This window comes from Lotus japonicus, chromosome 5 (assembly GCF_012489685.1).
Source record: "Lotus japonicus ecotype B-129 chromosome 5, LjGifu_v1.2".
Taxonomy (NCBI): domain Eukaryota; kingdom Viridiplantae; phylum Streptophyta; class Magnoliopsida; order Fabales; family Fabaceae; genus Lotus; species Lotus japonicus.
This window is the reverse complement of record NC_080045.1, coordinates 56,665,166-56,946,514: the sequence shown is the minus strand read 5'-3', so window position 1 is coordinate 56,946,514 and position 281,349 is coordinate 56,665,166. Positions and strand designations below refer to the sequence as shown.

Below are 281,349 nucleotides of genomic sequence, written 5' to 3'. Positions count from 1 at the left end.
CTTCTTTGCCCAACTTTTTGGGCTGCCTATGCCTAGAGATATATGACGTTGGTTGTTTTTCCCTATTGGTCCTATTATAATTTCACACGCCATTTGTATTCAAGTCACTAACAAGGAGGAATTAAACATATTATATAACTTCTTATATACCAAGCAGGGTTACAAGGATGTTGATGCTGCTGCAACATATGGAGTAGAGCAGTCTGTAGGAGAAGCCATAGCAGAAGAACTTCAACTTTGACTAATTACATCCATAATTGACCTCTTTGTTCCTTCCAAAGTGTGGATTATTGACAACCATCCTGAACTCATTTTCCTGCTATGCAGAAATCTCTAAGGTGATGATTACAAGTGCTTTAATTTTGATTTATTAATTGGATTGATCCATCACTGGGCCATTGCTAATAAACAATGAGCAGTCAAATACCCTATTGAAGTATTAGAGATCATGGAATTTGACATGCAGGGTGTGTGATAAAGCCAGAGACTTGGCCTCACCGTTGTTTTAGTCATATAAAAAATATTTCTCTGGATTACTTTCTTTCCATTTATGTTGTTAATGATATTTTTCTTATCCTATTTCTACTTCTGTGTTACTTTTTCACTATTCTTTGACGTTTTTGAAGTGAGGGCTGTGTTCCAAAGTTTTGATTATAGTTTCTTTATGTTCTCATAAATAGTTTTATTAGAGAAGCAAAGGAAGGCATACAATCCTCTTTCCCATTTCTTCTTCTCTGCACCTTTTTCTGCATTTTGACTTTGGCTCACTGATTTCTCCCACTTCTCTTTATTTGTGATTCATATCTATAATATATGTTTTTGATACCTTGAGGGCAACTTTGTCATTTAATAATTCACTGTGCACAACTCTCAAATTAAGCATGGGTATTTATTCCTCTTCCCCTTCCCCTTCCCCTTCCCCATTCAGCAGTCACACCTTTTCACAATGATCTTTGATAGTTTTCTTTATTCATTTCTTATATTTAAGTAGCAATGTCTTACCTTTTTGTACTTTGTTTCCTTTATTTTTGTCATAACAATTTTTTGGTTTTACTTAGAAAAGTATATTTCTTTGCTATTGAAATAAGTCAAATAACATTAAAGTACGTTGTACTGATTTGCTAACTTCATCTTCTTTTCCAAATGCATTATTAATAGACTATGCTTTGATCGGTGATACAGAAGCTTGAAAACTTAGGCAGCTATAGAACTTAGTAGATTATGCAGTAAGAAGAGGCAGAATTTGGAAACTATGAAACCTTTGAAGCTGATCTGTGTGCTCTCTCCATCCTAGGGAATAACCTTTCAAAAAGGAGGTATTAGATTCATCTATTTTTTATTTTGATTTCCATTTTCTATTATTGTGGTGGATGTATGTACTTTAGTATGAGATTTCGCTTGGTGAGGCTTTTAAGTTCTTCTACTATAATTTTGTGCAGAAGCCTCTCAATAAAAGTGAAGCAGTTGATGCTTCTAATTTGCTGGATAATAGTTTGGCTTTTGATCCAGCCCTTGATAAGATTGCTAGACATGAGGGTGCATCAGACATGTAGCTTAATCCGTTTTGTAATTTGATATTTGATTTCCAATGGGTAGTAGTGTTTGTATTATGAAACTGTACCATGAAATTTGCAGTTTTTTTCCCTTTTACGGATTATTAGCTACACAACTCTGATGTGGGGAGAACGAATAATAGGTTGCGGGAAAGTAAAAGCTGATTAGCTCAATAGTCAATAGTATACAATATAAGATCTATAGTCGGTTTGCCGGTCTTTTATTATGTAACATTTGTCATGTATTTTATTGTCTTCTTAAGCTAAGACTATAAGACTTAAATGTGACATTTTTATTCCGTCTTGAATAGTGTTTCGTGTTAGTTGCTTGCCCAATGCAGAAAAATTTATCCCAAATTTCCCTACAAGTATGTTAGCATTCCTGGAGTAATTGCTACTTTCGTGTATATTATGGAACATGAATCTGGACCAACGGATTTTTGGGGAAAGCTCCTTGAATACACGTACTTGGCTGATAGGTTGATCACTGAATATGTGCTCTTTCTTATTTAGGTTGTCATCACTTCTCATTTCATGGCCAGATGAAGAGTGTGATGGATATCTTAAAAATCACCAAGGAATGAAATTAACTATTTTAAATCTAATTTTCTTGGTTCCTATATTAATATCCAGATTCCGTATCTCATAAGCACAAACAATTTTAATTTATGGCTTTAATATGATTGATCTACCTTAATCAATCACAATCCATAAAACAGAACAAGAATGGACGAAAGATTAGGGATGAAATTATGAGTAGAACAAACATAAGGGACAAATCCAAATGTATAAATTCTTAAAAATGGCATAATTTATCTGGCGTATAGTACATAGGTTTAGTTTCTTGGTTCCAATGTGTATGTGCTCAATTAAGTAGCATAATAATAATTTTGTTTGGCGCTTAAAAAAAATTAACAATTGTCAAGTAAAATAGCTAAAGGCTATGTAACACCATTAAGACTGTTCGAAAAATATTACAAAAAATTGTAACTGCTATAAATTAATGACCAAATGATTTCATTAAAAAAAAATTTTGAAAAAATGATTTCATTAAATTAAAACATAGGGAAGTTATAGCAGAGTCATAGAATCCCAATAGGATTTTAGTGAAGATTACAATTGAACAATAAAGGTACATAAATTACTAAATTAATATTTTTAAGAAATATTGTTACGGGAGTTACAAAGTGATGGAATCCCAAGGGGATTTTAGTGAAGCCTGCAATTGAATATTAAACACCATTAGAATGCCAAAGGGATTTTAGGGAAGCTTGCAATTGAATATTAAACACAATTAAGCCTATTAAAAATGAAACTGATGTCAATTAACCACCCAGTACACAACTAAAAAAAAACTTAAAAGGAAAATAAGAATGATCCACCTTCCTAGGAAAAATAGATTGACAAAAAAATATATTAACTGTATGTTGCAATTTTTTTAAAACATAAATTTAGAAGTTAAATGGTTATTTAAATTTCATTATGTGATAAATTAGTGTTCTTTGAAGTTAGAATCCACACTCTTGAGCTCTATATATAGGTACAATAGTATGTGCATAGACATCAAAACAAAAGCTAATATTTTGTCATGACTAACTCCATGGGTTCATATTCTGTCATGTCTCACTCTGTTCCTCCCTTTGCATTTGCGGTTTTGCACACTAAGTCACAGGTAATGGTCCATTGTGTTTCTCTATTGTTTTACTCTCTCTTATATGTTTTCATTTTGACTCTTATATACTTGATTCAGCACTACGGTAAGATTGATGAATATGTGGTGCAATATTTACAACTCTCGGATGATGGAGATTTGCTCCTTACTGGCCCATTGGGTGTTACCAAAGAGGTTTCCTTTACTGTGGTAGGCAACAAGGCTTACCTAATTCTTGGATGGTGTGAGCTTCGCCAATTTTACAATTTTACAAGAAATTGTTGGTTCCTTTTGAAACATGTGAACAGCTATAACTTTCACTTTTCAATTTTTTATGCAACATTTGTTGGCATGTGAGAAATGGGCAAATATGTTTTGGAAGGAAAGATTATATCGAGAATAAATGCCGGAGAAATGGTGACCATACCAAGATTAACATTAACCGCATCAGATAGGAGAATTCCTTTCAAATTTCAAAGGAGACAATTCCCTATAGCACTTTCTTTTGCCATGACAATAAACAAAAGTCAAGGATAGTCTCAAAAAAGGGTGGGGTTATATTTGTCAAAACCGGTGTTTTCTCATGGTCAGTTATACGTAGCGCTCTCTAGAGTCACCCATTGTAAAGAATTAAAAATCCTCATTTGCGATGGATATAACAATAATTCTCATAGTACTTCAAATGTAGTTTACAAATAAGTATTTCGCAACGTAATGTGAAAGAGACATTTTTCCGGAAAAATAGGAAATAATACACTCTCAGTTTTATTCTTAATGAAATAATGACAATTGCAAAAAATAAACCACATATTCTTAGCTCATCAATATTACTTCAACTAGCTGAGATAAACTAATCAATAAAGACAAAAAATAATATTAATCTACTATTTAAAACAACAAGTCAAAAGATAAAAACAAAGTAACACAAAAAAACATAAACAAAAATTTAATAAAAAGAAAAGATAAGAATTCATAGTCTAATTTTTTTAAATATTTTAATCAATAAAATATATTTAAATAAAAACATAATTAACAAAAAAACACACAAAAAAATCCAAAAATGAATATCCTCGTGCATCGCACGGGTAAAAAGTACTAGTATTACATATGTAACCACAATAGTTTGGGACGTGTCACATGACACTGTCCTTAAGAGTTTATTCGCTTAAGATGCAATAACTCTCCAGGATACAACAAACTCTTATAACAACTTGTTAGTACTCAGAACTAAGAAGAAACATTTGGATATGAACTTAGGAGATATTGTATTTTCTGTGTCTACCACCTGCCATCTACGCATGTTTATATACACATCAAAATAAATATGTGAACCGTGTGTATAGGTGTTAGAGAAAAGGCTTAATTATATCCTTCACCATGTTTCAAAAGCAACCATTGAAAAAGAATAAACGGTTTTAAGAAAAGAAAGGTAACTGAAGAAATAAAGTGAGTAGTTAAGATTGGATGAAGACGTTCATATGGCAGCATATATAGTCTTCAATATATACATTTTAGTCATTCAATTATAACAATTATAATTATAAAAAAAACGTTACAACACTGCATCCGATAAAGAATAATGACATGGAACATCCTAAAAGACTAGTAATAAATAAATAAGTTTAAAAGTTTTCAAATACTTAAAATAGATATAATACCCGTGCGTTGCACATATTTATTTACAATAATTTTTAACATTATATAAAAATTATTTTTTAATAAAAAATATTGGTGGCTTCTAGGATGAAAGAGAGTAGTAGGTCTTTCACCCATGAATGAGCCAAATTACCTGTTACAATAGGTGGTAGTGACCTGTTGAGAAAAAAATAAAAAGAATAAAAAAGCAGTGTTACAAAAATGCCCTCTCTCTCCACACCTCCTCTCACGCTCTTCTCCCTGAACGGCTCAACCCCAATAAACATGAAAGCATTTAAATTTATGGCTTCTATTTCAAAGAAATAAAAATTAAAATTTATGGCTTCAATCTAGAAAGCTTTGAGGTGGTGGTGAGAGTGTAACGGTGGTGGCTGTATAAGTGATGGGTTGGTGTTGGTAAATTGGAGAAGAAGAGGATAAATTGGTCAAAAGGAACACACCATTAATGACATAATTGATGTTTTAAATTAGTTTAAGATAAAATTTATAGTCTTTCACGATAAACAACCCAGCCACACTTTCATGCTAGTCGCCACTAAAAATATTATACTTTAAATAAATATTAAAATAATTTTTAATTAAAAATATTAAAAAATTAACAATAATTATCTTGAGACAATTTAGAATTTTCTTTATGTAAGAAAATACATACTTATTTAATAATTTATTTTTATAATTAGCATTGAATTTGTTTTTATAATTCATTTATTTGTTGAAATGAAAAATAATTCTGTAAGTTTGAAATTTTTTATATAATAAGAAGTTTTTAAAATCATCAAATAAGTTGTAATAATAACATAATTTGTGTGATTTTGTCAAAAAAAAAAGTAATTTAAATTTTTTGAATTACAATAAATTAAAAATGTAATAGCTCTTTCAAAGAAAAAAAAAACTAATATAACATAACACATTATTGATTAAATTTAACCTGATTCTTTTTTTTAATTAGTTTTCTCTTCAATTGAACTTATATTGGTGATAACTCCAATAACATATACCAGTGAGGAGAATGATAAAATTAATTTATTTGAATCAAATATACTTACTTAATAGTAAATTAAACAACTTAGTAAAAAAACTCATAAACTTACCTATCAGCACATATTTGTCATATTGATTTGGCAAATCTTCAAAGTTTACAAATTCAAAAACATGGTGGGAAATTATGCAATCATCATTTGCTATTTTCTTCACTCTAGTTGTAGCATCAAATTGTAATATCGAAGCATTTTTCTCAACTACAAGAAATTTCTCTTTATTCTTTGTGACCATAAAGTTTGTGATTGTGTATCTATATCTTGTCTTCTTTTAAAATATTCTTGAATCTATGGGCAACATTTTTCCCTATAGAAGCATGTATGTTGTCACTCTGAAAGTATTGTAACAATTAGAAATCAACATCAAGAATTAGAAATCAAGAGAATGAAAATAAACAATTACAAATTAAAACATTCTCATCAATTAGAACCTATCAGTGCTAATTAATTCATGGTTTCTATATATATTGAGAGTGTCCCATATCCGTGAAACCCGCACTTTTATTTTCCAATCATCTGCAGTGGAAGATAGCTCACTAAGGAATGTGGGTTCTTTGTTGTTGTTGATGATTTTTCTCCTAAAACAAAGAAATAAGAAACAAGTCATATAAATAAAAAACAATTTTTAAATTTGCTAATGTGATGAAACATGACATACTTGTTGAAATAGCTTGTGACAGTCGCCATTATTTTCCTGTAGGATGTTGAGTCTAAGATATATGCATAATTTTAGTGTGAGTGACTTATTTATATAGAGATATGCAATAGGAATATTAAGTACAAATACACATGAGAACCTACATACATTAGTAAAAAAAACTGGTGTTTTAATGAGATAGCTTAGTGAGTGAATAAACGGGTAGTGGAAACTTGTGCACTAATGATTTCAGTTTTAAACTTAATAAATATCAAATGTATAAGCAAAAGAGTAACATCCATGCCAAAAGTGTAACAGACCACAAAGTTATATCTGCAAATGGTTTTAGCACAGTACCTTAAATTAAAATCAAATTTAAAGTTAATTTTAAACTAATATCAATTTAGTCCAAGAAAAAAAAACTATTAACAATAAAGCATACTTCCGCCAAAATTAATCTTGATATGCAATGGTCTTAGTTTGCAGTCCAATTTTCTGCAGGAATATATGTCTATTTTTCTTAAACTCACAAACTCTTAGAATTCCTTAACATAGTAACTCCGAAGAAAACTAACATTAAATTAAAAATAGTGGCATGATGGCAATACCAGTGTCAAAAACTGAATAAAATTGTTAATGTCTGGAGGCTATTCAACTATCTACATTAAATAAATAAATAATGAAATGTATTATATTGAACCATGCATCTATCATATCTCTATATAAACAAACCAGTGAAATCACTCACAAACTCAAATTATTCATATTTCTTAGACTTCAGCTGCTGGTGAGAAAAAATGACAATTGTCTCTAATGGCGGGCTAGCCCGCATGAGGCGCGGGTTGAAAAAGTCTAGCCCGCCCCGCATAATGGCGGGTTTTTGGGTTCGCGGGCTAGCTCGCGTAAAAGAGAAAATCAATTTTTTACCTATAAAATGGTGGGTTTTGCCTTCAAATAACTGATTTTAGTCTATAAAATGATGATATTGGCCTAATATTAAGAGTTAAATTCCACTTCCTAATGATAATTAATATGAATGAATTATAAACACAAAAACTTGTCGCACAGTACGTCAATCTCTCACAATTAATTCCATCAATTCATCAAAGAAAAATCATCAATTGTTTTAACTTGGTTATTTTATTTTACCACAACTCCATACTAATGTCTTCATGTCATAGCAGTACTCAGATCAAAACCAATTATCATTGTGAATATATGTGGTACTGGTTAAAATGTCATAGAAGTAATCAGATCAAATAATTAAGCCTCATATTTTAAGGAAAAACATTTTAACTATATATGTGGTACTGGTGCTTAGCTTTAGGAAAATATACGTTCATCCGGATCAAACATTTGCTTTTTGCTTTGAGGAGTTCTATTGTGACAAAACACAACACATAACACATACCACAGTGAGAAGCGCTGACCTATAGATCTTGAGAAAATTGAGAGAAAAAATGACAGTAGTAGCCCACATAATTATGTGGAGGAAAAAAATAGTAAAATGCGGGTTGACCCGCCCTGCTGCGGGTTGGCCCGCTATGTTTGCGGGGCGGGGTGGGGCGGGTTGCATGGTTTGCGGGCTCATTTTTCATGGCCCGCCCCGCCCCTTTTTTGCGGGCTTGCGGGTTGAGCCCGCGGGCCGCACCCGCTTTGACACCCCTAATTGCAATGATGCTATTTTTTCAAGTGTAACGTATGACAAATGCACCCTTTGAACTTGTACAACTTTTCATCAGATATCTTCTGCTCGTACGTGTTGTGCTACTACATACAAAAAGAAACTGAATGTGTTTAATTGCAATCATACTATTTTTTCAAGTGAATGTAATTAATTGCAATGAGACTATTTTTTCAAGTCTCCTTTATATATATATATATATATATAGATAATAATATATACAACACCAACTAGATCTTGTCAGCTCCTGTAAATTTCGTGTTGTCTTGTCCTAGCATAGCCTTTGGTGAGCAGGGCTGGATTGATTAATGTGACCGGTCACGTTTTTCCCTGCAGTGTCATCATTTATTGTTAACGTGTCTCGTGGATGAAGACGAGGATTTGATTGGTCAACAAAAGTAGAGGAGGAGGATTGAGGGTCCCAGTGCAATATTGGAATCATGTGACTTAGTTGTTGAATTTGCTATCCTTTCCCTTGTAAATAAATAAAAGAGTTGTTGGAACACGCAGTGTGGGTTTATTATGGAGGCCCAAACGTGTTAGCCCAGCCCATGAAGCATGCATATAACTCTATCACTATCTCTTTCTCTCTCAGTAGCTAGACGCTAGGGTTTCTCTTACACTGCTTAGTCTCATACTTGTGCCTCTTACTCGAATAGGTAGCTAGGGTTTCTCAGACACTCTCTGCTCCAGCGGCTCAATATGCAGATCAGTGGACAAGAAGCCAACTCTCTCTACTTAGTCGTGAGATGGCTCCGGCAACTCAATATGCAGATCGGTGGACAAGAAGCTGATTTGGTGCAATGGGAACCTGATCATACCAAGCTCACATGCCAAGCCTCTGCAGATATGTAGTCCATCACATACCAAGCTCACCTGATCATCCTACTTCCCGATTGTATAATCGAATACAGGTAAAAAAAAATTCATATTGAACGGCGTGGGAAAACGGGTCGAACCCGGTTTTTTACCCGGTTCTATACAGACCCGGATTGCCCGACCTGGTCCAGCGGAAAATGTTTAATTTTTTTATTTAACCCGCATTTTCAATTTTTTCCTAGCTATTGTTATTTTCTGTTTGAAATTTAAATTCTCATCCTTACCAAAAAAGAAATACTCCTCTGGTTCCTCACCTTCTGTTTTGGTTCACGCTCTGTTTTGGTTTACACTCTCATCCCGCACCATGGAAAACCAAGGTTTTCTTCTTTCTTTCTCTCTTTTCGTTTTCTTTTTTATATTCTTTCTCTGGCGAGGTTTGCGGGTTGGGCGAGTGGCCGGGTTTACGGGGGTATACGGTGGTTCGGGTTTAGGTTTAGCGGTGGTTTTTGGGTTTGCGGCGGGTTTTCCTGGGGCGGGTTGGTATTTGGGTTTGTTGGGGCCGGCGGAGTTTGCGGGTATACAGTGGTTCGGGTTTAGGTTTTGCGGCGGGATTTGGGTTTTCTTGGTGGGTTTGTTGGGATGGGTTGGTATTTGGGTTTTTGGGTGGGTTTTGGGGTTGCGGGTTGGGTGGGTGGCCGGGTATACGACAATTTTTTGGGGTGGGTTGGTAATGGGTTGTGAGCTGGGTGTGTTTGCTTGGTTTGGGTGGGGTGGGTGGGTATGCATGAGTATAATTCATTGCTCTTCATTCTTCAATTTTGTAAATATGTGAAATTGAATCACTGGACTGAATAAGTGATCTGGACTGAATAAGTGCTCTGTGTGATCTAGACTAAATGAAATGCTCCGGGTGTTGATTGTGTGCTGAATGAAATACTCTTGTTTGTGGGTCTCTGTGGGGTATGCAGGCTCTGGGAATTGATTGTGTGATCTGGACTGAATGAAGTGCTCTGGGTGTTGATTGTGTGCTGAAAGAAATGCTCTCGTTTGTGGGTCTCTGTGGGGTATGCGAGATCTGGGAAATGATTTTGTGATCTGGAATGAATGAAGTGCTCTGGGTGTTGATTGTGTGCTGAATGAAATGCTCTTGTTGTGGTTGTTAAATAATGTATTGTAAACTTGGTTATTTGCGTGTCATTAACAACAAGTGTATTCAATTCATTCTCTTCATTCTTCAATTTTGTAAATATGTGAAATTGAATCACTGGAATTGAATGATGGTTAAATTTCTCACTTCTCATGTTTTTCTATTTGCAGCTCCCCCAGCCCCCCTCCACTACATGTCATTTGTTCGCAAGGAGGGTGTGACAACCCTTACTTTCAGAAAAAACCCATTGTCAACAACATGACTGCTCTAACGCTACTGCCGAAATCCAAAGGCCCCTCTCCACCGCACTTGTCAAGTGCATTTGGATCGGGGCGCTCAGGACCGAGCTTTATTCAGAGCTAGAATGGCTACCCCTGGATTGAATCCATATGTTATTTGCAGTTTTGATGGATATGACGAACGTTCTGTGTTTGATTTATCCTACTTCCCTCTTCATCGATGTAAGAAGACTGCCACTATCATTGGGGTGTACAGGCCTAGAACCGGGCTGCCCATCAGGCTAGAGAGGCTGCCCGTCGAGTCCAAGTCATCCCAGCTCAGCCAGCTGTCGCTGTCCCAGCCATCCCAGCCATCCCAGCTCAGTCTGCCATTGCCGCAGCTCAGGCAGCAGATACGGCAATGCATCTTGCACAATGAGCATTACTGCTGACAATGAACATTGAGCTATTCCTATTAGAAGATATATGTTTTGAAGCTTAGTTTGAAATTCATAATATTCTTAGTCTTAGATGTGATTTGTGGAAATTACTAAGTGTTTTGATGCCTAGTTTGAAATACATAATATTCTTAGTGTACTTTCTTAGATATGTGGTTTGTGGTCCAATAAATTCAATCAATTGTAAAGTGAGCTATTCGAGTTTTGAAGCTTAGTTTGAAATTCATAATATTCTTAGTCTTAGATGTGATTTGTGGAAATTACTAAGTGTTTTGATGCCAAGTTTGAAATACATAATATTCTTAGTGTACTTTCTTAGATATGTGATTTGTGGTCCAATAAATTCAATCAATTGTAAAGTGAGCTATTCCTATTGGAGTTTTGAAGCTTAGGTTTGAAGCTATTCCTATTGGGTTTAGGTTTAGCGGTGATTTTTTGGTTTGCGGCGGGTTTTGGTGGGGCGGGTTGGTATTTGGTTTTGTTGGGGCCGGCGGAGTTTACAGGTATACGGTGGTTCAGGCTTAGGTTTAGCGGTGGGTTTGCGGCGGGTTTTGGGTTTTCTTGGTGGGTTTGTTGGGATGGGTTGGTATTTGGGTTTTCGGGTGGGTTTTGGGGTTGCGGGTTGGGTGGGTGGTCGAGTATACGACGGGTTTTTGGGGTGGGTTGGTATTGGGTAGTGGGTTGGGTGTGTTTGCTTGGTTTGGGTGGGGTGGGCGGGTATGTATGGGTATAATTCATTGCTCTTCATTCTTCAATTTTGTAAATATGTGAAATTGAATCACTGGACTGAATAAGTGATATGGACTGAATAAGTGCTTTGTGTGATCTGGACTGAATGAAATGCTCTGGGTGTTGATTGTGTGCTGAATGAAATGCTCTTGTTTGTGGGTCTCTGTGGGGTATGCAGGCTCTGGGAATTGATTGTGTGATCTGGACTGAATGAAGTGCTCTGGGTGTTGATTGTGTGCTGAATGAAATGCTCTTGTTATGGTTGTTAAATAATGTATTGTAAACTTGGTTATTTGCATGTCATTAACAACAAGTGTATTCAATTCATTCTCTTCATTATTCAATTTTGTAATATGTGAAATTGAATCACTGAAATTGAATGATGGTTAAATTTCTCACTTCTCATGTTTTTCTATTTGCAGCTCCCCCAGCCGCCCCTCAACTGCATATCATTTGTTCGCAGGCAGGGTGTGACAACCCTTACTTTCAGAAAAAACCCTATTGTCAACCACATGGCTGCTCTAAACGCTACTGCCGAAATCCCAAGGCCCCTCTCCACCGCACTTGTCAAGTGCATTTGGATCGGGGCGCTCAGGACCGAGCTTTATTCAGAGCTAGAATGGCCACCCCTAGATTGAATCCAGATGTTAGTTGCAGTTTTGATGGATATGACGAACGTTCTGTGTTTGATATATCCTACTGCCCTCTTCATCGATGTAAGAAGACTGCAAGATGCAACCTCCCTCGCCCTTTACGTCCTAAGTACTGCCACTATCATTGGGGTGTACAGGCCTGAACCGAGCTGCCCATCAGGCTAGAGAGGCTTCCCGTCGAGTCCAGGTCATCCCAGCTCAGCCTGTTGTCGTTGTCCCAGCCATCCCAGCTCAGCCTGCCATTGCCGCAGCTCAGGCAGCAGATGCGGCAATGCATCTTGCACAATGAGCATTACTGCTGACAATGAACATTGAGCTATTCCTATTGGATGATATATGTTTTGAAGCTTAGTTTGAAACTAAGTGTAAACCCGCGCGTTGCGCAGGCATATATTAATATCTTTTTAGCATAATAAATTTTTAAAACATAAAAGAAATGGTAAGATTTTAAAAATAGTAAATTAACATATTAATTGTTCAATACTTATAGTATTTGTATATGTATGTAGACACACACACATATATATATATATAACATGTAATATATGTTGGTTATATATACATGTTTTATGAATGAATAAACATAGATTGTATGAGATAATCTAGAAGTGTCTAGATGTATTTTGATTTATATTTATCCTATTTATAAATATGTAAAAAAAATTCCATATTAATAATATATTTTTATAGAATAATAATTAATAAGTAGAAATTTGCTTAAATAATTTCAATGTTCAATATTTTATTTTATTATTTTGTATTTAGTAGTTATTATTACTTTATTAATTTAAAAAGGCTAAATATGGAAATTGATATTAAGATTTTATATTTAAATAATATTATTTAATAATGTTGATAATTTTTATCAAACTATAAATATGTTTTATTGTTTTTTCACGAAGAGCGCAATATATTAAAAAAAATACTGACGAAGCACTTTTGTTCCTAATAATGTATTTCTTTGTTTAAATTGACGTATTACTTACTATTTGGGTCGTCGATAACTTAACAACAGTTGAGGTAGTTAGTAACTTACCGACGGCTAAGACCGTCGCTAAGTTACTAATGGCTTTTGAAAATCGTTGGTTAATATTATTGAAGAGCTTAATAACGATTGATATTTGACCGTCAGTGATTTTTCTTTACTAATGACTTTTAGAACTTACCAACAATTTTTGTCTCGTTTTTCTTGTAATGAATGTCATATCTGCAACTTACAGTTTAACTTTATATATTATAATAGATTAAAGTGACTTCATAGGTGTGCAAATTATTTTCTGATGTACCAAAAAAAGGTGTGCAAATGTATTTTAAAGAGATGTTAGATGAAATGTTAATTATATTCATTCAATCATATCACAAACTTTTTTCTTATTTGAGATTGAGACTAATTATTGGATGTTGATATAGAGTTAAAAATGTTATAGAAAATGATCATTTGAAAGTTGAAAAATAAATAGGGAGAGTACTCCAACTGTTTAAAGTTGTTTATGTGACATGAAATGAGAGCAAAATTTTATGATATAGCAACTCCACATCTCAACTTCAGATTTAATATACTATTAAAATAAGACACATGCAACACATGCGTGAGCATATAATTAGGTTGAAAGACGGATGAGAGATATAATAATAATAATAATAATAATAATAATAATAATAATAGTTTTGTAATTATTTTCAAATTTCATAATGAATTAGATAATGTACTTTTTGTATTTTTAATAATAAATTAAATTATTATCATAGATTTATATTTACTTTTTGCATTTAATTATAATGGAAGTTACATGTAGAGTTATGGAAGATGAAAAACTCTAATCTTTATATGAGATGACAACTAAGAAAAATATGTGATGTGGCTGAAGTAAATGACACGTGACAACGCTGTATTTCGCGCTTCAGAATTAAAATATTATAATAGATAACATGAAATGAAATGGTCTGATTTATCATCAATGTGTGTATGTTGGTAAGCACTATTAACCATTTAGTTTCATTCCCCTCCCCAGGAAAAAAGACCCTTAATTTATACGGTTCCAAACAATTTCATAGCTAATTTCCTAGTTCTGCAGTCAAATCACAGCTAAAAAGAGGCTAATTTCATAGCTAATTTCATGTGCGAATGTAAAAGATGAGCAATTTCGAATTCACACAAATGATTCATACAAGGATTTCTTACCCTTAGTTACTTTCCGTTTTATTCTATTTTTGGATTATAGGGCCTTTCTTTTGGGCTATGTTTTGGTTTTTTATTGGGGCCTAAAACCATAAAAGACGTTGCTAAAAAATTATAATGGGCCATGATCTATGAAATATCATTTTGACATTTTGTTAACAAAAAAGGTTCAATCATCATTCAATTTTTTGTATTGACCAAAACAAAAAAAATCAAGTTTTGTAATATGTATCTATTGTTATCAAGTATTTATATATAAATTGATTCATCCTTTGGGTTGCTATGATCAACATAACCTGCTACTACTTTAAACTTTAAAGTGTGTGTTGGATCATTGTTAAAATTGAAACACCAAGACAACATAGTAATATGATTTGAGATGTTTATGTAGCTTGTTACAGATCACATTGCAATTTGATTCCAGAGGATGGCAAATTCTAGATCTAATTGTTTTCACGTTAAACAACCTTTTGAAGACGTAAGAAATCGCAAGGTGTATCCAGAAGATTTTAATGCGAATGAATGTGCCACACCGTACGAGACTACAAGAGACGAGAAAATCACTTTGCATTATGGTACAATTTAAAAGAAATTTTGAGATGTTCCATGAGGGAAGATAAACCATCTCATTCCACTTCTTGTCATTTGCACAAATCTATTCAATCATAGGTTTGTTCTTTCACATGTACGTGCTTTTTTAAGTGCTCTTTTGGATTTTATTATATTTGTTTACATTTTATATAATATTGATTGTGCTTTTATAGTTAGTTTTTGTTTGCTGGTCAATTTGTAGCGCTTCTAATTGAGTGTAATGAAATTGTTTTATGTAAGAATATGAAAGACTAAATTGCTGTTAACTAATTAAATACTTGGGATCTTTCATTTATATGGCCGCAAATGGGGTTGCATATAAGGTGAACTAAGGTGACCCATGAAATAATGCAGTCAGATTTATTAACTTTATATTTTTTTTAAAGAAACTCAATATTCAAATATTCAATTAATCAGAAAAAATAGACTCAAATGTCAATACATCACGTTGAATCAAATTTAAAAGATTAGGAGAAATTAAGACAAGAAAAAACTTTCCTCACTAAAGAATCTGCGGCACCGACGTCACCTCCCTATCAAACAAAAAGATAAAATCATAAAATCAAAATCAAGAGATCATCACAGCAATAAATGGTTGAGATCTATGTGTGGCTTGCAACCTACGAAATAAGTCAGGGTCTACATGATACGAGGCTAGGGTGGTCAAGCCTCAATTAAAATGGTTGAAAATAAGGCCATGGAAATCTCATTAGAGAATTAGCGTTTCATAGAAATGCATGGTCCAATTTCATAATAATAATAAGAAAGAAATGGTCCAATGACTTCTCATGACGGTCATTTAAAAATGAATTAATCAATTCTTCTTCTTCTTCTTTAAAGTTCGTTTAAGCTTGAAATCATCTTATACTCTTAATTAAAATGACTGAAGTACAAAATTGTTAGCATTATTTATTTTGGGAACAGTAAAAAAGCTGTGTATTGAGTTCGGATAAGATTAATTTAATTAGGACGTAACGTTTTATAAAGTACAAAATGCAATCCAAGAAAAACGATTTTAGTAGTGGAGATAATCCAAAAGAACACGCAGATTGGTTACATGGTTTTTGGTTTGTGCGTCAAATTACAATAACAATAATAAGCTCTTTGTCTCACTGATCATCTTTTGTCTGGTGATTAAGCAAGAGACAAGCACGAATGAATTTTCCATTTGGTGGGATTGAACCAATCGGCACAAGAGGCCAAAACCTGTTCCTAGTTGTTGACCTAACGCACAAAAAGCCAAACTAAAAGGTGGCCCTCACGTTGTACATGGACAAGCTTTCCATTTTATGAATTAAATTTTTCAAGTACAGAGATAGATACAATTGAAAACTTTGAATAATTTGGAAAATGCTACAAGGAGATACAATTTTGGCCGATATTTATCTGAACATAGTTGCGATTTTTAACTAGTGCTAATATTAGAGGTGGTTCAAAATCACCACTAAATTGTATTATAGATGAATGTCGCATCGCAGTTGTATGTTTATCTATCGAGATTCTAATAACTTAAATGATACATGTCTTATTATTTTAAGAAAGATTTTAAGTTCAACTCTTATATATAGAAAAAATTGCCCACAAACATAATGCTATTATAGTGTAGATGTTTCTGATTTGAAATTTTATTTTGTTTTTTTAAAATATGCTCATAATCGACTACCATGAGATTAATTCTCTCAAAATTAATATATCAGCTTTTAGGGGTTTGTTTATCACATCAATCATTCTCCAAACTAATTAAGGAGCATATCGATCATTCTCCATACTTAAGAAGCACAATTACCTATCTAACTGTGCTAGGCCTTGTTGGTCGACTTAAACATAATTGACTCTATTAAAAATTACTTATATTAGACTAATAAATGAATTTGGATTGCCTCAAGTTAGCAATTCCTCAAATTTATATAGTCTATGGTTCTGAGTTGTCCGATCTTGATCTAACGGTCGAGCGCTCTCTCAGACAAACATCTGGCCTCTCCTGAAGAATAAATGTCAGTTAAAGAGGCATAGGTTTTTATAGTCCAGGTAAGCTATATGTAAACATGAAATAAATTGCTCTTCATTTTATAAGGTAATATTCCTTCATGCGAAAGCAAACCAATTCTACGAGGATGACTGTGCTCTGTGCAATATCTCTAATGTTTAGTTTTACTGAAAAATACGAGCCGACAAGCCTTTATTTTAAGGACCAAATTTTGTGAATGTGTAAATATGAACGATTGATGATAGGAAACCAAAATCTCCATAAAAAAAGGTCTGAGTTATTCAATCTTCATTACCATCTGATATCTCAAGTCTCAACTGTTTAATTTTAGGCTTAATTTCATTTTGGGCCCCTGATGTTTCATAAATGTGTGATATGCACCCCCCATGTATAAAACATGCGGTCAAGGTCCCTGACGTTTCTAAAACGTGCGATTAACGCCCTTTCGTTAGGTTCCATCTGTTGACCAAACGGAATGCTGACGTGACACTTATTTAATTTCATAAAAAAATCATTTTTCTAATAAAAAATAATAAAATATTAAAACTTAATAATAATAAAAAATGAAAAATCACTCAGACTCTCACTCACTCAGTTCTCTCTCTCTCACACTCGACCCTCTCTCTCCCTCTTTCACGCTTCTTCTTCTTTCTTCTTCTTTCATCTTCTTCCTTCCTCCTTCCATGGCTTCCATGGCTTCCTCAACCTCACCTCAACCTCACATCACCCCAACATCACCCCACAACCCCAAATCTCTCAGACTCGCTCTCTTTCTCTCTCTCTCTCTCTCTCGATCTCGCTCTGGATCTCTCTCTCGATCCCGCTCTCTCCTCTGGATCTCGCTCTCTCCTCTGCATCTCGCTCTCGCTCTCTCTCTCGATCTCGCTCTCTCCTCTAGATCTCGCTCTCTCTCTCTCTCTCTCTCTCTCTCTCTCTCTCGATCCCGCTCTCTCCTCTGGTTGGTTGGGTGGCGGTTGCAGGTGGGTGGGGGTGGGTTTGTTGAGGTTGCAGGTTGGTTGGGTGTTGATTGGGGTGAGGTTAGGGTGGTGATTGCAGGTGGGTGGGAGAGGGAGGAGGTTGCAGGTTGGTTGGGTGTTGATTGGGGATTTTATCTGGGTTTGAGTTTTTTTTTTTGTTTTGATTAGGGAAGTTGAAGAAGATGAGTTAGAGGTTAAAGATGAAGAGAAGCTTATGGATAAATTTTTGCTTTGAAATAATTTTTATTTTTATGTTTTGAAATAATGTTGAAATAATTTTATTTGAAAAATGAATTTTTAATTAATTAAATAGTGTCACGTCAGCATTTTCCGTTTGGTCAACTGAGGAACCAAATAGATTTGGACGGAAGGGCGTTAATCGCACGTTTTAGAAACGTCAGAGACCTTGACAGCACGTTTTATACACGAGGGGTGCAGATCGCACATTTATGAAACATCATAGGCCTAAAGTAGAATTAAACCTTAATTTAAATGAAAAATATAAGCTGATTAATGTTGATTTTAGAGTTAAAATTTTATAAAGATCGAGCAGAAATAGAAGAATAGTGACCGGATAAGGAGAAAAAGGGAGGATTCATTGATTACCCAAAAAGAAACAAATGGCCTAATGAATAAGGAGAGAGGGAGAAGAAAAAGGAGTGTGAAAAAAAGGAAGGTGGATGAATAAAAAAGGAAGTAAGTATGCAACACGGCAATGTGTTTGGTATAATTGGTGTGTATGTGTGGCACATGCTACGCCACCACTGCCACACACCAGGACAACATATGCAGCCAAATACATAAATGCACGCTGCCTCACTGGTGCATGCTAGCTGCTTTTGATTTAATTTCATTTCTACTATCTTTTAATTTAATAAATTGACTAAGATATATATTATATAAGATATATAGATAGATGTTCCTTTTGGTGAGCATTGCATCTGTACTATTCAAATCAAACTCACCATAAGGCGGTGCATGAACATAAATAGCATCTAGATAAATAAATGAAACGGGCAAGTGGTTTTACCCTTTTAGTAGTAGCATCATGTGTTGGAAAGGCCACTCCCCTCCCGATTAAGGATGATAATGTAAAGAATTACATCTTTCTATTTTAAAACTAGTCATTTTTTCATTCACCTCATTCTCATACTTTCTTTTATTTTAGTCTATTATTATTGGAGAAAAGTTGCATAATAAAGCCTTGTAATTAGATAAATATTTAATTTTGATCTTCGCTAAAAATTTGACCTTGTATATGTAAGGTGAGTGCTTTCATGGCCTCCTCCACATGTATATAAGTGAGTTGATTTGACATATATTTGTGTATTTTCAATTAAAGATTATATTATACGTAGATATATAATTAATAATTAAGGACTTACTAAAATTTAAAAATTTAAGAAAATGCTAAATTTACTAAGCTTAATATCTAATTTACTACCGAGCTACCATTGAAGGTAACAATATAAATGACGACTTTTATAAGTGGTTATGAGCCCGGCTTAAAGCACACTTCAAGCTCAATAAGCACATGAGGCTTAAGGGCTTAAAAAGTTGTGTGTTTGTCAAGTTATACCATCCATGGTAATCTGGCCAAAATGACGAACTTTACAAGTGACCTCCGAGGTCGGCCTAAAAGAATAAAGAATATTTATTAAAAATATAAAAAAATAATCATTCGACTAAATATAAACTCAATAAATTAGTGAAAAAATACATTTAATTTATAGGATTTAATTAAATATATTGTGTTATGTTTAATGTCTATGATATAAGTACTGATTGTGAATTATTAGTTTTAGTATTTTTTTATTATTAAATTTAGTTGTAAATATATTGGGGAATTGGATAAATATTCGTGAGTATTTTTACTTTTGATAATTTCACTCTTGCCTCTAGTTTTGGCTATTAATTAGTGATTCCGATTCCAAAATTTTTTATCTGATTTAGTCCTTATTTTTTGAATTGTTGCAAATCAATACCTTCTATCGTTAATATTCTACTTAAAACTTTTTAAAATCTTATTTTTAAAGAAAAAAATATCACAAATTGATTCAACTTAATTATTATATATAGACATTATTTTATGTCAATGTATGACTTCACAACAAATGTAGAGACTATGCACAACTAAAATAAAACCATATATACAGTTTATAAGACACAATATTTTATTTAAATTTAATGGTGAGACTACCTCTCTTGGTATTTCTTTTTATCCATATATACACAAATATACAAAATACCCAAACTCAAAATTTTGCTTTAGAAAAATTAAATATAACACTTAAATCACCACACATTGGTTAAGTGTTTGGTAATCGAAGCACAAAGCTTTTCTAGAAGTAAAATAGTTGCTTTGGATATGAGTCCAATGAAGCTTATAATGGCCGTTTTCCATTGATAGACAATTTTCTTTTGACTTCTAAGTAATATTATTATTATTATTATTTTACATCGAAAAGATAAATTGTACCTGCTGGGTGTTGATCTCTAGATCTCCCTCTACCCAACTCATATGTCCCCCAGCTCAAACCACTCGATCTATCTTACCAGGACTTCTAAGTAACATTATACTAGTAAACATAATTTATCTCATGATTTATAGAGTGACAAATATTCAAATAGTCATGGTGTACTTCATCTTTTATTTTAATTTATCACTCGATCATCATTAAAGAATAAATAGGAAACAAATTCGTAGCGGAAAAAATTCAGTAGTATTTTAATATTGCTATCTTTAGAGTGACAATTCATAAATGCCCTGTTTTATTTTCTGTCCAGAAGTAGCATATAGTTTATGTTTTGTTCAGTGAAGTAGATATTTATAATTAAATGATTGCTTCTCTATTTCCCCAATTATTTCAATTGGTGGTGGCCAATATTTTTCCTTTGATATTATATATCCAAGTATTTAAAAGCAACATCTTTGTTCCGTACAGCATGCACTATATGATATATCGGTGTTGCATAAAGTTTCTTATATGCTCAGCTCGAATACAATCAAATTAGTGCTAATTAAAGATTATGTGAATTGAAAATTTCACTGTTGCATTGGAGAAGGCCCACTACTACGAAAAGGACTTTTCACATCGGTTGAAAAGTACTTTTCACATCGGTTGGAAAACCGATGTGGGTAAAAGTGATGTGGTATGTCCCCACCTTTTCACATCGGATATACAACCGATGTGAAAAGTAATTTTTCACATCGGTCGCGACACATAACCGATGCGAAAAGTCATGTTTTCACAACGCTTGGGAGCAAATAACCGTTGTGAAATGTATAGATTTCACATCAGTCGCGACATATAACCGATGTTAAAAGTCCTGTTTTCACAACGGTTAAAACCAAATAACCGATGTGAAAAGTATTGTTTTCACAACGGTTTAGAAAAAATATCCGATGTGAAAAGTCTCATTTTTTTTTTTCCATATTTACATCAGCTTTCTAACCGTTGTGAGATCTTTTTTTTTCTATTTTTTTGCGGTTTTGTTACAGAAATTTTAGCTGAATATCAACAACATTGCCAAATATAAATAGATCAGCAAAGTGCTAAAAAAATGATGAAGAAATGAAGTGAAGGGTAGCAAACTAATATTAGAGTTTGGTATCACTAAAGGTTTAATTAGTATTTCAGCTAAACAACAAGTAGCATAGCCAAAACAAAGACTAAGTGAATCAAAAACTAGACTAAAAAGGTGCAGAGACAAATGCACAAAAGCACAAGAAATAAAAAGATGTGAAAACATCTACATCAGTAACAAGTGCTGCAAATTAAAGACATGAGTATCCCATTGACTATAACAAGCTACCCACAAGAAGAATTGAAATTCCCTTCAGCTTGAAAACTAGTGGTGATATGGCAGTGGTATAGCAGAAACCAAATTTCACATTAGCAGCACCAATCATAGGATGTCCAAGCGCAGAAACAAGCATTAGCAGCATCAATCTGGAATATTTCACTTGCAAAACAGTGGAAAAGCTTTAATCAACTAACGCAGCACATTAGCATATATCAACAATAAATTGTTAAAAATGTTACATGATTCACAGATTCTAACTTTAATCAACTAAGCAGCACATCAGTGATAAACCCTTGGTAAACAAAGTCACAGAAAAGTGCATAAACAGGAACTAGTAGTAGTGTGAGGTAAAATTAGAGGGTACTTATGAATACATATATGACAAAATAAATACCACAATCCCAAATCTATTGATCTCAGAATTTAGAACTTTAACCACTCTACAAGGGATAAAGCATGAGCCAATAAAGGGAATTCAGACAGTTTAGGCACAAACTTTAAATACATACCTGATAAATTCTAAGGTTTAAGCAAGTCAAGAAAACAAGTTGCCCAACTGTTTCGCAAATCATATAACTCTTGTTCTGTTAATTCTGTTGGATCATTGAATACCTGCAATTTGTACAATGGGTTAAAATACATGTTTTGTAACATTTTGATGAAGAACTCAACAGGAGACAAACATTTAACTTCTCATAAAATTAGAATACCTCAATCCAAGACTTAGTAATATTAGCAGATACAATGTTAAGCATATTCTTCATCACATAATATCCACAATCATTCCCATTAGGCTGCAACCTTGCCTACAAATGAATTCAATTTTTATACACTGAATATATATCGTGACTTTACATATTAAAGACGCATAAACAACAACAACACTTACTTTGGGATGAAGCCATTGAGGCTTTATTCTTTTACCCTGGGCCATTTGATAAACCTCCATAGCTCTATATCAAAAAAATTGAAAACAATCATCAAAGAAAATTAAACATTTCAGTGTAATAGGACATAATAATATATAACAAAAGCGACATAAAATATACACTTACTTTGTAACAATATCCTTCATTAGTGAATGAAGATCATTGTGTAATGAACAAAGGAGTACTAGAGTATTGTCTTTAGGACAAATGATTATTAATTGTCAATGCCCTCTATAAGTATGGAAGAACAATAAGTGTGTTAAGTAAGATATATTTGGATTAAAAATAAATAAAAGAAGACACAAATTTACATATACTTACTCAGCAAGATATGGTGCTAAGTAACACACTTTGTTGAAATCACGTAACTTAGATAGTAAATGTGTTTGAACTTTCTTTTTAGACTTTGAGACATTTGTACCTAAACTCAAGATTACTGGGTCCAAGATTCCAAACACATCTGATTTGGATCTTTCGATACATAGCCGATGGATATACCTGAATAAATTTGAAATTAGTATTGAATATTGCACTTATGAAAGATAATAGACAAAATGATAGTGTACTTACGTGCACCAAACTTGTAGAATAGAACAGTCAAGCCAAGCCGTACCCGGAAGTTTTGGGTCCCGGTTCCCACAAGAAACACAAGGACATGGAAAAAGTCCATTATTGTTCGGAAGATTCTTTTCAGCAAATTCTAGAAATTCAACCACTCCATTGTCAAACTCATCACTTAATCGATTAGCTCTCATCCAACTACGATCCATAACTAGGTTCTGAAAATTAACACATACTAAATTAAAGAATTGTGAAAAGCAAGATCCAAACTTAACATTATTGACCCTAGAACTAAACTACTCAACATTTTTCAAATGATAAGCTAAATACAACCTAAAAATTAATTGAAGAAAATAGTTTTAAAGTAAAAAAAAACTTACAGCAAGATGGAAGAGTTTTGCAATGGCTGGAAGAGTTTGCCGGAGCTAGAGTGGCTGCAAGAGTTCGCCGAAATTTGCAGATAGTGGGTGAAGAACTGTTTTCAAGTTGAGTGTGATTTTGATTATTGAGGTCAATTGGGGATAGTGGGTGAAAGCGACAAGTGTGGAAGCATTGTTTTGTTGAAGAAATTGATTGAGAGAACCAGAGAAGAAGGAAACTGACCGGAGGAGAATGAAGGAGGAGAGGTTTGTCGATCGTACACGGTGGTGGCAGCGGCGGAAGCGAAGCCTGTGTGTTTGTTCTTCCAAGTTGCGGCGGTGAGTCACAGACCTTGATAGTGTCGAAGCAGGAGCGACGGTGAGTCACAGAGCAGGAGCGGCGTCAACAGCTTCCATAAACACCAGCGAGCGTCGAGAGGTGGTGGCGAACGGACCAGAGCTGATGGCGAACGCACTAGCGCTGATGGCGAGAGGTGATGGCGGCGTCGAGACGTGCTGGCGAACGCACCAGAGCGAGAGTTGATGGCGGCGTCGAGAGGCGATGGAGAGAGCTGATAGTGAGTTTGTGTGCGTTTGGGTTCAGGCCAGGGTTTGTGGAAATGTTAAAGAATGGAGGGGCATTTCCCAACGGTTCAATTAACACCGATGTCAAAAACAGAGAAATGAGACCCTTTTCCCAACGGTTTTATCAAAACCGATGTGAAATGTAGAAAAGAGTACGTTTTCCCAACGGTTATATACGAACCGATGTGAAAAAAGAAGAAAAGATGCACTTTTCACAGCGGCTATAATCTAACCGATGTGAAATGTACTTCATTAAAATTTCAAAAATGCCACCGCATTTAGCTTTCACATCGCTTATTATAAAAACCGTTGTAAAAAGTATTTCCTAACTACTTTTCACATCAGACATATTCCCAACCGATGTGAAAACTATCATAAAAGTTCACTATAATTTCAATATTGCCACCGCGTCATCTTTTACATCAGGTAATTGATTAACCGATGTGAAAACCCTGATATGAAAAGTCTTTTTTCTAGTAAATGTTGCAGATATACTAGGGTGGATAGATAGAACCAAACGAAAAGGAAACTAAGAATGAAAACAACAACAAAAAGAAAACCTTATCTTTGTAGGGAAAGAATAGTTGGACTAAGATCATCTTATGATTGATGGTCAACACACAACTTAAAACATTAATAATGGAATTCTCAACCGCATAACTCTAACACAATTGAGTACATGTTTGATTATGTGCTTTTAGAAATTTAGTAATTAATTTTCGGGAATTGTTATTCAGACCCCCCGATAACTATTTGAACCTTGTTAAATTTGTAAAATCTAAAAAAGTCCTTTCTATATTTTTTTCGCTCGCACTTTTAAAGTGCGTCCGTCTCGGACTTTCAAAGTGCGTCCATCACGCACTTTGTAAGTGCGTTTTGGTCGCACTTTCACAGTGCGAGCGGAACGCACAGATTTCTTTTTTTTTTCTGTTTAATTTCTAGAAGAAATTTGAGACTGAAACTTCTTGGTTAAGGTAATAGGACCATTATGAACTCAAATATGCAGTTAGAATCTCCAAAATCCTACACCTTCTAGTAGTCGCTTCACAACCAGAAGGGGTGCGATTTGGAAAAGTGGACAGTTTTTGGTGTCGGATGCTCAGGCGACCAACTGCAAAGTTGAAGAGAAAAATCAAACGATCATACATAAGATTTGTGTAATTTAGTCAAATTCTTTCATCTGGTATTTTATTTTGAATTTTAATTTTTTTTATTCCACCATAAATCTCCAAATATTCTATCTTGATTTACTGTAGAGTCTCATAATTTTTAAAAATCATCTGATATCAGTTCTGTACAAATTTGAAGCAATTCGCTCTTTAAAAGTGCGTTCACTTCGCACGTTTAAAGTGGGCTTATTTGCAGGAAAATAATTAAAAACGACAGAAACAACTCCCTACAGTTGGAAGTTTTAAAAAGTGATAGAAGATTGAGGTTGTGGTGGTGGTAGAAGCGGTGGTGGTTGTGGCGGCGGTGGCAACGGCGGCAGTAGTGGCGGCGGCGGTGGGGGCGGTGGTGGTGGTGGGTGGAAGAAAGAGGAAAGAGGTAAGGAGAGAGGAAAGAGGAGAGGGAGTGTGAGGATGAGGGGTGAGGATTTTTTTTATATTTTTTTTCATTAAAGATATTTTAGTATTTTTGTACTTTTTCAGGGGTCCAAATAACTATTGGGGGTCTGAATAATAATTTCCTTAATTTTCTATGTTAAAAGGAGAAATAAATTTTGATTAATTAATTAACAAGACAGAAAGCAGAAAATATATGAAAGAAAAAACTACAAGAAAGTTAACTATCAGATTACTCATACAGAGATACACTTCTAACTTCACTTGAATGAACAAATGAGAAAGGAATTAGAGTAGCGTGGCTGAATGATCACTTGCACCTTCAAGCAATTCTCCCACATACAGCCCCATCATAAGATGATCACGCAGCAAAATCGACGGCGGTGATCAACGGTGGGTGGGTCCCAATCAATCGTGAGAGGAGAAATCAAAACGCACGAGAACAAAAGGGAAAACAAAAGCAGATGGGAGAGACACACAGAGGAAGGGTCCCTCATTCGATCATCGTACGAACTCGTTTTGTGATAATGCTTCGTGTAAACAGGTCCCACCTCACAAACCAGAGCTTCATAACTAGGCCACTTGTTCCATGAGAGATTCAGAGACACATACAATGCCAATGGAACTTAACTTGCTTCCAAAACCAATACGACAAAATTTAATCATCAATGCTAGCTAATGATATTAGCTAGCAATCTAATAATACTAGTAAAGATATGTTTCTCTTATGGAACCAAAAACCATTGTTAACACTTTCTTAATATATATTAAAGGCTTAGATGTATTTTTATAGTCTCTAGAAATATTGTTAATATTAGTTTTAGACCCTGAATAAATATTTGTTAGTTTTTAATCTCTGAAAATTTATATCATCATCCGTTCATTGTGATTAAGTTTTGTTTACAAGATGACTCACTCTACCCATTTAGTGTTTTAATTTAATTTGGTACCTTAAGACCTAACTTGTTGCATAAATCAATGTCACATACACTTTGCACATGAGAATCACATGTAATTCATATAAACAAAACTTAACGATAATTACTGAGTTGTGTAAATGAGTGAATCTCACAGTACTTTTGATAAGACAAAATCCATCAAGTAAGGTATTACACATAGTCAAAACTTACAAACAAAGACTAAAACGGTTAATATTTTCTATATTTTTAAGGACCAAAAACATAATAAGCGCAAATTAGAAGGCTCTTTTTTTCATGTTCAGGCTCTGACAAAAAACATGCCGTCACGCGCAATCAGCTAATGGACAAAACACCTGTCATGGTCAGTGGCATTTGAGGGGTATGGTGGGAGGAAGGAGGGCATTTTGGGGAATTGAGTGCGTTTGGCAAAACGGAGAAGGGTCTACTCTTGACGGAACCCTCTGTCGCCACGTGGCATGGCGTCGGCCGCACGCTGGGAAATTGATTTGTCTCGTTCTCCTTATTTTTCCACGCAGGCCTTTCCTTTCATATAGCTCCAAACTCTTGTTTGCCCTACTCTGTTTTTCACTACTTCTAGATCTACTGTCACTCTATTAAACAAAGTTAAATACTACATGAATGTCATTTTCTTGTTACCATTTAGCAACAAAAGTAAACAACAATATCACTTGTTAAATTCGCTAAACTTACTTTGGAAAAGGTGAGATTCTAGAAAAAAAAAAAGTAAAAAACATTTTTTTAGTACATTAAAAAATCATTTTTTCTCTTTAGAGAATTAACAAGATAGAAAGAAAACATAAGAATAAGTTCTGCTATGAAGTTTTTGAAAACCAGCACTTTAAGCTCGCATCCATCATGAAACTGTCATCCACATTCACTTTAATGAAGTTCACTGAGGAAACCTCCGCAGACCCCCAAGAAGCGTAGTGCTATCTCATATGCTCTGCCTTGTAGATACCGCAAAAACTCATAATTGGGGTCGTCCATGACTACTCATCAAACATCATACTCCTCTTCAACTGCCACGCACTCCACGGGATGACAATAAATTTTAGGCCATGCTGACCAAAAGCTTGTCGACACGCAATCTTCGGTTTTGAAATCCACCCAGCTCCAAGCACCCAGATAATCCCACACCACACTCGAACCAGAGGTTAATCTTTTGAGAGCTTGAAGTTGTTCTAACGACTTTTGGGGATACCAATGCCATAAATTCTAGCCTGTAACCGATGTCGAGCAACATGTTTTACTACTTCTCTGTTTATGCAAATACTTCATTTGCTCGGGTTTGAAATAATGGTAGGTGAACGTCCACCTGGTGTTGACTATCCCACTTGGACGTACTTTTGCTCTCGCATCCTTGTTCCTTGTCTCCTTTGATAAAGCCATGCTCAATATTGTTCAACTAATTTAGGGTCGACGCCCCCTTTATGGATCATCCCATGTGGACCATTGTGGATTTTTATCCATGAATCACGTTGTATTTTACTGAAATGCGATTGGCTCATGTCCACTTGCTATTAGTCAAAGGTCATACTCCTATTCATGGAAGATATCTAGCAACCGTCCATGTTTTGACTACCAAATTAGATAGCTTAAAAATTATTTGTGTTGAACCGTCATGATTCCAACCATCTCTTCCCCTATCGTGGTCTTCATGAAGGAGGGTCGTCAATCCCTAATGACAAATCACCCTCGCGATCTTCCTCTTATGGGTGTTATTCTTGCGTGTCGATTACTGATTCTTGGCATAAATTACTCTTCTTAAAAGACCTAAATTTAGAAAAACCAAAATTCTGAAAATCAAACTGATTGCAATTGGTTTAATTCTTATCTAAAGTAACTTTTAACATATTAACCAATTAACCAAATAATTCCAAAACAAAGTACATTGGTTTGGTTGGATCATGCTCATCGGTTCAATCCAAAGTACTACTTGCATGTGTATTCCCCGTTATTATAAATGCTTTTGGTAAAAGATTTTCTTCTCTTCGAAATGGGAAGACAAAAAGAGTGAACGTGTAGACATTTGAGTGAACAAGTCCAAAACGGGGTTATCAATTGCCATCAACAAAGCTTCTTATGTACACAAACCTCTACGTCACAACTCATTTCTCTCCCTCGCTTTCAATACCACCACAACGATACAAACAAAACAACAACAACAATAATAACTTTCATTATTTTTCTAAACTATCATCCCACAACCGACAGTCATGAAATCACGTAGCCGCTCGCGACTCAAAGACTACATTCTGTGAACAAACTCTTCTCCATACACACAACCGAGTACTCGAACTCTGAATTAAATGCTTGAGGAGCTCAGTTATCTATCGGCCGAGTTTCCAAGTTTCGTATGATAATAAAATTTAAGAAAAAAGAAAAGGTGGGACCCATATAAACAGTTTAATTCGGCCGCCAGCTTTGTCGTCTCTCTCGTCTCCGTCCATCTCCGTCGTTCCTACCTCCCTTCCTCTGCCTTTGTCTCTCTCTCTCTCTCTCTTCACTTTCTCTCTCCACCACCACCTCCTTCTTATCATTCCCACACCTCACTCACCCTCTCTTCCTCTCTCCCTCTAATCTTATCTCTGTTTCTCTCTCCTCTGTTTCTCTCTGCTTCTTCTTTCTTCGTTTCACACACAGAACTGAACTTAACCCGCAAATCAATCGAAAGTGAGAGATACCCACCTCTGTTTTCTCGGTTTTCTCTCCACCCCATCACTTGTTCTGTCTTTATATCATGAGGCGGCACAAAAAATCTTTGCTTTGTGTTTGTGTGTGAGGGAGGATCACTGTTGACTGTTCCTTTTGCAAGTGTTTTTTTTTTCTTCTCTGGATTTGGTTTTTGAAATCTCTGGTGTGTAGAGCTTGAACAAACATGACTGGAACAGACATGACTGGTGGTAATGAAGTCAACCTCATTGAATCTAAGGTAACATTTCATAGTTTCTTCAACCTTCCATCTTGGATGTTTTTTTATTTTTTCATTTTAAATTTTTTGAAGGCGGCACTATGTTTTTACTTCTTCCTTGCTCTGTTTGTCCTTATTGATGTATTATTGATGATGGGTTTTTGGGTTAAGGGGGAAAGTTGTAATCTTTGGCATCCATTGCCAAGGACTGCATAGAGAGAGAAGAGATAAGAAGATATATTTTTGTGTTGTTTTTGTTGTTTTTAGTTTAACTTTTTTTTTACCATCTCTGGGTTTAGTTGATAATGATGGCCCCTATAGATGATGCAGTTTTTGGGGCTTGTTTCATTTTTTGTTGTACTTTCTATTTCTTCCGTGTAGGCCTTGGGTTTCTTGTTCTGGTAAGTTGAAGTTTGATTTGGTGCAAAAGGTTGAAAACCCTCGTCTTTTTCTAAAAGATTTGTATGCTTCATTCACAAGTACACCCTTTTATGATCCCTTTTGCTGCTCCACTTCCTCAACTCTTGGAGGATTTTATAGCTTAGTGCCTGTGTTATCTGATTAGAGCAATTTTTTTGTTACAAGCACTAGCTACAGTGTCAAATGAAAATGCTTAGTTCATCATGTAGATAAGGTTCTGATGATAACATCTTGTATCTTTGTTTGTAGAATGTTGTGCCACTCAATACATGGGTGCTTATCTCCAATTTCAAGCTGGCTTACAATCTTTTGAGACGTGCTGATGGAACATTCAATCGAGAGTTGGCAGAGTTCCTTGACCGCAAGGTCCCCTGCAACACCATTCCTGTTGATGGAGTGTTCTCTTTCGACCATGTCGATCGAAACACTGGCCTCTTTAGCAGGGTGTATCAACAAGCTCATGAGAATGTGTCTCGGTGGGGGATTATAGATTTTGAAAAGTCCCTCAGCACCAAGCGTATTGTCCCGGTCATTATTTTCTTCCATGGTGGAAGCTTCTCACATTCCTCTGCCAACAGTGCTATCTACGACACTTTCTGCCGCCGCCTAGTGAGCAATTGTGAGGCTGTTGTGGTTTCTGTGAATTACCGGCGATCGCCCGAGCACCGGTATCCATGTGCGTATGATGACGGCTGGTCTGCGCTTATGTGGGTTAAATCAAGGGCATGGCTTCAGAGTGGAAAGGATTCTAAGGTTTATGTGTACTTGGCAGGGGATAGTTCCGGCGGTAATATTGCTCACCATGTCGCTGTTAGGGCTGCAGAGGAAGATGTTGAGGTGCTAGGTAATATTCTTCTTCATCCGCTGTTTGGCGGGGAGAAGCGAACGGAATCAGAGAAGAAACTTGATGGGAAGTACTTTGTGAGGTTGCAAGACCGCGACTGGTATTGGCGAGCTTTTCTTCCCGAAGGCGAGGATAGAGACCATCCTGCTTGTAACCCGTTCGGCCCCAGGGGTAGAAGCATTGCAGGACTCAAGTTCCCCAAAAGCCTTGTTTGTGTGGCGGGTTTAGATCTCCTCCAAGATTGGCAATTGGAATATGTGGAAGGTCTCAAGAATTCAGGCCATGATGTTAACCTTCTTTACCTTAAGGAGGCGACTATCGGATTCTACTTCTTGCCGAACAATGATCATTTCTATTGCCTCATGAAGGAGATGAAGAACTTCGTGAGTTCTAACTGTTAATATACCACCACAACTTAACCATGCCTGCAGGAGGGCCATACATAACTAAAAGTCTGACATTTCCACCAGGTTTCTCTTTTTTTCATTTTCTCTTTTTTGTATCCTTGATGGTGTGTAGTTATAAAATTATGTAGCATTACTTACTATCATAACAACTATGGTGGTAAATCTGAGCTTTCTGTAACCGCGGGGGACTACTGCTTCCTGCTCTGTGTTCTCGGCCGATATCTTTTGAAGGGTAGCACCAGTGTGAAGTACTAGAGTTCAGTTTCATAGAAGCTTACCCCATTTTGCTTGTTCTACCTCAATAGCAAGAGGGAAGATACAAGATAGGGTTTGGCTGGATCACTTTGATCAAGTGAAAAAGCCTTTATGTTGTATAACTTGTTATTAAATGGGGACCGGGGAAGACCCCCTTGCTATTATGGACTTTTGTATGTTATATAGTAAATATAAATGTCTTGTTTACCTTTCAGTTAAATTTCTCTGCAAAGAAGCTAATGCTGCTCTATATTGCATCCTGCTATAGTTCAATTAAGTGAATGTGACTATGAAACCGGAATCAATTTTGGCAAGAAGCTTCTGTGAGTAGCTTCTGAGTTTTAAAATTGATTATGATGAAAGAAAAAGTGATCCAAACACTAGTTTTAACTTCTTGACACTAATGTCAAAAATAGCCTTGCATTTTTCTTTAAAGGTCTTTTTGAGTGGGTTTGTATTTAGAAAGTGTTAGTAATTTCCAAACCACACTTTGAGAAAAGCTACAAGAGGATTTGGATTCTAGGAGATGAAAGTAGTAGCATTGCTCAACTGGTTAAAATGATTAAGCATCATTTGGATTATTCTCTGGTTTTTGCCCCTACTCTTTGCATCTCTCAGTTAAAGGTTCAACATAAGATTCGCCTCCAAAAAGTTGATACCAAATGTCCAAGGTGGAAAGAGAGGATTTTCAGTCATGCGTGTGCTGAATCATTTGTTTAAAAGGAATAAAGGAACTTGTAAATAGAACAAGGTTGTGTGGGGGGCTAGCTAGGAGGTCCATTCTCAGTCATTCATTGCTTTAAAGCCAAACCCCATCCATCAAAAACTTTCACACCAAGAATAATTAGCTGGAGTTAGAATCATGAATTTCTCCATCTTTTGATATTGGTCTGAATAATTCTTTAAACATCCACGTTGCTTACGATAATTATTTGTCCACACCTCTAAATTGAGGTGGAAAGAGGTGGAGGAGGAGAGAGATAGGAAGAAAAGAAAAAGTAAGAGAGAGAAAGTATAAGATGTGATAGATGATAAGATGAGAGAGATAAAAATAAAAATAAGTGGAAATGAAGTGTATAAATAATGAGGTGTGTATATATCATTACTCATTGGACAACCTGCTTTTCTAGCTGTGAAATAAGAATTTGGCTTTGTTTTCATGGTGGGGATTGGAGAACCTGCTTTTCTAGCTGTGGGGATTTTTGGATGCATTATTAGGCTGTTTGACTAGATAGAAAGCTATAAAATAGACTGAAATGATATAAATTACATCAAGTTTTATAATTTAAATGGTTTGAAATAAGGTAAGAATGAAGTCCAAAATGATTTCATCAATCCCCCCTTTCTCTAATTGGGAGATATGGATGGGGGAGTCAATTTTGTTTTCTTTCTGTTTCATGGTAAACATATCTAAATACTGAAATCATAATTTCATCTCCACTTCACTCTATTTCATCCATTTTTCCACACAACATTGGATAATTTTAGCTGCTCAATAAAACCTGAAAAGTTCAATCAAGAAAATAAACCTATTGAAATTGTTTTTTTGGGTGTTTTAACAAGAATGCTGAAAAGATGTTTTGTACATTCTTTACATTATTGAACTTTTTTTGAAATTTACATTATTGAACTTTGAATAGGTTGAAAGGGCATACTTCCACAAAAATTAAGAAAAGTTACTTCTATTTACTACGATTTAATTTGGTTCACTGTCGTTTTTCATTATTTTTTAAACATTCATTGAACCAATGTTATATCCAACTTCTGTTCATGCATATTTTAAGATATTTTGAATAGAATTAAAAAATGTGTATGACATTTATAATTTTAATGAGTAATTTTTAATTGAGGTGATATAATATATTGTCAATACGAGAAATAAGACACCATTTAAAAATAAATGATTCAATCCATTTTAAATGTGTTTTTGACCAATTCATATATCTTATGTTCAGTTAATTGAATATTCTTCTAATCAAGTTGAATGTGAATACAAATGCATATAAGATTTCATGAAATAATAGGAAAAAAACAAGGTACATTAATATCATTTGTCCTTATGCTGACTAAGTGGTAGGATTCAGGAATAGCTAGGCTTTGGACAGAGACGTGGAAGCCTGTCTTTTATTGACTTTCTTGGGATGCTTATCTACTTTTGTTTTCTTTTTCATTTTTGTAGCCTCTGCCTCTGCACATAACAGCAAAGTATTCAATTTGGTATGTCAAGACTTGTAACTTTGAAGCTTTGAATTTTCACCTTTCTTGGTCTGCTCTGCTTTAATTCATTCATGTCTTATTATCAAGTGTGTATCCTCAGTGAATGAGCTTTTCATGTCTTTGAAAATATTCCCTAATACGACAGAGGATCGAGTCATTATCATCAACAAAGTTGAGATTTCTTAATTTAATGGGGATTATGGACAAAACTGCATTTTGTTTGGTCGGTAACCTTGCTTTTTAATTCATTAATATTGTTGTTAAAGCTGTTTGATGGGTACTTGTTTGTGTTATGTGCGTTCACACCATTTTATGATGAAATCTTCTATTCAGGCGTGTCGTTAGTGCCTCATGTTATGTTACACACATTTGTACTCTAGATCATAGTTCTTTTATCCTATTTTTTTTTAAAAAAAAAATTCATATTTGAGATTCAAAGTGTCAAACTAGCCTCTTTAATAGAGGGTATTATAAAAATCAAATTAAAGAAAAAAGCCAAAAGAGGGTAAACTATCGTAAATCTTAAGCATAAGCAAGGGCATGCAGTTCTTTAAAAAGTGTCCGCCATCAAATTAGCTTCATAAAAGACATGCTCTCAATGGAAGTGAGAGCACCGATTTAGGAGATTCTTAATCTGTCGTACAAGAGAGGCACTAGAGTGGGTTATTTGACACCCTTTCTCGAGCTAATTAACAACTATCATGGAGGCATACTCAACAAGAATTCTTGAGTAGCCTCTAACTAAATCAATTTAAACACCGTGGACAATTCTTTCCAACTATAAGTTCAGTTGATGTTTAGCAATTGAACTCTTAAATAAGTGGTGAAGGTTCGATTCCAAACTCTTGTGAGTAAAAAAATTATTAGCTATTGTGGGATCGATGGTAAATTCATCTAACAACTATTGATGATGAGAATAATTTGGTTATCACAAAAAAAAAGTTCTTCTACCTAAATGCCTTTTCAGATTGACCAACTTGAAACCATTTTCACAAGTTTATTTAAGTGAATGTATACTTAGATACAATCAAAACTACAAGATAAAATGACTTCTTTTAACTTTTATGGTTATTCACCTGATTTAACTACTTCTTTTAACTTTAACTTTTATGATCATCCATCATGATCTTGACTGTATTTTAGTTTTCACCATATATCCAACATATTTGGTTTAGTCATAGCAAAATTATTTTGCATATTTTTTTTTTGAACGTATTTTGCATAAAATTGATTTTGACGGATTTGATAACGTTAAAAATTAGTTGACAATGATGTATTTTATAATTGGACACGTTGAAAATGATATAAGTGTCTTATGACTAGAGATAAAATCACTTTCATGTAAACTTAAAAAAACTTGATTTTTTGTTTTGATGTCAACATGATTTTTTCAGTATGAGGTGTTTCTAAAAGAATTTCCCCCATACATGTTTCGATGATCAGATGATGAATAATCACGTTAAAAAAAGATTAGAAGTGCTTAGCATAGTGATCAGATGATGAATAACCATCGTTAATTTCACCCATACAATGTGAACCTAATCATAGTCACCGGAGATTATGATCCGTGGGCGCAAAAGGGTGGTTTCACATTTGCAGTAGCTAATTTTGATTTTAATAATTTCTGAAATAATCTTGAGTGTGTTTTGTTAAAAATTAAAGAATTGAATAGAATAAAAGTGCCTATCATTTTAATCCTGAGGGTGGTTTCACAAGATTATTATAAGAAAGAATAAAGCAAATCAAAAGATTAAGCATACAGCAGATTAAAATTCATTACTGAATTAATAATTTGTTCTACACCCACCATAATCTGAAAAATGCATTATTTTTCACTTATTTGTTTGTCTATTGATTATATTGATAGCTCTTTCCCTGAAGCCTTCCTCTCTCAACTCTCCTTTTTCATATTTTTTTTTTTTAAAAAAACTATTTGGGTTGTACACATTGACTATCAAACATAGATAAAATAAAGTTATGTTGCCAATGATGTTAATTTAAAGGGGTTGTCTAAATGACCCATGGTGAAATTTGGGTTAAATATCCCATAATCTAGGTGGACCAATCACATTAAAGGTAAATTGGTTGAATTTTTATATTTCATTAATTAATTTATTTAGGTTAAATATGTTTTTAGTCATTGACTTATACAAATAAATCTAAAATGGTACCTGAAAAAAATACAAAAGTTTTAGTCCTTGGAAATTTTTATTTAACCTAAAATGGTCCTTATGTCATAAAGCATACGTAACATGGTTCCTCAAAAATTTCTTCCATCAAATTAGTTCTTCTTCCTTCATAATCATTTCAAAACCCAAAAAAACTCATAATTCATCCCATTAAAGTGAAAGAATAAGAAACACAGCAAGTATGATTTGGTCCCCTATGATTTTATATCCTACCCCCAGGTCGTCCATGTGATTTCATATGGATTACACCAAGCAATACATCCTTGTGACTTGCTCTTGAGACTAGAGATACGTTTTCGGTGCCCACGGCTTCGTCTGTGTTGTTCCCATTCATGTAATCCGCTTAGAGCTAGCACCCGATCACCACAGGCCTGTCGACACAACATTAATAATTTGCAAGCAAATGAATTCACAAAACATTAAAACCATTTGCCAAATTCATTATTCTATATTTCAATTTTTAGAACACAACAACACAAAACCAAGTGAGCTGAGAATCCCATGGCTGCGTTTGAGTTCTTTGAGTTTTGGGATGAGATATAATTTTTTAGGTTTTGAAATAATTATGAAGGGGAAGGACTAAATTTAATGGAAGAAATTTTGGAGGGACCGAAATTGATCTGAAAAATAATTTAAAAGACTAAAACCTTTGCTTTTTTTTTTTTCAGGTACCATTTTAGATTCACTTTTATAAGTTAGAGACCAAAATCATATTTAATCATAAATAAGTTAATAAATAAAATATAAAAAATTCAATTAATTTATCTTAAATGTGATTAGTCCACTTAGATATTGGGTTATTTAACCCAAATTTCATCATGGGTCATTTAAACCTGAAAAACAATATGTGTTTTAGGTTTTTGTTGAATTAAGCACAAACGTGTTCTCAAAACAATAAAATTAGTTATACTTCTCTATTTATATCTTTAAATGTGTGAAATTGTGTTTACATTAGTGAAAACATAGAAGAAAAACACACAATAATACGCCTTTAGGTTTAGGCAAAAGATTTGAGTTTTTCAAGTGATATTCGATTTGATCTCACTATATAATTAGAAAGAAAAATATCATTAAGAGAGCTATTGCTTTGGTCAAGAGAAGTTAGTCTTTTACATTTCATACATGATGAGAAATGATCTAAAAATCAATGTTGAGGCTGGAAAAGTCAATGCATATCAAGATCTGAGTGGTAATCTTTGGGCAGTACATCATCAAGAGTTTTATAAAGTTATTAAAATAAAGTTAATATATAGAACAAATCTTGTTTAGATATATGCTACTCTTGGAGAATTATTTATACGTCCCAAAAGTCCTTAATTACATGCTAATCAAAATGCCTTCTCAATTGTGGTACCATCCTATGACTCCAAAAACTTGTCCTTCACAGTGTGGAAGCTTTAAAGATGCCTGGTCACACATTATGAATCACATGAAAGTGTTAAAGCTAGCTTGTATTAAAACACAACTAAATGCTACTTGCATGTGACTCCAACCCCAACCCTTGCCAAATGAATAACCTTAAATACACCACAGATGCAAGAAAATAGTTGAAAGATGTACAATTTCCAATTGAAACTTTCCATCAACACTTGATGGGTGCATGGCCAACAACAATTAAGTCCCAATTCACACATGTTTCACATGTAGTTCCCTTATCACCTCCATCCTTGCTCTCCAAACAAAGTTCTTCCATAATTGTCGACCATAAAGTAAGTTTATTAGTTCAAATGAAAAATGTATCCGCCGAGCTATCATTCATGATAATTTGGTCTACATGCAGAGATTCAGAAAGACTAAGCCGTTCATCTGGACGGAAGTCTATGTATGTCCTTGAGCAAATGAATCATTACCTCCAATTTAATTAGTTACATGTATTCCCCAAATTAACTAAACAACCGTATGATCATTATGTCACTTAACAAGCATTAAAATTTAGTCTCAAGAAACAATCTTAACTATTAAAAACCTACAATAACAGGAGTTCATCTCTTCACTCTAATCTCAATCCTATGAGCTAAGTTGTGTGTTTGTCATTGAGTCCGACCCTAGAGTTTGGAGACAAACAATAAGTTTTAAAACACCAACATTACAAATTCCCCATCCAAGGAGTTATAACTTCTTTGTAGCAATGGCTGTAAATAGGGCTTCTGCATAGAAACAGCCCAAGAGGCACCATTCATACAAATCCAGAACTTTAAGAATTAAATGCACAGAAGAGAACGAAGAAGTTCAAGATCGAATCCCATTACTTTTAGAAAGATAAAAAAAAAAATTATTTGTGGTTAAAGAAAGCATCCTAAATCCTAATACACACCTCAGAAAAAGATGTGTGTACCTGCAAAATGTTGTATTGTTGTAACCCCCCCATGTCATTGAGGAGCTGAGGCGGTTGTACAAGTTTTAGTAGTTTAAAAAAAAATTATTGCATCATTAAGAACATATTACTATAAGATATCAATGACCTCATTGAAATATTTTATGTATATTAAATATGGAAAACATAACTTAAACTCCATTGAAGATATATAAAAAATCATTTTATTTTTATTAAAAAAAGAGTCTTGTATTTGCGGTGGCTTCATCCATCCCCTGTAACAATCTTCAACTGCACCTTGACCCACTTCATCCAATTTTCATTAGAATGATTGATTGTATTTGTAAGTAAGCCAAGTTGCCATAGACTCACCAAAAGCAGAAAAATCCATTGAATGTTACCCTTTTGGTCACACATATCTTACCTCAGAATCAAACCAGACAAAGGAAAAAGCAAATTCTCAAAGTAAGCCCCAGCAACTCCTCAGAGGTATAACTGTTATGTCGTGTCAACTTCTTTCAGAAATCAAGTTAAAGTTGCTTCCTTTTCTTTATTTCCTCTATGTAGCTCAACTTTGAAGTGAAAGATTTGTTTTTTACTTAGATATGGTTGATGGGTGAGGGCTAATGGGAACTGGGTATGATTCAATTTTCAGTCCTGGTTTTTGCTTCTTTTCTTGTGAATTTTTAGTTACTGATGGTGATGTTTGTTGAACATGGAAAGGGTTTTGTGTGCAGAGAAGTGGGGTTATTTTGTTTTACTTTATTGAGTATTAACCACTGAAAAGAAGTGGCAACATGGCAGATGATCTTGACATAAGAGTATGATGTTTTTTGCTAAATTTGATGCCTAAGCACAACAAACCCAACCCCCATTTTATCACAAAAAATCCACAGTTATGGAAATTTTCACCATATCAATAACTAATATGCTGATGATGCTTTTGGCAGGGAAAGAAGTTAACTTGATTCAACTGTGTTGCTATGGCATTATGTAATTGATTTATCTTACTATTTGATTCAAATTACTATGTGTATGGTTGGGATTTTGTTGAACTCAATGCAGATCCACATTTGAGTCAATGTGGTAAAATCTTGCTTCTCCATTGATTGCGTTGACGCAAACGGGGAACCGAACAGGCACTATGTTTTATAATTATCTATGTGAAAAATGAAAGCTAGAAATGTATTCATTGTTTTGTGTATACCTTTTTCTTGTAGGATTGGCAAGCAAGGGGAGTTTATGAAGATTTAGTGTGGATAAGATGCTTTGGCATTACAAAATTTTGCAATGTTGCTGTGAATAGTTATGTATGCTGTACCCAGTGAGCTTTACATTGACCAGATGGGTTATTCTATGAGTAGACTAGATGTAGAATCCAGTGGCTGTGAAGATGGAAATGCCATCCATGAAGTTTCTAGTAGTTGCCAAGCTACAAAGCCACTTAGAAATTTAGACAATGAAATTGCTCAGATAACAAAGTTGAAATCAACACCCCATCAATTACTAATCAATGTTGGACCTGGAAGAGCAGAGTTGCCTGTTTCCCCTGTGAAGATGTTGGCAGGTCGGGAATCTAATTATTCGGGACGGGGAAGGTTTTCTTCTGCCGACCGCTGTCATCTTTTGAGCAGATATTTGCCTGTAAATGGTCCTTGGCTAATTGATCAAATGGCTAGTCGAGCATATGTGTCTCAGTTTTCAGCTGATGGTTCTCTATTTGTTGCTGGGTTCCAGGTAAAATATTTTCAATTTCAGTCTTGTATGCTATATTTTTAACACTGATTAAACCACTTTCCAGGGAAGCCACATAAAAATTTACAATGTGGACAAAGGTTGGAAAGTTCAGAAGAACATTCTAACCAAAAGTTTAAGATGGACAATCACTGATACATCTCTTTCCCCTGATCAACGCTATCTTGTAAGTTATTGTGTCCATTCTTTAGCATCTACTTCCTTTCATCCATTGTTTCCGTTCAATAGAGGATACTCTCTTGTATAATATATTGCTGCCATTCTCAACCTTTTTATTATGGCATATGCATTCTTCAATTTCAGGTTTATGCCAGCATGTCACCCATTGTGCACATTGTAAATGTTGGATCTTCTGAAACGGAGTCTGTAGCAAATGTTACGGTATTCACTACTAATGCTGTTCTTTTGGTTTTAAATTTTCTACAATTGTTTTGAATGCTATTAGATGAATAGATATTAAAAAACTGGTTTTTTCAAGATGTCTGTAACTGGTGGATGTTCAGTGCATAGATTCTTTTTATGGTATTCTTTTTATATTCATAATGTGTTTTAGTTTTTATAATGTGCAGGAGATCCATGATGGCTTGGATTTTTCGTCAAATGATGATAGAGGATACTCTTTTGGGATTTTCTCTGTGAAATTCTCAACAGATGGGAGAGAATTAGTTGCAGGAAGTAGTGGTGATTCTATCTATGTATATGATCTTGAAGCAAATAAGCTTTCACTTCGAATTTTAGCACACATGGTACTGTTACTACACACAAATACTACATTTATTTAGCTTCATATGATGTGTTCTACTGTTTAATATCTATTAATTTATGCTGCAGAATGAATTAAATTGCATGGCTTCATATTTTGGTCTCTAGCTTTATGAGCTACAGAATTTTTTGAGCATAACATGAAGGGGGCAGTTTTGTACTCCTTGTGGTGGCATAGATTGCTGAACTGCATAATAGCAATGTGAACGCTCTATCTAGTGGCAGTGTCTTTTTATCAATGCCTCTGAAAGTCTTTGAAAACTTCTGTGTATCATTGATGTATTTGTAAAAAGAAGTTAAAATATAATAAATTTGGAGAATGTTGGTAGAAGCACCTGCCCATAGGGAGATTCTTGATTTTATTCCTAGCCTCTGTTTGACCTCACAATGCAAAATTTATACTTTTCTTGCATACATAAAAAAATCAAGATCATTTGAGAGAACAACTTTGATTATCAAATACAGAATTACTTTCTGTAAGAACAGGGTTTCTGCACTATATTTTGACTGATGGGTTCTTTGAAGGTCTAATACCTTCATCTACAAAATATTTGAAAGATGAAGAAACCCAGAAATGGTGCAGAATAAATGCTATGAATGACCTGGCCGGAGAATCTCACCCCGAGCTAACAGAAGAAAAGGATATTGTCCTAACCAACAAATTTCAGTAAAATTGGACTTGCATAATTAATTTTTTATTTGTCGAAATTATTTTCCTATTTTGATGACTTGTGATGGATTCAAAATATTACCTCTGAGAGCAAGAGGTTCTAACTTCTGGTTATCATTTATGTTGCAGTCTGATGTGAATACTGTATGTTTTGCCGATGAAACTAGCCATCTTATTTACTCTGGAAGTGATGATAGCTCCTGCAAGGTATGTTCTACACTATAAGATGGCTTTGTCTGTTAAGATGTTATTCACAACTTTTGATTTTGTATAGAAGTGATAACACCTTTTACACAGGTCTTCAATCTCATACACTTTTCCTAAATATTGAACCTGTGAGTTGTTATTAGTTGAGATAAGTGTCAAAGCTATTTGCTTTGATCATATTCACCTATTGCATAGATTCCATATCTCGTAATTAGAGTTGTTTTGTCCTTCCCCCTCTGATTTGGTCAAGGTCACATTCTAATGTGAAGTTTTGTTTAGGTTTGGGATCGGCGCTGCTTAGTTTCTAAAGGCAAGCCAGCAGGGGTTTTGATGGGACACCTTGAGGGCATTACATTTATTGATAGCCGTGGAGATGGACGTTATTTCATTTCAAATGGTAAAGATCAAACTATCAAACTCTGGGACATACGCAAAATGTCATCCAATGCTACTTGGTATGCTCTTTTTTCCATTGCATTACACTAAATTCTGATTTCCATGTCTGTTCAACTGTTTGCTTATGATATGATATGCTTTGACAAAAGAAAATTAATACTAATATGTAAAGCGTGTCTGCTGAACTGAATGCTTATGAAATTATATTTTGAGATTATGAGACTCGGCAATTTTATATTTCCTCCGGCAATTATGATATTTCTTGATGAAGTTATTGGCAATGCAACCTCGTACTATAACAAGATTTTCTCTTCATTCCAGCAACCCTGCACATAGAAGTCATGAATGGGACTACAGGTGGATGGATTATCCAACACAAGCAAAAGAATTGAATCACCCTTGCGATCAGTCAGTGGCTACATATAGAGGCCATTCAGTCTTACGCACTCTTGTCCGCTGCTTTTTCTCTCCAGCTTTTAGGTGATCACTAAGCCGCCCTTGCTCTGTAACTATTCTTCATTTCTTGTCATGACCCCCCTTCTGATTACTCCCCCTTAAATCTCTGCAATATTTTATCTGAGTCAATCCAGCCATATTTTCTTACCTTTGAATTGTTGGAGATTTAAGTATTTATAGTTATTCTGATGTTTTCTTCAAATTGACAGCACTGGCCAGAAGTACATCTATACTGGATCACACAATGCATGTGTTTACATATATGATTTGGTATGTATTTTAGTTACTGCTGCTCTATCAATATCACTATGTTGCACTTGTATACCTCGGACAATTTTATCTAGGTGCAAGTTAACTAATAGTATAATTCATGACCAAATTTTATTACACCATATTCATTATTTTAGACGACAATTCACCCTTATGAGACAGTATGTTTGGTTTAACTTTTATACACTAATTTAGGTTACTAAATCAATTCTAGCAAGGAACTACAAAGTATAGCTTTTAGGTAGAAGTGCACTGGTTTCTGTACCCACATTTCAACCAAACACACTCATTTCTATCTTTAATGCATGTAATATACTTTGAGGGAAAATGTGGACTGTGTTGAAGCATGAGTTTCTGAGGGAATAGACTAGGATTTTCTACTTCTTTACTTTTACAATGCCTTGCTCAAAAGGAAACACTGATCACAATGTGATGAACACCTTTGTGTGTGTTTGTTTTACATTCGACTCGGCCAAAAGCACATTCACTGCGATGACACTAGAGGCATTAATTGGCCAAAATCTCATTCAAACTACCTTGGAATGTACTCTGACAGAAATATAAACACACATTTTTCCGACTCCATATAAAATTCCACATGCCCCCACAACTGTTAACAAAATTGCAGATCAGGTGCAGTATAACATGATGTGCATCCTCTTGATCACGATGCATTTGCATGCTTTAATATTTGGCTATTAGATTTTATTCTCACCCTCCAAAAAAAAGCTGTTGGTTTTCTCTTGTTGATAGTAACTTTGCTAATTCACAACAGGTGACTGGAGCTCAAGTTGCAACACTCAAGCACCACAAATCACCTGTAAGAGATTGCAGTTGGCACCCCTTCCAAACTATGCTTGTTAGCTCTTCTTGGGACGGAGATATCGTAAAATGGGAATTTGCTGGCAGTAGTGATAGAGCAGCCTCAACTAAGAAGAGGGCATGGAACAGGCATTTTTATGAAGGTTACATATGATGTCAGTCAAATCCGTTGTGAAATGATGTGGAAGATTCATATCATTTTGTTAATGAAGCTGTACATAGTGTTTGAGATAATAAGGTATAATGTGAACTACCACAAAATCTTGTACATAAATAACCATGTAAATTGAGTATCGGATTGATTCCTTGTAGGCTGTATCTGTAATAAATTAGTATGTTATGTTGTACCAATGCATCAATGATTTGTGCTGTTTCCTTGTGGTGAATCTTGACTTATGGCTAGTGCTTTTGCTGAAGCATTAGCATGTAAAGGGTATCCCTGATTATAGTGCAGCACATTTTACAAAGATGAGGATTAAGGAATAAAGTTAATAAGGTTTTTTAAGGTTAGGTGGTTCTCCTTCAATTACTGTATAGCATAATGTCATATTTTTGAAAACCAAAGATGCCTTTTGTTTTATATCAGCCATGTGGTTGTGGACTTGTGGTTGAGTGTCATGAGATTCTATACTTAGTCTCATAATTTGTCTCACCTAATTTGCTTGTATATATCAGCCATGTACTATATGATATTTCTTATCATGATGCCTTGATTCCTTGAATTTGATAGACTAAATCATGATTATTATTAAATAGCAGGCTGATTTTATACCTTATGTTTTAAAAAGCAAAAGGTGTTTTCGACAACTTTTATAAAAATTCTCAGACAGTTTCTCCAAAAGGGTTACCCTTTCAAAGGACAAAGTGAAAACTTGGGTCCCTTACTGTCTTCCGTCAGAGGTAATAAACGCAAATATTGTGTTTCCAATCCAAGGGCTACAAGCAAATTCCAAGTACTATATGAGAAACGGTAGGATTCAATCGAGAAAATTAGGCACACTCAGACTCAGTACAATGGAGGAAGACAATAGAGCATGAAGAGTTAATGCCTCCAATAGATGGCAGTAGTATCTGGTTAAAACCTTAAAGGCAGATACCAAAAGATTAATAGGTATAGACATGCATTCTGCCAAAACATATACTAATGTGATGTGATATAGAATGTCCAGTTCGACAAAACAACAACAAGAAGAACAACATTACAGGGATGAAAATTGAAGTTGTACCCAATACATGTAAGAATTAGTGATAAAATATTAGTGTTTTTAACTAATACATGAGCTTGGATCAATAATCAAGGCTATGTTAGGATTTTTTTTCTTTCACATTTGCTTTTTCAATGATGCTTCGTTGTCGCCACACTTACATAAAGAACCAAAAAGAAAGAGCAAGGTGAGTCCAAACTCAAGCCTCAAAAGGCTTACAATTACAATGCAAAAAGATAATCCCAAATGAGTGAAGTTGTCCCTACAACCATTTCCATTGCACCCCCGTGCTCATGGAAAGCCAAAAAAGCTGGTAATCACTAGCCACCACATCACAACTCTCCCCAAAGGATAGAGAAGCTGTCATGCATTAATTAAACAATTCTTGTACATCCAATATCAGCCTCAAGCATCACCATCTTCGTAATAATGAGGAACTTCTACCAATGCCAACATATTGATGATGACAATAACCAAACAAACAAGGATAGATCATTACACAAGTGATGGCACATGATATAGCTTCAACTAATATAGAATCACACATCAAAACAGCATCATAATAATTGATCCAATATTTGATAATAATAACATTAATAATCACCAACTTTGCAAAGTTTTGCCTAATGAACCATATGATTACATACATTAATATCATATAGAAAGCATAAGAGTTTAGAATTAGAACCTCCACCACCAAAAAAAGCTACACTATATCTAAGTATTCACAATCTCCTTATTCATTCCAGCATAGTCATCACAAAATTAAATAAAATAATGAATCAAAATTCAAAAAAGGCAAGGAGATAACAAAACAAAATATTAGTAGAAGGTAACCTATATGATTTTTTTTTTTTTTTTTTTTTTTTTTTTTTTTTTTTGGTCAATTAACCATATGATTGTTTGATTTGGAAATGAACATTCCTGTACTTGAAGGTGGGCCAGCCCAAACCCAGGCCCAAGCCCAAACCCTATCCTTTCCACTGGTTGCACTGTGTAGTGGGCCTTGTTTTCTGATTCCCAGCTCTCAACGGACACGGCGCCTCCACCGGCGGCACCATGCAATTGTACTGCAGACACAGCGAGCTTCTCCCCGGAATCACCGCCGTGGGGCTTATCTCAATCCCGGTGAGGTAGTTGTGCTGCAAATACAGTATCTGAATGCTCGCATCCAGCAACCGGTCAACAAAGCTAGCCGGAACCCGACCCGAGAACCGGTTGTTGTTCAGGTACAAACTCTGCACACTCGCCAGCATCGGCGATATCTGACCGGAGAATCGGTTGTAGCTGAGATCCACGGTGGGGATCGCGACTCTATCCACCGGTTGAACCGGGCCGTAGAACTGGTTCCTTTCTAGCTGGAGGTTGGTCAGCGGGAATGAGAAGATCCGGGCCGGGACCGGGCCGGTGAACTGGTTCAAGCTGAGGTCTAGGTAGTTTAACTGGTCGAGCCGGGATAGTAGCCGGTCCACCGGTCCGGTGAGATTGTTCCACGCCAGGGAGAGATACTGGAGAGACGGAGGAAGTGAACTCGGAGCGAGCGAACCGGTGAGCGCGTTGTGCTTGAGGTCGAGCCGAGTTAATTTCTGAGACTCGAACCGGGGAAGAAAACCGGAGAGGCGGTTGTGGCAGAGCATCAGGTTGGTTAGCTCCGGTAAGGAACCAACAGACTGAGGGAGGCTTCCGGTGAGCTGGTTGTAGCTCAAGTCGATGGTCCTTAGGCTGCGGAGATTACCGAGCCCTGGCGGAATCTCGCCGGAGATGAAGTTCCGGTTGACGCCGAGGAACCTGAGATTCTTCAAATCGGGTAGCGTTTGAGGCAGAGGACCGTAGATTCTTCCAGGAACGACGGTGAACTCAGCGAGAGAGGAGAGCTTGCCGATGGCCGCGTCGAGGCGGCCGGTTAAGCCGGGTGAACCGGCTCTCGGGTCGCCGAGGTTGAGGGCGATGACCTTGTCGGAATCGCAGTAAACGCCGGAGAAACTGCAAGGATCGGCGGTGAAATCCCAGGTGGAGAAGAACTCAGAACCAGGCATGTCTTCGAGGGACTTACGAATGGATTGCAGAGCGAGGAAATCAGAGGGATCCAAAATGGCGAGGACATGAAGATGAAGGTGCGTTTGCATGAAGCAGAAGAAGAAAAACAGAGCCACGCGCTTCAACGCCATTGATGGAGGTAACGGTAACGGTAACTGTAACTGTAACCCTCAAATCCAATGCAGGTAGAAGAAGAAGAGAGGAAGAGGGTTTTGTAAGAGGAAGAACAAGAACAGTTTGTGGTTTTGGTGTTAAAGGAAGAAACAATAAGCATCTATATCTAATGGTCAATGATTTTGGCTGAGGCTTGGAGAGAAAGCAATTGTAGATTCTGAATCACTTTTTGGTTTTGGCTTCTCAGAGAAGATGAAATGCAAAGAAGTAGTAAAATAGAGTGAGTTCACAAAAATTGTATGGTTATGTTTTGGTGCTACTTTTTAGCTTTGTGGTGTGGTTCGTACACTACTAGGTTCCAACGAACCGTACTCAGGTTACAGTGATAATAATAATATTTAATGCGACTCTTGGTTATTTTATTATTTTTTCATTCTTGGGAAAGGTACCCATCAAACGGTTGTCCGAGCCTACATGGACGACACGTCGGTAGCTTCGGAGGCTTGCTTCGTGTCGCTTTTGTCTCTCCCTAGCCAGAAGCAAAACCGATGCTGTCTAAAATGATTAGTGTAACCTTGGTGGCACGGGACCCGTGTCATGTGTCTACCTTAGTACCCTGATAAGGGACACGTAAAAAATTACATTAGGTTAAGCTTAAGCAACTCAAACGACTTGCAACAAAGTAAATGTTATAAGGGCACACTGAATGTATTAGCAATGTAACATCTCATCCTATCTAGAAGCTTAACGATCATGCGACGAATGAGACTATGACATTAAATTAAAGCGGTATCTTGCACTTGGAAGACCCTTCATAAAGACTTCCTCTGAACCTACAAAGGTAACAATGACAAACCCGCCCCGAGCTTATATATAAGATGTGATTGTTCATTTACTTACATACTATTCAGTTTTAAGATCCTTGAGTTCTTCATAAACCCTAAGATTCTCTTATAACTATCTTAGTGACTAGAGCGTTGAAGTGTATTATGTAAACACACACCCTGCTGTATCCAAAAAGCTTCGTTGACGTGCCTGCAGATAGCCGGATTAGGCTTAATAATAAATAGTTAATTGATCCTACTACATTATATCCAACCATCTCGCCATCATAGAGGAAAAAGAGGACTCTCACGTCTAAATTTGGAAGATGATCATCTGAGTATAATTTTTAAGCATCCCAAAGCTTTATTATAAGAGATGTATTTTAGTTGATGTTAAATTTGCAGGCACATAATTTTAGTAGATCATTGAGGCTGTTTTCACTTTTTCACATTGATATGCATGTTTTTATCTATGTTTTTTTTTTTCTTATCAAAGTAAAGGAAAAGGTTACTGCTACGTGTTCCTAAATGCTCTAATAATTAGTTCAAATATTAAATGATAAAATGAAAGGTTAAACGTTTTTATAAATTAATTATGTTTCTTAAGTGTATGTTTTTTTCTAGATAGATAAATTAAAACGGAGGTAATATAAATAACTCTTGAATTATCATTTTATTTATTAAAATAATAATAATGAAAAAAGTGTTAGTGATTTCCTCAGAAGACAAGTGAGCCAAACCAAAAGCTTGGGACCAAAGAAAGAAAAGTACATAACACTAACAGGAAGAGACAGAGGGGGCAAGTGAGGGTTTTATGTGGAGTGGGTGACAGCTAAGCTGTGCAGTTGATACTTTATAATGGAAAATGGCATAGAACAAAAGCTAGACTGAAGTGGGGATTCCCTAATTTCACCTTGTTGGTGTTCAAGGCTTCTTGTAGAGTTATATTTATTTCTGGTATGGCACCTGTCCTATTTCGCTATGTGGCAAAATAAATCATGAATAATAAATGTGTGTTCCTTATCTTGATTCCAATTCAGTTTTAAGCAATGAAGTTCAAAGTTTCAAGACTCACCAAATTAATCAATTAGTATGAGTTTGACACTTGATTGATGAGTTCCATTAATTGAGTTAATGATTGTGATCCATACTTGCTTGGACTTCAGCCCCTGATGCATAGCATAAATGTCATTAATTAGAGACTCAAGTCACTATTAGTATACCCCAATCATTTAAAATCAAGGTAGTATGAAAAAGAGCCCATATCCTTATTCTATTTCTTTTTACTGGTTTTGATATTTTAGTAATCTAAAGTGAAAAGTGTTGGATACGCCTATCAACACATTTTACTTCTTTTAACTCATTAGCTTGTCTTATAAAAAAACTTATCTTAAAAGAAACATACATGGTTATATATCGATAATTGGTTCAAGTGATATATATTTTATTTGCTTTAAAGTAAGGTCTCTAATATAAATTTTGTGTAGGAAAAAAAATCCGATAAGTTAGTATTACTTTTCAGCTCCGACACGAATCTGGTAAAAAATCACAAATTCACATAACTGTAAAATTTGTGCCGTTCAATGAAGATCAAATGACTCAAGTCTCAAGCTAATCTCTACCTATTTGGTGAAATATATTAATCGGTTAATCTTGATTAAACAGTGTAAATTTCCCGACTGCCTTATAAAATTGTCTTGACTACAAAGGAGCCAAATCCCTCAAAACACATGCCTTCTATATGCCTGTTGTTATTGGGAAAAGAAAAAAACATATACCATTCGGTCAAAGTCATGCATGCTCTGAAGCTTGTTTCACAATTCACATTCTGCTTTGTGCTTTTACCATTTACCATGTAGAAAGAAGAAGGGTTCATGCCCCTTTTGCCTCTTGGATACAGATAGTAAGTCAACATAACAGTATCATATCAACTACTATCATGTGATAGGGGAAAGTTTGTTTCGTTTTCCTAAATTGTTCAACTTTTGTCCTGTAATTCTCTGCGCTCTTTAATTCTTTTCCCAAAACGACTTCAGAGCTATACTTGCGTGGGTCAAAAGTCACACTGTAAACTATATTTTTAATTGAACTTGTCTAGTAGCTAAGCTATAGCCTATTACTTGCAGTAAATTATTAGTAGAGTACAAGAAGCGGTGACTTAAAGAGCAAGTTTTTAAGCAAATGTACAATTTCAGATTACACATAGTATTGTACTATTGTTCTCTAGGTCTAATATTACACTTAATTATGATTAGTTACAATGATGTCATGAGTATGACCACTATAGTAGAAAAAATGTGTTAAGCATGGCACTAGTGAAAATTGTCACACTTATTAATCGTTCACATTATATTTTGTGAAAAAACACACCCCTGCTAGATATTAATTTGTGGTAGCTAGCTAGGAACACATCTTGATCTACCTCTAACTCCAATTCAGCCAAGCTATAAAGACAAAGAAAGAAAGCATTTTTCTGAATGTTAAAGAATAATGTCAGTGAGTTTGGGCCCAAAGACATATGAAAGCGAACAACCATTGTGATGCATTGCTATCACCACCACCAAGGCTACTTAATTAAAACCAACCCGCCTCACTTTTTGTTTGGCAAAAGACATCGTTCTGAAAACCAAATCCTCAACCTCCTCAAATGGCCCTCATCATACTAGAGAAACTGTGAAGATTATTGCACCAACCACAACTACCCAAAACACCCACTTTTTCTGGTACTCAATCTTCAATTTATGGAATTTGAGGTGGTGGCTTTTTGAGGGTGGCGTGGTGATTGCACTATATTGCTCTAGTGTATTCATTCCGCATGCATTTTAATGCAACTTCATTGATTGTTCTGTCTTTTTCATCCACCTCTGTCACTACTCACTAGCAATTCTTTCTACAACATTATAAACCGTCTTTCCAACCAAGAGTTATTTTTTTTTCACTATATATATAATATATAATACAGTACTCCTGTCCCATGTTTAAACAAATCTAATTAAACTCAAATTTGGTATATATGTTGAGTGTGGAAAAAGTAGAATGAAGATTAACATCACTCGCATGCATACATGTTTCAATTAAGCATATTAGATAGGTTAATTTTGAAAGAAAAGATTTTACAAACCAGAAAGATTTACTAATTTCAACTTAAGTTTGTCAAATGGAAATGAAGATATACTTATATTTTCATGTTAGTTGTGTCAAAATTTAGTAACTTACAAGTCGCCCCTGATTTGAAATGGGATCCTCAATCTCCAAAATGTATATTTCTTGGCTTTAATATATATCCTCTTTCCTTTGTCCTCTCACATTCACTTGACCTTATCCATCTCTGAACACACACAGCCAAAAACTACTTATGCTCAAGTTACTTCGATTTCCTTTTGGCTGTGAGTTAACAAGTTAACAAGTTAATTTGTGATTTTACACATGCAATGTAAATGACAAGTTTCCTCCATGTAAAATCACAAATCGAACCCGGAGGAGAGATTAATTTACAAACATTTATAACAACTAACATTTGTCTATAAAAAAAAGAACTTCAATTTCCTTTTGAGTTTAGGCTATGTAAGCTAAACCCCAAGGCCTTGAACAAAATCACACTTGGGTAATCACTGATCAACCATTATGAAAGATACTTATTGAATGTAGATGAGTCTTCAAAATTAAATACAAGACTGATATATAGAACCATTAAGAGATGCAAAGTTTGGCTTGTAGTCTAGAGTTATACTCAAAATTGAGGGAATTGATTTCATGTAGCCTTTTCTCCTATTGCCAAGCTCACTACTTTTTATTACTCATGCTTTAGTTGTATCGAGCAGCAACTTAAGCTAATTCATGGTTTGCTCCCACCCTTCCTACACTACTTGTATTACTTCCTTGCTTCATCAGAGGTCCAAATCAAAGCCTTCAGGGATTCAGACTGAGCAACTTAATCTTATAAGAGGCACTCTATTACTCTGCATTTTCATGGGCAATTGTCTTATTTCCTAGATATTGAATCAGAAAAATACGTGGTGGTCCATTTCAGAAGAATACTGAGTCTTAGCCTATCTTTCAAATTCAGTAGATCACATACTTGTTGATTGATCTACTAACATTTCACTGCTCTGCATTGTTGTATTACGATAGCCAATCTGAGACATAGATCTCATGCCAAATTCTATGATCAGACAAAATACATTCACATTATTGTCATGTGGTGCTCCAGAAGGTTCAGATCAATTTGTTTCATCGATCAAATCATAAATTTCCTCAACTAGGTGATATTCTTACAAAATATGTAGCTACCTCCCCCTGTTCTCCTCTCCATGTGATGGAGTTACTAGAGTATAAGTGTATCATTAAATGTATAGTTGTTCATGTATTAAGATTAAGTTTTGGAGGAAACTTTAGTCATGTAAGTTAACAAGTTAATTTGTGATTTTACATAACTAACGGAAAAGTTAACTAGTGTGTTTAAATACTAGTTGAATGCAATGTAAATGACAATCATCCCAATCCATTAGAAGAGCTCGGTTTACTTTGTAAATGGACATCATCCCAATCCATTAGAAGAGCTATGTTTACTTTGTATTGAGGTGCGTGTTAACATCCGTTTAATCAGGGGTCGACAAACGTCCAAACATAGCATACATTTGTCAGTCTACTGTAAAAAAACACATTTTCTTTGCAATTAAAAAAATAAAGGATTGACAGACCTGTCAATATAAACTTTATCACTTTATTTTGAGTATAAAAATATGAAACTTTAGATAAGTACTCAACAGTTTATTGGAAAAGAATCATATCATACATGTAACAAACTAGGCTAGAAATGCTTATTCACAACAGCACTATCCCAGCGATCAAATGAAACTTGATATCATTCATGAGGTATAATCCAGAAAAACAAAATCAGCTGCTAAAGGAAAAAGCATCATTTAATTCAATCCTCATTTTCCCTAGTAAGCAATCATGTCACCTCCATCTATTCTATTGTCGGAAAAGAACCACCAGCAGCCTTGATTTCTTGCTGCAGCTGTATTTAAAAATGCAAGTAATATACTTTAGCGCTTTACATTTGGATTCAAACAGGCATATGAAGCTGCATTAGTGTGGGAAATTAAGTGAGAAAAAGCTCCTAGAACAAAATGTTACAGTACTTACCCTAAACAAATATTGAAAATTGTTCTTCAGTAGACTGTATTCATGTTGCAGTTGTTGTAGACATCTCACACACCTGCACCAACATCTTTTTCCTTAGTGATTTGTACAAAATTTAATTAATGTTTGGAAAACCTTCTACAATTGATTCTAAAGACAAAATCAATTCTAAGGACAAGTTTATGCAAGTAGCTTCTGCATGTCAGAATTGATTATGAAGAAAGAAGTTGATCCAAACATGCTATTAGAGTCAAGGCCATACAACACCATGCTTTATTTTTTGTTAACTGCTAAGAAAGAAGCATTCAATAAACATTTTTCTCTTCATTATCATTTTAGTCCCAATGGAAAGGGGATATTTTGTTACCCACCAGCAGCCAACCTTTTTAATGTATTTACTAATGTAGTTCAATAAAGTGAATTGTAAATGGAAGATCTCTTAAAATATAAGCACATGTATAAACAGTTCACTTTCACTTTAAGAATCAATTTGATCTCAGAACAGAAGTTTTGATCCAAGAAATCAAAAAATTAACTGGAATTACATAGCATGTAATGTAACCAATACTACTCATTCATCCAAAAACATATGCGAAGGTCTATGATCTGTGACAGCAGCTGCACTAAATATCTAATACAGTTGAATTACAGGGGTGCATAAACAGGTTTTACAGACTATGAAGCCTTCAAGCATCTCAAGTATAAATAAGAACATAGATGAAAATATTCTCAGCTCTCATCAATTGTCATCACATTTATTTCATATTCCCAGTCTTTCAGAACTCTTATTATTGCAATTGCTGGTTTTAAATTTCTATTATTATCAAACCGCAATCTTCCTTGTTCCAAAAGAGTAATGCTGGTTGTAACGTAAAAATACAGGATTTCTCCTTGAGGGCTCTAAGAATTTGTTTGTTTTATTCTCAGAGACATCAGGTCAAGCTGATTTCACTTTCAATGGAAAGGACAGTTGAAGAAGCCGACTAGGAGCAAACCATTGTAAAAAAAAACTATATGACGGACTCAAATCACTTGGTAGTTGGTTCCCTCTTCTTGTCTCCAATAAATCTGAACAAGATATGACAGACTAAGGGCCTGTTTGATAGCAGTTTTAGTTTTCAGTTTTTAAAACAGTTTTCAGAAACAATTCTTAAAAACAGTTTTCAGAAGAAGAAAACAGTTTGAATGACATGTTTTCGAACATTTAGAAAACTGATATCTGAAAACTAAAAACTGAAACTGAAAACATCTTTTACCTGTTTTGGTTTTTTAGTTTTAAAAACTAAAAATGAGAACTGTTTTCAAAAACTGTTTTTGAAAACAGGTCTTACCAAACAAGTTTTCAGTTTTTAAAAACTGAAAACTGTTTTGGAAACAGTTATCAAACAGGCCCTAAGTGGGGAAAGTAATTTAGTATATTAGTTGATAGTATATTCCTAAAAAGAAAAAGGAAGAGTGAAATAGAATTTCATTCCAAAAACTCGCATTATCTTGTTTGGAAAAATATGGATCTCCATTGAAGAAGAGGATAAAAAGAGATGATGAAGAAACACTATCATTTTGTCTTTCTATCTTCAAAAGTAACACTATCATTTTTAAAAAAGAAAAAGAAGAATCCACATCTGAATTTTATAGTCAGTCCATATCAAGAATAATATCTATAACAAAAGGTATGACTTAAAATTTTGAATAAATTATCATTTCCCTTTTAAGAATCATATAAACAGACTATTTTTCCTAGTATTTATAGACTTAAATTTCTTAATCATCTTTCTTTTATCACTTTCATTTTGTTCTCAAATATAGTCTTATGTTTTTCTCCTTTGTATATCTTCTTATTAAATAGTACAAATTTATACAATCACCACGAAACTGTTAAGATAAAGTCCTGAAAAATCTATGTAAACGCACTTTAATTTGTGCAAAAGCTTTCCATACAATTTAAAAGTAGATGTCATGTGATAAATACAAAATTCAAGAATGTTAAGAGTATTTTATTTGAAAGAAGAAAGACTCAAGAAATTAGGAGACTAAGACTTTCAAACTATAGGTACTAATTTTATTGCCAGTTTTTAAAAACACAGAATTTAGATTTTCCAGTTTATTCTTTAGAAGTGTACTACAAAATTGATACCATAATTAGTGAAACAAAAACTATTTAGGGGATGCAGATTTTTAAAAGTAAAATAAAACTTACTGTTAGAATTGCTTCCCCCAAATTAAAGCTAAAATCAGTAGCATCTGAGTAACAGAGTGAAGGTCTCCAGGTCAAAATGCGTAGAAGAAGTGATTTTTAGATAAGGAATAAATAGGTACCCCCACTTGCAGCACATACCAAAGATTTCTGTCATTTAAACTCTAGAGGAACTTGAAAATGACATAATCATACTAATTTATGATGTATTTTGTTCCTGAAGTATTTAAATGTTTCCCCTGAAATAGATCCCTCAAAGGTTGTTAAAGCTTCAGAAATTACATGTGAAGGCTCTATTGACCATACCACCCAACAAACTTAAGAGTAAGAATCAATGAATGCATTAAAGCCAAGCAATATAGAACAAAAATATTTCATTCACATGATATTAGATACTACTAATGTTGAAGCAATAGCATAAAGTGGAGAATATGTTAGAGCACTCACCCTTCCAAGTTCTGAGTCTCACAAAAATTTCTGAAAGGAACACAGAGATTTTTAACTCTGGCAGCACCAACACTGTTAAACAATATAATTTCACAAATAATCAGAACTTCTTCTAGGAATATATTTTTTGCAGGTCACAGCAGCAATCAGTACACAAAGACAATCAATCAAATAAAGTATTAATATTATTATACCTAGCACTGCTTCCTTTGTACTGATGCACATGAGCATCTATTTGTTTGAAATCCACAGGTACTTGTTCTCTGCACAAATCAAAGAAAACCCATTGGAACAATAAATTCCCTTCCCAATTAATTCTCAATATCTCATACAAAAAGTGATATATCAGAATTCAGAAAGTTAATAAATCAATGAAAGAATATATCATAATGATAATACATACAGAGCACGTGCCATGCTGTTGAGGAGATTCTCAGAATCATCAAAGAACATGGTGACAACCTCAATCACAAAATCTGGACTGGTCTCATCTTGCAGTTTCTGAAGCTGGCTGAACTGATCATCCAGAAACCCCTAAGAACCCATCACCCAAAAAAATCACCAATCAAATATCACAAATTGAAAAAACTAAAAAACAATCATCATGGAAAACGACCAACCAACAGCAAAGTCAAAGTCCCGTTGACCAGAGGGAAGAAGAAGAAGAAGAAGAAGAAGTAGGAATAAAATACTAGGAAGAAAGAAATTGAAGAGATGAACCTCGCGAAACATGGCAGTTTCGTGTTCACGCAGCTTCCTCTGCAGCTGAATCACATGATCCATGGCTTGGTCCAGTACCAGATCGCAAACACAGAAAGTTGAATCTGAAAATTGTTGGACACTGAATTTGACAGAGGTGGTGGTGGTGGTGTTCTCTCTCTCTCTCTCTCTCTAAAGTGGTGGCGGGGTGGGTGGGTGCGAGCGTGTGTGTCTGAATCCAGACAAGAAAACGTTGTTTTGTCGGGAGAGTGTTTTTTTGTTTTTTTTTGTTTTTACCAAAAATGGGGATTCCTTCGTAATTTGTCAATTTACTGCTTCTGGAAAAGATTGAAAAACTAACATTAATATTGTCATGGAGTTATTGGGCCTTCTTCATCTTACTTGGCCCAATAATATAACCACATATGTTTCAATGAATGTCACCCCTGCTCCAATAATTTAACTAACATCAATATCATGTCATTGGCATAAAAATTATCAACATCAACTTTTTTTTAGTTATTGGATGAGAAATCAACATTTGAACTATAATTGTTTAATTTCGAAAGTAGAGGGGCTTAAATCTTAAATCAAGCAATTGAAATGATAGGGACTACTAGAATCATGCAGCTAAGTTAGACCTACTATATTATAGAATCTGAAGCTAGTTTACTAAATATCCAAAATTAGAATGTGGTGTGAAAATTTAATTGCATGCACTTTAATTTGCAGTATTTAGAAAATTGGCTTTCGCATTCGATAATGTGTTAGGATTAATTTAAGTATAAACCTAAGGTACCACAACCTAGATTGCATAAAGCATATTAACCTATCAATAACTAGAATGTGGTAAGAAATGTTACTTCTTAATGGTCAAGTTTCATTTCTTTCAGTTTCTAATTCTTTTATCAAAAAAAAAATATTCACGTTTTTCCGCATTAAGTTTATTTTTGGTTACTAAAGTGACGCCACCGAAATCGGGGTGTTACATTGTGGTATCAGAGCTTGTCGAGTCTTTTGGGAGTCTTTGGGGAATAGGTCTTATGTGCTAGGTTGTGTGACTTTGCAAAGAGTGAAAATTGATTGTCTGCAAGCGATTTTTCGCTTAGAATTGATTGAAGTTAGTGCTTAATCATATTGTATAGCATGTTAGATGCTATCTCATGATGAGTACTAACTGTTTGATTGACTTAACAGAACCTAGATGTTATCCTAGGAATGGATTGGTTGTCCCACCATCATTGTCTTTTGGACTGCAACCGAATAAGAGATTTAGTGGTGTTAGCATTTACGATTGTAGTTAAATCTCGGGAAGTTGAAGATGATATGTCTGTTGAGACGCCGTCGGTCAACATTGGGACTAGAAGAGTGAAACAATCGAAGGGAAAGCAGAGTGCTTTAGTGAAAGTTATTTGGAACAAGGACACGGACAGTGCTATATGGGTATTAGAGGAAAAGATCAAGAACAATATTCAGAACTTTTACTGACCCTTAAGTTTCGAGGTCGAAACTTTCTTTTTGGAGGGTAGTAATGTAAGACCCAAGTTTCTATGCTTATGCTAAGTGAATAAAATTCTTATTCGCGATTAGGGTTGATGTATCGTGAAGGGAAACCTGAACAAGAGTTTACTAAATGAAATAAATTTGTGAAGGAGAAAGTTCAGGAAAAGTCTAAGGATTTCATCAAAATTGATAAAAGGTATAGCACGATCGATTCGCTTAAACCTAGGATAAGAACCTTAGGAAAAGACTATGTTCCACCCTTGGAACACTATAGGAATAAAATTTCCAAAAATCTTCCACCCTTGGAACACTGTAGGAATTTAGTCCAAAAATCTTCAGAGAAATGTTAGAACTTCTCTTATTCCATATATAACAATCGTTTCGAGGCGAAACTCTAGGATCTACGAACGTCCGATTCCAATCATCGGAAGTTTGCCGAAACCAAAACCCTGGTATTTCAAAACCCTAGAATCAACCGACAATGAAGACTTTTTCTATTCAGAGCTTCAAATGAAGATTCTACACGCGTACACCCATTTCTCTTGATGATTTCAATCTTTCTTCAGAAGGAAGTTTTCTATTCCGACATTCGATGCAAAAAGTAACTTATCGGGTAAAATCGTTTTACACCGACTTTGCATTAGTTACCAAAAATACAAGGAGACCTCATTTTAGTTTTGGAATTCTTTCGCCAAAACCTATCTTAGAATTCACGGAGAATGAAGCCGGAAAAATCAGAATCGCGAAACTTTCATTTTCCCGCGTTTTTCCATCCTCTATATAACAAGCCTCGAAAACCAAAAATCATGCTGATATTTCTTTGAAGAATTAGAAGATTCAGCGGGGTGAATATCGTGTCTAAAATACGTTGGAATCATTAGGAAGAAATTGGGATCGCTTTTATATTTTTATCTTAACTCTATGAGTTAAATCCTCCGATATCTAAACAAAACTGTACCGGTTTACAAAATATCTATTCATTCTTATCCAATCTCTGATAAATATCTATTCAACCTTATCCAATCTTTGATAAATATCTGTTCATACTTATCCAATCTTGATAAATATCTATTCATACTGATCCGATCTTTGATAAATATCTTCCATTTCATTCCCTATAAATATGTGAAGCTTGAAACAAAAACCTCACAAACACACACACACAACCCGCGGCTTGGAGAGAAGAGGGAGGAGGAGAGTTTTTCGCCGATTCTTGTCTGATCGTTCCATAGTTCGTTGCTACACGTAGGTCTCAAGGTACTGATGCTAATCCTTTCTTCTGATTGTAACTTCTGTAGCTTTTCTCTATGTTTTTCTATGCTCTAAGTTTTGAGTTTTTGGCAAAACTATCCAAATACCTTCATCTTTCTATCTAAACTTATTCCCTGCGTGCCCCTGAGCATGTTTAGCGGGTTACATTTTGCTGATTCTCGCCGAATTGCTGCCGAGTTTCAATTCTGCTCATAATACCCATTTTTGGCTAGAGTTCCAACCTTTGGGCTTAAAACCCTCGACTGAGCTTAGCGTTAGTAAGATTAGTCGTCATAATCGTCGTTAGTATCAACCCCATCGAATTTGTTTTTCGAAATTCTGATTTTGAAATTCTGAGCTGAAAATAATGACCAAAATACCCATGCGACAGTTTTCGATCCGATAATTTTTCCGAGTTTAGAATACCCTTAGTTATGACTAATGATAACCTAGGAACCAAGTTTGATCGAAGAAAAATCGACCCACACAATTACCAATAGTGGCCGAGACTACCCTAGGAGGAGGAAGAAAATTCTTTTTCGAAAACTTGTCCTTTCGCGCTAGATTATCGTACCCCGGAGTATATACTACTTCGTGTAACCTTAGTAAGTATTGATAGCTTAGTTCCGATAGATTTTGATAGAATTCTGTGGTTTTACTTTAAAGGTTCATTTGAAGAGTTTCCCGAGGAGCAAGGCTTTGCTTGTGAGGAAGTGTTAGAGGACCATCCTGGAGAATCTACAGGTGAGGGCTACTCACTGAACTATTAGTATAGCTTTAGGTGTCGACGAATTCGACTTGATTTACTGTTTATGCACTTGTTTGTGTTTGACTGGAAAAATGTTTTCTGAGGCTTCGGCTGACAATGTAGATTATTCATCTACTGACTGTTTTCTTGAGTTTTGAATCATATGCTATGTGCTACATGGTTAATCTAGGATGTGTGATATCTGCTCTATATGCTAAATGCTACGTGGTTAATTTAGGATGTGTTGATATATGTGCTATGATTGTTGGACTGTGCTAATTTAACTATGCTATTGCACATATATCTGTTATGCTTCAGAGTGAGGATAACGGGCATGTCATGCCGATTTTATTTTGAGATTTGGAGGAAGTTTGATGGGACGAACCGAGGTTCGTACCCTGTTTTTGTTTTATGGATCGAGACCTTCTCAAAGGAAAATGAGTTTGAAAATGATATTGGAAAAACCCCATTTGAATTCACGTAAGAACTTGGGTTGTTCTGTCTAAGGCAAGAAGGGCTTTTAATGAGGCATTGTGCCCGGCCAGCTTACCTGGGAACTTCTCGGGCCATTACTTGGGTGATGATGGACCTTTTGTTTTGAGACCTTCTCCAGGGAATCATTGGAATTATGAGATCTTTGAAAACTAATAGGATTAGAGACAAAACTTAAACAATTACATAATGAACCTCCATAATGTATTAAACAACCTCAAAACCCTTAATATAATGATAAAAGACTCAGACGAAAGTTTAGGGCTTGAACATTAAGTTTTGATAATGAGAAGTGTCGTCGAGTCCAAGAGTTGAGAAAACTAGTACGTTTCTGAGTATGTTGATACTCTTTGCTCGTTGAACAGTTTTGACCATCGGATGGAGATGAGTCGGATGATTTGGAGATCATCATGAGATAATGTGTTGTTGTGAAGTGTTGTCTTTTGTCGCAGAATCGACTGTTACCTTAGGGTATTCTTTTTAGAGACAAATAAGTTAGTTAGAACACGTGGCGACGTGTCGAGTGAGATCGGAGACGTTGTTTGACTAACCATCCTGCATTCATGCAACATTAATGAGGTATTAACACAGGACGTACTCTGGACCTCGTCGGTTTCCAAAATGGTCATAAGACCCGGAATGCCGTGTAAGAGCGTTTGTAGACGACTCTTGTAGCAGACCGAAATGGCAGACCTTCGGGTTTACTGCTGATCTGACTACCGTTGTTGTTGGCCGAAATGGTCCCACTGTGGCTAGTGTTAGGGCTGATCCGTTTGATGTCCATCCCTTTCCGGAATGCATTTGGTTAACTGGGTTAACCGCCATATCATTTCATGCAACATGCATACTGACTTAGTTGCTGAGTGTGATTGATAATTGTTAACCTTATCTGATGCATGTTAATTGTTATTAATGTCTTTTATATTCATTGTGAAATATACAACCCTAGGATGCTATCTCTAACTTATAAGCCTAAGTAGCTATCTCTATCTGTATCTATTGGATTTATTATTTACGTAATTCTTTGGAGTTGACCCTCGCGTCTTCTGTGTGTGCTTTGGCGGACTACGCCCTTTGTCAGATGTCCATGGCGGACTAGTTCATGATGGTTCACCCTTCGGGGGGAACTAGGGTTGAGATGCTGGAACAGGAGCGCATCGCGGTCGCGAGAGGAGGACGGATGGTGTACATAGACTAGGTCGTTCTGGATTCAGATTCGGACGACGATCATGCTAGCATGTAGGTTTTAGTGCTGGTGTGAGCTCCTCGAGATATGATTAGTGTAGGAGTAGAGTCTTAGCTCTGACCGTTATGTTTTCTTTTGGGAACAGGGTAGTTCCGCCTATAGCTTTTTGTGTGGTTTCTTTATGGGAATCACAGAGAGTTGGTTGGACTTAGGAGGTCTTTTCAGGCCGATGGACCAGCTTATTCTCAGTTTTGAGGGATGGTGTTGCGGACACTTCACTTTTATATTTGGTTTGTACATAATGCCTACGGGCGCTACCTTTCTCATTACCCGTCACTGGAGGTTTATTCGTGACGAGGCTAGCTACTTACAGCGGGGGCTGTAATTATCTATCGTATAGTAGTTCTGTTATCTTCTGTTGTCAAGTTTCATTTCTTTCAGTTTCTAATTCTTTTATCAAAAAAAAATATTCACGTTTTTCCGCATTAAGTTTATTTTTGGTTACTAAAGTGACGCCACCGAAATCGGGGTGTTACAATTAATGCATAAGGTTATATTAGATTTTTTTCCAAAAGTTGGGATAGTGTATGTAGATGTGAAGGTGGGTATTATTCTGGCGAGCTATATGATCGTCCCACTTACCTCCCGATCGTGGCCGCACCCGATCATGATTGTCCCCGCTGCCACATACACGCACTCCAGACCTCACGACCAATGACTTTGGTGTCACTTCTTCGTGTCTCATCAAATGTCTTTAACTGTAGCTTAAGAGCTTAAGACTTCGAGCCACATGTACATGCTCATCTAAGCCCTTTGACTCAAGTAGGGAGCAACAGATCCAACGATTGATTTTAAAAGTCGTAGCAGACACTCATTACTTCAACGATATCTCCAACCAAACTCTCATATAAAAGGCAAGTCCCATAAGGTCATCAGGTAGACACACACTTCAATCCTAAATCTGAGATGCCTTCTTCTTCCCCTAGTCTCTAACTTAAGCATCCCTAAACTCTAAACTCTAAACCCTAGTGTTTTCACAGGACCCTCCCGGGCATAGAAGATGACAAGCACGACAATTTCATCCCGCTCGAACCTCTTGAAAGTTCATTGTTCCACATCAATCAACACTCTTATAGTAATTTGATCAGATTCGTCCGATCAGATGTTAACTTTGTTAGGAAATAACACAGCTGAAGAAGTAAAGTAAACTAGGAGCGCAATCAACAACACAATAATATAACGTGGAAACTCCAAAACCGGAGAAAAAACTACGACCGTTGTCAAAACCGACAACCAGAGAATAAATACTATGTGAAAATTGTTACAACACATAGACTTCACTCTCAATCACCCCATGACACCAGTACACCCACACTCTCTAAAGTAAATATTTGAACTACATCTCACAATACTTTAAAACAAGAGCATAAGAGAAAAAGAAAACACAAATATAAACTTAAAGTGTTTTCAGGTGCTACTACTTGGTGTTTTTTGGTGTGTTGAAACAAGGAGCTTGAGATCCCTATATATAGTCTTGGACTCTCCCAACCCTCACTAATCTAAGCGATGTGAGACTTCTCCAAGATGCATAACTTGATCTTTTTTCTCCTTCATTAGCAATGTGAGACTTACATTGCAATCAACCCCAACAATCTCCACCTTGATTGTAATGGTCTTCAGTCTTCATTGTCTACACCGGCAATCATTGCCTTCACCGAAAAACATAATTCGCATTGTCTATATACCAACAAATTAAATTATCATACTACACCATAAAAAGTACACTACACTTGAAACTAAACTATCCCAAGAATTTTCTTCACTTGGAACTAAACCATTCCAAGAATTTTCACATGCCGAAATCTTGTTGAAAATTTATGGTGCAACTTTCATGTTGGCTTTCCCCGGAAGTTCATCACTCATCGACATAACCACGTACCTTGCATCAACGTCAACCAATGCCCGCATGCTATCACCACACACTTTGCATCTATATCGACCAATGTTTGTGTGCCACCTAAACAATTACATGCCCAGAACACCTTGTGTAATTGTGATTGCATCAACTCCTCCATCACAGCTGCAGATCGACTGTAAATCATGCACCAGGTTGGTTCCAAACCAGAACCTCCCAAAACAGCACTTCACAATGTCACACTTCTTCAGCACCTTCGCAAAACCACACAAAGTGATATCCATCGAACCGGAAGTGTCACACTTCTTCAGCACCTTCGCAAAACCACACAAAGTGATATCCATCGAACCGGAAGCTCTGATACCACTGTTAGGAAATAACACAGCTGAAGAAGTAAAGTAAACCATGAGCGCAATCAACAACACAATAATATAACGTGGAAACTCCAAAACCGGAGAAAAAACCACGACCGTTGTCAAAACCGACAACCAGAGAATAAACACTATGTGAAAATTGTTACAACACATAGACTTCACTCTCAACCACCCCATGACACCAGTACACCCACACTCTCTGAAGTAAATATTTGAACTACATCTCACAATACTTTAAAACAAAAGCATAAGAGAAAAAAAAAACAAATATAAACTTAAAGTGTTTTCAGGTGCTACTACTAGGTGTTTTTTGGTGTGTTGAAACAAGGAGCTTGAGATCCCTATATATAGTCTTGGACTCTCCCACCCCTCGCTAATCTAAGCGATGTGAGACTTCTCCAAGATGCATAACTTAATATTTTTTCTCCTTCATTAGCAATGTGAGACTTACATTTCAATCAACCCCAACAAACTTTTGCCTAGCTAAAAACACAAATAATAAAATATATACATGGCGGCCACTTATTTAAAATTCTATGGCATACATTCAATAGCATATGGAGTATTGTTGTTCATGATGCCCTGCGATCGAATTAATTGATTGTCCACGTTCTAGAGCTGCCAAACGTACCGTTGAAGATTATGCATGTGCAATTGTCCTCTACCTAAAGCAAATATTTGCAATTATCTACTCCAAATAAAGAGATCCATATCTTGAAAGGGAAAACTTTTTACACCAAACAAAGTTTTAGAGTTCGAGTATTGTGAACATAAATAAATTTAAGGTCCATGTGTCTCACCAGCAGGTGGATGGACTCTATTTGAACAAGATCAACTTATATGTGCTCAACCAATATGAATTCTACTCCCACCTTACAGCTATACCTCTAAACTGTTATCGCATCTATCTATATATATTAGAAAAGAACAACTTCTAGCATGACGTGTCGCTCCCACAGGCCAAGTTAGTGACGTGTCGCTCCCAGATTAATTCTCATAAAAATTATTCCACGTGTCAATTTGTTAGAGGATATAATTTTCAATTGATATATATTTTAATTTTATATATTCTAACCTAATTAATTGATATTATTTTAGAAGATATAATTTTCAATTGATATATGTTTTAATTTTATATATTCTAAAATAATTGATTGATATTATTTTAAAAGATAAGATTTGGTCTTTTAATTTATTTTAAATTTATTTTTAGAATAAATTGATTAATTTTTATTGAATTTTTGAATTTTTTATTAATTCGGGATTTTATGAGTTTTTATTGTGATTTGCTAGATTTTGTTAGTTTTTATCTATCTTTATTTAATACCATTTTTAATATTAGATTTGATTGGGATTTATGTTGTTTATTTCTTAATTTTATTTTAATTTATCTTATCATTTATTTTAAATCCAGAAAATACTTTATTTTATTTTAGATTCACTTTTATAGTATATTAATTAAATTTTCTTAAATTTTCAGATTTTTAATTAATTCAGGATTTTATGAGTTTTTATTGTGATTTGCTAGACTTGGTAGTTTTTATCTATCTTTATTTAGTACCTTTTTAAATTTTAGATTTGATTAGAATTTAGGTTGTTTATTTCTTAATTTTATCTTATTATTTATTTAATTTTACTTCCAGGAAATATTTTATTTTATTTTACATTTATTTATAGGGTATAATAATTAATTTTTATTGAATTTTCGAATTTTTAATTAATGCAGGATTTTATGAGTTTTTATTGTGATTTGCTAGATTTTGATAGTTTTTATCTATCCTTATTTATTATTAATTTAATTTTAATTTCATGAAATATTTTATTTTATTTTTGAGTTACATTTAGAGTATAAATGATTTTTTATGGTATTTTTATTGAATTTTCATATTTTTATTTAATTCAGGATTTTATGAGTTTTTTATTGTGATTTGCTAGATTTTGGTAGTTTTTATCTATCTTTATTTAGTACCTTTTTAAAGTTTAGATTTGATTAGGATTTAGGTTGTTTATTTCTTGATTTTATTTTAATTTATCTTATTATTTATTTAATGTTAATTCTAAGAAAAGGGAGTTGATTTGGTGCTGAGGGTCCACAAAGCTACCATGGACACGCAGAGATTTGATAGCTGCTATTTCTACCTCTGCCACATGTCGCGATCACGACAGAGGTATGTCGTAAGATGATGTTACGTGAAGAAGAGTTTATCATGTTGTGATTGATGGTTTGTGCTATTTCAGTTTATCCTTTGTTCGTAATTCAATCCTGGATTCTAAAATTTCACATATTTTGTGTGTTTTGATCCAAAAGTTTACAAATTTTTGCATAGACCCTTTAACGAATCATTGTTGAAGACGTAATGTTTTTTTTATTGTTCTACCTCCGCTTTTGTATTTTTTTAAACTAGATTTTAGTATAGTTTGTAGAAATCCATGCGTTTGAAGCCATTCTAAACCATATTTTGGTATAATTTATAGAAATTTACGAAACTTAGGATAGCCCGAATTTATATTCATTTCTCAAATTTTGCACGTTTTTATTCATCATGTTTGAGCTGTGTGTATAAGCATACTATTTGCACTGCATGTGAATGATGCACAACTTACTAAAAAAATTTTCTAATGATGCACAGGTCAGTCAAATTGATGAAAGCATATGAAGAGCTCACATTTAATCTTCATGAGTATGGTTAGCTCATTCTTAAGGTTGGTTCATGTTTTCCTCAAACTCATTAGTTTTGCATATACTCATGTTTTAGTATGCCAATTGGGTGACTTATCTTACTTTACTCTATATATTTCCTTAAGTTCAATTTAAATTTATTGTTAGTATAAGTTTATTGGTGAAGTAACCACAATTATTTTGGGTGAGAGAATTATTTTGTTTTTTTCTTACATATATAAATAATTTGCTGGGGTGCGCACATATGGGGCAATACATCATTTTTTGTTTCTCTTGACTGAAATGTTCCTTTGATTTTTTGTTTCACAAGAGCTCCACCCCAAGATTCACAAATACACTAAATACAATTCTTTCACCACAGTCCTTTCAAATTGGTGAAAGAGGGTATTTTGTTCTTCAAGACTTCATTTTGGGTTTCTGTTTCAATCTTCTTCATGAATTAATTTTGTTCTTCAACTAATTGTAAGATGTCATATGCTTTAAGGATTCCTGCTTTTATCTTCTTAATCAAAAGCAAAAGGATTGAGGAAAAGAAAATCTTCTAGGGTGCAGAATATTCACTAATTTGAAAAAAAAATAACACGTGTCATTCTCAGATTAATTCTCATAAAAAATACATTTTAAAATTTTATATTTGATTAGGATTTATGTTGTTTATTTCTTGATTTTATCTTAATTTATTTTTAATTTATTTTTAGAGTAAAAAAATACATTTTTAAATTTTAGATTTGATTAGGATTTAGGTGGTTTATTTCTTGATTTTATCTTAATTTATTTATTATTTATTTTTAGAGTATTAATTAATATTAATATATCCCAAACTTTTTTTTTTAAAAAGAGTGAGTTTGAAAGCTATAGCTTAAGTTAATTTGTTAATATATTCCCAAATAATAATAATAATAATAATAATAATAATAATAATAATAATAATAATAACATGTGTGTGCGGATATGGGCCGGTTGGGTACTATAGTACCCATACCCGCACCCATACCCTCTATTTTTTGCGGGTAATTATCTATACTCAACCTCATACCCATTTAGCGGTTTTTTACCCTACACATAGTGGATATTTTTTGCGGGTACCCTATGATTTTGAGACCCATTGTCATCCATAGATTTAGATTTTGGCAAAGATGGATAGCTTCCTATAATGACATTGAATTGTCTAAAGGCGGAGAGCTTCGAGTTGCTACCCACGTGAGTATGGAGACGGGTACATGTAATTTTTAAAAACGCGGGTATGAAGATGATACTATAGTACCTACCCATTGTCATCCCTACTTAGTTGGAATAAACACAATAATGTTATACTTTATGATATATCTTACACAATCCTGATTTGTGCTACTATCACATTAATTTTTTTTAAGATTAATATGTTGATAATTCCTTATATATATGATTTGTGTTATCGTCTTCATATTTACAAAGAATGTGAAACGAGTTCCTCTTGGTCTCAATCGGGCTTAGAAGAGAAGTCTTTATGTCCACTTTACTCATCAATTCTGACTTTTCTATTTCACTCGTTGTTTAATATATTTTTAATAATCAAAGTATTAATTAATGTATCAAATACAATAGACATATTTCCCGTGCAACGCGCGGGTAAAAAACACTAGTAATAATAATAATGATAACATAAGTGTGCGGATATGGGCCAGTTGGGTACTATAGTGCCCATACCCGCACCCATACCCACTATTTTTTGCGGGTAATTATCTATACTCAACCTCATACCTATTTAGCAATTTTTTACCATACCCATAGTGGATATTTTTTGCGGGTACCCTATGATTTTGTGACCCATTATTATCCATAGATTTAGATTTTGGCAAAGATGGATAGCTTCCTGTAATGACATTGGATTGTCTAAAGGTGGGGAGCTTCGAGTTGCTACCCACGTGAGTATGGAGACGAGTACATGTAATTTTTAAAAACGCGGGTATGGAGATGGTACTACAATACCTACCCATTGTCATCCCTACTTAGTTGGAATAAACACAATAATGTTATACTTTATGATATATCTTACACAATCCTGATTTGTGCTACTATCACATTAATTTTTTTTAAGATTAATATGTTGATAATTCCTTATATCTATGATTTGTGTTATCGTCTTCATATTTACGAAGAATGTGAAACGAGTTCCTCTTGGTCTCAATCGAACATAGAAGAGAAGTCTTTATCTCCACTTTACTCATCAATTCTGACTTTTCTATTTCATTCGTTGTTTAATATATTTTTAATAATCAAAGTATTAATTTATGTATCAAATACAATAGACATATTTCCCGTGCAACGCGCGGGTAAAAAACACTAGTAGAAGCTAAAAAAAGGAAGAGAAAAAAGTTTTTCCTTTCTTTCCTTTTTAGCTTTTATATACCATGAAGAGGAATACCAAAAAAATAGATATAGAAAAACTGATATAATAAAAGATATATTGATTTCTATCTACTATACAAATGGAGTGCTATGTTTTTCACTTTATGTTGCAGGAGAGGATTGAACGTTTGGCACTGCAACAACTGCATGAGAGGTACATGCGATTAAGTCTCACCAGTAATACAGTATTTCTTTCTTGGGTTAAGGGTCATATTAGTCCATGTGTTTGTAAAAACGTTTGATTTTGGTCCCTCAGCAAAAAAACCGCCAATAACTGTATTATAAACCGTCAGTAACTGTAAACAAAACCGCCACTAATCGTCATTTTTTGGCTAAGGGACCAAAACCAAACACTTTTACAAATACAGGGACTAATATGACCTTTAACCCTTCTTTCTTCCAAATAACTAACTAAAAAGACCTACTATTTACAATGTTGCAGGCTTTTTCAGAGAATCTCATTTGAATCAGGAACTTCCACATTCTGGTAGGACGAACTCCAGTAGCGACCGTTAATTTCTTACGGACATCACAATCACAAACTGCAAAAATGTCGGTTTGATGAGACAATTCCTATTCTGCAGAAACTCCAGTAGAAAGTTGGAGCCAGAAAGATCACAATCACCATTGAGCGATCAAAACCTCCTCATTCAACTAATCAGAGTCAAGGAGTTCTTCCCGGAAGACTTTTCTGAAGAATGGCATTCGAGTTTTCTTCATCCCCTTAAAGCAGCTAAGATTGCCATTCAGAATCTGTAAAACCTGCACCACCAAAAAAATTTCAGAAATTTTGTAATCTAAATTGCTAGTTGAAGTCAAATAATGTTGAAATTTCAAAAGAAATGTATCGCGTTCCTGTCGAATAGAGGGACGACGAATCGAGGACTGTTGTATGCATAAAGAAGCTGCCAAGAGCATGAGATTCATCTGCCTAGAGTCAAAGCCGTCTGCCAGTGAAGGATCAATCAGCTCCATAATTTCATTCTTTTTCAGTAATGGTTTTGCCTGAAATTTTTTATTATTAGAAGGAAAGTTTCAATTCCTAGACTGACAATCTTTCAAGGTAAAAAAAGACTATAAGTCAAGCTAGCATGACATTTAAGTGTAAATCACCTTCTCCTAGATGGACTAATGGTGTTACTTATAAAAACACAAGTAAAAAAAGTGGATGCTATCTTAAACACTGTTGATAAGGTACTATACCCACAAAACAAGGCTTTGCTGTGAAAAATCAAGTGCTCTTCGCCCACTGACTAATTCCAATAGCAGTACACCAAAGGCAAATACATCTGTTTTCTCATCCACTATGCCATGAAGTAAGTATTCAGGAGCAAGGTATCTGTGTCAACCCCAAATGAAACCCGAGTTAATTTTGCAGCCACAATTTTTTATAACAATAAGTGCATGTTTAGAAATCATTCTATGATTGATTGTAAAACTAAAATTGATTTTAGGGAGAAGCTTTTGTAACTTTTAAGTGTCAGAAATGATTCTGAGAAAAAACAAGTTGATTAAAACATGCTATGTTAGTGATTCTGAAGGTCACTAACCCAAAAGTTCCTTCAAATTTTGCAACGGTATGGTGAGTCCAATTCTCTGGTAGCCATTTTGCTAGCCCGAAATCACAAATCTGCACCATAAGTTCACAACATTTTAGTTTATTCCTACAATATTAAATATAGAATTATAAAGTCCACTCATGTATGAAACTTAGAAACACTAGTGCTGTTTAAATTGAGGTGGATTAGAGAAGCTAATAATGTAGAAAAAGACAGGTTTCATTTGGTCCATCACATTTAATGAAGAATCTTCCAAAATTTGTTTGAACTTGTGGTAAATTACAAAATATGCATTTTACACAAGGAATTTGTGGTGATCAATTATTTTGTACAGAATCAAACTTACAAAAGAGAATCCAAAGCATACATACCTGAGGCTCATAGTCTTCTGTGAGCAATATGTTTGCAGCTTTTATATCTCTATGGATTATTCTTCTTTGACAACCCTCATGAAGATATAATAGACCCCTAGCTGTTCCTAATGCAATATTGTGCCTAATACACCATGGTAGTTTCTCATTAGAACCTGAAATAAAGAAATGAATACTTGATTAAAAACAGTAAAAATTGGCTAAATAATAGGCAAAATGGGAAAAATTGTTTAAGCTATTATTAGCTACTACCATAAAGCACTGAAGCTAGGCTTCCTTTCTCAGACAATTCAAGAACTATATGCATTCCTCCATCAACACCATAGCCAACAAGCTTAGCAGTATTTGGATGGTTTACATGTGCCATCACACCAAGTTCAGATAAGAAATCACCTATGATTTCATCAGTTGTTCCTCTTGTTAGCCTTTTGATTGCAACTAGCTGATGATTTGGCAAACACCCTTTGTAAACTTCAGCATAACCTCCCTTTCCAATCAAATTCTCTGCACCAACCAATGTAGTAAGAAAAAAAAATCAAAACATGCTACGCATAGTACGTTGATCAATCTGTTTTCTCAAAATCAATTATGACACCCAGAAGAAGCTGTTACTCACATATGTTTCTCCCCATCAGTGATTATGGATTTAGAATCAATTCTAGAAGAATTTCCAAACACACTTAGGTGATTACTTAGTATGTGTGTGTGTGTATGGATTTAGTGTGTGTTTGGATCAACGTAAGCCGAATCGATTCTGGATATAATTGATTCTACTAAAATTATGTAGGTATGAGTTAAAAAGATGTGATTTATATTTGGATACTTTTATTAAAATTGTGGTTTTCCTGTTACAGAATTCAATTATAAAATCTCACAATTGATTATACGCAGAAACAACTATTTGTTGTGTCAAGTGGATTGAATTCTTGACTCATGAAATTAATTTTTGGTGGTACACTCAAACATCATTTCAACTAGTTATAATTTATTTTAACAAAGTATAATTGATTTTACAGATTTGATTATGCTTTCCAAACATGCACTTGATCTTCCTTAATGAGATGGCAAATCTAATTCTTAAGCATGTTTGCATACCTTGGCTAAAGTAATTGGTGGCAACCTGTAAATCATGATGAGTGAAGATCTTCCAAGGTGATCTGCAAGGGGATAAAGTTGCATCAATGAAACAACTTGGGAGCATGGTTTCCCTCATGCTCCTGCTCATTTTTCTGGAGAGATTGAGAGGATGCAATGTGGCCATTTGATTTTTTGGTTTGGTCCTCAACAATTGAAGAAATGAATGCCACCTAGAACAAGGTTTTGAAATGTCTCTAGACTCAGAATCTGCTGTAACCTCTTTAGAAGAACTTGATTCTGAATCTGAACTCCTGAAATAATCCTCAAGCACTGTAACAGGGGAATCCACTTTATCCTTCATTTTCAAAGACTCACAAAGGCACAAACCCTCTACTAGTAGTACAAGAAAATATATCACAATCTCATCAAGAAAATGAGATTTTTTATGATGAAGGATAAATTACACATAACTTAAGGAAGATTGAATGGATTTTTCTCTGGTATAACAAGATAATAAATTAAGAGCAATCCATCAAACAGAAAATTGAAATGGAGATGAAAAATATAGGAAAGTGGTTGTAAAATTATTCAGTTGAAGGAGATATCCAAAACAAGAAAGAAAAGCTTCCTGAATTGCAAGAATCAAAGAAGCCTGAGGGAGAAGCCAAAGCAAGAGAGAAAAACCATATTGTGAAGAGACCCCAAAACAGAGGACACCAAATTACGTATCAGAAACAGGAAGGGTGCTGTGCAATCTGCATAGAAGCGCTGAAAACTCAGAAAAGAAACTTAGAAAGATGGTGTGAATGATTAAATTGAACTAAATAGGAAGAGTGAAAGACAAGTTTGGTTGGCGAATGCCACTGAGACAAAGAACAAGCCCCTGATATTGTTTTTCAATTGGAATAAGAAACAGAGAAACAGAGGAAAACAGAGCAATGAGACAATGGAGAAAACAGAGGTGCAGACATCAAAGGTTGTTTTTACTTGGCCTCCCCGCTTCAACATATAGCTATCATTGCCCTTTTCAATGTTGCCCCTCTACTTGCCACAACGTTTCTTGTACAATTTTCTTCTTTTATCAAACACATAAAATAATATGAATATTTGAGGACTATCATAAATAGTAATTCAATAAAGCTCAGTTCTCATGTGTTAGATGCTCACCTCACTTCTTAACCATGAGATTGACGATAAAAAAACTATGAGATTGACGATTCACTCATAAAAATATAACACATTTTATTGTCAATCATTTATATCTTCATAGTGCAGATAGCTGCGACAATGATGCAATTAGTCATTGTTGTAGGAAGTATAACCTAGTATAAAATTATTATCGAACAATATATATTGGCTAGGTAGATTTTCTTGGAATTAATAATATATTATTTTATACGTTGTAGATTATCAAAAGCCAGCATTATTAAATAATAAATGAAATCCTTTGGATGAGGGGAATGATTTTGTGCAAATTGAGGTTTGGATTGTTGAGGAAGACAGGCTTACTTTACTACTTTGGCGGTGCCAAAATGATTTCTACATATAATTTTTTGTCACTATTTTATTTAATTTTGAAAGTTATTTGAAAAGTTTCTTTCAATTATCTAAAAAATTATAAAAATAAGTAGTGTCCAAAATTCCAAAAATTATGGTTGCTTCATTGGTCAGAGTCAGCAGAGACGCCTCTTGTGTCTGCTGCTACTACTCTTGTTGGATACGTCACGTGGAAAATGGTGTCCAATGCTCAGAAAACCAACCTCAATTTTGTCTTTACTTCACTGGTCAAGCTGAGACGAAGTCATAGAGTTGTGGATTGCAAATAGCTTCTTTATTATGAACTTATCTGATCAGATAATTGATATATTTTGAAAAATATTATGGATTCAAAATATATTTGACTTTTTAATATGATCCGATCCTTTTTCCTAATTTTTTCAATGTTTTATCTGGAGTCTTTGCTGTTGGAATAGATTATTAGCAAGCAGCAATCAACTGAAGTTATACTAGCAGCCACATAGACGGCTTTAACATGTTAATTGTCCTTATCAAGTTCTCAATTTACTTGTTTTCTGTGAATTCTAGCCACAACATTTTTGAGAAACAAGGATATAAGGTCTCATAATTAATGTTTAAGTATGAGAAACTTTTAGATTTTTCTTACTATTGTATTTACGTGAAAGACCAAAATTCTTTCTAAAATTCGACTGTGACTGCCAAAATTAATGGATTTTTGACTTAGAAGTTTAAATAGTCACACTTTTAACTACTGACGGCCAATACTTATTAAAAATATAAATTTATTTTTCTTTTTACCATAATATAAAATTTGCTCATAAGATTACATGATTAAAACTAAAATAATACTACTATATAGTATATACCATTGAATAATAGTATAACTTTTTATATAAAAATATAAAACCGAACTAGAGTAACGGTAGGGTATACACAACGGGCAAATACTTTCCCAATTGTTGGTGAGTAAATGCAATGCAATGAAGGAAGTGAAGAAATAAATACAGAACATTCTTTTAGATTCCATTCCACCTAGCTCATTCTAAGACTATATACAATACAATGGTTAAACAAAAAATGTTTTGTTTAACCCTTTTCTACCCCACTTTTTCTCTTCCCAACATTTCACATCATTTTCTCTCTAATTCAACAAACTTTCAACAATTACCCACTCCAATGGTTTTACTTAACTCTCAACACCCTACCCCACCACTCACCACTCACCCTACCCCACCACTTTTTTATTACACATTTTTATTTAATTTTATATTTTTGTTTTTATAATTACATAAAATTACAATTATCGATTTAAATTAAATTAAAACAATAAACACTTAACAATTTTTTTTTAAATATAGACTATAATTTTTTTTTCTTAACTTAAAAAGCAAGACAACAAACTAAGCATACAAGAATTTATAAGAGAGTGAAAAAACTTGGTTTTTTTTTCTGTGTCCAAATTAAACGAACAAAGTCTCTATTTATAAAGAAAAAAAATCATGAATTTTGGTATAATTTTCTTTTCAGAAAATTTTTTTTTTATGAAATAATTGAGTTCAAAAGATAAGGAAAAACGAAATCCGGACTGACCAACCAGAGGCTGCCACGTGTTAGGGGTAGAAAAAAAAAATTTATCTCTCCTGCGCGCCTTGTCTGCGCGTGCTGCACACGCGCCTACGGTGGCCACTGGCCTCGTGCCACGTGGCACACCGCAGGCTCTTTAAACATGTTGAATATTTTCAACAATTTGACACTCTCTCTCCCCTTTCAACCAAATTCAACAAACCATTAAACCTCTTCAACAACTTTCAACAACATCAAACACCCCATCCAACTATCCATTGTGGATGGTTTAATGAGTAATGACATTTTTGAGAAAAAAATTGTTTTAGTAGACAGTTTCTAAAACTTAGGAAAAAATGTGTGCCCACATCATAATTGGCACCAGTTATTGCCATTGTGGATGTCTGGATGAGACCTGAACACTTGTTCTTGTACTTCTAGTTCTAGGTTCATCCCTACCATTTATAAAAGACCAAGACAGAGTAAGAGTTTGCCTTTTCTTTTTCCATGTAATAGTAATAATATGTTGAAGGCATACACCTCCACTAACTCATGCTAAATAATTGATTGAATATAAATGGATCTCCACATCATTTGTTAATTAATCATTATAAATTCTTCTTTCCAAACAACGTAACGTCCTACCAATTCTTATAAAAGTATATATAAATATTATACTACATGAATCGTTATCATTTCAGCGTAATTAACACAATCACTACGCACTAACCAAACCCCTCAGCCAAGAAACTGAACTACACCACTCAATACGTTGTCATTATTATTACTACACACATTCTTCACCAGCAAATCACCTGCGAGGCTCCACATTCAATCATACCTATGTATTTAAATCATATCATATAAATATGATACATTATATTAGTAGTGTCGGTTTCTTTTCTTCTTCTTCTTCTTGTTTTCTTAAAAGCTAAAAAAAAAAACTGTATCTTTAGATGGATGGGTGAACTGAATTAACCTGTAAAGTTTTGTGATTGATTGAGGTTTAAGGATTGTCAACATTAATTGGTTCTGGTTGGTGGCTCTGATCTCATCCAGTGAATATAATTTTCATTAATAGGAGGATTTAGCTATTACACCAACTCTATTTGGGCTGGGCCCGTGCTTTTTAACCGGGTCATATATATATATATATTCTTTTTCTTTCGGAAACAATATGGAGCCACAATTTTTTTTCTGTTTGTTAAAAAAAACAGAATAACTATTTTTTTTAAGACAAAAATTTAAGATGAATAGACAATATACTATTCAAATAATATTTTTGTTGGGAGAAATTTCTCCTCAATTAACAATAGTCTCATTTTTGCAATGTAGGTTTCGTACTTGACGAGAAAAACTAAAATTCGATGTTAAGTATTGATCTAATATGTGATATATAATTAATCATGGTTATCTTAAAGTTTATTCATTTTTAGAGTGATCTATGTACTAGAGATTAAATTTTGGGGTTTATAGCATGGCACTTATGAAAGGGTATATTACTATATTGTTTTAGAGTTATGGTCCTCAAGACATATACATAGGTTATCAACATTATATGCTAGTGTCGGGATTACTTACTGCTTGATTGTCAGTATTTGAATGGTGTGGTTATTGATAATGTTATAGTAAAAGAGTGAAAATTTTGCCTATATTAATACTATTTATCTTAAGCAAAGTGGATGAATCATAGCTTTATAAAATAATTTTTTCATTCAATTAAACGTTAAATAATTCTTAACATTGGATGTTAGTCATTAAAACGTTTGTTTAGCATGCGTTACATTTTCAATCACCGGATTTGTTATTTTTTTCTCGTCCCTGCTAACTACTCTACATCCATTAACAATGGATATGAATCCACTCATGTGTTAATTAACATTAATTTTATCTTTAATTTATTTTATTTAAAATATTTAGTTGGAGTGGAGAGAATTAAAAGAAGGCGGCTTCTAGGATGAAAGATAGTTATAGGTCTTTCACAAATGAAAGAGCTAAATTACCTGCTACAGCAAGTGGTAGTGACTTGTTGAGAAAAAAATAAAAAAAATAAAAAAGGAATGTTACAAAAAGGCCCTCCTCCCTCCACCCTCTCCTCCCATGCTCCTCCTCTCTCAGCCCCTTGTATATCCACCATCTGCCCCTTCCCCTCCACCTCTCTCTCTTCCCCCACCTGCGCTCCCACTCACCTCCTCTCTTCCTTGATCTCTTTCTCCTCTGCATTTACCTTGCCACATCCAAAGTTCCAAACAATGATGCCTTTTAATTTTTATTACAAGGAAAACAACGAAATGAGAAAGGACTAATCAATAGAAATAATTTGGACAGAGAAGAACTCTAAATAGTGGCTAAAACCATGATATTGATGTCATTGCACATTTCATTTTCATAATATTAAGCATTTCGTTAATGGAAGGGATGAAGGCTAAACATGAAATTGATGCTTGTGTATGAAAATGAAATCACATATTTTCTTTTATGATTTTTTTAAACATGAAATTGATTTAATTTTATAGAAATTAACGTTTTTTAATTTATGGCTTTTATCCAGAAAGCTTCGAGGCTGTTGACCTGTTGTGACGCTGTGACAATGGTTCTATAAGTGTTGAGTTAGTTTGGGTAAATTGATAAAGAAGAGGATAAATTGGTCAAAAAGAAAATAGCATTAATGACATAATTAGTATTTTGAATTAATTTAATAATAAATTTATGGTCTTTCATGATAAACAACCCAACCACACTTTCATGCTAGCCACCACCTTAAAAGAAATATAGTTAACTACTCTACATCCATTAAAAATTGATTTGAATCCACCCATGTGTTAATTTTAATTTATTTTATCTAAAATAGTTTTTTTACGGGCTTATCTAAAATAGTTGGAGTGGAGAGAATTAAAAGAAATAGAGTTAAATTGAAACGCTAAAAAAAATTTTGATACGCTATGTTGTAGTATTTAAAATAGAAAAATGTTTGCACCAAAAACTTTAAAATAGAAAAATGTTGGATAGTTAATTATGAAGTCTTCTTTTCAGCTCTCTGCTTATTTAATGCTAATTTTCAAAGTTCAACAATCACGTGCAGGGGATTATAATTTATAATCACTTTAATAAATGATAAATTTGACGAGTTCCTAGCTGATGGGAAATGAAATTATCTTAAAGAAAAGAGAAATGAAATTTAAACAGAAAACCGCGACTCTACATCTTGGAAATAATATTTTTGATGTGTTGATGTCATGTTTTGATTGTTTGTGCATGAGGTTAGGCTGAACCCACGAATTTAATTATTATAGGATTATACCTTCTCACATTTTCAACATTGTAAGCAATATATCTTAAAATTTATTTAAAACAAATTCATTTGTTCGATCTCTCACGTGGTTGACTTCTAAAGCGGCAAATCTTTAAAAAGAATAAAAATCATAAAAATTAGTGAAATATAATATGCTTAATGTAGAAGAAGCTACGTACGTAGCTCATTGAGAATAAGAATATAGATTAGGAGAGACTTTCATATCTAAGAGTGATGCATGACTAAAATACATAGCACACTCTTGAATTTTATTGAAGATGATTACATAATAGAAAATTTGTTTTGTTATGCTCTAGCTGTGTTGACATTTCATAATTCATATAGTGCCATATTTTAATTGAATTCCAACAATGACATGCAAGTAGAGACGGATCCACATCGGTGGCTTTGGAGTAAATGCCCCACAAAATTTTTTTGCTCTCTGAATTCAATTTAAATACTTTATATATTGTTTGTTTGTATAGCAAAAACATGTATGTTCTTTATATTATTTGCCCATACTAATTCTTTTTATATGTATGTACGTATTTTCCCCACAATTAAGAAATCTTGAATCCATCACTGCATTCAAGCAACGTATAAATTTAGTAGTAATAAAAAACCGCTGCTCAATATAAAGTATAAAAAACACGTTTTAAACAATGCTAAAATCGCCACGAATTTGCATATGAAAACCTCAAGGTCATTACTTGTTGTAATCAAAACGTTCATGCAGTGCAAAATGACCCATACTACTCATCTATTATATAAGTGTGTTGATTTATTTAAAAGTGTGTTGATTTATTCACATCATATTTTTACTTTCATCGTATTTTCATCTAATTTCTTTTTTCTTTTGTTATCACATCCGTCATCATAATTTTTTTTTGTATCGTCTATTATCATATCCCTTTTCGTCTAGATGGAAATGAAGTGTAAATCAAACTTTTTCCTATTAAAAACCAATACTAATAAGAAAATTTTGCAGGAGAAAGTTAGCTACGGAACTCCAACTAACAAATAAATGGATACTTCCAAGTTACAAAATCCTTGAGCCATCAATCATACATTCTTCAAGAAATCTATCTTCTCCTATGAAAATTCAGCCCAAGAAATCTCACCCTCATCCTCCCCCATTTTCCACTACATTTCTACTATCACCTTCTAGATGAAATGAAAGTAGATTTGAAAAAGAAGGTAACAAAAAGAAACCTCAAAAGCAAGCAAGCAAAGCATACCTACTACTACTAAAAGACCATGAGCATCCATGAACAATGATCCATGACTATGTTGAGTCAAACCAACACAATGTACTTACTACTTCCCTTTTACAGTAACAGTAAACCAGGTTGAGTTCCTGGAAGCACCCTCCTAGTACTGTGTTGTGGATTGATTAGACAGAAAGAAAGAGAGAGAGAGAGAGTAAGAAAAAAGAACATGATCTCTTGTCTTGTCACCAGCAACTACCTCAATCCACCAATCCCATGGTCAAAAGTTAACTCCAAAATCTTTCACCCTTTTCTTTCATCTTCATCTTCAACCTCACAAATCTCAAACCCACCAACCAATCTTCATTCTCTTCTCAATTCTCACCACCATACTCAATGAACACCATCATAATCATAGTCATCAACCTCTTCACCATCATCTCCTCTGTTTCTGCTGCCACATGTCCCCTGAACTTCACTGTCCTCACCGCCATCAGCGGCGGCGCCAGACCCCAATACTTCGACTCCTCCGGCGGCGCAACCCGCTGCCAGTTCATCCACCAAGCTCTCCGCCTCGTCCAGTCAGACTACCTCCGCCGCACCTCCTCCTTCGTCCCTCCCCTGAACTCCTCTGAATCATGCTGGAGCTCGTTTCAATCCTACACCAACACCTTCGACCGCAACTTCGACATTCGCTCCTCCTGCGGCTACCAAACCTCTTGGATCTCTCAGGGTTGCGTCAATGTCACCACCAAGGAGCAATTCGAAACCCTAGTCCCTCAATCTTCGCTTCAAAACATGGCAGAAAAGTGCAACCAGACACTGGAAAACAACGCACCCTGCGCACTCTGCACCACCACTTTGTCGAAGTTACCATCTCTAGGCCAATCCATCGGGAACCTCTCCGATTGCACCGGTTATCCTTCCATCTACGCCGCCGCTTTTTCCAACCAGTTTGGACCCTCTGACCCCGGCACTGCCAAGTGCTTGTTTCAGCTCGATTTCACTTCTGGGGGTTCTTCTTCTGGGAAGAAAAGAGTCATTGTTATTGTTGTTGTTTCTGTTGTCTCTGTTTTGGTTTTGTCCCTTTTGGGTGTTGGGTTCTGGGCTTGGTTGAAATTCAATGATAAGGTGAATGAAGATAAGGATGTTAATCTTTCCGAGACCGGTTTGGTTTCGAGGTTGGAGTCTATGGATCAGAGTACTACTCTGATCAGGTTCTCAATTGATGATGTTAAGAAAGCTACTAAGAATTTCCATAGAGATAATATAATTGGGAGAGGGGGTTATGGGAATGTGTATAAAGGGTTGCTTCCTGATGGCTCCGAAGTTGCGTTGAAGCGGTTTAAGAATTGTTCTGCTGCTGGTGATGCTAGCTTCACTCATGAGGTTGAGGTTATAGCCAGCATTAGGCATGTGAACCTTGTTGCTTTGAGAGGCTATTGTTCCGCCACCACTCGTATGGAAGGTTACCAGAGGATTATTGTTTGTGATTTGATGAAAAATGGGAGCCTTCATGATTACTTGTTTGGTTCAATGGGGGTGAAACTAAGCTGGCCAACGCGACAGAGGATCGCGCTTGGCACAGCTAGGGGATTGGCTTATTTGCACTATGGGGCTCAGCCTGCAATCATCCATAGGGATATTAAAGCAAGTAACATTCTTCTGGATGAGAAGTTTGAAGCTAAAGTTGCTGACTTTGGACTAGCAAAGTTCAACCCTGAGGGTATGACTCATATGAGCACAAGGGTTGCTGGGACTATGGGGTATGTTGCTCCTGAGTATGCTTTGTATGGACAATTAACAGAGAGAAGTGATGTGTTTAGTTTTGGTGTTGTGCTTCTTGAGCTTTTGAGTGGAAAAAAGGCTCTTCAAATGAGTGATGATGGCCAGCCTTCTGCTTTGACTGATTGGGCTTGGTCATTGGTTAGAACAGGTAAACATCTGGATGTTATTGAGGATGGCATGCCAGAATGTGGTTCACCTGAACTTCTTGAGAAGTATGTTTTGATTGCTGTGCTTTGTTCTCATCCTCAGCTGTATGCTAGGCCAACAATGGATCAAGTTGTGAAAATGATGGAGACTGATGAATCAGTGCCCTCGATTCCACAACGGCCAATCCCTCTTGTAGCTGGGAGGCTTGATATAGAGAGATCTGTGAGCAGTAGCGGCTCTCTCTCGAGTCCCACCGGTTATCAGTCATATACTTTAGGAGATGGACTCCATTCTTCTAATTCTAGGGAAGAAAGAAACTCAAGCTCCAGAATTTTGAGTACAGATGAGAGTTGAGGTTTGCATTGTATTGTCTTCCACTGGCTAGTGTCAGTATAAGTTGTTTATACATTTAGTTTAGTTTAGATTATAGATTGTTATGTTTCTTGAAGCATCTTACAAAGCCATATAAATGTAAAATTTTTGATATTTATTTATTTTTGGTGTTTACTTAGAGGAAGGAGAGTATGATCAAGTTTTGCTGAATTCAGATTCAAATATTTATATTAGATCCCATCTTTCAATTTGTTTTAAGAGTCTTCTAATGCAAGAAGTGATGACTGATGGATTCTCACTTTAAGGAATCTTGCATCCAGTTTTAGCTTTAAGACTGTCCTTGTGCTGCAGCTTATTTCACTATTTGTTGAAGTAGAGAAACTCTCTTGGTATGGCTGTTGCTTTTGATGCCAATTGCAGTTTGGTACTGTCAAGTTATATTATGTTTAGATCAACTGCTCTTTTATTAGAATCAATTATGGCACTCGGAAGCTTCTCGTAAAAGGTTCTTCCCATCCATGCAAGAGTAAAACAAGCATGACATTTTAGGTGTGAGTCAAGAGAGAATGGCATGAAGGTCTCTCAAGCAAAGTGGAACATTTTAGCTTGTGTTGTAGGCAAATCCAGGCTGCCCTCGTTTATGATGCTTGGTTGGCTTGTTCTAGGCAACATGCTCTCAATTGACTTAAATTTATTTATTCTGCTGCTAAACATGAACTCCCCCACTTCCATAACCAAGCTGGCTGAGTTTGTAATGTATCAAACAAGTATACAATCCAGGATCCTCTCATGGTGAGATTTGGGGGTGAGAGGAGATGAGGAGGAAAGGAATCAGAAGTGGAAGTGGGGGTTGCTGGAGGAAGGGAAAAGTGGAATTCGAAAACCAGGAAAAGAGGTGGGGGCTGATGGAGAGTATATAATGTTAAGTTCACATACCAATTCCTCCTCCACTTTGTGAGATTAAGTAGAAATGAGAGAGAAATGAATGATATGATTTGTAATGTGACAAAAATGCAGAGAGATAGAAAGAAAAATAGGTAGAAATGAGATGAGAGAGAGAAAGTAAGGTTTCGATAATTTTAATTTCGCAAATCATAGCACTTCAAGTTTCTATATATTCCCTCCGTTCCTATTTATAAGAACCAAATGAAGGGTGTAGTTTGGTCCTTTTTATAGAACCAATCCAAATTTTAAGATGCATTAATTATTTTTTGGGCAACAATACCCTCATTTAATAGAGGTTTCTCTTTTTTTCCACTATGCAACTCATTAATGATAAATAGAAATTAAAAAAATAAATTGGTGTAGCTTTGGAAAGTTGAGATAAATTTAAACAAATTTAATACTACCAACCACTTTCTTAAGGGGCGTGAAATATTAGTTTAGTTCTTATAAATAGGAACGGAGGGAGTATATTATAACAATCAAACTACTACTCCCTCCGTTCCTATATATAAGTCACAAATAACTAATTCTATTAGATTAAGAAAAGTAGTTATTAGTAATAAATTTGTAAAAAAAAATGATTTACTTTCCTAGATTACCCTTATTTACTTTCCTATGATTTTCTCTCTCCAAGTTAATACTACTAAAGTTTATCATCTCTTTCATATTAAATATAAGGGTGAACTTGGAAAAAATTATTTAATGCTTCATAGATATTAGAAAGTGACTTATATTTTGTAACAAAATTTTTTCAAAAAATGTGACATATAATAGGGAACGGAGGGAGTATCTCATATTTTTAGTATCTCATGATAACCTTCACCAACTTATGTGCTTGTCATATAATTTACTGGGTGTTTGGTTATTCAAAAGCTGACAATGTTATAATCATTTGTAGAGAGATAAAATTAAGAGTTTAATTTCTTTGCACCGACCGTCAACCAAATTTTAAGGATGTGAAAAAATCTGTTTTTATTTTTATTTAATTTTCTTAATTGACGTGACACATCCTTAAAATCTGATTGGTTGACAATGTAAAAAAAATTACATTGTCGGTGTATCATTTTTTTCTCTAAAAGTAACCACTAGGTGTTTCTTAATTATGTGATTCTTTTCAAATATTCGATTCTCTTTTCCAACATGCACACAACCTCACTAATTTTTTTTATGGATATTCAACATAAAATAGAAACGAAATAGTGAAACCAAGTATTTCATTGCTTTAATGCATCCAAAGATACATTTATGTAAAAAAACTGATTACAATATCGTTAAGCTTGGATATTGGTTCCACATTGCTAATCACTTTGTCTTTATTCTAATTATCATAGTCTCCATTACCAAATCTTTAATACCCTCCGCCTTTTCCTCCTTTCCCACCACCTCCTTTATGGCCATGATGACCATGATGGCCGCTAGACCCTTTGTGATGACCGCTTCCCCCACAACTTCCCCCTCCACTTCCTCCTGCACTGCCACCTCCACCACCTTCTCCTCCACTACCACCACCACCACCATAACCTCCTCCTCCGCTTCCACCTCCTTCACCACCGCTTCCACCACCTCCACCACTTCCACCACCGCTATGACCGCCTCCACCTCCGCTTCCGCCACCACTTCCACCTCCGCCTCCACCACCACTCCTGCCACTGCTTCCACCACCACTATAACCACCCCCACCACTTCCTCCGCCTTCACTACCACCTCCTCCACTTCCTCCACTCCCGCTTCCACCACCGCCGCTATAACCACCTCCACCACTTCCACTGCCACCACCACCACTTCCACTACTTCCTCCACCTTCACTACCACCTCCTCCGCTTCCTCCACCTCCACCGCTTCCTCCACTTCCACCACCGCCGCCATAACCACTTCCACTGCTTCCTCCACTACCACCACCACTGCTTCCTCCACCTTCACTACCACTTCCACCGCTTCCTCCACTACCACCACCACTGCTTCCTCCACCTTCACTACCACCTCCTCCACTTCCACCACTACTTCCTCCGCCTCCATAACTACCTCCACCACTTCCACCACCACTGCTTCCTCCACCTTCACTACCACCACCACTTCCTCCACTCCCACCACCTCCACCACTTCCATCGCCGCCTCCTCCACTTCCACCACCTGATCCTCCACTCCCACTACCACCACCACCATAACCCCCTTCACCACTTCCACCACTGCCGCCGCCACCACCGCCGCCGCCACCACCACCTCCACCGCTTCCTCCACCACCAGTCCCACCACCACCATATCCGCCTTTGCAATTTGTATGATAAGCTTCCATATTCATCTTTTCACCATTTAGAGCTAGATAATTTCATGTAATTAGCTTAGCATAATGTCACCATATTAAAACAAACCACCAGAGGAGGAATTAAAGTACTTACAATATTCTTTCTGGCGATCACACCCCACAAGACTTTCATGAATTCCACCAGCAGCTTCATCATAAATAACATAACTTGAGTTAGCTAGAAAGGTTTACCAAAAGACCAAACAATAACATGCACGGAAAAATGACATTTGACAAACAAATTCACTATAATATCATGTTATTCACAAATATCGAGTACATATGCACAAGTTAAAAGATCTTTTGGTTCATACCTCGAATCTCATCTCTAGATAGTCTGTCAGCCAACACCGTAGAGATGAGAACCACAACAGAAAGAGAACATAAGAAAATAAAAGGCTTGATATTCATTTTGTTAGTGAACACAACAATACTTGAGAAAGATGAAAATAAAGGTTTTACAAGACCCTTATTTATAGTGTGGGGAGAACATTAGAGAACCGCTTGCATTAAGTGTGTGGGGTCTACCTTTCAACCATCTTTCAATACTTTTTGGCTCCTTCTTTGTGAATTTTCTTCCCATATTCAATTTGACATTAATTTGTTTTGGAGCTAGACATTAATATATTGACTCTATTGCTCAGTTAAGTGAATTTCGCCACTTACGTTGAAATTTCTCCTCCATAATTAATGAACATAAATGTTGAATGGCATCTTAGCGCAAGTTTTCATGTTTCATCGCCACCTTGAGTACGCGTGTTCATGAAAGAAAGAAAGCTTTCCATGAACCTCCGCATGTTGCCTACATTAGGTTTCTATGAATTCAATGTTATTGAAGAAGAAAGAGAGGGAGAAAATGGAAAGATCGCCATAAAAGAGTAACCCAAAGTAAAGAGGGACGATTTCGAGGTTTGGGGGAATGGATGTAATTTACTCTTGTTAGGAGAGAAATGAAATGTGGACAAAGGGGATGAGGTCAACATAAATTCAATGTTATTGATGAAGAAGGAGAGGGAAAAAATGGAAAGAACACCGAAAAGAGTGATCAAGATTCAAGAGGGACGATTTCGAGGTTTGGGGGAATGGATGTAATTTACTCTCTTTAGGAGAGAAATGAAACGTGGACAAAGGTGATGAGGTCGACATATATAGATTCAATGTTACTAAAGAAGAAAAAAAGGAGAAAATTGAAAGAACAAAGAAAAGAAGGATCCAGAGTCAAGATGGAGGTTTCGAGGTTTTGGGGAAATGAATGTAATTTACTCTCTTTATGAAAGAAATGAAATGTGGACAAAAGTAATGAGATCGACTTAGTTAAGACTTGAAATTATTTATTTTTACAATTTCTTAATTGTTTTTAATTTTACTGGTTTGAAACTGATATTTTGTTGATTAATTTATTTCATTATTTTAAATATATATTACTTATTTAATTTTATATTTAAACTTATATTACTTAAAATAATTTATCAATCTTATGAGAATCAATCTACTCTTTTAAGTTTTAACACTTATAAGAATCAAAGGAAAAAAATTGAATTTTTTTTCAAACACTAGACTTATCAGTAATTTATAATTTTAAATATATATATATATATATATATATTTACATAATGGAGAGAACACAGAAAAGAATGATCCAGAGTCAAGATGGACGGTTTCGAGGTTTCAGGGAAATGAATGTAATTTACTCTCTTTATGAGAGAAATGAAATGTGGACAAAAGTAATGAGATCGACTAAGTTAAGGTTTGAAATTAATTATTTTGACAATTTCTTAATTGTTTTTTATTTTACTGGTTTTAAACTGATATTTTGTTGATTTATTTATTTCATTATTTTAAATATATACTATTTATTTATTTATTATATTTAAAATTTATATTACTTAAAATTATTTATCCATATTTTTATTTTAACCTTAGAATTAATGATAATCAATCTACTCTTTTAACACTTATAAGAATCAAAGGACAAACATTGAATTTTTTTTCAAACACTAGACTTATCACTAATTTATAATTTTAAATATATATTTGCATAAGTTTTATTTACATAGAAAAATAACACAAAAAACTACACTAGCAAGTCCTTAAAGAGATACTGAATAACATTATAAAGGAAATACTTTTAAATGCGTATAAGAGAGCCATTTCTAAAAGCTTGCCTAATCAACTCATATGCAACCATATTGTTCTCTTTAGAAATATGGGCAAACATAGCATCTCAAGCTGATCTCCTCATGCTCCTTATAATTAATAATTAAAAGTGCTAGTGACTTTCACACCATTTTTTGTTAGTTTTTTAATTAGAGAATAATTTATTATTCCACAATTATTTATACCCATGATCTATATATTAATAGTTAGGGTTAAATATGTTCTTACCCGATAAATCTAATTGATCACTGAGAAAAATTTCCATAACTTGTCATCCCTAAAAAATTTAAATTAATCTTTTTTTTTGTTACAAGAGAAAATGTAAAAGAAAACTAAGCAACAATGTCCTTGTAGAGCGCTCCTATCACAGCAGGCGTTGGAAGACGCCAAATGCGACGTGGTGAACCATCCCTTGAAGCTTGGCTATAGAACCTTTAGTTTCAATCAATTTTTAATTAAATATGTATAGTTTAAAACTTTTTAATTAAATTGTTATAGTTTTTAAATTTTATAGTTATACTCTCACACAGTGATGTCTTTATTGTTTTTTTGAAACCATATATATATATATATATTTTGTTGATTTCAAAAAGATATATATATTGTTAGTCATAGTTGTTTTGAACTATTTGGGTGGCAATATAATCTATGAGTTGGTAATTTGACAAATTAATTTTTTTAAAGAATTGAACGTAATTTTTCTATTATGTCAAAATGTTGAACATCCCAAAAAAAAAATTATTGAACATCAAATTATTTCTATGTTGTTTCTCCCAGTTCACAAAGTGTCTTTATTCTCCTTTACAACTTTACCCCTTCTCTCTGTCAAAAAAATTTACCCCTTCTCATAAACACGCTAATATAGATTTGAAGTGTATGGGAAGTGGCTGACATAGAATACATGTCCAACAAAATGTCCATGGTAGGACTTTTTTTTTTTTTTTTGAAATTGTCCATGGTAGAACTAGAAGGAAAGTAAATAGTTTAGTTTCAGCTCAGTAATAGAGTCTCGTAGTCATGAATATTGTTAATTCCATGGACACTGTCAAATTATAAGCAAAAAATCACTCAGTAGATTTTACAAGTTTTTAATCAAAAGCTATACAAATTAGGGGGGGGGGGTGTCACACATCATCTTACCCTTTTCTGTTACATTCTTGTAAATCAAATTGAAGAATTCTGTATAAAGAACATACGATTAGGAAACAAGAACAAAACAAAATGCCCCATTTCCAAAATCATAACCATAGCACTAATCTAAAATGAGGAAGAAAGAAGAGCTCAATCTAAATCTCCAGTGTGTATTTTCCAGATACCCTTTGAAGGAGCTGATTGTGTTATTCTGACAATTTTCTTTCTCGGTTGTTGCGGTTTCTTTGTCACATTTTCTTGAGGATTGTTGTTCACCTTCATCACATCAACTTTCACAATGTGATGATCTGATGTCCCTTTGGAAGAAAGGACTAAATACGAACCCGGAACAAACTTGTATGGAGAATTTGAGGACGATAGTATGTAGTCAACCCGAGTTCCATACTTACACGTCCCTTGGACGCCTGCAATACAACAACAGCAAAAGCGTTATTCCACTAATATTCAAAAAAAAAATTAGGGATCAATAATAATAAATATGAACTTTGAAAAATCAATAATAGCATAGAAGGTTCAGAATTGTGTTTGTACTTTGGCCCTTGGCGATCATTACAACTGACTCGTATTCCCCTGCATAATCTTTAGCATCTGTGTAGTCTTTACTCTTGAGATGTTTCATCACTTCAACCTTTGGTGTTGGCTTTCCCATCTCTTCATAGTACTGCACACAATTGAACCAATACAAAGATATCAATCTCTCTATAAGCGTTATATATATACATTAACAATGTAAATCTTTTTTTTAAAACATTGATTGGTTTAGAGTATGTAAGTCTTATTTTTTTTGTTTAAACCACAAGTATCCGACAATCATGTTCGAGCTGAGTAGGACTTGAATGGGTGGCAAAGTTCCCCTTACCAAGGTCTATACAGTAGTACATTGATGGTGTAAATGATTTTTGCACTGTCAACTAATTACATTATAAATGTATTTTTTTTTTGCCAAAATTCAAAAGGAGACAAATAAAAACTGAGGTTCTGCTGGATTTACCTTTACAATGTCAGTCCATCTTTCATGAGAGTAATCAGATTCATCAAGTGAATTAAGGCCCCCAGCTAAGATGTGAGGCTCATCAGAAGATTGTATTATTGAATTTATCTGCTTCATACGCCAATTCTCATCGAGATGATCAAGGTGAGTGCAGTAAAAGTTGAATTCACCTGATTGAGGAACATCAATGGTGGCCTTCAGAACATTCCTGTGAAAAAAACAATTATCACTATTTGCATGTCACATTCACCCTTGTTGCTGAGTCATTCTCTAACCCCAGAACTTCAATGCAAGATTGATTCAATTGTTCTAGCTTGGCTGCTTTCACACAGGTTGGATTTCCACTGATGTTTCCATTAATAATTTTCTAATAGACGGTCATTAGCAAGAGATACCTTTGGAGCAAAGTAAGACAAATTTCTCAATTTAATTATCATGAACTTAAGTCAGAACAGTAAAATACTCTTTTGACCAGCAAACTGTGTCTGAATGGCAGAGCATTATTAATTAGTTTTTTTGCAGTGGATGTTCCAAGATGATGACAAAATATTTCTATATTGCATACTACAAATTTACTCTGACACCAAACAAATGATCTTGTCCTGCTTATGGTACAAGTTTCCTTTTCCAAAAACACAAACCAAAGAAATTTATATTGTACCGGAAGAGTTGTTCTAGCATCCAATGAAATAGAGCATCATTAGTATTTGGAGAATCAAGTTTACTTATAGCATGTTTGGACCAACTTCTCTTTTCTCATAAATAATTATGAAATCTAGAAGTTATTGACGAAGGTTATGGTACTTGTTCTCTCCAAACTCCAAGTCAAATTTGGTGACAAACAACCTAATGCTAATCCCGAGAGCTAAGTCGTGTGCTTATCATTGAGTCTGAACACGGAGATTGTAGCGAACAAAAATTACACATTACACATTTTTTTTAATATAATAAATATTTTTTTTTTAATTTTTTTTCTATTCTTAAAATCAGCTCATCTCAGTCTCAAGGGAACAAAGCTGAGTGATGACAACAGGGAATCCTTAAGGAGTAGGTGAGGATTACAGGACGTCCTGCCTCGCTGCCTACAGCTATTACAGTTGGCATCTATCATAGAAAAAACAAGGAAACAAGTAACAACAAAAGATATGTGCATAGCAGTTTAAGGATTCATGTAACACCACTTTTGAGTAAAGCTATGATATGATAAACAACACGTAAATGAAGTCATTCTTTAATCATTGTTTGGAGAGTAGTTAGTGACTGAAAAGTTTTGGAATAATTGGTCACTTTATGAGTAGAAAAAGTGATTATCTTCTCTTTTTCACTTTGCAATTAGCCAAACCACAAAGAAGCTTCCACGAAATCCATTCAAGAATAGTGAAGTAAAAGGTGTGATAAACTTATGATCTCTCTTTCTCTCTTTTATTGGTGTGATTCCATCGGCATTTAAAAAGTGAAAAGAAAATACTTGCTACAGAGTGTAAGGAAATCTTAATTTTAATTGTTTTTGGAATTATTAATCCCATCAAAAAAATATTATTTTTTTGTACATCGGCATCAATAAAATATTGACTTTGAATGATTTTAAATGTAAAATAAGTAAATTTAAATAATAGTGTGTCTCTAAATAATATTTGATGGTGAAGAGTAATATAATGAAATGAAATGAAATAAAATAAAACAACAAATATATATATATAAATATTTTAACATTTGAAAATTCACTTAATTGAATTAGGTTACTTAGAGTTTAAAGAGATAAAATAAGGATTTTTTTTAATTTTGATTGATGAGTTTTATGTAGAAGAATATTTACTAAAAATACAATTAAGATTTGAATGCTAAACAAAATAATAAAGACATTAATAAAGACCGTGTAAATGATATTTTACAGTGTCAATAATATTAAGATTTTAATTTATATACATACATTGACCATTGACCGTGTTAATAACTTTTACAGTGTTAACCAAAAACATTTTAATTTTACATATGTCATAATCAATAATATTTTACTTAATTTGAATAAACTATGTAAATTTTTAAATCATAATCTAATAAATCTTTAAACTCTGATTGGTTGGATTTGTCAAACCCCCTAACTAACTATCCATATCTATATAATATATAAATACATATCCTACCCTTAAATAAAATGAGAATGAATAAATTATATCAAGATGAATGTGACCTTTTTCTATCAACCCAATTATCCAAATATAACTTTTCATAAACAACATTTTCTTTAGTCCCAAATAATATCTCAAGTGATAAGGGTGATGAAAGATGTATATTGAATTTACCTAATTTTACCCAAATAAGAGAAGTGCTAACAACACTTTCTTTTGGACACTCTCTCTCAAACACTCACCCTATGATTAATTAAAATTCATGTAACCCCACTAAATTAGTGGATTCCATTTCAAAAGTGGTGCGACCCACGTGTATTTTAACCGATTATAGAGTGAATGTTTGAGAAAGTGTCCAACCAAAAGATAAGTAAATGCTAATTACTGTTTAGAAGTGGTAAAAAAGAGTGGTAAAAAAGTGAAAACCTGAAATCAGTGTGATCAAAGATTTTGTGAGCATTCCATCGTTTGATGGGCCACTTAGACAAGACAGCATTGCCGTACTCCGGCGCCCAGCTTTCAGCAAACACGTAGTTCATTCCCAGCGCCGCCGCCAAATCCGACAGCGGCTTCATTCCGTTCTCTTCCTCCGCCTTCACGTCCTGCAAACCCAGCACATCAGCATCCACCTCTCTCAACACCTCCACCAGCGTTCTGCTGCTACCTCTCCGGTGGTGGTTGTGGTGGTGGTGGACCCCATTGTTACCCAAAAACCATGCTCCTCCTCCTCCTCCTCCCTCCTTGTCGTGTTCAGAGAAGCTCGATTGTCGGTTTCGCAGCAGCGAAATCTCGTTGTCTGGTAGATTGATTGAAACCCTCGTCTTCGATCGCGTCATCTTCTGTTGCTTGCTGATTAGGTTTTCTTCGGAATTCGATTGAGATTGCGATTGAGATTGCTTGAGAATGCTCTTGGGTCGCTCGTTGGTGGATTTCGATCGCGAATTGAGGCCGGTTTTCAAAGCGACGCCGTTTTCGTCGTCGAAGGTTGGTGGTTTTGGAAGCGCCGGTGCCATGGAGAACAGGGCAGCGTTGAACGTCGCGACCCGAATTGTTTTATCGGGTTTCGGGCTACCCATTTGAGCGTTTGGGTGAACTGTGGAGGAAAAATTGGTGCTTGGTGATGTTTCGTGGTGGTGGTCATTTTTCCCTAATTTGCTGATCACCACCACTTTGGACCTTGACCGGCGGCGAGTTGGCCACCGGAGACGGGAGAGGAAGCGGCGGAGGTTCTTGTTGAGGAGCTTGAGCATAATGGGGAGGTGGGTGTGGGAGGGAAGAGGGTCTTGGACTCTTGGCTTGTGGTGATCTCATAAGACAAGGTTGGGGAAAGTTGCAGAGTTGTTTTCAACACAAGTCTGTTTTGTTTTTGTTGTCATGTTTGGCATGGAAGTTTGTGAGTGGAAGTGGAAGCCTGGAAGGTTTAGTAGAGCAGTGGCTTGGAAGGAAAATGAAAGAACAGAGAGAGTAAATGAATACTATATACTCCTAAGAAGGATTAGATTAGGGGCTAGTTGAAACTTGAAAGATTGCTTTGTCTTCATAGATAGAGTAGAATAGAGGAAGGAGCCTTCTAGGAAATGAGTTGGTGGTTGTATTTGGCTTTACATTTCCAACTGAAATCTTTGTTAAATAGAATAGTTTATACCATGTTTGGATGATCCTCTTTTTCATCATCATAATTAACTTTTGATGAGTTAGTCACAACTTCTTTCCTAAATTGATTCTGACTTGCAGAAAGATTTTCAAACATTCACTTAATACATGTTTTGAAAAATTATTCAAAATTGATTTTAATTAAAGTGAAAATCAATTATAGGAAGTAGTTTCTATGAGTAATTTTTTGATGCAAAAATTGATTAAAAGGGAATAAGAATTGGTAATTGGTTTTTGATGCCATTACTCAGTCCAAAAGTCCAAAGACAAGAAGATAAAAAGGGTGAGATGGGAGATGCCTATGGCCCCTGTCAGGCTCCCCCAACTGCTCCCGAAAATAAAAAATAAAAGAAAAATTGGTTTCCTTTATTTGTTGTTTATTAGTGGAGGTAAGGGCCATGTCGTTTACTCGTCTATAGATATGGGCAGTTAGGTTTACTTAATTAGGTATGCAAATCTTGCTGAGATAATTGTAATCTCATTGCATTTACATTCATAACAGAAAAAGTTCAATTGGGTTAAATGCAGCCACGTAAGTGATTTGTGCTTAATAAAGGGATAAGTGGGACACAAATGCAATCACACTATTGATTTGTGCAATGTTGATAGCTTTGGAGGCAAACAAAACTGTTAATTCTTTACTGTTTTTCTTGTTTGACCAAGAAACACAAGTAAAACAATTAAAAAATATTAAATAGGCCAATAAAATAATAGTGAGCCGGCAAGTCCAGGCCATGCAAGTGAGATTCTGATTTGGAACTCAATTACGTCACAGAAAATACGCCGTAGCCATCTCCAATGTATGTACCTAACCAACCATTATCATGCATTTTAATTTACCAAATAATCTGTGGAATTTTGACTATTGACTGTTGAGAAGTGAGAGCTTCTATTCTGCCTTAGAAATACAAGAAGATTTCTAATCTATTTTCACGCTCAACTATTTTAATTACTTGAATCTGCTTAATTGGTAATGAACAAACAAAAGTCATAGTAAAACAAGAAGGTCTGTTTCAAAACGTACCCTACAAACTCAGAGTACAACAGTAACACCCACGTAAGAATATATATATATATATATATGGCTTAATTGCACTTTTGGTCCCCCAACTATCGCCTTCCTGCAAAATTGGTCCTTAAACTTCAAAATTAGCAAAAATGGTCCTCCAACTATACATGCCGTTGCAATTTTGGTCTTCCGTTAGCATTCCGTCAGGAAACTAACGTGAGAAGCTGATGTGGCTTACTCACATGCTTCTCACGTGACCATTCAGGAGAGTGAGTGATGACTGGACAAACATGTGCGTGTCACGTGACACTAAAGGGTGTAATCAGGTCAAATTAACTAATTAACTAATTATTAAAAAATCCTTAATTTGTAATTTCAGAAATATTAATCTCAAAATAAACACACAAATATTCATGAGTATTATCAATGTTCTTCCTTCATGATCTCAACCCAGAAATTTTTTTTTTGCCTCCACCAAACTTGAACCCAGAAAAATAAATCATCTTCCTCACATTCTTCAATAAATAACTAAACCAGAAACATGAAAATCAAGATCAACCCTCCCCCAAACCCAGAAAATTTACCCATAAATTAATTTTTTCCAAAACAACAACCAAACCACAAAATTAAACCCCCAAAATCCAAAAACAATCAGAAAAATATGAACTACCCAGAAAAAGGCACGAGAAGAACAACAATGCACATGGGTAAAATCTAAAATGGCTCCACGAAGCAAGCACAGTACCCAATTTATCAACAGTCACATGAAAAAAATCAAAATTGATGAATACCTTTAAGAAACTAAATGAATTCAATCACGGAATAAGCATAAAAGTAAAGAAATTCTTTTACACTTGAATACTCATCTCTCTAACACTTGAATCGAATTAGGAAAACAATTATGGCAGGCCCAAAGGGGAGAAGTTACAGCTTTGCGATCCTTAACACAGGATGAGGAAGAAGGAGCCACAGGATTCAACAATTCCCAGAACATCAAAATCAAATAACCCTAATCCCCAATTTACAAACAATCCAAACCTCAAGAACATATCGATGCCACCGTTTCCACCGTCCTATCTCAGGAATAGATCGAAGTCCTCCCCTCAAGCTTTCTCGTCACTGTCAACAAAGTCTATCACCACCACCACCGAACTTCCATCAGTTAAGAAGAAGAAGAAAGAAGGGAATAAAAACAGAAGAACCCAGTCGTACCCGAACCCAGATCGAGCAAGATTGAGACCAAGTGAACACGGATCGAACCATGGCTTTGTTTCGAGCTTTTAAGGTTGCCATGGGGTGGTTCCTCCCTTGATGGTTTGGCCGACGATGGTGATGGCTTTTGTTTGGTTTTAGAGAGAGAGATGATGGGTTCAGGAAGAAGGAAGAAGAAAAGGTTTTTGAAGGTGAGGGGAGAGGAAGGGTGGCAGCTAAAGGATTAAGGGGAGAAGATGGTTGGTGGCTATGAGAGGAAAGATGGAGAATTAGGGTTCATGAAAGATGAAAGCAGAAGATGAAAGCAGAAGATGCCAGCAAAGCAGTGGGCAAGATCACGTGACACGCACATGTTTGTCCAGTCATCACTCTCTCTCCTGAATGGTCATGTGAGAAGCATGTGAGTGAGCCACATCAGCTTCTCACGTTAGATTCCTGACGGAATGCTAACGGAAGACCAAAATTGCAACGACATGTATAGTTGGAGGACCATTTTTGCTAATTTTGAAGTTTAAGGACCAATTTTGCAGGAAGGCGATAGTTGGGGGACCAAAAGTGCAATTAAGCCATATATATATATGCTTGCCAGAGTGTAGAACTAATCATCAATTGTCATTTTCTGTAAGAAAAGTAGCATGAATAACAAAAGTGAAAGAAAGAATGGCACAAGGAATGAAGGAATGGCCTTCTCACAATGAATGTGAGTGAGTCTAGGCGCTGGCTTGCATAATAGTGTGAAAGTGATTTTATAGAAAGGGAAGAAACCGACATCAAAATGTATGTCAATGTTATAATCCACTTTAAGTCAATGCTCTAAAAGGAAACAAATATTAATGCTTATTTTATAAATTAATAATGTGGGTTAAATAATTGGACTTGCAGGTCTATATCAAATGTCAAAGGCACAAATTCGGTATTACAAGCTCACAAAGATATCCCTAATTTGACAAACTTTTTTTCCCTCTTTGTAGCATAGTCTGATTCTAGTTTCAACTATGGCCATGGAAGTTTTCCTTTAATCTTCATGAAGAAGTTTATGACACAATGTTAGGTCTAAATAATAATTTGTCACAACTACCCTACAACACTAACACTATCGTCATTACCACCTCCGTTGCAATCACCACCACCTTCACTCTATTGCCGCTACCACTAGCCGTTGTCACCACCCTCACTACTGACACATCCACCACCCTTCTCAATCGCCATCGTCACCACCACAACCAACTCCACCACCATCTTTATCATCACCTCCACCATTGTGTCATTGTCATATCGTGCGCACACCACCACCACTCTACTGCCACCTCCCACCACTGTCACTGCCGCCACAACTACCACCCTCCACCACCACCACCGTCGTCCACTAAACGTATGATTTTATCAATTTAAACAATATGATAAGTTATAAATTGTATGACCAAGCATTGGATAGTATTTAATTTTTATCGGACATTATGATATTTAACCTACTATCAAATCTAATACTATCAAACTTTATTATACAACATACTGAACCGAAACTTATAATAATTAAACACGCTTTAAGACAACCAAGGTAGATTTTAGAAGGCTCAGCTCTGTATTGAATAAGGGTGTCTTGACAGAAGTCAGTGTCGGAAAATTCAATGAAAGTAATCATCACATTTTTATATATCCAAATATGAAGAATCTCGATCAATAATATACGGATATTGCATTATTAAAGGATATGCTTCGGTAGTAGTTACTTTTTCCCTACATGTATATCTAGTATCTACAACATAATATTGAATGCAAAGAGTTTTGAAGTGGGGCAGTTTCATAATTTGAAACCAAGCACTCCAATGTCAACTTCTCTAGGAATGTGACATTCAATTGAAATTTCACATCAATTTTACAGCGGACAGATAAAACATTCTTATATAATATGTTGAATGCTCAGGCACAGATAGTTAAATAAGTTCTTAAATGCTGAAGCCTAGTTAATGTCATCACGCAGGTGAATAGCACCACAACTTAATACTATATAGTGGTGCATGTAAAAGTGTCCCAAAATAATTGATACCCTTGCACTTTGCAGCTATAAATTCAATATATATAAATTTCTATTAGGTTGCATTATCTGCCAACTGAGTCTGGTCCCTTCTGTATTCCAATTTTATTCATGTGTACATGTGTGGGTGCGCCTGACCCATCTACAGCAGACAACTTCACAGCTTAAACTAGGTCGGTCCACACTGCAAATTAAGGATCAGAATACTTCAACCATAGGCGTTATTACAACAATTATTATGAATCAGTTAATTATTATTTACTTATAGGATAACTCTACGGGGTGGATGATGTTACAAATTGGTTCTCTCATAAACTATAATACATATTATTTACATAGAAGTTCTTCGCTAAACCAAATTTTTCTTAGTCTAGACAATGTCTTATTTATATGCCAAACTAGTTTCCCCATTGTCTAATGGTTAAGCACTCTCTTAGCAAGACATTATGGCCCAAGAGAAAAGGGGGACTTAATACTGTACACTAGAAGCATAAGCATTCTATATAAATGCACTTGACAAGATAGCTAGAGTGCATGTTGAATGATTTTCTAACCTTCAAAATCCAAAATAACAATATATATTTGGATACATGTCGGAGTCTGTGCTAACTAACGTTAGCTTCCATTTTGAGATGAAAAATGAACAGAACTCAACTAGCGTATTAAGATGGATGTGTTTTTACATTAATTCAACCGATATTCAAACACACTTATAATGTACTAATGGTAGATGCACTTTATGTGCATTGTATATCACTAGGGAATTGTGGTTAATTAGTGAATAAGAAAAATAAAGAAAAGTGTTATATGTTATTGAAGATAAATGTTATGCTTCCAGTTTATTAAAGCACAAAGAGTAACCCAAGACTCAAACCGACAGAAGCATACAAGAGCAGCAAAATAACAGTTTCAAAAAGAAAAAATCGTCGACAGCAGGGTTCGAACCTGCGCGGGCGTAGCCCAACAGATTTCAAGTCTGTCTCCTTAACCACTCGGACATATCGACTTGATGATATGTATGTTCATTTTTATATATATAATGTAATACGTATAGATACTCAACTCTGTAATCACAACATCATATACTTTTTTTTTTCATGAAGCAGAAGCAATATAGCATGGACTTCCATATTGAAATGATTATAAAATTAGCATTAATTAATTTTTTACATTAAATTAAAGATTCCATTAATTAGTTCTCAGAAGAATGTCCCAATGTGTTCAAAGCATGTTTCGCCAAAAAATGTGCTGCTTTTTTCCCTTCCATACATACATGAGCAAAGGAAATAAACAAAACAAAAAAAACTTGATAAAGCTTCAATGTCCTACAAGACCAATAACCAAGTATGAGCTCATCCTCTCCTTAGCTAGCAAAGCATTCACCACCAAGACCCAAGTATTAATTACTTTTGAAATAGATATCCAATCAAAGTTCATCATATTCAATTTCTTGCTGTCCCCGCTACACGGATACTGTAGAATGAAGGTTAACTTGGATGTTGGTTTTGGGCTGGTGGTTAGGGACGGTAGAGGACAGCTAATAGACGTTGCTTGCTCTTTGCATAATTGCATGGGATCTTGCTTTGTCCAACAGTGGCTTAGGCCTCGTGCTTCAAGTGGACTCTAAAGATTTGCTCTGTGCTGGGTTTTTATCAGAGTGATCTTTGAATCAAACTGCTCACTTCTGGTAGATGCATGGAACTTAAGGTCTTAAATGGTTCCTATCTTCATTTGATTATAGAGGATATGAAATGTTTTATCTCCTTCCTTTGAAGCTTTTCATGTAAAACGTAGAAGTAATGCAACTGCTAATTTAATGTCTAAATTAGCTTCAAATAAAGCCAGGTTGTGCTTGGCTAGAGGATTTGGAAAGAAAAAAAAAACATAACATAAATGGTCCAAACAAAATGTGGAAATGAATTGTGGAAATTCGTAAACCCCATATCACATGCCTGCACGAACAAAAGAGGAACCAATAGATATTGGAGATCAAGGGGTGACTCTATCAACCCAGTAAAGTAAAATCTCAAACCTGCGTTCATTTGTACTTCCTAACATGTAAATATAAAAGACCCCAATTAATTTAACTTATCTATTGTATTAAAATTCAATGACTTGCTTTTTTTTGTCAACTTTCAATGTGCTGAGTCATTTTCAAAAAGCATGAACGGACTTTACATTTAACCGTCTCTATGCTGTTTTCCTTTTTATTTTCAGGGGAAGGGGAAAACATGTAATGTATAATAAACTACTAATTGCTTCAGTCTCAAAACCAACATATAAAGATAAAAGGGAGCATTGGCAAAGAATGCCAAATGAATTTCCAAGGGACCTCCTCAAAGAATCCCCATAATTTACTGTAATGCTTCTTCAGTATTCTCACAATTATTGCCCAGCAAATCTAGCATGAACCCTGTGTTGGATTGGAGCCCTGCATGAAGGGCATTCCTTCATCCCCTGCTTCTCATGGAGCTCGTTACAATCTGGACACACGACCTGATGTGCGCATGGCAGAAAAACTACTGACATCTCCTCGGACAAGCACATGACACACTCCCGCTCCCGCCTCACACTCGAGTCTTCCAATTGGTCTTGGAAGCTCACTGGAGTTTGTGATATTTCAGATTTCTTGTTTCCCTTCACCATTGGAGTGCTCTTCCTGGTTCTTGAGAAACTGCTATTTCGTCCGTCAATACACCTGCGCAGTGCTGCTATTTTTTCAGAATCAGATTTTAGTTTCAGTTCAACCAGCTCGTTCTCTAGCTTTGCAATATGTTCCACATAATCCTGCAGATCACTAGCTGCCTTCTTTCTAATCTTATCCTCCTCAAGTTTTATGCGAGCTTCAATTTGTTCTCTTTCCTTTCTAAAGGATGCAGCCTGTGCAAGGACCTTTCCTGTTGCAACTCTTTCTCTTTCAAATCTACCCTGTAACATTTCCACCAATTATAGCACGGAATTGGCACAACAAGGTGTGTGAGTACCAATTGTAAAGAATGGGCCCAATGATATAACAGAGATCCTATTACTCAACAAGTTACAAGTAATATACAAATGCAAAAGTAAGAATAGCATACACAATAAGGCCTGCAAAACGGATTACTGACTTGTGATTGTCCTATACTTAAGTAAGATTCTAGACTCGATCAAGTAAACAAGTAAACTTTGCCATATAAAGTATATAAACTAATCAAGCATTTTACATAGTAAATTATGTATATACCATGATCTGTCTAAGAATGCAAAGCACTGGTTGAATTCATTTTAACAGATAGGAGTAACATTTTAAAGAGATTTACTATTTGAACAAATTTAAGGGAACATCCTTCAGATAGCATGACTTAGAAGTTAACAACTCACATGTTTTCTGTATGTGGCTATAATTGTCAAACATCTATATGTAAGTTGAGTATTTAATTTATTTTCAAGTATTTGGTGGGTCAAACTGAAGTATTCACATGTGTTCTACGCATGACCAATATGGGCAAGAGATTAGAATCAGACTATGATAGAGGTCATCGCAAAGCAAAGGCACCCAAGATAGATATTAACAATACAAAAAAGTACATGATATTATTTGTCATATTTAATGTCAAATCACATACCTCAAGCCTGGCTTGACGACTTTTCTCCTTGTCTTGCTCCTGTAGCAGGTTTGATAATTTGAGTTTCTCTCTCTCAAGCTCATCTCGAAGCAAACTCTTCTGGCCTTCCCATGACTGAACCTGTTTAAGAGCGATCTGCTCTCTCTCGAGTGCTTGTTGATAGCTTGTCGCTGACTTTAAACCCCACGACTTAGCAGCATCCAACTCCTTCTTTAGCAAGGCGTTTTCTGCCTCTAGCACAAGGGTAGCAGAACTAGCACTCTCCATTTGCGTTTTAGTATTTTCGACAGCATTCTCCATTTCAGATATTCTCTTCACAGCATTCTCCTCCAAAATTTTCTTATCTTTTTTAAACTGTTCAGCTTCTTGTTTCTCCTTCCTCAAAGCCTTAAACTCAGCCTGCAGTTGGACAACCCTAGCAGTAACCTGCATAACCTTCTGATTTGCCCAGTTGTTCCAGCTTTGTAGCTCATCCTGCAATTCTTGCACTTTACATATTAATTTCAAAAATACTCCATCCTTCTCATTTCGCGGAACATACTTACCCAAAGCTTCATCAAAAGGAATACCAGCACAGTAATCAAGGATCTTTTGTGTGTCATGTGAGCTTAGTTTGCATGTAGTGCTCGGTGCTGAAGTGTTTGTATTCGTTATGGGAGCAGTAGATATTGCATCCTTTGTGGGTAATGTTCCAGAGCTAACTCCTTCAGGTATAGCTGGTGCATCTGTTTTTGAAACATGGCATGATTTATCTGCAGAGCGAACTCCTTTTGTACTTGCATTATTTGAGGAGCCACATTTCATTTTCTGATTAGGAATTTCAGATGGTACCTTCAGTCTTTTCTCAACAACCAAACCTCCAATGCTTGTAATCTTCCCTGATCTAAACCCCCCTTTTCCACAAGCCCTGTAAGCTTTTTCCATATGAAGGAACTTTTGCCTAAGTGTTGCCATTTCTTTTCTAGAATGCCGCTTAGAACAAGTTCCTGATTTACATTCCTGCACAGTAACCACAGAAGCTCCGAAGGGTTTCTCTGCAGTGATTGGCACTAAAATATTCTCTTCCTTAAGCTTTACCTGTTCTGAAGCAACAGGATTTCGACTGATTGATGCATTTAGGCTGCTTCGAAGCTTAGGTGCTTCATACTTATGATTCTGGTGGTTGGGGGATGAGTCCTCCTTCAGAGTTGGTGGACTGCAATTTGGAATTAGATCAAAGGTTTTAGCCTCTGCGTTCCATAGGGGATAGCAAGAAAAGGTAGAGTTTTCCTCATTACAAACAACACTGCCCAAACGATCTTCTGCTGCACAGGCAAGTGAAATATTCAAGTCACATATCAGCAAAACCCACATGGCTTCACCCACTGTCAGGGAGGGTTTAACTTCACGAAGTACACCGATCATCTCCACCATGGTGTAATGCAGCAAGTTCTGGAAATTTTCAAATACAATGTCTGAAGGGTCACCATCTTTTCCCTTCAAAACATTCACTGTGTCACGTACAATATTTGCGACAGGATCTCCTTCCTCCATGTAAAGGGCCTTCCTTGAAATGGCCATCTCAACTATATCCTCACTAAAGCCAAATTCAACAATCTGCTCGATAGCACCACGGAAAACTGTTTGCAAATTGGACAAGAGTAACTCCTCCAGCTGGCTTGCAATAGGATCATTCCAATCCACAAGCTCATGCATACGCACTTCTGATTCTTCTCCACACAAATCTGACCCTAACTTCGGCAAATTAAAGTCACCCGAGCTTTGTGATATCGGTAAAGCATACCGAGGAAACTCAAACAGAGATGAGGGCAAACTAGCAGGAAACTCAGATGGATGAGCTAATTTTCTCTTGTTCTTACACCCTTGATCATGCCCTTCCTCACCATCAACAGTATTGCCCATATCCGGAACAACTACACTAAAGCCCAACACACCTTTGCCCATGACAATCCTCTACCTACACATAGACCACATGCCAGTAAATAAACAGTGAGAATGAAGGGTCAAGAAATTGATTTAAATCAACAAAAAATGATCACGAAATTCACACGATGCAAACTGAACCATTTAAATCAACATTTTCAGAAGCAAAAAATCCTACCGCATGAATAACAATAAGGGGCCCTAATCTAACAAGAAAATGAGAAGAAAAACCGTACCTTAGGCAAAGAATTGCAAGAACAAGAGCCAAATGAGGAGTTTCCTGAATCAAAAACAACAGAAAAAACCTTGTAAGAATGAAAATTCCTCAAACAAACAGTTTATGAGCAAAGGGTCATGGAGAGAAAACAGAGAGAGCCAGCAGCATGGAAGCCAAGTGCAGCCAGATACCAATAGAACACTGACAACCCAAACCAAACCAAACCCATCACAGAAAAACAAGAAAAATCACCGACGCAATGCAAGAACAACACAATGGCAAGCACAAACAAAAACCCATAAGAAAACAACAAATGGGTTCCCGTTCCAGTAATCAATTGAGGACAAAACCCACAAAAGAATAAGAAAAGACAGAAACGTTAAATCAGAAATCCATATGAAACCAAATGTACCTGGTAGGTTTACATGGAAGGGAAACAAAAATTTGGGTGTGCTTGGATTGTAGTCGTGAGTAGCGGATTCTGGTTGCTTTCACATACACTTTGGCTTGTGTTTGTGTTTGTGTTGTGTTGTGTTGTGTTGTGTGTTTGCACCTCTCACTCTCTCTTTGGGTTTTGGGTTTTGGAAACCAAAGGGTCCATTTTCAGTTTAACCTTCAACCTAGGTGGGATTTGGGAATATCACTCACCAACCACCATTTTAGGATTTATAAAAGAAATTATGTAAATAATTAAGTAAAGAATTAATTACCATGCAAAAGTTGGTCTAAGCAATTTTAGTCAAATATCTCATCATATCTTTTCTATCTTATTTTTGTAGTTTTTTTAGTATTAATTTAACTGTGATTTAGTAAGACTGTAAAATCCGATTGAATGATTGTGTAAATTTTATTGACCATGTGTATTTATTGTGATTTTTTGATTGACCTAAATTACTCACTTACCTTGTAAGAGTTGTGTGACTTTTTTTTTTAATTACTTTATATGACTTTGCTACCTAATTGTTTTTAAAGGTAATTAAGGCTCTCTACTTTTATAATAAATAAATATGGTTCTTTTGTTAACTTTCTAATGCCTAAAATCTTGATATCTCCATTTAAATTAAATATAGGCAAAGATACATATTTTTAAAAGGTAATATACTTATAGATATTTAATTTTTAATGATTTACCCTAAATAACATTATCAATATTATATACACATTCTGCTTTTCATTGTAACCAAAAAATCCATAGTATATACATTCTTATCATCATGATGATAACTAATTTACTAATATTACTAACAATTAACATTTGTCTATAAAAAAATATATACATTCTTATCATTAAATAGTTTAGTGACTATACACTGACGATGTAGATAAGTTTTACACAGTCATCAAATTAATTTTTCCATTTTATCAAATCATAATTAAATTAAAATATAAAATATAAAAAAAATTCAATGAAGAGACACGATTAAACATATGTGTAAAACTTATTATACTATTTGGTGGACGGGATAAGCAGAAATGATAAGATATGCTCTAATTTGTTGTTTGTTACTCCAACAGGATAGAATAACACAATCTTATCCTATATCATGTCTTGTCCATCATGTGTAAAAGTTATCCTGAGGGGAGCTGAAATAGAACTATCCTGATAGGATAGGATAACAATTTTCATTTCTTTTTTAATACTCTAAAACTAAATTCAATTATTTCAATATGTGTATTTTATATCATTTATAATAATAATAATAATAATAATTAATAAATATATAAATATGAATTTTATTATTTATCAATTACTAGTTGTTATTACTGAGTTAAAATTATTTAATTAAAAAATGAACTAATTTATTAATGGTGAAAATATTGAATATAATCATATAAAACAATTAAATTATCATTATCATTTACTACTATTTAGTTAACATTATTTTTTGTTTCAAAAAAAAATTAACATTATTTTTTATTTATACTGTAATAAAAATAAATAAAATTATTATTCACTAATAGTGGAATAAACTACTCACTTATGAATATTGATTTATTAGTAGTAAATAGACTAATATTATATCATCAATTGTTATTATTGAAAATTATTTCTCTACTTATATAATAATTTGAGAAAAAGAATGATGTACCGATAGTGTAAAGTTTTTTTACACCGTCAATCAATCAAATTGTAAGGATGTGTCACTTCTATTAATGAGGTTAAATAAAAAAACAGATTTTCTCACATCCTTGAAATCTGATTAGTTGACTGTGTAAAAAAAATTTACATCGGCAGTACATAGAAATTAAACTCTAATAATTTATAATTTGAAGATAGAGTAATTTTGAAAAAATGATAATTTTAATCATATTTTTTAAATTTTAATCACTTGCCACTACTAAGTTAAAACCAATTGGTTAAATATATAGTTTTTACTTTTAATCAAAATAGGCTCCCTTCATAAGAAAATAAAATAAATAGGCTAATTAATAAAAAAGAAATAAATTTTAGTTAGTTTTATAACATAGGAACTTATAAAAATATAAAAAATTAATAGAATAATCCTTTTTTAAAAATTTTATTTAAAAAATATTGTATTTTTACTTTTTTTATTCAAAGAAAAATTTGATATATTTTTCACTGTTTATATCATATGTTATCATTATCCCTGTCTACTTCAAACACAGGATAGGACAGGATAAGAGTTATCTAACTCTCTATCTTATTATGCTCTTGTCCTATCCTGATCACCAAACGAACCTTCAGTATATATTAAATTTAAATTCTTAAAATTTTTTAATTCATGACTTTAAAAGGTATCTAAATTGATCCTTACAAAATAAATAATTTAAAATCAACCCCTATTTTTTTCTATTTGTAATAGATCCAATTGCTAAATTGGTTGGTGTCTATGGTAGCGTTTGGAAACTGAACGGAACAGAACATAATGCAACGGAATGAAACATGACAATAATATTTTGTAGACGGTGTTTGGTAGACATAACACGAACAGAACAAGACTATAAGATTAATTACATATATACCCTATCACATTTAGTATTTGATTAAACCTAAAAAAAACTCAAACATAAAATTAAAAATACACAGAAGGCAACACAAATGATAAAAAAAAAACATAAACAAGTAGAAAATTAAAATTAAAAAATAGCTAAACAGATGAAACATGATTTTTGTTTCACGTAATGAACCACGTGATTTAGATTAGAGTAATAGAATAGGAAATGGCATCAGATATTTTTTGTTTTTTTAAAGAGAAACTAGTGTTCTTTACTCGTGCGTTGCACGACGATTAAATTTATTGTAAAGATGAATCAGTAGTAATATGTTTTAACTTAGTTTAGGCTCTTTTTAGTAGGTATAAATGATATGGGACCGAACATATGTTACAAACATATAGATGAATGGACCACAATACATATATTAATTTGATGAGGTTGTAGATACCTCACATTGTCTTTTTTTTTAGAGATACCTCACAATGTCAACACTTGAATTGTAATAAAAACCAAAATTTTAAGTAATGCATTACATTGAAATTAAAATAAGATAAACATAACAATGACAGTAACATGAACCCTTATTAGAAGTTGTAGTCCATGATTAATGATAAAAACTTCATAACCGATCTTGTTGTCAATCAAGCATATTTGAGCTATAGAACCTACAAAGGGAAAAAAAAAGTATAAGTGTAATAATCAGTAACCAATACAGATATAAATTGTGTATAATTAGAAAATGTTAAACTAACCTTATAGAGACGTCAATAAACCTTCAAATTAGATGATTAAAAAATTGCTTGACATCTTTTTATGATGTCAAGAATTAAAATATCTGGAATGATGGAGGATAGGGGTGGCTTAAGGAAGTATATATAGTTGAGTTGGAATTAGCGTTTTTTTAACATGAGTTGGAATTAGGGTTAATGATGAGAAAAGGTGAAAAAACTATTCCATTGACTTTTTATTCGAATATTTTTTTTATTCCAATTTCAATACCGAAATTATTTGAATTTGAATAAAATGACTAAATTTGATTTTTTTTTCCATTCGAACATGCTCAAATTCGACGGCATTAAATAGAATCAATGCTAATTTGACTTTTTCATTCAAATTTAAATTTTTATTTTAGAGTATTCAATCATAGAAAAAACTCATTGGTCAGCCCCCTACAGCTTAGTGCGCTGATCGTAGGGCGAAGGATTAGTCTCACGACTGTCGGCGGTAGAGATACATTGGTCAAAACAAAAAAAATCAAAATCAAATCTCATAATTAATATCGGTATAAATAAAAGTCAAGCATTAAATGGAATCAATTCTAATTTGTTGTTTTCATTCAAATTTAAATTTTTATTTTGGATCATTAAAACAGAATTAATCAAATAAATAAAATCAATAACTCATAATTACTATAGGTATTAAATTTTGTCTGAATTTGAATCTTGAAATCAAGCAAAATGGGTTGCAGGCATTAAAAACAAAAAATCAAGCAAAATGAAAGTAATTGTCTTTCGACTATTTTTGAAAAATGATAATTCTATTTAAACACATGGATCTAGTTTTAAAAAATCAGTTATTTGTAATTAAATAGTTGAAATGGTCAAAATGATAATCAACCATTAATGTGCAAATTTTATCTTAGCAATTAATGAGGGGCTAAAAAAATTTAAAATCATCATTCTATTTAAAAACAAAATGAAAGTAATTGTCTTTCGACTATTTTTGAAAAATGATAATTCTATTTAAACACATGGATCTAGTTTTAAAAAATTAGTTATTTGTAATTAAATAGTTGAAATGGTCAAAATGATAATCAACCATTAATGTGCAAATTTTATCTTAGCACTTAATGAGGGGCTAAAAAAATTTAAAATCATCATTCTAAAGACAAGTGGAAGTCACGCAACGCATAAAATCCGTCTGTCAATTTAGGATCCGAAGGATTCATGTTGTATACAAGAACATGAGTATTCCCAACAGGGTCGATCAACGTCCATTGATCTCTGAGCTCATCCTCGAAATAACTCCATGAAGCTGCATAAGCAAAATAAAAGAGAAGGTTAATTATTTAGATACGATAAGAGAAGGGAAATTCAGAGGAGTTGTGATTTTAAACATACCTGCCACTTGTAACTTAGGATAGGAACCCAACGCTTGTAGTTCAGCCATGACCATTCTTCAATATTATTCATGGTGGATGAATTTTTTAGCAGACCAGAGAAGGTTAGAAATAGGTTAGGGAAAAGCAATATATAAGGAAAAAAATAATAAATAAATAAGGTAATGTTGGAAAGAAAGCAATTTATTATCTTCGATATTATTTTCTTATGAAACAATACATTTTGAATATATTGATTATATTTTAGTTGAAAATTAATTCCATCATTTGTTTGTATTAAACGTTAATTAGGAGAAAAAAATATCATCATCTTAAAGATTTACATTAGTTTTAAAACGTGGGGCCTATTTTTCCCATAGATTTATGATTGTTTAATTGTTTGATGATAAATCTATATCTATATCTATATACATATGAAAATAAGGTTTTCTTCTAGAAGCCTTATGCCACATGTCTCCCACTAAGCAATTCATTTTCCCTCCAAAACAAAAACTTATTTCACTATTTTTTGGCACATTAATTGCGGTGTTTAATAATACTTATGAGTTATGACCAAATACAAAATAAATACATTAATAATTTACGAAAAGGAATATAAAACTATTTTTTCAAAATCTATGACGGTATTAGTTTTTGAACTCATCTATAAAAGTATTATTTTCAGCTCAGTTTGTATCCGATGTTTATGTCTTTGTGAACCTCAGACTGTATCTGTTTCTTGCCTTGAGTTGGTTTTACACTCGGGCTATTTATAATAATATTCATTTCATCTTTCAAAAAAATAAAAGTATTATTATCTCAACGTATAAATTTTTAAGATGAAACCAATAATTTTTTTTATTGTCACACTTAGAAGTGAATTATTTTTTTAATAATAAAACATAAGTTTACAAAAGCTATAAAACTATATATATGAAAGAGCTCACCCAATTGAATACAGTGGTTATTAACAATTGAATACTAATCTTTCGAAAAAGAAAAAAAAACAATTGAATACCAATTCTAATGGTTTTCAATTTTTCAACATGACACCAAAGTTCATCCATTTTCTCTTTAAGAAAAAAAAAACTATTCTATTTTTTTTGTCACAACATATAAATTCATGACTCATCCTATTTATTATTGTCTTATTTAATTAAAATTTTAATTTTCAATTTAGCACTTATATTAACGAACAACCATATTAAAATTAATATATTAATTTTTGTGGTAGATTAATACACAATTATCACTATTAAGAACATATAGTTGAAACAATTGTTAAAATATATTTACTAAAAAGATACAAAACATAATATTACATCAAATTTAAATTGTAAATAACAAAAGTCACCCGTGCAGGGCACGGGTAATTCCGCTAGTTTAGGGGGAAAACGACGATCTCACCTCAAAATAAGGATTAAAAAAAAAGGAGAAACTTAGATCAAATTCCTTAAATCAATTTCATCAAATTTACCAATCATGTGATGACACATGTGCAACTATTTTTAAAAATAAATGTCATTTATTAAGAATTTATTGTCAAAATTCGAAAAATTACACATAAACTTGATAAAATGGAGGTAAGGAACTTGACCTAAATTTTATCCTTAAAAAAATCAACGCATTAATCTTCCAATGCCGCCAATAAAAACTGATTACTTTTCCTAATATGTCCCACATGAAATTGAAGGCATATTATGTAAATGCATTGACCAAAAGTGTATCAGTTGTTGCATAATTTCAACTTAAATAAGGGACAACTATTAATAACATGTGCATTTAAGGTTGATTGATTTAGGGTTAAAAATATAAGCAACATTTTAAATAATTATACGTGGAAATTTTTTTTTTGCCAACTTATTAAATATTCCTTCACAACGTCCATGGCCCTACATAAGGAGCATAATGTAATCCCTTATGAGAAAATTAAGCATATTATACCTAATATGTTAGAGTCCATGACCCTACATAAGGAGTAATTATAGGAAATGAGTAAGTATTTCGAATTTTTTGTTTTTTTTGAAAGAGAAATGGGATCAGATCAAATCAATGATTTTTGTCATCTCGTCAAAAGGAAATGAGTTTAATTTGTTTCAATGGCTTCCAACATGTTCCAGTATGCAGAGCGAACTAATTAGAAGGAAAATGTACGATGATGATTGAAACAGAAGAGAAGAAGAGAATTGGAGTGAGTAGATGATGAAAATGGCAATGGGGAAGACGGCTAGCAAGAAAGGGAAGAGTGTAGTGATTGTGAAGGAGAGGTGGGAGAATAAATCTAAGGGTAATTTTGTCAATATAAATATTTTAATTGAGTGTTATGTTCTGTTCCCTTCCGTTCCACCTTTTTTCACGAAACCAAAATGTTCTGTTCCAAGAGTTTTTTGTCCTGTTCCGTTCTATCATAAAAATACAACAAACACTGAACATAACCAATATGTCATGTTTCATTCCCTTCCCACCTGTCTACCAAACGCTACCTATGTGTCATCCATCAATTTTTGTCTAGCTACCAGTTACATGGTGAGTCTAGTCAATTAAGAGGTGATCACGTGAACTTATCGCATTAGTGTTTATCCTCTAATTTTTTTAAATCATTTTCAGTCCTCCCTCTTCCCTCATTCTTCCTCTTCCCCCTTCTTATCCTGGAAATGATTTTAAAAAAAAAATTAGAGGGACCAAAACTGATTCAAAAAGTCTATGTGATCACACTCAGATAACTAGACTCGCCATGTTGGCTAGTAGCTAGGCAAATTTGATGACATGTAGGCACAAATTTAGCAATTGAATCTATTGCAAATAAAAATAAATAAAATCAATGATCAATTGCAAATGATTAGTTTTATGGTGAACATTTTAGATTCCTCTTTAAAGCTATTTGTGTTCAAGTCTCAGAAACTGAGTTGCTCTCTAAGGTGGATGTACTTGAGTTTCTTGAGCTTGAAGATTTCCTCCTCGAAGGTACCTTAGAAGTTGTTGTCGTGTGCGTTAAAGGGGCTCTAAATTGGTCATGCAGAGTGTAATCTTGGTAGGAAATGGTTGGAGAAGACGTTGTGAGAGATGTTGAGGACCTTGAGTGAAGTGATGCTTGTGAGCTCTGAGGGAAACTGGCCGGTGAAGTTGTTTATGGAGATTGTGAGGTTCTCCAGTTTATCCAACAACCCAATCTCTACGGATGATGACCAAATAGCGGAACCTGTAGGCGGAATATAATATGATTCACTAACTTATGTTGTCCACGGTGGGGAAATTTGTTTAAATGGGTAATCATAATTCAAATGTAATAACGTGGTCGTTAACCTACTGATAATGCCCATAATTAGGCTTATGATTTAGTTGTTTACATTATCCTTTGGTTCACCAAATTAGTTTATTTTTGTCTTGATAACCATATAACATCTTAAGTTAAGCACATTTTCACATATAAATAACCATATAGTATGCATGTCAAATACTTCGACCCCATCACAAAATGGTTAACTTCCCGATAAAAAAATAACGCCCAAATTTCTCAACCAATGATAATATTAGTAACCATTCAAAAACAAAGGACCACGTCGTACTTGATTTTAAAACTCCACGCTTTCATAAGTGACGATTCATATGAGAAGTTTCCAGGAAAATGAAACGTTCTCTTGAAGGATGTGCTTAAGTGCCAAGTCTTTCCTGGCCAGAACTACCTGTGAGTTTCCATCACAAGTTCAACAAGATAGTAGCCTCGTTTGACAAAACCAATTTCGAAATTCAACTTTCAAAAACAATATCAATATATAATGCCTAATATATATAAATATATCCGCAATTCAAAATAATAATCCTTGAACTCAAGTGCTTCAACAATCAAAAGAAACAATAATTCAAAAGAGTATTAGATAATGAGATGATAAACTAAGGTTGCCTTCATAGCCATTGTGTCGAAGAATTAATCATAGATTTTCTCCCTCACAACCTCCAGCTTCTCGTCAACCCTTCGGTAGCCCTAATCCCATCCTCAAGTGAACCACTAAACGTTGTCTTCCGCGTGTCGTGGTTGAAAGTCCACGCGTCAGGGTTCTAAGCACGAAATAAATCATAAGTCACTAGGTGATCCATCTTTCTCACCTAGGCGTTAAGCGCCCAAACGACATAAAACAAACAAGTAAAGATTAATTCATACAAAGCAAGTAAACAATAATAATATTCTATAATAATATATTCACGCCAAGTTTATAAAATCTGTTAAATTTTAAAAAGCCCACATAAATTTTAATTTTTAATATAGTTAAATATATAATAATTTTATAATTAAAATCAAATTTAAATAACACTCTATGTATAACTTATTTTATTGTTATTATATAACTAAAACATTTTAAATATCAATTATAAGAAGTTTCGCGCGAGAAACTTTGGAGAAAAAGTGGGGTGTTGCCGCCATTTTACGGGATGAAGATGGTTAGGTAGTTGCCGCTCTGACGTTAAGTTTACAGGTCCAACAAGACATATTGGTGGTAGCAGCTTTGGGAGTCCTTTAATGCATTCATTTGGCTCTACGCACACAATCTATGAATATTGCGGTCGAGTCAGATTGCAACAAGGTAATTTCGGATCGCTTTGAAAGCAATAAGTATCCATGTGCGGTGGCGAAAAAGATCAAGAAGCTTATGCCCTGTTTTAATTCAATTGAGTTCGTTCATGTTTACAGAGTCGCAGATAATGCCGCTCATATCCTTGCTAAGTTTTCTTCGATGCCCAAGGATGAAACTTGTTTTAATTGTGCTCGTCAGTGCGTTCAAGCTCGTATTCTCTCTCTTTGACATTTTTCTGAATATCTTTTAACGCAGTTCCGTTTTCCGGAAAAAAAAAAGTAAGAAGATATCCTCTTACATTTCACCATTTTTCACGGAACCAAAAACGTACCGGAAAAATCCAACTTACAAAATACGAATATAACAAACATTGAACATAACCGGAGTATTGTCTCGTTCCATCTCTTCCAACGTTGTACCAAACAAAACGCTACCGTATATATATGTTCATTTCACCATTCGGTTGAGCTGCATGCTGTTGGTGAGTGAGTGAGTGAATCAGAAATTTGAGTGCATCAATGGCGACCGGTCAAGAAATCACCAAATCTCCACCCACTTCCTCTTCCAAGGTATCAATCCCTTTCTCTCACTCTTTTTCATTCCTAATCCCTAATTTTCTAGGGCTTTTATGTGCATTAGATCATCTACTTCTGAGGAACCCAATTCCTAATTTTTCTAGGGTTTTTCCATTTTACCTTTGATTCTTCAGTTTTCATTGATTCACATTGTAAATTGTATTTTTTTGATCAATGGTTGCTTGTCCTTGTGCTTTTGAATAGGTGAATTGTATCATATAGTCTATCATGGATGGGTATGCATCTGTTGTTTTATTTTTTATTAAGCTATGGCATGGTTGAATTGAATGATCAAATGTGTATAGGTTGAGTAGGAGAAGATTGAATTCAATTCGATTGCGATAGATATATCGAAAAAAGCCAGTAAGGTCGACTATATGGATCACCCTATGTATCGAAAAAAGCCAGTAAGCTGGAGTTTTTAATTTTCTGAATGACTGTTTGTTTTTTAGCCAAGCAAATCTGAATTTTGTATGTGTAATTTGCTGTTTTGAATAAACAATAGCAAAAGCCAGTAAGGTCGACTATATGGATCACCCTATGTATCAAAAACCAAATGTTGTGATAGATCTGAATTTTGTATATTATTGGAGGTTGCTGCTTACTGAGTTTAGTTTTTAGTCGTTAATGATGTTTTGATAGATCTTGAAAGAGTCTAATTTGATTTGTTAGTCAATACTCATTGTGTTGAAATGATTTTGCTGCTGCTACTTGTCTGTGTCTGGTTAATATCAGCTTTTTCCATAGGAAGGAAGGAAGCTTATAGATTAACATTTGATCTTTATTGAATGTAATAACTTCTGCTGCTTTCTAAACTGCTGGTTAATTGTTGTGACAGAGATCAGTGTTGAGTCAGGGTTCCATTGATGTATATGCTGCACAATGCATCAAGTGCTTGAAATGGAGGGTGATTGATACCCAGCAGGAGTTTGAAGAGATCAGACATAAGGTCAGTCAGGAACCTTTTGATTGTAGCAGAAAGGCTAATTGTTCCTGTGATGATCCTGCTGATATTGAATATGACTCCTCTCGGACATGGGTTATTGACAAGCCTAACCTCCCAAAGACACCAGAAGGGTTCAAGAGAAGCTTGGTGCTGAGAAAGGATTACTCGAAGTTGGATGCTTACTACATCACACCTACTGGCAAAAAGCTGAGAACCCGCAATGAGGCTGCAGCATTTCTGAAAGATCATCCAGAACTCCAAGGTATATCTGCTCAGGATTTTGATTTTTCATGCCCAAAGATAATGCAGGACACCATCCCAGAGATTGTTGAGCAGAAGGATTCTGCTAACAAAAAAGTTAAGAAAGCTAAAGATGAAAATTGACTATTATCATTACAAGTTTGCATGCTGGTGTAGATGCTCATGCTGACTGGTCTGTTAGATTGCGTTGTCTTTATATTTTGTTGGATTATGTTGTTTGTGTGTAATCACACACCTAAGCAGATATTTTCTAAGTTTTGTGGGTTTTAAACAGAACACCCAAAAAGATATCCCTTACATCGGGCTTCCTTTTCTTTTTCCTTCAAAATATTTTGTTGGAGTTGCATGAACAGAAATATATGAATGTTACATTCTGCACTTAAATTGAGCTTTATGTCTATCTATGCTATCTTTGATGTTTGATTTTAATCATCCAATAAGTTTTTAAGCTAATTTAATGTCTCAGTATTTTTAATTATTTTAGCTAAGTCATTTTATCAAGTTTCTTTTACTTCAAACATTTAAATTCTTAATTTTTTATTCAATCTTCAAAATGGAATAAATTATTCAGTTTTGTTTCTTGGTGTTTTGTTGAAAAGTGTCCAACTAAAGGGATTTGGTTTGTTGTAAGTTTCAAAATAAAATGTGTTTGGCTAATATGGAGCTAAAATAATTTTTAACTAAATTTCCAAATGATTTTAGCCCATATTTTAAAACATGAAAAAAGGTTTTTATTTTTAAAAAATTGCATCCTGCTCGATCCTTTACCATTGTCGTCGTTGTTAGAGATACTTTTGGTCGCTGTCACTCTTGCCACTATAGCTTGTTGTTATCCACTAAACTCCACCACCACCAACTCTATTTGTACCATCCACAACCATCGCCAATTTGTAGCCACCACCACCCGGTAGGCTGATACCCTCCACAACCACAACGACCACCCCCAATAACCTCCACAACCACTTCCGCCACCATATATCAATCAATGTCGCCACTCGTAACCTTAGGCTTCGTTTGGATTGATGGAGGGGGAGGGAATGGAGCGGAAGAGAGAGGGTGGAGGAAGAGGTCCACTGTTTGAATTAATTAAAAATTGATGGAAAGGAATGGAGCCCGATGGAATGTGCTCCATCATGTTCCATTACTTTCCCCTATTTTTGTTCCCCCTCAATTTGGGAGGAATGAGATGGAGCAAAATTATTGACATCTAACAAAATTATAAAAATACAAATATGTCCCTTAACCACCCCCTTATTACTACCCAATTTCTTTCACGCTCATTTAGAACCTGTTGCTTCTTTTGTTGCAGTTTCCATTTTGCTGCATTTCTACATCACTGCATGAGTCTTGGTTTTTTATAATGAACATTTCTCTATCTGCTGCATTGCTGGCTTGTTTGTTCCTAATAATTGCTTTTAACTTTGTGTCATTGTTGAATTCCTTACTGCGTTCAATTCCTTGCTGCATTATTCAATGTGTTTTGTTAAATATGATTTCAAACACAGGCTTTTGTAGGTATATGCAATCAATTTGTAATTTTTATTGGAAGCCGAAGCATCTCGTAAAAAAAAATTAGCGTTTTGTGTTAGATTTGGGTTTCTGGTATTTTTTATTAGTGTTTTCTCCATTCATGCTATCCCGTTACATTTTTTAAACATGTCAGAATTTGAAAACAAGACTAGCTAATGCTCCAAGAAAGAAAGTAAGGGTAATATGGTACTAAAATTTTTATAACTTATTCAACTCCGTTCATTATCCAAACAATGGAGTAGTAACTTTGCTCCGTTCCATCCTAAAATACCCAAACAATGGAAGGAGACTTTTATTCCATTCTGTTCCGTTCCATTCCATTCCATAGGTAGCGTTTGGAAACTGAACGGAACAGAACAGAACGGAACGGGATGAAATAGGACAATTATGTTATGTAGTCTGTGTCTGGTATACACAACATGAATAGAACAAGATTACAAGGTTAATTACATATATACCCTATCATGTTTAGTATTTTATCAAAAAAAAAAAAAAAACTCGGACTTAAAATTACATAGAAGCAACACAAATGATAAAAAAACATAAATAAGTTGTAAAATTAATAGTAAAAAAATAGCTGAACATATTAAACATGATTTTTGTTTTCACGTAATGAAACAAATGATTTAAATTAGGGTAATCGAATAAGAAATGGCATCAGATCTGATCATTGCACTTTGTCCATCTCCTAAAACGAAGATGAGTTTAATTTGTTTTAATGGCTTCCATTATTTATGTCTCGATGTGCAGAGGGAATTATTAGGAGGAAAAAAATGTAATGTTTGGAAAGGAAGAGTACTGTAGTGAATAGATGATGAAAACGCAGATGCAGATCGAATTATTAGGAGGAAAAAATTTAATGATTGAACGGAAGAGTATTGGAGTGTGATGAAAATGGAGATGGGAACACGGCTAGAAGAAACGGAAGAATTGAGAAGGAGAGATGGGAAAATAAACCTAAGGGTAGTTTTGTCAATGTAATTATTTTTATTGAGTGTTCCGTTCCGTTCCCTTTGGTTCCACCCTTTTTCACAGAACTAAAGTGTTCCGTTCCAGGAGCTTTATGTCATGTTCTGTTCCATATAAAAAACATGACAAACGCATAACAGAACCAGTATGTCCCGTTCCGTTCCCACCTGTCTACCAAACGCTACCTTATATTACATTCCGCTCCGTCCCGTTATGTTCCATCAATCCAAACATAGCCTTATACTGCCATTGTCATCATGTATCCTCCACCACTATCACTACCATATGATATCCACCACTACTACCACCACCAGACACCCTTTGCCGCCACCATGCGATGCCATATGTTGCTATCATTGTTGTCGTCGTCTGGTACCCTCTACTATCTCCACTTGCCTCTCACTCTCCACCATTGCCATTGCCTACCATCACCTCACTCTTTCCACCGTCTTCACTCTTTCCACCGTCTTCGTCAAACACCCTCCACCACAACCATCATGAGGCACCCTCCATCATCACCTAGTAGCCTTCATTGTCACCATTATCACCGCTTCCCTTAGGAACCCAACACCTCCCAAAACCATCCACCGAGGCCACCATTGGCACACTTTATTATCATTGGTACCTACAACATTACACAAACTCTACTATGCCATGTGGCCGCGAAGTTGGTAGAAGATTCCTTGCAGTGGTGATGAAAACCTTGACTTTATGAAGTTGAAAATAACTTTTTAAAATTGAAAACCACAAAAACTAAACTGAAATTATAAAATTGAAAAACTAAGGACCTGTTTGGTTTGAGGAAACATTTTCTGTTTTCATTTCCCATTTCCATTTTTTGAAAATGATTTTCATTTCCAATTTTTCAACATTTAGAAAACGTGTTTGGTTTAATTTGGTATTTTCCATTTTTTGAAAATGAAAATAATGAAAATGTGTTTGATTGAACTGTTTTCAATTTATGAAATAATTTTGAGTAAAATACACTCACCAAGGTTTGACATAATTAATAATATATTTTATATCTAATTCTTTTATTTTCAAATATAAAAAATGGTATATGTTTGTTATATAACTATTATAACAAAAATATTTATTATTCAAGCGTTGAATCCGGCTGTCACAACAAGTTGCAAGTAAGAGAAATATATTATAAATATTATAAGTATCATTGGTCTTAAAAATAAAAATTATACAATTCTACCTAAGATCTATTGAAATTTTCCCACATTTGATCTGCAATAGTTTCCCGAACATGAGTCATTTCAGCGGCTTGATTAGCATCAACATTGACTCCTTGTTGGTCTACCTGTAAACCTTGTGCATCCATAATTAAGTCTTCTTGAGCATATTGGTCAAAAAGATTATCTCTAGCGTATTGCATTCTAATAAAATTGTGTACTGTGCAACAAGCAATAGGGATTAGTCTTTGTCTTCGAACGGGATAATTTGGCATTAACTTCAAAATTGGAAACCTTGCTTTCAATACTCCAAAGCATCTTTCGATAATATTTCTCAATGAAGAATGTCGATAGTTGAATAATTCTTGTTTTCGTTGTGGTCTTACCCCATCACGAAAATCTCGCATGTGATACCTTTGCCTCCGAAATGGGGCAAGATAGCCAGACACATTTGGAAATCCAGAGTCAACAAGATAAAATTGATCTGTAAAAAATAGAGCATCTATTGAATAACAAAAATATGTTGGTAAAATTCATTATTAAAACTAAAAATTACCTCCTTCTGGCTTTGGAAAATTGTTTTCAGGAGTCAAAGCATCTAAAAACACTCACACTCTTGCGTCATTTGCTGTCCCTTCCCAACCAGAATAAACAAATGTGAATAGCATGTCAAAATCACATACTGCCAGAACATTTTGTGTTATCAAGACCTTAGAACAATTCTAAACCATTTGCTTATTGTATGCAATGAGTGTTGAAAGCGGTCGGCAACGAGTCGATGACGCAAGTTATGACACACTATGATCAAGAACATTGCAACTGCTTCTTGCAGGCTCACCTTTTTTCCATCTCTCAAGTTTCCAACATCTCTCAAAGTTTCGCAAAAATTCAGAAACACGGTCTTCTTCATTCTAAAATTATCATAGCATGTAGTTTCATTACCAAGCAAAAATTCTAGAGTATACATCCTTCCAGTCAACTTGGAATTTCTGCATGGTGTTTTACTAATAAAACTCTGCTGGTATTCCATGACCAATGAAGCAATAATAATATCTCCAAAGTCATCCAAATAAGAGTCAGTGCTACTTTCACTTGAACAATCCATAGATTTATCTATAGACATTTTAACCTGCTCAATTAAATAATAATATTAATTATTATCAATAATATGAAAACATTCATATACTAAAAAATAATGTCAACCCATTAAACGCATATCATAGCAATTCAATACTAACAAGGAAACAAAACAAGAAAATCCGATCTTCAATCTCATAAACAAAATAACATAAAATTAGAATCAATTAAATGATACTACTCAAGAGATGCTAGCCAATCCATTTTCCTAATTGAAGACATTGCTATAAACATTTTTCTCAAATCCTTATTTGTAAACTTCTCCACGGCAATGCTGAAAACTTTTGGGGAAATACCATCCATGGAATCTAATAATTTAATGCATGCGTCTGCAGAAGAATCAACTTCATTTTTATATCTATCTTCCCTTGCATCCATTGCGTTAGACCATTTGGTCACTGCTGATTCTAACACATCCAGCCTTGAATTTTTTGCTTCCTTACGACGACCTTCACTAGAAGTCCCAGTGACTTTTCTCCTTTTACTAACTTCTTGCAGATCCTCTCCATCAACATCAATAACTTTAGAATCAATATGAACACCTTTTGAGAGAAATTCTTCCTCTATTTCTCTCTCTTCATCGGAGTTTGGTGGCTCTTGAGTAGAAGCTTGACTTAACTTTCCAGTTGCTGTACTAGAATTAAATATCTCACCAAGGATATAATAGTCATGCTCAAATCCATGTTTCTTAAACTGCTTGTAGAATTTTCCTTTCTGAAAAAAAAAGAACAATGATTATATTTCCCAACATGTGTACTCTTGTCCAAATACATAAGAAAAGCAGTAGTAGTTGAGATTATAATTACATGCTCACTTGTTAAAAGAAATAACTACTAAAACAAGTCCATATACATATATTAACTATATACTACTAAATCCAATGATAAGTTTTTACTAAAATTGTACATATACTTGCAGTATATACCACAACTACAAGTCCATATCATTTTTATTTTATAATTAACAAAATTTCATTCGGTTCAAGATAATTGTGTAGCCTACTAGCCTATGCATATATATATATATATATATATATATTACAATACAAGAGCAAATTCTTTTTCCTTTTTTAAGAAATTCATCTCTGATTTGTCTTCACAATAAAGCCATTGATAATTGAAGAAGATAATTTAACAATGATAATGATATTCTATAAGTTAAACTTACCTTGTACATCTCTTCCCATACTTCTTCAGGAGAATTCACTTTGTTAGCCTCAGGATCCCATGTAACTCCTGTGCGAGATATCAAAGTTGAAAATTCACGATGTTGAAGGCGTAGCCGATTAAACTTTCCCTTCAGCCTTTCTACACCATCAGGTAGGGGTGCTCCACTTGTCTTTTGCAACTCAATGTTTATTTCTTCCCATATTGTTTTCTTAAATGTAGACCCTTGCAGCTGCCCTTTTTTCACTCGATCATAAATAATATCAATGAATATCTTTGTGTTTTGGGTTGTCCATTCCATGCTCTCCCCCTTCTCAGTTTTTCCTCCCATCTTATGCAAATAATCTCATATTAAGCAAGTAAACTATTAAAGGGCACAAGAGACTCTTACAAGGCAAGTAAAAAAAACAGACCCTGCAGAGCACAATTAAAAGAACACAAGAGACAATATATATGGATGCCATAACATTCAGATTATTGGTACAGCAACTGGAAAAAGTTAATAACCAAATGCAGCCACTAGCTTCAATCCCCAACAAAACAAAAGAAAAGGTAATACATCACACCCCTACTAGTCCCAAAACCAAAAGCCCCACCAAATTTACCATGGTGGAGGCATTCCCAAAAACTGAAAAAGAACCAGCACCTATTATTGGAAAGCCAACTACAAGCAACCAAGATGCAAGCATTCCTACATCAAAGTTGTTCCTACTACAAGTAAACCTTTTTTTTTTTGGTAAGCCAAAGTTTAATTACTGCAAATACTATGAGTATTTTAAGCCATGTACAAAGCAAAAACAAGAAAGAAGGAAGAATACTAAAGCTACTTCTATCTAGTACTGGTACTGTACAAAGGAAACATAACACCATACCAAAAACAATTCAAATCCCCTACTAATTTAAAAATAGCAGCCACGGGCCCTTACAGAAACAGGAAAAATATGCAACCAGCCAAGTCTCCACATAAAGCCACTAGGTTCTATGGCAAACCCAAGGTTTCAATTGCCTCAGCATCACGTGTTTTTGCATAGCACATATGACATGTATTACTATGAAAAAATATATGTCCAGTTGGTTAATCTGTGGATTCTGTGTTGTATGTTAATTGTTGAAGACACCCTAATATCAGCAGTCAAAGTGGAGCAATTTGCCTGGACATCTTAAAAGACCAGTGGAGCCCAGCATAAAACGCAAACCAGCCAAGGAATAGAGTTCAGAATCAACCAAAAAACATGGGTTTTACAGATTTTGAAGGCAGTATAGAGGGTTTAAACATGGATTGAAACACCAAACCGAAAAAACTAGCTCCAAAATCAACCAAAACCCATCAAGTGAAGCACCCAAAATAGAGTAACCAAGAAATAAGGTTCATATCAGATGGCACCCAAAAAAGACATAAAATAGGGTTCACAGTGCAACATGGTGAGAACCCAGTTTCACGTTTCAAAAATTCAAAAAAGAGAAGACAAAAGAGAAGGAGAAGAACCTTGGTTGTGGGATGAAGGAGGTAGCAGAGAAGAACTTGCAGAGGTTAGGGCCGGCACACACTTTCTTCCTTCAGAACGAAAAGAAAAGAAAGAAACCAATTTCATTATAATTACAACCCTGCCACCGCGTGTTTTCATCATTTCGTTTCCGTTTTCATTGAAAATGTGAAAACGACTTTTTTTTATTTTCAAAAGTTGACCCATTTTCAGAAATATTTTCTCTGAAAATATTTTCAAATTTTTAATCAAACACGTTTTCACAACTATTTTCTGTTTTCTTTGAAAATGAAAACAGAAAATGGCCAAACCAAACAGGCCCTAAATTTTTACAATTTCAAAACATAAAACTAAAATTCACCTTAAAAAATGCCTAAATTATCAAATTCATCTTAAATAACCTCAATGTTTTCAAAATTCCCACTCTTGAAGTACTATTATTATATTTATACAAAAATAAATTATGAAATTACTAACCCCATTGTTCTAAATATCATCGGTCTACCTAGGATGGAGTAAAGTTACTCTCATGGGTGATTTAGACGACCCTGTAATTTAAAGATGAAGAAGTTCTTGGATCTCAAAGTGAACTTGTTGTTTTGGCCGAGATTGTGCGGCAACACAAAGATGAAGTTGTTCTTCGATGAAGCGTTTTGAGGTTGGGAATCTTGCTGATGAAAGAGGGAGGGAGGACGAGGAGCACTAACGCTTGTTCTGGAAGAAGGTGATGAGAGTGAGATTCTTCAACTTCGAGAACCTCTATGAGATATATCAGGTGAAGACATTGATGGAGAGGTCTATCAAAATAAAGCTCATCACGGAAGATAGCTTTTGACAAAATGGCCTCGATGAGGTTGTTCATATGCAATAACAAGTAGTGAAGTTTTATTAGTGGAATCTCACTACTAAAGGCGCAGTATGCCAATTAAAGATCACAGAGGTTTTTTAAGGAATCAAAAGCTAGTGGGATTCCACCTTTGTAAATTTCATGTACTCGAGGTGCAGTTCTTTGAGTGTCTCCAACTTCGCTAAGCTCTCATGAATCTTCCTTGTCAAGCTATTTGCGTTTAAGTCGATAAACTCAAAGCTCTGAAACTCTTAGTGGCTCTCTGGTATCATGACAAAGTAATAGTTCCTAGTGAGGTGGAGGGACTTGAGTTTCTCGAGCTTGATGATTTCCTCCTAAGGGTTTTAGAGAAGTTGTTGTCATGGGTGTTTAGGGTCTTGAGCTCGGTTATGAGGAGCATAATGTTGTTGGGGAAACAACTGGAGACGATGTTGTCCGTAATGTTGAGGACCTTGAGTGAAGTGAGGCTAGTGAGCTATCAGGAAAGGTGATTGACGAAGTTGCTCCAGAGATTGTGATGTTCTCAAGTTTATCCAACAACCCGATCTTCAACAGAAGTTGACTAGACAACGGGACGCAGTGTAGAAATTGTCGTAAAAACTTTCATTACTATTTTTAATTACTTGCTCAACTAGTAGCCAATACTTAATCGTAGCCGTTCATTAAATCTAACGGCTAAATGTCTTTTTCACGCGTGAATGACCTATTCACTAGTTCGCCCTAGTCGCTGCCTCATATATTATATATTTTAAGCTAAATAACAAAATTGCAATTGTTCATTCTCTCACCCTTAGATTGAGTTGAAGGCAGTGCTAGGTTCTGGTGGAGAGCGAGTGAATCGGAAATTTGGATGCAAGAATGACGGGCAGCCAAGAAATCTCAATGTCAACACCCGCTTCTTCCAAGGTATCCATCCCTTTTCAATTCCGAATCCCTAATTTTTCTAGGGTTTATCCGTGCACAATTTCACACTGAATGGTTGACTGTTTTTGATTCTTCAGTTTTCATCGATTCACACTGAATGATTGTCTGTTTTTGGTCAGTGGTATATAGTTGCTTGTCGTTGTGCTCTTAAGTAGGTGAATTGTAACACATAGTCACATAGTCTATCATGGATGGGTATGCATCTGTTGTTGTTTATGTAGTGAAAGCTTTGTCATGGTTGATTCCAAAAGATATCTGGAAAAAAAAATTGTTAATTTTCTGAATGACAGTTTCTTTTTAACCAAACAATTATTCAATCCAAATTTTGTTTGTTAATTGGCTGTTTTGAATGACCAACAACATCTACCAAGAATTTCGACTATATGGATCACTCAGACGCCATTGTGCTTGATCAAAAACCAAAATTTGTGGGATATTATTAGTCATGAGGTTGCTGATTACTAAATTTTGTATTTAGTAATTAGTAATGTTTTGATAAACCTTGAAAGAGTCTAATTTGATTCATTAGTCATTACTCATTGTGTTTAGATGATTTTGCTGCTGCTACTTGTTTGTTGCTGGTTAATATCAGCTTTTCCATAGGGAGAAGGAGGTAAAAGATTCGCACAAAAAATCAGAAAGAAAGCTTGAAGATTAAATATTTGAAAAAGTTTGAATAGTTGCAAAGCCTGGAGTATTAAATCTTTTATTGAATTTTATAACTTCTGCTGCTTACTGAACTGCTGGTAAATTATTGTGACAGAGATCAGTGTTAAGTCAGGGTTCCGTTGATATATATGCTACGCAGTGCATTAAGTGCTTGAAGTGGAGGGTGGTTGATACGCAGGAGGAGTTTGAAGAGTTTAGACAAAAAGCCAATGAGGAACCTTTTGATTGTAGCAGAAAGGCTAATTGTTCCTGTGATGATCCTGCTGACATTGAATATGACTCCTCTCGGACATGGGTTATTGACAAACCTAATGTTCCAAAGACGCCACAAGGTTTTAGGAGAAGCTTGGTGCTTAGAAAAGATTACTCTAAGTTGGACGCTTACTACATCACACCTACCGGCAAAAAACTCAGAACCCGCAATGAGATTGCAGCATTTCTAAAAGAACATCCAGAATTCGAAGGTATATCTGCTCAGGATTTTGATTTTTCATCCCCAAAGGTAATGCATGAGACCATCCCGGAGGGTCTTGAGCAGAAGGCATCTGCTAGCAAAATTGCAAAAAAAGTTAAGATAGCTAAAGATGAAAACTGACAAATATCATCACAAGTTTGCATGCTGGTGTAGGTGCTCAATGCAGTGACAGAGAAACAAAGTTTGTTCATGTCTTTCTAAACAGACATTCACTGAGTCTTGTGTAATTCAAACAGAACACCCGAAAAATATTTGATTATGTCATTCTGCACTGATAAAATACAAGGTTTCATTGAACTTTATGTCTCTATGCTATCTTTGAGGTTTGATTTTAGTCCTCCAATAAAAATTTAAAGGGATTTTAATATCTCGGTATTTTTAATCATTTTAAGTCTTTTATCAATTTTCTTTTACTTGAAACTCTTAAATTCTTAATGTTTTATTCAATCTTCATATTGAATTAATTATTTAGTTTTGAACATTCTTTTTTTAAAGAGTTCCAACAAAGGGTCTCTTTCGTTTGTAAGTTAAAAATAAATCTCAATGCAAATGTGTTAGGCTAATATGGAGTTAAAATGATTATTACTTCACTTTCTCCATGATTTTAGCCAATATTTCAAAACTAAAAATATTTTTTTTAATTATAGTTTTAGAATTAAGAATGTATCTCACCACTATCCTTTATCTTGCCACCGTTATTAGATAGCTTTTGTAGTTGTTGCCACCCAATTCTCGCAGCTGCCACTCAATAACCTCAAACACCACAACCAAGACAACCTTCTCGACCACCTCAACTACCCGGTAGGTCAGCAGTACCCTCCACAATGACCACCACCCAATAACTTCCACAGCCGCCACTGCCACTAGATATCAACCAATACTGCAATACGATGCTCTCTACCACCATCATCACTCAATGCCTCCACCACTATCATTTGGTATTTGTCACTGTGGCCACCACATTGCACCTTATGTTGATGCCATCATTGCTGCTGCCCCAGTACCTTCACCATGGCCATCTACCAATACCATCCCCACGATCACCGCCCCGGCCTCTCACTCTCCACCATTGCCATCACCCACCATCACCTCACTCTTCTCCACTATTTTCATCCTACACTCTTCACCACAACCAATGTGAGGCCTCCCCCATCATCACCTAATAGCCTTCATTGTCATTGTTGTCACCATTTAGAATTCTCCACCGTTAGCATCACTGCACTTCAGAACAGAAAACCATCCAACACCCTCCACCGGCGTGACCATTGGCACACTATTATTGCCAGAATGCCAGTACACTCCAACATTACACACACTCTAGCATGTCAGCTGACGGCGAAGTTGTTTGAAGATTTCTTATTGTGGTGGCAAAAACCTTGGCTTTATGAAGTTAATTTTTTTTTAAATTGAAACCACAAAAACTAAACATAAATTATACAATAAAAACCATGGCAATATGGCATAATAAAAGGAGTTGTTCTTAAAACTTTTAAGTCATCAAACGTAGAAAATTAAATGAGTAAATGAGCATTATTAGTTGCCATTTTTCCTTTCAAATTAAACCATTACTAGTTGTTGAATTTATGTCATATGTGATTCAATATCAAATGGGAAAGAAAGATGTATAGTCAAATGAGACCTTTAGAATTAGCATTTACTTAGAATTCCATAGTGAACATGAAATTAACGTAAAAGAAAAAAGCTACAAGATGGCTGTGTAATGTTTTTCATTTTACTGCTATTGATGAACCAATATTGAATACGTAGCAATACTCAAAATTGACGTGAACAATTAGTAAATTTGAGAGAAACGGAATTTACTTATTTTTATAAGATGAGGCATCTAATTATGTTACACAGTCATGTTTAATAGATTGAAGTTCTATTTTCATTTCCATTGAATTAATCATGCAGTTTTGTGATTAAAAGGCGAGAGAAGGGTGGCACAGAACACTCCCATTAACAGCTATACATATTTACTTCACTATGTAACTGGATTTGATTGCGTTGTACATTGTATACATGATTGGCCCCCCAAAAAAGAATACTGAAATCAGTGTCTAATTACAGTCATAAATCACAATGCCATCCTCGCCAATGTGTGATTCAAAACTGTGACGAGCAACGCACAAAAAATGCTGCAGTGTTTGTGTTTGGATTTCCATTAGCAAAACTTAAAAGGACTTTTAATGGAAATTCATGTCTCTCAAAAGATTTAGATGAAAAGAAATATAAACACACAAATCTTACTGTGGGGGGCTTCAACCTTGAATGGTACTGCTCTGAGCTCTGAAAGTTAGCCTTGAGCATAGTTAGCGTTTGGTGACCAGAAGCTAGTACTCAACCCAGAAAGTTTTAATCAGGGTTGGTGTACTCAAGCAGCATGTGCGGGGACCGATATATCTTCACTAGTGTCCAATAAAGGACCTCTTCAACTCCAAGCTCACCCTCAGCCCTTGCAGCATATATATCCTCGCAGATTGCTATCAACCTACACGAGAAAATGCAGCAAGAAGTAACATAAGTTACTGCAGGATGTATCTTAAAGAACAATCACATGGGAGAATGACTCGAGTTCAGTGAAAGGATTCTGTAGTACCTGTCACAGGAAGGTAGGTTCTCATAGGGAATTCTCATCCTTAAGTCAGAGCACTGGAGTCTGATAAAGCGTCCAACCGCTAGAACAAAGGTTATGTAAAGCCCCCATATGCTGAACTTGCTCAGTGTGTCACCAAGAATACCCTCTGAAACAGTATTAAAAGTTTAGAAGCGTTGTACAAGGTCCAGGCAATAATAGTACTAGGGGAAGAGTTTCAAGAAGAAAAAATCCACAGCCAACTTACGTGGTGGTGTTTCCTCGGATACAATGATAGCCATAGGTCCCGTCAAACCTCCACAAAACCCACTTAGATTTGATGGATTAATATCTTTGAAGGACCACCAGTCAAATTGATCATGATTTATAATGAGATCAGCACTAACATCACGGTCCTGAAAAATAAAATTTTGAATTTTCTAATTGTAATTTAGAAGCATTATTACGCAAAGCAAATATAATTTTATTACAATAACTTGAGAAGTGAGCACAACCTCTCTTTCTTCGTGACTATCACTTTGATTACAAAATTTTAGTAATTTCTAATTTAAATCCAATCACCCAATAAGATTGAAGGAAAGATTGCTGTGTTATTGGAAAGATTACAACAGTTGATAGCAAAGACGATTAGCTTCTACTGGTGGAATGCCAGTATGCAATTATTTTCCCATATATATAGAATCACAAGCAACAAATATTAGAACGAAGAAACAAGAAAAGTTAATAAAGAGAGTTAAGTATTCGGAATATGATTACCTCGTCCAATGGTCTAACATCACCTGAACCAGTGACACGGAAATATCTTGGATAAACATTATAAATCCTAAAGCTGTTCATAGATCCATTAAGAACCTTTTGAACATCAGACTTTGCTGGAAGATATTGAGGATCAACAGCCTTTTCATATTTCACAGCTTCTTTTCCTTTTGGTCTGTCCCTTGAAAGCATCCAAGTGAAAAAAATTTCCATGTCAGTATACCATTCAAGGGACTGAATCAATCTGGTCCGAACAACATGCGGAACAAGCCACAATGTACTAGCATCAGCTTGACAGCATATTAACTGGATATCATTCTTGTTATATGCATCCAAATAGCCATAGGGGTCAGGATTTACATCAGAATTTAGTGAGTCCCACCGGATTCTTTCACATAGAGTAGTTTCATACAAATTCAACCTTCCACCCTCTGTCTTGATATCAACATGAAAGCTAGCATCTTTAATTGGGTTTGCAATATTTGTGGGGTTACCGCTGCTGTACATCTGTAAGGAAAAAATTAGAAAATACATACTTTATAAGTTTATCTGTTGCAATGGCCAACATAACCAGGAACAATGCCCAACATCAACATTCTCAGAAGGAGTTATTGAGAAGTAAGCCTTGTTATCAAATTATATTTGAAAAGAAAAAACACTTAACTAAAATTAATAAAACCACTTATAAACATTTTCTATTAAAATTATTATTATGCTTTTACCAAACTTGATGGTTTTGTAGGTACCTTAAAATAGGCATGTTAGCAAGTAATTGAGGACATATGAGTCTACTAAAGATATTATAAAAATTAACTGGCAACCTTTTTTATTTTACATCAAATTATCAAATCCAACAGATAGTGGGGAAATGTTTGTGTAAATATGATTCTATTAACTTGTGTACCGAAGAGATACATGAGTATTTATACACTAGTGATAGTGGGTAAATGTTACAGTCACTGACGGAATCTGTTGACTGTTAACAGAAAACCAACAGAACTAATAGACCAGCTATGTACAAGCCGATAAGTAACACTTTAACTTAAGCTCTAAAGCCAACAACTATGCATACTGAAATTCCATTCAGTTACCAAGGTTCATATGCTAACATACTGATAAAGCAAAAGTGTCAAAATGAAAAAAGAAAAAAGAGAACTTGCTGCTATTAGTAAGTTATGAAATCAACGCTTTTATAATTTTCTTACCAGCATTGGAGCCCATATAACACAAATTAATACAAAGAACAGCAATATTCCATTGAAGCATTTGGTGCATTTTGTTTGCTTCTCTCCTGGTTTGTGTGTAGCTCTATTCAAGACTGAATCACATTTGACAAGGTACAAACTTGCATTTATGTCCTCAAGCTATCAAAATGGGGAAAAAAGATGCAGGTGTGAGTTTCCAAACTAAACATACCCTAGAAGCAGAAAAAACAGCACAAATTGTAAAAGAAGCTCCTCCTAATTGATTTTCGTACGCACTAATACAGAAAAAGTTGATTTAAAAAGTCCTGTTAATACCACAGAGAAAATCTAATAGATACCTACTAATGTCCTAGAAGACATTCACCTCCAGGAAAATACAACCACTACTAACGTTTTACCTAATGATATATGGTAGGAATTGACTGTAGAATACATAATATTACTTTTTTCTTTTCTTTAACAAACAATTTAAGAACAGTGCAACCATCTCAAATTGTAAAGACACTACCAAATAAATACGCAGACCATACCCAACAAAAATCACCATTTTATTTTCAAGACAGAAACTTTGGTTAATCATTATAAATAGTTTTTCTTTTTGCCCTTCCATTTAGAATAGGTTGGTGTTACCAAGAATATGTAGTGATATCTTTTGCTGGTCATGAGATCATGAAATTTTCAAGCAGAAGCAAGTTTTAGATTGAAGGTCTGTAAAATAAAACTTCAAAAACTATGTACTTAACACACTTTTCATAGATTTCACAAAATCTCAATATTCATTTTCCTGGTAGCTGTTATGGGCGGAAAAATAAATGAGGCAATGTAAAATTCTTCAAGGGAAGAAAGGTCACAGCAACCGATAACAAAAAAACACAAAGCAAAATTTCCGGCAATCAATCGACAACTCAAGAATAGAGGTGTTGGTGCAAAGACATGCATGAGGCGAATCCAACAACAAAATCAGTTTGAAATTAACCTCCAGAAGGAAAAAGGTAGGAGACATTAAAGTACCAGGAATGGTGGATGCATATATACTAAAGCAGCTTTTCTATCACGTCTTTATCAATGTCACTAAGTATTGCAACTTGCAAGCGGCAACAGGAAAAATCTCCTAGTGCATTTATGTTGTAGAGTAAAATATGATGCCTGAGTTGTTATACTCAGTCTTTTAACAGAGACAAACTTCAAATGTGAATTTTGATTCAATCAATCAATTATTTGCAAACAGTACTCAAGCTGAGGGTAGTACTAAAGATAAATCAGTGAACATGGAATTTATCTAAGTTGTTGCCAAAAGGCATCCAATGATGGAATTTTTTGGATGAAAGATAATGATTTAGAAATAAATATTTACATATACCTTTAGCCAGTCATACATGGTGAGGGATGTAGTTGTGCATGACCAGTCAAGTACACATCGTAATTCATAAAGGAATGGCACAGCACGATAAGCTCTGTACCCTAAGTAATTGATTCGTGAAACTTCACTGGTCAAAAACTGCCGATACAATGTGCTCTTGTGAGGAATGCCATAATGGATTTGAACAGCCTGCAGTCCAAGAGAAACTGCTTTTGCAAGATATATGGCACGGAGAGCTAACCGAGCTGCATGTTGCTGGGATGGCTCCAATTGCCAATCATACACTGTAACTGAATATGTGAAGATAATGAGGTTGGAAATATAATAAATCACTTTCCCCGTGGCAAATGAGCAGAGGTATATTATACGATCAAGAACAATCAAGAAGAAGATAGCCTGAATAGAAGAAGTAACTTTTATCAGGAGTCAATATGACATGGCAACTGTATCCAGAAAAGTAAATGAAGAATGCAATATATCATCTTGTCATTCTGACACATGCATTCATCAAAGAGAAATTGATAAGAAATGTATCTTAAACATGCCCATAAAAACTATAGTCACCCTATAAATTTTACAACCACCACCACCAAGCCTTTTTTATATAAGGTGGGGTCGACATGGATCAAATGACACCATAATTCCCGACAGTGTATATTGAGTTCATATATAGACCATTTACCTCTAAATCTCTCTTAACGGTTTGACCTATATTTTCTTTGCTTTCCCCCATCCATTAATTGTTGGACTACCTTCCATCTAATCAACTCTCCTTACCGATATTTCGTGACTCTTCGTGTTAGAAATATTATACAAACACATTCATGTGTCTTCACAGTTGGTTCATGACATAGTGCTAAAGTTTTAAATTTTAATACCTAATTGGTGTAGAGCTCAGCCCTTACTGCCCCTATTCTTGTAACAAAAGGTGAACTTCAGCACAAGAAAGGTGAGTATGTTCAATGCCCACACTTCAAGGCCAAAGGGATCTTGTGTAGTAGGTTTTTGATATCCACACATGCCCAAACCAAGATGAGACTCCACCATCTTTTCTACAATGAGAGCTATTCCAAGTTTGTTTAAACTAGGAAGTGCTATAAATTTAAACCTCTTAAATTTTGGAAAAGGAAAACAAAATCTAAATGTTCCATTCCATTTGGAAAATAAAAAGTCTTCATTTGAACCATTTCAGCTGGACAGTTTCCAGTGTAATAAATGTCACGTGCCAACTAACTCAAAAGCTTAACATGTCATGGATGGTTTTATATTACATCAATACATCTCTAACACCCTCGCTCATGTTAGGGTCTTTTAGGTTGGAAGCAAGGACAATGCACAAGCTTACCTACTTTCTGTTGAACTTTTTACTAAAAAATGAGGCAACAAGGATTGAGCTCTATAACATTTAGACTTAGACATTTTAATATCATATCATGAATCAATAATCCCAAAAGCTTAAGCCAGTAGATGAAAACACATGGAATAGTAGGTTCACGATATGACATGATATCAGAGACTTGGTGATCAAGAGGTCAAGAGTTCAATCATTTTTCCAAAATTCTTCCAAATAAAAGTTAAATTTCAACACAAGGTTTAGTGAGTGTCAACACTTCAAGCCCAAAGGGCTCTTGTGTGAAGGGACATGTTAGATATAAAACTACTCATGTGCTTTCACTCAATAGCTTAAACCTTTAAGATAGTTGGTTTATAATATATATATATATATATATATATATATATATATAACAATAAGTATTAGAGAACTACATAAATGATGTTATACTCAGGGAGGCCAGCTACATCGACCCAGTAAATAAGTCTAGACCATTTTTAGTTTATTTATATAACTAAGTAAAACTTTTCAGTCCTGGGAAAAGAACAGAAGGATAAATGGAAAAGTTCTAGACATACCATCAAAACAAAGACATATTCTTTCGGAAACTGGTCTACAAGCTGATAAACTTCTAGGAACTCACTTTTATTTTTTAGGACAGACTGGTAGAAGATGGCAACAAGAAAGAATACAATTAGATCTGCACAAAATATGTAGGCATACAGATCAATTTCTCTCTTGCCTCCACCAATTACAGAAAGAATACGGTAAGGGAATCCCACTTCTTCCACAAAACCTGCATGCTGAGCTTTGAGGATTTCCTTGGCTACGTCAGCTGCTGGAGTTAAGGACTTATTCCATTCTGCTGAAGAACAATCAAGAACGGGTGATGCATACACAACCTCCAAAACAACTAGAGCAACATTGGGGTTCTCTTGGCTTCTTTCAATCCTTTGAACATTAACCCTACTAGAAGAAGAGCAAACATTTGGGTTCTTTTCCTTGCACTTATCACTATGGACAACTCTGAGAAACTGATTAACTCCTGATTCAATCCTCTCTGGCTGAATCCCATCCTCAGGCCAGAAGTTGACATCCATAGACACCTGAACAAAATAAGGAGGAGACTCTGCTTCTTGTGTGAGTGATTTCCAGTACCTATAAAAGCATCTGATTATCCACATTACCATATTAGTCATCTGATTTAGCAAAGCCCATGCTCTCTCTTGCCAATTGTATCGAGTGGGGTTATCTTTTGTGTGGAGACCATTCCTCTTAAATTTGAAGTCAGTAGAAGACATCCACTCACCATCTTTAGGTGTTATAGAGCTTTGAATGAGGGTAAACAAATACACCAGAAAGAGAGGTAATGAACTGACAACAAATGAAGACGTGATTTTGTGGGTTGTAAAACCTAATTCTCTCAGCAGAGAGGGATCAATATTCAGTCCACAGTGCTGGATGATAATTTGATACAGATACTGAAGTAAAATATAAACTTCTGTATAGATCAACATAATAATCCAGAAGATGTAACTTGGGCCCGTATTTACACATAGAGCATACAAGAAGAGAGCCCCAAGATACACCATTGATAGCAAACTGAAGTTCCATAAGAAGACCAGAACAAAGCAACAGTAACATACTACATCATTATTGGAACGCATTAGGTACCATATATAACGAAAGATCCTTCCTAACTGCAGACTCGCAGCATCAGAACTCTTATCAGACTGCAAAGATGAAGAACGCTCCACGAATATATGCTGCGTTTTCTGACTCTCCATCTCGTCATATATCTGGTCCTCAATGTTTGTGTGCTCATTTGAATCAGAATCTTCTTGTGAAATATTCAGAAAGCTCACTAGGTTATTGACTGCCTGATTTCCAATGGACTGCACCTGGGAAACACCATCACCTATTAGTTGTACAGCAGACTTCAGTGGGTTTTCTTTTGCTTGCCCTATAACTTTCTCCTTTTTTCCTGAATCACTAGAAGAAGTATCAATATCTATTTCAGTAATTTCACAACACGGAGAATCCACTGAATACTTCATGTACTCCTCTGTTAATGGAGTTTCCACATTTGGGCAAGTAGACGATTCATGCCGTTCAATTGGAAAAACAGAATCCTCTCTTATTGCATAATCTAGTCTTCCCAGACCCTGGTCTTCTTTATCAGGAATTCCAAAGCCAATATTTGATGTAATAGAAGTACTCCTCCTCCTTCTTAGACCCTCACCAGGGTGAGAAAATCCATCAATGCAATTAGTGGATGTGTTCATGCTGTGGAGTTGTATTTGCAGGTTGAGCATTTCAGATTTCATCTTCTCCACCTGCATGTTTCGCTGTCTTTTTTTCTCCTCATTTTCACGAATTTGTTGTAGTTGATCAGTTTTCCATGCAGCTTTTTTCTCTTGCTCATGTACAATTGCACCAATTTGCTCTGCTTCCAGGTAGCGACATACATAATCAAACTCTTGCGAGGAAAACATATATGACTGAAGTGATACCAGCACAAAAATGATAATCTCTACAATTGCAGATCTTGCAGTAATCCGAAAACCGTAATCATATTTATAAAAACCAATCATCTCAAAGATGTAATTTGCTGTCTCGCACTTCCCAGTCTTAGAACTTGGTCCCCCAACAAAAGGAGATTGGTAAGCAAGAGAAAGAACAATAACAGAGAAGTTGTATATGCGCAAGAACTTGAATATTTTGTTCTTCTTCTTCAGTATTTCAAGTCTCATGCGAAAAAATACCAGAGCAAAGGCAAGATAACCAAGATGCAAAATGTCATACTCGAGTGTTCCAGTAATCAATATTAATACCAGCACAAGATCTAACAGATGGCAGTAGCAGTAAAGCCTCAAATAGTCAACAAATGTCCACATGCTTTTAGTTTCAAAAGAGAGATCTCTCCAGACAAATGTGTTTCTACGTTGAGACAGAATCTGACGATATGTTGATGATCCTAAAAAGCTAGACAGCCGATCAGCACGAAGTTTGAAGCAAGCCAGCATGAATACTGAAAAGTAGCTAATCAACATCCGAGGATCATCGACCACAAGTCCTACATCAGAAAAGGCAGTGAAATTATCAGGACACTTGAAGGCTTTTATACACAAAATAATATATTAAATGATACAGGTTCTTAAGTCTGAGCTTTGAATTACATTTCATGTATTTCATTAGGGGCGGCAATGTGGGGTAACCCGACCCTCTTTCAACCCAAAAAAAGGGTGCAGGTTGGGTTTACCCGTTTTGGAATAAGGGTTGGAGACCTCACCCCGCCCTGCATTAGGTTGGGTTGGTTATCCCACCAAATGGGGGAAAAACTGTTTGAGAAGTGGGAACCGCCGTATATAATATATACAAACCCAACAGTTGCCATGATTTAAATTTTAACTTTTGCCAGATCTTCAAATCATTTAATTGCAAACCATCCACAAATGGATGTCTTTTTGTCTTTTCAACCTGTATTGTACCAATTCTTCAAATCATTCAACCTGTAACACTTATCATAATTTAATGCTTAAAAGGCTTCATGTCCTTATAATTGCACTTGTTCCAGAAGTGAATGATCCTCAAAAACTGAGTTCAATTAGTATTTATTCCTAATAGTGAAGCATGCACTTGTCTCTCTTGTCTTGAGTCTTGAAGAATGAAGCTATGTTTGTGTATGTATCCTAGCCCTAGGTCACAATTTAGTATTAACTCTTTACGAATTACAATCACAAAGATAGCTGATTCTTTTGGATAAAATAAAAGGCTGGGTAATTGGCCAACCATAATTTTTTTTTGAAATGGTAAAAAACAAACATAATAGTATGGGAAAAAATGCTGACCCGATGGGCAGCTCGTCCCATTTAGCTTCCAACCCGTTTTAAAAGTGGGTTGGGTCAAAATGGGTTGAAGGGGTAGACATCTCGCACCCGGCGAGTCTCACCCGTTTTGCCCCCTATATTTCATGACGGACTTGGTACAATATTTATATATGAAAGTGTTCGAGTCCATCCCCACAGTTTAGGGATTATAATGCCGAGGATAAAAAGATTCGAACTCGGCACAGTAAGGTTAATCTGAGGACCAAGGTTTAGTACTAGGAAAAGAACTGAGGTGATGTTCAACTCGACCTACCTGTTGAGTCTACAAAAGCTCACACTTAATAGCATAACCTCCTAATAACAACTAGTATAACTGATAGTTAATGAACAATAAAAGTATATAATGATTGATCAATAACGGTAAAACTAATATAAAGGGGAAGACAAAAAAGCAGAGAAGAAGACAGTGAAGCATATAAAGGATGTCAGAAGTAAAGAAAGTGGCATCTTCACTCATACCCAACGACTGGACTAAGCTGTCCTTTATCACCTAGTTTAGTTCTTTAGAAATTTTGCGTGAACAAAACTATAAATTAAATACAAAAAAATCTAAACACTATCTCAATACTCCCCCTCAAGCTGGATCATGTATATCATATGCATCCAACTTGTTACAAATATATTATATTCTAAGACCATGTAAAGATTTAGTGAGGATATAACCAACTGATCCTTGGAGTAAATAGAGTTTTGATGACACCAACAAGGACCTTTTCTCTAAGGAAATGAAAATTACTTCTATATGTTTTGTCCATGCATGTAAAACTAGTTTCTCTTTGGAATAGAAGTAAAATTTACTCTTGCATCTTCGAGACCCATCCTTCAGCCATCTTTGTGGATGAGTCTTTGAGTTATGGTCCATCCTTCAGCTATGTCGACCACCACCGCTGGCCACCTCGCGACCTCTGACAAGCTTCCGACGACAAGCCTCTGTCTTCTTCTCCTTTTGGAGCTCCATGCCAAGCTCAATGTTGGTGATACCCACAGTAGAGCTTGTGGAGGGAGGTATTAGAGTATGCTAGTGTATGAGAGCACTGTGTACTCAAGTGTATAGTATCCTTCCCTTAGAGGCAGTTAGTTTCTATTAGTGGATTGTTAAATGACAGCTGTACAGTTAGTCTGAGTAGTTAGGATTTTCTATTGTAAGCTAACAAGTGTAGCTCGTCTATATAAAGGACCTACTCTTGTAATTACTGTTAAGATATTAATTCATTTCATTCAGATCTTAGTTATCTCTCTCTCTCTCTCTCTCTATGCTGTTCTACAATTCTACAGAAGCCCCTATAAATACTGGTATTACTAGTTTCCGTCCGTGCCATTGGGGGCGATGTTCTAGATAAGAAAATGAGTTGCTCTGGTACCCATTGAAAATGGGAGGGTATAGTACCCTTTAGTTCATATTTTACCATACAAAGGACTAAATTGTAAATTTAAAAAAGTTTATCATAGAGAAAACATGACTTAAGGTATAGAACCCTTCACTTTTAAAGGGGTACCAAAGAAATTGCCAAATAAAGAAGCAATGAACCAAACGTTTAGGCAAATTATAAAATAAAAAAAAAACAAAAAAAAACAAATGGCCTCACATATTTAAACATTCAGAATCACATATTAAGCATGAGCATGACCATCAAATTCTTCCATAAATTTGCAATTTAGAGAAGGATAAGGGGATCCTACCAATCCAACATTTCTCACAAAAACCAAAATGCAGAGTTGAAATTTCCCAGCAGTCATGGCAATGAATCTCACTTGGATCATGGGAACTTAAAGGCGACATGTCCTTCCAGATGACAAAATATTCCAGGATGAGAATGGAAGCAAACAAAAAGACAAATATGGGCCAGACTTTCCGTATAATTTGCCGATTAAGTAGAATACAAGCAGCAAGCAGTGCAATATACAGCATGGATAGTGCATTCAATAAGGCAAAGCTTGCCAGTAGTAATGATATCATGTTTATCTCTAGACCGAACAGATTAAACAGATTCTCCATCCAAAATTTCAAATATACTTTTAAGACAGTTTTTTGTGTTTCAAATCGATCTTTTCTCAAAGCAACAATCCGCTTCTTGTTCCACTTATGACTCTCCTTGTTGCTTCCCCAGATAAACCCAAATGAATATTTTCTGCTGTTACTGTCAGAACCTCCAGTTTTAGAGGATGAAATATCACGTGCTTGAGAAAAACCAGAAGTTGTAATTTTCAATGACTTGCTAGACACATTTTCTTGTATTGAAGAAGGGGGATATGAATTGCATGATGTTTTACTTTCCATATTGCATGGAGTAGCATCATCAAATGCATCTTCTGTGGACACAAATAGAGGACAAGGCTCTTCCCACTCTCCTTCGCATAGAACTGTATTTGGCATCCTTTCCAACCAACGGAAGACATTGTATTGAAGGGTACAGGCCACAATGACCAACACTTTTCCCCTCAGTCCTGATTCGAGACCCCAAAAGCCTGGCTGGAATACATGGAAACCCAAAAAAAGAGATATATCAGAGTACTTCTGCCCAGGAAACATTTCAGCTTGCTTGCCCCACATCTGAAAAAGGTACTCAGCTGTCACCAGAAAACCTGTGTATGCTGAGAATGATTTGGACGGGACACTAGAAGTTTTAGGTAAAATGGAGCAGAAGACTAAGCCAAGAAGATACAAGAAGCCAAATGCACTAATTGGGGACAAAGATGCATAAAACAGAGCAATAAACAAGATCTTCTGGCTGTGCCAGATAAGAAATCGCCTGATAAACCCAAGTATCCCTGGCTCTGGTGAATCCAGTTGATTTTGTTCCTGCCTGATCTGCTTGCTCTGTCTTCTCTCATAGCTATAAAGTTGCATAACAACCAAGACTGCCAAAGACTCCCAAACATTATGAAATGAAGATGCTTTAGAGTCGTATCCCAGATAAAAATAGAGATCTATTAATTTGGACAAATACATCTCAAGGCTTGAGAAACTGCTCAAAGTATATATGAAGATAAACACCAAAATTGCATACACTTTCAATGGAAACCAAAGCTGTCTTTTTGTTCTCTCAACAAGTTGTCTTCCGATAATCCATAGAAGGAGAAGGAATATGTAGCCAAATGATATGTAATTAGGTCTCACCATGTACACTGTGAAAAGAATAGTCAGAAAAGCAATGTAGGTGCCACAAGACCGGTATATAGAAAGGAACTTCTGCCCAATTGCACTCAGGTAAGATGCTATTCTTCTTTCTGTAAAAATAAAATATGAGGATTGAGGATAAAACATGGATTACTATCAGTATGATGGAAGCTGGAAAAATAGTAACCGCACAAAGACTTAGTTTCTCTTAGACATGATTTTCTACAAATAGGAGTGTATATGTTATGATTTTGTTGGAAATAACGTATCCTACGAAATATCAGACCTGATAACTAATTGTTCTACTTTCCCAGTAGCATAGGTCCAACGTAACTTAGAGAATAGAATTAGCCTTCTTGTAAACTGTATTCTGAATTTATTAACTCCGTAATAATGATGTTTATAAATATTTACCAGCTGAGTGTTTTTTTCACCCAAGCATTTTCAGAGAAAAATCATATTGTGTGTATCTAACCAGACTTGCTTGATTTAACCTTTTCATTATCCAACCAAAGCCCCTAAGACAGCATGCAGGTCATAGAATAATTTTTCGTATTGCCAAAACCACAATGTCACCACCAAATAATTGGCTTAAAAAGGATAACCTAAACTGATTCATCTGTTCCCTCCTTTTTTATCTTGTAGTTAACCAATGTTTCCTAAATTTCATATGCTTAACAAATTCCTACTATTCATTCCAAGATACAATGTTGAAGATAGTTAGTATACCATCCAACTTGTACTAACACCATATTTATATCATTATGTGTGTCTAATATACTACGTCTAAAAAATAAAATGTAATTCAAAAGTACCACTAGTCAAAAAAATTAAATGTAATCAAGAGTACCATTAATGTTTTTGAAATGTACCATTAGAGAAACTTTCATCACTGTTTCTCACAGAGGAGGAAGCATATACAGACAAAAGAACAGATTTGTTAAGACCAGCTTTCAAGATGCCAAATCCAATAGGAGGGCTGGGGGCATGCTGTATGATTGCTGAAAATGAAAATAACACCTCAAAACCATGGTTATGAATTGCACAAAAGCATGCAAGTAAAGCTACTTCCAAGAAATCCCAAGCACTATCTTCTTCAAGGAGGCCTGAAATAATTCAAAAAAACATATGATTCAGCTTCCATGTCCTCATTACTAAATAAGAAGAAAGGCATATAGATATGGCTTTGCTATAATTTAAGTATAAACCAACTAAATCCATTCCATACCTAATTGCATTACAACTTCCATGCTAACAGAACCTTTTTTCTCCAATGCTGCGGAGATCAAATCAATTTGAAGAACATACAACAGGGAAAAATGAATCTCACATAGAAGAATCAGTGCTTGTCTCATTTTTCTGCTGACATTGTGGCTCAAAAGATACATCAAGAAGAAGATCACTGAGTAAAAGGCATATAGAAGCTGATCAATAAACTAGCATAAGATATCGTCACCATGATAATCATTTAGTGGCTCACGTCACAAGAATCAAGCTAAATGCTTTTATTCCATGAATCATGAAAATTAAATGAAATAAATGTAAAATAAACGTCTAAGGTTTGATGAAACATACTATATACTGCATGAATGAAACCGGGTTTTATAGCAATGATAAAGATCAATGCCAGCATGATAGCTCGAGAGCTCTTGCGCAATCCCCAGGCTATTGTTGCCACGATCAATGCCTTAGTCTCACCCTCAGCTGCAGATAAGAAAGATTTAGATGGCATAACAGAGAATAAGAATGCATCAAATCTAGTGAGACAAAAAATTTTATCAAAAAATCAAATAATACAGCACAAAAAAAAAGAATAAGGAGAAAAAAGTCATAGAACTATTAATATGGTCATTCTAGAGTAGTCACAAAATAAAATCTAAGAATGCCAAGATAATGAAGAAAGCTCTGATCATAAATTATTAAAACAAGTATAGGTCCATAACAAGTAAGCACCAAATAGGCAAATACTCAGTATTCTATGGAATTATATTAGAGTATCTAATGTATTCACTCTACTGCAGAGTATAATCACCTGTGCACTGTTTCTCGCAGACACTTTAGTTGTTATGCTGAGTCAGCATTGCTTTTGCAATGACAATGGTTTAGTTACAACAGAATAATTGCTAGATTGCAGTTTAAATGTAATTGTCATGTACCAGCTATTTCAAAAGTTCAACTGTTAGATGAAGACACATGAAAGATTATATAGAACTTTTCTAACACGCCCTCTAAACGAACCCATTGTGCTTGAAGCGTGGACCATGCACATGCCACCTATACAATCAACTTTTTATTAGAATAATGGGGCAAAATCCAGACCACTTGATCATAGAGGCTTTGATACCATGTCATGAACCAACTATCCTAAAAACTTAAGCGGTTGGGTGTCATACGAATGGTTATATATTAAATTTCTAACCATAACAGCTATGTAGAATGATTATTTTGAATGATCAGAATGCTGCAAACACTTGACAGAAACTCTCTTTCTCTCTCTCCCTCTCTCTGTATATATATATATATATATATATATAACAAGTTCCATAATAGCGGGCAAAGATCAATTGAAATATGATGCATGCAAATATAAATCTGCTTCAAACTTTGATGAGTGGAATGAAATCATAAGTCATAACAATGATGATATTATAGAATATAATCTAGCATATAAATTGGAACTTAATACAGATACAAATAATATTAATAAGTAAACAAAGTTTTTAATTTTCCAGTTTTTAAAAACAGAAAACAGTTTTCAGAAACCACAAACAAACATGACCTAAGTATTTTTAAATGTTTTTATGAGATCTTTAAACCTGAAAAAAAGCTTATTGATTTTGGGAACTAATACTATTTTTTAGCTTAGCTAGCGTTCCGCTAGTCATTTAGTCAGTTCATAACAATCTCTGTACAAAGGGCAAAGCTTCTACGACAGCTGCTATCAAATTTGATTACAACACTTCGAATAGTTAAAAAATCTTATATTTCCAATCCCTTTTAATATTTTTGTTTTTAGGGTTGCTTTTTCCAAAATAATGAACACAACCACAAAGCAAGTCCAAGAGATGCAAAGAAAGATATAACCGAGACAAAAAAACTGCCCCAAAAACAAAGCCTTTCAAGCCAAAATATCCGCTACACTAGATGAACACACATAAGCTGTAAATAACCTTAATTAGAACCCTATCTAATAGATACATGTAGCTAACTTCAGTGAAACCTAGCCTAGTGACAAAGGTATCAAATCGTGTGTGTGTGAAAGGGAACAAGCATGTGATGAGGCATGACAATGTCAAAAGGAATAGCAAATGCTTGAAAAAGAAAAAAATGAAGCACCAATGGAACCACCAAGAGTAAGCAAATTCATTTGCTACCATTATAAAATGACAAATCCTTTTAAATTATTATAAACCGAAAGTTTAACAGCCCAAATGATTCTGAGATGAGTTAAATTTAGCAAGAAAAATAAATTGAAAATTCTTACATACATATAGTATATGCACACTGCAGTCTGGCAGTCTGCACACATGCTCTTTAGTATGGTTGGAAATATATCCCAAATTTTTATTAGAATCACAGCATCTCATAATTACAAGGACTGCAGTAAACGAATTCATTTTTATTACTTGCCTGCATTCTTGGGATTCATATTTAATTCTGGAAATTGAATAACTTTTTGGTTCCTTTTATGCATTTTTTGTCTTTTCTACATAATTGATCTCCAATCACATAAATAAAAAAAGAAATGAAATAATTTCTCGGCTCTTTAAGTATATTGTCATTGTTAGAAATAAAATATAAAATTATTCACGTGTCTTCATCTAATACCTTAGGCCTTATGCTTTTGGAATAGTTAGTTCATGACACGGTTTGAAATTCAATCCTTGTTGCCGCCCATTATTCTAATAAAAAGATTAATTTCAGCATTGTCAAGCTACCAATTATCCCTAAAGCTTAAGCTTTTGGGTAAGGGCCATGTGAATGGTTTTATATTATATTTCTAACACGCCCACTTGAGCTTGAAGCGTGGATAATGCACAGGTCCACCTACCATGTGCTTAAATTCCACATTTTATTAGAAAATGGGGGGCGGCAAGGATCAGACTCTAGACCGCTTGGTCATAGAGGCTCTGATACCATGTCAAGCTACCAATTATCCCAAAAGTTTAGGGCCATGTGAATGGTTTTATATTATATTTCTAACACAGCACAAGATAGGTAGCATTGTCCACACTTCAAGCCCAATTGACTCTTGCAAGAGAGGACGTGTTAAAAATATAATAATAAAAAATTCATATGTCTTAATACCCCAATAGCTTAAGCTTTTGAGATAGTTAGTCCATGACAGGCATACACGCATCTTAAAAAAAGTGGCTGAATGTGACTAGAATACAAAGAGCCGTGAAGTTTTTAAATAACAGGTATGACAACATTGTAATGGATTACCTTTTACTGATACATTGTCATTTGAAGATTGCCCACCTTCATCAGACAAGTAGAGGAAAACAGAATTGTTCACAAGATTACCCAATGCAACCAAAATTCCAAGACAAAATTGTGCCAGAAGAAAAAACCCAGGTATTGGATAGTGCCACAGACCGACCATCTCCCAGATTTTCATGTCCTATAAACAAGTCCAAACTATTTACAATTATTCAAATGAGTGAGTGCTTATCTGTGATAAAAATTGTAACAGTAAAATATAAAAATACCCGTCCAAGTTTCCAATTCAGAAATGTAAATGCCACATTAAATATATAGGTGCTAACAGCCCACAAGAGGATGAAGACGAGAAGTAGCCCATTCAATCGGTGCAGACGAAATAAGGAAGGGAAGGCATAGATAATGTAGCCAACAAAAGCAAGTAACCCAAATGCACATAAACTCGCAAAATGAAAGCTCCAAAAGGAAAGTGCAAACAAGGAAACCTGTGAAAAAAAATAATGTGTAAAATATATAAACAGATCATTTTGGATTAAAGGAATTAAATGCATATAACATTTGAAATGAGTAGTTGCAGCCTGCAAATGCATCAAAAAGTCTCAAACAAGATTATGTACTAAAACAAAGAATATTCAAGAGAGATGGAGAACGGATGGTTCTTCCTTTTAGTAGTCTGGTGACTGGTCGCGGGATGGCCACAGTATCAACAAAAACATTCTGAGTTTCCTACTAATCTTGATAAGCTATGAAGCACAGACAGACATGGACACCAGAAGTTGACAATCACTTCACCAGGGAAAAGATAGAAAAAGGGACAGATATGTATTACATATGTTCCCATTGCAGAACAATCAGCAGATATCTTAACCAAGGTTATCTAGGAAATCCTTTTACAACATAACTAGCAAGCTGTCTATAGAGGATATCTTAGAGTATCAAAGCTCTTAAATTTCTATAAATATTATTGTTTGTACATAGTTATTTTGTTTCCTTTCTTGGCTTGGACTGTTTTAGGTAGTTCTTTATTTCCATATATTGTTTCCTAACTTAGGATGTTGGTTTCCTGATTTTTAGTCAATCACCTTTTGTAATTCTCTCTATTAGAAGAGAAATCCTTGTACACTCAGTGTATCAATAATATTTCTAATGTCTCAGCTGACTTCTTGTCAAAATATTTCAAATTCAGAAACAATTGATGGGACAACTGGTAAGCAATGTCCTAAGAATGGATAAGAGGGTTAATTAACCATTCATCTAGATACTTTCTCCTAATTTTTTTTATATTTTCTATAAATTTTGAATTATAGATTACGATTATCCATGAAAAAGTCGAAAACTAAACCTGGGTTTTCTCAAAGTTCCATCCTCCACGAGATCAGAATGTGTTTGGATTAACGTGTTTTGTGTTTAAAACAGCTTATAATAACCAAAAACTTTACGAGAGAACTTATTTAAAAAAATATTCTCCTACAACTAATATAGTCCGCGCATGCAATGTACAACGATGAAGGAAGGACTATAACAAACAAGCCAGGGCTTTATCATTATTCATCACTGATAATGAAAGCAGATTATAATGTTTCAGAAATATATACCGGGAAACCATACGTGAAAAAGTTGATACTGAAAGTCTGAAAAACAGCTCCTCTGAGTAAAACATTTGTGTGCCTCACACCAGACCTGCACATTTAATTCAAGTGTTTGAACATATACTTTATATCTATGGCATAAAGAAAATCAGAAAAGTATATTTTCATTTGATTACCTTGATTCACGGATGAAAAATGAATGCCTAGAGGGTAGAAGTTGCTCCGTCAAGCTACAATCTGTCCTGGAAATAATAAAATTCATCTCCTCCAAATCAGATTTAGTGAAAGAGAGCTGCATCACAAGAAAGCAATAATTATAAGACAAGTGTCAGAGACAAAAAAGCAAAGGGAAAAAGTGAACACAAATAATAACAAAAGGAGAATTTCACAGTTATAATTCATTTTATTTTCATAAATTAGACATTAATTTTTCTCCAAGCTGAAAGATAAATTTCAGATGGATGTCTTCTAGAATGAGAAGCACATTTCCTACTGGAATACTGGATGACAGTTTCATTAGTATATATAGTAAGAACAGCTATTGCGAGGATCAGTTAGCAGTTGTTATCACAGATGACAAGTAGCTGTCTACACTACTTCTTGGGCATTGGAGTCAAAACTCTTCATGATGGCTCTTTATTGCTCACAAAAAACAAGTATTTTCACGATCTCTGGGCCAAAACTAATATGTCAAATGCTATGGGCAGTTCATCCCCTATGGTTAGTTAATCATTCTCTCATTTTCTAAGATTCAGAATTATCTCTCTCTGTCCTCTCTCTCCCTCTCTCTCTCTCTCACACACACACAAACACACTCGATATTATCTCATTATAACAAGCTACTTAGCCATCACTAACTCTGCCGACATTGCAATCTTCCTCGAAGAGCGGAATACTCGGATTCACAAGAATCTGGTTAAGTCATTGACCACATAGGCTTCATTTATTACTTCCAGAGAAGAAAATTGGAGGCATCAAAGAGCCCAAAAAGAAAGGAGGGCAAGTGCTCCCTTTTTTATGTAGAAAGGAGCCCAAAATTGGAGGCGTTGAGTTTCTCAAACACTATGTGAACATCTGCTTGTGATAGCATGGGTTGTCACGTTAGAGGTCGGAACAGACGACGGCGAAGGAGAGAAAGGCATTGGAGATGACATTGGATGCAACGGTGGAGGCTGCAAAGCAATTTGATCAATCTTTTTCGGGTGTTGCCTCCCTTAAGACTCTTAGAAGCCACTACGGGGCTTTAAGCTCTACATATCATGAAGAAGTTCATGGCTGAGAGAAAACAAAGAATAAGAGAGTTTGTTCTAAGTGGAAGAAAGATCCCATTCTGTGTTACTATAGTATGGATACAATTAATTTTAATGTGAGAGGCTTGCATAGCGAGCTGAGCTAGGATAACTAACACTTAACAAAAGCTATTAACTTTTAACTGACTACAGCTAGTATGTGCCACATGGCACACCAGCATACCCATTTTCTCTAATCTATAGACTTACAATGACATGAATACAATTACAGTGATACACAATTACAAAAGTGGAGAGTAGCTATGCTGTATAAGAATCAAATATACCACCTAAATATTAAAAACAGCAAGCCCATAATGTTCTTAACAAGTCTCTTCCAATCATATTCAATATGAAACAAAATTTTATAAAACAGATACATACCATTATATAGTAAAATACGAGAGAAAGGCAAGAACAAATTTCGGGCCACTGAGAATTTGAGGATATTTTGTAAAGACCAATTAAATCAGCCATCCGATGAATCACACTTGGCTGTTCCACTGGAAGTTGATACACGTAAAGCAAGAAAATATTAAAACCTGCATACAGCTGAAGAAGCCTCCACCACCTTCAGAACAACATGCACAGATATCCCAAAGGGCATTAAAAGAGTGCCAAATACCACCTAGAGAGATGATGAAATATCATTACAGAAACATCTATAAAATTTCACCTGAAAAGCCCAAGAAAGTTGCTCGTTAAAGACCAATCCACAAGGCCAACACAACTACCAATGAAAAAAGGCAGTGAGGCCCATGACGGAAGGCTAATTCCAACAATTAGCTGAACGGCAGGCAACAGCAAGCAAGACGCCACTCGAAGATGAGAACCTTCAATTAACAAAACAAATTTCACGTCAGGCTACACTGTTAAAAAAGTAGTATAAGGCTGAAAAAATAATAGAGAAACATGTGGAATAGATATATATTGAAAATAAAAACTTAAAAATGGTCGAGCTAAGTCTCTGTTATCTACGTTGTCTTGTGAGTCGTGTCAATAAAGACAACATGTTTCTAATTCTTTTCCAAGTCGTGGCAATCGTCGAGCTAAGTCTCTGTTTGCTTTAGTTCATTTCAATGTGACCCATGGCCATAGCTACTTGTGAACTTATATGGTTCTTCAAGACCTGAGATTTGGGGATGTTTCACAGATGGCACTTATTTGTGACAACCAAGCAATGTTACACATTGTCTCAAATCCAATGTTCCATGAGAGGACCAAACACGTTGAGGTTGATTGCCATTTCATCAGAGAGAATATTTTATCTAGAGATATCAGGACTAGATTCGTCAATTCAAATGATTAGTTGGGTGATGTTTTTACTAAGTCTTTGAGAGGTCCTCGAGTTGATTATATCTGTAACAAGCTTGGTGCATATGACATATATGCTCCAGCTTGATATCTTGTAAATGGGTAGATATCTTGTATTAACTGTAATTAGGTAACATAATCATTGTAAATAGGGAAACAATGATATTATGTAAATCTTGTACCTATTATATATAACGACATCTGCCGTGTAGTTGAGACTTGAGACACATGGATTTAGACCAATGTCTCTCGGCTTCGACTCAATTAACAAAAATATTGGTTTTACCTCCTTTCCAAAACCATACAACCCACCCATTTGACTCACCCTCACAAATCTTCTTGTTCCCTCTATTCCTAATAATGTAGTCAGTGTTAATAATTTTTCTCAAAATAATTCCGTTTCCTTTGAGTTTCATTCCCCTCATTGTCTTGTGAAATCTTAAGACACTTCTGAAATTCTTCTATGTGGGAGCCTTGGAAACTGGAAAGGATAGCCTATATAGATTTGGTCTCCTTCACCTTCCATCAGGAATGATCTCAATCTAGTACCTTCTCTTAGTTCTGTTGTTGCTAGTGATGTCGTCACTGGTAATTCAGAAATAAGTCTTCTTACCACCGATGAACAGTGGCATTCTAGACTAGGACTTCATGAGGCACTTATGCTCCTTCCCGTTGTAAAATACTGGTATCTAATATAACCAACTTCACATTGTGTCATGACTCATGCTTGTTTTCTAGGCAAGTCACAGATTGTCTTCCCATTCCTCTACTGCTACTTACACTTCTCCTTTAGAGTTGGTCTTTGTAATCTTTATGGGGGCCTGCTGCCATGGTCCTCTTGTCTATACAAATAATTTTAACTTTTGTCCAAATACACCTCGATCTATTTCCTTAAACACAAGTCAAACACACTCTCCTCCTTTGAAAAAAATAAATAAAATCACAAGGTATTCATGTGACGAGTCTCGTAAATTTGATTTCTTAAAGCCTGGTTTATATATTGCATGGTAAAGCAAGTAAATAGATAAAACAAAGTGGAATATGCTAGATTTGCTTATTTTGATACATACTGACCAATGTCATGCAGCATGAAACAATCAAACATAATTTTCATAAAAATGTAAATACTTTCATATGGAACTGAAGAGTTCCTTCACTAACCAAGAAATTTTTTGCTTCTCACCATAAATAATACAAAGAAGATTACAAAGGTAGTTGCATTAGCACATATCCTTGGATATTGATAGCTGACATGCATATTCCAATACTCGATATTTCATATCACATGTTTAAATTAAAAGAAAAAAACATAGCAGTCCAAAGACATGAAAAACAGTAAAGGAGACGGTCAAATAAACTACTTACAAACCTAAATGTTCGACAATTGATAGAAAATGACCCCAACGTGAGTCTTGCCATGTATTTAGAAAATGCCTCTTCCCATATATATCAAATAAAGCAACAAGAAGTGCGAGCAGTTGTATAACCAAGAAATAAATTACATAAGGATATTTCCAAGACTGAATTCTGCAAAAGCACACCCCAAAAACAACAAATCAGTATACCAACAAAAACGATGAATTAGAAAATAAAAGAAAAAGAAATCAATCTCACGTCATAAACCCAATCAGCTTTGCCCACCAAACATCTGATATGCTCCAAGACGTTTGTTTAACAGCCCATATTACCAGATAAGTCACTTGAGAAAGTATTGCAACAACAGAAAATATAACAATTGACCACAATAACAAAAACCTCCTTCGGAAATGAAATCCTACAACAAGAAAAGGCAACATCAGTAATAATCAAATATAAAGATTAAAGACAACATGAATGACTTAAACCGTAGTATTCACACCAGCATACCAATAAGGAGTGTTAATTGTGCAGATTGTATTTTATTATTTATTCCTTTAATCCCTTCATATGATTTAGTTTCCTCAGAGTAGATTCAAAACTGTGACCTCTCTCAATCCCAAAGTTTTGGGGTGAGGATTCCTTTTTATGTACTATTTATGCATATATTTGTATTGGTATAGTATCATCAAATAATAACAACACCAGAATTAATAAGTTTTATGTTGGTATCTTGAGCATATGTAGTCTTTATGGCCATTTCAAGTAACCACCGCCTAGCCACTATCATCAGCGATTGGAAATTTTTCCTGGCGACCTTTCCGGCCAAAACCACTGATATTCAACTCGCAGGCAGATTTCTGGTTTGTAGATATACTAATTTGTTGTTTCTGGGGTGTGCTCTTGACAAGTCCAATCTAAGAAATCTCATTCCTTGGTTACATTTTGGGATTTATATTGGTGGGGCTGGAGATGCTAATGATAGGAGGTCCACTTCAAGCATTTGTTTCCTTATTGGAGGGAATCTATTCACAGGGTAGACCAAGAAGCAATTGGTTGTTATAAGGTCAAGCTCAATGGCTGGATATCATGCTATGACTCACATAACATGAACTTTTGTGGCCGCGAGACATATTTCAAGTTAGATAGGTCCTACAAAACTTTTTTTAATAAACAATCAGCTTTGTACCTCTTTCAATCCAAACTCTCATAAGAAAACTAAACATATTAAGGATCATTTCATTTCAGAAAAGAACCTAGAAGATATCATCAAAACTTCTTCAGTGTGTTTCAATCAATGTGGGTAATGGCGGATGGTGGACCCTGGCGGAGAGCCAAAAAACCGCCATATTTGACAAATAATGATGGCGGATTATGGTGGGACATCAGCCATGGCAGAAAGCCAAAAACCCATCATGAGATTCCGCCATGGCAGCGCCACAGCGGATATTTGATAACACTAGTTTCAATCATCAACCAACAAACATATTCACCAAGTCCTAGGATAGAAAGCATATGTAATACGCTGGATGCATAGTGTTAAGGTCCCACATTGACTAGAGATATGGCCAAATAAATGTTTATAAAGGGTATTGCAATCCTCACCTCTGAGCTAGCTTTTGGATAAGAGTTAGGCCTAACCCAAATTCTAAGAGACATAACATATATGTTTCAGCTTTAGTGCAAGTGTTGATTGTATTTTGCTCTTTATTTCCTTCCATTCCTTTAGACGGTTCAGTTTCCTTAAATAGAGTAGGTTCACAACTATGATCTCTTCCAATCCCTAAGTCTTGGGTGTTATTTCTCTAAGTTTTGGGTGTTTCTTTTTTATGTACAGCTTGCATATACATTTGTATAATGTCCAACAGCCACCAAGTCTTTCCAATAAGAGTTGGCTATATGAATCAAGTGACACCATAAGCTACATCATGTACTAAAGTTAAATATACTTTTTACCCCTTTATCTCTCATAAATGTTTAATCTATAGTTTTTCTTAGTCTACCTCTAACCCTAGTTATAGGACTACCCTCCATCTGGACAACCCTCCTAGCTGGTGCCATGTTCTCCCGATTTGTATTTGAATCCTATCCTGTGTTGTATATCCAATCAACCATCGTAACATTCTCATTTCTGTGACACTGAGATTGCTTTCTTGTATAGTAAACTCATAGAATAACTAGATCAGAATTCATAGGTTTCAAATAACAATATCATAAAAAACCAACCCATATGAATAGCGTCTTCATAATTATCATCTCAAGGATCAAGTTTTAACAACTAAGCACATATAAAGATAAACATTCATAAGGAAACCTACCAAGTCCTCCTTCAAACAGAAGCAAATCCAACTCATTATGTTTTCGTACAAAATCAAAGGGGGCGCTATTCACTGATTGACACGACGATAGAATTGGTTGTTCCTTATTCTTTCTTTTCTATGATTTCCACTCAAAACCTCTTAAAATTGCAGGTGGACTACATCCTCACAGATTAGCATACAGAAGAAAATGCTGGACTTCTAAAGAGGTTTGCCCAACAAATGACAAATGTGATCTGTCGACTATACAGCAATCAAAGAGCCCAAAAAGAAAGGAGGGCAAGTGCTCCCCTTTTTATGTAGAATTCCCATGGTAGAGAAGGAAGAGGTCCCTTTTATGAACAAATCTAATAGTAAGGACTAAGGAAGTCATTTCCACATTTTGATAAACAAAAAATTATAATTTAATATTCCAAGCAAAATATTTTAAGAAATAATAACCCTCCAAACAGAAAGAACAAAGCAGCTTACCTAATTGTGATACATTATACAGAATGAGAAGAAAGGCTATCAAATCAATAAGAGAGATCAAACTCCAGTTGATTAAAGAAGCTGCAAAAAAGTGAGCATATAAAATGAGCACATACTTCAACAATGAATTACATATCCACAAATGTGTACATAAAGTTGTTTTGATTGTTTTCAATACAAATGTTGTTTACACCGTTTTTTATTCAAAAAGTCATTTTCACAGTTTACTATACAAAACTTTGAAACCAGCAACTAAGTAATAGCTACTTCCATAATACAAGACCTTTTAAAACAGGGAACAGAAACAAAAAAATATGAGAAAGCTAGTTCCATAATACAAGACCTTTTAAATTTTAAGCTCTGAGAAGTAAAACTACACAGTGTACATACATAGGAGTATTCAAAAATAGCTACTGCCTAGTGCCTATTACTAACTCTCACTTCAATATCAATCACCAATGACTCACTCTAAGTAGTAAGTAGCAAGTTTTATTTTTTTTCAGTCCCGAATCATGAAATGCAATCTAGTTTTGATGACGAATTGAATACCAATAGATTAAATTTGATAAAAGCATAAAGGCAAAGAGCTTATTTGAGTTTATCTAAAAGCATAAGCGCTTACGCATACTTATACGATGTTCTGAGCTAATTTTCATAAGTTGTACATATTAGCTTGCGAATAAGAGTCTATGCTTACCTATGACATATTTTGAATTCACTTCAATAAGTTTCTCAAATTAGCTTATGAATAAGCGCTTAAGCGACAAGCTCTTATTGTCATAATTCACCCAAAAATCTAAGCAATCAATAAATTATGAACAAGTTACACTGGATGGAAAGAATTAATGTAAGCTTAGCATATAATCTATAATCAGATTTCATGAATGGAAAAGCAATCAATTCCAATCGACCAGAGAAGCTCACTGAGAAAACACAAATTGCAACGTATACCTGTTAGAAGCAGCGAAGGAAGCACGAAGCCGGTGAGGAATTCCGCCATTGTGTTCGGAGGCGTGAAATTCACATCGAGATACAAATGAATGAATCAGGTTGTAGAATCGTGAAATTGAGTTTGTTGAATCGGGGAAGAAAGTACTTTCCGGCGGAGATGGGGGGAAAACTCGCCGGAAACTACCAGCAAACTCGGCACACGCCAAAACCGAAGCGTTGGAATTCACGGCTTCTCTTGTGTTCGCTGGCTCGCTCTACAGTTTCAGACAGAGACTCGTTGATCTGGATTTTATAAAATAAACCAGAAGAAGAAGACGCTAATAAAAATATAATAATTAATTAAAATGGCTAATTTCTTCACTGTTGCGTTTGACCAATGGCTAATTTTGTAATTAGAAAATTATGAAATGAAATTTGCGTGTAAATTTGTTATTGGGAATCGGAATCATGTCGGCATTGTGCGGAAGAAGCCAAGTTCATGTGGCGCGATGGATGGCGGGGTAAAATGGTCATTCTATACATTTTGCTTTTGGTGCCATTCCCTTTTAAAAGAAAATATGTTGTAAGAATATGTTTTTTTAAATTTTAACCCACGGAATATTCGATAATATCCTTACATTTTTTCCTTTCTGTTTTTAGTTTTTTATTATCTAGGACAAAATTGTTTCATACAAAAGTTTATATTTACGGTCATTCAATCACATCTTTCATTTCCTATTTTAAATATCACTAAATTCAAAATTAATTATGAAGAAACAAAATGAAGGGTTGTGATTTGATGATTGTGTACAAATTATTTACACCGTCAGTGTATAGAAATTAGGTAATAAGTGTAATCCTACATGGTAAATTACTTAATTACCCTATTTTACCAATTTTCTACCATTCTTAATCTAGATATATTCTTAAGTGGTGTTTCGATGGTGGAAATGGAGGTAAGGTACTATCGTGCCACTGAAGATGGTGATAGTGTTAATGATTGTGCTAACTTTGTTGTTAACCACTAAATTTTGTACTTGTGGAATTTTGTATCATTGTTAAATATCGGATCTCCCACTACTGTTGAGCATCGTTGCACCACCTCGTCAGTTTCCACCATCGCTTGGTTGTTTCTATTTAGCTTCTTCATTGTCATTCATCTTCGTAAACCCTGGTGGAACTATCTTCCTCATCGTATTCAAATATATATATAAATTGTTATGTCACATGATTGTTCCGTTTGTTATGATGCCTTCATCGAGCGTTGAGTTTTCTTCTCCATTAGATTATGAGTTCAATGTCAAGGGTTCCACCTGTGAGAGGGTGGTGGTGTGGATTGAAGGTATGAAAAACGGTAGAAAGGGGGGGTTTGAATAACGTTTTCAGTATAAAACTTCCACCTTAAAGATTTTGACAAATCTTTCGAGAACTTAAGTGCTAAAGATAAGAGATAGAAAAGCACACAAGGATTTTATCCTGGTTCACTTGATAAATCACTCAAGCTACTCCAGTCCACCCGTTAATGTGATTTCTTCCTTCTTAGAATGAAGGCAATCCACTAATCAGGTAAGAGTTACAACTGCACTTGAAACCTACAAGTGACTAACAATTACACTGACTTAGCTCACACTAAGATTCACTCTCTTAGTCTTCTCTAGGATCCGATCAGCCTTGATCTCCTAAAGGAACTAAACAAACTGTTTATCAAAGAATTGTTTACAAGAGATTTGCTTCTAAAAAGCTAATAGTAAACTCAATGAATTTCAGATGAAAGAAAGCTTAGAAGAATTTAAGTTTGTCTTGCGCTTATGTGAATGCTTCTAGCCGTTTCTTTCAGTCTTCAGCCTCTTTATATACTCCAAGGATTAGGGTTGAGCGTTGCATGGGAAATGCTACCGTTGGAGGGCAGTTCTGGAAAATCCAGCTTCTGCTGTGTCTGAGACTGTTAGGTAGGTCGTCAGGAAGGTACAGTTGCTTTTGTACTTGGATAGCGACTTGACCTTTAAACCTAGGAGACTTCTGATCAGGGGATGCTTCATATTGGAACTTGTGAAGCCGGTTGATCAGAGTCAGAGGGAAAGCCCAGATCCTCTGACCATTGTTTCTTCTGATTCTGAACTCAGAGGGAAGAACATGGTCTTCAGAGTATCTTGCTTCTGGACAACAGAATTTCACTAATCAGCTTCTGGATCTTCAGAGTCTTCTACACCATCAGAATATCTGAGCCTTCAGTGTTTCTTGGTTATCAGACTTTCTGCATCTTCAGAGCTCCTAGTGACTGAGTCCACATCAGAGTTTGTATAACTTCAGAACTTCTGAAGCTTTTCCACTGTTCATACTGAACATGGTGAATGCGAAAGCGTTGCTTGGGTTGCTCTTTATACACAGTGCTTCTGATTTGTGTGAGATTGAGTTGAGGTCAGAGCCTGTAAATAGCACACTCAGAAAAAACACGTTAGAGTACCACAATTGTTCATATCAAAAGGTTAACTTGTAATCATCAAAACATAGAGTTGTACTACTAGATCAAAACTTGATCTTACAATCTCCCCCTTTTTGATGATGACAAAACTAAGATTTTTGATGAACAATTCTTAAACATTAAACTGAATTCACTCAGAGTTTAGAGATATAGAATAAGACTTATCCTGATGTGAATAGTTTATCTTGCTCATTCTGAATTCAAGTCACTGCTTGATTCTGAGCTTAGCTCCCCCTGAATCTAATACTTGATGAAAACGTTAGTAAAGTCTAGATTCTGAGCTAAATGATATAAGAGTTCAGAGTGAAAAACTTATGACATAGATGAAAATCGAGTAATCAGAGCGCATAAGTAATCAGAGTCACGGACAAGGTATCAGAGTCTTGGGTATCAGAGTCAACTTAGAATCACTTCAGAAGAAGTGAAATGTATTCCTTGTATTTGCCCAGTGACACATCTATGGTCATGAAGGTGGAACTCTTAAATTCTCCAAAAGAAAAATAAATCACACTAACACATCTTACACATCAAAAACTGGGTCTACTCCCCCTTTTTGTCATAAGCAAAAAGCTTGGGGTGTGAAAAACTTAGCTTGAAGTACAAGGTACTCCCCCTTAGAGAAGGTCTAAGTTTAAAGAAAATGAAAACGATGCAAGAATCAGAGTTAGGCGAAATAAATAGAAGAGTTAATGCAAGAGAAGAACGTTTACCACCGGTCAAGGGAGTAAAGAGAAGGGTCAGTTACCAAGAACTTTAACCTCGAGAAACTGTAGGAGCATTAACTTTCAGAGAGAAAGTGAAGCCTATATAAAGTGTTGGAGAGAAATGTAAGCTTCACACCTCGAACAATTTTCAGTAAGAAAAAAAATGGCATCATACATCGTAGCACTAGAAGAGCTGAGGAAGAAGGCCTTCGAGGAGGACTTGTTCCTGAACATCAGGCATCCAGAGGGTACAACGACCATCTCGAAGCTGACACGGACACTGCTGGAGGAGGACCTGCGTCCAGAGTTGAAGAGAGACCTAGGGGAATTTCTTGCCTTCGTGGAGGAGGTGCAAGAACTCAGCCGGCTTGAACTCAAGCTGCTGGAAGAAAAAGAGAGTTTGGAAGAGAAGCTCAAGACTGCAGAAGAGATTCTGGAGAGGGATGAGCTAAAGAACAGGCTCAACAACATCCAGCATGCACTGGAGCGTCTGGAGAAGGATAGGTCAGAGCAGCGCCAGGAGTGCAGAAGAATGCGGAGGGATCCTCCATTCTAGACTTTAGGGAAAGAATGTATGATGTAAACATAAAGATATTATGAATAAAAAGATATTTGCAAACACATGTGACAAAAATATATATAGATATGCATAGATAATCACAAACGAACAAAGTAGAATAATTAAATAAAAAGAAACAGAAGTTAACAAAAATAAAACAACGTTAAAGAAAAAGAAAAACGAAGAGATCCTAAAACTAGGGTTTATCAGTTCGACGCAGAAGTTCCATCATCATGTGCTTCATTTCAATTAGCATGGATTCATGAGTGTCAAGACGCTGTTCCATGAGGTCGAGTCTGGACGAGCTTGACTGAGTAGAACCGGAAGGAACATGTTGAGCAGATTGAGGAGCTGGAATGGAAGCAGAAGCAGCAGGAGTAAACACTACTGGTGCAAGTGCTTGGCATCTAAGGGCTTCAGCCTCAGCCTCAAGTCGTTCTGCCTCTAATCTGGCTTGTTCAGCTTGAGCTGCTGCTTGACGTGCAGCTTCTTCTGCTTGAGCTTTCTTTCTCTTGGCTTCTTCAATAGCTTCAAGAAGCTTATGTCTCTGTTCTTGTTCATGAAGAGCCACCCTTCGAGCAAACCTTTGCTTTGCAGCCTCAATCCTCTGACTTCCCTCTGCATGCAGGAGCTGCATCATAATTGGAACTTGAGCCACCAGCCAAGTGCCCAGATTGTTCCACTCATCAGCCACACGTTCAGCATTCTCACTTAGGTCAGTCTGACCGTGCACATTGCGTAGCATCAAGGCATGATAGAAAATATTGATGCACTCAGAGAGAGATGTGGGTCGGAGGTGAGTATAAGGAATTATGGAGAGGTTGGTTTCAGGAGAGGCTGGGTGATTGCTGCTGTGGGCTTCAGAGGCACCTTGTGGAGAGCCAATGTTAAACATTTGAGCATTGGGTTCAGAGGTTCCAAGGTGAGGTTCTGAAGTTTCAACCAGAGGATGAGGTGATCTAACCGAGGACTGGTTAGACACAGATTGTTCTGGTTCAGGTTCTGGTTGAATAGGCTCTTGTTGGTCAGGGGCAGGGTGAGCTTGTTGAGCCAAAGGGTCTGCCTCTTATAAAAGATTGGCCAAGATAGGTTCATCTGGGTCAACTAGACGGTCAGGTCTAGGGCCAGGATATCTCCTAGGGCTTGGACAAGTGAGATAATACTCTTCTAAGGTAGACACCTTTTCTTTTCTGACCTCCATGAATTTTCTAATGGATTCAGAGTTATTGGAGGGAGAAAAGTCAGCAACATTGGTTGGGAAGGATACAGGTGTAAAGGCTGTGGAAGAGTCTGTATCCGTAGGTTTGAGAGCCAGTCGTTCTGATGCTCTTGGGACAGAGTGATCAGAGGTTCTGGGTCCAGGTTCTGTTTGGGTAGGCTCTGGTTGTTCATGAATGATGGGTTCAGAAGTTAATGGGTTGTACGGAATGGTAATGGGAGAGGTTGGTTCTTCTGACCTAGAGGGTTGGTTCTGGAGCAAATTCCAGAGAGGTGCTTCAGTAGGGGAAGGTTGAAAGAACGAAGACCTTGGGGAATGTGGTGGAGAGGTGGTTTGTGCAGCTGGTTGGGATTCAGGAATAGGAGTGAGGGGATTTGAGGAGTGTTTGAGCAGGGCTGAAATGGGGAGTGCATCAAATAAATTCTAATCATCATCAGAAGCAATTGCAGACTTACTTGAATGTGCTGATGATCTTGTCACTCTGGCAGGAGGTTCAGTCCTTCTGATCACTTCAGCAGCTGGTTCCACCCGAGTAGGCTTCACCACGATTCTGACCTGCTTCTTCTTCTTCTTAGGAGGACCATCCTCATTATCACCATCATCACCATCATCAGGCTTGCTGGTTTCATCTTGCTTTCTCTTGAGTTGACCAGCCTTCTTCTTTTTGATCAGAGGGACATCTGATTCCTCAGAAGATTCTTCTAGGATCATCTTCCTCTGAACTTTCTTCTTGGGCGGAGAAGGAAACTCTGGAGCTGGCGGCAGTCTGCTGAAGAAGTCATCGAGATCAATTTCGAATCCTTGAGCCCTTAGGTCTTCAACATAGCACCTAATGGCGTCAGGATTGTCTGCCTGTGTCCACAGAGGGTAGTCATTCAGAGACATTCTTCTACTTCTGATCTCAGAAGATGTGTCTTCATGGGCAGGAGCAATCTTCTTCTTGATTAGGCTCATCTTCTTTAGAGAATTTGCCGTGAAGACATCACTAACAATGGTGGTCAGATCCTCTGTGCATCCAGCATTTATCAGATCTTGAATGAGGTCACTCTCAATGAAGAGATCAGACAAAAGTCTCCCGAAGGGAATATACTTGATCGCTGACTTGATGGAGGCAGTGGTACGAGACTTCCGGATACATTCCTTCAAGTAGGAGAACAGGAAGTAGGGAAGGCAGATCTTCTTCTGGTCTTGGATGAAGAACAACATCACCTTCTGGTTGAAGTTGATGTAGTCTGGGGAACTGCCCTTTGGTCTCTGGTTTATGCAGTGGAGCAAAATTTTGTGCCAGATCCTGAGCTTGGGATGAAGGTCCATCACCTTGTAATTCGTCTTGCCCGGTTTGTAAGTGGTGTACAGGGCCTTGTTGATCTCATCCTTCGTCTTGGGTTTCAGCTTCGATTCCGTGAATTGGAAACGATACCCAAAAGCAGTGTCTGCACCCAGCAAATTCACGAAAGACTTCTCTGTGATGATGATCTTTCTTCCAAGAATGTGAGATACCACCTGAGTATCATCGCAGTCGGCGTGCTTCCAGAATTCCTTGATCAGTTTATCATACACCGGTCCTCGAAGTCTGTTGAAGTAATTTCCCCAACCTTGAACTTGGACTTCAGGACGAAGATCATACCCATTTGTAGCCAGGTTGTCGAGGTCGAATCTCCATTCTGCCAGGACTTGAAGTTCCTCAGGAGCATATACGCAGTGAACGGCACAGCCCCGTTCTGCAATTGGAATAATCTGCTCTTGAGCTTGACCTTGATCTTGTGTCGGATTCTCAGGGCCCCTTTGACTCGTTGCTAGACCAACTACCATGTGAGGGAACTGGGTTGCATCAGCAGTAGCTCTTCTGGTTTGACTCACCATTTTTGAAGCGGTTGAAGGTTTGAGGTAGAAGATGAAGGTTGAAAGATGAAGAGAGATCGAGAGAGAAATCGAGGATAAGCGGTTTTGAAAAGCAGAGAGAGAGAGAGTAAAAACCGAAAGTGAAAGAGATCGTGTGTGTATAGTGGGTTTTGACAAATAACCGTTGTTGATTCAAAAAGCAATTTAAGATCAACGGTTGAAAATTAAAGATAGATAGTAACAGTAAATACACAAATCACACACAGGAGAGAAGCACATCTACACGCAATCATAACAGACTGTCACACGGGCACAAGGAACTATGCATCAGAAATACTGACACACGTGATGCTGTCTCAGCTTCAGAGTCAGTACCAGTGGGTACTCACACTCTGATTGAGTTACCTTCTGGACTAGACATCTTCTGATCAAGAAGTATCATAGTCAGAGGTTCTGATCCATCTTCACTCTGGACAAAAGTCCATGTTCAGATTTTTCAGAATAAAATTAAATCTATCCTCTGCTAAGGGCTTTGTAAAGATATCTGCCCATTGATGGTCAGTATCAACAAACTTCAGAAGAAGTACGCCCTTCTGTACATAATCTCTAATAAAGTGATACTTTACCTCAATGTGCTTTGCCCTTGAATGCAAGATAGGATTCTTACTCAATGAGATTGCAGCAGTGTTATCACAATAGATTGGGATATTGCTCTCAAGGATCTGATAATCCTCCAGCTGATGTTTCATCCAGAGCATCTGAGTGCTGCATATTGCTGCTGAGATATATTCTGCCTCTGCAGTTGATAGTGCAATGGTTGATTGCCTCTTGCTTGCCCATGAGACTAGATTGCTTCCCAGAAATTGACAATTTCCAGAAGTACTTTTTCTCTCTGTTCTATCTCCAGCATAATCAGCATCACAGTAACCTGAAAGCTTATACTCTGATGTTTTCTTATACATCAAGCCAAGGTTAGTGGTGCCTTTCAGATACCTTAGGATCCTCTTAACAGCAGTTAAGTGGGTTTCCCTTTGATCTGATTGGAAACGAGCACATAAATGAACACTAAATAGTATGTCTGGCCTAGATGCAGTTAAGTATAGAAGTGAACCTATCATGCCACGATAGAGCTTCTGACATACTTTACCACTTTTATCTTCTTTCTCCAGAATGCATGTAGGATGCATTGGAGTCTTGGCCACTGTAGATTCCAGCATATTGAACTTCTTCAGAAGTTCTTTAGTGTACTTGCTCTGATGGATATATGTTCCTTCTGGTGTTTGATCAACTTGTATTCCCATAAAGTACTTTAATTCTCCCATCATACTCATCTCAAATTCAGCCTGCATCATCTCAGAAAATTCTTTGCATAGAGATTGATTAGCAGAACCAAATATAATATCATCAACATAAATTTGCACAATTAAGATATCATCTTTATAAGTCTTGCAAAAAAGAGTTGTATCTACTTTACCCCTTACAAACTCATTCTCCAGAAGGAATGAGTTAAGTCTCTCATACCATGCTCTGGGAGCTTGCTTCAGACCGTAGAGTGATTTCTTCAATTTGAACACATGGTCTGGTTTCTTCTCATCTTCAAAACCTGGGGGTTGATGAACATAGACTTCCTCTGAAATATAACCATTTAGGAAGGCACTCTTCACGTCCATCTGATGTAGAACTATGTTGTGATTTACTGAGAAAGAGATCAACAGTCTGATTGCCTCCAGTCTTGCTACTGGAGCAAATGTTTCAGTGTAGTCTATTCCTTCCTGCTGGCTGTAGCCTTGAGCAACTAGCCTTGCCTTGTTTCTGACTACATCTCCTTTCTCATTCAGCTTGTTTCTGAATACCCATTTCGTTCCAATAACATGGACACTCTCAGGCTTCTTCACTAAGCTCCAAACATCGTTCTTGGAGAATTGATTCAATTCTTCTTCCATTGCCAGAATCCAATCCTTGTCCTGAAGAGCTTCATCTATGGACTTGGGTTCAATTAAGGACACCAATCCTTTCAGACTGAGCAAGGTCTCTTCAGAGGGTCTGAAGGCAGATCTGGTTCTGACTGGTTCGTCTTTGTTGCCCAAAATCAATTCCTTAGGGTGAGCTGCAGTGATTCTGCTCTTCTTCAGAGTTTGTGAGTTAGAGGGACCAGCTTCTTCCTCTGGTTCATCTTCCTCTGGCTCAACTTCCTCTGGAGCTTTGCCTTTGTCAGAAACATTAATGCTTAAATCTGCAAACTTTTCAACTAGCTTTGACTGGTCAGAGTCAAGCTTATCGTCAAATCTAACATGAATAGATTCTTCAATAGTCTTAGCATCAGTATTATAAAATCTAAAACCTTTAGATCTCTCAGAGTAACCGAGTAATAGACACTTAGAAGACTTAGCATCAAATTTATGCAATCTATCCTTAGTATTGAGAACATAACAAACACAGCCAAAAGGATGAAAATAAGAAATGTTGGGTTTTATGTTCTTCCACAATTCATAAGGAGTCTTATTCAGAATTGGTCTCACAGAGATTCTGTTCTGAATGTAACATGCTGTATTTACTGCCTCTGCCCAAAAGTGCTTAGCCATGCCAGTTTCTTGGAGCATGGTTCTAGCCATCTCCTGAAGAGTTCTGTTCTTCCTCTCAACAATACCATTTTGTTGAGGAGTTCTGGGACAAGAGAAATCATGTGCAATTCCATAGGAATCAAACAGACTCTCAAATTTGTCATTCTCAAACTCTCCACCATGGTCACTTCTGACACGCACAATCCTACAAGCCTTCTCGTTTTGCACTTGAGCAATGAAGGTAGAGAACACAGCCTGAGACTCATCCTTGCGGGTTAGAAACTTTACCCATGTCCAGCGGCTATAGTCATCAACGATAACCATCCCATATCTCTTGCCACCTATAGACTCAGTTTTCACTGGTCCAAAAAGGTCGATATGCAGAAGTTCTAACGGCCTTGAGGTTGAGACAACATTCTTTGCCTTGAAAGGGACTTTTGTGAATTTTCCTTTCTGACATGCTTCACAAAGAGCGTCTGAAGCGAACTTCAGATTGGGTAAGCCCCTGACAAGGTTTAGCTTGCTCAGCTGAGAAATCTTTCTCATACTGGCATGCCCTAACCGTCTATGCCATACCCACTGCTCTTCATTAACAGACAGAAGGCACTTCACATTCTGAGCCTCCAACTCAGATAATCTGATCTTATAAATGTTGTTCTTCCTCTTGCTGTTAAACAGAACAGAGCCATCGATTTGACTTACAGCCCGGCAGGACTTTTGATTGAATATAACATCATAACCCTTGTCAGCTAATTGACTTATAGACAATAAGTTATGTGTTAAGCCGTCTACCAATAACACATTATCAATGCATGGACTACTATCTACACAAATAGTACCAGTACCAACAATTTTACCCTTTTCATTTCCTCCAAAGCCAACTTCGCCTCCAGGCTTAAGTTTCAGCTCTCGGAACATACGCCTTTCTCCCGTCATGTGACGCGAGCATCCACTGTCCAGATACCATGATTGGTGTTTCAGTGGAGCTATCAAGGATATCTCATTTTCATCGTCCGAGTTAGGATTTCCTTCTGATTCTGAGTCAGAGTCAACAACTCCCTTTGACTCTGCTTCCTTGTCTTTGACAATAGCCATGAGTCCTTGGACTTCACCATCAGAGTCAACATTCTCTGACTCTGATTCATCACATGTCACCATCAGACTCTTCTTTGTCTTGAAGTGCTTCTTTGGCTTCTTGTCCTTCTTCAACTTTGGACAGTCACTTTTGTAGTGCCCTGATTCTTTGCACTCAAAGCATGTGACTTCCTTAAGTGAGGACTTCTTCTGACCTGAGGATTCAGAATTTCCTTTTGCCTTTCCAGAGCCTTTGTATTTGCTCTGCCTGTGCTTCCAGATGCGATTGAGTCTCTTGGAGATCAGAGTCAGCTCATCTTCATCAGAATCTTCTGATGCTTCTTCAGATTCCTCTTCTTCAGCTTGAAGAGCTTTTGACTTCTCAACCTTAGCCTTTTCAGATTTAGATTTCAAGGCTATGGACTTTTTCCTCAGATCTTGCATCTCTGAGCGCTTCAGCTCATGGCATTTCAAAATGCTGATGAGTTCTTCTAAACTCATATTCTCAACGTCTCTCGTGAGCTCTATTGAAGTCACTAAAGGCATCCAACTTTCAGGAAGACACCTGATGACCCTTATGACATGATCTTTTGTTGTGTAGCTCTTGTTGAGAGGTCGTATGCCAGCTACAAGCAACTGAAATCTGGAGAACATTTCTTCAATGGACTCATTTGGCTCCATGATGAAGGATTCATACTTTTGGATCAAAGACAATGCCTTTGACTCTTTGACTTTCTTGTTTCCTTCATGAGACATCTTCAGAGATTCGAAAATGCCTTTCGCAAACTCACGATCTGTAATCTTCTGGTACTCTTCATAGGAAATAGCACTTAGAAGAATTGCTCTTGCTTTGTGATGTTGTGAGTACAGCTTCTTTTGATCTGCAGTCATCTCTGACATTGGGATCTTCTTGCCATCTGCATCAACTGGACGCTCGTAGCCATCCACAATAATATCCTAGAGATCTGCATCGAAACCCAGAAAGAAACTTTCCAGTCTATTTTTCCAATATTCGAACCTTTGACCGTCGAACATAGGAGGCTTTGCATTGTAACCATCTCTTTGAGTTTCACTGTTGGTGGCAGCCATTGTTTTTCACACCGGCCCGGATCACTGAACACTGTTAGGTGTGGTAATCAGAACCTGGCTCTGATACCAATTGAAGGTATGAAAAACAGTAGAAAGGGGGGGTTTGAATAACGTTTTCAGTATAAAACTTCCACCTTAAAGATTTTGACAAATCTTTCGAGAACTTAAGTGCTAAAGATAAGAGATAGAAAAGCACACAAGGATTTTATCCTGGTTCACTTGATAAATCACTCAAGCTACTCCAGTCCACCCGTTAAGGTGATTTCTTCCTTCTTAGAATGAAGGCAATCCACTAATCAGGTAAGAGTTACAACTGCACTTGAAACCTACAAGTGACTAACAATTACACTGACTTAGCTCACACTAAGATTCACTCTCTTAGTCTTCTCTAGGATCCGATCAGCCTTGATCTCCTAAAGGAACTAAACAAACTGTTTATCAAAGAATTGTTTACAAGAGATTTGCTTCTAAAAAGCTAATAGTAAACTCAATGAATTTCAGATGAAAGAAAGCTTAGAAGAATTTAAGTTTGTCTTGCGCTTATGTGAATGCTTCTAGCCGTTTCTTTCAGTCTTCAGCCTCTTTATATACTCCAAGGATTAGGGTTGAGCGTTGCATGGGAAATGCTACCGTTGGAGGGCAGTTCTGGAAAATCCAGCTTCTGCTGTGTCTGAGACTGTTAGGTAGGTCGTCAGGAAGGTACAGTTGCTTTTGTACTTGGATAGCGACTTGACCTTTAAACCTAGGAGACTTCTGATCAGGGGATGCTTCATATTGGAACTTGTGAAGCCGGTTGATCAGAGTCAGAGGGAAAGCCCAGATCCTCTGACCATTGTTTCTTCTGATTCTGAACTCAGAGGGAAGAACATGGTCTTCAGAGTATCTTGCTTCTGGACAACAGAATTTCACTAATCAGCTTCTGGATCTTCAGAGTCTTCTACACCATCAGAATATCTGAGCCTTCAGTGTTTCTTGGTTATCAGACTTTCTGCATCTTCAGAGCTCCTAGTGACTGAGTCCACATCAGAGTTTGTATAACTTCAGAACTTCTGAAGCTTTTCCACTGTTCATACTGAACATGGTGAATGCGAAAGCGTTGCTTGGGTTGCTCTTTATACACAGTGCTTCTGATTTGTGTGAGATTGAGTTGAGGTCAGAGCCTGTAAATAGCACACTCAGAAAAACACGTTAGAGTACCACAATTGTTCATATCAAAAGGTTAACTTGTAATCATCAAAACATAGAGTTGTACTACTAGATCAAAACTTGATCTTACAGTGTGGTATGGTTGGGTTTTCACAATGGAGATTATGGTAGCCGAATAAAGGTTGTTTTGAAAATATGGTTGAAGTGGGATAGCAGAGCTAAAAGATTTAATGATTATGGAGGCATGGAGTTTGAAGGGAAAAAAAAAGAGATTGAACTTTTATTGCAATTTTAGACATTACATGGACTTAATATTTAAAATGCATTTTTTAACTTACCAAATCATGTTACATTCCTTCATGCTGATTTTTCAATGCATAATTCACCTAAAAGTTAGAGTCGTTAAAGTATATTTACTTAAGGGCAATTGTATGGTAGATCATTTTAAAAACAAATTCACCTGCGAAACATGTGCTCTCTAAATTTAAAAGCCTCAAACTTGTTCTGAAGGAAGTGCTTCACTTCCGTCTTCAAGTCCATTAAACTAAACACATATGACCTAGGAGTTGTGTGCCCTTTGAGTTTGGAAGCCCCGAACCTTGTCGAAAGGAAGAGCTGCACTTCAAGTCCATTAAGTTAAATGCTTGGTTGGGACTTGGCAGTTATATATCCTTCGAGTTTAGAAGCATCAAACCCAATCCTTAGGAAAATGGACTTTGAGAATCTCGTTTGGAAGAGCTTATTTGAGCTTATGTGGCATAAGCTCTTATGTCAATGTTTGAGAGAGTTTATGAAAACAGCTTATGGCGTCATAAGCTGTTTTGAGCTTATTTTCATAAGCTACTCATGACAACTTATGAAAAAGAGCTTATGCTTATATATAACTTATTTTCGATTTATTTCAATATTTTTTTTAAATAGCTTATGAATAAGCGCTCCGGGGCCTAAGTACCCACCTTAAGTAGTTGCATGTAACCTTCATGACTATTAAGCCATTCATCAAATTTGTCATTAAAATAATCATGAAGTTACTAAGTGGATCATAAATCACTATATAACCTCAAAGCAATTGGAACCCAGAAAACAACCCTAAATACCCTAGATAATGAAGGTAAAACTATGTTCACTCATTACCTGATTCTTGGAGCTAGGCTTTGTATCTCACACTTAGCCAAATTCCCAAAATTTGGATGGAACAAAACATATTTTATTGATAACATTTAATGCGTGTTATTTACAATATGTTTCTTATGAAAATAAATTGAGAAAAAACTCTTAAGTTTTGACCTATGCCCCATTCTTAATCAACAATAAACAATATATTTTAAAATCTTGGTTGCCCTTTCATAAACCAAATAAACCAAACAAAGAATATTTTTTTTCTCTTCTTATCTTATCCAATCATTTTCTCTAACAAGATACAAAAAAAAAAGACATTATATGATAGACCATGCTAAAAATTAGTGCACTCATAAGTCATAATTTTACAATTAACATACGTTAAAAAAAAAACAATTAACATCAATCCATGTTATTTATAATATGCTACACCTAGTCTATTTCTTGATTTTCTTCTCTTAATCGAATGTAGAGTGTAGACAAAGCATCTACTAAACCAAACACGCCCTTAGGTGAAGTGGTGAACATTCGCGACATCGTTTCCTGGAGAAACTGTAGTTGCTAGAAGATGGTACTAGAATGTTCTTGTGTGAAACTGATGCTGTTCATCTCATTTTCTGCCATAGCTCTTGCTTCTTCTTCTCCATGCTCTATCACTGGTTAGTTACTTGCTTTAAGATTCCGAGTTGTTTTGTTCTTCACATCCTTCGTTGATCTTCGGCTTTGCACATCATGTGTTCGATGATTGGTCTTCCTTCGCATCATCACGAATTTCTGCTTGCTATATTGAGCATTTATCTCAATCTATCTATGATTCGCATGTTTTTTTTGTTGTTGTTGAAATTGTTTTGTCAAAGGTTATATAATGCTACTGTTGATGCATTTTCTTTTGGTAGCTTGATTCTTAGTTTTTTCTTAGTTTTCTGAATGAACAATATGCAGAGTTGCCACTGGTGAGAAATATCAGTGAGATTCCTCAGGATAACTATGGCAGGCCAGGTCTCTCTCACATAACTGTTGCAGGCTCAATCTTGCATGGCTTGAAAGAGGTATCCAACTTAATCTTTCTTAGCATTCATAATGTTATTTGACTCAAAATAGCATATGGCAATCACTGCCTAAAAGATTCATATTAATTGAATTGTCTTGCATGGTAGGTTTCAATTAGTAAATGTAAAGAAATTTAATTGATGGGTTTGCCTTTTGTTTCCTGTAACAAAAGGTTTAATGTTGAATTCATATTTTTTCTAGTAAAAAAGTGGCCTTTTACTTCAATGCCCAAACGGCTCATTTTAAGGTCTTGGAGCAGGTTGAAGTATGGCTTCAAACATTTTCACCCGGAACACGCACCCCAATTCACAGGCATTCCTGTGAAGAAGTTTTTATTGTTCTCAAAGGAAGTGGAACTCTTTATCTTGCATCAAATTCACATGGAAAATGCCCTGGACAGCCACAGGAGCATTTTGTCTTTCCAAATAGCACATTTCATATTCCGCTTAATGATGCTCATCAGGTAAACCATCTAATATGTACTGTGATATTTCTCCAGCTTAGTTTGGTTTTGGAAATTAATAGATAATTATATCTTATGACCTAATCCTGTAAATAAATAATTTCTTAATTGCAATTTATTTGCTTAAGGTGCACCCTTTGATGCATGTGGTGTGCCTCAGCCCTCAGAACATTATTAGCAAAGTAGCACTTTAGAATGTCAAGTGCCAACTTTTTTATGTCTTGCGTGCTGATCTCAAAAAAAAGTAGACATTATTTTTAACATCAGTATTGAGTATGTTATTATATGTTTTTATTTATTAAAATATCAAAACACATGCGCATGTGCATGAAATTTGGATATCCTGGCTGGCATGTATAGCTATAAGTAATGTATACACACTGCTGCTAAGTAACCAAAGGGAATGATAACTTGATAAAGACAGGTTATATTATAATGCAAGTCATTATGTTTTGCTGGAAGACCAAGTTAAAATTTTACAGGCTGACAGGTAGAGTTTCCCTCATCACCTTGTCAATTATAAACTGTATCATGTGATCTGATAGAAGGACTACAACATTTCATTGTTTGTGTTGGTCAAGTATAGTAACTCTCAGGGCCTTGTTAGGAACTTCCTAGTTCCATCTCCGCATCTTATACTCTGCTCTATGTCTCTAACCCTTGATGAAAAGCAGAATATCCTAAGATCGTTGAGAACATAGAAGGTAATTCATGCCCAATAAAATATGTAGACATTTCAGAGAGCGTAAGCTAATGAATGACAAACATATTTCTTTAGATAAGTTAACATATCTACTCTCTGTTCTTGGGTAATATTTATTGTTTATTCAAGGTTTTCTAGCTCCTGTGAATTTTCGGTAATTATGGAGAATCTGTATTGCAGCTTTGGAACACCAATGAGCATGAGGATTTACAAGTTCTTGTTATAATATCCCGTCCGCCAGTTAAAGTGTATGTGACATCTATTCCCATCCTCTTCAGGTTTTGTACTAAACTAGTAATTAAGGTGATAGTGGTAACTCTTTTCTGGCTCTTCACACTATGGCAAACTGCTGAAGCTCTTTATTCCCATTATTTTATTTATTACAAATGCTTCCTTGTTTCCAACAGTCTTAGTAGATGGTAGGATGCATTGTATTGCGTTCTTTTGCCCATATTCCATTGTCATTGAGTAACCTGTTCTCTGTTCTGTAGTCAAGCAAAAGAAGATGCTTAGTTTGAAGATGTATAAGAATTCCATATGTTTAGGTTCTTTTTCATTCATCAAATATAACATAACAATTGCAATAGAAGATGCTTAGTTTGAAGATGTATAAGATGCTGTCATAGAATTGCAATATACCATATAGGTATAATGATGGTTATGAGTCTGGTGAGAGACGACTGTTACTCAGTGGCTCAACCCCAAATTTCATAGTTTGTCTTAATATTTTTGTGCTAGAATCAGAATGCATCTCTTCTGTTCTACACACAAATATCTTTATTTCTTTTCATGGTTTATATCCTTTTTCCCATGGCTTTCTAGCTACTCATTACGAATGTTTTTGGTCACTGATCAGGTTTATATATGATGACTGGTCCATGCCTCACATTGCAGCTAGATTGAAATTCCCCTACTACTGGGATGAACACTGTTATCAAGATACTCCAAAAGACGAACTATGATTAACTGTCAAGTTTTACGCAATTTTATTGCTGGGATTTGCTATCGCTGTAAAGTATACTTTTTCTTAACTAGATGTTCAAAATGGTTAAGACTGCTTCATAATGTTTAATATTGTATCACCGCTTCACCGGCCATAAATATCATCTAAGTACAAAAACTTCAGTTTTGCTGTCTCCTACCATAATCTTAAATGTTTTTCGTCTCATTCTTGTCCTTTTCATTCATCAAACATCACATAACAATTGTCTTAATACCTACCAATTTAAACATGTTTTCTGAGAATAATCCAGTCGCTGATGACCTTGCTAAACACAAACATTTGTTTTTCTTTGATACCAAATACTTTGTACTGTTGTCATTTTACTTGGTAGTTAGGTTTTATTTGGATTTCTGTCAAGCCTTCTGTTTTTTTAAGGGTGTGTTTTTGAGTTGAGTTTTGGATGAGAGGGAAGGGAAGAGGGAGTTTTATGAGAAATATTTCTCTTGTTCTAGAGATTTTAAGAAGGGGGGAAGGTTTGGTGTATTTTTAAAAACCCTCCAAAACCCTCGTAATTACAATTTTTAGTTCCCCAAAATTGAGGGGTTTTGAGGAATTTGGAACTCAACAAAGGAAGGACTTACCCCCTTCCTCCTCTCTTGCCTTCTGTTCCTCTTCTGCTCAAAGTCCTTCCCATCTCATTCCATAAAATCTCACAAATACACTCTGAAGGCATATAAGTATATACCATGTTTAGCTCAATAGATGGTCTACTACAATATCCCTAACCTCGTATTTGTACCAATCATTAACCAAATTAAAACACGATTTTGATTGAAAACAAAATCTATATTTTAATTCATTGATGATTATTTTTTAAATAAATTTTTTCTACCAAAATCAAAATGAACGGAAACAATGATAAAATAACTATCATTCACACATGACAGACCAAAACATGAAAGGCAAACACATGCTCTCGGCAAGGAAACTAATAATTAGCCTTTTTTCTCCTTATTTAGGCAAAAACTTATGGAAGATATAGAAAATCTCTTAAAAAAACATAAGTAAAGAGATCCTTTCATTCTGTGTACTAAGATTTTGTAACATTGCCAAATCACAACAAATATGGTAACCATGGTAGATAGAAAAAGAAAAAGCCTGTTTTTATGTTACTTCCTCCGAGGATTGTTCTCTTCCCTACAATCCCACCAACCTCCATTTACCTGTAAGAAAAAACAAACTATCCCTAAGACCCTAACCTCCCTCCAAAAAAGTTCCCCAACCAGCATGGCTCCAACTCTTTCACCTCCCTTGGCTGATTGAGAAACATTCACCCCTCAACATAAAAAGGGACAGGACAGGATGGCCTTTGGATTCCCACCACAACAACCTTATTATTCCACTTCCTCCCCATTCCTCGGCCTCCTGTCTTTCCTCCTGTTCCTCACCAACCACCACCATGCTGCTGCTGCTGCCGCCACCACTGCCACCGGTGTCCACCTTGACGTCGTCCGCAAGCCTATCCCGGACGTCCCCATCTTCCGTGAAGCCCCTGCCTTTCGCAACGGAGAAACATGCACCAAGGAAAGCATCCACATTTCCATGACATTGGATTCAAACTACCTTAGAGGAACCATGGCTGCTGTCCTCTCCATCCTGCAGCATTCCACATGCCCGGAAAATGTTGAGTTCCACTTCCTTTGGTCAAGGTTCAACACTTTCTTTCTCATCATCCAATGTGAGACTTCTTATTTCTTTTTAAGTTATTCTTTTATAAAGTACTCACGTTGAGAATTGAATTCTGAAGCAGGTTTGAACCTCAGGTATTCCTCAGCATAAGATCAACATTCCCATATCTCAAATTCAAAATCTACCGCTTTGAATCGAATCGAGTACGCGGGAAAATCTCCAAGTCCATTCGCCAGGCGCTGGACCAGCCTCTAAACTACGCGCGAATCTACCTCTCAGACATGCTCCCTGCTTACGTGAAGCGCGTTATATACCTTGACTCTGACATTGTCATGGTCGATGACATCGCGAAGCTATGGGAGGTGGACTTGCAAGGGAAGGTGATGGCTGCGCCGGAGTATTGCCACGCGAACTTCACCGAGTATTTCACGGATTTATTCTGGTCTGATCCCGAGCTGTCTCGCACGTTTGAGGGGCGGAAACCGTGCTATTTCAACACGGGGGTGATGGTGATGGATGTGGAGAAGTGGAGGGAGGGGAGGTACACGCAGAGGGTGGAGGAGTGGATGGCAGTGCAGAAGCAGAAGAGGATTTACCATTTGGGGTCTCTGCCTCCTTTTCTTCTGGTTCTGGCTGGGGAGTTGAAGAGTGTGGATCATAGGTGGAACCAGCATGGGCTTGGAGGGGACAACCTTGAAGGAAAATGCAGGAGCTTGCATCCTGGGCCTATTAGTTTGCTGCATTGGAGTGGAAAAGGAAAGCCTTGGTTGAGGTTGGATTCAAGGAGGCCATGCACTGTTGATCATCTTTGGGCACCTTATGATCTCTACCGTCCAAACACTCATTCTTTGGAAGAATGAATGGGCGGATCCTCTCCGGTCAACTTCTCTTTTTTTCTTTCTCCATTCATGATTTGAGCCGTTGGTTTTATATCTAGCGGACGGTTAATATAAAATTGACGCTCAGATATCAAATGGAGAGAATCAAGATAAGTTGACCGGAGAGGATCCAAATTCAGGGGATGATGAGGGAGGAGGGGTGGCTAGCTCTATCTAATCAACATCATTGGTTGTGATTGGGAAGCCTAGAAGTTTAATAAAAGAAAATAAATGAGAGTTTTAATTAGAAAGGGATGGAAGAAATTAAAACAAGAAAAGGTATAATAACTACCAAAATATCCTTTTTTTTATTTTTGTTTTGCTCCTTTGAAAGACATAATTGAGAATTTGTCAAGAGGAAAAAGGTTTCTAAAGTAGTTTGATAAGACTTCGTTGAAACTGATACCAGGGAAATGAAGTATTGAAGTAACATAATAATACAGAGGCTTTTTGCAGCTGGATATTGAAGAACAAGAGCCATTGTTCAAAGGGACTCCAGAGGCCAGAGTCAAAGGAATATTAGATGTGTTTTCTGTTTTTTCCTATCTTCTGGGATTTTGGGTTGAATAAGAATGTTCCTTGGCATTGGTTGTGGATGATGGTATCATTTGCATCAGTGACTGGTTGCTGGATGGATGAACCTCGTCCAAATTTAACTGTCATTGAAAATGATATCTATGAATTTGATTATTTTTTTAATATCTTGATAGATCTTGTACATTTTTTCTTTTCAGCTCAGTTGTTGTTAGATGATTTTGACCGTTTCAAGTCATATTTTTGACTGAATGTGCATGTAACACATTGTGGTTATCTATAAAATTGATCTTAAACAGTATACGTACAGGCACATAAAGCCATAATTATAGTTAAACCTTAGCTCAATATCTCGAATCCAATGTTTGATTGCTCACAAGTTTAGAGAGCAAGTAAATGCTATATAATTTTTCTGACTCTTCCAAAATTACATCATTAAGCAATCATAGCAGAAACAATAGAATAGGAAATGGAATATTAATGCAGTAGCTCCAGCCTATGATAATTGGATCTGGTTCAGACTATTCATATTAGACTTGGACACTTATTCTTAAATTAATAAGGTAGTAGCAACCTTCTCAAATTATTGTAGCTACATTCTCTGCATTCTGAATCTATAGACTGGTTTTCAGGATTGAGAGCCAGAAACCTGTAAAAGGTTACACTTACGATTACCATAAACTTAAATCAAGAATGAATCTGTAAAGCATCGTGGTATGGAAACCAACACCTGAACGCAAGACCAATAGTTAACGATTGGAATATGAGCATCTCAGTCACTCTGCTTTAAGAAACTTGTTTCTTGTCTCTATTCATTCAATGAAAAATGACAAGTGAAGTGAATGAGTTTATATCGAAGAAGCTACGAATAAAATGGAACCGCACAATGAATTATAACTAAACAAAGCAAATTTAAATTTTATACTACAAGATCAGTATAGGTGTTCCTTGGAAGAGCATGATGTTTTTTGCTTTTCATGCAAGAAAAGGAGCATTATACCTTTTTCTCCCATGGCATATTGAATGAGAATTGCGTCACTAGAGATTTTAGCCTCACACCTAGAATTTTTAAAAATCCATCGAACAGTACTGGTCGCAATGGTAAAAAATAGTTGTTTAAACTCCTAAGCTTAGAGTTCGATTCCTAAAATCCGGGTCGGAATTGCGAGAACAATTCTCACAATTTAATAGACACAAAAAAAACTTAATGAACTAATAAAAAACATACTCAAACTATAAAAAAAGTTTGGCCTGAACTATTTCTACTCCTTGCGTTGAGAGAGGCCGATGACTGTGGTGGTGGGTGGTCGTGGTAGCGATGCCTCTGGTGGTAGTGGCAGTGGTGGCGACTGCCTCGGGTAAGTTATATGTTCTTGAAACTAAAACATAAAATCACAAAAGTTCAAAACCAATTTTTTTTTATTTTAAAAATTAGGATGAAACAGTTTTTTTTTTTTGTTGGTTTTAAAAATTACATTTGAAAACAAAAAATCAAGCAACCACTTATTTATGTTTTTTTAATCTTGTGTTGGTGTTTCCTTTTTTACAAGATATATCCATAAGCCTATAAACTTGAAATCTAAGGTGACATTGATTGTACTTGTTACTTACTAATCACTCCGATTCCGATCTCTCTTTTCTTCACCTCATGAATTTCTTCAATTCCGTTTTCTCAGACGACCCAGATCCTCCAAAACCCGAATCCGAATCCAACAATGCGGACCCAGATTCCGATTCCGATTCCGGCAACAACACCGGCGGCGACACTTGGAACTTCGGCGGCCTCATCAAAACCCTAACAGCCAAATCCGAATCCATAATCGAAACCTACCGTCGCGATCTGCAAGAATTCAGCACCGGATTGAAGACCGAGATCGAGGTCGCACAAGGCTCCGTCGGCCACGTCATCGACGAATTCGGCAACACCGTCATCAAAGGCACGGCTCAGATCATATCTCACGGCAAAGACGCCATCCTCGCCGTCAACCTCGATTCCGATTCCGATAACGGCGGAAGCAGCAGCCACCGCAAGCAGGGTGGCGAGAAGGGTGAAAAGGGGTCGGGTTCTTCGAAGGGGTATAGCAGGTTTGATGCTCAGGTTCGTGCTATTCAGGGTGATGTGAACACTTACAGTGAGGCTCCTGAGGATTTGGGCGAGTTTGAGAAATGGAAATCGGGGTTTTCGTTGGATGGGAAAGGAGATGAAATTGAGGGTTTGTTTAGGGAGAATGAAGCTATGGAGAGTGTTTACAAAAGGGTTGTTCCGAATGTTGTTGATCATGAAAGTTTCTGGTTTAGGTATTACTATAAGGTTTATAGGCTGAAGAAAGCTGAGGATGTGAGGGCTAGGCTCGTGAGGCGAATGTCGAGGGAAGAGGAGGAGTTGAGTTGGGATTTTGAAGAAGATGTTGATGATGGGGATGAGAAGGCTTATGAAGGTGGAGGTAAACCTGAGGTTGGTGGTGAAAGTGTGGAGAAGAAGGTGGATACCCAGTTGCAAATTGGTGGCTCTGGTAGTGCTAACAATGAGGGTGAGGCAAAGAGAATGAGTGCGGAAGAGGTGCAGCATTCAGGGGAGGAGGAGACTAAAGTGGAAGGGAAAGATAGTTTCTTGCAAAGCAAGGAAGTTGGCAAGGAGATGGAGAAGTCTGTTCGGGAATTGCGAGATGAGAAATCGGAAGCTGGTAATGAGATGGGTGGTGGGTGTAAGGTAGCTACGGAGGAGGCTGGTGTGGACAAAGCATCAAAGTCACTAGTCGGTGGTGATGGTGCGAGCAAGAGTGATTCTGCGGCTGAATCTGATGGGAAGGTGGTGAAGGAAATGGAGGGTGGAGATGGAAAATCTACTAGGAAGAATAATGAGTCTTCAGTGGTTGAAAGTCAGAAGTCAGCAAATGTGGAGGAGGATGAGGAGGAGGAAGATCTTGGCTGGGATGAAATTGAGGATCTTAGCAGTGTTGATGAAAAGAAAGTGAGTCAAAGTGGTAGCACAAGTCAAGTTGATTTGCGCAAGCGCCTTAGTACTGCTGAAGATGATGAAGACTTGAGCTGGGACATTGAAGATGATGATGAGCCTGCTAAGGCTTGATTTCTGTTCTGGTTTTTCAATAGAAATTTATGTTTTAAGTGTCATTATGACAAAAAGGAATTTGCATGGGTTTTTATATTTTTATAAATTGGGTAGAAGTGATATTGTAATCTGGCTTCTATGGCTAAAATGCATGAAAAGCAACTGTCTTTGTATTAATATCTCATCTCAGTTATTTGATCCACTATTTTTGGATGTATAAATCAATATATGGTGACCCTCATGAGATATATTTACCATCCCCTTTCCTTGACACCTTTTATTAAATGCAGCCTCTGCCTCTGTTACACCCCTAAACTTGTGAATCAGTAATGACTATGGATTATCAGTGAATCCATCATTCAATTTTGAAATCAATTGGATATAGCTCCTTCATGGGGAAATTTCTGTTTTAACTAATCTAATGTCTAATTTGTTTTAGAGAAGTTTTTTCTCCAACAATGTCATGAAGCTATGTTTCATAAATAATAGAACAATTAACCATCTGTTTAAGGCAGGCGCTGAGCATTGTTTGGGCTTTGTTAACTCAATTTTGAAGCTTAACATCTTGTGTTCAAGAGCTAGTAGCATATTTGGTGAGCTTTGGGTGCATTCTGAGCTCTAACTCCTGAAACCGTTTTATGAATTGTAGGTTTTCCATGTCTAAGGAAATTCCTTCTAATGATCAAAGCAGACTCTCTACTGTTCATGGTATATTCTACCATGGCAGAAACTATTGGGCTATTTGCGAACTTGACAGCATCACATTTGGTGTCCTGTGAAGAATATAGAACTGATAGTGTATACTTCTAGCATACTGATGGCTTTGCCTTTGATGGATTTCCTCAACAGACATCGCTGACATTTTGATTTCCATGAGGTTACTGAGTACATAGTGACTTAGATATATGATGAAATGCTATTATTCTTATTTTGTTGCAGGTGTGTAATAATGAAGGAAATGATATGTGGTTCACTTCTCATCCTATTTTCAAGTAAGTACTTTTCCTGTTCCAACCTACTGATACTGTAATTGTCAATCGAAATGAAAATGTTTGTTTTCCAATATATATTGGACCCATCAGGGACATCTTGTCCCTGGAAATATTGTTCCATTGTCTCAGTTGCATTCAAGTTTTCGATTGATTGGGTCTGCAAGGTTCTCATTGAGTGGTCCATACTTCATACACATTTTAACCAAATTTGAACTATTGAATTTGAGCTAGGTGTCTAATTCTATTATTGAGATCAAATGTGTCAGATATTTTCCATTGAGGTGTTATACTTTTATTGGAAATGGAATAGATAAAAAAGGAGTCACAAGTGGTTACTGGTTTTGTTCGTATTGATTGATTGGTTGGGACCATTTGATACACATAAGTGATCTTAATAAATGAAAAGTAACACCTGCTTATTGAGTTATGCTCACTTTATCTGGAAACAATAATCAAATGAAGACAAAATGAATGAACAACAAGCGGTTAAAATCAAACTAGGAAAAGTCTGACATAGAGTACATTACCAGACCCTACTAATTATAGAGTAAGTCCTTCAGCAGTATATGGGCATTTCCCAGTAGGTTAACTGAAACCTAGAAAATCTGTTCCTTCTTCTAGCTTTTGCATGCTGAAATTGCATCATAATCTGATTACGAAATCAGACATGGGTAATCATATCTAAAGGAGTCTGATAAATGATGAAAACAATCCACAACAGAGACTGACCTTCATATATAACAACAGCATAATAATCATAGCTATGCAACGATTTGATTTGTTAAAAAGATGATTAACTTAAAATATCATTCTTACAAAATGCTACCGTCAGATAATTCACACTCTTCAAAGTTGAAACCTGGACCACTCTACCGAAGCGCTTACTGTGATTGGCAAACATAAAAAACCATAGTGAACATCACTAGAACCTAATCTATCCAAGGGGGAGAAAAAGTGGTGAAAAAAGAAAAAAAGAATGAACCAAACTCTTCAAGCAGCATCTTGGATAGGCCGTTCCGTGTTTGTACAACAAATAAAGTGGTGAGGTGTGAAAGCCACCTTTCTTGATTCACATTTCTCTGAACCCAAGGCTGCTTCAGAACCAAACATGTTCTCATCCCTCAACACAAATGCTGGGTTCAGAGCTTGACTCTCCCATGTGTGGTTCAGCGGGGGAGGGCAATGCCAGAAGCCTTCCTTTTTGTGCACGCGGTGGAAGATGCTTTGCAGGCTTTCTAGATGGCACATTCCATGGCAGGAAGACCCCAGTGCCGCCACCAGCAAGCTTGCGGGGATTTAATGGCATTGGACGCATAGGGGCGGCTAGCATCACCATTGGAGCTCGAAGCATTCCCCATTTGGGCATCATCATCATATCCATGCTCTCATAGCCATTTAGAGCAGCACCATTATGCAGAGCATAGGGGCTAGCAGCCATGCCAGGTTGCCACAGAGTCATAGCATTTGTCATGGGAGGGGTTGCTGATTGGCATTGATTGGAGTCTGGTCTCACTCTGAAGAAGGTGATGCTGATCCTTCTGTTAGGGGATGGACACATTACGTGCCTAGCCATGTCAGCACTGTTTCCTCTCATTATTAAGAGCGACCTGCAAAGTCAATATAGAACAATAGGCTAAATATAGAATACCACAACAGCTAATTAGGCATTTAGAATTGAAGAACTTGATGCTAGAACTTAGAGCAATAGGATACTTGCTAAAGAAGTTACTATCTGCTATGTGTGAAGACACGTTCTGATCAACTTCTTTTTCTTTGGAAGCAATTATGAAGGCTAGAGTGCATGTTTGGAAATATTTTTACAATTGATTCATAGCTTATGTGGGTAGCTTCTGGGTGCCAGAATTGACTTTGAGGAAAGAGAAGTTGATCCAAACTTGCTAAGAATCAATTCTACTCATAGAAATTTCTCCCCATAATTGATTGTAGCTGTAGAATCAATTGTAGAAGAATTACTCAAACATATGTGTCAGGGTCATATGAGACTTCCAATATGATCTTAATGATAATAGTCAGAATATAAATTAGGTGTCACTTCAAGTCTTCAACTACAATCTAGTAATTGATATTTCTTGGACATGTATAATCTGTTTTTGCCCTTACCTTCATGCCTGCAAGTTTGTCTGTTATTCAAGAAAAAAGGAAAAGCACAAAAGCAATCTTAACCCAATTATATGTGTATGATACCACACATAATTGCATCATCTAAGAAGCTTGCACTTCACACAATTCACTTACATGCTGTCCTACACATGTTGAAGGTACTTCTTCCTTTGTATCCAGCATTGTGACTAGAATCTTAATTATTAAATGGAAGACTAGGACTGCAAAGAGAATAAGTTCTTTGATATGTACCCCTTCTTCAATGAGAGCATGAGTGGTCCCTTGTAATTCCCATCATTTTCACTTATAAGGATATGCCCGAAAGCCATATTTGATTCAGAGAGAAGAAGAGTGGATACAGGTTGATCCAGGTGCGGTGGTTTCAGGAATGGCTGAGAAAACTCCCCCTGAAAATTATAGAAATTGTACAGATGTTGCTCAATGGTTATATCACTGCCCACAAATGATTACAGCACCTAGTTAACTAATACCAGGTAGAACTGGAGAGGTGTAAAAGATGGAGAAGGATGCAATATTTACCTCTTCAAAAAAGTTAATTATACAACCATTTGGCCTTTTGTACTCTGGAATTAATTGCCATTGAATAAGGTGATCAATGACACGTTGCAGAAGTGCTGGAATTGGCTCTATATTGCCTGTTAGCAAAAATGAAAAACAGAATGATTGAGCACCTTTTTAGTTTAGACTCATTATGCTTTATATTATAACAATTTCGTTTGATCATTTCTCCTTACTTTTTGCATCCTCCTTTATCTGTCCAAAAATTGGAGCACCCAGCTGAATCAGCTCTCTCTTGTTCCCCTTGATCTGTTTGTTGAATAAGATAAAAGTTTCACCTGCATAGAAGAAGATTTAGTTAATATTTTAAAGAATGTAGACAATAAGATACTTGCATTAGTCATTATCTGTGTTTAAACATGTGATGTGATTGAAGACAAAGATGTCAAACAAATACAAGGAAGAAATAGTCTCTAGACTCACTACAATGTCAGGGGAGAGTAGTTTATATCTAATTGCATGTTTGGAAATCCTTCTAAAATTGATTCTCAATGTCAGTGTTGTATTTTACTGAGGAAAAAGAAGTTGATCCAAACATGCTATAAGATAATTTGACCCATTATCAAGTATAGTGAGTTGGAGCTTGATGGATGGTCTTGGTATTTAGCTAGTGATAGTCCAAACAACTGAGAACCTCACAATTATCTTCAAATAAAAGTAATAGAACATAAGAATACCTGAGAGTTCTCCATTCTGACCAGCAGCATGGATCTCTCTCACAAAATCTGACAGCTTGCTCATTTCTGAATCATTGAAAATGTCCTCATATAACTTCAACCCTTTCACAACATTCACCTGCCAATTGCAATCAACTGTTAATATCTGGCTGCAGGGTGCTCCTTAATGCATAAACTCCTATGCTTCTTCTTCATTAATCAAAAGAATGTATTTTCATTTTTTTAGTTAGTAAAATAAAGAACTTACCATATGCCCCTTCACTGACTCCTTTGCTGTGAAACCTTTTGTCAACTTAAACTGTGAAGAACGCCCTTCACACTCTTCATGATTGGAGCATATATTAATGTTCATTGAGTTAGCTTGATTTTCTTGAGATCCTGCACAAGAAACCAAAGAAAATCCATGCAAATTTTAGTACAGTAAAGACACCTTAAATATTACATTCACAAATGAAGTTGAAAAGCTGATACCTTCTTTTTGTTTGACACAAACCATGACCCCTAAATAGTATAAAGACATTGGAATAGTTAACTGCACTACATGATCATTAAGCTTAGGTCAATTATCTTATCTGACTTTGTATATTTATCCCTACTTGCACATTTAATTTATCCTTATATTATTATGTTTTTGTCAGTGTATATAGCATGGTGATGGTGCTGGGTGACATTGCAGTTAGATGAGTATGTTAATTGAAATTTCAGAATGCAACACTGTTTGGCAATGTGATTGTTGAGAAACCCTTGTCGTCATCCTAAAAAGTTGTTATTCCTCGGCGTCCATACTCCACCACAAATGTGATCCCATCATAAAGTAAAGGCAGGAAGCATTTGCATGTTCCCCACCCCTCATTTTTTTCATCTTGAGCGAGTTCAACTCCGATCATCATCATAAACTAGGTATTTAGAACTACATATTATATACAAAGATATATACTGATCATCTATCAACACTGTACTCACATCGGCAGCGCGGGCATTAAACACACAACCTTTATGAGTTATGAGAATAAGTAATATGTCTTTACTAATTGAATTATATATATATATTGGATCCCCTCCCCACCTATTTGTTTATTTGTTTTAATAATGTTCACATGTACCTTGAGGGAACATTTTTTAGACCCAACAACCAAAAAACTTTGATATCATCAATCATCCGTGGGATTTGGATCCCTCACCCAAGAAACAAGACAAGGTTGACCCGCCAACTGTGACAGGACCTCAACCGGGTTTTGTCCACCCGAACCCGACAACCTAAAACCGGACACATGGTGACGCCACCAACACCATCATTCAGTCATTTCAGGTGGTCCCGCCGCCCTGTAATAAAAATCATTGCACGCACTTCTAGATCTACCACTTCAAATCAAACCTTCAACTCTGCAATTCATTCAACTCTCCTCAAACTCACCAAAACAAAAACCTCCGCAAACTAACCCGAACACCAAAAATACCCGAACTTGCAGAAATACCCGAACACCAAAAATACTTGAACTCAAAGAAATGTGAATGAATCATAACTCTTTCTCGTACTTTCTTCTTAAAAGAAAAAAAAAGTTTGATCTTCTCAAAAGATATCCAAAGTTCCGTAGTTTATTTTAATAATGAAAAAAGAAAAAAAACTTATTTATTACCAGTTAAAAAACCTTTCCACTTTCCTGAAGCCGAACTCAGCTAATTTTCTTAACTATAAGAAATCTGAAAATTTCCAAAATGAAAACAAAAAATTGAAACTAACTTTCTACAACCAGCATTTTGACAAATGAAAAATCACACAACCCAAAGATCAAAAAATAAATAAATAAAAAAACTGAATAATCTTCTGATCTTACTTGAAGAATCTGAATTTTCAATTCCCAGCTTGAATGTAAAAAAAAAAATCCAAGATAGAAAATAATTAATTTATATCTTAATATATAATAATAATAATAATAATAGTAATAAAATTGTGAGAAAAACAGAGAAGAGTGTGGTTTGAATCTGAAATAGAAATTTTACCTGAATCAGTAATCTCACTTTCTGGAGAATCATCCTCTTCATGTTCTCCATTTTCAACGCCAGCTTCGATTACTTTCTCATCGGTTTTCTGTTTGGCCTCGGCGGCGGCGACGTCGTTTACGTGGGGAATCTCCGGCGGCGGGGAAGATTGCATATCAGCGACCTTGCGGAGCTGGAGCGCGACGTCGGCAATGGAGTGGTACTTCTGCATCTGGATGACAGGGATCCAGTTGAGCCTGCGGCGGTGGATGGCGGCGAACACAGGGCTGTAGTCTGCAGCGGAGGAGGAGGAGGCCAGGTGGGCACAGAGGGCGTCAATGATCGCGTTAGCAGCGGCGAATTCTCCTCGAAACCAGGCTAAGATTGCGTCCTTAGCGAAGGAATCGGAGACCACCATCGGTTGGTGGTGTGGCGCCGCCGGAGCTTGATCGGTGGTGGTGGTTGTGGTGGGTGATCCTGGACCAGCCGCCATGGAAGAAGAGGAGGAAGAAGGAGGAGGCAATTGGGTTGTTGTTGATGGTGTTATTGTTGTTGTGATGAAGTGATGATCTGATCCGAGATATTGGGAGCAATGATGTTCAGCTGAAATCTCGCTTTCCAATTCTCCTAGTTTTGTTAAGTTCACACACGAAATCAAACACAGGTTTGTGTTTGTTTTTCACTTTGTAATGAAGAGAACAAGTGAAGTAGATGAGAGAAATAAAGGGTTGGTTTGTTTAGCCAATTAGCTAGCCTTGTGTTCATGTCTATTCTATATATCATGAAATCAAATGAACAAGAACCTTCTCACCAAATGTAAGTGTAGCGCAATCGATACATAGTTGAACTCCTTAAACATTTAGTTCAGAGTTTAATTTTTGGACGGTGCATATAAAGAAATATTTATTGGACGAGGTTCACCGACTTAATGTGATATCAAAATCTCAGCAGATTAGTTTATAATTACCAACCGTGAGGTACCTTGTGAAACTTAAAAAAATAAAAATAAGAAGAGCGTCTAGTTCTAGGTATTTTCACTAAATCATTTTTCATAAACATCGTTTAAGTTGAGTGATCGAACATTAGACTAAATGGTTGAAGGTCTGGTTAGCTTGTGGTGCCCACATGCCACACTCTCTACCTTATTTTTGCACTAAACGTGGCAATATCACAGGATCACACACCAGCTGATATGGAAAAATAGAAATTTACTATTTTTTAACATTGTTATTTTAATATTTACAAATATAACATAATACATTACTCTTTCGGATTCACTTTGTGATCTTAGGGAAAAGTTAAATGTATAGTATTGGTGAAGATTAGTCTTTCTATATATTCGCTTTAATCGTACCATCCGTGAACTTACTAAAGACGGTTATTAACTGCAATTTTTATTTATTTTTCATTTTATTTCACCAATTTCTTGTGTCTATTTTCTTTATTTATTACATCACTTATCATATAAATAATACTTCCTTCATAAGAACCGAATATGAGGTACACTCTGGTCCTTTCATAAGAATCAACTTAAAGTTTGTGGTGCATTGATTATTTTTTGACAAAAATACCCTTATTTATTGAAATTTTCTCTCTTTCCCCTCTCCATAGTATTAATGATTAATGATGCATTAAAATTAAAAATAATGAGTGAAGGATAACTTTGTAAAGTTGATATAAATTAAGAAAAAAATTAACACAATTACCTAAATTAACTAATTTCTTAAAGGGTGTGAAGGTGGTTGTTTGGTTCTTATCCACGTTGTAATTGTATAATATTGAGAAATAATAAATAAATACCAATAAAATCTAGCCAGGGTTAGAGTCGCTCAAATGTAAAAAATAAATAAAATGTTTCTCTAAAATGAAGTGATATACTCCCTTAACTTTTATGAGTTCAACTTTTAATATTTTTTTTATTACAGTAGGAAAATACTTTTAACATACTTTGAATGAATTAATTAGTTGCAAACATGACATTCTGTTTAAAAATATATTCATGGATTTTAGATACAAACTCGTAAGAGGATCCTACAAAATTGCTGAAGATATATATAGAGGATTATCATATAAGAAATGTGTTCTTAAAAACTCACATGACTTAATGTTTTAATCTGGACCGTTCATGATTGAATCAAACGGTCATAATTTAATTTATTCTCATGTTCTCACATAAGAACACCTTAATCAAATAAATGAAGTGTTAAACCAAATCTTAATCAAATTGGTTTTTTACACCAAAATTAGAGTGAGACTAAATGAGTAGTTGAGAACACGCATCACATGTACATATCTTGTCATATCCTCATAAATCTCATAATCAAATAAACGAGAAAGTCTGCATTGAATATTGCAAGTTTTTGGTCAATCACTAAACATCCGAGTTAGGAGGGCAATGGACTACATGGGTCACATAAACACATTGTTTGTAGGGGGAAAGGTATGATAAAGAAAGAGGTGGAGAGACCTTTTCCGGGCTCCATATTGGTTTGATTGGTTTGGTAGAGAAAGAGTGAATAGAGAAGATGATGAGAAAAAGAGTAAATTTAGTATAATAGAACAAAATAATTATTTTTTTGACAAATTGGCTTTTGTTGGAAATTTGAGAATGTGTTCATCCCTATTTGATATTCCCCCTCCTCCTCCATTTAGAGGAAAAGAGGACACATAATTTCAGAAACCGTTTCTTTGTTTTTTTCTTTGAAGTCGAGGTTACACATACACATATGTTTTCGCATTTATTTATTTTTTTCTTTAAAGGAAGTCTTGAATTTGAATACTCAACTTTACAACCAACCTAAGGTCCCATTGGGTGAAGGTTGATGAACCACTCAAAAGGGGTCGACTACTGGCCCCAAAAGGTGGGGAACAAATTCAGGTCTTGTTTAAGTACGAGAAACTATTTAACTTCTGTTATCAATGTGGACGGCTGAACCATGTGGTGAAGTATTGTGAGGAGGCTTTTCGCAAGCCGCTGCCGTTTGGCAGTTGGCTCAGGGCGAATGAAGACCGCAGGCGCGGGGGAAGAAACAGAGGACAAATGAGAGACCGAGATGCTTTTGAGCCTTATCAAGGTGATGAGGATGATGATAGCCAACAGGATCAAACACGTGAAGAAGGAGAGGTGACCATGAAAGATAATGGGTCCAAAGAGGATGAGGTACAGCGGGCTGAAGACTCTGCTCCAAACTCGCAGCTACCGTTACCAAAGGAACATCACCAACCCTCCCTTTCAGCCTCAGGCACACCCACGGGTAGGAGAAGTGCGAGTGGGACGGAGGGTAGTGATCGTGCAAAGCAGCAATATATCAAGAGGCAAAGGATTCCAAGCAACAGTGGACAGAAACTCCACATTGGTGGTCATGAGACAAGGCGGGACTATGGTGGCCGTAAGAGATCGAGTGGCTCATCTTCTAATGGAGGTAGTAGCATGGGTTTTTCACCCCCCTTTAAAAAGGTGAACTCTGAATCTGGATTGGGATCGGCGGTGACTGCGGAGCAGTCCCGCCCACCTCAATGAAGATCATATCTTGGAACTGTCGGGGGCTTGGGAACCGACCGACAGTTCGAGCCCTGCAAGGGCTCATCCATTCTGAAGCTCCCGATGTGGTTTTCGTTATGGAAACCAAGTTGAGTTCGTCTGAGTTGCTTCACCACCGCGGGATGGGTGGTTTGTCTGGTATTTTTCCGGTGTCTTGTGCAGGTGGTGGAAAGTCCAGGTCAGGAGGATTGGGACTTCTTTGGCGGGAGGAGATACAAATTGGAGTAATCCATGCTTCTCTCAATCATATTTTGTTCAATATTACTCACCCTGTTACTTCAGATGTCATGCAGATTATGGCGGTCTATGGCTTTCCAGAGGAGAGGTTTAAAGCTCGAACTTGGGACCTAGTCCGTCGTGCTAAGCCTCCCCATCCTATGCCTTGGCTTTGCATTGGTGACTTTAATGATATAATTTCCCCAGCTGATAAGCTTGGTGGTGATGTGCCCGATATGGGACGTTTGCAGGTTGCTAACCAGGCCTGTAATGAATGTGACTTTCATGATGTTGGTTTTTCAGGTTACAGATTCACTTGGTCGAATATGCGAGAGGCACCTAACACGGTTGAAGAACGGTTGGACTTTGCACTTGCAAACTCAGATTGGAGTTGCATGTGGCCAGTCACTAAAGTCCGCCACTTTATTAATTACAAATCTGACCATTGTCCTATTGTCTTGACTTGCTCTTCTCGCAGGGGTCATAGAGAACTGGCAAGGACCAAGCTCTTTCGTTTTAAGGAGCTTTGGCTTCAAAGCGGTGATGAGTGTTCTGAAGTGGTAGCTGAAGCCTGGAGTAGGACCTGGTCTGGTGATGACATCCATGGTAAATTTGAGGCGGTCAGTGGAGCCCTTGGTTCTTGGGGTAAGTAGAAGTTTGGGGACATACCAAAGAAGATCTCTGATCTTAAGGTCCGTCTTCAAAACCTACAGCGGAAACCTAAGACGGAAGGGATATTGCGTGAGATGAGAGAGGCGGAGCGAGAGCTTGATGTCCTTCTTGAAAAAGAGGAGATATGGTGGAGCCAGAGATCGAGGGCAAATTGGTTAAAACATGGGGACCGTAATACTAGGTTCTTCCATAAAAAGGCATCTCAGCGGCGGAAGCGGAACCTCATTGAGGTTATAACAGATAGTGGTGGTCGAGAGGTAGAGGATGATGCACAAATCTCACAGGTCCTAAGGGAATACTTTGAGGGTCTATTTACATCCTCCAACCCATCTGGCATTGAAGAGGTGACGTCCTTGGTGGAGGGTAAGGTGACTCAGAGCCATTTAGTTACTCTTACGGATCCATTCTCGAAGGAGGAGGTGGAGGAGGCAGTCTTTCAGATGCATCCCACTAAAGCTCCAGGTATGGATGGTTTTCCAGCTCTCTTTTACCAAAAATATTGGCATATTATTGGGGATGAGGTCTCCCACTACTGTTTGCGAGTTCTAAATGATCTACATGTGCCTGATTCAATAAATAGAACTCTGTTGGTTTTGATTCCTAAGATCAAGGAACCTTTGCATGCGGCACAATATAGACCTATAAGTCTATGTACCGTGCTTTTTAAAATTATTACAAAAACTATTGCTAATCGTCTGAAACTGATTTTACCTGATCTGATTAGCAACTCTCATAGTGCATTTGTGCCTGGTCGTTTGATCACAGATAATGCTTTGATTGCACATGAGTGCTTTCACTATATGAAAAAGAAAATCACAGGCCGGAATGGCATGATGGCCCTCAAACTCGATATGTCAAAAGCTTATGACAGAGTTGAGTGGAATTTTTTGCAAGCAGTGTTGTCTAGTATGGGATTTCCCACGCATTGGGTGACCCTTATTATGAACTGTGTGTCTTCTGTAGACTTCTCTATTATGCTGAATGGTAACCCTCAACCGGTTTTCTCACCCTTGAGAGGTTTGCGTCAGGGTGACCCTTTATCCCCATATCTATTTATCCTTTGTGGGGAGGTCTTCTCTGCGCTTATCCAGAGGTCTATATCTGTTTCTGCCTTACATGGATTAAAATTGCGAAATATGCACCTGTTGTTTCTCACCTTCTATTTGCAGATGACAGTATCATTTTTGCTAAAGCCACTAATCAGGAGGCGGAAGTGGTGAAAACCATTTTGGCCACCTATGAGCGTGCTTCCGGACAAATGATTAATCTGGACAAGTCAATGCTTTCAGTTAGCCGAAATGTGCCTCAGAACCGTCTTTATGAGCTTAAACAGCTGTTGGGAGTAAAGGCAGTGGAAAGCTTTGACAGATATTTGGGTTTACCAACTATTTTTGGTAAGTCAAAATCTCAGATTTTTCAGTTTGTTAAGGACCGTGTTTGGAAAAAGCTCAAGGGGTGGAAAGAGGGATCTCTTTCTAGGTCAGGGAGGGAAGTGCTAATTAAATCTGTAGCTCAGGCTATCCCTTCATATGTTATGTCTTGTTTTATGCTTCCAAATGGTCTTTGTGCAGAGCTTGAGAGTATGATTTCCCGGTTTTATTGGGGAGGAAATGTGTCCAAGAGGGGTATTCATTGGACTAGTTGGAGTAAGCTTTGCCGCTCCAAGTGTGATGGTGGACTTGGCTTCAGGGATCTTCATGCTTTCAATATGGCTCTTGTAGCCAAGAACTGGTGGAGGATTTATTCCCACCCTGAATCCCTGTTTGCTCAAATTTTTAAGGGAGTGTATTTCCCTCATGGGTCCATTCTCAAGGCTAAGAAAGGTTGGCGTCCGAGCTATGCTTGGTCTAGTATATGGAGTACAAAGTGGATTTTTGAAACGGGCGCTCGGTGGAAAATTGGCAATGGCCAAATGGTTGATGTCCGCCATGACAATTGGTTACCACATGGGACTCCTATTATTTATAGTGAGGATCTCTTGTTGGATTTGAATATTAATTACGTTTCTGACTTGTTGTTAAACTCAGGGAAAGAATGGAATAGAGAACTTGTTGAACATGTTTTTTGTCCTAACACTGCTTTGCAAATTATGTCCCTTCCATGGTCTATGCATGGAGGTGTGAATGACTCTCTCTTTTGGCTAGGTGCTCCTGATGGTTTATATTCTTCTAAGTTAGGTTACTCTTTTATTAGAGACCATGAGGCGCAGACTACCACGTCGGCTTCCAGGCGGGTTTGCTTTGAAACGGATTGTCTCACTCTCTTTCAAATGTGGAAGAAGCCTCCGGACGGGAGGAACTACTTAGCTACTATTTTTAGTGATTGCTTTCAGTTGTGTCGTTCTTTAGATTTCGTGTCTGTTGTCTTTGTTCGCCGTTCAGGCAATGTTGTTGCAGACTTTTTGGCCAGGAATGCCGCCTCATACGCCGGTTTGGTGTGGATTGAGGAGGTACCGCCTGAAGTCGATGTTTTTGTAACCGCAGATCTTTTGGCTTCTATGCCCCCTATTTAATTGATAGCAGGTTCTTTTCAAAAAAAAAAAAAAAAAAAAAACCTAAGGTCCCAACCTGATGGCCTTTTTAATTCAGCAATAAATGATAAAATAACCAACAGAAGTAGGGGTGTTTGTGATGGCAAAATTAGCACTTAGCATATGTCAAGTTGGCAAGGCCAAAACAAATGACATGGCAGAATATAAGTAAAAGGCATGTCCCACGTGTGTGGGACCCTTTGGCCATAGAACTATTTTTTAGGTCCACCACCATGAATTACAAATAGGGGATATATAAAAGTGGTGAATTCAACCACATTTTCATTAAAGTGATGATATTGTATTTGAAATAATATAATATAAAGGTGTGAATGTTAGTTAAGAAATTATAAATAATCTCAAAAATTGTGATGAAATGCATGCATAATTTAGTTAAATAGTTACTGTAATTAGTTTTTTAGTACACCAACAACAATGACTTATTTTTTTACTGTAAAGCTAAGCAATAAATGATTGGTCAGAAATGTGTTTCATTTTTACGGGAAAACTAATAATTGATTAAACTCCCGATCTTGTAGTTAAGAAATGAGATAATCTAGTTATCATGTTAACTTGTGGTTAATTAATAATTGAATGCTGAAATATATACCCATTAATTAATTAGGTTGAAAGGGACAAATGAATAGGTGGTGGTGTGGACCAGAAAGAAGCTCAATTGTTGGTTGGCATTAAGCAGAGACTAAGAAGGAAGGGAAGGTGAGTGAGGGAGTGGGGTCACAGGGATCAAGGGAAAGCCACCATGAGTAGAGGCCTTAATTTGAATATGTCAACGTCTTTACATGACATGTGATGGTGACTGTGGGAGCCAAACACTGTTTTCATTCTGAGTGGCGTGCCGTGATGGTGCTTGACTGGTTGTTGTGGCATGCCCTGTGCGGTGTGCCCTGCCACCACCACCCAACTGCATGCTCATAATTAACTACAATATACTTCATATGTTTCCTATTTATAAGACTTTTAAGAAAAAAGAACATATTTAGTTTAGTGTTATGTTTACAAGATTTTATGCTAAATTTTAGAAATATTTATTATCTTTTTATTCATTATATACTCTTTGTGTTTATTAAAATATTTTTGTAATTTGTGCATATTTAAATATGAACTTATCAAATATCAACAGGTTAACAAGCTGAGAACATTTTTAACCAAACAAATTACAATAAACAAATAATTTTAAATTTAATTACAGATTAATCAGCCAAATTCATTGCATATACAACTGAAATGCTAGAGTGATATAGTAAATTAATAAGAGATTTAAAATTGTAACAATTTAAAAATTTGAATTTTACATAACTAATCTAAAACAAACTAAACTTCAATTCTTTTAACACTATCATAATTTGAAAGTATCATGTTAAGAGGAAAAAGAAACAAAAAAAACTTATGGAAAATGTTAAAAAGGTGAAATATATGATGAGAGAAAAAATGCACTAATTAGTGATCTCAAAATTAGATATAGATTTATAGGAGTTTTACTAAAAATTGAAGGGAATGGAATGGAGTGTAATATTTGTCAAAAAAATTGGTAATAAAATGTAGATAGTAAAAAAATTAATTTCCAACAGTGAATTTGACGAAGTATAATATCTTAATCAGTTTAGAATTTAGTGTCAATAACTCAATATATAAAAACCTCAACGTAGATGAATATAATTTACTTTTAATTTTACTAAACTCAATGATATACAATATTATTTCATGGTTTATGAAATCAAGTTAAATTTAATAAAAAATAGCACTACCTTAAGTCCTTAACTTTGCTCACATAACACAACTTTATTTTTCTCTAAAATCTACATTTTATTCCACTGCTTTTAACTTTAGTGATGGAATATAAAAAATGTCACAAAACCCATGGCTGGTGAATAATAGAGACGTATTTATAATGAATGTTTTCCGTCACAAACATTATCACCTGTGACGAATTTTTTCCATCTTAAATTTTTTTCACTTCTACACGTAAGTTTAAACAAACATTTTAAAATTAGGGAAAATATGTGAAATGAAGTGTAGTACTTAGAGAAAATCTGTACCAAAAAAAACTTAGAGAAAATTGAAATTTAGTGTTATATGAATAAAGTTAAAGGTTGAATGTAATTTTCTCTAATAAAAAGAGAAACACTCAAACTTAACGCCCACTAAAATCAAGCAACCCGTGCGCTCAATTGCCTCGGCTTATATTTTATTAAAGTCCAAAATTACTTTTGTAAGCTTTTCCCCCTTCATTAAAGGAGATTCTTAATAAAGATATTTGGTGTCTTTTATTCTCTAGTTATTATTTTCATGCCATAAAGTGTGAGATTTTTCCATTGTTTAAGCTTTCCCAAGAGATAAGGCAAAGCTTGCCGCTTGATGAAACCCAAAGGGGAAAAATGTTCTCTCCCACTATGCTATTCTTTAACAGAAACCAATAAGAAGTCTTTATGGTAGACACTAATTAAAAAAAGAAAGAAATAGAACAGTTTACTAGAAAAACATAATTCTATCTGTTTTGAAAATAAGTAGTTTCCCTCATCTAGCTATGATATGATAATTAAATGAGTTTGGCTACATAATAATAGTACTAAACAAAGCATTGACATTTAGCCATGTAATACAATACTCCTATTATGTTACTTTAATAAATAGTAAAATATATGTGACTTTGAAATTGAAATGAAGAGGAAAAAATAATATTCCCCTGCCTCTTCAGACCCTGACTTTATATATATATATATATATATATATTTTGCAATATACCGTTGCCAAAACTTTAAAGATTAAACCCACTAACATTTAAAAATTTGATGGATCTGTCATTGTGTTTTGCAACGTATTGGAACGTTTAACATTTTGCAGCCATCGTCCTGTCGGTGCAATAATGTGCATTATTGGAACGTTTAACATTTTGAAAAGGAAGTAATGAAGTATACATTGTTTTATCCTTTGGTTTTTTTTTTTTTGGTAAGTAGGAAAATTATCCTTTGCATATTTAATTTAGGAGTATTATTTTAATTATTTGATGTCACTTTAATTGTCTCTACCTTGGATAAAATTATGTCTAGTATATTTAATGTTCAAATCCGAATTGACAAGGCATGCATGTAAAATGGCCAATAGGCAACATATGTCGAGGGAGGTAAAAAATTGAAAGGGAGTAAAAATGATTATAAAAGACCACATTACAGCCAATAAGTAAGAGTGGATATCATTTTTATTGATTAATTATTCGTCCCTTACACCAACCAAAAGAGTTAAAATCATAATTAAATCTTACAATTTAATTGGGTTTAAGCATTTTTATGCTTATTTTAATTTTGATTTTGGCTTATAAAAAAAAAACTTATATGATATGAGAACCGGAGAACCAAAACTAGTCAAAGGTTAATTGGTGGCACTGGTCGAAAATCACCCTACGCAGGCAAATCAAAGTTGGGGACGTGCATGTAGGTAACGCAAGTTTGTGCATTGGAGCATGTGATTGTGCCGATGTGTACATGCATATTGTATGTGAGTGGGATGATCAGGCTAAGGAGAGGTTGGCGGTGGATTTGTCGGAGGATCTCAACGACAATAGAGGGTGGTGGTGGTAGTCGTAAACAGAGGACAAAAATAGTACATAAGAAGGAGAGTGAGTTAAATTGAATGTAATTTTGAATTTTGGTAGTGCATCGACCATTATATGGGTTACTTCCGTAAGCATTTTGTTGTTTTCACTCACTCATATATTTGTTTACAAATTTTTTGACTTTGTATTGAATTTGATTAATATTTCTAATAATCATTTATAAAAAAAAGATTTTATTACTTCTATTTCTATTTAACTGTTTAGAGATAGAATACATAAAGAACATATTGTAATGTAAAAACTAAAAACTAATAATTTTTCTATAAATTAATTTTAGTATACATAAAGAACATAGTGTAATGTATTAGATGTTATGAACGGACCAATCAGTTTTTAACATAGTTTGAAAAAAAAAACCAAAACAAAAACAGTGAAAGAGTGAGCTAAGGTTCACCGCTAAAAGGGCCTAAATATGCCTCATCCCATGACCCTTTTTGAAGTCAAATGTCAAGAGTTACAGGACACACACGAGAGGCTCATGTTAAAAGTACCCTTTAGAAAAAGTGCCCCCCAATTAGGGTGGAGAGGACCTCCTCCATGTATGTAATTCTTTGTTATCCCATTCCTATCACGCCAACCAGAAACAATTAATGTCAAATAATCAAATATAGAAAGAAAAAAAATAAACTGCAAAACAATATTGCAAGTCAATTTCAAAAGCAGTTTCCCATTTGCTGATCATCAATAAACATTTGTGAGTTGTGACCATTGGCTTCGTCATAATGAAGCATATCCTTTTAGTGATCCGTGATGCTCTCACATTGATAGAGATAGGATTGGAATACACCAAATTGCTATTCGAGACTATGTTGTAGTAGTATATTAGACTTTGATTAGGGTAGATTTTTATTCACTAAGTATGTGTTTCATTAGGATTTGAGAACTTTCTAATCATCGGAGTATGTGTTCCTTTTACCTTTTGTTCAAAATATTTTGTGCACGTATTTTGATTTTGAAGAAAATAATTAAATAACAAGATTTTTAAAAATTTTATTTAGTCAAATACTGAGGTTATGCTTGAATAGTTTATGGACTTCAAGACTTCTAAACATGACAGAAAGTCCTATACTTGGTCGACTTGAAGAGGAATTAAAATCGTATTGTGTCTCACTCTCTATGGAATCATATGTTAATTAAAAAAATCATTGTGTAATTTTGTACATGTCTTGCTCATGTCTCTTTATTTTTTCAATTAACATGATAAAATTTCTTTGGCTAATTAGAATTGAGAGTATTATGGTTAATTGTTTATTGCTCAGTACAAGTACTCGTAATAATGAGATTGATCACTGTTGTTGGCTGTGGATGTTCATTGCTCACGGAAAAGAAAAGAGACTGACATATCATTTTTATTTATATGGAAAATATTGATCCAGCAGTGAAGAGATGTTTCCATGCATGCCTTGTAACGTCACTATACACACATGCTCTTTCATTATATTTCAACATAATTATATACAAGGCGGTGATCAATCGATTAAATGACTTGATTAGTTAGTGAAAGATATATGCACCCACTTCATTATTGTTTGGCTCGCATTTAATTTAATGTTTGATTTTTTTTAGAAGTTTAAACAATTACGGAACATATATAGAAACAACTTTAAAGGTTTGATCCAGTTGAGCATGATAGAGTCTCATACCTAATAACATATCGGTTCGAACTCCTATTAGTTCTTTAGGTAAAGAAAATGTAAGTTTTTTAATTTGTAACTGCTCTTTAAGTCATACAACTCTCTCTGCCTTGGATTCAAAAGTATTTCCTATATGTTTAAAAGAATGAAAAGAGATGTTGGTGATGATTAAATATATGGCACATAGACTAGAAATATGACCGAAGTATTGGAGCGAATTACCGCAAGTATTTATAAATGGAAAAACAATTTACATCTCTAAGCTGTAGCAAGCTAAACAGAGGAATTCAAAATCAATTTTCATTTGCACACTTTTAGTCCAATAAATTCTAATTTCCTTAAGAAGTAAGGACCCGTTTTTTCCAATTGAATCCTGTTATTTGTATCACAAACAATTCAAAAGGAATCTTTCTCTTCTTCCTAACTTTACTTTTTCCTCATCTTTTTTTATATGAAGACCAAACAGAGCATAAATTCCCCATGAGAACTTTACCAAGAAGGCTTTTACCAATTTCATAAGATCTTAAATATCTCTCCATTAGCACGAATAACTCACCTCCACGTATTCAATTACTTTTAATATGCTTGTGCCAACTTGTTTGGAAGCTTTATCGTGGGGATAGAGAATCAAGTAGAAAACCCAATGAAACAGTGTATGGTTCACAAATGAACTAGGTAGTTTGTGCTGAAATAAAAAGTTATGAGAAGCTATTCATTCTTTTGGGATGAACATTGCAAGTGCCCTCAAAAAGATGACTCTTTGATCTGTCAGAACCATTCATTTACTAAGTGGAAAACTTTGGAAGATACTTGTTTTACTGGAATTTTTCCCTTAACTGCATGATAGCCAAGAAAATGGAGGGAATGAAACCAAGATAAAAAGGCAATGTATATGTACACCAAAAAGTGAGAACTAAATGATTTTGAGATGGATATGGACAGGGGCGGACCCACAGCAAGGTGAGGGGGTTCAGATGAACCCCCTGAAAAAGAAAAAAATTTTACTTAACCCCTTGTATAGTTTTTTTTTTGAACCCCCTGAAAATTTTAATTTGCACCCAAGACCCCACTTACTTCTCTCTCTCACTCTATCACTCAGCCTCACCCTCTTTCTCTCGCACTCTCATCACTAATCGCTCCCTAGGTCTGGCCGTCAAACACACGCACGGCGCACCACCGACCACCACGCCACGCCACCACCATCCACCAGTCTACCGGCTCCTCTGCCTTTCTATCTCCGTATCTCTGCAACTCTGCTTCTCCTTTATCTTTGAGGGTTACTGGGTAAGGTAAGGTGTCTATTTTTTCTCTATTTTTTTCCCTAATTCTTGTCCTTTCTCTTTCAGAATCAGAGGGTTTCTGAAAATCCATGATTGATTGATAATTTGATATATTTCACCCATCTTCAACCTGAGGGGATGAAAAACTAATTGAGTTAGTGTAGCTTCTGGGGATTGAGCGTTGGGTGTTGGGATGGTGCGCGTGGGTACTCTTTCTGCGATTGAACATGGTTTGGTGGGCGTTTATGGTGCAGTTAGGCGCTGCTATGAAAACTTACTGGGTGATTTCACATTCCCTGATAGTTGCTATTCTGCGTAATTGAAGTTTTGAAGCCTAGATATTTTATTTTATTTTTTCTCTCCCCTGTTTACTCTGTCCTACTCGTTTCTTCTATTTTTTTCTTTTTTGTGTAATGTAAAAGTCCAAATCAATTAGCATTTAAAAGTTCAGAATATACTTAGTTCACCATAAAAAGATGTACACTATGTGGCTTTCGTTGAAAAATATACATTGGAAATTTACATAATTGGTTCATTATCATCAGGCTGCAACTTCACTACAAGGGTGGCCTGAGAGTGTTTTTAGGAGCACTGATCCAAAGGGTATCAGCAATAGCAAATCTCCACAATGCATTGCATTAACATGCTTGTACTATTGCATTCTATAGTCTCACCTGATGTAGAGTGAATTGTATTGCTTTGTCCATGGGTTGGCACCCCTTGTGCCATTTTGGTTGCATTTAGTTTAGCTGTTTTTGGAGATGTACTGATCCTCTCTTTTGAGAAGAGGTTTTGTATAATCAAGATGTTTGATTTTGATTTGGTGTTGAGATCCAAGGGAAAAACTTGTGGGTTGAGTATGCAATGCCTTGAGCTTAGTGTTCACTTTCAATTTCTGTTTTCTCAATGCCCAATTTATTGATTTGGTATTATTGTATTTGAAATTGCAATTGTATACTTGTTTGGTATAGTGAAGTTGAGTTTGTTTTTACTTCTAGGAAGTTCATAGACAAATTTTTAGTAAAGAGAGCAAGGTCATCAAGTGAGCAATGTGGATCAATTTTTAGTACATGGATGAACGATTCTTTAGTTACTTACATTGAGAGTGATGCATTCAATAACATTGACTCTGACTTTATTGTTCAGCGATTTCAGAATATGAAATCACGTGAAGGACAACTATGACTTGTATAATTTCTGATGTATAAATATATTAAAGTTATTTTTAATTATATTTTTACCGATATGTTCATTTGAAAATTTTTGAACCCCCTGACCCCGGGGTCCTAGATCCGCCACTGGATATGGATATATCACTTAATTCCAGCTTACTTTTCTTTGTCAACGAGAAAAAAAATGAGAAAATAAAAAATTAATTAAGAGAAGAAATGAGATATTTTGTTAGAAATAATTAGACACTTTATTAGGCATGAAAGCTAAAGTTACTATATATTTACACTAAAAAAAACGGTAAATTATGATTGTTTTTTTTATATTGCAGCGGTTTTAACCGCCTTAATTTTCTTGATTTTTTTAGTGTTAGTTGATGAATGTTATATTTGTTTTAAACTATAGTTAATTAATTAATAGTGATTTCCCATATTTATTCATTGGTGGCAAACATTAGAGAGAAGAGATCTGAGTATAAGGAGATGTAGGTTTGGAGGATCAAGAGGCCACTAAGGCAGATGTCAGCAGTGAGGAAAGCGTCAGCGAAAAACATACATTTGAACCTAAGCAAAGAGGGAAGGTATAAAATTGGAAAAAAGAAGACACAATTTCGTCCGATACAAGAGAATGATAAAATACCTTAGCAACAAATTAATTGTCTAATCCTATCCATTCACCAATTCTTGTAACTCATGGATTCACATGACATGCATTTCAAAGGAAGTTCAAGCAAAGGGCTAAGTTGAATCAAAAGTATTCAAAAGCATTTCGATAAAAAAAAAGTTACATAGATAAATTATTTGTCTTCTTTTGTTTTGATGATGATGATTGATGAGTCTCTAAACTTTGATAAATCCATGATGACAAACTATAGAATAAAGAATCAAAGTAAAAAAAACAACATTTGAATGTTATCAAGCCTTCTTGGGGGTCATGAACCAGTTAGAGTTAATGAATGTTCAAGATTGAGAGGAGTGCCAAAGAAGAGGTAGAGAGATACAAAATTAAACTCATTGCTAAAAGTTGTAAATACAACATGGAATTCATTATCAAGAAATGTTTGGACCGGTACCGTTTGGAGACATCTATCTTTTTACCATTTTTGTTTTGGGCCACAGATAACGGGCCAAGTTATGTATACAACAAGGAGAAAATTAATATTGGCCCATTTCATGAACTATAAACATATATATAGTTTTTTTATTGACGCGTTTTTTGTTTGTTTCATATAATTGGAGTTGAAAGAATTTTAGATCGTGAAAAAAAAAAAACCATGAATTTATTTGAAGGCAAAATCTTTTTTTTTGGACAAATATGATAGCAAATTTTCGAAAGCTTAATTAGATGGTGTGTGGAAAAGACGATATGCCAATTTTTTTTTTTGGGCAAAAAATCTCAGATTTTATTCATCTATTGAGTCATTAATTAATTGGGCTTTAGCTTGCTTCGATTTATATGATTGGATTGGGCCAGCAATCAATTTTTTTATTACAATCAGTCCTTTTGAGCTTTTTGCTTTGCACTTGACATACTGAGAATAAATATTAATCATCCGATCTTTGTCCGACAGCTTGGAATCTTGACTGTAGTAACTGCACAGATTTATGCCATAACATAAGTTCTTCCAACTTAATTAAACACTTATATCAATAAGTGCCTATAGCATAGATAGAAGTGTTTGTCAGTTGGTTGGGTGATGATTCTCGTGGGTTATTTCGGTTTGGATCAATGCTTGCTCGTGTTCAACTTTGGGTTTTATGGTAAAATAATTGGAGAAATGAAAGAAGAAACCCTAAGAAGAGAAATAATGATATTAGTTCATCCTTTATAGAGGTATGGTAATGCAGCTCCTATCGCTTCAGCCTCCACATCTGGTTGCAGGCGGATAGAAATGAGACGAAAGGAAGATGCATTGGGGTTAAGGAGGCGATCAATGAAAGCTAGGCATAAGGGGGCGAGGGAGAGGCGAAGAGTGAGAGTGCGACAACTAGGGTTATTAGTGAGTTATGATTCATTCACACTTTATTTTCTATCCCATCTCATTTTCACACATTTTTCTTCCTACCTCTCTCTGCATTTCTTGTCGCATCACATATCATATCGTTCATTTCTCTCATTTTTCCTCTTATTTAGCTAAGGTGGAGGTGGAAATGCAATGTGAACTGAATATTAATCGTTATCAGTAAGCAAGGGTTAATGAAGTGTCCTACTAACTCTAAGGGAGTAGGCCTCAGCCAGATCTAAGGTGGTGGTCGGTCAGGTTGAAAATCAGTGGGAATTTATTTAGAAACATGCATCCGATAGTTGGAACGGTTTCAACCATTTTTTTGAACTCGTGAAACCGGTTTTTCGACCCGACCCACACAATTGCACAAAAAATCCTCAGACTCATTGATTTCGGGCCGAGACGCAGTTTACCGGACAATCCTACACATAAGAGCTTAGACGTAAGTAAATTTAAAAATTTTATAAACTCAGAATAAATTATAAATATCTATGAACATTTATTCATAAGTTAATATGAGTAGTTTATTAATACAACTTCAAAACAATTTATGGAGTCGTAAGCTCTTTTAAAATTTGTATCAACAATTATGCTACAAGATAAATCTAAATAAGCTATTTCAAACGGGCCTAAATAATAATCCTCAAATGAATTGTAAGTATGCATAACGCCTTAAAAAAGCATATAAAATGTAATTATACACCAAAAATCTCAAAATAACATAACAATATATTCAACTTGATGAAGAAACAAAGAGAGGGAAATCATAATACAAATCTAGATCAACATTAAGACATCAACCGTTCAATACAAACATAATATATCACAGATTGAAAAGAAGTACTTGGCTACCCTGGGTCGCTAAGGTCTTGTTTTCTTACACCCTATGCAACTACTATTCCCAAGGTCATTCATTACTAGAACAAGGAAATGAAATGTATTTTCACAAATTCATGAGGTGAAAACACGTGGGTGTTATTTTGTCAATGCTCAATTTTCACCTCCACTTAAGCTACTAGATTGGATAATTCTGAAGTGCAGACTGTTGGGTTGACAACTCATCCTTAGTAGTATCCCTAAAATTTTCCATGTCCACTTTTTATATGATGCGTCAATCTCTATGGTAGTCTCACTTTACCATAATAATAACTATTAAGTACAAAATAAAATAAAAAACATTGAAACATTAAAATTTAACGACAATTCTAATTATTGATAATTATTCAATAAAAGTATACTAATTTTTTGTATGCTTCGGAAAACTAACAAACAGAGGAAAACAAAGGAACCGTAAGAGAATCCTTCAACAGGAAGGTCTCGAGCTCGCTAGAAGACTTATCATAAATCATAAGACTGGTCGTAGGCGAGTCAGTCGCCCTCTTAGCAAGCTAATCCGCAACCTCATTCCCATTCCGGTGAATCCAAGCAAGGTTGATTCTCCAACTTATGTCTAGCAGATCTCTAATATCACGAAGAACCCAACCCTCCACATGGAAACTTAGACCTTCACCATCCTTAAGGGTTGAGGCTAGCTCTGCATAGTCTACCTAAAAAATCACATGTCTGAAACTGTGACTCACACAATGTAAAGACATTGAGGCAGCGCCAAAGCTTCTACCAAGAAGGGGTTACCCCCACTCACATAACTCATAAAACTCACCAAGAAAGTTTCATTCATGTCACGAATCAAACCACCACCCCCCCATACAACTCTATCGCTCCTGAAAGCTACCATTCGTGTTTAGCTTCACAAAACTCACCGGCAGTGATGTCCAAAAGTGGCTCAATATGGTCGTGTTATATGTGTCCCTCAACGGGTGGAGGAACCATATAAACTCATCATAATCGTGGAAAATGCGATGCCACACGCAAGGACCAAGGGTGCTCGTCGAGGACCACGTTGTTTCACCTCCGCCAAGCGCCCCAAAGACCCGCTAGGAACTTCAATGCATGGTGTCCACGAGCCTGACTCACACCACCCACTCCTTCAAATCGCCATTCCTGAAATGTGTCCAGGACCATGCACCCAACCTCCCCCACAATTCATTTTTTTACACATATTTTCAAATATAGATTTTCTCTAGACGTTTCTAGATTATTTCGATAAAGTCTAAATCTTGCCATCCAACATACATATAATGCATGTTTATGTAACAAGCTTATATTGCATGTTTATATAACAAGCTTATATTGCATGTTTATATAACAAGCATACAATACAAGTTTACTCTCTCTATATATGTGTATCTACATACATAAATAAAAGTTACACAATAAATGTATATTTTATTAAAAAAATTAATAAATTTTATAATATGAAAAAAATATATTATATTTGTTATTTCTAAAAATTCTTATTAATAAATTACATTTCTTTAGAAAAATTTACATTTATTTCGTATGAGTACTTAAGTTAGTTGCATAATTTATCATCAATTTTATTTTTATTAATCTTCTAAATATCGATAAATACTATAACATTGAAAAAATTAAGACGTTATCCTACTATTTTACTTCTTTTAATTTTATAGGTTAAAATAAATATAAAAAAAATAATATATGTTCGCGCAACGCGCGTGTCTAACATCTAGTTTGATTATAAAGATAAGTAGATGTTCTCACCTCATAACCAATGTTGTCACCTCATAATAGGAATCGGCAGTCACTGCTTGGGACTGATCCGATGGTGGAGGATTGAGTGTCTTCCATTGGATGTCATCAAATCAATGGTACATATAAGACTCCACTGCTGGTATAGCCTAATGCACCATTTCCCCAATTCCCTCCGATGGTTCACCTGCATCAACCGCCTTCGCAAATCTCACCGGAATCTGGCTGTGTCGATTTTTCGGCAACAAGCTCCAAGGAAACATACACTCTTCCATCACCATGCTCGATTGGGCTCAAAAGGGATACCCTCTTCGATTGGAGACTTGATTTCACAGAAATATCTCTCCTTCATGGGGTTGTGCCATTCAACTCGAGTTTCGTCATTTAATGGGTCTCTCCCTAGTGAATTTCAGTTCTCAAAATGTAGCCAATATGATGAACACTAAACGTCACAGGCTACTTCAATGAGGGTATACGACATCATATTGAAGCTATTGCCATTGAGAAGCGGTCGTCCATAATGGTTTCTCCTTAGAAAATGCTTAAGATTTTATGATGCAGGATGTTGTCATATGTTCTTGGTTCTTATTGTCTCAAAGGCTTATTCTCTAATACAAGGCCACCATGGGTGTGTATATATTTTTTTTGCTTATCTTATTTTTTTTAGGTTTAGAAATAAGTTTAATGCTGACAAAATATTTATTGTGTAGGGATTTTCTATTGGAAAGATTAATCAATATGAGACCATCGTTCACATGCTCATACTGAAATTCTATGGACAATAGGATAGCGTGTCTAGAGTTTCAGGTGGTTCTTCGTAGTTGAGGCCCTACTAAGTCTTGCTTTAGAGGGAGATAGAGCAATGAAATCATAAACAATCTTATTTTGAGAGCTTAGGAACCAACAAGTATGGGTATCATGTAGTTATACGTGCCCTTCAAACTGTTAGGTAATAATCACCTTCCAAATTACTATGTAGTTCTCCAAAAGTTATTAATTCTTTTTTGTGAAAAATCATAATACTTTTGTTTTGTTGAGAAATGCTATATGCTATAATTTCGAGGGTTGCATTTCTGATGAGAAACCATTATGGACAACTGCTTCTCAATGCAACACAGTGAGGAGCACTGGTGTCAACTCCAATTCAGTACTTTCTATTCTATTATAGCTTTGACCTGTCAAATCAAAAAATTTAGTTTCATTACTTTTTCTAGTTTCACTTTGTATAGCTTTTAAGATTTTTCATATTGAAGGAATTTTGTACTGTTTTACTTTGATATATCATCTTCTCTTATATAATTTTATAAGTTGTAATTTAATTATAATATTTCAAAATCTCTTTCTTTTCTTTTTTTTTTGGTCAAAGGTGCTAGTTCACATTCAAAGATTGCTCAACGGCACTTACATCCGTGGGACTAAACGCTCAAGAAGTGATTCTGCAATGCATAATCAGATAAGAAATTAAGCTTAAAGCATGCTCACATGCTGATCTAAGCAACCAGACAAACTAAGAAAAATCATACAGGCCCTAAATTCCTAAGAACACCAGTACAGCAGCTCAACTTTCTTTTAGCTCTTTTTTTTTTGGTCGAAGGTTAATGATTTCATTAAACCAAGAGGAGAAAAGGGAGCTTTGTGTCTCCCAAACTGTACACACAAGCTTAGCACACACGGCTAGAAACAAACAGAACTCAACAAAAGCAAGCTCATAAATCATAATGATAGGAAATAAATACAAGTCTGCTAGTTGATGGTCTACACTACTCTATCATCCTAGAGGATAGGCAAGAGAGGGAGTCAACAAACTGGTGGAAGCTAACTACCAAAAGCACCAGTAAGGAGTAAATATCACAAAAAATGTCAAGACCAACTCTGAGAAGAGAGGGTGGTTGGACGCATAGGACCAAAAAAACAACCACCACAAGCCATTAAACCCACAGAGAGATGGATCTGTTCCCTCAATAGAAAAACAACACAACAAACCTACCACAAACCAGGATGGAAGGGCTATTCTCCAGGCCTGGGGGGAGGTTGCTCTCTGCTAACCGGAGTAGAGGTAGCAGGGTGGGCTGGAATGGGGAGAGACCACCTCTGGTCAGCGAGAGAGAGCTCTCTGTCCTTGTTCAAAGCTCTCTGAAGAGCAGAAGGGGGGTTCCAGACCCAGGAATTATGAACAGTATTCTCCATGCTCAGCTTTGCTGCCAAATGAGCCACAGTATTACCCTCTCTCGGGGTCCAAATAAAACCAACAGCCATAAACTTTTGTTTCAAGTTTCTAATATCACGAACAATGTTCTTAATCTCTCCCTGATCTTTCAACCCTCTGCAGGCTTGAACAAGCTGAAGCGAGTCGGATTCAAAGAGGACCTTACTACATCCCATGCTTTGGGCAAAGGCAAGAGCATCACGTAGGATTAGTGCTTCAGCCATCAAAGGTGATCTAGCCAGGAAATTTCTAGTGTGGCCTGTCAAAAGGTAACCCTCTTCATCTCTAAGAATAATGCTACCTGCTGCTTTGCAATTAGTGTTAATAAAAGCTGCATCAACATTGCATTTGATAAAACCTTGGGGCGGTCTCCTCCAATGAGGATCCCGGCGCCTAGCTTGCCCAGAAACCGACCCACTCACATTTCCTTTCATGGAGGCAAGATAGTATTCATGGTGGGCAACATGGGCAGTAGCAATAACCTGCAAAGGTGACAAGTTGGCGCTGGCAAAAACAACATTATTACGGGCTTTCCAGATGCCCCAAAGTAGGAAGGCCATAGAAGAAAAAGCGTAACCCACTTGCTCTTTAGTCTGTCCAAGATTAGAGATCATAGATGAAAGCCAAGAGACCATAGACTGCGCGGGAAGAGGGTTGGGGATGACTTGAAGAGAGGACCCAAACCATACCGGTCTGGTCCAGTCACACTCAAGGAGCGCGTGCACTACTGATTCCTCGCCCTTGAGACAAATAGGGCACAACGGGTCTCTGGAAATGTGTCTTCTGAAAAGATTGCTTCTAACAGCAATAGCGTTGTTGCAAAGGGACCACAAGAAGTGCTTGAATTTTTGCGGTAAAGTTGCACTCCAAATAAAATCCCAAATTTGAGGTTGAGGGCCTCCTCTTGAGGAAGAACCAGCACCGCAAAGGTCAGCTGCTTCTTTTGCGACAAAGTAGCCAGAATTAACATCATAATGGCCTTGCTTGTTAAATGGCCAAATGAAAAGATCACCTTGTTGTGTCCAACTGATAGGAGTGCTTAGAACATCATGAACCCTGAAATGGGGGATAATCGCAGACACTTTCCCCATATCCCATGCCCTTTCATCATCCTTCATCAATGCTTTCACCTTCAAATCTGGTTGAGGCACTGTACCTCCTAATACAGCACCGGAGCTTAACCATTTATGCTTCCACACGTCAACGCTTTCCCCATTTCCAAGCAACCAGAGACCATGCTTAACCAGAAAATCCCTGCCTTGGAGAAGGCTCCCCCAGCCCCAAGAGGAGGCTCTACCTCTAGAGGCGCACAAGAAAGAGCCATGGGGGAAATAGAGAGATTGTAGTGTTTTAACCCATAGGGCATCAGGGTTTTGCAGCACCCGCCAAGCTTGCTTAGCAAGAAGAGCAGTGTTCATGTGCTCAAAATCCCGGAATCCCATGCCTCCAATCGATTTAGCATTAGCAAGAACCTGCCATTTTCTCCAATGGACACCACGTTCTTTCTTACCTTTCGTCCACCAGAATCGAGCAACTTTGGAACAGAGTTGTTTGCAAAAACCCTTAGGAAACCGAATAATGGACATAGCGTAGGACGGAATCGCTTGAAGAACAACCTTGATCAATATTTCCTTACCTGCCTGGTTAAGCAGTTGACCCTTCCAACCAGAGATTTTATTAACAACTCTTTCCATGATCCAATCAAGTGATCTACTTCTTGCTCTGCCCCATTCAGCCGGTAGACCCAGGTACCTACCTAGCGCATCCCACACTTGCATATGAACAATAGCCGCAAGTCTAGCCAAAGTTTGTGAGGGAATATTGCTACCGCCAATCATACCAGATTTCATGGAATTAATACGCTGCCCAGAGGCCACAGAATAGAGGTTAAGAATATTTTGGAAGGCATAAAGTTCCTCTGTGGACGCCTTAGCGAATAAAATAGTGTCATCCGCAAACATCAAATGTGTTAGACAGGGCCCGGAGTTGGGGAGGAGAAGACCCTGAATCGTGTTAGTTCTCACAGCATAAGAGAAAAGGTGAGAGGGGACGTCAGAAGCCAAGATAAAGAGGTAGGGGGATAAGGGATCCCCCTATCTCAAACCTCTTTGGGGGGAAAAAGACTTACCCACAAATCCGTTAACCTTGATTCGATAGGAGACTCCTTTGACAAGCGTCATGACGCGATCCACCCACACCACGGGGAACCCATAGGCTAGAAGAACTTTCTCCAAGAAGACCCACTCCAGCCTATCATAGGCTTTATTCATGTCTAGCTTCATAATCACGTGACCTTCCTTGGTTTGCTTTCTACTCTTGAGTAAGTGAAACATCTCCTGTACCACCAATAGGTTGTCTTGAATTTGTTTCCCCCAACAAAGGCACTTTGGTTGGGGGAGATTAAACTCTTCATTGACTCTTTCAATCGGGTAACCATGATTCGTGAAATGATCTTACAGACAAAATTAGTGCAACTGATCAGCCTGTATTGATTGAGCGATTCAGGGTGCTGGATTTTTGGGACTAAAACAATCAACGTCTCGTTGATCTTGCTAGGGAGAGATCCCGAGTCAAAGAAATTTTGGATGGCAGAGCAGATATCCTCCTTAACAGTACCCCAATGGTTTTGATAGAACATTCCATTGAACCCGTCGGGCCCAGGGGCCTTAGCCTTCCCCAGGCTAAAGGTAGCAACTTTAATCTCAGATTCAGAAACCGGTTGAAGGAGTTTATGACATAAGGCATCAGGGACAATAGTTGGAACATGTTGAAGACAGGTGTCTAAATGGGCCACACCTTCACTAGTGAAAACCTGCTTGAAGTAATGTAAAGCTTCCTGGTTGATGCGATTCTGTCCCTCAGCCCAGGAACCATCAGCAAGTTTAATTCTAAGGATGCAATTAGTTTCCCTCCGTTGCACGGTGGAGGCGTGGAAGAACCGCGTATTGTGGTCTCCCCAGGCAAGCCATTTGACTCGAGACCTTTGGCCCCAATAAGCTTCCTCCCTCTGCCAAAGTTCCTTAATTCTAGCCTTCATATTATGTACCTCCTGCCAGTCAATGTTGTCGTGAGAGTCATTCTGCATGTGAGTAAGTTTATTCTTCAAATTTTGAATTTCCAGGCCTGCATTGGAGAAATTTTCCTTATGCCACTGCTTAAGAGAAGTAGTGCACTTTTTAGTTTTCCTAAGGACAAGATCCCAGGGGTGACCATCTGCTTGGTCAACTTCCCAGCCTTCTCTAACAACCTGGCTACAGTCCTCTCTAGACTCCCAAAAGGCCTCATACCTGAAACATTTCCCACTTCTCGCAAGAGGTTTAGGAGTAAGAACCACGGGGGAATGGTCAGAGCTAATGCAAGGTAGGGCCGTTGCATAGGCGTGAGGGTGGGCAGCTCTCCAAGCCCAGTTGGTCAGCGCACGATCTAAGCGTACTCGCGTGACGAACCCGTCTCGTGGGTTGCTACACCAAGTAAAGCGACAACCTTTAAGGCTCATGTCCATCAAATTTGCATCATCTAAGAATCCCCGAAAGAGGTCCAAGCTTGTACTACTCAAGGGATGAAGCCCATCCTTCTCATGTTGCGAAAGGGCTTCATTGAAGTCCCCGATGCAGCACCAGGCACGGTCCTGAAGAGGTTGGAACGTAAGAAGCTCCCTCCATAAGTGTCTCCTCTGTTGAAACCTAGGGTGACCATAGACAAAGGTACACTCCCAGGAGTCATTCTCCCCCTTGATGTTAATAGCTGTATGGATGAAATTTTGTGATTCTGCAAGAACTTGTACTGTCACAGAGTTATTCCAGAGCAGACATAATCCACCTGATAGCCCTCTTGCTGGAACACAGTAGCAGTTTTGGAATTTCAGTCTTTTTTTCATAGATTCAACTCTCACTAAAGGTGCCCTCGTTTCCGTGAGGAACACGATGGCAGGCTGGACCCTTTTACAAAGGTCCTTGAGTTCGGAACTAGTCGCGGTAGCCGCCAACCCGCGACAGTTCCAGCTCAGGGTCGTCATAATTGAGGGTGGGGCAGCTTGTGGCCTGCCTCCTCCGCCATAACAGAGTCGCTCAACAAACTAGTGGTAGGGTTGCCAGCACATGCCGTAGAGGATGTCTTCTGGCTCTTGTTTGGCCTGCTATCAACAACATAAACCATCAAAATCTCATTCCTTACTCGATCAACCGTAGTCAAAGGGAGATTAACCCCATACAAACTGGAGCCCTGGTGTTTGGGGCTGGGGTAATCTAGAAGGATCGACTGGCGTTGTAAGCCAATATCTTCCTCTTGTAATCCCAGCTCTTGTGTATTAGGTCCCAGGCCAGGTCTGACCATGCCCAGCTTAAGATCAATTCTAGTTGCCAGCTCTCCTGTCTTGCATCTCTTTCTATGCATCTATTGAGTCATTAATTGGGCTTTAGCTGTCTTCGATATATATGATTGGGTTGGGCCATTAATCAATTTTTTTACAATGAATCCAATTTAATTGCATGTAGCTTATATTTTCGGGGAATGGATCTCACATGAGAGAGCCATCAATATCTTTTGAGCTTTTTGATTTCAAATTGACTTATTGAGAATAAATATTAGTCATTTGATCTTTGTCCGATAGCCTGGAATAGTTTATAGTTGATTGTAGTAACTACACAAATTTACTCTATGATATGTTCTTCCAAGTAAAGCATGTTGATACATTTGAGTAAACAACTTAGTTAAACACTTTGTCAATAAATGCCTATAGCATAGGTAGAGGTGTTTTTCGACTGGTTCGACGATGGTTTAGGTGGGTTGTTTCGGTTTAGATCAATGCTTGCTCATGTTCAAAGTTTTTGGGTTTTCTGGTAAAATAATTGGAGAAATGAAAGAAGAAACCATAAGAAGAGAAATAATGAGATTGGTTCTTCCTTTATAGAGGTCTGATAATGCAGCCCCTACCTCTTCAGCCTCCACATCTAGTTTCGAGCGGGTAGAAATGAGAAGAGTGACCAAATAAATGCTGATAAAATATAGATTGAAAAATGGTGCTAAAAATATATAAATCAAAAGGAAATAAAAATGAAGATACATTGGGGTTAAGGAGGCAGTGGATGAAAGCTAGGTGTAAGGGGGTATGAAGAGGCGAAGAGTGAGGGTGCACAAACTAGGGTTATCAGTAGGCAAGGGTTAATGAGGTGTCCGACTAACTCTAAGAGTAGGCATCAGGAAAATCTAAGGTAGGGGACAGTCGGCTCGGGAATCAGTGGAGGTTTATTTATAAACATGCATTCGATAGTCAGAACTGTTTCCAATAAGTTTGTTTGCACTCATGAAACCTGTTTTCCAACCCGACCTTGACAACTGCACAAAAAATCCTCAGGCTCATTGGTTTCGGGTTGAAACACAGATTACTGAGTAGTCCTATTGCATAAGAGTTTAGTTATACGTAAATTTAAAAAAATTATTGAAATAAACTCAAAATAAATGATAGATGGATATTAATGTTTATACATAAGCTAATAATATTACTTCAAAATAGGTTAAGGAGGAGTCATAAGCTCTCTCAAACACTTGTATCAACACTTATGCTACAAGATAAGTTCAAATACGTTCTTTTAAACGGCGCAAGTGAATTGTAACTTGTAAGTATAAAGGGCCTTGAAAGGAGCATATAAAACGTATATAAAACGTAATTACGTCAAAAATCTCAAAATAAAATAACAATATAATCAACTTGAAGAAGAAACAAGAGAACATAATCCAAATATAGATAACATTAAGACAACAACAGTTCAGTACAAACATAACATATCACAGATTGAAAAGAAATACTACCCTGGTTCGCTAAGGTCTTGTTTCTTTACACGTTATGCAAGGTCATTCATTACTAGAACAAGGAAATGAAATGTTTTTTCATAAATTCATGAGGTGAAAACAGGTGGGTGTTATTTTGTGAGTGCTCAATTTTCACCTCCACTTAGCTACTAGGTTGGATAATTATGAGAGATGTGATTCATGATATATGGTTTAAAAGAAGGAAAGAGTGGAGTGGAAAGTAGAGAAAAGAAGCATAATCTAGATTAGATACACACTGGTTCCCCTTCCAATTTCAGATTACTTCTTAATCTCTTCTCATGGAACCGGTCTTTCTAACCATTGTTGTAGTTCTGATCTTCTTCTTAGCACGATGAATAAACTCAGAAAAATGGTCTTTATTATGGCTTTCATTTTTGTTGGTAACATGACCTTCATGATCTGGTTCAGCTGCAGGGTAATTGCTCTGTCTCCAACCAATGTTTGTCACGGTTCTGCTGATCTTGCCCTTAGCACGTTTGATGAAATCACTGAATGTGTCATTAATATCCTCCGGTTTCTTACCTTCAGAGACAGAACCAGAAAAAAATAGGTGAAGTAGATGAAAACTTAACATATCAAGCAAAATTAACGGTCACTAGTTTGAAGCGGCCGTATAAAAATTTTACGGAGGAAAACAACATTTGAATACTATTTATAAGAAAAAAATTATTCTTGGTAAGTGACTGTCTCATTTTCTCACTACCTAGGTTTGTCCTTGCTTACCTTGATGCTCAAAGTTCACCACATGATGCTCATGCACCACATGAACATGTTGTGCCCCCAAATGGCCTTGAACCCCTTCTTTTTTGGGGTGTTTCCCTTGAATGGGAACATACTGTGGTTGAGGTTCATGTTCTACCTTGGCAGCTACTTTTGTTGCTCTTTCTGAGTTTCCAACATGAGCTGAAGCACCTTTGGGTATAGTTGAAACTGCTTTGTTTCCATTAGGGGGTGAGGAATCAAACTTGATGGGGATTGCTCCTGATGCTTCTTTATGATGCTTATGACGTGGAGGAGTAAGAGGTTTGGTTTTGCTTCCAAGTGTTTGACGGATTTTGGTGCACACAGAAGAACCTGAACTGTTGTTGTTCTCCATAGAAAAGTGCAGGGAATGGTACTCAAACAAGCTAAAGCTAAGAAGATTAGGGGGTGGTTTAACACTGCAAGAGCTGCAGAAGATTGCTCTGATGTTTTATAGTGTCTAACTGTGTATCTATCCTTCAAGTGTAAAAGGAAAGATGGAAAGACAAGATATGTTAAAAATATATAAAAACATCTACTTTTGAATTGGGAATCAAAAGTTGTAATTGAAGAAACCATATAGGATAGGATTCTTAACAGCTACTAATGAGGTTGCTTTTTCTTAATTTCCATGGCAAGGGATCAATTCCCACTTCATTGCTCCCTATTTTCTCCACCTAGACCAATAACACTGTGGGCATATGTATGTCCTTGAAAGGAAAAAAAAAAAGAAAGTGGATATGATGACTTTTAAAGGAGTACATAGATGGTAGTATAAGATTCAGCAAAGTCTTGTAGCTGTTGATTGCTGAAAGAAACAAATCCTAGCTGCAAGAATCTCTCATTACGTCGGCTTCCCACGCAGGCAGGAAACGTGATTCTGAAGGTCCCATGGGAATATGGAGATAAATATGTCTTTATGGTGAAAAACAGCATACAGTCATGAAACTACACTCAGTATTAGTCTACAGAAATACCAAAAGAAAATGATTTCATAGTTATCTTCATGCTTGTCGATTGTTATGTTCCTTGAACAAACCATTGTCTTAAATGCTTGTTCATGATTTGAGTTTTCTGCATATCAAGTTCAATGCTCCTTATAACAACTTTACATAAATATCAGAACAGAGTAATTTTCGCAAACTTTGATAATAACTACAGTAAAAAAAATATTATCTTTTCCAATTGTTATTTTAATATCTTAATCTTTTTAATTGATTCTACCTATTTTAAGCAAGCTAGATAAGCATGGGAAAGACATTCATTGGGAGATACATGGAACCGCTTCCCGAGCGGGTAGCGACATAAAAAAATCTTACTAGGTATGGATCGACATAAATAAATCTTACTATGTACTCCCTCCGGTCCTATTTATAAGCATGAAAGAGAAGAAAAATCTTGGTCCTTTTTATAAGAACCAAATGAAAGTTTGACAAATATTAATTATTTTTTTCCAATGATGCCCTTATTAATTCTAACTTGTAAAATGTGTCTCATTAATTATTCTCTCTCTTTCCCACTTTCCAACATGAATAACAAAGGGTAATTTTGGAAGTTTATTTTGATTCAAGACAAATTTAATGCATTTTATCTAGTTTTACTACATTTCTTAAACTATGTGAATTTTTTTTTGTTGCTTATAAATAGGACCGGAGGGAGTAATAGGTATGGATACTTGACTGTATCAATAAGCAAATCAATTATACTTATGTAATTTTAATGTCACTTATTCAATGTTAATGTTGCACGTGATGAAAAACTTGGAGTTATTGTAGGCAGCTGTAATATGCTTAAGTAGAAAGGAATTTCATCTTGCCAAGTTATATTAAGAGCTCTAAAGCTAAGCACTCCCGAATATTATGAGTGATCTAAAGTATGAAGTTACTCCTTTATTCTCGCAGCAAATATTCCCTATTTTTCCATTCAAAGAAAAAAAGAGTAGATTTCCCTATCTTACCATCAATTCTTTTCCATCATTGGTGAATGGTTCTTGCCATCCTTCATTTAAGAAGGACAAGGATATATTCCAAACTGTTCACAGTATTGGGAACAGTTTTGTCCAACTTAGCTGACAGACAAAGCATAATCCACTATAACATATATAAGCTATTTCTTAACTTATCAAAATCGCTTAATTAACCTGTTTACCTAAACACACCATAATTAATAAAATTTGGATTGCAAAGGAACTAATGCACTGCATACTAATGTTTAAAGCATCATAAAAAGTGCATGCTTATATTTAAGGCATGAAGAGCATATAAAAGTTCAGGTTAGATTAGAAAAAAGACTTTCACTAACAGGCATTATCAGTCTAAAAAGAAATCCATGGGATAAGTTGAATCATCTCTCTCAGAACTGTCAATAAAAAGTATAGAAAAAATCCTATAAGGAAATAGTTCCTTACAATACCAACAGTAACACAGCAACCGAGCATTTTCTCACTAGGTGATGTCAGTTATATGGATTAGGTGGTACCGTGAAGCTCTATCATGTAGAAAGTTCAAAGATAGTTGAAAAGAGTTCAATGCAACTTGTGCTGATAACAAATATTTACAAATTTTATGCCAAAAGAACCAATCAGTGAATAACCAGCTTGATATTTCTTTTAAAGCCGTTGGTTTCAGAATTGCTCATAGGCAAAGCCTGTGAAAATGACTGATGAAAGTTGCATAAATCATACAACTATCAATGACCAAATTGTCTCTCTTGGATTCTTGAGGTAAGATTCCTCATTTCGTGTCGCTTTACGTAGTTGGGCTCAAGGTATTATGCACAATACTCAATGGCGAAAAGTCTTCACGACCTTCTCTATCTGTCGCCGGCAAAGAGGACAACTGGTCAAGTGTGAAGAGCAACCTGTACAGCAGCACATATGCCCACACCTGATAATACAGCATAGACCTTAGGGACTTTTAATTGGGACATGAAACTGAATAGATAACTCTACTTTAGGGGATTTGAATATCTCAGTTTGACTGGTTTAGTAGGTGCGTGTGTGGGAATTGAAGTTGGAAATCCTATGCAAAGCAAGAAAGATGAGAAGATTGATAACTTACGGAACAAAAACAGAATTATATTCCTTCTCAAGGCATATTACACACAAATCTGGAATTAAGCGTTCCCTTTTAGCACTGTCTACTAAGCCGTCAGCCTTTTCACCTGAGGAAGAATCAAATATTACTTTTAGATATTGAAACAGCCATTGCAAACTTAAATATAACAGAACCACTGCAATTTACCTTCATTATCGTGTCCCAACCTCTTAGCAGCAGCGGCAGCAAGAACCCTGCATTAAAATTTTCAGACTATTATGAGTAGGACAGAGGGGGGAAACCTTGGCGCAGCGTGTTGGAGCTACTATCATGTAACAAGGAAATCACAAGTTTGAGTCATGGAATCCGCCTCGTGTAAATGCAAGATAACTAGATAAGACTGTATAAAACAGTAGTTCAATAGGTTTGTGACCCTTCCCCCGACCCAGCCATGGCACAGCTTCATAGTGAAAATGAAGTGCAAGGCAATGATGAATGGACTCAATGGAGTGGAAATGTGGAATTACTTGGGGTATACTTCCACTGAAAGTTGATAGCTGAACTCTTGTTCATAATAATATCGTAAAATTATTTTTCTAGTTAAAAAGCTTTCAAGTTTCAATGTGATTTTAGTTTTTCCGACATTAAAAAGAAGAATCACCAATGACGTGTACCTTCTTTGCATTTCGTTGCGGCGCTGTCTTTCCAAGATGTACCGAATAGCATGTTTAGCTATTAGATAAGCACCGAACACTGTCAAGCCCATTGAAGCATACTTGTACCACCTAATAAGAGAATTTAGTCAATAAAAAATCCAGCACACCAAAAACACAATAAGCAACTACATTAGTATAGCAACCTTGCCCATTTCCCGAGATTTGCAATGAGTTGATCTATCGTTTTTGGAGTGACATAGAAGGGCCCTTTGTAGGGTCGCTGAATTCGAACGGTCCCAATATCATCTTTAGCAGCCTGGTTATGCAGTTTAAAAAATGTTTAAAAACAGAAAAGCATTAATATTTTATAGACACAAAAACAGCACTAGAAATGATAAATTTCAAGTGATGAGGTATATATCATAGAAGCACATAGCATTCTAGTTAGTATCCATGAAAGTACCACTCCTACTATGTCTTGTCCCATTACCTATCTACTCTGCAACACTGCTAATACCAATTGCAATGAATTCCAGTAATGTATAACACTCTTGAGAAAGTAACTAGCCATATTCTAGAAACTAATTAGATTACCTCACCAACAACAGTCAAGGAAGTTCCAATAGGAAGCACCCGCTCAATTCTCTTAACTCCAAGCATCTGAAAAAAGTAATTCAATAAGCAGCTCAGTGATTCTAAATTTCTTTTATTCTTGCGGGGGTGTGGGAAGCAGAAGGGGTTGGATGGATGTGACTATAACACTCCCACCTTAAGACCTTGCAGATAGTCCAATGTTCCACGTACAAGTGACCGACCTGACTCTTCAAATGCCTCACTTCCAACAGGTAATACAAAACCAGTGGCACCTCGAGCTCCAACTACATGCACACGATCAGTCCCATCTTCCTAACACACAAAATAGAAGGCACTGTGATCTTCAATATTTTTTTCAAGTGAATTTCATGTTCACTCAGAAAATATATATTCAGTAAAAAAAAATTATTATAATCCTTTTTTAGCTTCAGAAGAGGGTTTTCAGTCCATAAACTTAAATATTGTCTTTAAGAAGAATATCCCAATTGCCTGATAAGTGATAACCAATAATAATTATAATAGTTCATGTTAAAAAATCCACCAGAGGAACTGAGATAATTGCACACCAGATACCAAGGAACTTCTTTACTCATGGATAGCATTAGAGCCGAATCTTGTATCCAGGAACCAGCATCATTGTGTTTAAGAAAATGTTGCTCTGCCTAAAAAGAAAATTACGAAACAGGTTCAGCATCAATGGCAAAGGGCTAAAATGAGCTAACAAACATCCTTATAAAACAGAATAGAGACTATTCAAGCTCTTCAGAAATTTATGTCTACATACTGTTTCTTCAACTATTGCGCCTCTTAAACTGCTGAATTCACAGTTAATTGGGTTTTCAGAACCAACTCTTCCAGAAATTGAAACAACCAAGGGTAATATATCCGCATCCAACAGTTGTGCTGAAAAGTGAAGAATCCCAAGCAAGCATGATCAGAAATAACAACAGTATTGCATCACTAATTAACTATACTACAATGAAAGTGCATCTAACGTCTATCCTCTGGACTTACAAATGCACAACAACTTTGCTTTAATAGCAAGTGACATCAATTGCGATACATATCAAGGAGGCCAGAATGTGAAAAGTGAAAACTCAATGTTAACAAAATGAGGAATATATCATGTCAATTGATAATCAGCAAACAACCCAAATAAGCTCAACCTCAGGGGCAACTAGCACTTTCTAGAATGCCACCAACATTTGGTCCCTGGAAGCTACAATTCAAAAACCAAACAAACTTAAAAAAAATGTTGCTAGTCCCAACCACCAAAAACTAGTATGGATTATGGAATTTAAGCTACCTATTGAATGGCCAGCATTCTTAACATGGAAAGGGAGGTTGTGAATTATGTCAGGGCTGATTATCTATACTTTCTTCAACCAGTTTCACCAACCAACAATTTGTTTTGTAACTACTAAACAGCAATACAAGACAGTACAAAAAACCTCATTGGCTTGAAAAAATTTTGCTTGGATTATGATTATATCCAAGTCCAACTATACATAAAATCACAACAGGATATAACATGCATTTGAAGACAAGTAATTAGGATCATGCTATTCAAAACAACAATAATGCAACTTAAATTTGCATAAGTACAAATTCTGTTGACAACAAATACAGAAGACACATACCTAGCTCCTTCAACTGATTAACCCGTGTCACAGATTTAAGAAGTTCCGCATCCCTACACCCAAATGAAAAAAGATTCAAACTTTACACATCAAAGCAACACCACAAACACCATTCTCATGCAACGATTCAATATACCTGCCACTGCTTCTGCCAAGAAGGTAAAGAGCAGCAGCACTCAAACAACAACTGATACCGCCCCAAGGAATCATCTCCACCAAACCTCAAACCCTAAGCTCTCACCAAATTCATAGCTTGAATTGAAATTTGAGGTTTGCAAAAGGGAAAACTCAAAATCATGAACGAAAAATTTGATTTTGATTAATTGGGGTTCGGATAAAGCTACCAAAGTTTGTTTTTTTTATTCAACAGGGGAATGATTGAGAGAAAAATTGGATTTGGGGGAAAAGGGTATGGGAATTTGATGCAATGAGTAAAGTGAGAGAAAGGGTCCTTGGTTTTCTTTCTACCTCACAAAAAATGAAAAAATCAATGAAATTTTGTGGCAACCATTGATCAATGAAAATTTCCAATGCAAGGTTAACATGAGATGATGATATGAGTAGATAAGTAAATTTAATGTAGTGAGATTAGCACAAAGGGGTGGTGGCGCAGTTGGCTAGCGCGTAGGTCTCATAGCTTCTGAGTAATCCTGAGGTCGAGAGTTCGAGCCTCTCTCACCCCATTTATTTTTCAACTTCTTTTTCTCAAAATATCTCTACTGTCAGTGGTTTTTGAGTAACACATCCCGTGCATTTTGTTTGTATTTTTGTATATCATTGTAGTTAACTTTTGATATGATTTGTACCAAAAAATACATTTTGATATGATTTGTACACAATTTATCTCGTTGCTTACTCTTTATTGTAGTTAACTTCTTGGATTTTAATATATTCACAACTCACTTGCCCCTTTATTTTGCTCATTTATTTCATTTCTATCAACTTTTTTCTTATCAGATTATTTAACATATTTTTTATTTCCCTTTATGTCTCACCGGGTGTGGATAAGTTTGGGTGTGGATGAAAGCCTTCATTTTACCATAGAATTCTTATTTTTTGAATTCACATTATGTAGGTTTTTTTTATAACAGAAGTTCGACTCCCGGAAGAGACATTTGTTTAGAGGGATTACAGTAAGTAAAAAATAGTACATTATAAATCTTCGTCGTCTCAATCCTCGAGATCCACCCAGTATGATGAGGCACTTGCTCGGTCGCCTGAGCAGACTGACAATATAACGACAAAGATTGATTAGAATGCGACGGAGGGGCCTGTAAGTTCCAGTAATAACGACTTCTCAGCAGAGTAGAGTTCGCAACGGAACCAACGCCAACTGAAATGTTGGGGGTTCTGGATCCATTTCACTTTTCTTGACAGTGGGGTTTTGCTCGAGAGCGACTTGGGGTTCAGCTCTCAGCAAAGGGTTTATCTAGTGAGTAAATCCGTGCGGATTTTTAAAATTTGATGTTACTTCATGTAGTTTTACATGAGCCAAATTAATATTTTGAGTGTTTGTATTCCCATTAGTCAAAAGAGGAGAATTGGCAACATGCTCTTTTGAACACGCTCTTAAACACAAACATGCTTTATAATTGATCTATTTTCAAAATACTGGATATATTTTTCTCCCACTCAATAAAAAATGTGTTTGACTTTAAAAAAAGATCACATAGATTGTTTTGAAGAGTATGTTACTAGCATTTTTGTTTGTCAAAATGTAATTCCAATGTTAAGAACCGGAGAGGAAAAATGTTAGTTTCTAACAAAAGCACCTTGAAAACAAAACATTGGATTCTTTTTTTTATGCTTTAGTTGCATATCTTATCTTAGAAGATTACTGCTTTTTCTGATGAAAATTAATGGGCACTGGGCATTACAGCATACCTCAATGCATCTACCTGGTATTTATAAGATGTCTCTTTCTGGGTAAATCACTAAATTCATGCTTATTCAGTGTATTAGTCTAGTGGCATAAATTATGTTTCTTCTACTATCCCCTCATTTAACTATGCACATATTCAATAATTATGACTTTGTTAGAATATGATTGCAGATTTGCAGGAACTGAAATCTTGTTGCAGTAATAATTCATGCAGGATATTATCATATCTGGCTTCTGAGGAAAGGAAAACCTGAACAGTTTCACCAAATCGGTCAGTTCATTCCATTGCAAAATTTTATATTACACTTTACAATTTATCTTACCACAAAAACACTGAGAAAATTATTATGTTACTTGCTTGGATAATTGAAACTACACGATAACCATACCGTAGTGATGATCAAGGCAAAACGTCCACAATCTTGTGCTTCAGAAGATCAAGTAAAGGTTCAACTGCTATGAAACCGAGATTACTCTGCTTTGCTATCACTTCACCAACAAATAAGATATAACAGTTCTTGCATCGCGGATCAGCTTTAGGCCTATGGCACTTTCAGTTTTTCGAACTGTGCATGATCAAATCTTCAGAGACAGTACCACTCAAGCAAGCCTTAGCACTGCCACTGCAAGCAATGCTGCGGCTCTGAAGTAAACTTCTCTTATGTTGTTATCCACCTTTTGAATCATTTCTTCATCTTTCAGTCCTATCTTCCCAGCATTCTTGCTTATGTTTACAATTGTATCCCTTAGCTTGTTTACTGCCCAAGAAAGCCAAACCAGCCCAAACCCAAACCCTGTGCTGAAGAGCTTAGACGTGCAAAAGGGAACCCTTCCGGTAGCTAGCTTACAGACCACAGTTAGCAGGACAGCAAGGCCGGTACCGGCAATGCCGGCAGAAAATTGCGTGAGGAGGTCAGGAAGCTCGGGACCAGATTTCTTCAGTGAGAGAATTGCTGTTTTCCGATTTTGCCTCTTGTCAACCATCAAGAACAGAAGGCTCTCACATGCATGTACGTAGTTCTTCTTGTAGAGATCCCTCTCCCTGGCTACTTTATTGTTCTTCTTTTGTGACTGCTTGACTTTGACCTTCTGAGGACTGCAAAGCAAGAGAAAAACATTGATTTTAAATATATTTCTTTAGGGCATAAATATAACACATCATTAGATAAATTTAAGAAAAGTCCTCAGACCAGAAATGATAGAATGATTGTGAACGATTTTTTGAATAAATATAACTTCCTAGAAAAGCATATTTTGCATATCCCAGAGTAAGGAGAGAGGCCATTTGTCGCGGAAAGCATATTTTTCATACCTCCTTAAAGGAACAGCCAATGTAGAATTAATATCCAATGTCGAGGAAAGACTTCTGGCCTCTACTTTCTTGATCTTTAGCCTGTCCGTATAGATTGTCAGCAAACGTCAGTTACTTGATACATAACTAACAAAAATAGCTGGTTAACAATGTGGATCCAAAAGGTAATAATATCTATAACAGAAGTTTATAATAGCAATATCAAGAGCTTATTAAAGAATCAATTCAAGAGATTGCCTCAGGGGAAGATACTTGTGGTTTAAACCAAAAAAGTTAAACGTTTTAACCAATAAACTCAACAAGGTTTAAGGTTTTATCATGCAGATTGCAAAGACTCCAGTATATCGCAGTATAGTAGAAAAGAAACACATTTAGAAACATATCTTGGACAAGCTTTTAACTTTGACAGTGAAATATAATTAAAAATGATGTCAATCAGTGGATTAACAGTTCTAACAAAGAAAATTTGCTGATTATTCTGTTATACCATGAAATAGTGATTTGAGTTAACCCAAACAGTTAGACTTTCATGTGATCAATAGAAGCTTAAACAGGTAGACATATTTGTACCTAGTGAAGTATGGAATAACCATAGACCGTTTTTCACCCATATGCATCGTGCATTCTGATGAATAGGACTCAGCAACTAAAGAAAGTAGATTTTTCATCTCAATTGTTGTACCCATGAATGTGACTTGACCATCTGGATGAACGGTAATCTTTGAACTAAAGGCAGAACTTTGAAAAATATCTAGCAAAGGCTTTGAGATGTACAATTTGCTATTTGGGTAGACAAGAGATGGAAATAGTTGTTGACGTTCATCAATGCCTGACAATTGCAAATCCATCAGGTTAGACAACAAATCTATATGTGCTCCTCCTAGCCCTGCTTCAGCAGTGTCAGATGTGATAGACTGCAAAAATTGATCATGCTCATTGAATTGTTTAACGACGCCAAGGCTGAAAAGTACTGTTCTTGGAAAGGTTTCTGCAACCAAAGATAAGTGAAACAACTTAGAGTAAGACACATAAGTCATAACAGAAAACCATAGGATTTAGCAGCATACATCATCTTGAACATTCATCTCAGGGTTCTCAGCAGTAAATGCAGGCTCAATAATCAAATCTACCATCTAGCAACTAGCAACACATCATACCTAAGAGAGAAAAGAAACCTTCATTGATTAGGTATTACCATAATCTTTTGGTCGTTGGGTTTAACATTTCACCAATATAACACACAATGAAGAAAATATTGTAACCAGGAGCACATCCAATGATCCATAAAGATGAGGTCCAATGTCTCCTTTAGTTTGTAGTCTTGCTTGATGGTCATCTCTCCCTAAGAAGTACTTTGTGCTTAAGATGCTAGTGAGTAGCTTCCTTAGAGCATGGAGGTAATCCTCTATGCAGGCCTCAGCTTGTCCCTCTTAATTTAAAGCAAGTCACTGGCATCTTGACTGGTATTCTTAGAATAACTTGTGCTTACTACACCATAGTGCTCATAAAAATAAAAAACAACATGGTTTGACCTACAGCTAGCTGTAACAAAATATAGAGATTCTAAAACGATCAATGAAGATTACAAAGAGTATTTTCTCAACTCTCAAATCCATATCCAAATAAACTAAAATCTTCACACTTGCTAATGTTTTGTACAGTCTGTGATCTAACTACTGATTTACAAATATCAATATTAATCCACACTGTGAGGGGTGCATTGAAATTCCTCGTCCACTTGCAACGCGTGATTTTCAGGCAGGGCCATGTGTCAGGCCATGAAACCCATACTTGAATACAAGCCACTTTGTCACAAAACTGTAACTGCATTTGCAGGATTATTAGTTACTATTCCTAAATAGAACATGCTCTGTGTTAGCTCAGAGCTTGTCGAATTCGAAATTTAAACTTAGTCTATAAGAAAACAATAGATTACTGAAAGTAACACAACACAAGATAGGGCGGGCTGACGGTAGAGAGCACTGCTACCTGAACCTTTCAAATATTCTACTAATACATGAAAGTGCACAAAAAATCACATAACACTGTAAATACGGAGTTAACATCAAATTGGTAAATCAAATATATAACTCAATGAACTGCCTGCACACCTTGGATAACAGGAAACACAGGCCTCAGAGTTGACATGTCAAGATTAACAAACGGATTCCAGCTAAACCACTCATCTTGCATCATCCTTGTCTCATATGGATTTAGCCTAAGACTAGGAGACTGATATCTCAAAATCTCTGGCTTTGGTAAAGGAGAAGGCAATAGTGGTTGACATTGACAAGCCTGTATTAAACAAATAATTCAAGAACAGAAACTAAGTTAGTCAATTACAAAAATGCTGCATACACAATTGTTGACATGAAAACACAGATGGTATCAAGCAATTAAACTCAATGAATAATAAACCAAATTGTCACCTTCATGATGCTGCCCATCATGGCAAGTTCTTGCTGCAAAGCAAGCCCAGGAGGGCAACCATGAGAAGTCATCAAGCACAGTTTCTGCAGCATTATCTTTTCTGGGAAGAGAGAAACAGGGTTTTTGAAACCGAAATTCCCCTCCTTGAATGGCTCTGTCACAGCGTCATCGACTTCTTATCCCTCTGTTGAAGATTTTTGAGGATCTGAATATTTGGGTGGTACTGAAATGATTTGGTAGGATTTTTTGTGACCATGAGTTTAATGCAGAAGAATCCGAAATGGTAGGAATCTACGACATGTCGACACACACCAAGTGAAAATCCAGGTTGTAATCCCCGTAGAGGACAAGGAACAAGTTGGTTGTTGTTGTCTTCTTCTTCAACCTTGGACTGCTTAATTTGGTAGGTTATTGCTGTTAAATTATCTCGACCGTCCATTTTAATGTTGAATATATCTGGATCGTTAAATTATGGGTCAATTATGATCGTGAGTCGGCCGTCTACGTGTTTAATTACTACACCCTCTAGTCAGCAAAAAACAAGTTTTTAAATTCATTCAATAAATAATGTATCTAGTCTATATTCAATGAATCTAAAATGTTATTTTTTTACATATAATATTGATCGGATGGTGTACTACGTTAGGTCATTTTGACGTCAATAATTTCACGTATTTCAATGCACTAAAAAGAAACTAAAATTTATCATGTTGAGTTTAAGGAGGATTGGAGAACTCAAATTTTGACATGTTGGCTTCAACGTGATCTACGTTAAATTCAATTGAAATTAAACCGCACACTAAAGAGCAAGAGTTCTTATACAAGTTTTTAAGGCAAGACTAAGCAAAGTTGCTTATTTTTTCTCCACATTGGAGCACGTTTACGTGGAGTTGTTTGTTACTTAAAATTAAGCAATGATTGCTTCTGCAAGCGATGAATGTTTAGGCGGTTCTTAAGTGCTTTTTGATTAAAAAAACTTTCTTTGCACTAACATTTCATTCTCACTACATTAAGTAGAAATAGAAAATTTAAATATATGAGTTGCTTATAGAATGAATTCAGGACCATCATTGAAGTAGAAATTGCATCATTTACTTATGAGTTGATAACTTCATATATGACATTTTGGACTCATTTTGGACCCACATAAATAGTGTTAAACAACCAAAATAAGTAACTCTAAAGAGTGTCGAGTGGATGTAATTGAATTTGGTAGCTTGCGAGTGGTGATGGATTGGTATGCAAACTTCTCCTTGATGACCTGTGGGTGACCAAGTATGCGACGTTGAAATGGTTGCAATCAAAGACGTAGACAAAGCGAATGTCCTCCATGAAGCCCCGATCGAGGAGATGGGTTCAAGAGTAGTTAGGGGGGGCACGATGTTGGAGTAGGGAGGGGAGACAATGGGGAAAGTCAGCGTAGTAGGTGGTGCAATCATGCTTTGAATGAGGGTCTGTGGTGTGTGATGATTGACAAATGAGGGTGGATATGTGGTGGAAGAAGGTTTGATGATTAGGGTGGCGATGGTGGTGGTGGAAGAAGGGTCGAGGGTGTGGAGGAGAAGGGGCGAATAAAACTATAAAAGGAAGATGAGTAATTTTTCAATTTCCTCTGCTTCATTGTCTTCTTCCTCCCTCTTTTATGTGTTCCTAGGTTTTGTTTTTGCTTCTGAAAATGATGATGTTTCTAGATCTTCTCTCTTCTAATGCAGAAGATGAAGGGGAAAGATAAAGATGAAGAATGGTGATGTCTGTGTAGGAAAGATGAAGAATGAAAATTTGAGGGACTAAAAGCAATAAGGAAAAGTAGGTTTTTTTTTATTTAGTGCCACAAAGGATAAAAAGTTATGTAGGATACCATTTATGATTAACTGATGATGTGTCAACAACCACATGTATCTCCATTAGCCATGTCTAATATTTTGTAATGGATGTTAACGACATGGACTAAAACCATAATATTTCTTTGCACTTAACTACTTTTGAGCTAAAACCAACAAAATCAAAATGTAGGGACAAAAACCAAATGAGTTTATAGGGACTTCCTACATGTTTATGCCTTTACAATATTATATCCCACGAATCTCTTCTAACTTGATTATAATGAGTGATTCCTTTTATCTATCATTGGCCGAATTTAGTTCTTCGCCAGAGCAAAATTGCATCTAGATCCCTGAAAGTTTTAAAATTCCCGATTGTAGTTTTAACCGAAGGCGGAGAAATCTGTGTCTAGTGAAGTCTTATGTGAAATGTATACGTCTTATCATACAATGAGTTTAGGAACATCTTATCATATACACAATACACGCCTTACCATCCCTCAGGCCTGGTTTTAGTCCTCACGCTATGATTGGGAGTAAACTAATTAGAATAAAATGAGTTTAGGATTGTGTTCATCTCAAAGCTAAGCTAAGCTACATTAAAAACAAACTTCTTTTCATAATCATACACATACAACATATAAAATGTCAATCAATGCCAATCCACTATACCTCCAAGTGTGGTAGATCCCACCCCCTCCCATACTTCAGTGAAGCCTAATGCCTCATTATCAACACCTTCCATATCGTGGTCCCACCAGCCGCGACCATTTGCATCTGCTCATCAAAAACACAAATAGTAATGAGGTCTATAACAAATTTCCAACTCATTCTCTATAACTAAATTTATGTACACAATTAAATCATACAGTGATTATAGAGAGGTCTTGGCTTCTTGTTGCTAGAATCTTTTCCCATCTGTCCTTTTGGCTTCAACTTTGATTCACCCCCAAGAACTACCACATGCTTTTGGGCATTTTGGTTTTCATTTCCACCTATTAACATACAGAACAAAGAAGACCCGAAAAGGAAACAAAAAATGCTATTAAATGAAAAAGGAAAACCCTTCAAAGAAAAGGACTAGCATATCTTTATGAAATCATCTAGAGTTCAACAACTATTTGATTGTTCAATTGAAAACCTTATGGTCATCTTTATGTCGCCAGTTTTCTAAAGGGTTGCAAACAGCTAAAGGTAGTAACTATTTATCTAGTCCATTTAATTTCTGTCCATTCAATCTCAAACTCTGTATGAAATGGCTTCATGGATTTTTTTCAGGCATTCTATCACATTCACATCAATGATCAAATAACAGTAAATTCATAGTAGAGTTCTCATCAGAGCCCAAGTATCTGGTCAGGCTGAAAAAACTCAAAAATCTGAAGTCATTCAAATATGATTTGAAGATGTTGTCAATGCAAAATAATTTTACAAGAAGTAAGCAAAATAGAACGATAGCGTGTTTAGCTGGAAGTGGACACATAATCTAAAGCACGACAGCCCTATAAGTCATTTTATAGTTTTTCCCTATAAGTGATTAGGGGGCTCTCAAGTCTCAACTACATAACCAAATACACTTTGAACTGCAGACATTTCTCTGACATTAACAAACAAAGAAGCTAATGTGGATTGATTAGTCAAGAAATTTTATGGCAATAATACTTTTTACTTTGACTATTTGCCTTAACATGTTTGCAATTTCCAGGTAGAACAATAAACAACAAATTAAATACTAAAAATTCAACTTTAAGAACACAAGCTTAAATATGATAGGATAGGAAACAAAACCTTCAAAAGGGTTTTTCCTTTTCCTCAATTCTTGAATATCATCTACCACTGGATTTTCCATCTCATCAACACCAAATGGACTAACCAAGTCTTCTCCTCCCCCTTCCTTCTCTTCTTCTTCTCCAGTATGTTTGAACCTTTCAAAAATGACCTTATCGTCGTCACCGGCACCATTTCTCTCTCCTTCATGTTGCTTGACATTCCCAGAATGCTCACCCAAAGGTATTCTTAAACCCAAAGGCGATGCAAAGGGCGTCGATTTCCTCTAATTAAAAAAATCCAGAGAGTTCCATAAAACAATGTGCTTTTGAACTGAATGATAATTGATAAATAAAAATCAAAACATAAATTTCCCCCTTTTTTAACCTAGAATACACAAGTTCAGAAAAACACTCATTAAGCACTTGTTTACCTTTAACAAACCCTAAATACCTTAAATCCCCCCTTTTCTTGAAATTTTCTGCATCTATAAGAGCATCAACTATTAAAAACGAAATTAATTTCCTAAATTTGAGTTTGAGAGGAATGTGATGATGAAATTACCGGAACAGTTTGAGGAGGTAGGGGAGATTTTGGGAGCTTGCGATCGAGGAAGTGCGAGAGCGAAGCACGCGCGGAATCGTTCTTGCGTGAAGCTTGATTTCTGACAGCTGGTTCAGAATCGCGAGCGCTGGTTCGAACAAGAGGAATCATCAGAAAATGCAATGGAGATTTTTCAAGATGAGGAATCAAATGGAGATTGTTTTGATTTTGACTTACTTGATTGAGTGGAAGGTTGAAGCAACGGATCGTTGCCCGAAAACCCTAATCGGCGAGGGTTGCTTTGGTTTCGGCTTTGAGTTTGAGTTCATTGCAAATGAGTGAATGAAATCACGGGGTTTCTTCAATTTGTTGTTCTTTGCTTTCTGATAGTTGTTTGTTCCAGTGTGAAAATTTTCCCGGGAAAGGGAAAGGGGTTTCGTTTTCGATTAAGATTCAAAACTATTTTGTATTAAGAGCAAGGAGGAAGTATTTACTAGCATATTTATGCTCATCATTTAGTCATTTTGATTGGAAAAAAAAAAATTAGGTAATATTATTTCTATGGTCAATTTTACAATATTTAACTTTATAGTGTACACCTAATGTGGACTTTAGTTAAAAAATATATAGTGTCAATTTTGGACCTTATTCTAGCAATCAAGATGAGTAGAGTAGAGGGAGACATAATGTGTTTCAACGGTGGAGGCTACCTTGCTGGACCACGGGGGAGGGAGGTTTGCGGTGGCTCGTGGTTGGAGTGGGTGGCTAGGTTCCGATGAGTGGTGGACCAATGTGGTTAGGTTTGGCCGCGAGTTAGGTGGAACGATTGTTTGGAGACCAATATCGAGAGGAGAGGTTTTGCATGTGGTGGAGTTTTGTATTTTGGAGGTTTGGGCGATTATTCCGCGAGATGGAGCTCGCAACGACTTTGATGGAAGTTCCAAATTAGCAGTGATGGAGGTTCCAAATCGAGGCCACCATAAGGGGAGATAATGCAGGTTTCTTCAAGGGGAGTTGTGGTGGGCTGAGCCGATAAAATATGAGGGTCTAGACTTGAACTTTTCTTTTAGAGGTTGATATTAGGCAAACTCTTTAACTTTAAACTTTAGATGTATAATATAAGAGGACAGATCAAGTTACTCTTGGATTAACTCTTATCAAAGTTATTGCGCTTAATAACTTATAATGAAATATGTATTTGACAAATTCAATCAAAAGTTTTATTAATTATCAAATCTACCATAATTTTTTGGTACAAAAATCTACCATAATTTGATTACAGTTAAACCAGTTCAATACTTTCACTAATTTCATGACCAATTTGGTTTTAGAAACATTAAGAATAGGTAAAATATGAATAGGGACTTTAGGTGAACAACTTTTATATACACTAATGGTTTCTATACAACAATACTAACAAATTTAAACAATTTTTCCATCTTTCTTTCGTATTTGCATTCATATACAAGGAAAATGTAGAAGTCTCATCGATTTCCAATATGGGGTCTCTTTTTCTGCAGTGCAGCTGACATGTTGCGAAGTCTATCTCTAACTTCTGTGAAGGTTGGCCTGGCTGCAGGATCAGGACTCCAGCACTCTTCCATCAACTTTTTCCACTCAGAATCACAGCGTTTTGGGATTGGAGGCCTGAGCGTATTATTGACAATACCTCCTAATTAGTAGTAAACAAACTCTTCATTAGAATTTAAACAAAGCTTCACTAGACAATATTTGTTCAGTGATAAGAATACAAATGTTCAAAGATGAAGTATGAGAATTTGGAAAAACATACCACACCTAAGGTAGAAATGCATAAGTGACATGCGTGATCAAGTTTATTAAGTTTAGTGAAAGAATTTAAGTCCTGGAATTTATACTAGTTCATTGGCATGGTGATATTTTTCTCTTAGAACAGAATAATACTGTTCTACTATTAGCTAAGTTTGCACATCAATACCCTGTTTGGAAGAGCTTATTTGAGTTTATCTTATAGCATAAGTGCCTATGCAAGTGTTTGACAGAGTTTATGTAAATGGCTTATGACCTACCCATAAGTTGTTTTGAGCTTATTTTCATAACCTGCTAAGATTAGTTCACGAATAAGTGTTTATACCAACCTATAACCTATTTTGTAACTGGTTTGATTTACTATTTATATCACAATTCTGTTACTGGTTTGATTTAATATTTGCAAATGTTAAGCATGGAAAATTCTTCAAGATGCATCACAATTCTGTTACTGTTTGGAATGGCAAGCAAATAAAAACCTTTTTGAGTGCTACAACAAGCTGCACTTAATAAGGTTAAGGGGCAAAATACACTATAGAAGCCTCTAATAACTAATGAGTGATCTACACATTCATAAAGAAAAGACAATAGAAAGGCCTAGTTTAAATTATACATAACAAAACCTTACCTATGATAGCACCACAGTGCATATTAGCATAAGGTTCTTCCCCAGTCAAGATTTCCCACATTGCAATGCCAAATGAGAAAATATCAACCTACAGAAGATGAAAATAGATAGGTACACTCAATTACATTCTCCAGGAGAAGGGTAGCTCCATCCACCAGAAAGTGCTTGGTCAAAATTATAGAAAAGAAGATAGATAGACAGGTGAACATCCTAACCTTCTCAGACACCCTTGAACTGTTACCATCTAGTAATTCTGGTGCCATCCATGGAAGGGTTCCTCTGACACCACCAGAAACAAGCGTGTTGCGTTTAATTCTTGATAAGCCAAAATCTCCAACCTATAGATCAGACATCCACCAAGAAGGTCAGTCCAATCGTTTTCTTTAAACAACATTGTTCCTAAAGAAAAAATGAGGAAAGAGTATCCTGAAAAGAAAAAAAAATACTAAACAGGTAAAACCCAAAAAAAGAAAAGCTAATTGTTAGTATGGAGCTGGATATCAAGTGTGATTAACTTTGTATAGATAATTGGAAAAACTTTATAAATTGCTGCATATTCAAGAAATCATATAAAAAACAAATTGCTCCAGAAGTTGCAAACTTCTTTTTTAATTTGGCATGGCATCAAATGTCTATGAGCATGACTTATTTAAAATCTCAGAAGTCAGGAAAAAAGAATTAGATTCTTGTTTCTGCTACAAAGTACCTTACATACAGGTCGTTCAGGATCGCCCAGATTGACAAGTAAATTATCACACTTCAAATCAAAATGAACAATATTTTTCAAATGCAAATACTCCATGCCAAAGGCTGCATCCATTGCAATCATAAGCCTTTTACGGCGGTCAAGCACTCTGCAAGAAGTTTAATCTAGTAAGAGTATAGACTTTAAATCTAGTTAACAGTTTGCAAGTTAGATATTTGAGCTAGCTTACCTGTCCTTCTTCAAGAGAACATTCCTTAGTGATCCATGCACCATGTATTCTGTTACAGTTGCCAGCGTTCCACCTGGGCCATCAGGAACTACCCCATAAAATGCCACCACATTTGGATGGTGAAGGGTTGACAGAATCCGTGCCTCTCTCCAAAAATCTTTAGTCTGATGAAACAGATCCAGTAATCATATAACTAAGAAACATTGTCAAACAAGAGGTTTTGATGTGAAAATATGTTAAAGGCCTGTAAAAGTGAAAATTTCCAAGTGAATGAAATTTAATTCTTCATTCACCATGGAAGCACTTATCCATAACATCTTTACAAGTAATGATATAAATATAAGATCGAGAGGAAAACCAAATCAGTATACATGCAAATTCAACTTGCTTATAGTTTATGGACTTACCAACCGCTCTTGCTCTGACAATCTGCCAGCGAAACAACTACTTTTTATTCTTTTAATAGCAACATCTGTTCCCCTCCACTTTCCATGATAAACAGTTCCAAAGGTTCCAGATCCTAACTCTTGTTGTTCTTCAAGATCACCATTCTCAATAATCTGGACACATGAAGCATTTGGTTAAAACAGAAATGCGTTGATCTTCCTTCTTCTAATCTTTCTATTAAAACAAATTAAAGAAAGGCAAACTAAGAAAAAAGAGCAGATGAAAACTGGAGGAAAGATAAGATTACAGGTGCAATTAGGCCTATCTGGATTGCTCATTACCAAAGAATGACATTAATATTCAAAATCAAAATATGTTGCATGGACACCAGTACCCCAGGATATGGTGATATTCAAACATTTAAGATACAGGTATGTAAATATACAGGTACGAGATATGGGAAAATTAATATATATTTAAAAAGTTGATATAAAAATAAGAAATCTGATTTTAAATTTGAACATGACAAAATTGCATGGAAGTTGGAAGTACATAAACTTTGTAGGATGACAGAGAATATAAAAGGAGTAAACTCTCTGTAGATTGTTGTGAAAACGAATGTAGTATGAAATTAACTAAGTTTACAAACATGATATTCTGATATTCCCATGATTGGTACAAGTTTTTATTTTTAACTTCCAAGGTATTATTGAAACTTGAGGGGTGGGAATCCATTTTCTCATGCATTTGAATGGAAGTTCTATTGTAAATATAACTTCCATTCCCACTTCTTTCTTTCACCATTTGATTTTAAATTCCTAAAAATTAACCAAACTATGTTTTTTTTATCATTACTTGGAAATTGGAATATTATTCCAAAGAATGTAATTATACACCTTCAAACAAACCATTCAAGAAAACATAGTTCACCACAAAAATTTGCAAGCTGAATCAGCCAGCCTGCCTTCAGTTCAAATAATCACATCCAATCCTCTCTCTCACAACCTTGACAAGCCAATTTTGTCAACCTAAGAAATTTTGCTTAATATTAAATTAAATTTAAGGGTTCATGATAATATTGAAGGTTGAAATAATAATATGCATCAATCTACCAAAGTGTACAGGTTCGTACCTGTAAACCATTAATATCAACCTCTGTTTCAACAGTTTCTGTATCACCGGTAGGGGTGTAGAAGTTTCCACTATCAGCTTTTGCAAGCTATCATTATAGACAAGAACCTCGTGTCAGTTATATAATCAGTTATCATGAACCATAAATAGCAATTTCATCTGCAGATTCTGACCTTCCTTTCAGATTCTGGATTAAAACACTCTACCTCTTCCCTCTCAGGAGATGTTAGTTCAACTTCATCCTCTTCATCTAAATTTGAGACTCGTAAGCGTGACTGGATACCTGACGTAATATAATCAATTGGCCCTTTGACAGCAGCTACCGGTTCTGGCTTGTTGACACACAATTCATCAATGTATTTAGAAGATTGTTTGTTAATGACTGTGCTTTCTTCCTTTTGGTACAGGTGGCATGCATGATCCTCATCAAGGATAACGTCTCTCGATGAAGAATGAACCAAGTCTGTGTACTGAATTGCAATATGCAAATGTTAAGATTATTATATGCAATCTCACTGTTGATTTGATAGATTCAAAAGGGATACTTACTGAGACAGGTGGCATGGACTCTATTTCAGTTTGGGACTCAACAGGTTGTAACTCAGAAGAGCCAGGGTGAAGTGGTTGACTGTCTTTTGGCTCTGACATAGAATATCGGTGATGTGTTGATGAATTTTGGCTCCTCATGGAAAACTGAGAAGAAATTACATCTAATGGTAGACCATGTGATTGCTCTGTCATGTTGCTTGTGGACTCCGAAGAGTTATATGGTCCAGCAGACACATTGCATTCATCACTCTGTAAATCTGGTGAAGATGAGCAGACACCATGTGGATAGTAGATATACTGTAAATTTTTGTCTTGTGACATTGGTCCAAGTTTTTCATCAAACCAATTAGTGCTTTTATCTGCACGCTGCATGTTCTCTTTACCAATCTCTGACACTCTGTGGAAACTATCGGCCATTCCAAAAGTGGGAAAGTTTTGATACTGAGCCACATGCTCTTTCCTATTAGCTATCTCTCCTGGCTGTATTGAACATTCTTCCAAAGAACTTGAAGTTTCCCATGATGACATTTTGTCTCTCTCAGCATTAGGGGGAAATGGCATGCGAACTTTATAGTTCTCGTCATTCTCCTCAAGTATTGGGTCAGAAAGTGCATGCAATATTCTGTACTGAGATCCCTCTCTACCATCAGATACTGAGAATAAACTCGATCGATCGTGAGGATGAGAAACAATCTTGTTAAAATGGTATGAACCTTCATTGGTGCCTAAAGGTCTCTCAAATATCATATCAGTTTGACTACAAATTGCAGGCGAGACAAAATCTTTACTGTTGTTTCGTCTGTGAAAATGAAAATCATCACTAGGCTTCCTGACTTGGTCAGACTCCAGTACGTATTGATTACTGGGATGGTAATTCACGCGTGGAGACCCTTGAGAAGGACTGTTATAATACACAATTGGATCAACATAACTGGTATTCTCTACAAACAAAGAGTTCTCACGCGGATCTTTTTCCGTAACAAAGGGACTAATGCTTTCGTTAACAACATTATATGGTTGGTCCCTAAATAACTGTACATTATAAATTTTTGGATCTTTAGGCTGTACATTAGAAATTTTAGAATCTTTCGGCTGTACAGAAATGGGAGATAAAGGAGGTGTTTGATTAAATGAATTGGCCGCTACCTTCAGTGCTGTTAACAAATGAGGACGGCGTTTTGAGAGTTTTCCTACCAAATTTGGAGAGGTCGGGTTGTCCTTTGCCTCCGAAGCAAATGAAGATGTGGATGAGTCCCTATGGAAATGTGGACTGTTGTAATCAGAGTTATTTCCAAACTGGGTTGTATGGCTTGCCAAATTTAGACCACTAAGGTTCTTTCGTGGACTTGGATCCAGCATACCATTAACAGCAACAAAATAATGATAATCAGCATCACTTGGTGGATTGACTCTTGCATCATTAGAGATTGGACTCTCAGATTCATTTGCAAGTATGAGAAAAATCCTCAGTCGTTGAGAGCCTCCAGCTCTTTCAAGCTCTTCATATTCCTCAATCATATGATGAAGATCCTCATCAGAACAAACAGAAATAAGAGCATCAAGATCCTCTCCAGGAAGCTGGTATTTGATAATGTGAGTTTGATCACATATAGCAGAAGTCTTTGTCATAAGCTCCTCCCATGTGATGTTCTTTCTGATTGATATAATCCGTGTCTCTCCACCTACATATCTGAGTTTCCCATCATTTGGCCTTGGCAGTATTCTACCTCCAGAACTACAAAGAAACTTTATCTTCTTATAGAAAGAACCTTCTGAGAATAATGATCCGTGAGGATGGCATGAATGAGGAGACTCCATGGCGTAAATAGGAGCATTTGGTCCTGGAGTAACTTGATCACAACTAGATCCGTCAGAAAACTTACTTGATAATTGTCTAGAAAATGTACCTGATGTCTGTCCGACACCACCATGTTCCCAGTGGTATCTGCTCAAATTATTAGGATAAGCCCTGTTGTCAATCTCAGCACCATATCCTCTGGCCAAACCAGTCTCTAACAAATCCGGGTTACTATCAGAATTTTCTCTACTTAGCCCAAGAACATGCTTTAGATCCTCATAGACCATCTGGTAGTTGTTATTATTAACATTAAAGTCCAATCTGTTTGGCAGGCGCTGCTGGTCTGCATCAGTTATGACAGGAAATCTCGTTAAAGCAACCCGATCACGTAAGAACTCAGCAGAAAATTCTTCACCCGTCTGTAGACATATATTGTCTGTTTCATCATCTGAAGGGATTCTGTCAGTAAACCCAAAAATCACAGTATCTTTATATTGCCTGCCTGAAATTCCAGGATCCTCATTACTCATGGTGGAAGATGATATAGTTAGCTCCACAATACCATCTTTTGCACTAGAGCATTGAATTCTCGACACCTACCCACATCAATCCGGTGCTTACGTTTTCTCCTAAATAAACCCTTTATCCTGTCACTTCAAAGCTTATTTTCCAGATAACAACTTATCTAACATAAAGAACTGCCAAACCTCAAACTCTGAACAATTTCAAATATGCCATTTGCGCCATTCTTAATAATCATATTATCAAGCTGAAATAATGACAAAATCCCTCAAACAAAATTGAAAATCGGCAGAGAAACTTAGTTTCTCCACCATTAACAACATGGAGAACCAACGAATTTCCCGCGCATTCTAAAAAATCAGTCCATTAACAATCATAGGAGGAACAGGAAATGTCACCAGTCACCACCACAATTGATATATTATTCTTATCACCACCATCACAAGCTATTTCTTGTATGCATGGTCCTAAAAATGAACTAGCACCCAAATTCCACAAAGGAAGTTAAGAATATCGACCCTGCGAAAATAGGGACATGATCAAAGCAATACAAAGTGAACAAAGAGGAATCAAATGAAACCCATTTTCAGAAATGAACCATATTTGATATTAAACCAGAAATGCCATGAAAGAAGTGATGTTTCAAAAATGGGGTGGTACCTGTTCGTTTGTCCATAAACTGAAGGTGAATTTGAGCTGGGAAGGAAGATTGAGAGAATGAATGCAAGGAGGTTTTGGGGTGAGGTTGGAAGAACCCAAAAGAGAAAAATGGGGGTTGGAGTTTTGGTTTTGTTGATAAGAGAAAGAGAAAGAGGGGTTTGTTTGATTGATTGAGAGGCGATGGTTGAGAGAGAGGAAAACGTTCCATGAGGATCGGAGTTTCCAACGGAGATGTCGGAGAACAATATTTCCTTAAAATGGCGCGGAATGGATTATGGTATGGACATTTCAGAAAAACAAGGGAATGTCTTAGCCTTAACTTTGGTTTGTCCAAATATATTTAAGTTTATTTTATAGCATGATCCATTTCAAAAAAAAAAAGAAATTTATAGCATGATCATTTATTAAATAGTTTGATAGAGTTCATGATATATCAAGTACGAAGAAACATTTGTTGGGAGAGACCCTATTCACTTAATGTGATTTCCGAGTCTCGAAAAATTAGTCTCATGGCCGCCGATTGTAGTGTATATTGGGAAACAAAAAAAAAGTTTATGATATACGTTATTTTGAGCTTATTTTCTTAACTTGTTTATATTAACTTTTTTACACGTTCTGACATTCATATTAGCTAATAAATAAAGATAGATTAAGAATTGAGTGAAATGAGAGTGATTAGTAACTGGTTTTCCGGATTGTTATTATAACTAGACTACAACCCGCGCGTTGCGCGGGTGAATACGACTGATTTAATATATAGTGTATTTGTGTATAAATTTTTCTTATAATATTGGTAGTTGTTAAGACACAAAGTGGTTCACTACATTTCGAGTATTGGTGAAGTTTAAGTATTACTATTACATCTTATGCATTAGTGGTGGTTTTTCTTTCCAATTCACACATAAACGCGCAGGTGAATAAGACTGACTAAATATGTAGTGTATTTGTGTATAAATTTTTGTTATAGTGTTAGTAGTTGTTAAGACATACAAAGTGGTTCACTACATTTCGAGCATTAGTGGAGTTTAAGTATTACTATTACATCTTATGCATTAGTGGTGGTTTTTTTTTCCAATTCACACATGAGTGGTTATTGTCAAATCTAAGGTAACCATTATTTGACCATGATGTAAATAAGCTAAGCTTTTGGTTTAGAAATAAAATAGTGAAATACATGATGTAAAGTGCAGGAAATGAAATATAAGCTACGCATGGAATTGCTCTTTCTATTTTTTATTGTCTTGTTATTCCTTTTGGCTTCCTTGTGGTGTTTGTATTGCTAACTTTGGTTCTCTTAGATGTGTTTGTCCTCAAGGTTTGAATCAAAATTTGTTCTTCATCAAATGATGCATGTTGTCTTGGCTCTGCCGATGTCAGCATTCTGTCATGGGAAATTTCAGATTACAACCACCTGAAATATTGATTATACCATACAGTTACCGGTTATAACACACATGCAAATTGTATAGACAAAACATGTGGGCATGTGAGGGTCAAGGGGTTCCAGCCAAAAACCAGTGAAGATACCTCATGGATACAGATACATACAAATTAATGGTATTGGTAGCTTATATTAGTCTTGGAAAAAACAAAATGAATAAACATCAGCACAAGTTTTGTTCAATAATTCATCCAATGTTACTTAGTCCATCCACAAGAAAAATTTAATCAACAGGCGCTAATAAAATGTTAATTTAGAGGTTGATGGATGCAACTTTAAAGAGAGTAAGGATAAAGTTTCATGAGCTGACTCTTACAATTGTTATTGGTTTTTTAAGTCTGAACCACAAGCTCTAATTGTTTCATCTGCTGTAATAATTAGGGAATATGAAGAGAAATCTTCACATAGAAGGTTAGGTAGAACCTAGAATCCAATATTTGTACAAAACTTTGTATAGGGAAGACTTTTCTCATTGAAGGTTAGTTTATGTATCACAAAAATATGCTAACAATATAACACCAAGATATAAAGTGACATTAAACTCATCAAGACATTGAAGCATCTCTACCATATGCGTAATTTATGTATCTGGTTTCTTGGCAACCATCTTCATGCGTCTCTTTAACCTCTCTCTATCTTGCTCCTTAATCTATGAATGTCATATTCAAATTGGGGGCAAATGTATCCATGGACAACAAACACAACAGATTGATTGTTATTCATGGTAGTGTAACATCAAACAAAGAGAAAGGTGCAAATGTGGATTGAAAGTGAATTGAATTTGTACATTTATACACATTACAATGTGATGACTATTTTGAATCCTTTTCATAAGGTTCAAATTTGAATCCCAAGAAATTTGCATTCATTTAAGTGAATGTCAACAGATTATTCTAAGATATATAAGTGTGTTAACTCTGTTTGAATTTGTTCTTGTAACGTTCAGATTTGAATCATAAATATGTGATAGATAGTATACAGTTTTAGGTATTAGTTTTAGAAAACCTGATTTTAAAAACAGAGGTGCATAGAAAATTAGGAAAATACTTAGTACTTTCAGTTTTAATCAGTCACGGATTTTTTGTAGCAAAGAGATTTCAGCTATAGTAGAGCATAAAAACGCTTAAGATCATCAAGTAGTATATACTAATCTTCACTCAGAAAGTATGGTATTTCCTTTAACTACCTTATGTTGGCCATGTGACTACATATCTAAGAATTATTGATTCTTCTATGATATTTTTGTGTGTTAGTTTCCTTGATACAGGTATATACTATATATATACAAGTTACCATGATTGCTCTAAACCATAGAAATATTATTATGCAACCCATAGATCCTTTGTTCATCGTATATGTAGCAATCAAATTTTAAATAAAGTAATCTGCATCATCCTAACTTGTACTTGAGGACATACCTCCCCAAAACATAATCTGGCACCCATATTGGAATAGCTGCTCCGTTGGTTGGATTATAATAGTCCTATTGGTGTAACATTAAGTAATGACCCATATTATACAATTTTGAAACAGACAGTCATGCTGCATAGAAAATGAAATTGCTATCGGTCAAATAGCCTCAATTTCTATATGCTAACATATGGAATCCAATTAATTGAGAAATTAAAAATAGAACAAATCAAAAAAAAAGAACCAGGATTACTATTAGCAATAAAAAGAGCGACTAACCAAGCCACGGAAGATGACAAGCATGCAATCGCAATCACAGTGAAAAGAAACATAAGCAGTAATTTTGTGTAGATTTTTTTTTTGGCAGGCTAGGAATGTCGAAGGAGTGGAATTGATCTGAGGCGATGGAGCGAGGAGCGTAAGTGTGGCTATGCCGCTGAACAAAGGAGCTAGATGAGTGGCTTTGGCTTGAGCTGTGTGAAGCGATATGAAGAGCGAGCTTTTTAGTGGCAAATTGTGATGATATGGTGGCTTTTGGATTGCATAGAAAGGGATGTACAGGAGAAGAAAGGATAGTGGAACGAAGAAAAAGAAACGAAAAGAATGCATAAAGTAGTGTAGAAGGGATTGGAAGAATTTGGAGGTATCCACGTTGGATTTTTATTGATGTGGCAAAATCTGTATTATGTGTCGCTGACGTGTCGGCGCTATATTGTGCGCTTCACAATTCATATATTATAATAGATAGATAGATAGGTACCCGAACCTGATATCGTGGGAATATATGGGTTGGTTATAGTTTTTCTTATATACTAGTGGGATTTTTTTAAATGGATTTTTAGTTTGGTCAAGCAAAATCGGTGATCCAATATTTGCAACACCTTATTATTAGTGTGCTAATACTTAAAGAATATATCTTCACACCTCATTTTTTAGGTGTGGAGAGGTGGAAGAAGAGAGAGAAAGTAAAGATGTTATTGGTGATTTGATTGATATAGAAAAGAGAAATAGATAGAAAATAAAGTGGAAAATGAGTGGAGATGTGTGTATATATCATAATTCATACTTAAATTGTTCTAGCTGACATGGGTGTGTTAAACATCAAATGCCTTCTCAAGAGTGACATGAGAATCGAACTCTCAATCTAAAGGTTCAGACCATCTCTTTTTATCAATGCGACAAACAACCGTTAGGTTTATGTAACTCAAGAAGTTTCTTCTATTAGACAATTTAACTAATTTTTTAATGAACATAATTTTTTACTAGTATTATTATATTTAATTAGTGAATATATTAATACACAATAAATGTCAATCGCAGTGGTTAAATTTTTGAGGTTGAGAGTTCGATTCTTAAGAACCAACCTGTTAAGGAGATAATAACCTTTACCACACTCAAGTCAAACATAATTGCCTCAACGATGATATACGTGGTTCAACCAACAAAACTATATAAAAACTCCAGTTAGTCAGGTGAAGCATGACAGAGTCTCATATATTCCATATCTGATATCTGAACGGCTGAACCTTCACTTATTGTGCTTTCTCTACCTTGAACTGATGCATTATCCTAATTATCCGAACCTAGAGAGGTAGTAATGAAATAGAGATGAATGAGTGATATTGAGATATGAAGAATGTGATAGAAAAAAATATAAAAAGAGAAAATAAGTAGCACGAGTTTTTGCGTGGGTGAAAAAGGCGGGAAAATCCTGGAGACAAACAAAGAGAACAAAACACACACTCGAAATTCAAAATATCACAGACAGATAGAGAGAGGGAAGGAAGAGGGAGAGAGAGTAGCATCCACAGTGGAAAATGGCGGAAGGAAGCTCCACCACCGATTTCCAGACGATACTCGCCGCAATCAGCTCCTCCGAGGCAAGCTTCTTCTTCTTCTTCATCTCGTTTCCATTTTTTCACTTGTCAATTTCCCTGTCATTTTGTTCTAGGGTTCAAAAATTCCCAATCGATTTCTCTTTCAATTGAACCAGACCGTTGAAGATCGTGTTCAGCTCTTCACCGATCTCGGACGTGTAGACCTCAAGAACCTCTCCGATTCCGACCACGCTTCCGCCATGAACTGCTTCCTAGTATCCTTTCAGCTCCGGTTTGTTGCTTACAATTGAATTCATGCTAGCTTAGCTTCATTACAGTGAATCACTTGCATGTGAAGTTGATTTGGTTGATGATTGTCATTTGGAAATGCAATGTATAAACCCTAGATTTAGGGATAATGAAGTGCCAAATTACTTAACAATGAAACTTGTATGCTATTTCAGAGCTCTATAACTTGTGTTCATTGTTGTTATTGTTGTTTTCGCCTTAACTGCGAGCTCGACTTTTTGGGAGAATTTCACATGTTTGGATGTTACTCAGTGCATGCTAAACCGAAGCATTTTACAGGCCGCTTCGAAATATATAGATTTTAACCTGTCTAATTGTCTTCCACAAACACTCAATCTTGGAGTCAAGGTATTTCTTTCTCTTTATCCGTATATATAGATATATTTCGAAGCACTTATATCTCGTTACCTTTTTGAGAAGGTATGTTGTTTCTGATGACACAATCTTATTGATTAGGCTAGTATATGGTGTGCCAAGCATCTAAAGATGACTCTTTTGTCGACGGAAGAATCTCAGGACGATGAACATAGCTCGGTGTTTTACCAGGTAGAAGCTCTTTGTCATAGACTGAGATCTCATATAGTCCTTGAGAAGTTTCTTATGTTACACAAAAAAGCTCTGTGCCACCTGCCATGCATAAATTAATATATACTTTATCTGTCAACAAATTTGTATATTTCCTATTGATTAGATCATTAAAATAATATTCAGATCAATTTCAGCATATTATCTTGTTTTACCTTTCTTGGTTTTCTATCAATTTCTCAGTGAAAACAATTTTTACTAAGTTATTATCTATGTTGTGCAGCTTCTTCTGGAGATCCTTAGATTTTCCTCATCAACTTTTTCAGCCTTGTTGGAATTCACTGATTTTGGTGACAAAGAATTGGTGGACATTCTTGAAAACTTCATTTTAGAAGCATTAAATCTAACTAAAGATTCCATATCAGATGCTAAGGTAATATGTTTCTCTTTTTATATGAAACTTGACATCAAAGGAGCAACTTATATAATTTCCTTTCATCCTAATGAAACGATTTGGAATTTAATTTTGATCTAATGTCAGTGTCAAATGCTTTTATTTGTCGAAGTGGTTGTGTGAAAAAACTTCCCTCGGATAGTGGATCAAAATTGAACTCAATGATTTATCAATCCTTTAAGGCACCTCTAAAATTTTGATCCTTGTGAGAGGTTCTACTTTTAATATAGGCCTAGAATGTTGAAATCTATTATTTCAGTATGCACGATCCTGTGATGCTTTATGGTAGTGTATGCTGGATAATAAAATGCCATCAAAAGCATAAAACGATGTGCCAGATATGAAATTTCTCCTATCCATAGCAAAATTTTGTATATGCTTCTAAGCATGGTTCTTTTCTGCTCCTTAGCAGAAAATTCAATCTTTTGGACCAGAAGTATTGAAGGTTTCACAGAATGTAATTGATGCTGTTGTAAGACTATGCAAGGTACGCTCTGAATTAATAAGCTGCGATGATGATGAAAAACTGTTGAGTCTCAACAAACCTACAAATGTGGGCCATGCTATCAACATAACAAAATCTGCAATAGAAAAGCTGTCTCAGATTGGTGTTCTTGCTGCAAATGATGGAGGCAATTCAGTCAATATTCTTAATGTCTCCTGGAAAGGTGTTGTCTCTTTGCTTCAAATTGGTGGTCAACATTTTACAGGAGTGGATATAGCAAATATAGTGGTAACTTTGCTTGCATTGATAAAAGAGCCTCTGAAATGTGCTATTGAGGATTGGTCGTCATCACTGAATGAAACCATTTCTGTATCTGAAGCCAAAAGGATCTTTGTGCCAGTGAAATTTTACCTGATTAATGCAATTAAAATATGCTCACTGTATCCTCATCAAACCTACACAGTCTACAGGGAGATTACACACTGTGTTCTCATGATAACTTCTTTTTGGATTTTTGCAAGTAATGAAAATCTTCTGAAATGTGCATCTGCTGTAGTTACTGAGCTGTTGCAGGAAACAACATTGGATTTGGTGTTGTCTTTGCTAAATTCTGACAAATTAAAACTGGAAGAGAAGCTTGAGGCACTGGAGTGGCTGTTCATTAATGAAGGGGTTTCTCATTCTGGCCTTGATGGCCCAACACTAGTTGAGTGTAACCTTGCGTGGGTTAGTGAAATCTTCTGCAGTAGTTGTGAAGGTATGAGCAGATCAAGAATACTAATACTTGGTCGAGTTGTATTGTTTATTAACTTCCTCAGATATTCTCTCAAGCTTGATGAAGATATGAAAGTGGCGATAACCCAGAAACTTCAGCGGTTTTTGGATATTTTAGTTGAAGAAGATGTATATTGTTGCATGCTTGTTTTGCAACTTCCTTTATTGAAGGGCTCTGGAAAAACAGCAGAGTTGGTGTGGCAGCCTATGTTTACTTCCCTCTTGCTAGCATTTAAAACCTTCATGATTGTGATCTCTTCAAGTAAAGCTTGGGGGGAGTTGGAGTCTTTCTTACTAGAGAATTTCTTCCATCCTCACTTTCTTTGCCGGGAGATTGTGATGGAATGCTGGTGCTTTATGCTGCGGCATGCTGAAACACAAATGGCAAACAACATTATTAGCAAATTGTGTTCATTACTTAAGATGCTTGCATCCTCAAACTCTGTTCTCCTACCTCATTCTTCCTTCAGAAAATTGGCAAGTTCATTCTGCTTGCTTCTACGTCACGGTGCACCATCAATGGTTAGTGATGTATACATGTCTCTTGTTGGTGATGGGAGATCACAGCTGTCATTAACTTTGTGTTTGGCTCTGTTCATGGAAGGTTTTCCACTTGATTTACTGACAGATGAGTTGAGAAACACTTCCATTCGAAGAATTATATCTGATTATTTTGACTTCATAGACAACTTTGATGAAGCATCATCGCTGGCATGCTCCTCTGGTTTGTTTGGCATTCCAGTTTTTATTTTTTCTGCTACTTTGCAATCACTGTGAGTATTTTGTTCTGTTACATTCCATCAATTATTCCATTACACACAAAAGCTTCATTAACAAATAAAATATGCATGCCTTTTTTTGGTTGAATGTGTTCATCTGTCTCTGTTCATTGTGCAGTACTACAGTTTACTTACAGCTTGTACACCCACACTAAATTTTTCCCATTAGTGTTGAATAAATTCATTCTATGTCTTATATATCAAAGACTCACATGCATGTTTCAATCTGGTTTGAATGTTTTACCAATTGACTTGAGTTTCATCTTTTTCATCCTGATTTTCTTTCATTCTTTCACTGAACTATAATATTATCTCGGTGCTACCTTTAAGAGCAGTGTTCCCGTTTTCTACAGCCAGGCTGGACTATCTGACATTGATGATGCAAGGACCCTGAAGTTTTTGATTTCAGTTACTACTAACTATAAAAGTACTGCAGACAGAGTAATCAAGGACCGTTATCTTCGGCTTTTCAGTGAAATTCTTGGGATCATCTCATATTTGAAACATCTGTACACCTCAAATGATTTTGAACAGGCCATATTGCAGATTGAAAATATCTTTATCACTGAGCCTCCGGCTCTGTTGTACAAATGCAAACCACATTTGGCTCATTTCCTGAAAGAACTTATTCACATGGAAATGGCAGAAAGTGACGCTGATGCAAAATGTTGTGCCGTGTCGGAATTATATCACTTGCTCTTGAAGGAGCGGCACTGGGCATTGATTCACTTGGCAATAACTGCATTTGGATATTTTGCTGCACGCACCAAGTGCAATCAGCTATGGAGATTCGTTCCACAAGATGCAGCGCTCTCATATGATATAGTTGCAGCACTGGAGACAAATCAGGAGAGCTTTATGTCTGAGTTTAAAGCATTTCTTAATAAGCAAGTAGCTCTTCTTACAGTTGCACCAAGTGCTGAACAGCTTGAGCTGCTACGAAGAGAAGGTCTTATGTTGAAACAGATGGTCCATAAGATTTCCGTCATTGCTGAAGAGAGTGAGGAATGTGAGAGCATGGAAGTTGATGACATGAACCAATCAAATAAAAAAAGGAAACTTCTCGATGGAATTAGCAGAGGAGTGGAATTCCTGAAAAATGGTTTGAAGATTATTAGTGATGGTCTTTCCCAGTGGCAGCTTAATCAATTTGATACCAATGACCTGCATATCAAGTATTCGACTCGGTTTTCTCAACTTGAAGATGCAATTACTCACTTTGAGGAATTGGCCGGGAGCAGTTAGGTATGTTTATCTTATATTCAGAAATTTCCGAGGTTGATTACTCATTGACGCATGTTTTTCTGTAACGAAATCTTATAAATCAATGAATTTTACTAGTATATGAATCTAAGGTGTAAGATAATCTATAGTAAAGTTTAGTTCCCTAGCACCCCCTTTCTATCCTAGTGATTCAACATTTATTTGGCAATTAGCATTCAAATACAAAATTCTCTGTCAAGTCAATGTCAACAAAATCAGTTTAATTGTATGGTCTTCTCATCATTCTTCATAAGTTGCTAATTATGTCTTCTTCCATGTTTTACTTTTGCATCTTGAACAATTAGTTGGAAGTGTTTGTTAAATTCTGCAGACTTAATAAAACAAGTAACTAGTCAACGATAACACTGTCAACACATGTCTCACACTACTTGATTTTACCTCAGCTACTGATTCACTCATCAGTTTTACTTCTCGCTAATTCTCTAACACTCATAAGTCATATTTTAAAGGAAGCTTGGTTTAATGTCAAATTAAACTGAATGAGCTTAAATTTTTATTACCATTTTGGATGCAATATAATATTGTCAAAATCTATAACAAGATTACCAATGTCCACTTACCACTTGTTAAACCCCAAAGGCTTAACTTTTATTACTTTCACAATAAGAGGTACATCAAGACAAACCAAAACAAATACTGGTAGCTTAAAGTATCAGATGCAAGATGTCTCATGACAAAGATATATCATCTCAATTTGTCTCTCATAAACCTAATACAAGCCACCAATTTCTCCTGGTCAGGGTGGTTGTCTCTTATGGCCGGAACATCCATGAAATTATTAAACCATGTATGCAAGTGAGGGAATCTCTCAGCTTCTAGGATCTTCACTTCAAACATATCTTCCAAAGCCAGAATAAATCTTGCAAAAGACCCAAAAGCTATGTCCACAATGTTAAAAGTGTCTCCTCCAAGAAATTTCTTTTGATCACCTGAACACTGTTCTTCAATAACTCTGAATCGTGCCCATATTTCCTTTATAATCTCCTCCCGCTCTGCAATGTCATTGCTGCGACAGAGTGGCAGTAGAACTGCAGAAATCTTAAAAAAAAAATGTATAGAACAATTTTTAGAACATAGACAGTATTGAGAGTTGAGACATGTTTGTAAATCTTTCTACAATTGATTCTAAAGGCAAAATCAATTCTTAGAAGCTTCTGTGAGTAGTTTTTGGTGTTAGAATTGATTTTGAGAAAGAAAAGAAAACTGTAAGGAGATAGAAAAATTATGGACATTAAGTTTGTAAAAATGTACCATGTCATCGATGTATCTAACCCAAAACCGTGCAATAGCTCTTTCATAAGGGTCAGCAGGAACCAGTGGATTCTGAGACCATATTTCATCAATGTATTCAACAATGATGATGGACTCACATACGGGTTTTCCATCATGAACAAACACAGGAACCTTCTTGTGCACTGGGTTGTATTCAAGAAGCTGAGGAGTTTTATTGGCGGGATCTTCCTCTATGTACTCATATGGTATACCCTTTACCTTTAGGGTCCATACTACCCTCAAAACAAAAGGACTAAACCAAAATCCGTGTAACTTCACATCTGCCATTTTAGCTGTCTGTCTTGAACAACACTAACCTGCAAGTGTATATATAGAGTGATCTATCAACTCATCAAGCTTGTTCAACAAGTTCATATTTGATGCGAAGTACATTAAAATATCAATTTGTGGGCATAGCAGACCCAACTGAACAAATAAGGATGGCTTCATTTGGACGGGTGCATGCATGTTGCTTGGTTCCACTCAGAAGTTTATGTCATATTTTAATCTAGATATTATTCATAAGCGATGACGTGATGGAAGATCTACTTTACTTTACAATCGAGTCGTCAGTGCTTAACGCATCGTTTGGTAGGAGTGAATTTAATTATGGTCAAAATTAATGCTGGAGAGAGTGATGTCCGTGAATTTGGTGAGAGATTCAGGGAAGAGTTTACGTATCAAACAAAGAGAAAAATTAGATTTGCGGGACCAACACTTTTAAGTATTCCGAAGAAAATGGACAGTTGCTGTGTTTTTTTTTCTTTTACTGATTTGTCCTTGAAACAAATAGCCAGAAATAAAGAGAAAGAGTGATTGCCAGTAATTGTTTTGACGGGGGAAAATACATTTTTTAAAAGTCATTTAGCCTTCCTCGTACTCAAGTTGGAATTGCAAGAGCAATTTAACACAGAAAAAAATTGCTAAAACGTAAATTTCTTTCTTTTCTTATGTTATCTATTATCCACAACATTATTTTTCATCTATTTTTCTCATCAAATAACCTATATTTCTCACTTCTTTCTTTACTCATTATTTTTTTCTTTTTTCACCGTTAAACCAAACAAAGCATAAAAGGTTGTTTCTTCCCATGTAACCAAAAAAAGCATAAAGGTTGGTTTGGTTGACTGTTGCATAAAATTATGTTGGATAAAATGAAATTGATATAATTATGTTTATTAGAATTAAACTCAAAAGAATGAATTTGTGTTTGAGAATGATGTGTAAAAGTAAGTATAAAAATGAATGTTATTTAGAAAGAATAAAATGAAATCATTTTTAAGGACAAAAATTCTAAAATGGATGACTAAAATAAAGGTATATTTCAAATTGGTATCTCCAATGAAGATCTTAAAATAAGATCTGGATCTAACAAGATTTTATCATTGGAGTTATTCTACATGGTATGAGATCTTAGTAAAGCTAAGATCCTTGCTTTAGCTTAACACTATTTAAAAGTGAGATCTTAAATATAATAATCATTATTTCTCTCATTCAATACTAGATTCGAATTAGTTTTTATGCAATATTATGTATTTTATTTAAAATATATGGCCATTTATTTTTCAATAATATGTATTTCCTTTTTTTTCAATTGAAGAATATCATGTTGAATTTTATTTATATATTTCCTATCATGATGAAATTTAATTATATTATATATTTATTAAATATGAATTAAGTTGTACTGAATTAATAATTAAATTAAATTTAATATTTGGTGTAAATAAATAATATAAATATAATGTTGGTCTAATCAAAAGTAAAATATGATCTCAACTACTGGAGCGAAATATGCACTGTGATCTTATGAATGTCTTAAATCCTATGTGATAATACGAGCCCATAAAAAATGAGCTAAAGTCCCAAATTAAGATCTCTTTTTTCTATCCACACCAGATAAAAATCGAGTCACCTATTAAATGCTTACCGAACTAAACTATCTACCAACCATGTCTAGAAAGCTTAATCCGTGAAGACATAAACCTACTTACTAAGCAATAACCACCTCAACTCTATATTCAATCTTTCAGGCCAAGACATTTCATTTGACATCGATGCTATTTATATTTGGTTTACAATTTCCTAGTAATTTTAAGTTTTGTTATTGTAATGATGATTATGTATTATTTCTTTTACTCCACCTATACTTTAAGTTGTAGGTTATAAATTTTTATCTTTTAGTGTTTTAGAGAGAACATGGAAAGAGGCCAATTAAAAAAAAAAGTTTATTTATTAGTTGGTGATAGTTGATGATTTAAGCACTGACAACACCCATGTCAAATTGTTCCATCCCGTCATCACCTTATGAACATTTGCGATATAAAAATAATAAAAAAGTATCATTAGATTAAAAAACATAGGCTTCAGCGTTGAAGCACATGCCCTGATATGCATGAACTATGAAGGAAGCTTCACATATGACTTTGTTCCGGTTAGAGGACTCAATTGACCATTCTGTATAGGGAATTGTTATTCAGACCCTCCACCCTTATTCAGACCCCTGTAAAATTTGTAAAATCCGAAAAAGACCTTTATGAAAAAATTTCGCTCGCACTGTGAAAGTGCGACCAAAACGCACGTTGAAAGTGCGTGGTGGACGCACTTTCCAAGTGCGTTTTGGTCGCACTTTTCATAGTGCGAGATAAACTAACTGATTTCTTTTTTTTTCCTGTTTAATTTCTGGAAGAAATTTAGGACTGACACTTCTTCGTTAAGGTAATAGGACCATTCTGAGCTCAAATATGCAGTCAGAATCTCCAAATTCCGACACCTTGTAGCAGTCGCTTTAGAATCAGGAGCGGTGCGGTTTGAAAAATTGGACAATTTTTTATCTCGGATGCGAAGTCGACAACTGCAAAGTTGAAGAAAAAAATCAAACGATCATAACTTAGCACCTTCTTCGAAGGTCCTAAATTTGTGTAATTTAGTTAAATTCCTTCATCTGGTATTTTATTTTGAATTTCAAACATTTTTTATTCCACCATAAATCTTCAAATATTCTAACTTGATTTACTGTAGAGTCTCATAATTTTTAAAAATCATCTGACATCAGTTCTGTACAAATTTACAACAATTCGCCCTTTAAAAGTGAGTTTACGTCGCATGTTATATGTGCGTTAACGACGCACTTTTAAAGTGTGTGCATAACGCACTTCTAAAGTGCGTTTATTTGCAAAAAAAATTAAAAACGACAGTTACAATTTTTAAAAACGACATAAGATGGAGCTTGTGGTGGTGGTGGCGGTGGCGGTGGTGGCAGGGGTGGCGGTGGTTGTGGGTGGTGGTGGTGGTGGGGGGTGAGAGTAAGAGGAAAGAGGTAAGGAGAGAGGAGAGAGAATGTGAGGAGGGGTGAGTTTTTTTATATTTTTTTTCATTACGGGTATTTAAGTATTTTTGCACTTTTTCAGGGGCCTGAATAGGGGTGGGGGGGTCTGAATAACAATTCCCTTATGTATATAGACTTTGAGTCTTTGAGGTTAGTGTTGGTTAAGGCAAACACAAGCTAAAATGGCAGATTTGAAACTCTATGGATTTTGGTATAGTCCTTTTACTTTCAGGGTGCTATGGACCTTGAAGCTAAAGGGTCTATCATATGAGTACATAGATGAAGATCGCTTCAACAAGAGTCCTCAACTTCTTCAATACAACCCAGTGCACAAGAAAACTCCAGTGTTCGTTCATGATGGAAAACCAATATGTGAGTCCATGATCATTGTTGAATACATTGATGAGTTATGGCCACAGAATCCACTAGTTCCTGCTGATCCTCATGAGAAGCTGTGGCACGATTTTGGGTCAGATATGTTGACGACATGGTACATTTTTACAAACTCCACATCTATATCTTATACTGTGATTTATAGCGTGGATCAACTTATTTTTTAATAGGCACTCAGAAAATGCTCATAGAAGTTTCTCCGAGAATTGATATTGCCTTTAGAATTAATTGCAGAAGGATTTTCAAACGTGCAAGTAGTCACAATAATGTTCAATTTTAGTTTTAGTTAATTTAATTTACAATTGTATTTTTTTTCCTCAATATTTTCTATGCTTTAAGCGTCCTATATATTTTTTAAAGATATCTGCAGTTGCATCTCCACTCTTTCTAAGCAATGACAATGCAGAGCGAGAGAAGGTTATAAAGGACATATGGGAGCGATTCGGAGTGATTGAGGATCAGTGTTTGGGTGATCACAAAAAATTCTTTGGAGGAGACACTTTTAACATTGTGGACATAGCTTTTGGGTCTTTTGTGAAAATTCTTGTGGGTTTAGGAGATGTGTTTGAAGTGAAGATCCTACCAGCTGAGAGTTTCCCTCGCTTGCATACATGGTTTAATAATTTCATGGATGTTCCAGTCATCAGAGACAACACCTCTGAGCAGGAGAAATTGGTGTCTTATGTAAAGCCTATGAGAACAAATTTTGGCATCTTCCAGAAAATGATATACAAAGCATTTCTATCGTTTAGAACCATATATCATCTCATATATGTATTCCTTTATGCTACTACCAGTCTTAATTTGTTTGGGTTTGTCTTCTTGATGTACGTTTGAAAGAAATAAAAGTGCTACCTGCTAAGTGGCATTGGTAATTAGATGGAGTTATGGATTTAAATCTTTGTTATTGATTTGAGTTTATCTTAAAACATAAGTGTGTATGTAAGTGTTTGAGAGAGTGGCCTACCTCTAAATTGTTTGGAGCTTATTTTAATGAGTTCTTTATATTAGCTTATGAATAAGAGCTTATGCTTATATATATATATATATATATATATATAATGTATGATATGAGAAATGTGTTCTTATATAAGAAAATAAGAATAAATTATGATCGTTAGATCTAATCACGAATGATCAAGATTAAAACAATTTAATGCTCGCATGACCACTTAAAAATGTCATGTGACTTTTATAAAATGTCACATGACTCAATGTTTTAATCTTGACTATTCATGATTAGATCTAACAATAATGATTTATTCTTATTTTCTCATATAAGAACATCTTTCTTATATGATACATCCTCTCTCACACACACACAAACACATCCACACACACACACACACATATATATATATATATATATATATTCTATTTTCAGCTCATTCTAATAAGCTTATCAAATTAACTTATGAATAAGCGATTATTATCATAAACGTAACTAAATTATATACTCGAACATGCTCTTAAGATTTAATTTCACTTTTGATCCCCTAGTTCTGACTGTGTGTCTTTAGTCCCCCAATTATTTTTTTTTGACAAATTTAGTCATCAACTTTCTAATTGTTGCAAACCAAGTCGCTCTATCATTATTACTTGATTTATGTTTTTTTTAGGATAAATCAGCTAAGGCAATCTAAGAGAAATTGGAGAAAAACTATGGAGATTTCAAATGGTAGATGACTCTAACGCGCCCCTCTTATGCAAAAGCTCGTATGAGCTTGAAGTGTGGAGAATGCACAGACACACCTATCATGTGCTATTATTATTTTTTTATTAGAAGAATTGAGAGCGACGATGATTGAAGTCTAGAACACTTGATCATTAAGGCTCTAATAATGTTAAAAACCAATTATCTCAAAAACTTAAGTTGTTGGGTAATTATCACATGAATTGATGACAGTGTTTTTTCTTTTCTTTTAGTGATTCATCTTTGACACAAATAGCCATAAAATAACAAGTGATTGCCAGTAATTGTTTTGACTGGGCAAAAATAGCTTAGCTTTTTGGGAAGAACAATTTAACACACCCAAAAAAAAACTTTTGCTAAAAAATAAATTTCTTTCTTTTCTTATGTTATTTATTATCCACATCAATTTTTTTTTCATTTCTTTTTCTCACCTAATAATTTTTATTTTTCACCTCTTTCACTCTACTCATTTTTTTTCTTCTTGTTTTCACTCCTAAACCAAGCAAAGCAAAAAGGTCGGTTTGGTTTACTGTTACATAAAATTATGTTGGATAAAATGAAATTGATATAATTATGTTTGATAAAATTAAATTCACAAGAATGAATATATATTTGAGAATGATGTGTAAAAGTAAGTTTAAAAAATAAATGTTATTTAAATGGAATAAAATGAAATCATAGATAAAAATTCTAAAATGGATATAAGACAATGAATATAATATAAAGGTAGATTTCAAATTGGGTAATATTGTAATCTCAAAACACATTTTTTCTTTAACATAAAATTTATATGTGAAGACATTTTTTTATTACAAATGCATTCCATTCTTTTCCATGCACACCAGATAAAATCGAATCACATTCTAAATGTTTACAGCACTAAAATATCTATCAATCATGATGAGAATTGTTAATCCGCGAAGACATATACCAATTGACTAAGCAATAACCATCTCAACTATGTATTCTATCTTCCATGCCAAGACATTTCATTTGGCATCGGTGTCATCTATATCTTGTCTGCAAGTTGTTAGAAATTTTAATTTTTTTTATTGTAATGTTGATTATGTATTGTTTCTTTTACTCCACCTATATTTAAGTTGTAGGTTATAATTTTTTATCTTTTAATGTAGTCCAAATTCACACCTCGAATTCTGTGTTTTCTTTCCTTCCTTCTTTCATTCCCTCCATTCAACCATTAGTGCTTTAAAGTGAGCATGGAAAAAGCCCAATTAAAAAAAATAAGTTTATTTATTAGTTGGTGATTTAAGCACTGACGACATTCAAAGTTGTTCCATCCCGTCATCACCTTATGAACACTTGCAAAATAAAATAATAAAAAAGTATCATTAGATTAAAAAACATGCACATATCCCTGATATGCATGAACTATGAAGGAAGCTTCACATATGATTTTGTCCTAGTGTTTGTTCCTCTGACCATTACTTTGTTAACAATTTGTATTTTTCTTTTGACATTTGAACTTGCTGAACAAGTTAGAGGACTCAATGGATCATTATATTTCTATTTCTATATAAAGACTTTGAGTTTAGTGTTGGTTAAGGCAAACACAGGCTAAAATGGCAGATTTGAAACTCCATGGATTTTGGTATAGTCCTTTTACTTTCAGGGTGCTATGGACCCTAAAGCTGAAGGGCATACCATTTGAGTACATTGAGGAAGATCGCTTCAACAAGAGTCCTCAACTTCTTCAATACAACCCAGTGCACAAGAAAACTCCAGTGTTCGTTCATGATGGAAAACCCATATGTGAATCCATGATCATTGTTGAATACATTGATGAGTTATGGACACAGAATCCACTAGTTCCTTCTGATCCTCATGTGAAAGCTGTGGCACGGTTTTGGGTTAGATATGTCGAGGATATGGTACATTTTTACAAACTTAGCATCTATATATATATTGTGATCATGTATGCTCATAACATGTCAGGATCATAATCAATGCTGTCATTCAGAAATTACTTACACAAGTACTTCTTTAGAATTGATTTTGATTTTAGAATAAATTGTGTAAGAATTTACAAACAAGCAGCTTTTAGTTACACAATAATGTTCAATTTACATTTCAGTTTTAATTAATTAAGTTTACCTTGTAACTTTTTCTCAATACTTTCTAAACATCCTATATGTTTTTTACAGATTTCTGCAGTTGCATCACCACTCTTTCGTAGCAATGGCAGTGCAGAGCGAGAGAAGGTTATAAAGGATATATGGGAGCGATTCGGAGTTATTGAGGATCAGTGTTTGGGTGATAAGAAATTCCTTGGAGGAGACACTTTGAACATTGTGGACATAGCTTTTGGGTCTTTTGTGAAATTTCTTGTGTTTATGGGAGATGTGGTTGAAGTGGAGATCCTAGAAGCTGAGAAATTCCCTCGTTTGCATACATGGTTTAACAATTTCATGGATGTTCCGGTCATCAGAGACAACACCCCTGAGCATGAGAAATTGGTGGCTTTGATGAAGTCTCTAAGAGAACAAATTTTGGCACCTTCCAGAAAATGATATACAAAGCATTACTTCATATCGCTTGGAGCAGCCATCTCATATATGTATTCCCTTATGTTATTTTACTACCAGTCTTTGTTTGGGTTTTTCTTGATGCTTGTCTGAAAGTAATAAAAGTAGAGCCACTGGTGGGATTGTAGCCAGTGGGCTAACTGACGTGGCATTGGTATGATGGAGTTATGGATTTCAATTTTGTTATAAATTTGAGTTTATCTTATAACATAAGTTCTTATAGAAGTGTTTGATAGAACTTATGTACGTATCTTATGGCCTACCTATAAGTTGTTTGAATATATTAATCCATGTGTACTCAGTAGAATGAGGGTATATAAATCCCTGTACAAGTTGAGCTCTTTCACAGATATAGAATTAGTTAGAGCCTGAATACAGAAACTAACCAACTAAGGGTCTATTCACATAATAAATAGTCAGCTAGTAATGACCAAGGATATTGCATACTCTAACAGAATACAATATATTATGGAAAAGACTTCCCAGAAACCAATTACCCTTGAGCACTGATCACACACCTCTCTTTCACCCATGGATTTGAAAGTATTTACTCAATCCAACTATGCAAGTGTATTGCCACATGCCTATGTATCAATCAATTCAAAATCAAGTGAATCAGCATCTGCAAAAAGGTGAGACCTTAAAGTTGTATTGTGGCTTAGAGTATCATGCAGAGTAGAAAGATGAAAGAATGAATGCTCAAAAGACTACAAAATTCAATTCCTGCATAAATGATATTTTATAAGGATGCATTTAATAATATTTTATATATCACAACTGTAACATATTCATACAAATCCTAAACTGTAATATTTTCAGCTCCAACAATTATTTTACAAGGGCATAGTTTCATGTACTAGTAAGATTTAAATCCATAACTAAATTATGAGTGCCCCTTAGCAGTTAGCACTTGCTAAATCCCAGTGGCTTTAACTAAACTACTTATAGTTCAACCAAGTAGTTACAAACTAACTGACTACTAAAACAGAATGTAGAAACTGTGTAATTGATATACAACTATTTTCTATTTACAGTAAGTTTTCTAACTGAGCTTGTACATCAAGAAAAATCCAAACAGAGACTGGTAACATAAGGAACACACACGCAAGATGACTCTAAAGGATACAGATGCTTTGTATATCGTTTTCTTAGGAAGATGAAGATCCCAAAGCTTTTTCCATGAAATACTTCAAAGTAGACACCAATTTCTCATGGTCAGGGCTATTGTCTCTTATGATCGGAACATCCATGAAATTGTTAAACCATGTATGCAAGCGAGGGAAACTCTCAGCTGGTAGCATCTTCACTTCAAACACATCTCCTAGACCCACAAGAATTTTCACAAAAGACCCAAAAGCTATGTCCAGAGTGTTCAAAGTGTCACCACCAAAATATTTCTTGTGGTTACCAAAACACTGATCCTCAATAACTCTGAATCCTTGCCATATATCATTTATAACCCTCTGTTGCTCTTCACTACCATTAGCGTTACTGAAGACTTGTGCTGCAGCTGCAGAAATCTTTCAAAAATATATAGGATTTTTAGAGCATGTTTGTATTGAGAAAAAAATTACAAGGTAAGCTGACTTAATTATTCAAACTGAAAGGTAAATTGAACATCAATTAATTCTTGTGCAACTAATAGCATGTTGAGAAATCTTTTTACAATTGATTTCGAAGGCAAAATCAATTTTGGGAAAAAGCTTATGTGAGTAGTTGTTCGGGATCAGAATTGATTCAAAAGAAAAATAACTCGAAACATGGTATACGAATTCATGATCACAAAGAAAAACTATAGATGTGAAGTTTCTAAAAGTGTACCATGTCCTCGACATATCTAACCCAAAACCGTGCCACAGCTTTCTCATAAGGATCAGCAGGAACCAGTGAATTCTGAGACCATAACTCATCAATGTATTCAACAATGATCATGGACTCACATATGGGTTTTCCGGCATGAACAAGCACCGGAACCTTCTTGTGAACTGGGTTGTATTTAAGAAGTTGAGGACTCTTGTTGGAGTTATCTTCCTCTATGTACTCATATGGCATACCCTTTAGCTTCAGGGTCCATATTACCCTCCAAGTATAAGGACTAAACCAAAATCCATGGACTTTCAAATCTGCCATAATAGCTTGTGTTTGCCTTAGCCAACACTAACCTCCAAGTCTATATATAGAAGTAAAATAATCCATGGCGTCATCTAACTTGTTCAGCAAGTTCAAATGTCAAAGGAAGACATTATTTTATTTATTTTCTTATTTTCTCTTAGGCTTAGTCACTACAATTAAAGTATAGAAATTCTAGTCTTCATCATAGTTTATTGAGTATGAGTCATTTGTCAAAGAAATATACAATATACAGATTCATCATGGCTTCTCCACGTTGATTGATAGCTAAATCCCCATGGCTTAACATTCATTACTTTCTTTCAGATATACATTAAGAAAAACCCAAACAGAGATTGGTAACATTTAACACACATTCAAGATGACTCTCTAAAGGATATAGATGCTTTGTATATCATTTTCTGGAAGATTCCAAAAATTGTTCTCTCAGAGACTTCAAACAAGCCACCAATTTCTCATGCTCAGGAGTGTTGTATCTGATAACAGGAACATCCATGAAATTAGTAAACCATGTATGTAAACAAGGGAATCTCTCTGCTTCTAGGATCTTCACATCAAACACATCTCCCACAGCCACAAGAAATTTCACAAATGACCCAAAAGCTATGTCCGCAATGTTAAAAGTTTCACCTCCAAGGAATTTCTTGTCATCACCCAAACACTGATCCTCAATCCCTCTAAATCGCCCCCACATGTCCTTCATAATCTCCTCTCACTCTTCACTGCCATTGCTACAATAGAGTGGTCGTAAAACTGCAAGAAACTTCAAAAATTGTACACAAGGATTTTTAGAACATGTTGATCCAAACATGCTACAAGATTCATGATTACAATGAAAGTGACAGAAAACTGTGAACATATACATATAGATATAATACAAAGATAGTAAAAATGTACCATGTCATCGATATATGTAACCCAAAACTGTGTCATAGCTTTCTCATAGGGATCTTCAGGAACTAGTGGATTATGTGGCCATAACTCATCAATGTATTCTACAATGATGGACTCACATATTGGTTTTCCAGCATGAATAATGAACAAAGGAGTCTTCTTGTGCTCTGGGTTGTATTGAAAAAGTTGAAGGCTCTTGTTGAAGCTATCTTCCTCAATGTACTCATATGATATACCCTTCACCTTTAGGGTCCACAACACCCTAAAAGTAAAAGGACTATACCAAAATCCATGAACTTTCAAATCTGTCATTTTAGCTTGTGTTTGCTTTAACCAACACTAATCTAAGAAAGTCTATATATACAAATAGAATGATCTGTGGAGTCCTTTATCTTGTTCAACAATTTGGACCGGAAGGATCTAGGAAATTTAAGCGAATAGAAAATAAATAAATCACAGTCTCCATGCATGTGTTTGGTTCCTCTCCTAAGTCTTTGTTATTTAATCTAAATATTCATAAGATCCACTTTTTCTTACAATTGGTGTCGGTCAATGCTTAAATCATTGACTAATGAATTAACTCATCCTATCCTTTTTTCATTTTCAATCTAAAGGTACAAATATGTATGAAAACCAACAAAATCTTTGACCATAAACATGTGTAACCAAAAAAAAATCTTTGACCAATTTCAAGCATGAAAACTTTCAAAAGATGCCAAAAGAAGTTTGCAAAAGAAAATTAGTGTGCCTAAGTGATAAGATACATGCTTATATTTATAACTCAGCACCATGAAAGCTGAAGACAAGCACTTGAGATAAAGGGATATTAATATGTCACTGCAAACAAGTAGCCTTATTGCACTAGGTGGTGGGGTTAGCTACATGGATCAATTGATATATTGTCCAAATAAAATGTTCAATACCATTTACTGAAATTTTAATTAGACTGCCATGTATCCATTTATTCGTTCTCTCACAACAAACCACTTTGGAATTTAATCTCACTAAAATAAGAATGAAATGAATTCAAGCTGTCAGAAAATTTTGATATTGTGACAAAAAATAAAATGTATTCTGCATATATTTGTCCTTCTACTTCCTCTCATAATCCTCAACATCAGAATGCTTCATATCAACAACAACCTGCAGTCAACCTTTGCTGCTCAACAAGGTTTTTTCTTTGCTGGATCAGCACCTCACCAGTCATGGTATCCTGACTCAGAGGCTTCTCATAATGTCACACCAGATCCTCAAAATCTTCAGCATCTAAATCAATTTGAAGGACCTAATCATCTGTTTTTGGGTGATGGTTCTATATGCTATACAGCCCCAAGGCTTTGAAATTAGGGAAAAACACCTGGTATGCAGGCTTCATAAATCTCTTTCTGGCCTCGAACAGGCCCCTAGAACTTAGTTTGAATTGAAAGACTCACAACCTCTCTTTTTCAGTTGAGATTTGTAGCAAGCAAGTGTGATCTTCTCTTTTTGTACTTTAAAATCTGGGGCGGTTATCTGTTTGCTAGTGCATGAAGATGATATAATTCTCACAGGAAGCAGTACAAGTGTTATTCAGCAGCTCATTCATCAATTCAATTATCATTCTCCCTAAAAAAAACTCGGTCATCTTGACTACTTTCTTGGGATTGAAGCAAAAACTCTTCCTAATGGCTCTATCTTGTTGAATCAGACTAAAAATATCCGGGATCTACTTGCTAAGTCTAATATGACTGGTGCTAATGGGATTTCAAGTCCTATGATGAATGATCAGTGATTTTAAACTCAGTAAGACTGGTGATGATCACTATTTTTCTGATTCATCTCACAGTATCTAAAATGTTCTATCTCTCATGGTCTTCATGTTCGGCAAGCACAACAAAATTCTTAATTGTCTCCCCATCATCACATGCTGTTGTGATGCAGATTGAGCCTCTAATCGTGATAATCGAAGGTCTACTTCGAGTGCTTGCATTTATCTTGGACCAAATTTAGTTTCCTGGTGGTCAGGGAAACAAATCTTAGTGGCTAGATCTTCTACTGAGGACGAGTATCGAAGTTTTGCTGCTACTACATTTGATATTTTATTTGCTGCAGTCAATGTTGCAGGAACTTAAGATTCCTCACTTTGTTCAATAGCGAATAGTGACGTATTTGATATTTGAGATTCAAGATCATGTAGCTTAACTCGGAGAATAGTCTCAGGATTATCAGTTGTGAGGATACATTGGTTAAGACGCCACTAGTAACTGAGCACTGGTTAAATCCCAAAGCTTAACTTTTATTACTTTTTTTTAGACGTGCATCAAGATAAAGCCAAACAAATACATATATGAGATAGATGGCTACATGCCTTGTATCTCATTTTCTGGAAGATGCCAAAATTTGTTCTTTTTGTTCTTTCAGAGACTTCAAACAAGCCACCAATTTCTCATGGTCAGGGGTGTTGTCTCTGATGGCAGGAACATCCATGAAATTATTAAACCACATATGCAAACGAGGGAATCTCTCAGCTTCTAAGATCTCCACTTCAACCACATCTCCCACTGCCACAAGAAATTTCACAAATGACCCAAAAGCTATGTCCACAATGTTAAAAGTGTCTCCTCCAAGGAATTTCTTGTGATCACCCAAACACTGATCCTCAATAACTCTGAATCGCCCCCACATGTCCTTTATAATCTCCCCGCGCTCTTCACTGCCATTGCTACGATAGAGTGGTCGTACAACTGCAGAAAACTTCAAAAATTGTACACAAGGATTTTTAGAACTCATAGCATATTTGGAAATACTTCTACAATCGATTCTAAAATCAAAATCATTTTTGTGGGAGAAAGCTTATGTGAGTAGCTTCTAGGTGTCAGAATTGATTCCAATAGAAAACATGCTGATCCAAACATGCTACAAGAACTCATGATCACAATGGAAATGATAGAAAAATGTATACATACATATAGATTTAATATGAAGTTTGTAAAAATGTACCATGTCATCAATATATGCAACCCAAAACCGTGCCACAGCTTTCTCATATGGATCAGCAGGAACTAGTGAATTTTGAGGCCATAACTCATTAATGTATTCAATAATGATCATGGACTCACATATTGGTTTTCCATCATGAACAAACACAGGAACCTTCTTGTGCACTGGGTTGTATTCAAGAAGTTGAGGACTCTTGTTGAAGCGATCTTCATCTTTGTACTCATATGGTATACCCTTCAGCTTTAGGGTCCATAGCACCCTGAAAGTAAAAGGACTATACCAAAATCCATGGAGTTTCAAATCTGCCATTTTAGCTTGTGTTAGCCTTAACCAACACTAACCTCAAAGTCTATATATAGAAATAGAATGATCCATATTCCATGCAGTCATATAACTTGCTCAACAAATTCAAATGTCAAAAGAAAAGTAAAATACAAATTGTTAACAATGGTGAGTTAAGGAAGGAGATCGGAAAGAAGGATCTAGGACTAGGAAATTTAAGCACATGAGCAAATAAATAAATGGTATTTTCTCTTTGCTTTTTGTCATTTGAAGGTTCCTTCATAGTTCATGCACTTAGAGGCATGCGCCTCCAGGCAGAAGTCAATGTTTGATTTTTAATTTAACAACTACTTACAATCGATGACGTCAGTGCTTTAATCACTATCTAATACTAACTCGGTTCGTTAATTTGGAGAAAAAAATTTATTCATGTGTTCACTTAACATTTTAAAAGAGCATTAAATAATGTTTTTTAATAGTGCCTTGAAGAATTGATAAATGAGGAAAAATAAAACATATTCTAGAGGGTAAAATAGGAAAACAAATAACATTGGTTTAAAAAATAGAGAATGTAGTATAAGTTTTGGGAGTTTTGTATCAGGCTCATTCAATCCACACCTCATATGGTTTCTTCTTGTTCAAGAATGAGTTTTGGTTTAAAAAATAGGCTAGATCAATATTTTGGATTGGGTGAAAGACAAACATAATCCGTCTAACTCATCCCACGAATACTCCTACTAAAAAATAAAAATACATCTCATTATATAATTAGATTGGAATGTTGTACTATGAAAAATTTAGTAAAAACAATCTAGTAAATATGTAGTTTCTTTTATAATTCATAATAGAATTGAAAATTAGTGTTTTTACACAGTGAGAAGTATTTGAAATTGTCATTCAACTTGTCTTTAGAGTCAACCCGAGTCTGCCCTTTTGTGATCTGATCTTTCTTTAACCCGCACCTCTTCAGTATAGGGACGGGTTTCAATTTAAAAATTGATTCAATCAATATTTAGGGCCAAATAAAAGTCAAGCGTAACCCGTCTAAATTCATCTCATGTACGCACTCCAAATTTATCATCATTTTCTTATAGTAATTTGAGCCTGCCTATTGCATAATTATTATGAAAACCGTGAGTAATTAGGCACTAATTTATATAGAAAAACATTGGAAAATCACTACATAATAAACTCTTAATCTATGTTTGTTCTTAGAGCATCTCCAATGTAAGGTTCTTAGTTCTTATTTTTGAGTTAAGAACTAAGAACTAAGAACTTTACCATTGGAGGTGCTGACATGGACACCTTAGTTCTTAAAAATAAGAACTCAGTTCTTATATAAGAAGTTTTGCTTTTTGAGTTCTTAGCTTAAAATATTAATTATTTCTCTCTCATCCAAATTATTTTATTACTTTAAGAGTTTTGTTTTATTACTTTATGAAAATAAAAAGTATAAATAATGTGGTTGGTTGGACCAAATGAATAGTGGTAAGAATTAAGAACAAAGAACTCATGGTTGGAGCAAAATTGCTTGAGAATTGCTTAAACACATGTGGCAATACGGGCCTACATGAATAGTGCTAAAAACTAAAAAATAAGAACTAGCATTGGAGATGCTCTTAGATGCTCAGTCTATATCAGCAATACAAAGACCCTCTCTTCAATCACATTATTTCAAACAAGACACCGAAGCATTAAGAGACTCGGGTGAAAATAATTGCATTTGATGGTGAAGAAATACTCTCTCCGTTTTATAATAACTGCTCATTTAGAGAGAAAACATTTATTTCACAATAACCGTGCACTTAAAATTCCAATAGAGCATTAATTGATGTTTTTACATATAATGTCCCTATGAGAATAATAAATGAGGAGAGATAAAAGTACACTATAAAGGGTAAAATAGGGAAACAAATGATATGTTTTAAAAAATTAACAAAATTAATTACATTTCTTAATATGTATGCATCTTCACTTATATTGAAACGGATGGAGTATTATATAAATCTCCAACAATTATTTTACAACCGTGCAGAGCAAGAGTTCATGCACTACTAAAGTTTAAATCATAACTTCATTTAAATTACCAATGCCACTTAGCAATTAGTACTATAGCTAAATCCTAATGGCTTAACTTTTATTACTTTCAGAAATTACTCAAACAAAATACATAGTATATGAGATGGCTAAATGCTTTATATATCATTCTCTGGAAGATGCCGAGAGTTTTTCCCTGAAAACTTTCATAGCAGCCACCAATTTCTCATGCTCAGGGTTGTTGTTGATAACAGGAACATCCATGAAATTGTTAAACCATGCATGCAAGCGAGGGAATTTCTCAGCTACCAGGATTTTCACTTCAAGCGCATCTTGCATACCCACAAGAGTTTTCATAAAAGACCCAAAAGTTATGTCCACAATGTTCAAAGTGTCACCACCAAGGAATTTCTTGTGATCACCCAAATACTGATCTTCAATGACTTCAAATCGTTCCCATATATCCTTTATAACCTTGTCTTGTTCTTCACTACCAAATCTACCGAAGAATTGTGGCAAAACTGGAGACATCTTTAACAAATATATAGGATTTTAGAACATGGAAAGATTTGAGAAAAATAAATTCAAGGAAAACTAAATTAAGCTAATACCATGTTCGTAAATCCTTATGCAATTGATTATAAATGCAAAATCAATTCTAAAAAAAACTTGACAGAATTGATTATGAGAAAAAAATATATGACCCAAACAGGCATAAAGATGTTAAGTTTGTAAAAAATGTACCATGTCGTCGACGTATCTAACCCAAAACCGGGCCACAGCTTTCTCATAAGGATCAGAAGGAACCAGTGGGTTCTGAGGCCATAACTCATCAATGTATTCAACAATGATCATGGATTCACATAAGGGTTTTCCATCATGAACAAGCACTGGAGTCTTCTTATGGACTGGATTGTATTGGAGAAGTTGAGGACTCTTGTTGTAGCGATCTTCCTCAAAGTACTCAAATGCTATACCCTTTAGCTTTAAGGTCCATAGCACCCTGAAAGTAAAAGGACTATACCAAAATCCATGGACTTTCAAATCTGCCATTTTAGCTTGTGTTTGCCTTAACCAACACTAAGCTCAAAGTCTATTTATAGGCATAGAATGATCCATTAAGTCATCTAACTTGTTCAGCAAGTTCAGTTGACCAAAAGAAAAATAAAATACACTTTGTCAGCAAAGACAAGTCAGTGGAAGACGTCATTTCGATCGAAACGATCTAGGAAATTTAAGCGTAGACAAAATAAATAAACTTTATCTTCTCTTTGTTTATTAATGTGAATGTGAATTATGAAGCTTCCCTTATAGATCATGCATATCAGAGATTCAGAGGCATGTGCCTTCAGAAGTCTATGTTTGCCTTTTAATTTAATAATACTTTTTCACTATTTTAATTCAAGTTCAGTGATGGAATGAACTACTTACAATCGATGTCGTCAGTGCTTAAGTCACAACTCACAAATAAATTAACTTATCCTATCCCTTTTCATTTCCAATCTATAGGTGCAAATATTTATGAAAACGATCACAACCTGACCATATTGGATTTATTCGTGAATTGAATTACAGGTATCTAGATTCTCATGTTATTTTATTATCAATTCTATTTGTTTACTTTTAGTTGTCAACATTTTTTAAAAAACACCCTGATGTTGAAGCAGATGTTATAACATCGTGCTGTGACATTTGTCCCTGCGGATCTGCTGTGTGTTTGACTGATTTTTCTAGAAGCTTTGGATTAATTTCGTGATAATCAAATTAGGGTTACTGAAGGAGCTTCTATTTGTTATCTGGAATATAATATAGTGATATCAAATCTGTTGAAGAAGATTTGATTTGGTTTAAATTGTGAAAGATGTTATATTTTGTTCAAATCTTATTTGATAAGATTTGTTACTGGTTTAAAAGATTTGTTCCAGATCTGTTTTATGGATTCTATTTTCGTGCAAGCCCATTGGAGATCAAGACCAGAAGAACGGTTATTTAAGGAGGCTTAACCCTAGTTGCAAAGTGTGCCTTGGGCACCCAAGGATTGAGTTTTAGGATTGTATTTTGTGAGTCCTTGTTCTGTTATTTTGTACACCACTCTACTGCCTCCATTGATAATCATATGACATAGAGTTGATTTGTTTTAGTTGAGTTGTAATCTCTTCAAACATGTGTTGATTGTTGTAACCAATCACTGTGGCAGTGATTGAGAGAAAGTGAGAGGGGCTCTCATACTTAGGTCGATATACTAAGTAGAAAAACACTGGGTAGATTAGGAAAAGAACTATGAACTGAGGTGTTCATGAGTGTCTGTAGTTCCTAAATCTTGATATAGTGGATTTCCTTTCTTTGGGCGAAGCCCTTCAGATGTAGGTGATGTTGCACCGAACTGGGTTAACAATTCTCAGTGTTCTTTATTGTTTTTGTTGATTTAATACTGTGCTGCACATCAGTTGTTACTGTTAGTCAGTTGTCGAACCGGTTGTCCCAGCATCGCGTTTGACATCTATCCTGTGTGAGAACCAGAATTTCACTATTCATGTTTGCTAGTAAGAGAGATGTCCTCTTCTACTTGAATTACATTTGAAAACAATTAGATCATTTAAAAGTCAATAATGTTATCTTCACACCTCTCTTTAAGGTGGAGAGAGGCGGAATGAAGAGAGAGATATGAAGAAAAGAAAAAGTAAGAGAGAGAAAGTATTAGATGTGATAGATGATAAGAGGAGAGAGATAGAAATAAAAAGAGGTGAAAATGAAGTATTTAAAAAAATGAGGTGTGTATATATAAGTAACCAACTTGACAGTTTGCATTGTAAGAAGTAAAAACACAATGTTGTGAACACAATGAAGTGGAGGGGGAGGGTCATGCTAGACAGTTCTGAATTCTCAGATTTTTTTTTCCTGTACTTTAAATTTTGACCTAGAGAGATGTCCTCTACCACTAGAAATGCATCTCATTATATAGTTAGATTGGAACGTTGTACTTATAAAAATTTAGTAAAAACAATCTAGTACACATGTAGTTTCTTTTATAATTCATAATAGGATTGAAAATTAGTGTTTTTACATAGTGACAAGTATTTGAAAGTGTCATTCAACTTGTCTTTACAGTCAACCCGAGTCCGTCTTTTTGCGATCTGATCTTTCTTAAACCTGCACCTCTTCAGTATGGGGACGAGTTTCAATTTAAAAATTGGTTCAATCAATATTTAGGGTCAAGTAGAAGTCAAGCGTAACCCGTCTAAATTCGTCTCACGTACACAATCCAAATTTATCAGCGTTTTCTTGTAGTGATTTGAACCTGCCTATTGCACAATTATTATGAAAACCGTGAGTAATTAGGCACTAATTTATATAGAAAATCATAGAAAAATCACTAAAAATAGACTCTTAATCTATGTTTGTTCTTAGATGCTGTCTATCAGCAAAACAAAGACCCTCTCTTCAATCACATTTTTACAAACAAGACACCGAAGCATTTAAGAGACAGGGGTGAAAATAATTGCATTCGATGGTGAAGAAATATTATACAAATCTCCAACAATTATTTTACAACCCTGCAGAGCAAGAGCAAGAGTTTAAGCACTACTAAAATTTAAATCCATAACTTCATCTAAATTACCAATACCACTTAGCAATTAGCACTAGCTAAATCCCAATGGCTTAACTTTTATTACTTTCTTTCAGAAGTACAACAAGAAATTACCCAAATACATATATGAGATGGCTAAATGCTTTTGTATATCATTCTCTGGAAGATGCCAAGGTTTTTTCCCTGAAAACTTTAATAGCAGCCACCAATTTCTCATGCTCAGGGTTGTTGTTGATAACAGGAACATCCATGAAATTGTTAAACCATGCATGCAAGCGAGGGAATTTCTCAGCTACCAGGATTTTCACTTCAAGAGCATCTCCCAGGCCCACAAGAGTTCTCATTAAAGACCCAAAAGCTATGTCCACAATGTTCAAAGTGTCGCCACCAAGGAATTTCTTGTGATCACCCAAACACTGATCTTCAATGACTCCAAATCGTTCCCATATGTCCTTTATAACCTTCTCTTGTTCTTCACTGCCAAATCTACCGAAGAATGGTGGCAAAACTGCTGAAATCTTTAAAAAATATATAGGATTTTTAGAACATGGAAAGATTTGAGAAAAGGAAATACAAGGCAAACTAAATTAATTAAAACTTAAAGGTAAACTTAACATTATCGTGTAACTAAAACCATGTTCGTAAATCCTTATTCAATTGATTATAAATGTAAAATCAATTCCAAAAAAAAACTTGACATAATTGATTCTGAGAAAAAATAAGCTGATCGAAACATGGATATAGATGTTAAGTTTGTAAAAAATGTACCATGTCATCGGCGTATCGAACCCAAAACCGGGCCACAGCTTTCTCATAGGAATCAGCAGGAACTAGTGGGTTTTGAGACCATAACTCATCAATGTACTCAACAATGATCATGGATTCACATATTGGTTTTCCAGCATGAACAAGCACCGGAGTCTTCTTGTGCACCGGGTTGTATTGAAGAAGTTGTGGACTCAAGTTGTAGCGATCTTCCTCTATGTACTCATATGATATGCCCTTCAGCTTTAGGGTCCATAGCACCCTGAAAGTAAAAGGACTGTACCAAAATCCATGGACTTTCAAATCTGCCATTTTAGCTTGTGTTTGGCTTATCCAACACTAACCTCAGTCTATATATAGAGATAAAATGATCCATGATGTCATCTAACTTGTTCAGCAAGTTCAAATGCCAAAGGAAAAATAAAATACACATTGCCCACATTGTCACCCAAGCTATGTTCAGAGGACAACTTCATATTTTATTAATTTTCATATTTTCTCTTAGCTTAGACAAAACCATATGTGAAGCTTCCTTCATACTTCGTACACATCAGGGGCGTGTGCTTCCACGCTGAATATTCATAAGGTGTCGTCAGTGCTTAAATCACTGACTAATAAATCAATTTATCCTTTCATCCTAGTTTTCAATCTAAAGGCGAAAGTATTTGTGTAAACAGAATCATTGACCTGAAAAAAAATACTAGAACCGATGATGTGACATATTTGATGAAAATTATGGAAAGTAGAGATGTAACATATAAGAATAATGTTTAGTTGACACTTCACACACACTTACATCTAATGAGATACAAGAAGAGAAGAGTGAGAAATGAAAGATATGGTGGATAATGTGATATCAACGTTAGAGGGGAAAGAGAAGTGTGAATGAATCTCCTTAAATGTATTTGCGGAATGAAACACAAGTATTTACATAATTTTATTTTATTTCAATTATATTCATGTTTGCTAGTAAGAGAGCTGCCATCTTCTACTCGAATTACATTTGAAAACAAGATAATTAAAAGTTACCAATATGACAAATACGCATTGTAAAAGCACAATGCTGTAAACTAATTCTAAGCACAAAATGAAATCATTTTCGTCTTGAACAAGCACCAAACAATCGAATTAATCATGTCATTATCTATTGCTGTATCACTGCCAAAGATTAGCAGTAGTAACGTATTGCTAGAAACTTCTGAATTCTCAGATTTTTCCTGTACTTCAATTTTTCACATAGGGACCGTGTAAAGTGTAGACAAGTAATTCTACGTTGCAAGTTAACTATTTCACAAGATTCTCACCAACTCTAATAATTTCATTTCATCACGATATAGAGATCAATAGGCATACAATTTTAGTTCAGGGCAAAACTGTTGGAATATACATTGCTAAATGAATAGGTAAAATGCTGCAAGTACGCAGAGGCAAAATGTTCCTCTAAACACCATTAGGCTTCTGTCCTCTTGCATTTCTTTTCTTAATGTCAGCATCATAATGTAACAAGGCAGCATCCAAAGCCTGCACCATAATATTTGCGCATCTTTAATCCTCCGTAAAATCCAACAAACATGATAGGTATATCCAATCAGAAAATATGAAAACAGAAAAATAACACATCCAAGAGGAACGTTTTGTTCACCCAGGATATGTTATTTTTCCGTTTTCATACTTTCTGACATGTATCCAAACAGGAATTACAAAAATAGGAGACACAAAAATGAACCATGTAAAAATTGAGTATGGTGTGCTCACCTGCTGCATAGGATGGACAATAAGCGAAACCTGATGCCGCAGGTCTGACTGTGCAGATACCTTTATTTCCTGGGAATCATCAAATAAAAATAGAAACACTTTAGCAATTGCTAAAATAAAACTGAAGCTGGTATCCATGTAATGATAGAATAAAAGCAAAGACAATTAGTCCAATGAGGAATACTAGTACAGGCTTTGGCTAAATACACACCTCAAGTTTAGAGTAAATTTGTGATATAGCCTCTTTCAGTCTCGCTGTCTACATTTAATTGCCAAGTGAAGCAACATCAGATATAATAAAAATTCAATTCAGAAAAATTCCTCAGACAAATCACTGCAAACATATTTGCAATATAATGCATGTACGATGCATTGTCACCAATGAGTTGACAAATAGTAGGAAAAACCATTTCAACATATCCAATGCCTAGCTGGTTAACCACCTAGGTGCTATTTATGATTTCGGTAGAAGGGAAAAGAAAGGAAGGTTTGTGGAAACCGGACCAAGAAGACAGTTCTTAGGTATCAAATGAATTGTAATTATGGGTGCTACTCAAGTTCCTGTTGTGATTCTGAAATGTCAGTCTAAGGCTTCTGCTTAATTGCTCAGTTGAGTGGTTCCTTGACAAGATATCAAAACCTCTTTGACCCTTTGATGAATTTGATCAAATAATTTGGGGTTTGAACATTGATTAGTTTACAAGATATACAGATTGTAGTTGAATCTTAGCTTCTGCTACTGTATTTGCATCTTTCATCAATCAATATTACCCTGTTTTCTTCATTCTGCTATTAGTTTCCTGTTATTGTTACATTGGTTCCCATCACAAACCCTATATCATTACCTTATTCCATGTCAAATCAAGCCCACAAATCCTGATTCTAGCATAGCAATTTATATAATCAACAAATTTGTTGACAAAACTAGTTTACAGTTTCACTTATGGTGCAAGAAAATATAAACTTCCTACAATATCAACCATATTATCACATTATGACGCCGTAAAAGCACTGCTCTTTAGAAAGAAACGGGAAGAGAGAGGAGAGGTGGACTGGAAGAAGAAAGAGTGATGAAAAGAAAATCCATGATAAATGAAAAGCTTAAAAAATAATTGCAAGCAAATCAACATCCCAGATACATGAAACTTTAGGGATGCAAATGTTAGATAGGTCATACACAGTAATCAGCATTGAAATATCTTGTAGAAATAAAAAAAAAAGATCAATACTTACCTTACTAATAAGGTTTTGTGCTGTTATTGGATAGGAAGACCAAAAGTGCCTCAGCAATTCCTGACTGCACACCCAATGCTGGAAAGAAGGAAGCATGTAAATAAGAATATTCAGAACTACCCATAAAAACTATATAAAGCTTATCAAAAGCTAAACTACTGCCTGATAATAAAAGCAACATATGCCACACTACACATATCAGTAGAAGTTCATAGAATCATCCCCTGCTCTCTTTATCTTTTCTTTCCATCCTTTTTTTTCATATATTCCTTCTCAAAAACCTCAAACAATTGGCTTGACTCACATCTAGTAGCTTCTCCTTCGTTGTGCTGGGCAATAAATCAAGGACACTCTCCTGAGAATTTTTTCCAAGATGAGATTTGGTGCTTGAAATATTTTTTGTCAATCCATTAAGGACCTGGAAAAAAGTAAACGAATTTAATTTTCAAGGAGAGGTTTTACGTGAATACACGAAATAAACAGGAAAATATGTTGTCTTCATAACAAATCAAGCATTTTACCATATACCTTCTTCAATCTACTCAAAATATTTGACATTTATTTTAAATGAAAGAACTATATGGTAAAAATATCAGTACCTTAAGAGCAACCTCAGGACTAAGTAGAGGATCCTTTAATCCTTTAGCTTTGATCTTAGATATGGATGCCCTCAAAGAGCCATAGGCTTCCTCAGAACCCAAACTACATCTTGTTTGTTCCATTCCAGCTAGGGAATCATCCAAAGTTTTTACTGCATTAGCTTGCTGGGAATCAAAGTAGTCACGAGGATCCTGATCAGGAGACAAACATAGAGTCATAAACAATTTACAGATATAACATAGAAATTCATGCAATAATTGTGACTTCAGAGTTCAGATACAACATAGAAATATATAAGTACTACAATAATTGTTAGTCATTTAATTCTCAAGACAAAGTTGAACCTTAATACAGAGTGGTGCAAAAGGATGATCATCTTGTGCCTGCAGATCCTCAATCTGGGTCATCTTAGAAATTCTGTTTCGTCTCTCCTCCTCTCTAACTCCATCAGATTCTGTGATGGGGTATAAAATAAGAGCTTTCTCCACATGAACGGAAAGGGAAAAAACAAGCTTAACCTCACTAACCCTGTTGTCTCCGTGCAATAACTTCTGCCACTGTTCTTGGTTGTTCCGTTTCCATATCTACATTTTATATTTTGAAATCTGACTCATCAGACCAGATCATTCAGACATAGAGTGAGTGACTAGCTATTTCAACTAGCTTATAGCTTATTCAACTAGTTTGTAAGATTGTTTAAACAAAATAGAGGTGTTAGGGTACCAAGCTTATTTCACTAGCTACCATTTTTCATAAGCTACTTGAGGTAGCTTTTTAATCTCATTTTTTGCCATCATTATTACAATAAAAAAGTTCCTTTATAGCTAATTTATTGTGGGATGCTAGATAATAGGTCTATTTTGGGGCTAACATAATAAAATATAATCAAAAGGATCCTACCAAACAAATGAAATAAAAAAGATCCTAAATGTTTATTTTAATTATTACACTATTTTTGGGTTATTTTTTATATAACATTATTTATTTTACTTGTTACAAACTATTTTTAAATTATTTTGATAAAACATTTTATCTTCAAACGAAAAATTGTCTAAAAAAACTAACACTATAATTACCTAAAAAAAAATTTTATTACAAAATAGAAATAGATTTTATATAAAAAATATATGCAGTTTAAATTTATCAACCAGCTCAACAACTCATTTTACCATAAGATAAGAACATTTGAACATTTGAAGTTAATTTGAACATTCAAACAAATTAACCATTTGCTTTACTCCTACCGTCATTTTTTAATACATTTGAACTGCTCAACAACTCATTTTACTCATTTTACCACGTCCAGAGAGTTCACTTCAAAATGACTGTAGGAGTAAAGCAAATTAACCATAAGATAAGAACATAATTGTGATATGCATATATGTCACTATTTACAGATGTACAATCAAATATTGTTTTGTCAGCCTACAGAGATAAATTTAAGACAAAAACTATAAGGAATGTACTCTGTTACAGTAAGTAATAAAACATAGCCAAAATGAGAAGGAAAAAAAATTAATAATGCAATTATGAAACAAAACTGTCTCTGGTAAGAAAACATAAAATTGAAGAGATAGAATTACCTAAAGTTTTTCCTTCGAGAACTACTGCACCTTGTCTGTTAAGATCTTGTAACAATGTTCTCCTATACAAGGGATGTTGAGCTTCAGGTATTTCCTTGCTGCCATCGCGGAAGATCCCGTGATCCTTCTCATCAAATAGAGAACAATGTTAAGACTTACGGAACAGAAATTCAATGCAGATCTAGCACTTAACCAACAGCATAGATAGGCACGGTAATTGTGCAACATTTGACATCTTGCTAACAACTAAATGATCAATAGCAAACTCATTCATGTTTCATTCCATGTGCAGCGTGAAAGGAGAAAAAAATCATCATACGCTACGACAAAACAACTATTGGAACCAAAAATAACAGTCACTTAATTAAATGTAATAAGTACAAGGGCAAAACAAGCGAATTCACTTAGCAAAGCTCACTAATCTCTCTTCCTATCCAACAAAGAAAACCATCCAAATAGTCATTCACAGCACACCATAATGAGAATCAATGTAGAGGTAAGGCTGTAAGAGGTAGGAAAAGAAGTGAAAGAAGGATATCCATTTGAGATCATTTTTCATGGATTAGAGTGAGTTGAAATCTTGTTATATCCAATCATTAGAGGACAATGTTGTGGAAGGGATTAAGAATTTTCTTCTCAGTATTCTTGAAATTATACAGATGTTAGCATTAGCTATCTCATGTATTAGTCATTTATTGTACATAGTTGTACTATACTAAAATACAGGCTCTATACTACCCCTTCTCAATAATCAGTATAAATAAGATTCACATTAAGGGGTACTAGCTAAGGGACACAAACCCACCCGACCTTCTAATTGTAATCTCTCTCTAGCTAATGGCATTAACGCAACAAAAAATTCCACCTTTATGGATATTCACATAAAGGGTTACCTCTCGAAATATTCTCCCTTCTTCAATTCAAAGAATACAAGTTATGTTCTTATTACTCAGTAAGATTTAATGGCTTAAACTAACACTGCACCCAGGGTCACTCAATGAAAACATGCAAATAAATTGGCTATCATATATACATATATAACATTGGTGCGTACTGAGAACTTTGCAAACAAAATCTACAACTAGGAAATATGCCTACTTCAAATTCTTTATCCTAAAAGAGACTAAAAGGGTAATACCGGTTTTTCAAATGCCAATAAAATACTGAACATTCTTCCTAAATTAAGTGTATTCTGCTACGAAAATTAAAACGGAATTGCTTTTCTTTAGATCGTAAACTATAGCAACATGAGAGATGTTAGCACATGCAACTATCCTCATACTAAAACTGTCAGAAAACTGTAATAAGAGATGTTAGCACATGCAAAGCATTATGATAAGTTGAAACTAAGATTTTTCCTTTATAAAGGGTGAAAATGCATAATATATAACAAACATGCTGTAAAAGAATGTCCTATATGAGATTGAGTAGTTTCATTCACCATACAGGAAGATGAGTGTAATCATCTCCTTGGTCTGCTTCCATGTCTAAAGTTGGATCAACCCGTCGAACCTGCAAATACACATAATATAAATGGAATTGAGATTGGAATCCAAAGATCTTCAATAAAATTAAAAGAGAAACAACAGAAAGACCTTCTTTCGGGCTTCAATTTCTAATATCTCATCATCTTTCAAAAAAACAGCAAGATCCTCATCTTCAGCAGCCTCAGCAGCTGCAGCAATAATATTTTTGGTACTATGGAGATATTCAGCTTTGAAGTATTTGTTCCAAAAATCAACCTCAGTCATCTTGAATTTGGAAACCATATAAAAAAACAAAATTAACTTTAGCATGCAAAGTGAAAGATTATTCCACAAATAATTATCAAAGATAATGACCAACATTTTTATGACGTCCAACATACCTTCTTAGGAACAAAATTGAAAAAAGCCTGGTGAACAGCTGGTTTAAGGGCAAAAATCTGGAAAGACAATAATGCAAAGTAAGGAAATTAATTGAAAGAGGTTAATACAATATCAGAAGGAAAAAAAAAATGAAAGATACACAAGTGGATTATAGGAAGTTAGGAACCCGCCCAACTAAAACAGAAAGAAACCAATGAGCCAAACTGGCTGGAACATTTTATAAATCTGCCTAATCTCTGTGCATATCACTGACGGAAGACCCTTGAGCAACCATAAACCAAGGAACAACAAAAGGCTATGCAAACAAGACTTAGCTTCAAATTTAATTAACTAACAAAGCATGAAATATAATTAACTAACAAAGGGCAGAGTTATATGTAGAAGCATGCCTGATATTTTATCTCTGGTGTCAACTGAAATTTAACCTGATTTATCTGAAAATAAATCAAGAGAAAATAAATCAGTCGTAATTGCATATGCATGCATCTGAAACCAAATAAATAAAAGAAGTCCAGAAACTGCTAAAAGATCCTAAACCTGGATTTAAAAATGTGTAAACTCTAAATAACAATAAGCAAATCTTATCACACTAAGTTGGTTGACTAAATGCATCATGAATCAGATGATGCTATTCGGTTTATTAAACCATTGTACAAAAGATTGAAAGAAAAAAAATTAATACAGGGCTTGTCTGGTTATCTTTTAAAGAAACAACTTGAAGAACAAATATGAAAAAAAAAATGTACCTTTCTTACTACCATTTCTAAAAACAAGTTTGAACTCTTAAACGCCAAATATAAAAATACAAATTGTTCTCAATTATTAAAATCAAGATGTTAGGACCCAACCAATTGCAAGGTAGGACTTGAGTCCCACATTGGAGGTATGGGATTCTAATGTGGGGTTTATAAGGCTTTGGGCTCTCCAACTACAACAGAACAGGCTTTGGCAAGTAAATATAAAAGTTCATTAGCAGAAATCTGTTAAATTAATCCGATAATCTTGTTTGTTCTTTATGAAAGTCAAATTGTAAATTGATCCACGGCGTGTTAGCGACGTCATCCAGGGTAGCTGCTGCTTTTAGTGGTTTACATTTTGCCAAAATCTTTAAAATACAGCAACAAGTTAGGGTAATAACCATCATACAGATTTACTCGTAAGAACAGAGTTACAGAATTCTTTTTCTCAAATAAAGTTGCTTATTTTATTAGTATTGAATTATGTTTCTACAGTAAATTACAGAAAGACAATTTTATATACTCAGTTTTTGAAAATTATTTTTGTGAACTATATTACAAAATAAAAACCACATTCATCATGATCAAAGCCCATTTGTCACAGTATAGTACTGCTAAGCATTAAAAAGCTTCTAAAGCTGAATTCCGCATTCGATAACAGGGAAGGAGAATAAGAATTTTTTCCCCTTACAATAACATACAAGCAGCTAGATATACGATATCCTCATAATGACAACAAAGTATTATACAGCTACACATCTAAGCGCAAACAGAAAGATATATAACCAATGCAGAAGATAAAGGAAAAGTAGGATCATACCCGACCATCACTAGTAGGCTTTGTGTCAAAGATCAAAGAATTTTTAAAACCAATCCGTTGTTTTGACTTTCTGCTTTCATCTTGATCCAGCATTTTCTGTAAAATATGTTTTAATATAAAATAACAAATTAAAGAAGATGAGGCGATGAAAATTACATGGAAATTGGACGCTAACATATCCTCCATATTAAAATAACAAAAAGAAAACATCAAAACAGCTGCCCAATCCCTCTGCCAATCTATTGGGGAAATGAAGACCATGTACTTCAGAAAGCATTAGATCAGCAAAATACATTAAATTGTACTTTTTAGTTTTTCCGAGTAAAAATTCTTCCAATCAGGCATAATATCAACCATCTAAGATTAGGAAATATATATAATGGCATCATCAGATTTTAATAATCAAATGCCATTTGAAAACAATGTGCAAATACTAAGAACAATACATTATGTAGTATGGTGATCAGAAAATCTTTACCTTCTTTGTAGCCCAAAATTCTGATTCGGTAAGCTTACCACCAGCCACGAGTTCCTTAAAAAGTTTCTGCAACTTACTGCAAAAGTTGTAAATTAGCTAAAGTGCAGAATATCTGAAACAAAGATAACCTTTTAGTAAATAAAATGCAACATTCAAAACCTTATTATATGAATAAAATGAGATCCTGAGTAAATTACTTCTGCAAGGCATTCTGAGATGGAGCAACTATAAATGGATACTTTCGAAGTAACAACACAATACAAAAGAGACCTTGATTTAAATGGTCTCCGGAAATTTGGCCATAGTTTACATTTGCAACAAGAAATTGGGCCATAATAGAACAAGATCACTAATGAAGAATACATCCTTTTGAAAGAATTAAGGTACATTATTAAAAAACTAAATACCTATCTTCTTGCAATAGTTTCAACCTGAGTGTCAGTTCAGCAGTGCTAAGCTGTTCCTCAGTAGTAACTTTTGGAGCTTCTACATGCTTGCTAAGGGCATTACCTGCTCAGACATACCACAACACATTAGGAAAGCATATATGAAACAATTGACAATAAAAGTATTAAAACTGGAATAAAAGAGAAATTCTGATAAGTCGGAATCTCCTTTTCATATTGATTTTATACCATTGTTTCATATATCAAATCCCAAGTATAATTGCATTAGAAAAATCAATAAAAGGGAGGAAATACACTTAATTCTTCAGGAATTGAACTATTTGGTGAAGCATAGCCTTTTCGTCTTTGGCATACATATGATGAGGGAACTAAATATATATTGCAACATTTGAAATTTCATAAAAGTTTAGACATACTTAGGGCCCGTTTGGTGCGACGTATAGTATAAGGCCTGATAGTATAAGGCCTGATAGTATTAGGCCTGATAGTATAAGCCCTGATAATTTTCTTATACTATCCAGCGTTTGGACGTACACTGTATAATTTACCATATCGTTTAAATTAATGCAATTTTATGTTTAATGAAGTATTGAATAATGATATAAAATAAAAATCAAATATGGAGGTGATTATAACGGTGGTGGCGGTGGTGATGGAAGTAGTGGTAGGTTGGTGGTGGTGGTGGCAATGGTGGTAGGTTGGTGTTGGTGGCGGTGGTGGTGACAGTGGAGATAGGTTGGTGGTGGTGGTGGCAGCGATGGTGGTTGTGGTGGTGGTGATGATAGGGTGGTGGTGGTGGTGGTAAGGCGGTGGCGGCTACAGTGGAGGGTGGAGGCAATGGTGGTGGTGGTGGTGGTGGCGGCGATAGGGTGGTGGTTGTGGTGTCGGTGGTGGCAATAGAGTGGTGGCGACAATTATGGTGGTGGTGGCGATAGGGTGGTGGTTGTGGTGGCGGTAGGGCGGTGGCGGCAACATCGGTGGTGGCGGTGGTGGCAGCGATGGTGGTTGTGGTGTTGGCGACGATAGAGTGTGGTGGTGGTAGTAAGGCGGTGGCGGCTTAGTAGGGTGGTGGTGACGGTGGAGGGTGGAGGCAATGGTGGTGGTGGTGGTGGTGGTGGCGATAGGGTGGTGGTTGTGGTGTCGGTGGTGGCGGCGATTATGGTGGTGGTGGCGATAAGGTTGTGGTGGCGGCGATTATGGTGGTGGTGGCGGTAGGGCGGCGGTGGTGGTGGTGGTGGCAACACCAGTGGTGACGGTAGGGCGGTGGTGGCGGCGGCGGCGGTGATCGGATGGTGGTGGTGGTGGTGGTGCCAATGGTGGTGTAAGTTGGCAGCAATAGAGGGTGGTGGTGATGGTGACTTATACGTCGCAACCTTATCATGTCTTATCCATCACTCACATGATGGATTAAATAATACGTCATTTTAACGTATAAGGGGACTTTGATGGATAAGCTTATACAATACAATGTCATCACCAAACAATGGATAAACTCATAATGTATTGTATAAGCTTATACTATCATGCCTAATACGGCGTGCCAAACGAGCCCTTAAACAATTAAAAACCTACCGTAAAAAAGTCTAACTTTGAAACTTAAGCCTAAGGTCAAACAAGTAAACCACAGAGCAGCACCTTAAACTAAACTCCAGTGAGCAACAATTCACGAAAAACAAGAAAGCATATGCTCAATAACCCCTTAGAAGAGAAGTTTAAGGAAAAAGGAACAACAACATATGGTAGTAGACTAGTAGCCAAAGCAAGAAACTCACCCACCAACTCCCGACAAACATGAAGATCTGGAAAGCTTTCTAACTCAAAGATGTAACTTCCCTGAAACATCACATTGTAATATCATAAAAGTTCATTTCAAAGGAAAAGCAGATACAACAATAATGATGTTAAGTGTTGTCCTAATAAACGAATGAACCATAGTACATGAAAATTCAAATGACCATTTAAACCAGCACAACATTCAGGCTGCATAAATAACACAATAAATGTAGAATCAAAAGAAAAACCTGGGCATGGGTAAGGTTAAGCAACGGTTGTTTCGATCCCTCTTTCGTAACTCTATGACCTAATTTTTTGTCAAACAGAACAAAAGAAACAACATCAAAGGATGCACATATGATATCAAAAAGAGTCTGAAACAGATTTTCAAGCTTCAAATTGGAAATTTCACAATCAGTTCTAACTTCTAAGTACCTTTTATAAATCTGAACTCGACGTCGAGCTTGTTGTTTGAGGTAGGATCATTAGGCTTGAAAACAAACTTATCTTGAGTCTGCAGAGTAGAAACCCAGATTCTATGAAAGAGTGACAAACATTCAAAAGAATTGAAAATTGCAATGAGAATGTGAATGGAATTGGTTGAATGATTCAAGGGGAGTGTACCAATTTGAGAATACCAGGAGTGCCAGGACCTTTCACGGTGGTTTTGTATTTGGCACGCTTAACCACTTGCCCAGACGACATAACCTAAAACCTAAACCGCCACCGCAACCACCACCGTGATGATCCGATTCCGCAAACAGTTCAATAAACAGGTTTTTCCGATCAATCGCGAATCAGAACCACAATTGCGGTGGTGTTAGGGGAAGTGGCGAGGAACTATACTTCGCAATGTGAGGAGTGGGAACGAGGGAATCGCGTTATTTTGATTTTTGTGATGAAGAGGAATTGGATTATCGGGGTTGAGGATGAGCGGAATCGCGGAATCGCCGGTGGTGGCGCGGCCTAGTTCCGGGGCGTTGATCCGATAGCGATAGAGAAGAGCAGCAATAGCTGCTTTGAGAATATTGACACTACCGGATGAAATATGTATCAATCAACCATTGGAATTTTATTTTCTTACTACTATGCCTTGTATTTATAGTATTACATCGAGTGTAGAAACTAGTGGACCAAGAACCACATATTTATGGGTCTAATTTAAATTGTACCCTCAAAATTATTTTTAAATTAGGCTTAAATAAGAGTTAAATATTTACATTTAACTCACATTTATATAGTCGGCTGAGAATTCAAGTGCGGAACTGGAGTCCCACATTAGTTAAGTTTGAGTGAAGAAGAGATTTTATAAGAGATGTGACTCATGAACCTAATGTCTTAAAGTTTTAGGTTTAGATGTGACGTCGATATCTCTTGGTGTCTTGCTACTCACTTTGTGTTGTTAGTGTAGACAATGAAGATCGAAGACCATTACAATCAAGGTATCTTAGGCTCCTTGTTTCAACACACCAAAACACCAGAGTATTGTGAGATGTAGTTCAAATATTCTCTTCGGAGAGTGTGGGTCATGGGGTGGTTGAGAGTGAAGTCTATGTGTTGTAACAATTTTCACATAGTGTTTATTCTCTGGTTGTCAGTTTAAACAACGGTCGTGGTCTTTTCTCCGGTTTTGGAGTTTCCACTTTATATTCTTGTGTTGTTGATTGCGTTCCTGGTTTATATTTACTTCTCCAGCTGTGTTATTTCCTAAAAGTGGTATCAGAGTCGATGGTTCGTGGGACCATAGTAACAACTCCTTGTGTCGAAAGTCTTCCTAGCAATGTGGCCATGCGACGGATTCCGTTGAGCAACGGACAGCGGTACACGGGTGGATGTGCTTTCGCAGAGGAGGACCATGATAATGTGGAAGTGACTTGCACTTGAATGAGAGATTGTTGAGAATTCAAGCGCAGAGTTGGTGTCTCACATTGGTTAAGTTTGAGCGATGAGAAGACTTTATAAGAGATGTGACCCATAAACCTAATGCCTTAATATTTTGGGTTAAGATGTGACGTCGATATCTCTTGGTGTCTTACTCCTCGGCTCATGGGCTCCCCTATCTCCCCCAACAAATTGTTCCCTCAAAAAAGTTTTAATCATTTTCTATACATTTCTTTATTTGAAATAACGATATGTAGTTTTATAGCTCTCAGCTCTCACAACTTAAACTATTATTTTGGGATCATCTCATGTGTAGAGGAGCACATAGATTAGATTGATTTGATCAACTCGTCCTATCCTACCCAAACTAACCTAAAGCCAGAAAATCGAATTGGATTGAACTCATGAATTGGATTGACAATGAGGTCAATTTAGATTTCGAGTTCGAGAAAATGAAATCTAAACCAAATCATGAACCTAAACATAATTAATTATTGGTGTTTTGTTGGGATTAACTTCAATTGCTTTAAACTTGTGATAGTACTAATAAATTTTATATGGGACCAGAACTGTTAAATTGTGATAAATGAGGGACCAAAAGTGCTATTAAGCCAAATATATATGATACATGCACTACGGTCACTTTTGCTTCAGTCCACAAACACTCTTCCATTGAACCTGAAAAACCAAAACCAGCACTTCTCATGTCGTCTTCTGCCGAGTAACGCCGAAGTACCAACCTCGAATTCACCTCGTTTCAGCTCCTCGAAATGTTTGTCAGCTTACAACTCTTGCACACTCACACACAAGCACCTGTGTTCGCAAATCGAAACGAGAACACAGTTTCTCCATCAGAGAAAGCTGAACAAGTTTCCCACATAGGTAAAAAACGAAGACTCACCCCCAACAACGGAACCAGCATCGTTAAACGTGGACATGGAAGAGGAAATCGCGTTAACCAGGAGACCCAGTTGAAGAATCAGGGTCTAGAGAAGAATTCAGATGATGGGGTTGTCACAAAGAGGAAAACAGAGAAGGTGCATACCAAGTGTTCGATGAAATGCGTGTCGTACGGTGGAATCATTCCCGCCATTCTGAGAGACTTGGACGCGGTTCGGGGCGTGGAGAAGGCTCTGAGGCCGTGGGAGGAGAGGATAGGTAACAAGGAAAGGAGCATTATTTTGAAGGAGCAGGTGAGGTGGGATAGAGCTTTGGAGATTTTCGAGTGGTTTAACAAGAACTCTCATGAACTGAACGTGATTCATTATAACATTATGATTAGGACCCTTGGTAGAGCGCGCAAGTGGACCGACTTGGAGGGTTTGTGGAATGAGATGAATGCAAGAGGGATTGTTGCCACGAATTCTACTTACGGGACTTTGATTGATGTTTATAGCAAAGGTGGGCTGAGGGAAGACGCGCTTTTTTGGCTTGAAACGATGCTGGAACAAGGGATGGTGCCTGATGAGGTCACTATGGTGATTGTAGTTCAGCTGTACAAGAAAGCAGGGGAATTTAAGAAAGCTGAGGAGTTTTTCAGAAAGTGGTCATTAGGCAAACCTTTGAGACCAAACAAACACGATACAGTTGCCACATCAGAATTAGAAGAGAGAGTGTCATGTGTTAATGCTTCTATCGGCTCGCATACGTATAACACCTTGATTGATACGTATGGAAAGGCTGGTCAACTTAAAGAAGCTTCTGAAACTTTTGTTAAGATGCTTGAACAAGGCATACCCCCAACCACGGTGACATTCAATACAATGATGCACATTTGTGGGAACCATGGACGGTTAGAGGAAGTGAGTTCACTTCTAAGAAAAATGGAAGAGCTTCGATGTTCACCTGACACAAGGACATACAATATTCTCATTTCTCTCCATACTAAGCATAATGATATAGATATGGCAACAAAATATTTTAAGACAATGAAGGAGGCCTGCCTGAAGCCAGATCTTGTGAGTTACCGTACCCTCTTGTATGCATACTCAATAAGGAAAATGGTTCATGAAGCAGAAGAGCTTATAACAGAGATGGAGGGGAGGGGCCTTGAAATTGATCAGTTCACCCAGTCTGCTTTGACAAGGATGTACATAGAAGCAGGGATGCTTGACCGGTCCTTGTTATGGTTTCAGAGATTTCATTTAGCTGGCAAGATGACATCTGAATGCTATGCTGCAAATATTGATGCATATGGGGAGCATGGACATATTTTGGAAGCTGAGAAAGTCTTCATTTGGTGCCAAGAACGGAAGAATCTCAGTGTCCTTGAGTTCAATGTGATGATTAAAGCTTATGGCATAGGGAAATGCTATTATAAAGCATGTCAATTGTTTGATAGTATGGAGAAACACGGTGTGGTTGCTGATAGATGCAGCTATAGTTCTCTCATTCAAATTTTGGCCAGTGCTGACCAGCCACATATTGCCAAACCTTATCTGAAAAAAATGCAGGAAGCAGGATTAGTGAGTAATTGCATCCCATATTGTGCCTTGATTTCCAGTTTTGTGAAATTAGGTCAATTGGACATGGCAGAAGACACATACAAGGAAATGATTGGACACGGTGTGCAGCCTGATGTTATACTCTACGGGGTATTGATCAATGCTTTTTCTGATGTTGGAAGGGTCAAAGAAGGCATTAGTTATGTGGATGAAATGAAAAGAGCTAGGTTGCCAGGGAACACAGTTATA

General features: G+C 35.8%; 33 protein-coding genes, 1 long non-coding RNA gene, 2 other non-coding genes and 2 pseudogenes across 50 annotated transcripts in view; 15 read left to right on the top strand and 23 right to left on the bottom strand.

Annotated features, from left to right (window-relative positions):
* Window positions 1–29,051: 29,051 nt before the first annotated feature.
* LOC130717618 (gibberellin receptor GID1B-like) lies at window positions 29,052–31,777 on the top strand. The gene is made up of 2 exons (XM_057567921.1): window positions 29,052–29,652; window positions 30,301–31,777. Exons 1-2 carry the CDS (start codon window positions 29,599–29,601, stop codon window positions 31,294–31,296), a joined length of 1,050 nt encoding a protein of 349 aa, XP_057423904.1. The 5' UTR covers window positions 29,052–29,598; the 3' UTR covers window positions 31,297–31,777.
* Window positions 31,778–38,522: 6,745 nt separating this feature from the next.
* On the top strand, window positions 38,523–44,120 carry LOC130720690 (LEC14B homolog). 2 transcript variants are annotated; one of them, XM_057571373.1, is made up of 10 exons: window positions 38,523–38,742; window positions 39,498–40,014; window positions 40,079–40,198; window positions 40,336–40,413; window positions 40,602–40,778; window positions 41,594–41,671; window positions 41,951–42,126; window positions 42,389–42,547; window positions 42,733–42,793; window positions 43,569–44,120. In XM_057571373.1, the coding sequence occupies exons 2-10, from the start codon at window positions 39,586–39,588 to the stop codon at window positions 43,767–43,769; spliced, it is 1,479 nt and encodes a 492-aa protein (XP_057427356.1). In that variant the 5' UTR covers window positions 38,523–38,742; window positions 39,498–39,585; the 3' UTR covers window positions 43,770–44,120. The 2 variants fall into 2 exon arrangements, with proteins under 2 accessions (XP_057427356.1, XP_057427355.1); XM_057571372.1 differs by having other exon boundaries at window positions 38,523–38,766.
* Window positions 44,121–45,719: 1,599 nt separating this feature from the next.
* LOC130720691 (probable leucine-rich repeat receptor-like protein kinase At1g35710) lies at window positions 45,720–47,308 on the bottom strand. The gene has a single exon (XM_057571374.1). It carries the CDS (start codon window positions 46,986–46,988, stop codon window positions 45,792–45,794), a length of 1,197 nt encoding a protein of 398 aa, XP_057427357.1. The 5' UTR covers window positions 46,989–47,308; the 3' UTR covers window positions 45,720–45,791.
* Window positions 47,309–52,498: 5,190 nt separating this feature from the next.
* Window positions 52,499–56,535, bottom strand: LOC130720452 (histidine-containing phosphotransfer protein 1-like). The gene is made up of 6 exons (XM_057571096.1): window positions 56,302–56,535; window positions 55,985–56,115; window positions 55,776–55,844; window positions 55,582–55,653; window positions 52,944–53,016; window positions 52,499–52,815 (listed from the first exon to the last, which is right to left on the bottom strand). The coding sequence occupies exons 1-6, from the start codon at window positions 56,362–56,364 to the stop codon at window positions 52,765–52,767; spliced, it is 459 nt and encodes a 152-aa protein (XP_057427079.1). The 5' UTR covers window positions 56,365–56,535; the 3' UTR covers window positions 52,499–52,764.
* A 12,321-nt stretch (window positions 56,536–68,856) lies between these two features.
* On the bottom strand, window positions 68,857–72,866 carry LOC130718162 (receptor-like cytosolic serine/threonine-protein kinase RBK2). Of its 4 annotated transcripts, none has more exons than XR_009012534.1 (7): window positions 71,843–72,864; window positions 71,000–71,251; window positions 70,748–70,902; window positions 70,368–70,447; window positions 70,021–70,156; window positions 69,243–69,822; window positions 68,857–68,960 (listed from the first exon to the last, which is right to left on the bottom strand). XR_009012534.1 is itself a non-coding variant. In XM_057568661.1 (7 exons), the coding sequence occupies exons 1-7, from the start codon at window positions 72,183–72,185 to the stop codon at window positions 69,472–69,474; spliced, it is 1,224 nt and encodes a 407-aa protein (XP_057424644.1). In that variant the 5' UTR covers window positions 72,186–72,865; the 3' UTR covers window positions 68,857–69,471. The 4 variants fall into 4 exon arrangements, 3 of the variants coding, with proteins under 3 accessions (XP_057424644.1, XP_057424646.1, XP_057424643.1); XM_057568661.1 differs by having other exon boundaries at window positions 68,857–69,582; window positions 69,676–69,822; window positions 71,843–72,865; XM_057568663.1 differs by having other exon boundaries at window positions 68,857–69,822; window positions 71,141–71,251; window positions 71,843–72,866.
* A 6,546-nt stretch (window positions 72,867–79,412) lies between these two features.
* On the top strand, window positions 79,413–81,931 carry LOC130719236 (probable LRR receptor-like serine/threonine-protein kinase RKF3). The gene has a single exon (XM_057569868.1). The coding sequence runs from the start codon at window positions 79,802–79,804 to the stop codon at window positions 81,692–81,694; it is 1,893 nt and encodes a 630-aa protein (XP_057425851.1). The 5' UTR covers window positions 79,413–79,801; the 3' UTR covers window positions 81,695–81,931.
* Window positions 81,932–83,842: 1,911 nt separating this feature from the next.
* LOC130719839 (uncharacterized) lies at window positions 83,843–85,353 on the bottom strand. The gene is made up of 3 exons (XM_057570444.1): window positions 85,235–85,353; window positions 85,015–85,068; window positions 83,843–84,934 (listed from the first exon to the last, which is right to left on the bottom strand). Exons 1-3 carry the CDS (start codon window positions 85,329–85,331, stop codon window positions 83,967–83,969), a joined length of 1,119 nt encoding a protein of 372 aa, XP_057426427.1. The 5' UTR covers window positions 85,332–85,353; the 3' UTR covers window positions 83,843–83,966.
* Window positions 85,354–88,089: 2,736 nt separating this feature from the next.
* LOC130718133 (uncharacterized) lies at window positions 88,090–92,953 on the bottom strand. The gene is made up of 4 exons (XM_057568618.1): window positions 91,776–92,953; window positions 89,221–89,428; window positions 88,761–88,890; window positions 88,090–88,633 (listed from the first exon to the last, which is right to left on the bottom strand). The coding sequence occupies exons 1-4, from the start codon at window positions 92,597–92,599 to the stop codon at window positions 88,359–88,361; spliced, it is 1,437 nt and encodes a 478-aa protein (XP_057424601.1). The 5' UTR covers window positions 92,600–92,953; the 3' UTR covers window positions 88,090–88,358.
* Window positions 92,954–98,182: 5,229 nt separating this feature from the next.
* On the bottom strand, window positions 98,183–98,264 carry TRNAS-UGA (transfer RNA serine (anticodon UGA)). The gene has a single exon. It is a non-coding gene; the product is annotated as a tRNA-Ser (tRNA).
* Window positions 98,265–99,336: 1,072 nt separating this feature from the next.
* LOC130718071 (putative E3 ubiquitin-protein ligase RF298) lies at window positions 99,337–103,606 on the bottom strand. Its single transcript, XM_057568527.1, has 4 exons — window positions 103,416–103,606; window positions 103,023–103,066; window positions 100,864–102,820; window positions 99,337–100,186 (listed from the first exon to the last, which is right to left on the bottom strand). The coding sequence occupies exons 3-4, from the start codon at window positions 102,805–102,807 to the stop codon at window positions 99,644–99,646; spliced, it is 2,487 nt and encodes an 828-aa protein (XP_057424510.1). The 5' UTR covers window positions 102,808–102,820; window positions 103,023–103,066; window positions 103,416–103,606; the 3' UTR covers window positions 99,337–99,643.
* Window positions 103,607–113,009: 9,403 nt separating this feature from the next.
* LOC130721123 (methyl-CpG-binding domain-containing protein 4-like) lies at window positions 113,010–114,800 on the top strand. The gene is made up of 2 exons (XM_057571857.1): window positions 113,010–113,199; window positions 114,044–114,800. The coding sequence occupies exons 1-2, from the start codon at window positions 113,149–113,151 to the stop codon at window positions 114,533–114,535; spliced, it is 543 nt and encodes a 180-aa protein (XP_057427840.1). The 5' UTR covers window positions 113,010–113,148; the 3' UTR covers window positions 114,536–114,800.
* Window positions 114,801–119,339: 4,539 nt separating this feature from the next.
* Window positions 119,340–122,122, bottom strand: LOC130718706 (uncharacterized protein At2g29880-like). The gene is made up of 3 exons (XM_057569338.1): window positions 121,882–122,122; window positions 120,397–120,726; window positions 119,340–119,943 (listed from the first exon to the last, which is right to left on the bottom strand). The coding sequence occupies exons 2-3, from the start codon at window positions 120,724–120,726 to the stop codon at window positions 119,407–119,409; spliced, it is 867 nt and encodes a 288-aa protein (XP_057425321.1). The 5' UTR covers window positions 121,882–122,122; the 3' UTR covers window positions 119,340–119,406.
* A 1,350-nt stretch (window positions 122,123–123,472) lies between these two features.
* Window positions 123,473–125,091, top strand: LOC130721120 (methyl-CpG-binding domain-containing protein 4-like). The gene is made up of 2 exons (XM_057571853.1): window positions 123,473–123,632; window positions 124,414–125,091. Exons 1-2 carry the CDS (start codon window positions 123,585–123,587, stop codon window positions 124,912–124,914), a joined length of 549 nt encoding a protein of 182 aa, XP_057427836.1. The 5' UTR covers window positions 123,473–123,584; the 3' UTR covers window positions 124,915–125,091.
* Window positions 125,092–126,748: 1,657 nt separating this feature from the next.
* On the bottom strand, window positions 126,749–153,064 carry LOC130717564 (piezo-type mechanosensitive ion channel homolog). 4 transcript variants are annotated; one of them, XR_009012342.1, is made up of 22 exons: window positions 152,784–153,064; window positions 151,833–151,913; window positions 149,302–149,461; window positions 149,057–149,214; window positions 147,050–147,206; window positions 146,758–146,944; window positions 145,261–145,376; window positions 145,091–145,175; window positions 143,765–143,980; window positions 143,499–143,676; window positions 140,628–140,756; window positions 140,281–140,454; window positions 139,925–140,158; window positions 137,615–139,162; window positions 132,623–135,120; window positions 130,712–131,107; window positions 129,352–129,510; window positions 128,147–128,653; window positions 127,638–127,785; window positions 127,394–127,538; window positions 127,045–127,285; window positions 126,749–126,932 (listed from the first exon to the last, which is right to left on the bottom strand). XR_009012342.1 is itself a non-coding variant. In XM_057567821.1 (21 exons), exons 1-21 carry the CDS (start codon window positions 152,830–152,832, stop codon window positions 127,150–127,152), a joined length of 7,461 nt encoding a protein of 2,486 aa, XP_057423804.1. In that variant the 5' UTR covers window positions 152,833–153,064; the 3' UTR covers window positions 126,749–127,149. The 4 variants fall into 4 exon arrangements, 3 of the variants coding, with proteins under 3 accessions (XP_057423804.1, XP_057423805.1, XP_057423806.1); XM_057567821.1 differs by having other exon boundaries at window positions 126,749–127,285; XM_057567822.1 differs by lacking the exons at window positions 149,302–149,461; window positions 151,833–151,913; window positions 152,784–153,064 and having other exon boundaries at window positions 126,749–127,285; window positions 149,053–149,189.
* A 13,942-nt stretch (window positions 153,065–167,006) lies between these two features.
* Window positions 167,007–169,898, top strand: LOC130718033 (auxin-binding protein T85). Its single transcript, XM_057568472.1, has 5 exons — window positions 167,007–167,216; window positions 167,500–167,606; window positions 167,867–168,070; window positions 168,954–169,021; window positions 169,630–169,898. Exons 1-5 carry the CDS (start codon window positions 167,126–167,128, stop codon window positions 169,733–169,735), a joined length of 576 nt encoding a protein of 191 aa, XP_057424455.1. The 5' UTR covers window positions 167,007–167,125; the 3' UTR covers window positions 169,736–169,898.
* An 891-nt stretch (window positions 169,899–170,789) lies between these two features.
* LOC130718032 (probable galacturonosyltransferase-like 4) lies at window positions 170,790–173,159 on the top strand. 3 transcript variants are annotated; one of them, XR_009012507.1, is made up of 3 exons: window positions 170,790–171,425; window positions 171,524–172,562; window positions 172,693–173,159. XR_009012507.1 is itself a non-coding variant. In XM_057568470.1 (2 exons), exons 1-2 carry the CDS (start codon window positions 171,079–171,081, stop codon window positions 172,263–172,265), a joined length of 1,089 nt encoding a protein of 362 aa, XP_057424453.1. In that variant the 5' UTR covers window positions 170,790–171,078; the 3' UTR covers window positions 172,266–173,159. The 3 variants fall into 3 exon arrangements, 2 of the variants coding, with proteins under 2 accessions (XP_057424453.1, XP_057424454.1); XM_057568470.1 differs by having other exon boundaries at window positions 171,524–173,159; XM_057568471.1 differs by having other exon boundaries at window positions 170,808–171,425; window positions 171,527–173,159.
* A 1,216-nt stretch (window positions 173,160–174,375) lies between these two features.
* On the top strand, window positions 174,376–176,064 carry LOC130717896 (uncharacterized). The gene has a single exon (XM_057568293.1). It carries the CDS (start codon window positions 174,466–174,468, stop codon window positions 175,903–175,905), a length of 1,440 nt encoding a protein of 479 aa, XP_057424276.1. The 5' UTR covers window positions 174,376–174,465; the 3' UTR covers window positions 175,906–176,064.
* A 1,587-nt stretch (window positions 176,065–177,651) lies between these two features.
* On the bottom strand, window positions 177,652–183,008 carry LOC130717895 (RNA demethylase ALKBH10B). Its single transcript, XM_057568292.1, has 7 exons — window positions 182,258–183,008; window positions 180,504–180,634; window positions 180,257–180,374; window positions 179,756–179,857; window positions 179,541–179,656; window positions 179,253–179,407; window positions 177,652–178,486 (listed from the first exon to the last, which is right to left on the bottom strand). Exons 1-7 carry the CDS (start codon window positions 182,727–182,729, stop codon window positions 177,994–177,996), a joined length of 1,587 nt encoding a protein of 528 aa, XP_057424275.1. The 5' UTR covers window positions 182,730–183,008; the 3' UTR covers window positions 177,652–177,993.
* Window positions 183,009–185,752: 2,744 nt separating this feature from the next.
* On the top strand, window positions 185,753–186,646 carry LOC130719838 (uncharacterized). Its single transcript, XM_057570443.1, has one exon. The coding sequence runs from the start codon at window positions 185,753–185,755 to the stop codon at window positions 186,644–186,646; it is 894 nt and encodes a 297-aa protein (XP_057426426.1).
* An 8,176-nt stretch (window positions 186,647–194,822) lies between these two features.
* LOC130721263 (uncharacterized) lies at window positions 194,823–196,557 on the top strand. Its single transcript, XR_009013370.1, has 2 exons — window positions 194,823–195,749; window positions 196,286–196,557. It is a non-coding gene; the product is annotated as an uncharacterized LOC130721263 (long non-coding RNA).
* Window positions 196,558–209,438: 12,881 nt separating this feature from the next.
* Window positions 209,439–210,789, bottom strand: LOC130718129 (uncharacterized). Its single transcript, XM_057568612.1, has 2 exons — window positions 210,284–210,789; window positions 209,439–210,082 (listed from the first exon to the last, which is right to left on the bottom strand). The coding sequence occupies exons 1-2, from the start codon at window positions 210,654–210,656 to the stop codon at window positions 209,826–209,828; spliced, it is 630 nt and encodes a 209-aa protein (XP_057424595.1). The 5' UTR covers window positions 210,657–210,789; the 3' UTR covers window positions 209,439–209,825.
* A 1,846-nt stretch (window positions 210,790–212,635) lies between these two features.
* Window positions 212,636–216,721, bottom strand: LOC130718866 (E3 ubiquitin-protein ligase SP1). Its single transcript, XM_057569494.1, has 11 exons — window positions 216,363–216,721; window positions 216,227–216,279; window positions 215,371–215,489; window positions 215,153–215,248; window positions 214,761–214,898; window positions 214,587–214,652; window positions 214,196–214,308; window positions 214,011–214,121; window positions 213,544–213,590; window positions 213,361–213,463; window positions 212,636–213,186 (listed from the first exon to the last, which is right to left on the bottom strand). The coding sequence occupies exons 1-11, from the start codon at window positions 216,434–216,436 to the stop codon at window positions 213,084–213,086; spliced, it is 1,023 nt and encodes a 340-aa protein (XP_057425477.1). The 5' UTR covers window positions 216,437–216,721; the 3' UTR covers window positions 212,636–213,083.
* Window positions 216,722–216,824: 103 nt separating this feature from the next.
* Window positions 216,825–216,909, top strand: TRNAM-CAU (transfer RNA methionine (anticodon CAU)). Its single transcript is given in 2 exon segments — window positions 216,825–216,862; window positions 216,874–216,909. It is a non-coding gene; the product is annotated as a tRNA-Met (tRNA).
* Window positions 216,910–218,366: 1,457 nt separating this feature from the next.
* On the bottom strand, window positions 218,367–222,204 carry LOC130718238 (uncharacterized). Its single transcript, XM_057568768.1, has 5 exons — window positions 221,850–222,204; window positions 221,532–221,715; window positions 219,991–220,408; window positions 219,421–219,501; window positions 218,367–219,204 (listed from the first exon to the last, which is right to left on the bottom strand). The coding sequence occupies exons 1-5, from the start codon at window positions 221,940–221,942 to the stop codon at window positions 218,709–218,711; spliced, it is 1,272 nt and encodes a 423-aa protein (XP_057424751.1). The 5' UTR covers window positions 221,943–222,204; the 3' UTR covers window positions 218,367–218,708.
* A 1,874-nt stretch (window positions 222,205–224,078) lies between these two features.
* LOC130721315 (uncharacterized) lies at window positions 224,079–226,462 on the bottom strand. Its single transcript, XM_057572080.1, has 5 exons — window positions 226,218–226,462; window positions 226,002–226,128; window positions 225,459–225,723; window positions 224,540–224,665; window positions 224,079–224,447 (listed from the first exon to the last, which is right to left on the bottom strand). The coding sequence occupies exons 1-5, from the start codon at window positions 226,307–226,309 to the stop codon at window positions 224,323–224,325; spliced, it is 735 nt and encodes a 244-aa protein (XP_057428063.1). The 5' UTR covers window positions 226,310–226,462; the 3' UTR covers window positions 224,079–224,322.
* A 766-nt stretch (window positions 226,463–227,228) lies between these two features.
* Window positions 227,229–234,923, bottom strand: LOC130721080 (uncharacterized). 3 transcript variants are annotated; one of them, XM_057571812.1, is made up of 10 exons: window positions 234,379–234,923; window positions 231,399–234,237; window positions 231,023–231,319; window positions 230,851–230,937; window positions 229,739–229,891; window positions 229,332–229,495; window positions 229,103–229,250; window positions 228,612–228,734; window positions 228,397–228,484; window positions 227,229–227,627 (listed from the first exon to the last, which is right to left on the bottom strand). In XM_057571812.1, the coding sequence occupies exons 2-10, from the start codon at window positions 233,724–233,726 to the stop codon at window positions 227,584–227,586; spliced, it is 3,432 nt and encodes a 1,143-aa protein (XP_057427795.1). In that variant the 5' UTR covers window positions 233,727–234,237; window positions 234,379–234,923; the 3' UTR covers window positions 227,229–227,583. The 3 variants fall into 3 exon arrangements, with proteins under 3 accessions (XP_057427795.1, XP_057427794.1, XP_057427793.1); XM_057571811.1 differs by having other exon boundaries at window positions 227,231–227,652; window positions 231,056–231,319; window positions 234,379–234,920; XM_057571810.1 differs by having other exon boundaries at window positions 227,231–227,652; window positions 234,379–234,918.
* A 474-nt stretch (window positions 234,924–235,397) lies between these two features.
* LOC130721083 (uncharacterized) lies at window positions 235,398–237,842 on the bottom strand. 2 transcript variants are annotated; one of them, XM_057571817.1, is made up of 3 exons: window positions 237,509–237,842; window positions 237,238–237,302; window positions 235,398–235,789 (listed from the first exon to the last, which is right to left on the bottom strand). In XM_057571817.1, exons 1-3 carry the CDS (start codon window positions 237,836–237,838, stop codon window positions 235,780–235,782), a joined length of 405 nt encoding a protein of 134 aa, XP_057427800.1. In that variant the 5' UTR covers window positions 237,839–237,842; the 3' UTR covers window positions 235,398–235,779. The 2 variants fall into 2 exon arrangements, with proteins under 2 accessions (XP_057427800.1, XP_057427799.1); XM_057571816.1 differs by having other exon boundaries at window positions 235,398–235,759.
* A 1,112-nt stretch (window positions 237,843–238,954) lies between these two features.
* Window positions 238,955–244,023, top strand: LOC130721081 (uncharacterized). 2 transcript variants are annotated; one of them, XM_057571813.1, is made up of 7 exons: window positions 238,955–239,109; window positions 239,223–239,321; window positions 239,581–239,703; window positions 239,812–239,901; window positions 240,164–240,313; window positions 240,744–242,326; window positions 242,686–244,023. In XM_057571813.1, the coding sequence occupies exons 1-7, from the start codon at window positions 239,047–239,049 to the stop codon at window positions 243,575–243,577; spliced, it is 3,000 nt and encodes a 999-aa protein (XP_057427796.1). In that variant the 5' UTR covers window positions 238,955–239,046; the 3' UTR covers window positions 243,578–244,023. The 2 variants fall into 2 exon arrangements, with proteins under 2 accessions (XP_057427796.1, XP_057427797.1); XM_057571814.1 differs by having other exon boundaries at window positions 238,956–239,109; window positions 240,747–242,326.
* A 144-nt stretch (window positions 244,024–244,167) lies between these two features.
* LOC130721082 (glutathione transferase GST 23-like) lies at window positions 244,168–245,250 on the bottom strand. Its single transcript, XM_057571815.1, has 2 exons — window positions 244,868–245,250; window positions 244,168–244,654 (listed from the first exon to the last, which is right to left on the bottom strand). Exons 1-2 carry the CDS (start codon window positions 245,174–245,176, stop codon window positions 244,301–244,303), a joined length of 663 nt encoding a protein of 220 aa, XP_057427798.1. The 5' UTR covers window positions 245,177–245,250; the 3' UTR covers window positions 244,168–244,300.
* Window positions 245,251–248,378: 3,128 nt separating this feature from the next.
* LOC130720227 (probable glutathione S-transferase) lies at window positions 248,379–249,567 on the top strand (annotated as a pseudogene).
* A 2,281-nt stretch (window positions 249,568–251,848) lies between these two features.
* LOC130716685 (probable glutathione S-transferase) lies at window positions 251,849–253,058 on the top strand. Its single transcript, XM_057566687.1, has 2 exons — window positions 251,849–252,191; window positions 252,465–253,058. The coding sequence occupies exons 1-2, from the start codon at window positions 251,883–251,885 to the stop codon at window positions 252,828–252,830; spliced, it is 675 nt and encodes a 224-aa protein (XP_057422670.1). The 5' UTR covers window positions 251,849–251,882; the 3' UTR covers window positions 252,831–253,058.
* A 519-nt stretch (window positions 253,059–253,577) lies between these two features.
* LOC130716683 (glutathione transferase GST 23-like) lies at window positions 253,578–255,226 on the bottom strand. The gene is made up of 2 exons (XM_057566686.1): window positions 254,667–255,226; window positions 253,578–254,365 (listed from the first exon to the last, which is right to left on the bottom strand). The coding sequence occupies exons 1-2, from the start codon at window positions 254,973–254,975 to the stop codon at window positions 253,994–253,996; spliced, it is 681 nt and encodes a 226-aa protein (XP_057422669.1). The 5' UTR covers window positions 254,976–255,226; the 3' UTR covers window positions 253,578–253,993.
* Window positions 255,134–257,970, bottom strand: LOC130716684 (glutathione transferase GST 23-like; annotated as a pseudogene).
* Window positions 257,971–258,123: 153 nt separating this feature from the next.
* Window positions 258,124–259,348, bottom strand: LOC130716682 (probable glutathione S-transferase). Its single transcript, XM_057566685.1, has 2 exons — window positions 258,849–259,348; window positions 258,124–258,602 (listed from the first exon to the last, which is right to left on the bottom strand). Exons 1-2 carry the CDS (start codon window positions 259,155–259,157, stop codon window positions 258,225–258,227), a joined length of 687 nt encoding a protein of 228 aa, XP_057422668.1. The 5' UTR covers window positions 259,158–259,348; the 3' UTR covers window positions 258,124–258,224.
* A 1,727-nt stretch (window positions 259,349–261,075) lies between these two features.
* LOC130720791 (probable glutathione S-transferase) lies at window positions 261,076–262,265 on the bottom strand. The gene is made up of 2 exons (XM_057571489.1): window positions 261,912–262,265; window positions 261,076–261,698 (listed from the first exon to the last, which is right to left on the bottom strand). Exons 1-2 carry the CDS (start codon window positions 262,218–262,220, stop codon window positions 261,333–261,335), a joined length of 675 nt encoding a protein of 224 aa, XP_057427472.1. The 5' UTR covers window positions 262,221–262,265; the 3' UTR covers window positions 261,076–261,332.
* A 2,377-nt stretch (window positions 262,266–264,642) lies between these two features.
* On the bottom strand, window positions 264,643–265,856 carry LOC130720835 (probable glutathione S-transferase). The gene is made up of 2 exons (XM_057571537.1): window positions 265,525–265,856; window positions 264,643–265,274 (listed from the first exon to the last, which is right to left on the bottom strand). Exons 1-2 carry the CDS (start codon window positions 265,831–265,833, stop codon window positions 264,909–264,911), a joined length of 675 nt encoding a protein of 224 aa, XP_057427520.1. The 5' UTR covers window positions 265,834–265,856; the 3' UTR covers window positions 264,643–264,908.
* Window positions 265,857–266,769: 913 nt separating this feature from the next.
* On the bottom strand, window positions 266,770–277,854 carry LOC130721577 (general transcription and DNA repair factor IIH subunit TFB1-1-like). Of its 2 annotated transcripts, none has more exons than XM_057572378.1 (20): window positions 277,400–277,854; window positions 277,211–277,289; window positions 277,024–277,082; window positions 276,775–276,835; window positions 275,027–275,105; window positions 274,596–274,671; window positions 274,118–274,213; window positions 272,950–272,994; window positions 272,560–272,616; window positions 272,288–272,443; window positions 272,139–272,204; window positions 270,693–270,816; window positions 269,637–269,693; window positions 269,454–269,563; window positions 269,109–269,300; window positions 268,814–268,927; window positions 268,510–268,587; window positions 267,488–267,535; window positions 267,277–267,345; window positions 266,770–267,042 (listed from the first exon to the last, which is right to left on the bottom strand). In XM_057572378.1, the coding sequence occupies exons 1-20, from the start codon at window positions 277,478–277,480 to the stop codon at window positions 266,962–266,964; spliced, it is 1,728 nt and encodes a 575-aa protein (XP_057428361.1). In that variant the 5' UTR covers window positions 277,481–277,854; the 3' UTR covers window positions 266,770–266,961. The 2 variants fall into 2 exon arrangements, with proteins under 2 accessions (XP_057428361.1, XP_057428360.1); XM_057572377.1 differs by having other exon boundaries at window positions 275,003–275,105; window positions 277,400–277,853.
* A 1,467-nt stretch (window positions 277,855–279,321) lies between these two features.
* The window catches only part of LOC130721576 (pentatricopeptide repeat-containing protein At3g23020-like), a 3,234-nt gene continuing 1,206 nt past the window's right edge, over window positions 279,322–281,349 (top strand). The window contains exon 1 of the mRNA XM_057572376.1: window positions 279,322–281,349. This exon is cut by the window's right edge and continues 1,206 nt beyond it. Coding sequence (XP_057428359.1) covers window positions 279,427–281,349 — 1,923 coding nt within the window. The 5' untranslated portion in view covers window positions 279,322–279,426.

What these genes read in the sequence shown, in the direction of transcription:
- LOC130717618 (XM_057567921.1), top strand. Translation starts at nt 29,599, where the DNA reads ATGACTGGAACAGACATGACTGGTGGTAATGAAGTCAACCTCATTGAA. An exon ending in TCAACCTCATTGAATCTAAG is followed by an intron (nt 29,653 to 30,300) that starts GTAACATTTCAT and finishes CTTTGTTTGTAG; the next exon opens with AATGTTGTGCCACTCAATAC.
- LOC130720690 (XM_057571373.1), top strand. Translation starts at nt 39,586, where the DNA reads ATGTATGCTGTACCCAGTGAGCTTTACATTGACCAGATGGGTTATTCT. An exon ending in AGTCTGTAGCAAATGTTACG is followed by an intron (nt 40,414 to 40,601) that starts GTATTCACTACT and finishes TATAATGTGCAG; the next exon opens with GAGATCCATGATGGCTTGGA. An exon ending in TTTTTCTCTCCAGCTTTTAG is followed by an intron (nt 42,548 to 42,732) that starts GTGATCACTAAG and finishes TCAAATTGACAG; the next exon opens with CACTGGCCAGAAGTACATCT.
- LOC130720691 (XM_057571374.1), bottom strand. Translation starts at nt 46,988, where the DNA reads ATGGCGTTGAAGCGCGTGGCTCTGTTTTTCTTCTTCTGCTTCATGCAA.
- LOC130720452 (XM_057571096.1), bottom strand. Translation starts at nt 56,364, where the DNA reads ATGGATCATGTGATTCAGCTGCAGAGGAAGCTGCGTGAACACGAAACT. An exon ending in GAGACTCAGAACTTGGAAGG is followed by an intron (nt 53,017 to 55,581) that starts GTGAGTGCTCTA and finishes ATGTTGGTGCAG; the next exon opens with GTGTGTGAGATGTCTACAAC. An exon ending in ATTTTCAATATTTGTTTAGG is followed by an intron (nt 52,816 to 52,943) that starts GTAAGTACTGTA and finishes TTTTAAATACAG; the next exon opens with CTGCAGCAAGAAATCAAGGC.
- LOC130718162 (XM_057568660.1), bottom strand. Translation starts at nt 72,185, where the DNA reads ATGAAGGATAAAGTGGATTCCCCTGTTACAGTGCTTGAGGATTATTTC. An exon ending in CCTAGCTTCAGTGCTTTATG is followed by an intron (nt 70,903 to 70,999) that starts GTAGTAGCTAAT and finishes TCTTTATTTCAG; the next exon opens with GTTCTAATGAGAAACTACCA. An exon ending in CAGAAGACTATGAGCCTCAG is followed by an intron (nt 70,448 to 70,747) that starts GTATGTATGCTT and finishes CTTATGGTGCAG; the next exon opens with ATTTGTGATTTCGGGCTAGC.
- LOC130719236 (XM_057569868.1), top strand. Translation starts at nt 79,802, where the DNA reads ATGAACACCATCATAATCATAGTCATCAACCTCTTCACCATCATCTCC.
- LOC130719839 (XM_057570444.1), bottom strand. Translation starts at nt 85,331, where the DNA reads ATGAATATCAAGCCTTTTATTTTCTTATGTTCTCTTTCTGTTGTGGTT. An exon ending in ATCTAGAGATGAGATTCGAG is followed by an intron (nt 85,069 to 85,234) that starts GTATGAACCAAA and finishes TTTATGATGAAG; the next exon opens with CTGCTGGTGGAATTCATGAA. An exon ending in TGATCGCCAGAAAGAATATT is followed by an intron (nt 84,935 to 85,014) that starts GTAAGTACTTTA and finishes GAAATTATCTAG; the next exon opens with CTCTAAATGGTGAAAAGATG.
- LOC130718133 (XM_057568618.1), bottom strand. Translation starts at nt 92,599, where the DNA reads ATGCTCAAGCTCCTCAACAAGAACCTCCGCCGCTTCCTCTCCCGTCTC. An exon ending in GATGGACTGACATTGTAAAG is followed by an intron (nt 88,891 to 89,220) that starts GTAAATCCAGCA and finishes AATTGTGTGCAG; the next exon opens with TACTATGAAGAGATGGGAAA. An exon ending in AATGATCGCCAAGGGCCAAA is followed by an intron (nt 88,634 to 88,760) that starts GTACAAACACAA and finishes GTTGTATTGCAG; the next exon opens with GCGTCCAAGGGACGTGTAAG.
- LOC130718071 (XM_057568527.1), bottom strand. Translation starts at nt 102,807, where the DNA reads ATGGGCAAAGGTGTGTTGGGCTTTAGTGTAGTTGTTCCGGATATGGGC. An exon ending in GTCGTCAAGCCAGGCTTGAG is followed by an intron (nt 100,187 to 100,863) that starts GTATGTGATTTG and finishes GAAATGTTACAG; the next exon opens with GGTAGATTTGAAAGAGAAAG.
- LOC130721123 (XM_057571857.1), top strand. Translation starts at nt 113,149, where the DNA reads ATGGCGACCGGTCAAGAAATCACCAAATCTCCACCCACTTCCTCTTCC. An exon ending in CACCCACTTCCTCTTCCAAG is followed by an intron (nt 113,200 to 114,043) that starts GTATCAATCCCT and finishes TTGTTGTGACAG; the next exon opens with AGATCAGTGTTGAGTCAGGG.
- LOC130718706 (XM_057569338.1), bottom strand. Translation starts at nt 120,726, where the DNA reads ATGGGAGGAAAAACTGAGAAGGGGGAGAGCATGGAATGGACAACCCAA. An exon ending in TATGGGAAGAGATGTACAAG is followed by an intron (nt 119,944 to 120,396) that starts GTAAGTTTAACT and finishes TTTTTTTTTCAG; the next exon opens with AAAGGAAAATTCTACAAGCA.
- LOC130721120 (XM_057571853.1), top strand. Translation starts at nt 123,585, where the DNA reads ATGACGGGCAGCCAAGAAATCTCAATGTCAACACCCGCTTCTTCCAAG. An exon ending in CAACACCCGCTTCTTCCAAG is followed by an intron (nt 123,633 to 124,413) that starts GTATCCATCCCT and finishes TTATTGTGACAG; the next exon opens with AGATCAGTGTTAAGTCAGGG.
- LOC130717564 (XM_057567821.1), bottom strand. Translation starts at nt 152,832, where the DNA reads ATGGCGGAATTCCTCACCGGCTTCGTGCTTCCTTCGCTGCTTCTAACA. An exon ending in TTTCATTCATGCAGTATATA is followed by an intron (nt 140,455 to 140,627) that starts GTATGTTTCATC and finishes CCTTTTACTCAG; the next exon opens with TGATCTTCTTCTTGATGTAT. An exon ending in CCATGTATGACTGGCTAAAG is followed by an intron (nt 129,511 to 130,711) that starts GTATATGTAAAT and finishes CCATTTTGATAG; the next exon opens with CTTGAGGACATAAATGCAAG.
- LOC130718033 (XM_057568472.1), top strand. Translation starts at nt 167,126, where the DNA reads ATGGTACTAGAATGTTCTTGTGTGAAACTGATGCTGTTCATCTCATTT. An exon ending in TCTTGCATGGCTTGAAAGAG is followed by an intron (nt 167,607 to 167,866) that starts GTATCCAACTTA and finishes GTCTTGGAGCAG; the next exon opens with GTTGAAGTATGGCTTCAAAC. An exon ending in CGCTTAATGATGCTCATCAG is followed by an intron (nt 168,071 to 168,953) that starts GTAAACCATCTA and finishes TCTGTATTGCAG; the next exon opens with CTTTGGAACACCAATGAGCA.
- LOC130718032 (XM_057568470.1), top strand. Translation starts at nt 171,079, where the DNA reads ATGGCCTTTGGATTCCCACCACAACAACCTTATTATTCCACTTCCTCC. An exon ending in TTCCACTTCCTTTGGTCAAG is followed by an intron (nt 171,426 to 171,523) that starts GTTCAACACTTT and finishes TGAATTCTGAAG; the next exon opens with CAGGTTTGAACCTCAGGTAT.
- LOC130717896 (XM_057568293.1), top strand. Translation starts at nt 174,466, where the DNA reads ATGAATTTCTTCAATTCCGTTTTCTCAGACGACCCAGATCCTCCAAAA.
- LOC130717895 (XM_057568292.1), bottom strand. Translation starts at nt 182,729, where the DNA reads ATGGCGGCTGGTCCAGGATCACCCACCACAACCACCACCACCGATCAA. An exon ending in TCAGAATGGAGAACTCTCAG is followed by an intron (nt 179,858 to 180,256) that starts GTATTCTTATGT and finishes TCTTCTATGCAG; the next exon opens with GTGAAACTTTTATCTTATTC. An exon ending in GATAAAGGAGGATGCAAAAA is followed by an intron (nt 179,657 to 179,755) that starts GTAAGGAGAAAT and finishes TTTTGCTAACAG; the next exon opens with GCAATATAGAGCCAATTCCA.
- LOC130719838 (XM_057570443.1), top strand. Translation starts at nt 185,753, where the DNA reads ATGAAGATCATATCTTGGAACTGTCGGGGGCTTGGGAACCGACCGACA.
- LOC130718129 (XM_057568612.1), bottom strand. Translation starts at nt 210,656, where the DNA reads ATGGAGAACAACAACAGTTCAGGTTCTTCTGTGTGCACCAAAATCCGT. An exon ending in GGTGAACTTTGAGCATCAAG is followed by an intron (nt 210,083 to 210,283) that starts GTAAGCAAGGAC and finishes CTGTCTCTGAAG; the next exon opens with GTAAGAAACCGGAGGATATT.
- LOC130718866 (XM_057569494.1), bottom strand. Translation starts at nt 216,436, where the DNA reads ATGATTCCTTGGGGCGGTATCAGTTGTTGTTTGAGTGCTGCTGCTCTT. An exon ending in CCTTGACTGTTGTTGGTGAG is followed by an intron (nt 214,309 to 214,586) that starts GTAATCTAATTA and finishes CTGCATAACCAG; the next exon opens with GCTGCTAAAGATGATATTGG. An exon ending in TATAATTCTGTTTTTGTTCC is followed by an intron (nt 213,187 to 213,360) that starts GTAAGTTATCAA and finishes CTGTATTATCAG; the next exon opens with GTGTGGGCATATGTGCTGCT.
- LOC130718238 (XM_057568768.1), bottom strand. Translation starts at nt 221,942, where the DNA reads ATGCTGCAGAAACTGTGCTTGATGACTTCTCATGGTTGCCCTCCTGGG. An exon ending in GTTATTCCATACTTCACTAG is followed by an intron (nt 219,502 to 219,990) that starts GTACAAATATGT and finishes CTATACGGACAG; the next exon opens with GCTAAAGATCAAGAAAGTAG. An exon ending in TTGGCTGTTCCTTTAAGGAG is followed by an intron (nt 219,205 to 219,420) that starts GTATGAAAAATA and finishes CTTGCTTTGCAG; the next exon opens with TCCTCAGAAGGTCAAAGTCA.
- LOC130721315 (XM_057572080.1), bottom strand. Translation starts at nt 226,309, where the DNA reads ATGAACTCAAACTCAAAGCCGAAACCAAAGCAACCCTCGCCGATTAGG. An exon ending in TACCTCCTCAAACTGTTCCG is followed by an intron (nt 225,724 to 226,001) that starts GTAATTTCATCA and finishes TTTTTTAATTAG; the next exon opens with AGGAAATCGACGCCCTTTGC. An exon ending in AAGGAAAAACCCTTTTGAAG is followed by an intron (nt 224,666 to 225,458) that starts GTTTTGTTTCCT and finishes GTATGTTAATAG; the next exon opens with GTGGAAATGAAAACCAAAAT.
- LOC130721080 (XM_057571810.1), bottom strand. Translation starts at nt 233,726, where the DNA reads ATGAGTAATGAGGATCCTGGAATTTCAGGCAGGCAATATAAAGATACT. An exon ending in GTTCTCTTGAAGAAGGACAG is followed by an intron (nt 229,251 to 229,331) that starts GTAAGCTAGCTC and finishes AACTTCTTGCAG; the next exon opens with AGTGCTTGACCGCCGTAAAA. An exon ending in GCACTGTGGTGCTATCATAG is followed by an intron (nt 227,653 to 228,396) that starts GTAAGGTTTTGT and finishes ACTACTAATTAG; the next exon opens with GAGGTATTGTCAATAATACG.
- LOC130721083 (XM_057571816.1), bottom strand. Translation starts at nt 237,838, where the DNA reads ATGCATTCTTTTCGTTTCTTTTTCTTCGTTCCACTATCCTTTCTTCTC. An exon ending in TTGTCATCTTCCGTGGCTTG is followed by an intron (nt 237,303 to 237,508) that starts GTTAGTCGCTCT and finishes TTACACCAATAG; the next exon opens with GACTATTATAATCCAACCAA. An exon ending in CCAGATTATGTTTTGGGGAG is followed by an intron (nt 235,760 to 237,237) that starts GTATGTCCTCAA and finishes TTCCCATGACAG; the next exon opens with AATGCTGACATCGGCAGAGC.
- LOC130721081 (XM_057571813.1), top strand. Translation starts at nt 239,047, where the DNA reads ATGGCGGAAGGAAGCTCCACCACCGATTTCCAGACGATACTCGCCGCA. An exon ending in CCGCAATCAGCTCCTCCGAG is followed by an intron (nt 239,110 to 239,222) that starts GCAAGCTTCTTC and finishes CAATTGAACCAG; the next exon opens with ACCGTTGAAGATCGTGTTCA. An exon ending in TCTGCTACTTTGCAATCACT is followed by an intron (nt 242,327 to 242,685) that starts GTGAGTATTTTG and finishes CGTTTTCTACAG; the next exon opens with CCAGGCTGGACTATCTGACA.
- LOC130721082 (XM_057571815.1), bottom strand. Translation starts at nt 245,176, where the DNA reads ATGGCAGATGTGAAGTTACACGGATTTTGGTTTAGTCCTTTTGTTTTG. An exon ending in TTAGATACATCGATGACATG is followed by an intron (nt 244,655 to 244,867) that starts GTACATTTTTAC and finishes TTTTTTTTTAAG; the next exon opens with ATTTCTGCAGTTCTACTGCC.
- LOC130716685 (XM_057566687.1), top strand. Translation starts at nt 251,883, where the DNA reads ATGGCAGATTTGAAACTCCATGGATTTTGGTATAGTCCTTTTACTTTC. An exon ending in TTAGATATGTCGAGGATATG is followed by an intron (nt 252,192 to 252,464) that starts GTACATTTTTAC and finishes TGTTTTTTACAG; the next exon opens with ATTTCTGCAGTTGCATCACC.
- LOC130716683 (XM_057566686.1), bottom strand. Translation starts at nt 254,975, where the DNA reads ATGGCAGATTTGAAAGTCCATGGATTTTGGTTTAGTCCTTATACTTGG. An exon ending in TTAGATATGTCGAGGACATG is followed by an intron (nt 254,366 to 254,666) that starts GTACACTTTTAG and finishes TATTTTTGAAAG; the next exon opens with ATTTCTGCAGCTGCAGCACA.
- LOC130716682 (XM_057566685.1), bottom strand. Translation starts at nt 259,157, where the DNA reads ATGGCAGATTTGAAACTCCATGGATTTTGGTATAGTCCTTTTACTTTC. An exon ending in TTGCATATATTGATGACATG is followed by an intron (nt 258,603 to 258,848) that starts GTACATTTTTAC and finishes CAATTTTTGAAG; the next exon opens with TTTTCTGCAGTTGTACGACC.
- LOC130720791 (XM_057571489.1), bottom strand. Translation starts at nt 262,220, where the DNA reads ATGGCAGATTTGAAAGTCCATGGATTTTGGTATAGTCCTTTTACTTTC. An exon ending in TTAGATACGTCGACGACATG is followed by an intron (nt 261,699 to 261,911) that starts GTACATTTTTTA and finishes TATTTGTTAAAG; the next exon opens with ATGTCTCCAGTTTTGCCACA.
- LOC130720835 (XM_057571537.1), bottom strand. Translation starts at nt 265,833, where the DNA reads ATGGCAGATTTGAAAGTCCATGGATTTTGGTACAGTCCTTTTACTTTC. An exon ending in TTCGATACGCCGATGACATG is followed by an intron (nt 265,275 to 265,524) that starts GTACATTTTTTA and finishes TATTTTTTAAAG; the next exon opens with ATTTCAGCAGTTTTGCCACC.
- LOC130721577 (XM_057572377.1), bottom strand. Translation starts at nt 277,480, where the DNA reads ATGTCGTCTGGGCAAGTGGTTAAGCGTGCCAAATACAAAACCACCGTG. An exon ending in TCTCGAAGGAAAAACTTTAG is followed by an intron (nt 269,694 to 270,692) that starts GTAATTCTATCT and finishes TATAAAATGTAG; the next exon opens with ATATGGAAACGGAACAACCA. An exon ending in TTGTCCATCCTATGCAGCAG is followed by an intron (nt 267,043 to 267,276) that starts GTGAGCACACCA and finishes ATTATGGTGCAG; the next exon opens with GCTTTGGATGCTGCCTTGTT.